We start from the raw sequence: 240,206 nt of genomic DNA on the forward strand, positions 1-240,206 counted from the left end.
ATTCAGCTGGGGACAGTCCATAATACTGCTTGTCTTCTCTTCCCTTTTCCTCACACAGTGCTCAGTGTGGAATAAAACAGGCAGTGGGAGAAGTCCCACGTGGTCAGACCACAGCCTGTTTTAGCAGGATGGTTGAGACCAGAGGCTGCAGTTGTCTGTGAAGGACCACAAACACAGATCAGCCCGGCTGTCATCAGATCCTCCCCAGGATCTCCTTTACTGCTTCTCTGGCCTTGACCATGAAGTAGTTGATCTGAGCTGCTCCCTGCTTCCTCCAGCAGCCTGCTGTGAGTCCACAAGCTGCTGGGCAAACACTCCCTGTTTACTTTTTATTGCCTGTGCTATCTCTGGCCCAGCAGCACAATTATCTGCTGAGTGTATAATACACCAGCTCTCCTGTAAAACTGCCCATGTTTATGGTTTTGTCAAGGAGGACTGCTCCATGACATTTCTGTGCCCTAAGGAGGCATTGGCAGGAGGATCAGGGATGGCAATACTCCATGATGAAAGATTGAGAGGAAGAATTAGACAAGCCACCAATGTAGATGTTGAAACTCCCACACATCAGTCTGCTGGCCTGTATCTTTATGCTGCCACTTTTGGCTGTCCCTGATGATCTGGAGTGAGGCTTTAAGTGTGTGATAACCACCCATCCTGGAGTGAACCACAAAGCAAGGAACCTTATTGTGGCACAATGTATCTCCAAAATGCTTTGCTGAGCTCAAAATCCTCTGAATCCTGATGTCTTTCCAAGTGAGGATGCTTTCAGGAGTGAGAGTTGATCTGCAATATGGCAAGGGACACCCGTGCAGCCGGGCGCCGCTGGTGCAGCAAGGCAGCCACCCACTCGCTGGGGATGAGAGCTGGAGCTGCTCCCATGCTCACCCTCCGTGTGGGAGGATGGGGATGGGGTCTTTTCCTCTGCTGCCCACCCAGTCAGGCTGACAGAATAGGTTCTCTGACCTAGCAAATTAGTAGGTGATATAAAACTCATGATAAGGGAGGACTGTGACCCCATCTGCCATCTGCAGAGTACTTACAAGAAAGGTGTAAAGGGTAATCCAGGTCCATGGCCTTGGCTCTGCCCAAGATGCAAGAAGACCTGCTAAGGTCAAATTGGCTCTTTTACAAGGAAAAAAAATCCATGAAGGGAAAGTATAAGTGTCCTTTTCTCCTAAAAGCAACCTCAGTGCTGGCATTCAGGGAGACCATGGGTTTCCACAGCTCCATCAGCCTGCTCTGCCAGAGCCCAGCTTGCCCACAGGGCTCAGCGTGGCTGTCTCCACCATCACAGTGCTGAGCATGCCTTTTCTCAGCTGGCAGGGAGAGAATGTGCTGGAAAGCAAAGATAAAAGTTTTAAATTCAAAGAGCTCAAGGCAAATGAGAATGCCAGGGGGGAAAACAAGAAGCTTACTAAAGGTGCACCTACTGTACCCTCGAGCAGGCACAGAGGAGGGAGCATTTGTTAGCTCAGAGGTCAAAACAAACCAGAAAGAGAACATGTCTGGGTTAGCAAGACAGGGAGGAGAAAAATATTTAATCTTGAGCAATCAGAAGCATTTCGTTCAACCTGAACATTCCTGTGTTTCCTAACTCTATATTTAACTCCCCTTATACTTAAGGTTGCTTGTAATGGAAAAAAAATGCATTTAAAAATCTTTCATTGGAAATTCAAATAGTTACAGAGGTCCTCAGGTGAAACAAAGGGAAAAACAGAAGATGTTGAATCAAACATGTTTTTCAGCTGTAATTGTTGTCAAAATCTTGAGTCCTTTTTGTTCTCCTCAAATGCCTTTGTGCACTCCTTTTGTAAAGGGGAGATGTGAGAACTACTCATGGGCAGCAGCTCCAAGACTATCCAGGTGAAGGAAAAAAATCATTAAATATTTTAAGAAAAAGGAGGCAGCTCAAGCCTGTACCTGTGCCCGAGTGTGCACACGATGAAACAGGTTCCTGACCGCCCTGAACTGATGGCATATTTATTATGAACATATAATCACCCACCTGCAAATAGCAGTGGGTGCCAGAGTTCATTTACCTTTGCATCTGGCAAGGGCTCATACCCAATAAACCCCTCTGGCTTAGCTTTTGGACTATCCAGTGCTGGAGGCAGCGATGAGAAAGCAAAGCCTCTTTGCCATGGAGCAGGATAGGCTCAGCAGCTCAGAGGCTCTTGGTACCAGGAGCCAAGGATGTGCCAAGCAAGGGAGCCTGGGATTTTTGACTTCTATGTTTTTTGGGGTAGAATGGTGCCAGACACACCTGGAGCCTAATCTCCCTGTGAGTGTTTAGGTGGGACTTGGCCTTTAGCACTTGCAAAGTGAGGGGCAGCTCAGCTTGAGGGTGGTGGTGAGGGGCCAAGGGTTTGACATGTGGCACCTTTCCTTCCCTTCTCCCTGCCAGCACACACCCCTGCAGACTTTGTAGCAGTGTTTTTCAGGCCCCTTGTGTAGGAGCACTTGGAACTCATTGTATAGTACTTTGCCCCCTGTTCTGAAATAAAAATATACCTTTTTCAACAGCTAAAGCATGAAGCAAACAACTGAATTAAGAGGGATCTTTGGTTATTAAGAGTTTTGGAGAGCAGTTTTAGATTCATGAGTTGATTACATAAAGTGGGGATGAGAAGGGTAAGCATGAGTGTGTCCAGGGCTCCAGCACAGCAGATCCTGGTACAAACAGGCTTTTTCTCTTTCCCTTCCCAGAGGCATCACCCCTGATAGCCATGCATCCTAAGGATCATGGTGCCTGGTGGGGAGCACTCAGGAAAGGTGTCCCACCCTGCACTGGCAGCTTTCAGAGATAACACCTACCCCCACAGCAAAGCTTCAGATGTGTTAGAAAAGCAGTATCAGCATTAGGAAAAACGTGTCCCTCAGCTAGTCTCAATTTGGACTTTACCTTGGACAGTATCCATTGCAGGGCAAAGGAAGTCAAACCTTAAAAACAACTTTGTAATGGCTTTTTGTATCAGGGGCATTTTGATCCTGATAAGATTTTAAGTTACTATATGCTAAATGCCAGAAGTTCCTTGAACCATTATCCTTCAGTTTCGACAACACCATTCCATGGGAGGGCAAACTCCTGCACATGGTAGTGAGGTGACAGAGAGGAGAAATCACCTCTGTCTCTCCTCCCTGTCTGACACAGCAATCCTGGGAGCACAACCCACAGGCCAGCTCCCATGCAGTGGGGAGCTCCCACACCCCTGTACTGCTGCTGGACAACTGGCCCTCAAAATCCAATACATGCACAAACCTGTGACACAACCCAAGCACTGCCACCCAGTTTCCCCCAGTGCAGTCTGAGAAGCTTTTGCTGCTGTGTCCCTCCTTCACTCTATAGAAGGCACCCTGTGATGTCCATGGCTTCTCTTGTAACCAAAGCATCTGATCCCCAAACAATATGCATCTGCAGCTAAATAAGGGTGCACCCTGTGCTGTTTAAGGTGGATCTTCCTGGTCATGCAGGTTGAGTTTTGGACTAGAAATACAGGGGAGCATCACCCTTCACAGCACCAGAACCAAAACAGATGAGATCTTTGCAGTCTTTGCTGTGTCACAGTCCTGATGCTGCCAGACAGTAGGTGTAGATACCATGTTCAAGGGAATTGTAGCCTGATGCTATTGTGTTCTTTGGACATGGGCCACAGTACCAAGAACCTGCACAGAGCCTACTCAGAGTATCAGCAGCAGCCAGCATTAGTCCTACAGCCCAGCAGGGACCACCCTGGGCTGGGGGTGAGAGCTGGTGAGTGCTGCCTTCTCCTCTCTAACCCTGCAAAGGTCTCCCACAGCACTACAGAGAAAGCTGGTGGTCCAGCAGCACTGCTTGGCCTAATATTCTGCAGAAAGGCCACACAACTTTTGTGCTGCCAATGCTGAAGGTCTCACAGCAGTCATTATGTTCTCGCCCTCTTTTCTTTTCTTTTCTTTTCTTTTCTTTTCTTTTCTTTTCTTTTCTTTTCTTTTCTTTTCTTTTCTTTTCTTTTCTTTTCTTTTCTTTTCTTTTCTTTTCTCTTCTTTTCTCTTCTTTTCTCTTCTCTTCTTTTCTCTTCTTTTCTCTTCTTTTCTCTTCTTTTCTCTTCTTTTCTTTTCTCTTTTCCTTACTGTTTCCACTTAAATAATAACCTTCCTGTTAGTCAGCATAGCCAGAAAAATCAAACTCATGTACCTGAGAAGCAAAGGCCTGATTCATCCATAGGATTTTGTATGTCAATTGCAGTAAATCAGTGGCATTCTTTGAAAATGAGCTGCAGAACAAGGTCTGAGCAGCAGCCTGTTTCAGCTGCGTCTGTAATTCCTTTGTTATGATTCACCTTACAGAAATATCCAAATAAACAAGTTTGCTGCCAGGAATATTCTGGGGAGAGGCAAATGTTGAAAAAGTCACTGAACTCTTGCTCTGAAGGGAGAAATCTCTTCCTGATAATTTGATCATCGACGGTGCCCTGGCTTGCCAAGACTCTCTGTGCCCGAGGCAGGTACCCATACCACGTGCTTGGCACAGTCACACCAGGAATATGCACAGCTTTTTCTTGGCACATCTCAAGGAAATGCATATTTTTCCACTGTGCTGTCTTTTTGAATCCTTACATAGAAAAGTATCACTAAATTCTGATCCAATATTCTCTTTGGCTTTGCTGATCCTGTATCTGAATGCAGATGATCTTACCAGAACTTTACCACTATAACAAGGGTTTCTTCCTTATCAGAGTCTTTCACAGTCTCTTCTATTTCTTGATGGATTCTATCTTTCCAAAAACATATAGCTGATTTCCCACCTACAGTGTCCAATGTATCAGCAGATCTGTTGATTTCAGTAGATCAATGAATATCTAATGTTGCTCTTGCTTGTGTGGACAAAAGCCTTCAGCGTGTGCCCCAGTGCCAGTGTGGTTTACAGTGTGGCAGCATAATGTGCCCTCTTGTCCCAGAGTGAAGCCACCACAGTGGTGTCTGCAAGAATTTAGTACTGTTGCCTGGGCTAGCAGCTTGCAAAATATTTGAGATGCTGAAATATATCCCGAAGACAAAGAAGACAACTGCTTCGGACAGGCTGACAAATGAGCCTGTTACCCTCTGTCCCTTAGCAGATCTTGTGCCATTTATTAACTCCTGTCAGAAATGGCTCAGGGCTGATCCCCTGGGTTTAATGTTCTAATTTCTAGGGGTTAGGCATATGAGGCATGCAGAAGTCCAGGGCCTGGAGCACACACAGTCTGGCTCTGCAGACTCTGCAGCCATCTACAGCCACTGCACAGGAAAGGGGGTTCATGGAGGATGAAAAAAGGGCAGAGAGTGAACCCTCCCCCAGATTCAGAGCCATAGATTGTCTCCTTTTTCTCCCACTTAAAGAGTTCATTGAGCCTTTCTGAACTTGGGCTGTTTGTATGCTTGCATTAACACAGGGTTAAGTTGTTACTGAGCAGGTATTCCAGAAAAAGAAAAGAAAATACCTACAAGGTATTTTTAAATGTATTTAACTGTCTAAATCTTTTTGCTAGATGTAAGCTCAACACTAAAACTATTCCTTCTCATTTTCTTCAGACAGTGCACGCTTCCAGGATACAGAAATAGCCCAGCATCCCTTTTCAATAGTTTATGAGCTGTCAATTCATGCTCATTGTGTCCTGTGTTTAGAAATCATCTAAAGCAGCAGGATGTATGTTCCAGGCCCAAGAAGTCTGTTTTATTTTGTACACGTCACTATTCAGAGCAGCTGTGCTGGTGAGATTTCCTCACATTACTGCTATTGTGAGAAGAGCAGAAAACACTGAAATAATCTATTTCAGAAGGCTGCTAAATGACAATGTTTGAAGTCTTGATTGCAGAGCAAAGCGTCTCTAATTCAGAATTATGGAACTTTCCCTGGAGCCACGTGGATGTTTCAGGAAGTCATTCAAAGGAGCAGTTTTGAGAAGGGAGGAGGCTCACAGGAGGATCTTTTTTCCCTCTCAAACACATCTTGAGTTTTTCTGAAAAGAGACCAGTGTGTTATAAGAGTTATCTGGTGACTATTTTTGTACTACTTCATAAGATACGTGCCACAAGGACACCAGGGAAGGGGTTTGCAGGAGCCCACACATGGTCCCACCCAGCAGGGAAACCCGGTGACCTTTCCTGCTGACAAATGGCACAAGCAGATAACTCACAGAAATAACGACCATGGAAGAAGCTGGGGAAGGGGCAGGGGCAGATAAACGTGCAGAGACACTGGACACCACCATCTTCAACAGAAGAGAAGTTTTCATTTATATGTCAGCATTGCTGACTGCAAAAGAGAAAAATGTACAATGAAAATATTATAATAGCCATCATATACTAATGCTGAAATAATTATTCATTGGTTATGGGTTTGCTGTTGAGTCAAGAAGCTCCATGCACCCCTGGCTGTGGAGTTCAGCTGTGCTGCTGGCTGTCCTGAAGGACAACTCCAGATCTGGCTACAGCTCCCCAGCCATGACACTCACTTGCTGCTGTGAAGGGCAAAGGAATTTGTCCCTTTCAAAGCTCTTGAAAATAAAAAGTCATCTTCCACAGTGACTTGAAATATTTCAGGAAGGTTATTCTTTCATATGTAATTATTCTTTGATTTTTAAAAAATTTATTTAAATGGTCAGCATTTTTCAAAATCAGAAGTGAAATTGCAAAGGATTTTAAAAATGTCAGTCTATTTTACCTAAATCCTCAGATTTGCTCAAACACAACCATTCTCGTTTTGCCAGACATCAAAATATTTCCATAATCCAGCATTTCTTGTGAATTTTGTCTATTTAAACCACAAAAAAAAAAAAAAATGTTGTCTGCTGGACAAATGAGGGATAAGCTGAGAGTTAGACTGTGCTCCTGTATCCTGCCTGCTCCAGGCAGCAGGCTGTAGATGACCTGCTAAATTGGGAGCAGAGGGATGCAGGTATATATGGAAGGGAATCAGAACAGCCCTGGAATGCTGTTACTATATAAGCTGTGTGTCTCTATGTGAGCCCAAAAGCAGCTCTGACTGCTGCATTCGGGCACCTAAATGCAGGGGGAACAGGGCATTTCCATGCAGGAATCTCCAGCCATCTCCCTAGGCTGTTCCCTCGGTGTGTAGCTGTGATGATGTTATAGCCCAGAGCAGAAAGCAGCTGTCTGGAGGAAGGATGCTCCCTGGGGCATTGCCTTTCACATCCAGCTCTCTGCAGCAGCCAGTGCTGTTGCAAATAATAACCTCCAGGCAGGCAGGAACTTTTCAAGTCAGGCAGAGTTTGCCTGGAAATGCCCACGTGGTGTGATAGGAAGCATTTGACAACAACTCCCAGACCAAAGATGCAGGCTCAGGGTCCAATTGTGGAGCTATGCTTAGGGATGGAGTCATCACAGCCCTCCTGGGACTTGCTGTGGAAAACCTTTCATACCCCAAAAGCAAATAAGTCCCTCATTTTCAAGCCTCTGTGAAGGGATGGCAGGAGGTGAGCTTTTCTTCCTTACCAAATCCATATATTTAGGAGACCAAACCCTGTCCAGTCTGGGGTGGGAGCACAAGCCAAGCTGCTGATGAGGCGCTGCCCTGTGTCGTTCACGACGTGCTATGATTACAAGTTACTAAACTCAGCTCAGCTGACTAACTAAACTAGGCTCGACTGACAGCTCCCCAGATGCCTTTCCTTCCCCATTCCCTGCACACTGCCAGAGGTGTTCGAGGTGGAGAGCAGCAGGCAGGCAGCCCCAGCAGTGCGGGCAGCCCTCACAGGCTGACCCATCCTGCTGGGTGCCATCTCATGTCTTTCCTGCCCACTTCTTTCTCCTCTTGTGTTCTTGCAAAATCTGCAAATCAGTGTTCCCCCAGCAGAGCTGGTTTCCTCTCTGGACCCTTTTTGGGCAGGAGCAGATGGGTGCGTGTGAGAGGCAGCAATACAGGCTGAAGTTATGGAAAGGCAGAGCTCTAACCCAGGAGGGGCAAAGGAAAATTTCTTTTGTTGTTTTTGGATTAGCTCACCCAGAGTTTCGCTTTGTTTTTCTGCCAGGGCTGCTCTTAAATGTCTGACTGTACACTTTTCAATGCTTATTGAAAGATCATTGCTTCCCGCAGCTCAACATTTTTTCCATCCAGCTCACAAGCCCTCCGGTGCCATGCAGCTCCCCCAAAGTGCTGTGCCCCTCTGCAGCCTGGGGGCAGGGCCTGGGGCAGCTCCCGGGGATGGGGGAATGGGGGCATCTCTGCAAAATGCATCCTGTTCAGATTTGATCAGCTACAAAGCTGTGAAAGCTCAGAGGGAAAAAAATCAGGTGCTAATGGCCCTGAACTCAGTGATAACTTTATCAGGACTGGGTGTGAGGGAGCTGCGTCCAGCTGGGAAATTGCCGTGGGGTCAATTGAAGGAAATAGCAGAGCTGAGGTGATGTTTGGAACACCGTGTCCTTGCAGGCAGAGCTGGCAGGCGGCTGTGACAAGGTTTACCGTGTCAGAGCTTATCCTCACCCGTGGGACATCAGCTCCACAGCCCTCGCCACTCAAGGGAGAGCTGCCCTGCTCCTCCGGACACGGCGGGGGAAGCTCTGGATGTCGGGGTGCTGCACTGGGTCTCTGGTTCCTGGGGCAAAGCAACCTCTTCCCAGCAGCCTCACCATCAGGCTTGGCTTTGGGAAGTGGCTCAGGCCAGCAGCTTCTCCTGAAATGTGAGTTTGGGACAAGTTTTCACCCTCTCAGAAGTGTTTCCTTCCTTGGGCTCTCTCAAAGGCAAAGAGAGATAACTTGCAGGCCTGGAGGGAATATGTGGCTCTCCTGGCACAGCTTTCTTCCATAACCTAAATGCTGCATGATCTCTTCTTTGCTGTCACCCTCAGAGGTCCTTTAATTTGAATGGTTCCAGAGAAAGCAGAGGCCAAGCAGGGAGCATGCTGGGCACGTAAATCCTGACTGAGAACAAGTGCACACCATAATAAGGTTTGAAATCTTACTCTGGCAGATCACCTTGACCCCCATCTGCCTGCAAGGAGCACCAGCAGTGCAGAAAGGCAGCTGGGGAAATGGGATGCCACGGGTGGAGGGAGCTGAGCAGCCCAGTCCTCTGGGCTGGGGACCGTGTCCTGTACAGCAAGGTCAGGGGTGACCCCAAATGGGGCTGATGAGAAGCGTGAGCCAGGAGCTGCTCCCCCTGTCCTGGAGGCAGTTGAACTGACAGCCTTGTGTAGCACACAGGGTTGATACCCCTTTCCTTGCCTCTGACTGCAGCTCTGCTGCAAAAGTGGTTCTTTATTTCTGATTCTTACAGAAACAACTTGTACTCAGTCATCAAGTGAACTGGCTTCTTTTGTTGCTCTTAAGTGCTTTCAATCTGTGTGCCTTGCTAGGAAAAACACTGTCTCCCGTAAGAAAGAAATACATACGGTAAATTCAGAAGCATTTTAGGTGTCCCAGCAGTGCACTAAGACGTTTAAGATGCATTTGAGGAAAGCTGCCCTTTGCTGAACTGTTTCATCACGCTCTGTTTAATGCAATTGCTGTCTCCTTGCCTTGAATAATGTATGTAATAGCCAGGGTTAGTTGTGGTCCCTGGTGTGTGAATAACAAACAGCAGCCATGGTCAGAGACTGGCTCTGGTGAGGAGGCACAGTGCTTCCACTCTCATCTCCTCGGAAGAGGAAGTCAGCAAACACTGGCAGCTCTCATAAAATAAGGATTTAATGCACCCTGATGTGCACACAGTGAATATTGGGCAGACAAATTGCATCCTCTGTCAGAGTCAATATTAGCACCCAGCTGAGGTCGCATGTGCTGATGTGCGCCGGGAGCTGCAGCGCCGGGGAGTGGGGCACTGAGAACACAGCAGAGGATTGCTGCCCTGGGGAAGGCTCCTACCATTGCCAGCTATCAGGATGAGAACTGCAGGAGATGAGGTCTTTTCCCAAGCGATATTTTGTTCTAGTGGCCTCAGGAGCAAGGATCATTTAGGAAAAATTATCTCTGTGGTTAGGTGAACCATGGATTGTGTAGGTAACGGTGAACTGTGGTGGTGGGCTACAGAAGGAGACTGGAGCATGAGGGACAGAGTATTAAAGCAAGGCCACAGGGCAGCAGAGCAGCCAAGAGAAGAAAAAGGTATTAATAAACATTTTTTTTTCCACTATGTTGGCAAAGCAAGCACTGAAAACAGTCCATGAAAACTGGAGGAATTTAAAATGTTTTAATAACAACCTCTCATCTTATCAGGGGGATTTCCCCAGTGTGTCTCAAACACTTTACCAATGAGTTTAATACCCCTTATGCTCAAAAAACAGATAAGAAGACTGAGGCTTAGCTGGGCAAAAACACCCGGCTATCAGCCACGGAGAGCTCCTGTTCCACACCAAGTTCTGCCCCCACACACTCCCCAGTGCACAGCTGTGTGTAGCAAAATCTTCCTTCTCAACACACATGACCCAAAGTGTGATGGAAATGGGAACATTCCTCAGTTACATATTCCTAATGCTCCCACAGTCTGGCTGCCCCCACCCTTGGCATCATGAGCCATGACACGCTGTCATGAGGAAGGTGACAGTGCAGCACATTGAATATACAGATTATTCTTTCCAGCTTTTGAGATTGAGATGTACCATGCACCCAGAAATGCCCCTTCTGACTTATCTGAAACATCCCCTGAGTTACGTGGTCATCCTAAATACTACAGCTCAAGTGAAAGGTGAAAAGAGGGAAAAGAAAAGCCTGGAATCTTTTCTGTAAAACTCTTGGCTCTTCACAGGCCAGGCATGCTGTCCTGCAAATGCTCAGCCAGTTTTGCTAATATTTCATTTCCAAATGGAAGCAATATCTTGACCAGCACTGGATCAAAAACCTGCAGCATCCCTGATGGCCAGTTCAGCTATCATGTCACACAGAGCAGTAAGAAACCTGTTGTGATAATTCCATCCTCTTAATCACCAGCTGCTCCTCAATTTCTCTGTGGCAGGTTTGAAATTAGCTACTGTCTGCTGCTTGACAGCTGCAGAGAGGACAGGTCTCACCAGTTGCTACTGGGCACAGCTGTCGTGTTCACTGGTCACCCTGGGCCCCCCTGGCCTCGGGGAGAAATGCTGCTCAGCCCCTCACGTGGCACGAGCCAGCCCCACTGGAGCCTTTGGGCAGCATCTCAATGGAAATGTGCAAACAGAAACGATGTGTTTGTGCACGCTGCAGAACCCCACGGAAGGAACCGTATGACACAGTGCCCTCTCTTTTATTTCTGGAGTTTCCTGCTGGAGTGCAAAGCTCTTAGGCTTTCAAAGGGTCTAAACTTCCTTGAGTACTAATGCAGGGGAGAGAGAGAAGGCAGCAAAGTGCCCTACTTCTTGCTTTCATTTTCATCCTGGCTTGACAACACATTGATGCCGCTAGCACATCTCCTTTCCCGTTCTCTTTTATTAGCAAATGCACTTTGACTGGTTGAATGATTCATGCAAATAATTTACCAGGCCACATAAAGGAAGCTTTTCTCTTCCTGTGTTATCCTCAGATGAACAGGTACATTTTATGGATGTATTTGCTGTCCGTACTGCTTGGTGAAAAGGCTGTGAATACTTGAGATGGAGAGTTGTTTGTGAGCCACTGTGTGGTTGGGCTGACCTGTCTCTGGGTAAGAGAAGGGAGCAGACAGGCATGGAGCAGTCTGACCCCATTTACACTGGAAGCCGTGGAGTAACCATGGTCCCTTCTGTCTCACAAGTGCCCTGGTTTGTCAGAGCAGCAGCCACTGTGAATATTATCGTAGGCAAAGCCCTGCACCCACGAATGTTTGCACAAATGGGCCAAGAAAAGGTGACACATAGTTGAACATTTCATCTCAAGTGAACATTTTGCAGCACAGGTCAATTGCTCATCCACTGTCAATTTATGCTGTAGTAGAGATTTCAGTCAAATGAAAATCCCAGATTCATTGTACAATATTCACAGTCATTCTGTAAAGGCAGAACTAAGACCTTCCACGAGTTTGAACAGTCCTTACCAAATCACCTAGATTTTCTCCAATTGTCACATTTTTCTAGCAGTTTACCCATGTAGAGTGGCATTTTTTATTTTTAAGATGAGTTTCAGTGCTGGTTGGGCAAAATTTAACCACCTCATTGGGTTTGGAGGCTCTTGGTGTAATAGAAGTACAAGCAAGTCTGTATTTGTCTATTGTAAAAGAAAAGAACTTTGCTTGAAGCAGTAAAGCAGCACTAGTTTACACCAGGGAAACATTTCCAGTATACATCACAACATCATCCAGCTTATTTTGTGTTTCTTTTATGAACATGTCATAAGTCTTGATTGCTGGAATATGTTCTACTGTAAAGAGCATTTCCCATCAAGGAGGTTGTTGTGCTCCAGCAGATAAAGAAAATACAGCTTGTGGTGGTTTCTACATCCACCTGTATCACTGGAAACAACCAGAAAACATCAAGGATGCTTCTGTGACCTGTGTCATACGGTTGAATTAAAAAAAAAAAAAAAAGATGCATTATAAGAAGTGCTATGTCCAGTACAAACTTTCTGTCTTGGTTTAGCATACTGTCATGAATGTGTTGCAGTTCTTCCTATTCTTAACAGATTTTCAGAATCACACAGTTTTTTACCTTGCAGAAGTCTTCGTACACTTTTCTCTTCACTTAGAAAAAGTTTAAGGCAAAGAGAGAAGGAGGTACAAGGTTCCATTGCCTTCACTTCAGACTTTGCAACCTTCGTAATTCTGCTCTGCTGCTGTAAATTCAGCCAGACGTTAAGTTGGGGTTTTTTTTCCACAAATCCAGCTTGTATTCAAAAATAAATTCAATTTTTCAAGTGGGGAGGAAAAATCATTGTTGTGCAGCAAGATGAATGTAAGCTTTGAATTTACAGTCACTCGCAGCTCTGCCCGTCACTGCACGCTCACAGTTTCCTACGAAGACTCTCTCTGAAGAAAAATCTCCTCATTTACTTCATGAACAGGTCTGACAAGGGTTGAAATTAGACTGCTGAATTCCTGAAGTTTCATCTCTGTAACCTCAACAGTGCAAAGGAAGAAATGCTATCGTACTGGAACTCAGCCTAAAACCAAAATGAAGTATCCTCAAAAATTGAGATTACTGTGAAAAGGCTATAGGAAAGGTACCATGCTACCATTGCAAGTAATTTTCATGGATCTTTGATTAAAAGTAAAATTATATTAGATTATATTAGATTTTAAAAGTAAAATTATATTAGATTTTAAAGTAATTGAAGATGGTAACTAATCCTGCAGATGCCAGTGCAGTCATCTTCTCACTAATAAGATGGAAAGATTTAAAATATGTTGTCAAGTAGCTGTTATATTTTTTTTAATTGTCTAAGTGGAGCCCCTTTTCCAAAAACTTATCAACCTCTTGTCTAGTTTCACTTTTCCTCAAAAATATGGGCTGTTGGAAACACCCAGAACTGTCTGTAGTTTACCCTCTACATCTGCCTGTCCTAGGCAGCAATGCAAAAAAGCAGTACAAGGAGGCTAACAAACTACTCCATCAGCATTTCTAATTCCTGAAAATTGGGAACGTAATAACAGAGGGCATCGAGTCATCAGCCCATGCAGCTTGGGGCAGTTGCTCCCTGTTCATGGCCATCAGGTGGGCTGAGACTGGAGCAGCTGAGCTCCCCCCATCACTGACCATCCATCACATACATGGCTGAGAACAGATTATTAGTAAAGCAGGAAAGTGACAGAGGAGCTGTCAAATTATGCTCAAGGCAGGTGACTTGTTAGACCTGGGTAATTTTCACTGTTCCAAAATTTTTTCTTGGATAATGAGAAAAAAAAAAAAAAAGAAAGAAAAAACCCAACCAAAACCTAGTCACATTGTTGACTGCTGGTGAGTTGCTCTGGTTTGAGGGCTCTGGTACTTCCCAGCCACCCTTGCAAGATGTGGTGGCCACTGTCTAGACTAATGCAAACTCAAACCTTGTGCTGGCACAGCTTGAAACCTCACTGTCAGCCTCAGGTCCTGCTTTAAAACACTCTTCCCCTTTTTCAGTGGAAACTCCTTAGAAAACAAAATGGTTCCCTGCTAGGCATAAAACTGACAGGCAGCTTTTCTCACACAAATAATTAATGGTAACTTGAACCTGAGAGCCATGCAGGACTGGTACTTCTGCACATGAAGCAGAAGTTGGCTCTACTGGCCAAAGGAGTGGAAGAGGGAAAAACAGTCAAACAAAACTCAGCATGTTGCATTATATGTAAATATATTCCAGGATGCTCAATGCTTCGAAGAAGCTCAACAGAGAGCCACAAAAATTGCTTGCAATCTAGAAACATACCTTCAGCATGAGAGCATGGAGCTGAGCAGTCTGTTCATCGAGGAGGAGAAAGGAGGGTGGCTTCATCACAGTCTGCCTACATGAGGATGCATTTTTAACAACAAGCACTTTTAAAATTGACCTAAAATGGTAACATTGAAATTAAGGTGCAAATAGCTAGTAATGAAGCTAAGAAATCATTAAGATAGAAAGAAGGTACATTTTTCCATCACATTAATAGCAACAGAAAGAGTGGCTGTTCACCTACAAAATATGCTGCAGTACAATCAGCAGTGACAGGCTGAATGCAGGAGATACTCAATGAGAATGTAAAGCCCACATGTCTGTCTTCCAATAGATGTCATACCATATCTTTTATTTTTGCTTGGAATATAGCCACATGTAGAATTCCCAGATGTGAGTGATGCCATCTATTTGGCTTTAAATAGCAGTAAGTCTTGAATAATTTATTACTATTAACATTAATGAGACTTTTGTTCATACGCCTCAAAGAGCAAGGAAGATCTCCTGTGCTTGTCTGAATTCTGCAGCACTGATGACAGATTTTTCTCTAAAGGACTTCTTAGGAGTCAGGTCATCATGGGGAGGTTGGTCGTGATAGTCTACTAGAGAGAGAGTATTTATTCCAGCAACCTTTCCCAGATGATTGTCAGCTGAATTTTTCTTCATATTCAGAGTTTCTTGGGCCCGGTGACCAAAACCTGTGTGACAGTGACACAGCAATTCTAGGATGAAATTATACAAGCAGGAGAAAAAAGTTCATGTCCCCTTGCAAAATAATGCAGCACCTCTGTCAATGTTGCCCTGTGCTTTTGCCATACAGCCCCAAGCTTCTTCTCCACTCCACATTATCTGAAACATCTCTCTATTAAAACATATTAGTTTGTGGTGACATTCTTTGCAGGATCTTCTCAGTCTTGGCAAAGACAGAGTACATATCAGGAATTGGTGACTATCTCAGATTTTGCTAATATGTCTCTTCTTTATTGAATCCAGCTTCTTAAAACTGGGTTTTCTGAAGCAGCACATGGGATGGATGATGGTGCCCCAAAGAATACACGACAGCACTCTGCTGTCTGGTTGGCCTTGGAGCCAGTTCAGGCCTCACAGTGGCATTTGTGAGACCAGGAGAAGTAGCCAGGGTACAGCTCCCACTTTAGCCCAGCACCCAGAGAAGCTCGTGGAGCATCAGGGCTGAGATGTGGCACAGGGAGCTCTTGGTGGCTTATTCCTCATCCCCACATGGGGATATCCACAGCAACGCTGTCAGGTCAGTGCCAGGCAGGCTCAGCCCTGATCCCCTGGGCTCCTCTAGCTGAAGGTGCTCTGGATATGGCTCAAGGTATATTCAGCTGTGTCTCATAGCCATGGCCATCCCTGAGAGCCATCACCCCGAGCTTCAGGCTCAGCAACACCCTCCTGTCACTGCTCTTCCTCCACAGCACAGCTTTTCCTCTCAGACTTTCCATTGCTGATGTGGCAGCTCAGGATCCAAACTCCGAGTGCCAGTCCAAAGGCACTGGCTTCTCTGCCAGCCAGCTTGTTTCCACTGATCCCTGAGATACCTTTCCAGAGCACTGAGTCCTGAAAAAATGCAGAAATGTTTTAACATTTTCAGTCTTGATATGTGCAATGGCCAGGGCACAAAGAGCATATTAGTGTTATGCATTACACAGACTTAAATTTACCAAATTATAGCAGTTAACACAGAACCAGTAGGACACAGTGTCACCACCATGAAAAAAATGGTTCAGATATAAAAATTTTTGGTTAGTTTTAAAATAGAAAAAAAAGTTCTTAGTTTGCAGTTTGTTGCCACATGAAAAGGCTTTTTTCTGCTCTTTTTTAAAAAGGAAAAAAAAAAAAAGACTGTAAGATGCAAATAATGTTTCCTGATATGGAAAGCAGAAAACACTCCTAACACATTTTCCAAGGTCAGCTCAGAAAAGGAAGCTGCTTCCAGACTCTAGCTACAAAAATTAGCAAGCCAAAAGTTAGAATTCTCTTCTATAGTTAGTCTGTTCATAAAAAAAGACTGAGCACCTTGGTCCTCTCCTCACCCCAGAAACATCCTGTCTTACATCATTGGGACATTCTGGGTATTGGGTACTCCCAGAACTTAAGTAAATACCCAAATACAGACTCGGGAGCCTACATTGGAAAAAAATCCCAAAGTCTCTCATTTCAAGCAGCGAGACAACAGAATAGTAATCTATATTTTCCATGTCTTCACTTAAGTCTAAACCTATTCTCTCTCTTTGTTTAGTGTGCAAACTGCTTCCCCACACAACGAAATGATCTCCCCAATCCAAATCTCACTTTATTTAAAGCAGTGGGCAAGGAGTCTGCCCTGGGAGGGAGCCCACAGCATGGCTCACTGAGCTCCCCACAGGCTCCTGAACAAACAGAAACCCAAGTGCTGCTGGTGGCAATGCAGCCATGAAAGGGCTCCGTAGCAAGCTGTGCATGTTCAAATCAGCAGCCAAGCAAAGCACCATCATGAGTTTTCACTTGCATTTGCTGAGGGCTACACACAGTTACTTTCTGTAACTCCACAGATCTGCAGAATCTCAAGAAGCTTCCAGATGTGTCCAAGTATTTTCATCTGGATAAATAAAGGGCATATGCCCATAAACATTTCAGCTCCACTAACAGGAGTTCACCTCGGTCAGGATGGGTCAAACCCACTGGTTATTTCCCCTTGGTGCTTAGAGCAGCTCTAGGGACAGACTCCAAACAAGATCAGCTGCTCTTCCATCATCCTTGTCAGCAGAGATGCACTCAGCAGCTGCTCTGGAGGAAGAAGGGACAGGTATCTGTCTGTGGCTGGGCCTGGCGTGTCATGCACCTGCAGGTCAGAGCAATGTCCATCTGTTTTCTGTGTAACAGTGCCAGGCAAAAGCAACAACCTTTTTCCAGGCAAAAGCTCTGTGAATCTCTGTGGATCTTCCACTCAGAGCAAGGAAGAGACACTAAGAGGCAGCACAGCCTATCAGGCAAGGATGCATTAAAAATAACTAAAAAAATAACTAAAGTGTGACTTCTTTCTGTCTTTTTGTTCTGTGATCATCCTGAAATAGCATGTGTGATTCAGAAGCAAGCCTAAAGCCACAGCCACTGCCACCTCCCTCCAACCTGCTCACAGCAGCCACAAGACCCCACTGCCCAGAGGCTGTTGTTCATCTGCCCTGACTCCAAGTTTAAACAATCCTGGGCTGTACTTGCTGTAATGAGTATGATCAAGACTAAGCACATGGGACATAAATAATCCAAAGCAAGATGTACTCACAGCCTAATCCAGTTACAGCTCTAATTTGCACATTTCCTCTTTGAAAGCAGTTCTTTCATCTTCTATATAGAGCTGAACCTCTCCCAGATGCCATTTGCAAGCCAGGGGAGGTGCTTTGCATCAGAGCCAAGGCAACACAGAGACCTGCAGGACATTTCTGACCCACCCACCATGTGAGGTGCAGGACAGAGTCCTTCAGCCAGCTCTTTTCATCAGCAGTTCCTCAGCCTCCCCAGCTCTGCAGGGAGCTCTGGGTCCAGATGGGAGAACTCCAGAGCTCAACAACAGCCCTTAGCTGAGCTCCCCACTCTGTCCCTCCCTGCAGGCAGCCATGGCACAAAGCAGGAGGAGCTACAAAGAGGGGCTCTTACTGAAGCAGTACCTGTGGCTCTATTATAAAACCTGCTCCTTGTTTGCATGCCCAGACACTTCATTATAAAGCAGAACAGGCTAGTATTGACTTTCTTTTTCTACTTCCTCCCTCAATTCTCTGCTCCTTTTCAGGCTGTTGAAGTTATGTGTTATGCTCCTGTATTTATTCATCCTAGCAGGCACAGGCACCCAGCCCTGCTGCTGGGGCTGGGATAGCCCAGCCAATTGCTCCTCAGATTTTGCCTTTGCTTGCAGATCTTTGGCTGCACTTGTCAAAAACAAAGTATCACAGAGGCTGCTAAGAGACCTTGTAGGTGAGGGGTGTAGTCAATGACAGAGGGAGAGCACAACACACAGCCAGTTTTTATGAAAATTGTTATTGTTTACCATTCCAGCATTTCCTGCAGTTTTGGGATGTTATGGCTCAGAGGTTTCATTAACAACTCTTTGATGAGACTATTCTCTAAGAAATTTCATATATATGAAAACAAAAAATCATGAGGAATACCAGCTGGAGGCCTGGCTTGGCCTTGAAAACATCTAAACCTAGTTCCAGAGCAGAGCTGTGTTTGTAAAATCTTAACCAGTTAAACTGCTCTGGGTGTCCAGCTGCCAGTTGAGCTCTGTCCTTGCAGCTGCTGCCCATGCAGCAGGGTCTACCTGCTCACCACAGGAGCTGTGGCTGCCCCATCCCTGGAAGAGTCCAAGGCTAGGCTGGAGAAAACTTGGAGCAACCTGGTCTAGTGGAAGTTGTCCCCACCCATGGAAGGGGCACTGCAACTAGAGGAGCTTTAAGGTCTCTTCCAACATAAACCATTTTATGATTCTATCTTTCCTGATGGCAGAATTGGAAAATACTGTTACACACAGAAAAGACATTTTTACCAGCTAAGGAAAAGCTTGTATTTTCCTGTGCAGATAAGTGGAAGAATTTCATATTCTCAAGTGGAAAAAAAGCAAAACAAAAACCTAGAAGTGACAGTTTTGTTCAAGAATAGTAAGCCTGGCTTGGCCAGAAAGTTCAGCAACAAAATTTGAATCTCAAACTCCTATACTAAGATGATGTTTAGCAAGACTATTGTTTAGAATAATCTCTTTAGCTTCATTTTTGAAAACAAATGCCAGCCAAGTCTGGGGGAAAAGATTTTGTAAGAAAAGTAACAGAATAATTCAGTCATGGCCTCCCAACAAAACATGGATTTTTGTTTGTTCAATAGAAGCAAATAATGTTCTGGATCAATATTTAGACTTTGTCCAATTATTCACTGTTAAATCCACTAAGAATTACTATTTATTTGGAAATTGGTAGTGTATATTATAAACCAGCTTCAACTGTCCCTGATCCAGCATAACATACAGCCTCTGTGATTTTTTTATTTATTATCCTGAATTCCTTAAATCCATTCAGTTCCTGCAATTTGCTTCCAAGGCCTGACCCAGTGTACCTTTCTCCACCAGGTGAATGTTGCTGCATGGCAGATACAGGTCTTGGAGGGGTCAGTAAGCTTGGAGCATTAATGGTGGTAGGTCTGTTGCTATGAGACACTTTGATTTCCCTGAGGAAGATATTCTGAGCAGCTCAGTTCTGATCATTAAAGTCCCTCAAAATATTATTTCAGATAATTCTCGAGGATGCTGGCATAAATCTCTGATTAGAAGTAATTGCCACAGGAAATTTACCCTTGCCTGTTTGGCTTCTGCAGCACATGGCAGCTAAAATTTATTCTGTAGTTTGCAGCAGCAGAAAAATGGTAAAGGGATCTAAACACATACATTTAATAGAGACACACATGGCACTGCCAAAATCTCCAAGATGCTGACATAGATGGAGCTGCTTCCCTAGAGGAGCTGCTGGTCTAGAGTTTAAGCAGTGATCTTTATTTGGTCTTGCCCAGAAGCCCCTGACTTATCCCAAGTGATTGGATGCCCGGGTTTAATGGAAACCCACCCTTAATAAGCTTGTTTGAGCCATGGGCTTCAGCAAGAACACACTGTCTGGAGCACTACACCGAGCCTGCTTTATTCTGTGTCGATCACAAGGCAGAGCAGAAAGCCCAAATTGCTCTGCCCCCTGCAACCTCAGACACGATGCTCCACGTGTTGGGAAAACAAAGCTCTGCATGGTAGAGTTTGCACAGAGATAACAGCAGAGTTAGAAAGGTTACAGTTTCCCTCCCACATGAATTTGGCTTTTCAGCCTTTCCAGTCTTCCTGCTTAGAGGAAGACTTGCTGACTTTAAGCAAAGTTTCCACACTAATGATGCAGCTAATACGTCTCCACTCATGCAGTTTCCCTACTGTTCATGCCACGTTAGGTTCTTTCCAGGCTCTCTGTGCTCTGGCTGCAGCCCGTGGGCTCTGAGGGTGACTCTGCAGCTCCACCTGAACAACGTCACCTTCCTGTGGCAAGGGACCCAGCCCTGTCTAGCATTTCCCATGCCATAAGCTGTAGCTCCATGGATCCCAAATGCCCTTGGCAAGCCAGGAGAAATGCTTTGTACTCAGCTTGTGCATTATTTTCTGCCCCAGATGCCACAGGGCCAGTGAAACACCTCAGGGCAGACCTGGCTGCTGCCCAGCTGCCTCCCATGGATTAGATGAAACAAATAAACCCAAGCAACTGCTGTAACAAAGTATCTGAAGGCAAACAGGGCTGCCAAGCAATTAGTGTCCAAACAATGCCTAATTAGTCCCTTGGGTGCATCACATTACAGAACAAAGCAGAGGATGTCTGTCTGGGTGTTACATTGGGAGTGTGGGATTCTGATCTGATTTGGGCTGGTGCAAGGCAGCAGGAGCAGGGCTGTTGGATGGTGATTCCCAGGACACACCTGGGGAGAGACCTTTCCTTGCTCTCACAGCACTGGTGACAGTTCTGTCAGGGAGGGCAGGAGAAGAGCTCTCAGTCTGCAAGCAGTGCAATACTGAGAGCTGCAGGTTTTATTCTGAATTAGCTGTAGCAGATCAGATATAGATATAAAGGCAGTTTTGTGTAACCTGTTAGTGATACATTGTAGAACTAAAAACTTTGATACACAGTAAATTATACAGTGTGAGTAATGTAAAACCTCTTGGTTTGGGGGGTAGTCAGGAGAAATTAAGTGTCTTATTGGCAACATAAATTTCTTAGATAAAATCAGGCATTCAAAGCTGACCAAATGTTACCGTGAAATTCTAGATCCAAAAATAGACAGAATTTGAATGGGGACCGAAATCCTGCTCAGTAACTGTTTGTAAATCCCAGCAAACCACACTTCTGTGTCAAAAGGAAAACACAGGCATGCATTGGTTGGCTTTGGCAGAGAAAAAAAAAATTTGCTTTCCCAAATCTGCTGACATGTTTATCAGGATATCATGAATGAATGCATTGCATTGGCCAATATACCACACAGTGGCAGCTGAAGATAGAAAATTATTTGAAAAGAAATTACAAATGATTTGGCTGCACACAAGGGGCTTTATTTGCCCTGCCTGGACAGTGAATTGCACTTCTGAGCAAGATGAGACCAAGCAGCAAAGCTGACTGCTGGCTGTGGCTCTGGGAAAAGAGTGGTAGGGAAAGTCTGGGGAGAAACAGGTCACTCAAGCTCTGCAGCACCCAGTGGACCCCTCCTGCGGTCTCCAATGTCCTGGACCTCTGCAGAAGCTAAGAGGTCTCTGCCCTTAATGGGTATTTCTATTTTAAAAGCCTGAACAAATATTTTCAACCCATTTGCTTTAATTCTTCTGTAGAGTTTTCACTCTGCACTGCCTGGTTGGAACAGAGAACATGCAACAAAATGGACTGGAGCTAATGATGAAAAATACCCTTTGCTTTCAGCTTTTTGTGCTTGCTGGAAAATAATAAATTTTCTTGGCAAATATCAAGAGGATATTTGTGACTGAGCTTGCTCTAATGAACATGAGCTGTGCTGTGCCTCTAAGGCCTGTTGCACTTTCAGATGATTTCACCACTTTACAATTCAGCTCTTATGATAACATTTAACACACACTTTTAAACCATTCAGTGCTAAGGCAGCATAAAGTCCAGCAAAGGGCAGCCCTGGGCACAATCAGTTTCGAGGTGGAGTCCATCTTGCAGAAAAAACTCAAGTGAACAACACAATGGCTGAGGTGTTGTAACTTTTTAGGGCAGGGAGTAGAATTCATTGGCAGTGCTAATGTGATTTAAGCAAACTGAGCAAAATAACACGTGGAACCATCTTTTAGTGCTCTTGTATTGTGTGGGTTTTACTTCGTCAGTTGTTTTTAAAAGCAACCAGCAATTTCTGGGAATGCTGAGTTAAAAAAATGGAGGGGGAGGGGGAAGAGGGCAGAAAAAAACTTATCAGGCATTTCTATGGCTTAGTAAAGATGATTAATCTTACTCAGCAAGACTGAACCAAAGAGCTTTCATTGACCAGTTGATATTCAGAAACATCTTTGTTTAAATATGGTTTAAAATGGAATGAAAATTAGATCTATTCCTGAAACCCTGACACATGCAAATTTCTTGTTGTCTGTACATCTGGGCTTATGGTCAGATCTATTTTAATGTCTTAAAAAAAAAATACAAGTGCTACAAGGCAACCAGAGAGTCATCACAGCTTTTGCAGGGCTTAAAGGAGTGCAGAGCAAAAACCAGTCTGAAATTAAAATCTCTGGCCCAAAATATGTTCTGCAGGTGCCCTTTTACCTGCTCATCTGTGTAATTGCATAGTCCATGGCAGATCTGCTGCTGGCAGGATGAAGGATGGACTCCCCTCAGGTGTCACTTTACCTGCCATGAGAGACAGGAGCTGAATGTGCTCCTCATCCATCAGCATCAGGTACAAGTGACCCTGAGGAGCAGCAGGCACAGGGACAGGTGGCTGTGGTGCTGTAAATGTGATGTGTCACTCACTTTCTACCTTCAGTGGTGCCCCCCAATCCTTCCCCTGCTCCAGGGGAGCCCCTCTCTGCAGTGTGGCAGCGCAGCAGCTTGGCCCAAGTGCAGTCACCACTCAGCAGTGCAGGTTTGGGGCTGGGTTGTGGAAAAGGCAACGCTCACACGGCTGTGGGCAGAAACAGCAGTCATGTTTGGGCTTCTCAAGATGTTCACCCAAGTTTGGGCAGGATGAAATTTATTGCTGCTGCAAAATGATGCAGCACCTCTGAGCAGGGCCTCTCTCAGCCCATCTGACCCTGACAAACAGTTCACATTAACTCCTATAATTTGTTGACTATTCTTTGAAAACCTTTTAAAGATTTTGTTTCCCTGTGTCCAGAGTTACAGTTTACAGTTTCCAGTAGCTGTTGGGAAGGAGAGGACAGATGGATGCAGACAATAGCAGCTCTTGGAAGAGAGACCTGTTATAATGGCACCTGCAGAGACTGATAGGATGTGGAAAGGAACCCATAAATTGTTGAATGATTTTGCGACTTGATTTAATGTATACAAAAGAATCTGAAAAAAGACTAAATATCCTCTATCTTGCCAGAACACTTCTTTGCAATAAATAACCCCTATAGAAATGTTTATTTCCTTTATTCCCAGCAGTGAGAGCTTCTTGACAAAATACATCATTTTCATTAGAACATTTCTGATTCTCCTCAAGAGCAAGGGAAAAGTTCACCTTAACATCTGAAAATGTTTGTGATCAAAATGGAATGAGATTCAGAATTCCCATTCCTGGTTCAAGCTGTCTTCTGTAAGGATTTTATTCCTAGGTGATGGCTGCTATGCAGAGAACCAAATGAGGCCATTGAAGGAAAAGCAGTGTTTTGTTGGCAGTTTATTGTGATCTATCAAGTGGTGTAGCCTGGAATGAAATAACCTCCCACAGCCCTTCCACTGCCTGTCTCTGATGGAAACCTCTTTGGGAATCATGAATAACTGTGAACTGGATTTTAGCAGTTCCAGGCTCTTTCTTGGCTCCACGTCCCTCCAGAATTCCTTGGCTGGAAAGTGCCAGTGTGTGTGGCTGAGCAGAGCAGGACACCCACAGCTGAGATAACAGAGGATCTGCCCCTGGCCCTGAGGTAGCCAAAATCCTCAGTAGCCCAGATGAGCAGGAAATTATCCAGCTATAAATCAGCAACCAGGCAAATATACCAGACAGCTGGTGAGATGGAGCAAGTGCTGACCTGGAGACTTATGCAAGGTTTTTCTGCACAGGGATCCAGGACGGAGTTGGGCTCTGGTGGCTCCAGCACAGTGAACCCCTCTGTGGCAGCAGTCACGCTGGTGGAACGTGGTCCTGACCAGCCCAGGTGGGCAGAAGCCATGGGCCATTGTGCTAGGAGCTGGATTCTGCCTTTGTCAGGACACTGCAAGCACTGCTGCAGCAGGGACTGGCCCTGCCCAGGAATGAGGAGCTGCTGCACAGGAGCTAAAGAGGGGAAGGTCCTCACAGCAGACACAAGGATGCACCAAGAGCAAAGGTGCAGGTGGGGAGCTCACCAAAGGAGGTGAGTTGTGGCCAGCAGCTGTGGTCTGTGTGCACGCCACAGCCTGTGCAGAGCTCATTTCTAACACAGACTGTAGCAGGACAGCTCAGAAAGAGGAAAAACTCTGTCTTGGCTCTTCCTGGGCTTTGTGCAGCTGCCTGGTGAAATCCTGCCCTATCCCACCAATATATCAGTCAGACCTCAATTCATGACATTTTGAGTACTTTTTCCTGGCTGGCCCTAGTAAGGGAGCAGCTCAGCAAAGAATCAGCTTGTAATTTCAAATTAATATAAAAATGCACTTTTCTAAATACCATACCACCTAGCCTATTTTCAAGCAAAGACAACCATACATAGGACTATGTGACTGGGGGCTCTAATTAGAAGATAGAAACTTGCATTAAAGCTAGGTGATGGGTGGATATTGCTATATTTTCATTCTGTTTGTGGCTGCATTCTGTTATCACCCTGTTTTCAACCCTCTGCAATGTGTCTATTCTAATGAAGACTGCTGGGGCTGGTCTAAGTACCAGAACATCTTGTATGCAGTACACAGACATCCCTTTTCCCTTCAGAAGTGCTGTAGTGTTCATCTGCATCACAGATCCACGACCAGGCACACAAACAGGATGGATCAAAGTGCTTCTAAATGCAATATTGGATCCATTGCAAAATCCAGGGCATCTCCAGAAGCAGCCCAGGTGTTGCTGTACCTGGGCCTGTTGGTTTCTGGATTGCTGTAGAAACACAATCCAAAATGCTCCTTTTTTTCCCCCCACTGGGGTTGCTCAGCAGGGCTTGCAGGCACAAGCTGCAGCAAACAGGGTCATTCAAACACCTGGGCAGGGCTGGGGATCCCCTGCCTGAGGAGACCCTGGGAACAAGGGTGTCTTTGGTGCTTGCTACCACTCAGATGCACCCTCCAGCATTTCATGGCCATGGAAGGGTGCCAAGTGCCTCTGTCTCACCAGCTTCCTTTCTGCTGCCAGGGTTTCCTAGCCTGGCAGGAGGTGATCAGGGAGCACAGATACAAAACAGGCAAGCTTTGTGCCTTGAGCAAAAAAAAAAAACCCTCTGCAGCTCCAACAGGGTTTTGTCTCTTTTTCCCTTCCCCTTGCAGTCTTTCCACCTTCCCCAGCCCTTGTCAGCTGTTTGATGCCAATATCCAAGCAGGGCACATTCCCAGTGATCCTTCCCCTTTTCATCACTATCAGCAAAATAAACAAATGTATGTTTTTTCCTGTGGTATGGAGCTGGTGAACTTTTAAAAGCCTGTTTTCTTCTCTAAGAACTGAGATCCCTGAGGAATCTGCCTCCCTTGCGTCTTTCTTGTGTTGAGGTGGAATTAGTCACATTTTTTGCAAATGACAGCAGTTTCTCAGAAAAAAAAAGAGCAAGTTCTGGACAATTTATAGGCTTATGCAAAAAAATAGTAAATCGGTCTCTAGCTGTTTGGACTGTGCTTTCTTTTCATTGCACACAAGCAACTTCCATCACCACTAATATGTAAATAAAGATATTTAGCCTCAATCTTTCCTACAGGGAGAAAATCCTCAGCAATGCCACGTATCCTACAGCCAAGGCTGGTCACATGTCAGACCATATTTTCTTCCCTAGCCTCAGTCCATGCAGCCTAAGAAACCCACAGGATCCCACATATCCATAGACCAGACCTCTAAAGATGTTTCAGCTCAGTCCTGCCTCAGGTGAGGTTTTTCACAAGTTATTTTTCATATCACAGAATTGTTGTAACTACAAAACTGTAGTGATGGAAACTGAGCCTCAGCTGGTGGGAGCTGTTTAGTCTGCTGTTAATATACAGCAGGCAGCTCACAGATACTGAAAATGCAGTTAGATCCCTGTCCTTACCCAGGCATTTTCTGCATACCAAAATTAACTGTGGTCAACAAAGAAACCTTGGATTGGTCGACGCTGAAATCCTTTAAGCAAATGCACAGATGAATCATTGTGCCAGGTCTAGGGAAGGGGGGAAAATCTGTATTTAGGATACATGCTCTCTGCAGGCCCAGAGGACTTGTGAAATCCATGAGCTCTTGCAGATTCTCCCTTGGCAAGGCTGACTTAGGGAGGTGCAGAAGAGGCTGGTATAAAATATTGCTGCCTTGACTGGTGGCACTGTGTGGTTGTGCTCCCAGCAGAGCTGTGCTCTGTGGTGTGATCCTGAAGGAGATAGGGAGTTGCATGAAGGTCTGAAAAATTCAAATTAGGGCTGTCCATCTACAGCAACAGCCTGTCTCATGTCTCATGGGTAAGGCAATTTATTCAGCTACGGTGCATTTGAGAATGGGATGTCAGGATTGGGAATTTTCCATTTGTGGGTTTGAAAAAGGACTTTTAATAGGTCTTGGAGAACTGTCATGAAAGAGGCCACTGCAAATGCTCAGCAAAATGTAGGCTGAGAAAGGGTTTCTGACAGCAGACACTTCTGCAGGACACAGGACAGTGGGGAGGGGAAAGCAGAGGAGAAGGCTGCCTCAGGGACAGGCAGAGAAGGCCACAAACTCCTTTGGGCTGGAAAACTGAAGCTAAAAAGGGTCTTCAGAGCAGTGGATGCTGGATTCCCCAGGTCCTGTGGGTTGCCAAACACCTTGGCTCTGGCAGCCCCTCATTTCTCCAATGACAGTCAATGGGAGGATAAAATGTGTGCAGTTCCTGCACTGTCAGTAACACAGTAGGCTCCACGAGGTTTATGAACACTCCTGGCAAGAACGACAGAAGTTCTGTTCCTGGAGCAGCTGAGGCAGACATTACCAACTGCAAATAACTCACAGACAACATAAAGCAGCCTTACTCTCTCCTTCCCTCCCTCCCTCCTCCACACCTGGCTTTGCTTTGGAATCTATCATGGGCTCCCCTTGAGATTTCCGCCAGTCACCACATTCCATCTTCAATCCTACACCTCTTCAATCCATGGCAATTAGTAAGGGATGATAATCCGTGGTAATCCATGGTAAGGGACATCCTCAGCCTCCAGGGATGGGTAGCTGGAGAGTGACAGTGCCCTTTGATCCTTTGATGGCATAAGGTGGGGAGCCCATACCCTGACACCTTCCTCCTGGAGCCCAGCAAGAGGAGGGTTAATCATTTCTCCTGGCGTCTTCTCCAGTCATGACCTATGGAAAGGGCCAATCTCATGTTGCTCAGACCTATGTGCCTCTGCAGCAAGCTGAGGATATTTCTGCAGTGCAACAAAGTGCTTCAGAAACAGGGGATGTAGGGACAAAAATCTCCAAATGCTGGCAGTGGCACTGAGATTCTTGTCTTTTTGGCATCTGACACCCAAGCTTTTAAATTACTCTTAGGTCATGGTCTTTATGGCATAGCTACAGCATTGCAAATTGACTTTTTAATACGGGAAAGTTGAGATTTTTCACCTCCTGACCTGCCTCCAGGAACTGGGGTTTTAATTGCACCATTAAACATCTTGGGACTTCCAGTGTAATCATAAGAGCTGGCACTAGACCTGACACAACTAGGAAGGAACTGCTTTAGAACATGGCTTAATACTAAATCCTAAACTTCAGATCTTGAGGATTCTCCAGATCTGGTGTTTCTGTTCCTCTTGCCTCCATGTGTTAGCAATTTATGTTATCCTGCCTATAGAAGTGTCTAGAGCTGATCCAGATGAGCAGTGGGAATAATGCATCAGCAAAGAAAACTTGAAATGGGAAAAAAAAGAACTGTCTTGCACATGGAAGATCAAGGGCTGATCTCTGGAAGAGGATCCCTTTCCCAGGCTACAAAGCTTCTGAGTCTAGTGCAGGGCACTGCTTCCTGACAAAGATAATGCACTTTTGGAGTGGGGTTGGCTCTGAAAATGGGGCATCCTGCCCATGGCAACACCTGAGTTGGAGGGACTGGGATTGCCTGGTGCTGTCTGGGGTGTGCTGTTTGTTGGTCTGGTCCTATGGGAAATGGTGGTAAATCCTTTGGGCTTGCAGCCCTTTCCTACACCCCCTTCTCACCCAGCACTGTGCTGAGGTAGGCCTGTGGTTTGTTCAGAAATTGTATGAGATGCCTGGAAATGAGATACTTGATAAAGTACCATTTGACCTGCCACAGCCTGTTTCCCTTCTCCTGGCTGCTTTGCTGTCTGGAGCCCAGTTTAGGCCACCTCTCACATTTCAGTCTGGGGGTTTTCTGGTCTCTTCTCAGCCTCTTGTGGCTCTTTTTTACTGGGTTGCTACCTGGAAAAGGCTCTCCTTGCAGCTCAGCCTATCCCAGCTCCAGAGGGAAGGAACTGCAGTGCCTGAGATGCTGCTTGGGTCTCAGGTTTCTGTTTAATACATGCCTGTGGTTTGTGGCTGTCTGAATGCCTCCAAGGACCCCTGACAACGAACAACTCCTGCTGCTGCCAGCAGGCTGCACTGACACTTCCCCCTGCACCCTCGAGCTGGGCCACGAGTTCCTGCCCTGCCTGACTCTGCTTTGCAGCCAACCTGACAAACATCAGCTCCAGGACCCTCTTCAGTGTGGGACAGAATGCCAGCCCCTGGGAAAGATTCCTTGGCTACTGCTTTGGTTCCAGGACAGAGCTGACTGATGGGTCTGCTCCAAACAATACCTGTTATTCTTGAGGCCCCTCCTGCCACCCTGCTCCTCCAAGGGCACCATTCTGGGACCCTGCCCTGTGCTAGTCTGGCAATATAAGTGCCCCAAAATTCTGGGGAGTAACCTGATGCACTTCTTCTACTGGTTATATGACACTAAAATCATCCAGAATCAACAGAGAAATTTGGAAGGAGCACTGGCATTCTCTCCCATCTGTGAAGCTCATTAAAGGTGGCTTTTAGCATCAAGCCAGACATCTCATGAAAAGGAAAAAAAATACAAAATGTCATCTTAGCTGGGGAAGCAGACCCTTGGGCACATCCTCTTGCAGCCAGCCTTCCTAGGAGTCCTCTCTCCCACCAATACGTGGGCTGCAAGACTGGATTCTGCAGAAAATGTTCCCTGGAAACTTGTTGCATGAAACCAATAGAGCTGTGCCTTTCCATTTCCTACTCCAAGTGGCTATTCTGGGTTAAAAAGCAACTGGAATGTTAGGAATTGTTAGGAGAGGAACAGAAAACATAGCAGAGCCTCCCTATAAATCTGTCTCGAATTTTGTGTCTGCTCCAGCTCTGCTGTCTCAGGGAGAGCTGCAGAGGTGACGAGAGGGCTGGACCGGCTTCCAGGCAGTGGACAAGGAGATACAGAGAGACTCTTCTAGAACAGAGGTGAGCAAAGGACAACACAGCCCGTGTCTATAAATTGCCAGGGGCTTAAAGGAAAGAATATTCACTGATAATACTGCATTTTGGAGGCACAGAGAGTCAGAAAGCAGCCTTGGTCTCCAGCTGGTGGGTGACACAGGGCTCCCGGGGAGGCTGATGGCTGTGTCATCAGCGATTTGTGTTGGCTGAGCCCTGCCTGAGGGCACTGCCGAGCAGAGCCGCTCTAACAGGGACAGGCTGACAGGGGCACCGCTTCTAGTCAGGGCTGCCTTTGCATCAGTCCCTCCCGTCGCCCTGAGGGAAGACCCAGAACAGGGAGCTGAGCTCAGCCTCTTGCTGCAGAGGAGATGCCCTCCCCAGGGTGCAGGAGAGCTGTGCTGCAAAGCTTGGTGACCTCCCAGAGACTGCTCTGGCAAGCAGGCAAGAGACGGGGGCAGGCCCAGGGTGGTGGCTCAAGGGAACGAGACAGGGAAAAAGCAGCTTAAGGGGACAGAAGCAGGAATAAAAAGCAAAGCCATTAAACACAGTGGGACCGTATCTGGCCAGAAAGAAACAGTTCGCCAAATTCAGTGTTTGTCAAGAGAGGAACATTTGCACAACTGCACTTCTGCAGTGAAGGGACATGGTTTGCAAAGAAAATAACAGCTGGCCCCACAGAGCCTGTGAACTTCGTTGCATTTCTGTGCATTTTCCCAAGCAGCACTTCCACTTGTAAGGAGTGAAGCACCACAAGGTCCTCTTTGGGAGCTGCTTCCTGCAGGCATGCCCTGGTGCCCTCTTCAGTATAGGCAGCGGGTAAGGATATGTCAAGCTAAAATTAAACAAACAAACAAACAAACAAACAAACAAAAATTATGGTCCAGTCTTTGCTTTCCAAGTGCTAGAATGTGGGCACTTAGAGTTGTTCCAGGTTGCTGTGGGGTTGGCTTAGGGATGTTTGAGTCATTTGCGTGTCTGTATCAAAAGGCTTCTCCCATTTCACAGTTAATTCACAACAATGTGAGCTCAGATTGACAGGTTCCCTGATTGGAGTGTTTCTGCCTTTATAAAGAATCACATTGGTGGAAGGCTTTTCTCTTCTATATTGTTTCAAATCAAATAATGTGTTTGTCAATCTTACACAGAATATTAGCAAGACATAAATCATTTAGTATTATGAAAAAATAATTTCCTTTTCTGGAATAAATTAATGTGATTCTTGCATCACTATGTATATAAATATTCTTATATTACATTAAGTTAACCTTATAGTCAATTTGCAACACTATAATCATAAATCACATTTTGAAGAATGCTAAAATAGGAGTTTATTTTTGTAGGACATAACTGTTTTAATGAGGGTTTGGAAAAAAAAACAGTAAAATCTGAGACAATTCAGGACTACAGTTTCTGGTTGTAAGAGAAGGGCAGCTGCCACTTTGGTGGAGTGAGCCCTTTAAAGCGCCAGGTATCAGCTCAAGAGGTGGAGGAATAAGGAAGGTACAGCTGTTCCCAAATGTCATATAGAAATCTGCTGGATTTTATGATCTTTGATCACCTCAGAGAACCACCTACATAAGAATTGTACAGACACCATCCTTTATATGCCTGTGCACAGGATTTGTATGCACAGGTGAGTACAGGCACACATACATATGGAATAGCATTTTCCTGGTTGCTTTTATAAGCTTCAGATTTGGCATAATTTTACTGAATCAGCTCCTCTGGGGTTTCTCAAAAAATAGCTTTACAAAATGTGTTCCTAAAAGATTTCAAACTATTTCCTTGAAAACAAATTCCATGTCATCTCACCTTACTATTACCTTTTAGAGGAGGCATGTCAAAACTCACCACTATTTGTCCTTCACCCAGAGCATTTTCCAATGTTCAGCAAAGTCAAAAAAGAGACTGTTGGTGACTTGTCAGGGGGTTGTGGTTCAGAGACACACTTTTCAGGAGCAAGTGGATACCCCATACCAGAGACACTGATTCCCAGCACAGCCATGTGGCAGATTGTTCTTGCTCTTTAATGTAAAATGCCTTTTCTTTTTCATTCATGGCTTTCCCTTTTTCAAGTTCAAACTTTTAGGTCTTGTCTCTGCTCAGTAACACATTTAAAAAAAAAAAAAAAAAGCTTGAAATATTTTCGTTTGAAAATAACTTTTTGAGTTATGTTTAAGACTCGAGAGATGGGAAGGGATGTATGTGTTCACCATTAAAGTAATTCTTAGGGCTTTGTTCCAAGTGTTGCTAATATTAGACTGGCTTGGTATAGAAGGTGGAAATCCAGCGGGCAGATGGGCCTGGTGAGAGGTGGTTTTTATTTTGTGCACTGATGAAAATCTATTCAATTAGCAGGTCATGTGTGCTCTGTAAGCTTTAAAAAACCCCATCAAAGTGGTGAGCATGATGGCACATTTAGTGGCTCTGTCCTGGAGGCGTAAATAAGAGAGCCCTAAACTGATCACGCATGTGCATGGAGTGTGGTCATTCCTGGAAATAAAGACTGGCATGACTCAGGTATTGAGTGTGGCTGGGTATTAAGAGAGTAATGAGCAGTTGCTGGGAGGCATAATTCTACAGTAGCTTCCACTTAATAAACCAAGGGGTTGAACATGGGAGCACAGCTCAGGCAGTGGGTAGGAAGTGATGGTGGCTGTCCCACAGAAACAAACAGGCTGGAGCCTGCAGCACCTTGTGCAAGGAACTGCAGAAGGACAGACACTGCTGAGGGCTCTTCTGATGTGCTTCCTGCTTCAGGGCTTGGGCCAGGCAAGGTACCTGTCCACACAAGAAGGACTCAATGAGCAAAGCTATAATATTGGGCTTTTTTCCTTCCTGGAACTGACACTTTCATGCCCAGGGATGGGGGCACACACACTGATTGCTAACAGCAGTGTAAGCTAAGCCAAGTGCTGGGACTGCAGCCGGATTGCTTGGTGGAAACATCCAGGCTGCAGATAAAAAACTCCATGGAAAGGACCAGGTTTTAATAGATTTAGTGAGGGATCAGTTTCCCAGGAGAGGAGAGGGAGAGGAGAGGGAGAGGAGAGGGAGAGGAGAGGGAGAGGAGAGGAGAGGAGAGGAGAGGAGAGGAGAGGAGAGGAGAGGAGAGGAGAGGAGAGGAGAGGAGAGGAGAGGAGAGAGGAGAGGAGAGGAGAGGAGAGGAGAGGAGAGGAGAGGAGAGGAGAGGAGAGGAGAGGAGAGGGAGAGGAGAGGAGAGGAGAGGAGAGGAGAGGAGAGGAGAGGAGAGGAGAGGAGAGGAGAGGAGAGAGGAGAGGAGAGGAGAGGAGAGGAGAGGAGAGGAGAGGAGAGGAGAGGAGAGGAGAGGAGAGGAGAGGAGAGAGGAGAGGAGAGGAGAGGAGAGGAGAGGAGAGGAGAGGAGAGGAGAGGAGAGGAGAGGAGAGGAGAGGAGAGAGGAGAGGAGAGGAGAGGAGAGGAGAGGAGAGGAGAGGAACCCAAATGGCCCTTGCAGAGTTCTGCTGCAGAACTGCAGAAGTTGTAAAAGCAAAACAGTTGGGAATGAGAACACAGGGAATGCAGAGCACAGCACAGGGTTGAGCCCCCTTTGAAGCAATCACAGGTGGCACTGAAAACGTCTGAGAGCAGAGAGGGAATCACTGCAGGGTCAGCAATCCCCAGGTGGACAAAGCCAAAGGAAATACAAAATAAATGATCTGGCTTTTCAGGATGCAGCAGTCAGCAGAGAGAAGGACAGCTCTGTGCTGTCACTTGCATTTGCTCCTGTTTGTGTCCCAGGACTGTGGCACCAGTGGCAAGTTCTGAGACCTCACTGCTCTCTCAGTGCAAAAGCAGCAGCAAACAGCAGGAGGGACAGTGACAATCATCTCCAGGCCCCAAGAGATTCAGAGCTGCCAGCACCCATGGCCCAAGGAGAAGGTAAAATCTTTGGTAACTCTGGGCTTTTTTGGTTTTCAGCAATTCCCTGGGCAGCTCCTGCGGTTCCCCTTTTGGTGTGTGCATCTGGGAGTGGCTGCAGCCATGAGCTTCTGCAGCATGAGAAAAATAGCCCTGGGTAGATTAGGAAAGCACCTGGAAAGAAAACATCATGCTCATAGCAAATAATTCAGATATTACAGATGTAATTTTATTTTAGAAGGCACAGGAAAATGCAACCTTTGTATTTTTATTGAAGTTTTCCTCTGCCACTTCGGAGAACACTTTTGAAGGGTGAAATAGCATTTATTTTTGTAAACGCAAGAATTACAGACAAGTGATCTGCAGAGGGAGTGTGTCCCAGTGAGGGCCTGCAGGGGCAGGTGCTGCACCTCAGGAGCTGTGACAAAGGCAGGCTGCCAGGGCTGGGCACAGCCTTGGTCCCTATCTCATTTTGGTCTGTGTGTTCTCCCAGCTCAAAAGGAAGCCCCTTGCAATCACCTCTGTTCAGAGCAGGGACAGAATGCCCTCCAGAGGCCCCCTCTGACCCAGTTTTTTTCTAAGACTTTCTTCCATGGATTTCTATTTTTATATTTAATGAGCAGACTTCACAACAAATACAAACTGTTGTTTCATTTGAGCAGAAAAATGAAGAGTTTGTCTGAAACCCTTTGCTGGCAAAACAACCTGCTGGAATGAACCTGGTAACACACAGGGTTTTGCAATTAGATTTGTAGGGCTCCCATCCTACCAAATCACCTTATTTACTTCTGTGCTACTCTGGCTGAGCTGGGGAGTAACCACAGGCTGGGGATTAACCACAGAATTGCCCCTGGGGTGAGCTTCAGTTGTCACCTGCCCAGACACAGCGATGTCTCCAGGTCTGACTGGAGGGTGAAAGAGCACATTGTGTTTGCAGTGTGCCTTTGTTCATCGATTGCCTTCTCATCCTTGGTGGTTTCCCTTCTCTGTGAGCATCCATCTAGCGTGAAATATTAAAAAAAATAAAAATCTTAAAGAATTAGCTCTTGGAAACAATGATTCCTTTTACAGTATTTCATCTGGTGTGTCCCAAGAACTCACTTGGGTTTCCTGCTGGCACAGTGACCTCTACGGGGTCACTTTACTTTGCCCTGCTCATGTTGCTGTATAAGTTGCAATGTTTATTTCTATCACCTGCCCAGATTTTAATTTACTTACTTGCCATTAAAACTGGCCTGTCCTGCGAATACTTTCCTGGCAATATATACACTGTTCAAGTCATTCACCTCTCCCAGCTACTTTTGGAAGCAAAGATACAAGCAGGCAAAGGCTGGTAAAACTGAAGGTTTGTCACCACCAGCAGGTTGCAGAAAAAATATCTCAGTACTGACCCCTCTCTGAAAGATTCTTTGGAGAACCACTGCAGCACCTGCTTCCCAGTGCTCAACCCAACCAGCTGGAAACCACGTCCTGACTGATGGGAAGCAACAGCAGCAATAAATAATCCATTATTTTTAAACAGTTTTCCTCATTTCTTACATCAAGTAAATGAAGACTAGTAACTTACCATCTGGCAGCATATGGAGATTATTTCTTCTTATGCTTAATTCTCTAAATGACTGCAATTTTTCTATTTGTTGGGGAAGAACATGAAGTTCACTGCAACTAATATCCTAATAAATACATAATTAATAAATGAACTGAACATCTTAAATTAAATTAAACAAAGGAAAACTTATAAGAAATACTATAAAGTATAAAATTAAAGAAAGAAGAAATCCTATCTTTATTGGGTGTTTCACATAAAGAAGTTCTACCACAACAAATCTCATTGTTCCTTCAGTGCTTAGTGTATCAAGTTTCAGAAACTCAATTCAAGAAGTTAAATCATGATGAAAGACTGGTTCAGAGATTAAAACTGTAGCCTAGGAATCAGGAGTTCCTGGTTTAGATCCCACATCAGTTAAAAATGTCTTGTGTTACTGCTGGCAAATGAATTGCCAGCAATCAGCTTCTTTTCTAAAAATCATTCTTCCTTAAAAAACGTTCAACCAGTTTTAGCTAAAAATTTATTGAGAGTAACAGCAGGGTCACCAAATTCTTGGATATGAGCACTAGAGGGTGACAAAGCTGCATCAAACACAGACTACAGCAGTTTCTGGCACTAATGTAACATTTATTTATCTAATCCAGACTGATTCAACAATCACATGGATAAAGACCATTCCTAAACTTTTTTTATTCTAATTTGATAAATTTGACTTCAAAGGTTATTGCATCTACTGCAGGTTCTCCTCTGTCCATGTGACTGAAGTTAAGATGGGATTCCCTTCCTGAAAGCATCTTTCTAGCACATGGATTAGATGTCAACTTCCTTTTTTAATGTGTATATATATTACTTATGTTCTAAACAGGCATATCACAGGCACTGGAACGAAACCCTCTCTGGAATGCCCTTAATCTGTGTTATCAGGCATGCATTCTAGGTTTGACAACTCTGAAAAAGAAGCCAAAATAACTACAACTGCAATCCTCAAAAACATTCACTTCCTGTAAACAGTAGCAGTGATCCCACCTTGAAATGCCATGACATGAAGTGAGCATAGAGAATTTCTCACTAAATAGGAAAGACATTAGAAAAGATTCACAGGCATTCAGAATATCTCACAGTACTTGTAAATTAAAAGAGAATGTTGAATTATAGCTCAGAAATTAGGTAATGTGGAAAGAATTTCCAGGGCATACACAGCTACTGTGGAAATGGGATAATGATGCCTTGCACTGACCACAGAAATCATGAATTTTTTAAAAAAAAAAAGAAAAATCTCTGGTCCAAGTGCCAGGTCAGTGAATAATTGTACATAGTGATTTGTGTTTACCCCCCATTTTTGAAACTCTACAATACATTACACCTACACTTGTAATTTCAGCTGAAACACGAAGAAGAAAAAACAGTAACTGAATTCAAATGTTGTGAATGTTGCAGATCTATATTTAACTTTTTTTTTTTTTTTTTTTTTTTACTATACTGAAAATAAACTGTTTATAAGTTGACTTAGTACAACGATTCACAATTTACCACCCGATCTCCCAGCTTTCCAATTTCCTCACTGGTCCCCCCAAGAGCCATCTCAGCAAGGCCTCCCCACTGCTCCCCCTGAGTATTCCCAGCAGTCCCAACACCACCAGAGCATCCCTTTCATGTCACCTCCTGGCAGTTCCCACAGCCCCCACCCTTCACAGCCCTCCCCTGTCTACGCCTGTCCCCAGCAGTCACAGACACACCCCTGCCTTGAAAACCCACCAGTGGTGCAGGTCAGTGCCTGCAGATCCTCAGGAGCTGCAGGGAAAAAAATAAAAAAGAAAAAAAAAATCAGTGAGGAATCTTCCATGGCAAAACAAAGGGAATAGGAGTGAGGTGGTCACCTTGGAATGGGTTAAGGAACACTCACAAAAGCCTCAAAGACACTCCTGCTCTGGACTCAGAATGAGAAAGGGGAGTGGTGAAACATAAATCAGAAGCTGGTTGCAATGTCCATGTCCGGGTCTCAGGTATCTGAATAAAATGAGACACAGTTGTTGGAATATTGGATGGATTGATGCTTGCATCTGTTACCATGTGATCTGTATTTGTTGGGTGCTGCATATTTATCTGTCAAAATTAGTCTGGAGCCTTAATTAAGAAATACTGAGGAAGGGATCATAAACCTGCACTTTAATACTATTGCTGTGGTTTGATAAGTAGAATCTGCTTTTATCTCTTGATCCTCTTGAAGGTCCTTACATGATTTTTTTTTTCCCCATGCTAAATTGGGTATCTAAGGGAAATTCCTTCTATAAGCAATATGGGAGACTGGTCCTCAGTCAGCAATATGTCAGTGAAAGACACCTGAGCCATTATTTGCTCAAAATAGAGGAACAAAAGAGGAGCAGCCCTGTAATATTATATATCTGGTTGATTTCTGGTTGATATTAAGAAGAACCAAATTAGCCAGGATGAGTAAGAAGGTATCGAAGAGTGAAGAGTTTAATTCTTTGGTACAGTATTGTGTGGATTTTGGGACCACTGTGTCCTTGAAAATGGATTCTCCTGCCAGCAAAAGAGGCTCATGTGCAAAATCACCAAATCTCGGAACGGTTTGGGTTGGAAGGAACCTTAAAGATCACCTTGTTGCAATCCCCCTGCCGTGGGCAGGGACACCTTCCACTAGACCAGACTGCTCAAAGCCACATCCAACCTGCCCTTGATGCATCACAGGAATGGAGCTTGCCCCGCTTGTCTGGGGAGCCTGTGTCAGTGCCTCATCGCCCTGTGCGCCGTGTCCCGGAGGGGAGCGGAGCGGCCGGTGCTGCCCCCGGACCGCGCGGGGGCGAGCGAGCAAACGGAGAAACAGAAAAAGGGATGGCAGCAAAAATAATCCACAAACGCCAAAGGTTTATGTCCGAAAAGGAGACAGAGGAGTCCTGCAACTTTATTCGGATAAAGGGAGAGAGCCCACCGGGGCACACGCCCGCTGCGTGTTTTCTCTCGAGGTTTCGGAGGGCGCAGCCTCCTTTTAATCCTGAGCTCCCGGCCGCTCGTTGCCCTCTTCCTTTCCCCACCCGCTGAGGTCAGCAGGAAGGCACAGCCTTCCCGAGCCGCCTACCGCGTATTCCCCCCTTAAACCTGCTCAGAAACTCCAGCTTGTGCAGACCCGTGGCTGTTTCAGGAGCCAGACTGTCTGGGCTCTGCAACAAACCTGCTGCCCAAAATCAGTAGAGAATCCATTTCAAAGCTGTTAACATCCATACCTTCACCCCTGGAATTGTTTGTAAAGACATTAGCACACAGCTTCCCTCTCAGGGACAAAGGGACAAAGGGTCCCGGCGCTGCGGCGGCAGCAGCAGCAGCGACTCTACCGACCCGGTACCTCTTCTGCTCGTCCTCCTCCTCTCCCGTTCCCGGTCTCTCTCGCCCTCCTGTGCCCCACCCCGTCCCCGCTCCTCCCGGAGCCGCTTCCCCCCGGCTCAGGGCGGCCGCCGCGGCCTCGCCCCCGCCCGGCTCTCGCCGTACCGGCAGTGGCTCCGCCCGGCCCGGCCCCGGCCGCTGCCGCCGCCTCCTCTGCGGGTTCCCCGGCCCGAGCTCCGCCGCTCGGTGCCCGCTCCAGATGGGGAGGCCCGGCTCGGGGCGGTCGGGGGCTGGCCCGGACCTCGAGAAGGAGAAGGTACAGGGTGGGGCCGCTGCTGGGGACTTGAGCAAGTCAGCCGAAAGTGGCCGGAATGTCCAGAAGTTACTCCGGACAGGCCTGGGGGTGACACTGTCATCAGCCCTGAGACGAGACGGCACGGCCAGCGTGGGGGAACAGAGCTGGATTCACCCGCGGGGACCTTGGTCGTGTCCTGCGCACCTTCGGGTACCGTGCGCACCTTGGGGCCGTGGGTTTGTTCGGGTTTTGGAAGAATAGTGTGTCTTGGGGACTTGTTTGATTTTCTGGCGTTTTTCTAAGGGGTGGGAGCGTTGATTTGGGTTTTGCTTTTGGTAAACTGACGTTTCGAAAGCTGCGCAGCCCCCGCTAGCCCCGGGCGGGGGAGCCCCGGAGAGCGGCGCTGGCTGGAGCCGACACTGGGTGGCAGGAGGCTCCCGCAAACAGCTTCAGTCCGGGTCGTTCATCCCTTCCCAGCCCATCACCTCCAGCACAGGCTGCTGTGCACCCCCTGGGCTTATCCAGGACCCCTCGTGCCCGCCTGGCCACCCCTGCACGTGCCCTGGCCCCCCCAAGTGCACACTTAGCCCCCCAGTGATGCCCGGGCACCCTGCGGCCCCACCGTCAGCCGCACAGCCAGGGCTGGGTGTGCCGGTGTGCTCACGGGTGTGCAAGACTGCTCGGGGGATGCAGGTGTGCTCCGAGGAGTGCATGCATATTCCAGGGTCACTCGGACCAGTGCTCGAGCCTGGCTTAGCGGGTGAGCAGAGGGAGCACATCCCTCCCGCTGTTTGAATAAACTGGGGGATGTCTGCCCGTGGGGCATTAACAGCTCCAAGAACGTCTCAGAGCACAGGGACCTTCCATGTGAGAATGTCCCTGAACTGCAGCCTCCCACCAAGCTCCTGCTGTTGTGTGAGAATCCTCCTGCTCTTCCTACTTCTCCACTGTGGATGCACAATCCTTGACCCAAACACCGAGGAGCACCCGGAGGGACTGGAAGGGGCTTTGGTAGAGGTGTAAAATGTAGCCCAAGGGTGGGAAAGGAGCAGCTGGGGCTCTAGTGATGTGAACCTACCAGGAGCTGTCTGCACATCCACATCCTGGAATTTAATTTTTTTTTTAAAGCAAATTCAGTGGGTGAGAGCTGCTCATGGCTGTCTTGCCCAATAGTTACTCAGTGTCAGCAGCAAATCTCATGTTCCCTTTTGCAGACAGGGCACTTGCAGTCACCTTTGACCTCTACTCCCTGGGAACAGCCACTCTCTGGTACTTCCACAAAATCTGATTTTTTTGCTTTAACCGACTCTGTGTTTTCTAGGAAGGAGGACCAAGCAGCATGTGACCTGTGACCAGCCACTCTGGGATGCTTGACAATGCGCCACACTCTGCTTTAGGGCTCCCAGTAGCAGAAGACGGGTGCTGTGGTCATGCAGCAGGGTGGCTGCTACACATCTCTAGGGTCAGCAGGTTACCTCTGCACCACTGCCTTCCCATGGCATTGTGGACATCCGGTGCTGGTGCCTGGAGGACCATTTGTCAACACAATACAAACATGCTTTATGCTCTTGCCAGATCAAGAGGAACAAATAAATGTGCAACGGGACAAATAAATAGGAAAGGACTTGGGGCTGCTGTGCCAGAATAGCCTGAAGTAGTAAAGCACATGAGAAGAGTCCCTCAGGGCAGAGGGCAGAGTGGAGTGCCCAGGCCCTGCTTGAAAGCCTCAGATGACCGAGGAAGGGTGACATTCTATTAGTAAACCACTAATGGCCACCTCTTTGACATTTCCTGAAAACTACCATAGGTTGGCTGGTTCCTGGAGGAGCGCTGTGATGTCAGCAGCCAGAAATCCCGTGGAACCGGCCAGACTGGCAAATGCATTAAAGTCATCTAATCTGCTGTTTTATCACTCCTCCACCCCCAGATCCCCATCCACTTCAGGCATCAGAGGGAAGCTAATTGACTTGAGCTTCCTTTTTGTGCTCAAACACCTTGGCTGCCTTGGTTATTTTCTCTCATTTTTGTTTCATACAAACATATCAGCTTCAAAGGCGGTGCTGGCACAGGTGTTATGTGATACATATCTACCAAATAACCCGGGAGAGGCCTTGCTTCACCAGGTGCTCTCTGCTTCTGAGTGATCTGGGCACAGTTTTGCTGCCTCTCCCCACTCACTGGGGTGAGAGTTACTGCTGGGAAAGGACATCAGTTGTTGCTCACTTTCCCTCTTTTCTTTTATACCCCAAAGCAGAGGAAAGTGGAGATTTTTGCCAGCAAGGGCCAATGCAGAGTGGCCTTCCAGGGAATGGGACCTTAGCAGGGACATGGCACCATTCCTCAGAGTGGCTTTTGTAGTGAGAAGGGCAGGTGTTCATGGAAATGGTTTCCTGGATGGGGACTGACCCAGAGGCTGAGGCTCCCATCTTCACCTTACCTGACCCAGTAAGTTTGACTCTGATCCTCACCCTCCTCCACCCTGCAGATTGCTGGATGGGCATGCTGCCAGGCTGTATTTTCCCTTACCACGTTGGAGACACAGTATAAACTTGGAGGCAGGTGGGAGGTGCTGAGCTCTTGCCTTGGCAGCAACTGGGACAACCCACCTCCTCATCCCTGCCATCTTACTGGTGTGAGAACATAGGAGCGGGTTGAATAGAGCTCCTCACAAGGGCCCCACTCTTAAATACCCAGGGAGTTTCGGGATCAGTGCAGGGAAGGAAGCTGTAGCCCTCCCCACTGGCATGTGCCAGGGGCATGCACTGAGCCAAGGACCAGCTGGGTGTCACCTTTGCCCCTGACGGGGAGATGTGAGTCCAGGTCTGCACCAAACAGCCACGGAGGCAGCTTTCAAAAACCAGTCCAGGGCAAAGGGTCACCTACGTAGGACCCCAGAGAAACCACATGGGGTCTTTCTGTGCTGTGGCCTGCTTTTCAGGTCCTTCCTGCAGAAAAATTCCAGGCTGGGGGAGTAACTGGGACAAAACCAAAAGGCTGAGGAAGCTGTGCTGTAGGACACATCAGGGTGTTTATCATGGTAATGTAAAGAAGCGTCTGCAGGCCATGCACACAAATATTTGTATATGTGTGTGAGAGCTTCATTGTTTCATTTTGATGTAGAACTACAGCAATGATATCCAGCTGGAATAAATTGTTCCAAGATTCAGGTACTTGCATGCCACATTCAGGACTACCAGCATGGGCAGGTGGAGAGAGGCAAGTTGCTAGACCTGAGAGCAAAAGCACGTGGGTTAAATGGGATCTATTTACACAGGCACCTCTGGAGCACAGCAAAGCACCTACAGAAACCACCTGCAGAAACCCCTGGGGAAATGCAGGGGAAGCACTGCAGCTGCAGGTGAGGTTCTGCACAGACCCTGCTGCAACGTGACAGCACAGGATGCTCAGGGCTGTGCAGAGCCATGGTGGGAACAGGGAGGTGGGTGGGAAGTAGGATGCACTGCCAGGGCCTTACCTGCTCACCAAAACATGCTGTGCCAGATGGGGAGGCACCAGCAGAGGCTTCAATCTGCCCCAGCTATAATTAGCCAAGAGGTGAATGCAACCATACAAACAAGGCTGCAGGAGCTCCATGTAACCTGGATGTGATGAGGTCCTGCTGACACTGCCTGTGCCAGGAACAGAAGGGTTGGGAGGGATATGGGCACAGGGGCCACTGGGACTTGGCATGAGGGAGCCCAGCACTCCAGCAAGTGCAAACCCTGCAGTTCCTGCAGGACGGTGTCATGGTGGGCATCTCTGCCAGGGGCCATCCACTGCTGCTGGCTGTGTCCCTGCTCCCTCCACAGCCATATATCAGAGTAAAGCAGGTTCCCACTGCCCTTGCCCATCACATCAGGGAGAAGTGCAAGGAAAGCATTGCAGCTCAAACATAGCCACAGTGGTTGTCCATCCCTGTGGCAGTCTGACTTGCCAACAGCAGGAAGTTCAAAATCTGCTCATTGGGTTGAGCCAAGCCAGCCAGCAGCCAGCCATACATCCCTCTGAGCAGCCATAAATCACCCAACTGCATCACTGGAAGACATGCCAGAGAAGGCATGTCAGATAATAAACTGGTCAGGTGGGACCTACCTAATCCATAGGGGCATACGGCCAAGTATCTGGTGGCTGGGCTCAGGGCTTGGTGCTGCCTCTGAGCAGCTCATGGGCTCTGGGAATCAGCTGAAGCACAAACCTCTGCAGACTGGCACCACCTTGGGCCAGTCTGGGTGTGTTACTTGCCCTTCTGACCTTACACTTGCTGATTTGTGACCCATCTTGCCTCAGGAGCTGGCAGAGGAGGAAGAGCACTTTGCAGGGTTTTCTCTCCTTGGTGGCTGGATGTGGGGCAGAGGGGACATTTGAGGATGCTGGCTCACCCTGCCAGGCAGCACCCCCTTGTCAGATGCACAGATGCAGGCAGCATGGGCACACAGCAGTGACAGAGCTGAGACACCACTTGCACCTTGTTCCACTCACAGGACCCTCTGGCCCAGACTAGTAGCTCCTGGCACTACAACATTTTCCCTCTTATTTAGCCTGTTTGTGCAAAATCACTTCACTTGTTTGTTTGCTTTTTCTACACGTGCCTATATGGCCTAGCCAAACAGTTCATCCTTTTGGCTTGTGCAAGCCCTTTCAGGAGGCTGGCTCATTCTCTTATCTGTGGGTTGATGTTTAACCAAGTCAAGCATTATTTTGTTACAATCTTTCTGCATTGGCACTGTTGCCCTTGAGCCTTCCTTCTCTTCCTGGTGTTTCTGAAAAGTCTGTCAGCATCCTCCTTAACTTTCCCTGCCATGAGCACAGGCATTTTATGGTGATGCTATTCTTTGTGTCTATCCTGTTTGGCTTGCACAAACTTGCAGATCACCTCTGGTCTTCTGTCCATGTACCAGTATGAGCTGAAAGTGGAAAATTGAAGAAAACTCCTGTGCATTCTCTACTTTTTACATATGATCCATAAGTTGTCACTGAAGCTGTAGAAACACAAAGTATTGTTTTTCTTTGAGTGCAAAGAGGAGAAGGCAGGTGCACAAGAGAGGAAATGGAAAGAGAAGAGATGCCCTGTTGTGCTGCACAGGAGCAATCAGACCAGCATAGTGCAAAACTACAGCATGTCACATTTACTCTCTCTGAATTGCAAAAAAGAACAGCTCTTTTTGCAAGAATACACAGCTTTGCTGCGGTTTTTTTCCTCCCTAGGGTTACAAAATCTGCTCCCGGGCCTCCAGGCAACAGTCTCTGCTGCAAAGGCAAAGCCTTGCTCTGGTGGGATGCCCTCACGGCAGGAGAGCTTTCAGAGTGTTGTAACCTTCCAAAGGAAGGGTGAGCCCACCTTTTCACAGCTTGGTTATGCATTTTATCCTGCCTCCTACAAATATAACTTTAGTCCATATAATCGGTGTGTGAAATAAGGTTAGTCACAGGACTTCCTGGCAGCAGCTCATAAACAAGCTTTCCTCACTTCCCTCTTATGAAAGGTCATCTCTCCCCTGCTGCACTGACTTCTTTGTTTCCCTCTTCTCCCATTTATCCCCTGACTCCCATTAGTATCTCGGTCAGTCTAGTAAACGTTTTGCCCCGTGGCAGCCTCGTCAAACACAGCAGGAAATCAGGCTCTGGAGCGCACTCTTGACACATTTCCTGGGAATGGATCCTTTTGCACTTTCTGGTAGGTTATTTTGCTATCGTTCCTCATTCACACATTGAGCAAGGGGGAACCAATGGCCCAAGTATTCAGCAGCTCGTTAACAGTGAAAGGTAACAGGGTCTGTGAAGCTTCTTCTTCCCTTCATCCCTTTCTCACTCATATCCTCCCCCTACTTTTACATTTGTAGCTGCAGTTTCCTGGGCTGAGTCTGCTGTTCTACGTCTGGTAGCCGAGGGTGGTATTTAACTAGGTCTCACGATTATTTATGTTTCTATGAAAAACACACCCACTTTCCTGGATGCAAAGGTGGCCAAGCACTAGCACACATGAAGCATTCACCACCTATTGTGTGTTTTATGGATGCAGCCTTTTAGCACACAGGTCACACTGTCACCATCATGGCATTTACAGTTTCACCAATGGCCTTGCTGGCTTTGATCCACATGTTTACATCTGACTTCCTCATCAGCACAAGGGATAAATGTACGTAGCAGTTGGACCAGATAGAGGAGAGCTCCAAAAGCAGCCAGGGGAGATGTGTACTCATGAGTCATCAGCTCTTTGGTTGCTCTTAGCTGGAAGAAAAGTGACTCTTGTGGAAATTTCCCTTCCTTGCTGCAGCCTCTGTCACTGAACACACTGCACTTAGATCCACACATTCACCATGCTGGTGCCTTGATCTCACCCATTCACACAGAGAAACCCTGGCCCTTGCCTGGAGTTTTATTTTACCTACCAGGCTCTGCCTGACTGCAGGTCTGGGACTAAGAACTGTCACCTTATCGTCACCCCATTTTGCCCCCTGGCAAGTCACAGCTGTGATGGCAGCTGGGTTGGTTTGCAGCATTGCTTGAGGGTTCATTTCCTGGAGACAAGAATTGTGAAGCCAGGAAAATTTTCAGATCACCCTATTTACATATTCAAACAGAGATGAAAACCTAGCAGGATTTTCTGCTAGCCCTGTGTTTCCTTTTCCTCTCTGTCATCCTTTTACCCTGTCTTGCTATAAAACTGACAAAGCTCTCAACTCCTCATCTCAGCCTCAGATTGCCCCCCTTCTCCCTACTGTCCTTCCTGAAATCTTGAGCATCTCCTGATTTTCTTCACCCCAAAGCCACCATCTGTGACATCTAGCAGTTCACACAAAGCTGCGTGCTTGCGGTTCGTGAGTGACAGCCCAACTGGGACACAGATGTTGAGTCTCATTTCCCACAATCCAGTGGCTTTTGGACATTTTTCCAAGATATTTGTTTCATTCTCTCCTCGTGTTCAATCTCCCTTTTAACAACCAACTCAACTGAGTATGTTTTTTATGCAAACAGCAATTTCCTTCTGAAGCTCTCAGTGAAGGCCGTGTTTGTCACTTAGTGCTTTTAGGGGAATTTGGGTAAATTGGACCAGAGACAAAAATACTGCTGTTCCCTCTCCCATGAATGTATCAGATTCCTGCATTTCATGTGCATTTCTGCTCTAAGAAGCTCAGTAAAGTGGTATTATCGGACTGTCTCTTCACATTGATTCCTGGCTCAACCACAGACAATTCACTCATTAAAAAAACCTCTTGCCATCATTACTAAGTTCCAAGTGGAGGTTCAGGTGAGTCTCCATGACCCAAGCTGTGGTCTTTCCCCTGCTAAGACACCATCACTAAAAGCAAAGGAAATACATGACAAAGGCAGCACTTGGATGCACTGGCTGTGACTGTCACTGCCTGGTTTAGACTCAGCTCAATGTTGTGTCACATTGCTGTCTCTGCAGGGACATAGGAATGGAAAGTGAAAAGAGAGGATTGCATTTAATGTCCCAGTTTGTCTGGGCAGAACTTGTGGGTAGAGGCAAAGGCAATGGGTCTCTGCCTATTCTGACCACTCCTCAGGGAACTGAATGTAAACTGAGAACCATCAAAAACATGTCTCCCTGAATGGTTTCCAGGGAAAAATTATTTTCCACAGCCATATCCCACTGCTTTCTTCCTCTGCCTGCACTGGGGCAACTGGGAAGAAACTGTGGGCTGGGGTGACACGTCTCAGCCACATGGAAGGGACCATGGTGCCATCACTTCTTCCTAGCTGCCAGCATCACTGCAGGGGCAGTGGATTTCTGAGCTGTATTCCTCCAAGGGGACCATGAAGTTATTTCTAGCTTTGACCAAAGTTTTCTCTTCTGAGTGTCCCGTCTGTGCTCCCCACTGTGCTGTGACCGCTCCATCAGCCTGTTTTCAGCAGGTACTGATAGCTGTGATGTGCCAGGAGCCCTTGGAGGGCTGCCCGTGCATTTTGTGAGCCCTGTTGCCACGATACTGAACGCAGAGCAGATGTTTATTTCAATAGAGATGGCTTTGATTCCTTTTCAAGTTTTCACTCGAGCTGCCATCGTGTGTGAATACTTCTTCCCAGGAGCCAAGCGTGCTGTCAGGGCCCAACAGGCAGGCCTTGTGGCTGCAGCCAGTGAGGAGGGAACAAGGTTGAGAGGCAAGTGGCAGAGCAGCACAAAGCAAGCTGATGGCCCTGGCCTCTCAGAAAGGATGGCTGAAGCTCTGGGGACAGGGACTGAAGATGTGTGTGTGTCTTCATTCACGTGTTTGTGCACATTTGTGTGTGTTTGTGTGGCTCTGTTTTGGTGCTGGCAGCCTGACAAGGCTGGGAAAAAGTAGTCTCCTTCTCACAGCTAGTGCTCCCTAGCACTTCATTCTCCTTTTTTCCCCCTTCCAGTTGCTCTCATCAGATTATCGCTGCCTTGCTGCATACGTGGACCAGCATAGCTGGAGGTTGAGGTGAAGATAACATCTTCTTGAGAACAACAGAAACCAGGCACCAAAAATATTGAAGATATGGTAGGAAAGGTAAGGAGATCCCTTCCTTTAGTACAGTAATTCCATGTGAGAATTATCAAGAGGAGATAATTACTTCTTTCTGATTTTTTTTCCTTCTCCTTTACCCTTTCCTTTCCTTCCTTTTTTTTTTTTTTTTTTGGTTGGTATATTTTAAAAAATACCACTTTTTTTCCTCTTTTCTTTCTCTTCTTTAACCCGTCTTGTTTGTCTTTCTCTCCACCCTTTTCTTGGTGCTGGCAGAGCAACATGCCCTCACAAATACCCTGCCCAGAGTTCTGCCCAGGGCTATCAGCCTCTTTGGAGGGGGTGCTTTGCTAGTGTAGGAATTCCACCAGAACCAGCTTCTTGCTGTTCCCTTATATAGAAATGTTTTTAATTCTATAAATACTGTATGCATTTTACTAAAAAAAAAAAATTAGGGGGAAAAAAGGTTGGACTGGCTATGTAAAGACACTGTGCTGTTGGGGCTGGCGTTTTGTTTGCCCACTGGCAGGGCCTCTCACTTCCTTCACCCTTTCCACTGTTGTGAACAAACTATTTTTGGTATTCCAAGAGCGCAAGCTTTGCTGAAATTCTGGTTTCCTGCTTTGTGTGTGGGGGGAAATTAGAGCAGGGAAAAGTTATTTAAAATTACAAAATATACTTGCAAACGGGGGAGAATAAATGAGAACAATAATTTGAGAACAGTGTTCTGTGATATCAAACTACTGAATTGGATACAATTACCTGTAAATACATATATCTGTGTCTCTGTGTGTGTATTTAGAGGTGTGTGGTTTATTTTAGAGATGGAAGTGTAAATAGAGTATATTTGTAATAAAGAGGTCAGAAACAAAACAGTAGCTCCATCTCACTTATCTTGCAATCTTGGAAGCACAGAAATATCCTACAGAAGATCATCTTCTTTAAGCCAAATATTGTATTGAAATAAAAAGTTAACTGGCAGAAGGATCTTTTGTGTTGAAGGTGGAAATGTTGCCCTTGAACTTGTGAACAGTCCATTCAATATCACAATCCTTAGGAACATAGTGACTCACCATTTACCAGACTGGTACAACACACATGCACTATCAGCTTACTACCCTCATAAAGACAACTCACTGGCTTTTTTTTTCCCTGTTATGGGAAATTACAGATTATGTCAGCACAAAATTCCTGTGCTACAGACTCATCTAGTACCATGAGCACTGTGTTTACTGGTCCTGTTAACAAGTGGCTCTGCCTACCATTGCAGGGCAGTTCCTCCCATCTCAGCTGAGTCCTTTGGCAAAATTTTAACCCCCAGGCTGAAACTTCTGCATGGAACAGGCCAATCATGCAAGGACAAAGCCCATCCACCACAGTAGCTCATCTCTGACTGGAGCCAGTGGAAGGGGCTGGGGAAGTGGATGAGAACGGAGTGAGCAGGGGCAGTGCTTGCACTCACCTCAGGGGATTTGCAGCTCACCTAATTCCTCAACCAGAGGTGCCAGTTTTATAAACTGTATTTCCCAGTGTTAGGGTTTTTTTTTTCCTTCCATGAAACTGTCCAGTCACTTTTGGCCTGCAGCAAATAGTTCACCAGCTTAACTATACCCTGTGTGAAGAAGTGCCTTCTTTTGTTTATTTTGAACTTGGCATCTGCTTGTTTGATTTAATGATCTTTAGTCTTTACATTGAAGGAGATGGTGAACCAGCATCCTTCACCCACCTCTTCCATCCTAGGCATTTACCTCAGCCTGATTATTTTCCTTAAAAGTACAGGAAGTGTCAATTAAAAAATAGTTCAGGCATTTCTAAGAGGAAGATTGCAAGAAGATGTATCATTTTGCCCTGCTAAGAAATATCATTTTGTTCCCTTGGCTTCTGAGGGAGGATGTGGAGCATCATCCTTGTGTCAAGCACGTACCATTGTTGTCTCCCAGAGAAAATGCATGGTTTTGCTATATTACATGAAAATCTCAATTTTTTAGCACTTAGTTGGCACTGGCAGTCTTTGGCAGCTGAATTATCTAAATAATCCATTTGTGCTGGAGGAGCTCCATGCACGTGGTGTCCTACAGAACAATTGAGCTGCCTCCTCTGGGGGAACTGAGAGCTGCAGAGGCTACAGGGAAGGTGGGATACTGAGAATATTAGAGAATGAGGGAAGACAAGATGTATTCTGGGCATGGGAATGAAGGTGGTGAGCAGAAATGAATGTACTATGGTCCAGGTTCTAGTCCCGCTGCAAGGCTCTATAATTTTAAATTATTTATTGCATACAGAGATGTCGAAGTTTTAATAAGGGATTGACAAGGACTACATTTGTCTCCTATGAGTTAGTGAGTATCAGCAGCTTCTAGTGCTGGAAATTCTGAAACTCCTAAATAAGTTGCCTTGAAGACAAAGTGATTTCCCTAATGCCCATGAATCAGAGACTGATTTATGTCAAAGAATTGAGAAATTATGTTCTTAAAAAAAAAATGATCCTTTGACGTCCCTGATGTTCTCATTAATAAAATAAATATGTGGTTCTTTTTTCCCCCAATTCCAGTCAAATTTTAGCTTGCACAACATCTTTGGCAAGGTGTTTCAGACTTAAAAACATGAAAGGCATTTGAAGTTACTGGTTTGGGATGCTGTATTCCACTTCTATGGGACAACCCTTCAGCTGTGCTGCTTGTTTTGAGAGAAAGGTGCCAAGCAGGAGAACTGTGGGTGCCTCTAAATGCATCGCATGGGATTGTCACCACAAGCCCAGGTCAGTGCAACACCAGCCAGCTGAACTTTGCAAAGGCACTGAAGGGTTTGCAACACCCAGATCCATCCTGATACATAGAAACCGGGCATCATATTTTTAGACAGATGTGTGAGTTTGCATCAGCTCTGCTAGAACCAGATCAGACACCTGTTCCCTCCCTCCCCCACAGCACACCACTGTAAGGAGTCTTTGGAGTCTGTAAAATACAGTATTTTTCTGTTTAGCACTCTAATTAATTTAATTTTATTCATTTATGTTTGAAAGTTTAAGAGACATTTCTACCACTTTTTGTGGTAGGTCTAAAGCAACTAACATGGTGCAGGCACTCTCCAAAAGGTCCGTGGTTTTGATAGCTCCCTACAGTTTTCTGATGTAAAAATAATTATATTTTCACACCAGCAGCACAAAAATAGTAGTTAAAAAACATGAAACAGTTGAAGGTCTGTCTTGGGTCACATCGCTACTGTGAGGCCCTGGGAGCTGCCCTAAGTGAATTATAGACACATTTTAAGTCTTGGAAAACAGCAGCACCAGGTATTTAAAGGGCAGGCTGGGAGGGAGCAGGGAAGGTCTTTCATAGAGCAATATCAGCAACTGACCACCTGTCTTTCTTAATGCACAAACTAGAATTTGCTAATTACAGAGGGGAATACAATATTACAGCCCTTTTCTTAGATGTTATGGTGCCAGTCTACCTCACTTCACAGCCTGGCTCAATGATTCAGTCTTTGCATGACCAGCTGATTACTTAAGATTCCCTGACAGGTTTTCCTCCCTGGCTTTGCTCACCATGTCATTCCTGGGCTTTCTGACCTGCCTTTTTGCAGGATGTTTTTCTTTGTGTTTTTGTCACTGCAGTTCCTTTAGTCAACCTGCCATGCACAGGAGACAGCTACAGATATAATTGCTGGGGAGAATACCTTATCACATGCTTCACAGTTGTCCTGCAAGACCAGAACTAGAACTCTCTTAAATCTGCTACAGTCCCTTTCATGTTATATTAATCTGCATGCAAGTCAGAAATGCATAAAAGGCCAAAAGTCACAGTATGTGGCCCCAAAATAGGAAGAATGGATTGGCAATTAGTACTCTCTGGTACAAAGTAAACAGGGAGAAAATATGTATAACATCAAGACAAGGCTGAGATAAGCAATTAGCAGGAATCTGGAGAGAAAAATCAAGGTAATATATGGATAGAAAGAGAAAAGCAAAGCCTCAGAAGCAGAAGAATAGCAGCAGGTCTGCAATGCAGCAGCAGCATGAAATAAAAATCATCCTATTTCATTTGTCAGGATTTTTTCAGGGCTTATGTTCTAAAGATTATTAAAAGGTAGCAGGAGAAGTGATTTAAGTCTGTTTGAGCAGAATGAATCAGGCAGGATTCAGAAGTACCATGAATGAATATTCATTCATTTATTTGCTGAACCACTGTACATAATTAAGAAAGATTTTTGTGAGTAGAAATCCCCATTTCTTTCCAGAGGTTTATTAATGAAAGACATTTTTGAATTTAAGTATATGGTATCAACTTTCAGAAAATACTTACCTTAAACATTCCATGCATTAAAATTAACTCCAGGTAGGCTCATAAGTAACTTAGATGTATAACTATCACACAGAAGCCTTTTTAAGTCATGCTATTTTTTTTAAATGGTGCAGAGGAAAGTAAATATTTTAGTAACAGTAAAGGCTTAACAAACTGGCAAGTTGGGAAAAAAATATTCCACCGTGATCCACAAGCCCCTTTAACAAACATTACTGTTTGTTTTTTGGTTCAAACCACAGTGAGTTAAGGATGGAAAGAGTGCCTAACTTTGAAATTCTTGTCTTCAGACTGTTTTAACACAACCTAACCTTAAACAGAGGTGTTTTGTGTTCCTTGCCCAGTGCAACATTCCTCTGAGTCCTAGGGGAGGGAGACCGCCTGCTGTCACATCCTTTCTGAAGGGACCCACCCTCTCAGCAGGATAGCTCTGGTATGGCCAGCAATCCAACACCTCCAGCTTACCTTACTTTTTCCTGGCCCTTAGATCTAGAAACCTGTGAATTTGAGGGAAGCCTTCACATACCCATGAGGATATTTATGGTGGATCCATGTGATTTCTGTACTCTCGGTCAGTGGGTTGCCGGGGAAGACCAGTGCCATAAAAGATGTCAGTTTGAGCTTTGCTTTAGTAACTGGTAAAATGTACATGTATAGGAACATGAATCACACACACTAATGCGTGACTCATCTGTGGATGGGAAAAAAGTCACTTCAAAAACACTGTTATTTTCCCCTCTCCAGGCCCTGGTAGAATGTTGGGCAGCCCAACTCACCAGGAAAGCAGGTGGTGGTGAGGGACAGGAAAGCAGGTGGTGGTGAAGGACAGAGGTCTGTGTTGGGACAGCCCTGCGGGAGTCGGTGCGGAGTGGGAAGAGCTGGCCAAGGAGGGGGGAACCCCCCCCCCCCAGGTGAGCCAAGAAAGAGGCAACCATCCTGAACTGGGAGCTGAACCTCCAAAGACCAACTGGACCTGCCCTCACCACCTCTGCCACAGCTGGCTGTCAGGAGCACCCCTGAGACAAGAAGACATCGCCACTTTTGTCACAAAAGCAAGTAAACCCCATTAAATATTCCCTCAGTTACTTGTACCCTGTTGCTACCCTGTGTCTCCGGGGTGCAGGAGCCAGCGGTACGGGGGTGTTGGGGACAGTGGGGCCAAGGAGCAGCGCTGTGACTGTGCAGGAGGGACCCCATGACAGCACCCGAGGGGTCAGCATTGCCGCTGGTGAGGCTGCACCTTGTGTGCTGTGTCCAGTTCTGGGCTCGGGAAGGGCACTGAGGTGCTGGACCGGGTCCAGAGAAGGGCAACAGAACTGGGTGAAGCACCTGGAGCACAAGGGTGATGAGAGCTCTCGAGGGAGCTGGGGGTGTTTGGCCTGGAGAAAAGGACGCTTAGGGAGGACCTTACTGCTCTGTACAGCTCCCCCACAGGAGGCTGAAGCCAGCTGGGGGTCGGGCTCTTCTCCCGGGGAACCAGCGACAGGATAAGGGGATAAGATCTTAACTGTGCCAGGGGAAGTTTATGTTGGACATTAGAAAGAATTTCTTCACGGAAAGGGTGATTAGGCATTGGAACGGGCTGCCCAGGGACGTGGTGGAGTCACCGTTCCTGGAGGTGTTTAAGGAAAGACTGAACGTGGCACTCGGTGCCCTTATCTGGTTGGCAAAGTGGTGTTGGGCCATCGGTTGGACTCGATGACCTCAGAGATCTTTCCCGACCTATATGTTGGTCACTGCGACAGCGCGGGCGGCCGCAGTCCCCAGCCCGGGGCGGGCTGACGCCGAGGGGTCCCCGCGGCCCCTCCCTCCGCCGTGCCCCGGTCCCGGCCCGCCCGGGGAGGCGGGCACCGGGGCCGTGACGCCAGGGCCGTGCGGCGGCTCCGCCCCGCGAGGCCGGAGCCGAGACGGAAGCAGCCGCCGCACAGCAGCCGCCGCCTGCAGCCGGAGCCCGACATGGCGCTCTGAGCCAGCCCCGGCCGCGCCGAGAGCCGCCACCCCGGGGGGCCCCGAGCAGCCGCCCCCGCGCCGGGACCGGGGAGCGGGGCATGGGCAGGGCCGCTGCGGGGAGCCCGGCGGGCAGGGGACAGCGGCGCTAGCGACCCCCGCCCGCCCTTCGCGCAGCGCAGCCCCGCGGCCGCGAGGTGAGGAGCCGGCGGCGGGCGGGGGCCGGCGGGCAGGGCGGGGAGGGAAGGAGGGAGCGCGGCCCGCGCTGAAGCCGCCGCCTCCCCGCCGCTTTGTCCTTCCAGGCCCCGCCGCCGCCGCCCAGGAGAAAGAGGCCGAGATCGGGGAGCAGCGGGCGGCGCCCGCCCGGCCGCCGCAGCCCGCCATGGCCCACTCGCCCGTGGCGGTGCAAGTGCCCGGCATGCAGGTGAGCTCCGCACCGGGCCCAAAATGGAGGCGACGGGCCCGGCCCCGGCCCCGGCTCCGGCTCCGGAAGCGGCGCTTGCGGCCCGCACCGGGCGGAGCCGCCGCCGGGGCGCGGGGGGCCGCCGGGAGGCCTCGTTTGGGCTGGGGGGAGGCCGGGCCGGCCGCCTCGCCGGGGGAGCGAGGGAGGCAGGGAGGGAAACGGGCTGCTCCGAGGTAACGGGAGGCTTCGGGGGCCGCGTACCTGCACCCCGGCGGAGGAGAAGGGATTCCCCTCCCTCCATGCCTCCCTTTGTTCAGGGGTGGCCGCGCCGCATCCAGGAGCACGTAAGAGCCTCTAAAACTGATTAAAGGCGAAGTGAAGTTAATCGCAGGGTGTGTGGGTGCGCTGTAAATGACATACCAGGCGCGCTGGCAGGCGGACCTGCAGCAGGACTTCCCCACCACCCTGGCGCTGGGCCTGTAGTGCAGCTTCCCGGAGGACCTTGGGATTCATGGCGAGGTGGTATCCGCCAGGTCTGGTGGGGACAGAGCACCGGGGAACATGGTCTGTCAGAAACCTGCACCTCTCCTCGCCTGGGAATGAGGCCTAGTGTCGTTTTTGTATGTTTGTGTTACCTGCTTAGAAAACAAAACAAGTTGGTGTGTTACTGACTTTCATAGGAAAGGTGGAATACCTCTGACTCTTCATTCTTACTCCACTGGACAATCTGATACAAATTTAGCCAGAGATCTTTATCAATGTAAAGATCAGCTCATTTCAGTGCTGATTTTTGCTTGTCAGATACTGGCAGCCCAGTCAGTGTTTTGAGCATTCTCTTAACTTCTGGGATAGTCATACCTATATAACATCGGAGGTATTTTCACTTCAAATAATACAGAAACATTTATGATACATACCTGTGTATGTGAGAGATACAGTAAAGAGTTCAGGAGGCTTCAGAACAGAAATATATCTTTTGGTCAGGTAACTTTATGACTTCTAGAAAGTGTAGCATTGATGTATAAACAGTACTTATACATTTATGCCAGTTACAGTGCTATGGTTTAGTTTACCTTTCTCTTTTCTAATAATTTCTAGGCTTTCTGAAATCTGTTAAATTATGGTCATTCTGTTTCTATAAGAGGACACAAGCCACATCTTCTCAGCCTAGTTGTTCCATTGTGTCAGAATAACTGTTGCATTAGAACATCCTAAAGAAATTTTGTTATAAAAGATTTAAAGGCTTTAGTCTGAGCTTCTTTAATTACAGCCTCTGGGCTTTCTAGTGTGTTTGTATTTGGGAAACTTCTGTTTCAACATTCTAGTTTGTCAATTTCCTATTTTTATATCTGCTTAATGTATTGCTGTCCTATTTTCTGTAACTGCCAACAGAAAAGGACCTTGAAATTATTTTTGGTTCTGTTTTTTCATTGTTACACCAATAAACTTTATCCTAGTAGCATCCTTATCCCTACTAGTATTGTTATTAGTGTAACCCACAGCCCTTAACATATATAAGTATGTTAAAAATATTTTTAAACTATTAGATAAATCCAGATGCACAGAATTAAACCACAATTTTTTTCCTTGGTGACTTTTTTTTTTTATGAAGATGATTACACAAGTCCTGAAACCCTCAGAATACAAAGAAATAGAATTTGGTGTGATGTTAATCCACTCATCCTTCTTCTAGAAGAGTCATAATACAGAGTGTTTTCATTTAAAAAAACCCTAAAACCAACAAAACAAATTCATGACAGTCTGAGGTAGAGGAGTTGTTTCCTTTGGGGTTTTTTAACCTATCTGGACTATTCAGGCAGGATCATCTAAGTGATGGTAAAAGCGTGCCTGCTTCTGCTCAGTGTTAATGTGTGGTGATTGATTAAAGAAGGAATAAACAGGTTCCTCTGTGATGCAAGATGTAATAGTTATGTTAAAACTATCACTGTGGGAAAGTGTAATGTCAAACCTCTTGTTTTGTAATCTGTTGAGGAAAGATTTTATTGAATATAACAGTTGGAAACTGAATTTGTCAGAGAATGTCACAAGTTTGAAGTTTTCAGCTTTATTGTCAACTTATGCTTTCCCTTACATTTGATTATACAAAAAATATCAAGAAAAATCCAGAAACAAACATGTTATGTAATTCACATACTCCAAAAACAGGCCCTTAAGACAGTTTATCACCAAAGTATATCAGAAGTTTTTTTGACTCTTTTAAGATTTTAAGATTTTTCATCTTATGAAGAGTAAGGTCCCCTTTAAAAAAACCTCAAACATGGAAAATTACAGAAAATCACACAGAGTTATTTTGGTGGACTTAGAGTCTGACTTTAGTCCCCTGGCAGCAATGGCAGACCCAGAGGTGGTATTATCTGTTGCCCTTATGAGTAGTTACAGAGCCACTTGTTTATGTAGTGGTTACATTCTGTTTAACCTGTTTTGTGTCCCTAACAAAACCAAATTTTATACCTAACAATTCTTGCTTCTGCCAACAACTTCCTAAACACATTCATTTTCCTTGCTCCTTTGGAAAGGCTCCACTTGATGCAATTGTACAGGGTTACAGCTGCCTAATTTCTAAGCCCATTCAGTAAAATCCAGGTACTCAAGTGTATGTATAACATGAGTGGTCTGAAGCTGAACATGATACCCCAAATGATGGCATTTTACACAGAATCCAAGATGAGATGGAAAATGGAAAGGATGGTGAGCACAGTTAAGGTGTCCTGGTTACAGGGAGCACAGTTTGCAGTGAGCTTGATTGTCAGGTTTGAGGTTTTAATGTCACAGTAACTTTGTTCCTCGGGATAAAAATACTCAAACTAGTTCTTAGTCTGGAATGCTTACAGATCTCACAGTGAGAAACCTGTTCACCAGCAGAGTCTTCAAGGAATCCAGTTGAACTCCTACAGAGCATTTCTGGATACAGCTTGCAGGAGACATGTTGCCTGTGTCTTTGGCAGCCCAGGTGCTGAAAACAGCTGGAGTGAAGAAGGTGTTGGACCCCTTATTATTAATCCTAAGTACTCTTCTTTTGCCTGGCAGACAGAGTACATAGTTCAAAGGGTTGTTTGTTTCAAGTGATCAGAACATTTCAAGGGTGTCATTTGAGATTAATGTGTTTCTGATGAACTTACGTTCTTGGCAGCATCTCACAGAATGCTCCAAAACTCTTTACAAATAAAAGAGGTTGGAAGCTGTTCATTTGCAAGTGAGTAACAATTAACCTTTCTAAGGTGAATGGGGAGGCTACTTTTCAATATGTCAGCATTTAAATTTTCTAAACTAGTCTGTAAATTTGCTGGAGTATCACTCAAGTAATAAATGCCTTTTTTAGCTGGTGGGGTTTTAATGTATAAACTTACCCTTTTCCTATTCTAATTTGTCATGCAAAACCCTAAGTCTGTGAAATATTAATATATTAACTGGTGGAAATATTGATTATTCTCATTTATATTTTTTGTTAGTATGTGTGTCTTTGGAACCTGGTTTGGGGTTTTATGTCCCATTATCACTGCTATCCTACTTATCTAAACACTTTCTGTTTCCTTTCTCATGGCTTTGTTGATATCTCCTGATGCTGTATGACAGTAGTTTTGAGCACAGCCAGAAAGGTTGTTTAGAGCTGCTCTCCATCTGTTTTTGTTGGCATTCAGGCTATCTTGCAATAAAGAACCTAACTTCCTCTAAAAGTGTAGCAGCCAGGAGCATGTGACCTGTCAGGCAGCGTACTCTGATTCGCAATTGAAGGATTGCTTGATTAAGTGAAAACTTGGATGTCAAGGTGAGCTTTGCTCCCTGTGCTGCCAGTTCACAGAGTGACTGTAGGGTGCTGCTCACTCCCGAGCCTGGCAGCTGGGGAGTCCCTCCCTGCAGGCTGCTCAGGGGCAGATCAGTTAATGCCTAGTTGGGTGAGTAGAGAAAGAAGAGAGGTAGTGTTTAATTTTGTAAGCGCTCTTTTTCGTAGCTCTAGAAAAAAAAACACATTTTCTCTTAACTTAGTGCACATCTAGAAATGTGTGATACCTAAAGGTAGCCTGGAAGTGTGTCACAGTTCTAGTAAACCTTATGCACCGAAGTTAAAAAAATTTGGCTTCTGTTAAGAGCAACCAGTCTGTTACTGTAAAATACTTAAATGTTTAGAAAGTGCATGTTAGAGAAACTTAAACCTTTGAAGAAAGATGCATTCAAGGTTCTTTTAATTATTCCTCTCCTAGGAACTGAGCTGTATCCAGACGCTTCTACAGCAAATTTGAAAAGGCTTTAAACTTTTACTATTTAGAAACATATCTTACTTAAGGGAAACTGGAAAGTCTAGCACTTGTTGGACACCAGGAGACTTCCACAGTGCCTAGAAAACTGATGTCTTATGATTAAGTTGATGTGGACTGTGGTGTTTTTCCAGTTTTAGTTCCTGGGTTGGTACTTTGAGCCATGGCACAGGTAGACTGCAGGAAGGCAGTATTTTAAGCCTTATGGAGAGCAAGCCTCTTTACTGCTTGAAGCAGCTCTGCTTTAAAATATTGGTGGAATTCAATACTGCAGCTGTTGCTTTCCTAGGAACAGGAAAGGTGTTGCAGGACCTACAAGCTCTGTTGTTTCTAATAGTAGATTCCTAAATCAGCTCAGGCTGTATTAGCTGAACTTGGTTCTTCCTTCTTATGCCTTGTTGTTACTCTGGTGGCAAGAAAAGTATGGCTCAGTCATCCTTGTAATGTCTTACTAGTGTCAAAGGAGGAGAGTAGACAGAGTTCTGAAAAGTATTCATGGGAGCTGTGCAGGTGTAATCTCCTGGAATTCAGCAGATGCTTTTTTCAGGGTTAAAAGAAAAAGCCCAGTCCTGTAGTAGTATTTTCTGTTTTACAGTTTTATAGACACATTGAGTGCTTTGACTTGGAATTCAGAGGCAAATCGCTGAAGCTGGAGAGAGTGCATAAACCAACTCACCTTAATCTCTGTGCTGTTCTGTACCATCATACACTGTCAGTTTTGAACAAAGAATAATATACTCCCCCAAAGGTAAAAACATTACATCTGAAAATAGAGTACTAACTTTTAAAAGGATAGAATTGTGATTTTATTTTGATTTTAACATTGAATGTATTTGCACTGGCTGTTTTTGATCTCCAGTGTCTCAGCTTTACAAGTTCTGATGAAAGTTTTGTCTTGTTTTCTCCTTTTTCTCCAAAAGGAGAATGTACAGCAAGCAATAGTTCAGTAATATATTGCAATTTTTTATTTAGGTATGTATTTTAAGGGGAAGAATGTTTCTTTATATCTAGAAATTCGGTGGTACACCAGGAGGCGTATATATGACTGAGTGTGCCTCTGCAGCAGCATTTGTCCTGTGATACCTGTGAAATGTATTGGTGACGATAGACAAGAGTAGTAGCCTCAGCTTTCAGCCATCCCTGACAGTGAAAGGCTGAATTTAAAACCAGTAGTAAAAGTATCACTTCTTTTCTCTTTAGTGACTGTCTTCAGATTTAGAAGTTGTGAAATTCGAAAAATTATAAGAGACTTTTGTTTTCCTTTCATTTATTCTTAGGGACTGAATTTAATAATTGACAAAAGCATTCAGAAATGGGTTTGGGGAAGATGAGGTTGGAGATGAAGGGTGAAAAGTTGGCTTTGAAATATTTCTGTGACAAGTATTTTTTGTCATGCTGTAGTGCCTGCCTGTATGGTGTCTTCAAAGAAATAATTGGTGAGGTATCCATTATGTCAGGAATCGCTGTTCCAAATCCTGTTATTTCTTTCTTATAATAATTGGAAAGAAAATTCCTTCGTAATACTGCCTCACCAGTATTTATTTAAAGAACTGTCATTTGTTCTTTAAATTTAAACTTCTTGCAGTTCTTCTGGAACATGTCTGTTCTGCTGATTAGATGAGGATCACTGAGCACACTCCTTAGTTCTAAAGGAGAAGCTTAAATCTCCTGGGAAGGGTGCCCACCTGGTGAAATTCACTGAAATCTTCTCTGCCACAGGATTGCTAGCTGGCAAAAAGAACTGAACCAGAGAAACTATTAATACAGGTACTGACAAGGTAGCAGTCATTCTTTGTCATATTTTGTGCATGTGTTTTTGCAGAGTTGGGCTATATTGATCAGGTCCATAGCTCAGGAAAGAGCATGGCTCCAACTTAGTTCCTTCTTCATAAGGAAAACTTTGAAGAATTGCACAAAACTGCAGTTTTTGGAAATATGTAGCCAAGTTTGTGTTGCTGAAATCTGGATTTGAATGGTCTTGATTGAGGCAGCATATGTAAAATGCTTTCTGACAAGGTCTGTCATGGTTCTGCATGAATTCTCTGTGCATCAGTGAAGGAAAAAAAGGAATGGGAAATGTGCAGAAATCTGCAGGTTTCACACTTGAGCCTTGGAAGGGAGAGTCTGAGAACCCAGTGTGGCTTCACTGTTTACATGAACCAGAATTCAAGAACCATATGTTCAGTCCTGAGAATGTTTTTTTTTTTCTTGTTTTCCTCCTGCTCCCAGTCTTTTGCAGTCTTTCCTCTGAACTGGGTACTGTTATATTTTCTGAATATCTGAATAATGTTGACTGGGGGAGGATCAGAGGGTGTCTGTGCTTTGCTAGATGTCGAGTTGTGTTTTAGTGGAGGCTTCTGTGTTGGGAACTGAATGCAGAATAATAAAAACAGTGTACGGCTTGAAGAGACCATGAGTGTAGCATGCCTAAATGTAAAACACTGAGTAAAAAGATTGAATTTCTACTGATGTAGATCAGTTAAGAACAGAGAATTATGAGGGGAGCAAAATGTTCTTGCTGTTGCTCTCTCACCTAGGAAGGTGTCATCTGGCAGCTGGTCACAGCAAGAACATTTTTACATTCCTGCACAGCTTTATTCTAGCCTAGTTGGCAAGAAGAATCTGATTCTTTTTTTTTCCTCCAGGGTGTTTCTTTTCCTCCCCTCCCCCTTCCCCTTGCCTTTTATGTAATGAGATGCTTTGCCATGCTATGAATGAGCTGCAAAGTAATTGAAAAAGGAGTTTCCTGAAACGGGCAGGTTGGTTCTGGCAGCAGAAGTTTCTTTGCAGCTCGTTTTGGAGTTGTATTTCTGGTTTTTCCTTGTGTGCTTTTTGTAGCTTCAGGTCCAGTATCATCGATATGATCAAGGGCCAGTGTTCAAGAAGAAAGTACAGCTTTCAAGCTTGTGGTCCTCTAGCCTTGGGGGAAGAGGACAGAAATGTAGGATTCTAGTAGACTGCTGTTTGCCTTTCTTTCTCCAAATGGTCCCTCCCCAAATTAAAGGAATGCTGATACCCTCTAAGTATGGGGTCCCACTTAGGGTTCATTGCAGGCAGTCACTATGCCTGGAGCCTTATCTGTGGTAACTAAACTTGTGGCCTGCTCTTTAACCCACCCACACTGTGGTTTGGAGCCATCCTTTTTCAGCTAGCGTGTTTGTGCCTCACTTTAATTTTGTTTGGCCTGAAAATAAGTAATGACTTCTTCAGTGGAGAGATTTAGCAAAAGTACTAATGTGTGTCATATTTGAGGTCTTTTTGCTGCTTTTTAGTTTATGGATTGGCAAGTTAAAAACCTGGATTTAGTTGTTACTTGTGTTCTAGCTGGCTTGTATTATAATTCTAATCTTATTTACAGGAGGAAGGTCTGTGTATCAAGTCCTAACTTGCACAGGAAATGCTAAAATGGCTTCTAGAGTGAAAAGGCCTGTCAAATTTATGTAACAGTTGCCACTTAGCTGTATTTAAATAATAGGAAAATGGTTGAAATGCTGTAATGATATAGGGTATTGCTGGCAGAGTTCTGACACAGTTATTCCTTTAAATGGGTGTGGCAAAAATTTAAAAAAAAAATTGTTTGTGTGCTGATAAGCAGGCTGGTGCTGAAAGGAAGGGCACACTGCTGAAAGTAGGCTGCAGCCCATAAATGGCTATTTTTCCATATTCCTATTAGATGTGGCCTTTGAAATCTCTCTGCAGAGTACATTTTTCAAAGCAGTTCTTAAAGTGTAGAGGTTACAAGTGTTCTTAAGCAAGGAGAAATTGCAGTAGTCCTTTATGTTCTGACTTCTGATTCAGGTTAGTTCATTGAGGTGGGTAAGTTACTCATTCAGCAGTCGCTTGTCCAGCACTGTTCAACAGAGAAGATGAAACTTGTTATGAAAGATCAGTTTGTTGAACTCTTAATAAACACACAACTTGGTACACTTGGACACCAGAACCTGTTGATGTCTTGAACTGATTTCTGTCTCCATTTCAGGATGTCCATGCTTCTAGCTAGAAAACATTCAGCCACTCACATATTTTCAAATCATAGTAGAGACTCAATCATGTAATTTGTGTGTCCCCCCACCTTAATTTCTCTGATTTTTTTTTAATAGGCTGTGCTCCTCAGAGATGTGAACAGACTGGAGATTATGCAGCTGTATGCAGTGGTTTGAGGGCATTTAAAAATATACTAGGTAGTTAAAAGGTATTGATACATAGAATAGAAGCCAAGTGGGGCTCCATTTGAACTGTAGGATGTGTAGGATATCAGTTACAGAGAAAACTCACTGTCATGGGAAATTGCTCTTTGTTTCCTTTCCTCAGTGCAGAGTACTCTTTATAAATAATTGGTGTAAATGTTTTAAATTGCCTTGTGTCAAGAGCTAATCTTTGCAACATATGGTATTAGTCTTTTTTTGTGCTTATTTATGCTTTTTCCTAAGCTGCTTTATGTTGTGTGAAAGAAAAGCTAAGAATAGAGGAAGTGACTTCAGTGGTTTCCATTTTCAGCGTAACGTCCAATTGACAGCTCGCATCTGCCACAGGTCAGAGGTGGTTTGAATATGAAGGTAATTCTTTCCTTAAAAAATCTGACAATAGGTGGATTTGAAAGCTGATTTTAGAGTTTTGATAGTCATAGAAATTTTCAAGCAGCTCGCCTCACGGCTAATTTGATGAAAACAGCCACATAAGTTTTTGCTTGCTGTTTTTGCTTTTATATGACGTTCCCTAGGTTCTCACTAAAAATGGCAATGAGTCTTGCCCTTGTCAGATAAGAGAGATGTTTCATGAAGGGTGTAACAGAGGTCAGGTCCCATATAAGGACAGCAAAACCCAGATCTAGTTTTTATTAGCCACTGAGTAGAAAAACTTGTAGATAATGTAAAAATTTTATTAAATCAAATTGTTCTGTTGTTAAAGTAATATTCTCTGCATATGTATCATACAGTTCCAGTAAATATAATCAAATCCTGATATCTTAGTCTTGAACAGAACTGCAGGGCAACATCAGAGTTTATTTACATGCCAAAACAGCTGAAAAAAAGTGTGTATATGTTCAAGATGAAGAAAATAGGTGTGTACAGGTTCCACCCTTGTCTTGAATGTCAGCAGGTTCATTTTTTCTTATTCTTTTTAAGTAATAATGGATCTGCACCTGTGCCTTCATTAACTCCAAACTATTTAAATTTTTGTGTATACACACACACATGCCTATGGCACTATTTCTGAGAGTAACTTTCCTTATGCAAGTAAAATATGAAAAAAATATATAATTTATATGAATATATATTGTTACATCTTTTAATGTGCATGGTGTATAATTAGTTATATATATATATAAAATATCTGAAACTACATGCAGATAGTGTATGGCAAGAGATAAAGAAGAATGTATCTGTTGATTAAGACGTTACTGTTAAAGAAGTACTGTAGCATATCAGGTTTGTCAATCTTACTCCCTCTTAATTTTATTTTTGGGGGGTCTGAACAGAAGAAAAATTTAAGAGGTACTTTATTATCTGAGAGTAGGTAAATGCCTGCAAATGGATTTGCTTGAAATGACAGTCTTTTAAACACAGGTAATTCTGATGGCTTCCAAAGATACCAGGACCTGTTAGGCTGCCACAGTAGTGGGTGCTTGAAAAACATGAGTAAACACTCTGTGGGCTTCTTTTACTAACCTTTTATAAAGTCCTTTAAGCTAATTATTATATCTTTATTTAATACATATTTGGGTAATGTAGGTGAGCTGCTCTCTAGCAGTGCTACAATTTTGAGGGAACTTCTGTTCCAGATTAAGCCTGGGAGATGCTTGAAAGTCCTCATAGTGTAACAGCATTTCTCAGTCAGGTTTTAGGAATACTGGTAAGACAAGAGGATATATGTTCTCACACTGACAGACTACTTAGAAGAAATCTCACCAGACTGTTAAAATAGTTGCTTTAGGAATCCTATAAGATGTTGGGTGCTTGATTTTGTTAGAATCAAAGAATTATTAGTTCAATCTCTGTCCAAGATTCTTTGAAGTTTTGGTTTTTTTCATTCAGTTGTGTTCAGTACCTTTGAATGAAATTCAATAATGAGCGTTTTCAGAAGACCTGTTTCTGTAAAAGAGCTGTCCTGTACCAACAGATCTGGACACAGCCAGTTTCTTCTAATTTGGTCTGTGTTATTAGATTTCTGTATAATCTTGGAAGTTACATATTCAGTATGCTTTAAGTTTGTTTTAAAGAATTCAGAATCTGAAGAACCAGGTACATGACAGGGTCCGATGTGAAAAGGTGAGTCAGCAAGTCCATCTTGTAGCAGAACAGAGCCAGGACATTGCTTCAGAAACATGTGTTTATTGGAATCAAAGGAAAGAGGTTATATAAACCAGATTGGCAGAATGCTTGACACAACAAATGACAAAAATTACGTAAAAAAAAAAAAAAATGTATGCTGGCAAAAACGATGCTATAGTGGGTTATATTTGGGGCTTCTGTGCAAGTGATCAGGGTGGATGACCTCCTGAGGTCCTTTTGGAGCCAGATTGTGTGACTTTGTGTGCACATACAGATGTGTATAAACACATACAGTGATGGCTTAAGGTTGAATAAGAGAGGAGGAGAGATTTCCTGAAGGCCCCAGGCTGTGTGGCTGTGCTGGGCTGGTGAAATGGTGCACTTGGAAACGGTGCAGAGAGGGCCTGTGTTGTCATGCTCCTGCTGGTGCTCTTAGTCACACTGGCGGGACTGGGGCTGGCATGTGAATGTGCCTGTGCTTGTCGTACTTGTTGCTGCTTTTGTCCTTTTGTCTGGAACTGGGCTTAGGGAGGGAAAGAGCAAGATATTCTCTGCCTGATTTGTCCACTTATAGGTATTATCTTTGGAGAGGTGATGATAGAGTTCATGTACTGTCTATTGTGTTGTTACCATCTGCTGCCCAACAGACATGGCTTCCCATGGAAACCAGTATTTATTTAAAAAAAAAGAATACCGGTTATTTGCACAGGCATCTTTCAAAGTTTTTTTCCATTTCAGTGAAAAATCTGTGAAACAACAAGGAATAAAAATGGGTGGTTTTGCTCAGGAGTGTTAATAGTGTTAAAAATCTTAATTTCTACCGTATTAGAAGTTTAGCTTGGCAGCTGCGTTGCAGAAATTTACTGGTATCTTTTGAAGATGTGTATAAACACATATATACTTCTATTTGTATAAAGTATATCTCCATCCTTTTCTATACATTTGTTTACAGAGCAGTCTTTTAAAGTTTTGTTTTCATTAGTTACAGAAAAACATTCCTGTAGAACAGTAGGCTTAAAGACAAGGAAATTGAGAAAGGTAAAAGCAAATCTGTTCCAAAATGCAGTCTTTGTTCTCAGGCCATGTTTTAAGTTATGTAGTGTTACAAGTTTGAAGTCTTTCCAAAGGACATTATTTCAATATTAGCTGTAGTTGGTCAGAAATATCTGTCCTTATCCTGAAGTGTCCTACAGTCCCTTGTCAGCCTCAGTGAGTAACAGAAGCTATAAAGCTGACTTTGCTTGCTGTGAGAGGATTTTCTGAGAATAGAAAGATGTGACTGTTTCCTCAAGTAGTCCTGCACAGTTTGTTCTCCTCTGATACCACTCTGTTCCACCTCCACCTCCCAGGGATGTGTACATGGAGTTCTGCAGCACTGGGAAGTCCAGCCATGACTGATCTCCCTGTACTCCAGCACTCACACATAATGGCATCAGGAGTTGTTGGAAGATAAAATAGCCTTTAAAGCTCTGATTCACCTGAAGTAGCTTGGGGGAGAGAATTTGTAGGCCTGGTTTGTTCTGTTGATGGTGGTTAAGTAGGTGTATAGGATGGAGTGATGTTCTTTTCTACTGAGGAGCCCAGAGGAGTTTTCTGCTTAAGATTTCTCCCCCAGCAAAATCCAAGTGTTGCCCTTTGAGGTGATCAGACATTTATGAAGGGCTGGATTAGCTGGGCATGTCTGTTATTAAATTGCTTTTCTTTTATCTGACTGGAAGTGCTTAACAGGTTTAATCTCAAATCAACAAGACCTGTTAATATGAATGACTCCTGAAATCCCAGATTCCAAGTAGGTCTTAAATTGAAGCTAGGTTTTGTGAAGATGAGTATTTAAGCATCAATAAAAAGTTTTGCCAGTCATCTCTCTTAATTTGTTTCTTGGAAATGTGTTTCCGTGTTTATTGTAAATTGAGAACTATCAGTTTATTATTCCATATTGTAACTAATGCAGTTGAGAAATGATTCCTGGCTAGAGGACAGTTTGGCATCTTACCTGGCAGCAGGGAAAGGCTGGGTCACAGTCACTGCTGCTTTTGCCACACCTGTCCCTACAATAATTTTTTGGATCACGCCTGAAAATAGATTTAAAATTCAGATTTTTTTTTTTAAATAATTTTTACTCTTAGCAATGAAATGATGCAGGAGCTGGTGCAGTAGTGTACAGCAATGTGTCTGTCTTCAGACAATCTGAAGATTTACTGCTGTTCTGTGACCATTTTAACTAAAAGGTTTATGAGCACCTGAAGGCTTCAGTCATTTGCTTTCCCAGTATAATAAAATTTAGTTCTTCCGGGTTTCAAACCAAATAGTTTCTTTTTTTTTTTTTTTTTTTTTTTTCGTTTGCTTTGATTGTGTATTTGTTCATCTTTTAGGTCTTTCACTGTCTCTATCAACAGAAGAAAATACTATTTTTTTGTTTATTTCTAGGAATTGTTTTTAGTGGAGCAGAGTAGCAGTAAGCTCATTATAGACAAAAGGGAAATTCCTCATTCCACAGTTGTAATGTGCTGCTCAGGAGCAGCAGTGTGTCTTGTCTGTTTGAAAAATCTAGAAATCTTACCTCCACAGATCAGTATGAATCTGCTGTACTAATTCATGTTCCCTCCTCTTGTGATAGCAGAAATAACAGCTTGGTATATATAAGCAGTGAACTGATTCAGCTGAAAATAAACCTGGAAAATCATATGGTTAACTCTTAGCTAAATCTGTTTCCTGATTCATTTCACCATATTTTGGAATAAATTCTGGTTCTGGTCAAAGGGGAGAAGCAACACTAAGGGCCCAGATGTAAGGAAATGGGACTGTACATTTTGGACTAGCTTTTTTTTTCCAGTAAAGATTTTCTCAGGAATTTGCAAAAACACCAATGTAAAGTTATTTTCTGGAGTTTCATGTTGAGTATTTAGTTGTGTAGGGTAATCTGTGCTTTAGGTTAAATGTCTGCTTTTGCCAAACCTGCCGCTTCCTTTGCTAATTCTGACTTTTGGAATGTGAGAGAGATGCAGAGCAAAGCATTTCTTCCATATTTTCAAAATTTTTTACTGAATTAGAGGGCTTTTTTCAGGCAGAGATGTTTCTTTATTCAACACTGATTTGTGCAATCAGTTGCCCAGTTCTGATAGCAGTAAGGTGTTTAATTCTGTTGCTCTGCAAAGTATGGGCTGTTCTGTTCTTTTGGTGTGTCTGACCTCTTCAAAACGTTTCTCTGTAAACTTTTGTACTCTGATCTCAGGTTCTGTGTTGGTGAATTGTGGAGTGTGTCATCCACGTCCTTCAAAAGCCAGTGCTCTGATATTTGGACATACAAGGTTCTCTAAGCAGCTACATGGCTTGCTTTATCTTGAAGGGAAAATGAGAATTTGCTTCCTTTTTGTTGCCCTCTTGATTACTTGTCTACTAGAAATTTACTTACTTGTCCACTAAGAAATCTACTTGACTAGTAAGAAATTTAAAATATTTTTATAATAACCAGTCTGGTGATTTTAAGAGTAGCTATTCATCAGAGATTCCCAACCAGCAGTGTCCTCAGCAGTGCTCTGCTCCCCTCTGTAAGGCATGTGTGGTGATACCAGGCAGTTCTGAGCAGTGCCGTGGGTCCAGCACTCCATGGCAGCTTCTCATTCCTTTGTTGAACACCTCTCAGTCCCTTTGGCTCATCTTTCTGTCAATCCTTTTAACTGCCCCAAAGACACCTGGCCTGATCTCAGGCTCTGCCATCCTCTCCCAAGCACCCCTCACTGTGTTACATGACAGGGAGCTGTGCCTGCCCCAGGCTCTTGGCCAGGTGGGAAGCCCAGCCTTTTCTGCCTGTGCCAGTAATTGCATTCCCCAGTCTTCAGAATTCCTGCACAGGCAGGATTGATGTTAAGAACAGCTCTATTCTTTAAAAGGTTGTTATGTGAGGAAGTGAAATGAGGTTTGTACCTGACTCCTCCCTGGTAAGGCTCACTTACCTTTGACAGAATTGCATAATGTATGTTCTGTAACTAATAGCTGAATTAGAAGTTAGTGTGTAGGAAATTAATTTACCTGATGCAACCCTTCTGGTGATGATAAATCTGGATGGTGTGCTTCTTGGGGAGTAATGAGGGCTAGTAACTTGGAAGTAAATTAGGCAACTCATGTGTCTTTTTTCCTTTTTTTTTCCTTTTTCTAGAACCACAGAGCAGACCCAGAAGAACTCTTCACAAAATTGGAACGCATTGGGAAAGGCTCCTTTGGTGAAGTCTTCAAAGGAATTGATAATCGGACACAGCAAGTGGTTGCCATAAAAATCATAGACCTTGAGGAAGCAGAAGATGAAATAGAAGATATACAGCAGGAGATAACTGTTTTAAGTCAGTGTGATAGTCCTTATGTAACAAAATACTATGGATCATATTTAAAGGTAATATATAATATTGCACAAAGATTTCTAGAATGCTGCTATAAAAATCATCTAAAATTAAGGAAAATTTATCATGCCAACTTGACATTTTTAGTAGGTTTTTATTTTTCTTTGAACAGAGTTTTTCACTTCATTTTTCTCTTTTTGTTGCTTGCTCTTTGGGACTGGGATTTGCACAAAATGGCTAAAGAATTAACAGAGTTGATAAAGGATTCTTTTTGCCATTGTTTTTGAACCTTGGTTTTCTCTCTTCCCTCCACAATCCGTAGCGCAGTTCTGTGGCCTTTTTTGAGCAAAAGAAATACACCTTCATAGTTACAGAAACAAAAGCTGTTCCTGGTGTGGAAAGAAACCCTGTGCCATGTAAGATGTGCTGGCAGTTATGCAGCTTAGTAGGCCTGAGACAAAGTAACACTGACATCAGCAGAGTTACGTAACCACTGTGTGAAATGTTATCTAAGGCATAATTTAACAAACAAAAATTAAAACCTACAGAAAACCAAAATGTTGAGTAAAAGTTCTCACCTTAAGTACTGCTTAAAGGTTTTGCGCTGTTGATGTATTTTGGGTGACTTTTAAAAAATCCCTGAAAACATTTAATGTAAACTAAAGTTTTAGTGATAGTACAAAGTATATTAAGTATCTGGGTGGGGTTATTTGCTTATGTTTGGGATTTTTGTTGGGTTTGGTTTGTTTGCTTCAGTTTGGGAGGTTTTTCTGGTTGGTTCTGTTTTTTGGTGCTTGGTCTCCCTCTCAGCATTTCTGCTTTCTTAAGGTCTAGTGGGGTTTTGTACATTTTAGAGACAGATTTCTGATAAGTTTCTCTGTCTCACCCTTGTGCTGTATCTTTCAGTGATACATAAAAGTATTTGCAGAATTTATTTAGTAATATTCTTTGTAATATTATTTTGCTTTTTTCTGTTTAAGTTGCAAAAGTATTCAATCTTTCATATTTTAATACTAAGTGGAGAAGTTATTTTTCCAATATTTCCAGTATATTTAGTATACTCCAAATACTAACTTCTGATTTCAGCTAATGTAAGACAGCTGTAGTGGCTTTGCTGTTTACTGTGAGTTCTTCACACCTGAGTAAACATACAAATTGCCATTGATAACCCATTTTTCCTTCTCTTTATTGGGTTCAATCAGTGGGATTTTCGGTTTGTTTGTGAATAAGTAATAAATGTCTTAGAAGTAGGATTTACTTTCTGCATCACAGCATATTAGAACAAGCAGGTTCATCTCAAGATAACTTTGAGTTCAACCTGTAAGGTTCCCCTGGAGCAGTGCACAAATAGTACTGCAGATTCAGACATGATTGGTCTTTTTTACAGTCCTTTATTTTCTGTGATGAGCTAAGTCCTAAATTCTGTTCTCCTGGATATCCATCATTTCAGCTTTGTGCTGTAAAAGCCCAGTTGTTTGCCCTGAAGTACAAACAGGTCAAAGTAAGTCTTGGAAAGTGTTTTTACTTGGAAGCGTTTTTGCTTGGAAAAGTGTTTTGTGAAATCACAGAACTAAACAGTGATTTCAGCAGCTGTGAATGGAAGAATTAAACTTTGATTGGGTGGGGATTTGTTTTGTTTGTTCTTTGTTTTCTCAGAGGTGGGGGGTGGAAAAAGCTTTATAAGTTATGGATTGAACAGGGAAAGAAAATAGTCTTATCATTATTTACGGCAATATAGGTGTGGAAAGTAAAGTCTAGTTATTCTATCAGTGCTACACAGCTATTAAATTCTCCTTAGGTTTTTTTAATTTAAAAAAAATTCTTGGCAAATGTAGGATCATGTTAATGCTGCAGTGCTCTTTTCACCATTATATGAGTTCTTTCCATTTCTGCTCTAAATGGATACATTCTGAAAGATTAATGCTGATGTCTTGTTTACTTTTCACACTTGGAAAGTTTTTGGGGAAGGAAAATTTCTGTGCGTGGAAGGTGTTTTGGGGAGGTGTTTGTGGAATTTTGGTTACTTTCTTATTACTTTAAGAAATTCCTCTTTAAAAAAAAAAAAAAAAGTAAAAAATTGTTCACAGGAATGTTTTCCATCCCAGAGCAGCATGCTAGGTAATTCTGCTGCTTGTTATTCCCCAAGTAAATTAATAAAAATGTCCACAAATAAATGTGTAGCTTTAATTCTGTAATTAAAAATAAATAAAGCAACTTTTTAAGTAGTATATGCTATCTAAATTTTCTTAGACTAGATTAATCCCTGGTTGCTAGTTCAAGGCCTTTTAGCCTGAGACTCCTCAGGGGAAAGAAGGTATTGGCTTTGTTCATTGTGCAAAGAATCTTTTATTCTGCCTTTTCATTTTAGTAATAGCAAGTATTTTGAGAGTTATGTCTGTTTGTTTGTTTGTTTACTTAATTGATCTAGCTGTGAACTTTTTAGTAGTTATTTCTTGGAGAGTGGTTGTCAGCCTAATTGTTAAGCTGTATAGTACTTCATTCAGGATTTAATTTTTCGATACATTATAAGTATATCTTTGAAACAATGAAATGAGTACAGTTGTGTACCAAATGACTGTATAATTAAAGGTTAAAGAATATTGAGGTTAAATTCTGAAAAATAAGACGTCTTATTTCTCACAAATCCAAGTCCTAGACTGCAGAGATCAGATGCAGTTTTGCCATGGATATAATTAGTGTGAAGTTCACATTCTTAATGGCCCCATATGTTTATTCCTGGATACTTCAATTTATATATAAAGGTCACTGAAAAATTCCTAGAAATACTTTTTTAAGATAATGGTTAAAAAGTGCCTAAGGTAAATAAAAAAATAAAAGGTATTTCAAATTTGAAGATACTTTTTTTCCCTTTGCATCTTTATTTACAGGCAAACAAAACCGTTGAGCCAGTGTGCTGTGTTTCAGATCAGGCTTTATGAACTAGAAATAGTTTGCTAAAGTGTATTAATCATACATGTGGCTCTTTCTGAAGCTGTAGAAATGCCATTAGAAATATTTGTAGTTTTGCACTGTTCAAAGAGACTTAGTGTTTTCCTGACTAAATACCAAAGCAAACCCTCAGTGCAAAAGCATTCAGGTTGCCCACAGCACTTACTGATATTCTCTAGTTCAGTAATCTAGATCTATCTTAAATCTTTACATTTTATAGTTTCTATTTTGAAGAAATTGCCACTGAGACCATGTGTTGGCTTCAAGTTTATCATGTGAGCCTCTGTTCATCCAATTGAACTGTAATGGAACATCTTCTGTTGTAATTTCCTCTTTTTAAATCAATTTTAACTAAGCTTAGCGTGAGCAGATTGTTCTTGTCATCATTTTGTAGTTCTTGAGTTTTCCCTCTGGCAAGATAGTTGATAACTAAAAAGTTCTTAGGACTACAACATGGAAGAAGAGATGTAATTGTGAGGGGGTTCTAATTGCATACATTTCAGATCAGAGATTTTCTTTTTTGTACCAGTGATCTGGTCTGTTCTATATATTCTGTATCTTGACAGTTTCTTTGCACTTCAGGGTGCAGAGGCAGCCTTGTGGCTGATGGAGATGCCCAGTCCCAGGGAGCCTGGGGCTTGCCAGCTGCATGCAGGCTCTCCCAGATGCCCCTGCTGCTGAGAGGCAGAAAGGAAGAGTGTCTTTATTTCAATTGCTTGACTTACTAACTTGTGACATTCTGCAGCCTAGCTGTTCATTAGCTACAGCTTGTATATCCAACCTGTAAATGTGATTTTAAAAGTATGGACAGTCCTTTAATAGTTTTCCTAGCAGTGCAGTGTTACTTGTCTGTTATCAGGTGGTTTAGTCTTGAAAAACGTTATCATTGGTACAAGATGGCAAGGTCTGTTTCCTTGAGGTTCTTGTGATGAAGTTGATGCCAATTATTGTGACACAAAAAGGTACAAAAGCCCCATATCATGGTAATGTGGGATATCTTGAGGTTCAAATGGGAGTTTCCCATTGAATTAACCTCAAAGCTTAGGTATTAGTAATTTTTTCCTAAATTTTCCTTGGGTGTCTGGCAAGATCAATAGTGTTTTCTAAACATACTGGTAGGTGATGTGCAAGCATATGTACAGTCAAAGAATGCACTTAATAAACACATTTGTGTCCAATAATAAAATGTTTTAACTTTATATCATGGCTTTCACTAATGTGGGTAGAATCATATGAGCTTCAGCTATATTGCAACTTTTGTTATTGTAAGATAATTTAAGTCCTGATGGAGATATTTGTAGCTATTTCATATTTGTAGAAGGTCAGGATCTAAATTTGTCTCCTCATCCCCTATTGCACTTGGATTGCAATTAACATCTCAATAAATAAACCATGGGGTGTGGAGGGTCCCCTTGATAAGTTAGGTTAGATAGCTGAAATGAGTGTTTTCCTCCAGCCTAATGGGTTGTCAAAATGCATTACTCTCCTACCAGTTCAGGCAAGAAAAAGATTAAAAGTATTTAAAGTTACCATCGTTCTGGCATGTTCTGGTTACACAAATTTAGGAAGTGCACATGATGAAGTGCTTCAGCTGGACTTTCCAACAGTACCATAGAGATAAATCTCTTGATGACTGGAATTCCATGACTGTTTTCCTTATTTGTGCCCTTTAGACCAAGGTTTTCAGTATCTGGCCTTGTAACTATTACAGCCACCTGAGCTTTCTCTTTTCTTTTGCAATTAAAACAAACCTGAAGTTATTCTCAGCTTTTCAGATTTGAATATGGAGAAATCCAGAGACTTCCATCAGAATTGTGCAGCACTTTGTGCAGCAAAGCTTTGAGACAATCTAAAGATACTGGTTGTTCTGCCCTGTGTATTTATACTTGGCTGACAGAAAATAGCTAGGAAAAAGGTTGTTCATGCCTGGCTAGAAAATATCCACACCCGATTACAGTGGATAGTAGCAATTTCTTTGAGACATTGTTTGAGAAACAGTACTTACTCATTTTCACCCTGTACTGTTTTCAAGTAATAGTCAAATTCTCCAAACATGTCTGGTAACCACAATGTTTGCCTTGAACAGGAGTTCCTTGCAGGTCTTCTGAGCTGACAAAGTTGGGCTTTATATAAAAACTGCTAAAATTAGCCAGCCCTTCCCTGCTGAGATCATAATATTGGAATAGACTCTCATAAATGGTGTGGTTTTTAAATTCAGTATAAATCTAATAGAGCACACTTTGTTAGGATGATTGGATGTGGTGCTTTCAGAAACTGCACCTTTATTTGCTTGCTGAGTTTTCTTTAGATTTCCATCCCTGGGCAGGCCATAGGGTGGGAAAGTATACAATGGAGAATGCAAGAGGCTTTAAAGAGTACTCCTGCCCTAAGCTTGTGCTCTGTAATGAGAAACTAGCACTGGTAAATATTTGCTGGAAACTTATACAGTGTGTGTGGTACTTCACCACTGTGTGTGGTTCAGTTGAGTATTTTTAATAACTGGGTTTTATTTTAAATAAATATATTTATTCACAAAATTTTCTCGACTAGTACCACAGATTCATATTTGAGTTTTGTCTTTTGAGGGGACTCTGGCAAGTAAGTAGTCTGTAGATTTGCTACTAAGTGTTCCCGGTTTTTTTTCTATGAATCAGCCACCTTTTGTAGTGACAAGCCAAGGACAAAGTCAGTACTAGAAATCAGTGTTAGAATAATTTGTCACTTGTAGAGGTTGAGTGATCTTCACAGAGGACATGCAGAAACTCACATATTCAAAAGATCCATGTTAAATAATTATTTGTATTTAATTAAAACTTAAACCACTGCCTAATCACTTTTTCCCCTCTAAGTTCTGTTCCTTTAAGTGAAATCATTTTAGACACTATTTAGCAGAAATTGGTTAGTAGTGATGGTGTTTTTTCATTGCTTTTTTAAATACAGAAGTCAAACTTATTAATTAATATTTTAGAGATCATAGGATCATTCTACAAGAAGTAATTGCATACAAGTAGGTGACTAACAAGACTCTCTATTTGCCTGTTCCTAAGAGTGTGCTGGTAGTCTATTGAATTATATATAAATTTTTTTATGGCAGCCTTGGACTTTTGACAACTCTTGTCTTCCTTTACAGGGCACAAAACTATGGATAATAATGGAATACTTGGGTGGAGGGTCAGCTTTGGATCTTGTAAGTATATGATTTTTTTTGCATTATAAGTATCAGTGAACTTTATTTCATGGCGTTTTTTTATAAAAATAAGTACCTGGAGGCAGCTGATATTACATCACTGCTGTGTGGCAGTGGTCTAAAAAGTATGAATTTGAATTGTAGTCCTGTCACATTGAATTCATGTTAATTTTTCTATTTTACTTTTTGTCTGTAAGCATTAGGAAGCATCCATTTGTTCTCAGTCAAATGAAGCAATGGGTTTTTAGTTTGAGAAGTCCTTTTCTTGCTGTATGTTTGGTGGGGGTTTGGGTTTGGGGTCCTCTGTCCCCACCTCCTCCAAGTAGAATTCATTACAGTTCAGTAAAAAATGTTTCCTTTAGCTTTGGGTCTCAGGAATGAATAAGGACTGTGTCCACAGACAGTTAATTTTAACTGGTTAAAAGATGTTGGGTTTTCCATGTTCAGGTATTTTCAGTTAAGCATGAAAGTGCCTTTTACTTGAGATAGTGTGGCATTCATGGAGGGTATAGCCTGGGGAGTGCACAAGCACAGTCCACTGAGTGTGAGTGTGGTTTCCCCATGGTTTCAGTGCAGCTCTGCCTCAGCTGCCACACTACAGACCCACCCTTTCCTGTAAGATAATATAGCTCAGTCTTTGTGTGATTCTGAAGGGAAAATATGATGTCTTCACTATTACAGAGTGATAATAATTATGTTTTCACTAACAGGAGTCCTGTCTGTGAGAGTTGAAGTATGTGCTTGACTTCACAAATCTATTTAAAGTTCTTTATGAAATTACATCACATCAGCTCATCAAAAGCATAGTGATTAGGTGTAGCATTTGATAGTTTGTAGCTCTAGAACTTGGCCCTTTCGAGGAAGGGGCTGTGAGGTACTCTTAACACTTTTGAGTAATTGGTTGTATTTTGTGGAGTGTCAGAAACAGGGAAATAGCTATTATTAGTGGAAATTTAAATCACTGAACCTGTAGACTAATAAAATTTTAGAAGAACAAAATTTCAGATTTGCCTCGATTTGCCCTACCATAATTTCAGGGTGTTCACTGTTTTGGTGCTGAGTTGTTGGTATTTTTTTGATTGTTTACTTTAATTTCTTTTGTTTTATTTGCATAGTTTTCTAATGTGCAAAGTATACACCTAATCCATTAGCAACTTTATAGTAGCATGTTATGGTCTTGATACAAAAGCAAGCACGGAATCAAAAATACTGGGAAAGTAAAAACTGCATCATTAAATTAAAAACCTGCAGTCAACAGATTAATCTATTTTGAAATAATCTGGTTTTCTTAATTTACTTAATCTAAATTGCAAAGTTCAGTCTGCTGTGTTTGCTGCTTGTAGGGAAATACAACAAGTTGTTGCTTTTCTTGTGCTTTGCATGCTGAGGGGAGCACAGACAGTGTATGTTTGAGGAGTAAGAGCATTTTCAGTGTATTGGCAGTAGAGGACATGTAAAGGTGATCATTCCACTGGCACCTGTTTCAGTTAGAATACTGACTTATTGCAGTGAATATTGCAATAATTTTGTTAGTTCTCTAATTTTGAAAAATACTTCAGGTTTAAGATTTAATTTAATCAAAGCAAGGCAAAAATTAGATACAAGACTAAAATTATTTCAATGTGTCTTTTTTCCAAAGCTGCGTGCTGGCCCGTTCGATGAGTTCCAGATTGCTACTATGCTAAAGGAAATCTTGAAAGGTCTTGACTACTTACACTCAGAGAAGAAAATTCACAGGGATATAAAAGGTGTGCCAACATTTCAAATGTTACTTTGTTAAAGCCTTTAAAAACCATAAAACAGTATTCTAATGAGTTGTTATGTTATTTCCCCTTGGCAGCTGCCAATGTCTTGTTATCAGAACAAGGTGACGTTAAACTTGCTGATTTTGGAGTTGCTGGGCAGCTAACAGACACACAAATTAAGAGAAATACCTTTGTGGGAACCCCATTTTGGATGGCCCCTGAAGTTATTCAGCAGTCAGCATATGATTCAAAAGTAAGTAGAAATTTCTTCTTTTCCTTTTTTTTTTTTTTTTTTTTTTTGGGTATCTGATTATCCAACAGCATTTGTTTTGATTTTTTGCTTCTCTATCAGTATGGGGAGAAAAAAAAAGTAGACTTGAAATTACAGGGTTTCAAATAATAAAATCAAAAGTAGGATTTAATTGGTTTTATACAGTAGTTACCTGTCATTGTACTTAGGTACAAAGTCACCAAGTAAAATGGTGATGTCATGTCTCTTTCAGAGCAACTCCCTGAATGTGGGGTGGTTGGTTGATTTGGTTTCAATTCAATGTTCTGCATTTAATTCAAACAGTAATAAAATACTCACAAAGTAAAATGCCACCAGAACATGGCAATTCATTTAAAGCCAAGACTGGCCAAAATGTTAATTTCTTCTTACAGTTCTATACATACAGCTCTGGGTATAATTTCTCAAATGGTATTTCTGAGGATCCTTGTAATGCTGAAAATTTTAGCACGGGTCTTGAGAAGATAAAAAGTAACTTTGTGGCTATGGCTTAGTAGCATTGTGGTACCTTGTGCCTTTCTTTGTCATGAGAGCTCTTGATGGATGACTAATTGCAAAGGAGAGTTTCCCTATGTGAACTAGCAGTAGAAAAGCAGAATTCTTCTATGTTTTTCTGAGAGCTGAGAACTGGTGCTAGAAATGACAATAAGGAGGGAACAGTCCCCTCTTCTGTGTGTAAAACCACAAGATGTCCTAGAGCATGTGGCTGGTGAAACAGCAGTGTGTTTCAGTCTGGCATTGGACTTTCCACACTCTGTAAACAAAACCTTAAAATAGCATCAAGGGAATAAAAACCTTAGTATGTGTAAAGTAATACTTTCTTACTGCTTTTTCTCAAATAGTAGACATGAAACTGTACTTACATGATGTGCATATAAAGAAAAATCTGGTGGATATCTGAAGTGTCCTGAAAGCATCCACACTCCAGGAGACTTCCCCAGAATCAGTCAGACTTGAAGGAATTTGTGTACTTGTCACAAGGGTTCTTGCTGACAAAAAAGTTGGAATCTGCTGTTTAGGGTTTCAGTGGTCCCACTGTGATGTATTCCCTAGAAAAGCTCTCTACCCTGCTTTAGGAATGTGTGTTGGCCAGTCTGATTGGGAATAATTCTTCTGCTTGCCCTGTGTAGAGATCAGCTTTACCACACCTTCATTTACATTTCCCCAGCAACCTAATCTTTTGCCTTCCATATCTCCTCAGTGTGTTGCAAGAGCAATGTCTTCCCCTTTTTTTCCATGCCAGTAGGCTGGTGGGAGAGCAGAGAAGATAAAAGCCTTTGGTAGGAGAGATGAAGGATTTGGATAGGATACACTTTAGTTTCTAGACTACTATCGATGACTGTTTTGGTATCTGGACTGAATTTTAATATGTCTTCTTCTCTCCCTACTCCAAAAGGCTGGAAAATAAACTAGAAATTTATACATTTTAGTAGTGCCAGAGATTTGTAAGCCCCATCTCTTCTTTAAAATAATTTTGTTCCAATACACAGTTGTTGGTTATGGTATTTCAGTAATAAACAGTGAGTTAGTTTAGTTCTTTGCTATAAAGTACATCTATTTTGGGTCTTGTGAACAAGAAGGAGTATTGGAGGGATGCAAATTGTAATCCTTGTTTACTCTATGGACAGTTTTGGTTTATGATTCTGTGCCAAGTGTAGTCAACTACGGCCAAACACTTTTTTAATGAGAAACACCTTTAGTGATCTAAGTAGCTATTGTGGCTCATCTGAAAAGATGCAAATAATAATATATTTCACCTGGGAAAAGAAATCAAAATCAGGAAAAAATTTTAGAATACTAGTATTTTATGCATGATATCAAAATATCATACTATGTTTTGGTACAAAGGGAGAATTTGTTTATAACGATGCTTTTAGCTAAAATAAATAGTACTTCATTATTCTGCTGTGACTTACACTGTGAACTTGATGCTTCAAGTGGTGTTTCAAGTCTAACTAGTTGTCAATAATTCTCCAGCTAAATTCATCAAGCAGTCTGTTAGGAAAGAAATTAAGTGATCCCCTGCTGGATTTCATTCAGCTTTCTGCCTTGTTCATTTAGAGTGAGCTGTCAAACAAGGTTGGATACCTAAACAAACTCTGAATTAGACATAGGAAATTCGTGGCAATTTGTCATTAACATATGGAAAAGATCAAAGGAAGATCAATATTTCTGAAGCTTTTCCAAAAGCGTGTAAATTTAGGTGTCTGTTTAACTTGCTGGCAGTGTTAGAACACCAACTGCAACAAAAATGATGATCTAGATGTTTGTCATTAAATACTGATTAAGTCAGCCAGGTCTTTGTGAGTGAGTCAGGTGTTCCTGAAGTGTTAGAAGGGAATGTTTATGTTATCTGCTTAGGGCAACATTAATTTTATTTTATAGCTGCATTATATGTGAAGATGTCAGTTATTGAATACTTCATTATGACAGCCCATAATTTTGTAGTAACAGTCCCTTTTCCTTCTCTCAGGCTGACATTTGGTCACTGGGCATCACTGCAATTGAACTGGCCAAGGGGGAGCCTCCCAACTCGGATATGCATCCAATGAGAGTTCTGTTCCTCATTCCGAAAAACAATCCTCCCACTTTATTAGGAGACTTCAGTAAACCTTTTAAAGAATTCATTGATGCATGTCTGAATAAGGACCCAACATTTGTGAGTAGATAAATGCGTGTATGTGTGTGTAGATGTTTCAGTTTTGTTTTCTGCTCTCCTATGCTTGTGAAGTATTTTGCTGGCATTGTGCATCTTCAGTGACTGAAATAATTTCAGGGACTATACTTTGCACTGTGAATTTTAGTGGTATTTTTTAATATCTCTGTCTCTATCCCAGTTTATTTTGTTTAAAATACTCAAAAGGAGGAGAGAGAATGCTGAAAGAAATTACAGTGGCAGAGGCAGATTCCTAAAATGCAATCTAAACTAGGATAATGTCAGAAGAGAAGCTTTAACAGAGGAGAGAATCATCTGAAATCCTTTTCTTCAGTACAACTTTTGCTGTCTGAATTCAGCTTACAAGGAAATGTTGCACTGGAGAGTTTTCATTAGTCATTTCCATAGTTCCATTTCCTGGGTGTGACCTTCTAACATAGAAGGATAAGCTGTATAGTCTATGGGTGACTTGATCATATTTTTAGCATGCTCATAAATGTGGATTACTGGCTTTTCTGACTTCCTGTTTCGCTAATTTCCTGATGTTATACAAGTTAGCTCTAGAAGTCTGTTGTGTACTAAGTCTCCCCTATTAGCATTTAAAATCATGAAATGTTAGCATAACATTAAATATTTAATGTGTTTCTTACAGCGCCCCACTGCAAAAGAACTTCTGAAGCACAAATTCATTATGAAAAATGCCAAGAAGACTTCCTATCTGACAGAACTGATTGATAGGTTTAAGAGATGGAAAGCAGAGGGACATAGTAGTGATGAAAGTGATTCCGATGGTTCAGATTCGTAAGTTTATTTTATCGTCTTTTCTGGGTGTGTTCTTTTTGTTTTGATGTTCTTAAAGTGGGTTTGCTGCAGGTTTTCTGTGTAATAACACCGTTTCTGTACACCTCTCTCTGGTCCTTTTTTTTTGTCAAGAAAATCCCCTGTATGGCCCTAAAGATTAACACATAAGTCAATCCGTGTGCTTGTTGCCTCTTTAAATTTTCTTTCTTTAAACTCAATTTCAGTTCTGTTTAAGTGCTATCTATTTCCTAGTCTGAGGCTAGTGGTTGTACCAAAACCACTGAATCACAATTAGAGATATTGCAGAGCACAGTTGAGGTGCATGAAGAAGTTTGCATAGTGCCTGTGGAACAACATGTTTTCTGTAAGTGTCTTGTTTTTCTGGCTATCAGATAACTCTTAAATGGGATGCCATGGGAGAAAGTAAGCCTTATAGGTAGATAACATCTTCTGTTTGCTTTTGATCACATTTCAATTTATTCAGCCTCTTTTAAAGTTCAGTTAATGTTTCAATATATGTTTTTCTTCTTATTTTAAGGAATACAGAACTAATCCTGATAGACTTGTTATGTGTTTGGGCTAGCTGTGCTTGCTTGGTGTTCTGTTGTGGCTAGTATTAGGTACATTGTGTCCTTTTTGTTTCAGGGAGTCCAGCAACAAAGAGAATAATTCTCACCCTGAGTGGAGCTTCACTACAGTTCGGAAGAAGCCGGACGCAAAGAAGCTCCAGAACGGGACGGTACGTACAGACACAGGAGTTCTTCTTTCTAACTGCTGCTTCTGAAGCCAGTTTAAGGAAGATAGTGATAAAGCTTTGTAACTTCACTTTTCATAAGAACTGACTGGTTTTTTTTTGCAGTTCAAGAGATGTTAGTGATATTTCCTATGCCACGTCAGCCTCAAATGCAAAATGTACTGCAGATGTACTGTAGATCACTATCCATTCGTAGAGATGGGAATTTTAAACTCTCTTACTAAGGAGGAAAAACTGAACTGTTTTTCTGATGCTGAATGACATTGTTTGAGATGTGTCATCAGGCATCTGTTTCAATATCCCATAACATTCGTTGATGTACTGTGTCTTTGTGGGTTTTGTAATGCATTTTAAACACTTTGTTAAATTTAACTCAACTTCCAAAATCACATGGGCTGTGCTAAGAGGCAGTGTGTATGTTGTATATATGCTGATGTATGTTGTAATATGCTGATGTAATCCATATTTGTTAACTTCTAGGATCAGGATCTTGTTAAAACCCTGAGTTGTTTAACTATGATAATCACCCCTGTGTTTGCTGAGGTAAGTGTTGGCTTAAAAATCTTTGAAAGTATTAGCCAAGTGTCTAATAACTTTTCTGAATTTTAACTTCTTTGATTTGCTCCTCAGCTCAAGCAGCAGGACACAAATAATGCTAACAGAAAGAAAGCAATTGAGGAACTTGAGAAAAGCATCAATGTGGCAGAAGCAACATGTCCAGGGATCACAGATAAGATGGTGAAGAAACTTATGGAGAAATTTCAGAAGTAAGTAGTTTAGTGATAAGAGAGAGATCTGCTATGTGCAGTGCTTTAGCTTTGTAGTTACAGGTAACACTTCTGTCTGAGACCAAAACTAATACTAACAATTACTGTATCTGGTCTTGAAGTGCTGCAGCTTTACTGTAGTTGCTGTATCTTGATTCTTTAATTTAGCCTGCAGGTTTGTCTTAAGTATATTTGCAGGCAATAGAGAGGAGACAGAGACTCTTTTTCTTACTTCTTTTAGGAATGTTTTCTTCAGAATATCACTTCTGGTGGGTTTTGTACTGTGAACCATTGAGATGAAGGCATGTACTAGTTTAGTGATGCAGAAATATTTATGTGCTGTTTGCCTATCTGAAGCAATATAATTAAGAAAAATTTTAACTTGCATTTTTTGTCTTCAGATTTTCTGTTAATGACTCATCCTAAGAAACTTCACACAATTGACTGCTGTTTCGTATGGACCCAGTGAAACCCACCAAAACTACTTCAAGCTTGGCAGTGCTTAGCTCATGAGCTCCTTGTGCCTTTTGGATCTTTGCAACATATTGATGGTGATTGAGGATTTGAAAGAACCTACTCAACTATTTTGTGGCAGTGCACATGGTTTTATATTTTCAGGAAATTATTTTGTAAAGGACAACTTTTAATATTGTAGTTTCACCTGTTTAATCTGATAAATGTTGAGGTGCAGTTTTGCTTTTAGAAATAACCATTACTTTAGTTAATAGAATGTGCAAGTACAGTATGTTTTGATGCTATTTTGTTCCTGTACATGGAGTTGTACAGGTCTTTTATATTCATGAGTTAAACTTTTGTAAATCACTAATGAGCTTCAAAGAAAAATAGCTTTTTCACAAGCATATTCAAGACATGTAATGTAGTGGCAAGGGTATTGCTGTAGCACCTGCTTCAACCAGCATATAGTTATCGTGCCCTGAAAAACAAACCTGCAACAGTATCTATTTTAATTCTAAATTGGTACAGTATTTTAGGCAGCTCTATGATTAAATATATTTGAGAGCAATATGGCAATAGTTTGCAGGTGATATGTAGCAACAGGTCTATCCTGATGTACAGTCTGTGTATTACCTTTTAGAACAGGTTTTGAAGTAGTAACTCAATCTTATATCATCATGGTAGGAAAATTTAGAGCAATACAGTTGAGGGGGTGGGGCTTTCGGCAATAATGGACAAAACCTGAAGTCCAGTTTAACTTAATTTAATTTTTTTTCCTCTGAGTATACATGCCTGGGTGGAAGGGAGCCAGAGAAGCCGAGCGTCGCATGTTACATACCTCACACGCAGGTATCGGTGTAACACCAGCGTTCTGTGTGGTGGTGTTGTTTCTCCTGTAAGATATTTATACACATTTTTGTTCTGAAATACATTAAATACAGTACATCAGCATAATTTGTTTATAATTTTCTGAAAGTGTATTTTAAATATGTATTTACCAGTTAATATGCAAATAACTGAGTTATAGATATTCTTTCACAAAAAGGTAGTACTGTGCAGTACGGAGTGATTTTTTTTCATAAAAAGTAGGTAAGACTATAAAGTTGCTTTCAGTTATATATTTATGGTACTGCTAGATGGGTAATCTCTTCTGTTGTTTTGTTTTGATTTGGTTTTTTCCCTTTTTCAACCCAGTATGTATATTATGCTGAAGTTTTGAACTGGGATTGTTTTTCAGTACTTAGCTGTGGAACTGTTGGTGTAAATTTATTTTTGATAAAGGCTGGGTGTGTTTATTTTATGGTTCAGACCTGCACATTTTGTTTTTGCACAAAAGTCATTTTAAAGAATCTGAAATATATCTGCCAAATATTGAAAAAGTAATGGTGTGCAAGTAAATACTGCATTTTTCGTCAAATGTTGCCATTACATCGTTTTTATATAAAGGACACTTGTGAGAGATGGTGGTTAGATATGCCAAGGACAATTATTTTCAATGGTGCCTACACTGTAAAAAAAAAATTACTTTTAACTCCTTGTTTTAATTTTAAAAAAAATGTTTCTGTTTAAAACTTTCATCTGCTATATAACTGAAATTCAATTAGAATTTATATCTGAGAAAAAGTCTGGAAATAGTTTTTGAAAACAATAATGTTATGGATTAAATAAATATTTTTATAAATGTAAAAGCAGAAAAAGTTGTAAATACAGTTGATCTGAAGCTTTACAAAATAACTGCATCACAGAAACAAATTGTAGTGCTCCTCTAGCTTCTGTAGTTGTTAGTCTTGTAAATCTGTTTATAGATGAAGCTTATTTCAATGTTTTGGGGGGTTTAAAATGGTTTAAAAATAAATATTTAAGTTCTGTAAACTTTCATGAGCTTGTTCTGTTGTGCATCACTTTATCCTGGATAAAATGCTGTGCAGAGGTGTGGACATGTCTGGCACAGACTCACGTTGTGAGAAAGGTGTTCCCTGCATGGGTGCTTTGCAAAGCTCTGGGTGCCCCACAGTGTCCTTGGCCAGAGGACACCTCCCAGCTGCTGTGCCCCAGGGAATGGATGGAGCAGTCCCGGGGTTCAGTTTGGTTCCTTTCCTAGAGAGGAGACTCTGGGATGTGTGAGCTCAGACATGGCTGGCAGTGCAGTCTGTCACAGCCCTGTCACAGCCCTGTCACAGCTCTGCCTGCCTTTGGCCTCAGCATGGGGCAGTGAAGGGTCACAAAGGCCCGTGCCACAGCTCCCTCGATTTTCACCTCAGCAGCCTCAGCACAAATCTCATTTTAAGGAGCTCCATTTACATTTTTCAGAATTAAAACCATGTTTTTACTTGCATGTCACTTCCCTTAAGGTGTTCTTTTTCTGTGGGAGTCTGAGGGAAGTGGTGATGGGAATTCCTCCTGAGTTTTGTGACTGGTGGCTCTACCCTGTTGACGCAGGATCTTTAATCTGTGCAACTCTATGAACAATTCTGGGTAGGTGGGGTTAGCAAATGACGTGGGAAATTGGAACCTGACATATTTGAGATACAGCTGTAGTAAGTTGCTGGACTATGGTGCCTCTTCTTTTCCTGTGGAATGGGTGGGATGTATACCTACCTCATGGGACAGCATGGGAAAAACTCCCCCACATATGTACAAATCAGACTCATTCTCTTGTATTACAGTTCATTCAAGAAGGTTTTTTTATTGTGCTGCATATGTCTGAAGTCTCTGTGCATAGTAAGACTATAATCAGCTCCTAAGAAGGGACATCTGTATTGCTGATTCCAGAGATGAGCTGTCTTTTTTCCCACATTTTAGTTATTGATGAACTGTGTAACTTAATCAGCAGTATTCTGTTGCTGGTAGATAGCTAGTGGAAAGCTAGATCAAAATATTCATGTAGGAACTATCTTCCTGGTCTTTTGGTTTGCCAGGCTTCCTGCTGTAGGTTGAGAAGAATAGTTGCTGAAGAAATCCTACCAAAGTAGTCTGAATTGCAGAATAGAGAAATGTATTTGTTCTTGGGTAGATGAGTCCTTTACCAGTGTAACCATTCCTTAAGCCCTTGGTCTCTGACCCCTCTATTCATGTCTGTGCAGTCAGTGTAGTGGCATCACACCTGCTCTTGCCTTGCAATTTCGACAGCTGAATAGGAGAGAGTGTGTAGGTTTGAATGTGTTTGCACAAAGTTTAGTGATCGTTAAAAGTCTGATTTTTATCACACTGTTTTATGACTTAACACTGGAATAAAATTATTTTCCTCTTGGCAAAGTTTTAGTGATGTCTATGTTGGCTTATTTCACAGCTTTATCTATTTTGTCTAAACCTTTATCTGTTTTATATAAACCAGTTACTTCTATCTGAATGCACTGAGTAGCCTAATGTTTTCCCACTGTGATGCTGCAGTGCCTTCCCCCTTTCAGTAATCCTTTGTGTAAGGACTATAACAGTTTACATTTTCCAGGTTCTGCTGTTTGTCTTTCACCACCAGCAAACCAAATCTTTCCACGTCCTCTCTCCATCCTTGTTTTCTTCCCTAGGGAAACAAAATCACTTAAATAGATGTCCTTATCTCAGGGGTGATTAGGGCTGAGCAGGGAGTGAGGGGAAGGACTTAGGCAAGGGTTGTCTCAGTTGTTCCTTGGCAAGTGAGCCACTGCTTACTGGGGTTGTTCTTTAATTTTAGTCAGTCCCACGAAAGTGGTTTACGCAATGAATTTAGCTCAGAGATGTCCATTGGTGTCACTTACTGACGGGCTGCTTTGTTCCTCTGCTATTGTTGGTCACGTGTAGGATGTGCTGAGGCACAGTGCCCACACTGTGCCCCAGTGCTCCCTAGTCCACGGAAAAATCCAAAAATAGTTCCCGAGTCCTTGTTTCTCCCTCTCAATGCTGTTTTCCCAGCATAGTCTTGAAGACCAGACCTGGCAGTTCCTGAAGGTTTGGGCAGGGTGTTTGTACAATCTCTCGTGGTGGGACTGTGTCTGCTCTGGGACATGCTCAAGGTTGTGTGTCCACGTGCTTGAGGAGCTGACAGTGATTGTGGAAGTATCCCAGGGCTGTGTGTGCAGCCTGTGTTTGAAACGCTGCTGCTCTTTTTAACCCTCTACCAAACTGTGCCCACAGACTGCCATTCTTAAATGTTGGACTGAGTGGCGATTCCTCCTCTTTCCAAGGTGCAGAGCTTTGGGAATGGGGAAGAAAGAACCCTCTAGCCAAAAAGATTATCCCTTTTTTCAGTAGAACGTGCCGGAGCAGCGTGAGGGATCACTGCAGCTCACAGCTTCAGCCCAGGGTGACTAGGAGCAGAAGCAAACCTTACAATGTACTCACTTGTTGGGATAATGCATTTCTTTAGGCAACCAACCAAGAATGTGGCTGTTTTCAGCAGGGTTCAGGGATCTCCACAAGTCTCCTCAGTTGCTGGGACAGCAAAGGCATAGAGAGGAGGCCAGACAGCAGAGCAGGAGAGGGAAACAAGCTCCTGGGAGCACTGAGGGAAGCTCCTGAGCTGGGAAGCACAGGGCAAACTGTGCTGTGGCAGGGGGTCGTGCCTGCAGGACTGGGGGTGCAGATTTCACAGGGCAGAAGGAGGAACTCAAAACTCCAGTGTGAACAACTGTTTTTTATTGTCCACCTTCTAAAACAAAGGACAGCAACATGCAGAGTGAGCAGGACCCATAAGCCCAGGTCTTTTCTACAATTTAATATATTTTTTTTGTCCCAGTTTTTGTGTTTCTGAAATCCTTCTAGCCTGCTGCAGTGGTTTCTCCACCATGGATTTTCTGGGCTGTCTCCCTGCTTGCAGTCATGTCCTACAAAGACTTACAGGGTTGTTCTTAAAGAAAATTATCAAGATCCCCCCCTAAAATCTTATGGCGGTGTCATCATTCTCAAGATTTCCAAGTAGATTTCATGTAGGTTTAGGGTAATAGTAAGCTTTTAAATAAAAATACTTCCAAAAAGCTGCTTGTTCCTTTCTTACCTGCTCCTGGTATCTTTTTTCCCATGCTGCTTAACTGAGGACAGATCTGGGGAAGCAAAGCACCCCAAAGAACCCCCTTACACATCTCGCTCCCTCAGATTTAAGCAGAGCACTGAGGTACTGGGGCTGTCACGGTGCTGCCAGGAGCTGATGGCTGATGTGCCTAAGCAAAGCACAGTTAGTGTGAACCCACTTCCCAGTGCTCACCATGGGGGGCTTCTAAAAGCTTGACAAGCACTACTGAGATATTTCTGGAGAAGGATAATCCTCTAAACTGGCCAGGAAGAAGACAGCCACGCACAGAGCCTTGTCTTTGAGGGCCAGGTGCTCCCTGCAGCACTGGAGGGAGGTGAGGCAGGTGGAGGAGATGGGCTCTGTGCTGGGGTTTTGTCCTCTGCTCGAGGAGCAGCCTCCCATGAAGATCTTGCTCCTTTCCAAAAGGGCCTGAAACACCCTTTCCTCCAGTGTGCCACCCTGCAGCTGGGAAAAGCAGCAGCTGAAACTATTCTGTGAGAAGTCTCATTTTCTCCCTCCCCCTCAATGAAGACTCCAGCAGCTGAGCTCCAAGCATCAGCTTGGGCAGGTCACAGGGGCTTAGCAGGGCTTTAGGAGATCCCTGGCCCCTGGCTGAAGCAAGCGGGGAGGCAAACCAGCTTCCAAGTGTGGTACAGGGGTTGAATACTTCTGAACACACCCTGATGCCCATTAACACATCCTCTATAGCTAAGACCACTCACACAACACGATCCCATCAATGTTTCATAAGCTGTAAGCAGACCTGCAAATGAACAGTGTCACCATTCTTTGACCCTGGGTCAGCACCGGCCACCTCTGCTCCCTCTGGCTGGTGTCAGGCACCTAGGTGAAATACTTGGAGGCCCCTCTGGAAATCCTCTCTTCAGCAGAGCTGGTGGCAAAGGACACCTCCTCATCCTCCTCATCCAGCTGGAGGCTGCCCGAGGAGAGCCGCACGCGGGCCATGGGTGAGCGCAGCACGCGGCCGTACAGGGAGCAGTAGTCAGCGGCCAGCAGGTCCGAGTCGGAGTCGCTGGACTCGGTGCTGCTGCCCAGGTAGCGCTCGGTGGAGCGCCGCGGCCCCGGAGCCAGCCCGTGCTGGGCTGGGACGTGCCAAAAAACGCCCCCTTTGCGGCTGCTCAGGGCAGGGCACGGCCCCAGGGGCCTGAACTCAGAGCCGTAGGGGAAGCGGATGGTTTTCATGTCCGACTGGCTCCAGGACCGCTTGGGAGGCTGCTCCTGAAAGCCGTAATCGAAGGCGCGAGCCAGTGACCTGTTCTCCCCCACCGTGCTCGTGCCCATGGCCGTGCCTGCAGCCTCCCCGTGGAACTGCCCAGCCTGGGTCCCGCTCGGGCTCTGCCGGGGGGGTTTTGCTGCCACAGGGCCGCTTGCACCAGCTGGCCCTGCTGTGTCCTCGCCAGGGGCCAGTGCAGGGCATGGGGACTGCAGCGCCCTGTCCAGATAGAAGAGCACAGGGGGGGCCGGGGCCACCACGGGCAGGGGACAGGGCACATCCGTGTACACCAGCTGCCGGGCGCTCACTTCCCGCATGTTGCCCACAGAGGTGCTTTTACTGTTCCCAGCGAACTGGTGGGGCCGAAAGGATGTCAAGGGATTCCTGGCTCCGAAGAGGTCGATGGGCTCCCACGCTCTCTCCATCTCCAGCTCGGCGTAGAGCAGGGGGAAGGCCGACGAGCTTTTGGAGTGGGGCAGGAAGGTGGGGGATACTTCGGGCTTGGAGCGCTCCAGCTCAGCGGCAAACGTCACCTCCATGGTGGAGCTGCGGCGCCGGCTGTCCAGGGTGGGCTCGGAGCCGTGCACTCCGTTGGCGTGGTAGGAGCCCCGGCTGCCGTAGGCCAGGCGCAGCTCCTCCACCTGGGCAGGGCACAGAGGGGGTGGGTGCCAGGTGGGTGCCCAGGGCAGGGTGGGAAGGGAGCACCCAGAGCTGAGGGTCAGGCTTGGCCTCCAGCCGAGCTCCTGCAGCTGGGGCAGCAATGCCAAGACCCTGGCACAGAACTGTTGCTGATGCCATGGGGACTTACCTGCTTTGATACATCCGTCAGGAGGTCCGGGGAGGAGCGGCACTGCCTCTCATCGTAGCGGGATGTGTAGTGTTTCCTTCAGGACAAGAGCATGTATGTATGGGTGTCGGGCCAGGAGGGTCCAGTCCCCTCAGGCACCACCCCCCCTACATGCCCCCGGTACCTCTCGAAGGGCAGGCTCTTCATCTTAGCCTTCCTCCCGTGCTCCAGCAGCTGCCGCTGCGTCCTCCCACTGCAGCATGGAGAGAGAAATGTGAGCAGCACCATCAGCCCCAGCCCTGGACAGGCCTTGTGCCCCATGGGAGGGGATGCAGCAGGACTGAGCAGGGGTCTCTCCAGGAGAAGTCGCTGTTATCACCCCCTCGGATTCAGACAGGGCTGACATAAAAGGGAGGCTCGGAGCCATCCCCAGACCCTTCCCAGCCCCAGCAGTTTGGGTTTCCCCATGGAATTTACCTGTAGCGGAAGCTGGAACCTTTGCTGCACAGAAGGGCTTTGGGCTTTGACTTGGGCTCTTCAGAGAGCCTGAAGAAGGCGTGGTACTCCACACACGTCTTCCAAAAGGCCTTGCAGGTGTCCCGGCTCACCATAGTGAACTCCAGCGTGTCCTTGCACAGTGCCTGTGTGCCAGAGACAGGACAGCCGGGGTCAGGAGCACGGGACAAGCTCTGCCATTTGCCCTCCTGAACCCCAAGGGTCATATGGGCTGTCAGTGGCTCCAGGCAGTGCTCTGTCACCTCGCTGGGGACACAGGAGTAGCACATGTTGCCCTCAAGAAGGAGCACCATCATGAGCAGCAGGAATGGATTTCCTCAAAACTGGGGAGTTTGTGTGGCTGACCTTCCATCCACAGCTGTCTGCTCCCGAGCCCAGCAGCTGCCTGTGGTGTGGTACTTACAGAGATGTTTGCATGGAGCTTGATGAGAAAATGCTTCCTCTTGAAACTCAGTTTGCGAATTTTGGACCAGTTGAAGGTGTTGATCTTTGTATTACCCTGCAAGGACAAACACAGCAATAACAGCTGGATGGGGCAACCTGTAAAAACAGAAATGCAGTGGGCCAAGGCCTGAGTTCACAGGACGCTGCATCAGACTCCAATGCAGCTTTTGGAACTGCTGAGGCCTGGGGAAAGGGTGCTGGGGTTTGGTGTTTTGATCTGCATCAGCTGGTTCTACAAGTAGAAATTGAAGTTCAGGGCTTAACTCTGCCTGCTGAAGCTCTTTGCAAAAGTCCAGGATTCCCAGACAAGATCCTCAGAGAGGTTAAGGCAGGGAGTCCTATCTGTGCCAGCTCAAATATCATGTGAGTAAAGGCAGAATCAGTGCCCCAAAGAAATAATATTCTCCCCTCCTTTGCTGGGAAGTGTAGCACTGCTCAGCTCACCCCCCACACCTTTAGACCTGGTTTAAGCAGGCTGGAAGCACACATTATTCTGTTATCATTTTGCACGAGGTTAGATGCAGCCACACGGCAGAACCAGGAAAAATCGTGTTACTCCACTCTGTGGCACCAGGACCCTCTCAGCTTCCTGGGAGAGCCCAGATTTTAATGGGCTCACAGATGCTCTAATCATGCGTGAGGAGTGTTTATGGCTCTGAATAAATAACCAGGTCTGGCAGCACTAATTACCAACAGCAGACCCACAGCTAGGTTTTATGTTTGGGTTTGTTGGGTTTTTTTTTTTGCTGTGACAAGATGTTCCCAGGTTGAAATCAGCTGGTGTGGGAGCGGAGCGCTGCCTCATGCCGGCTGAGAGGAAGTCTGTATTTACTGCGCAGCTCGGCCGTGATTACAGCGTTATGTAATTGCACAGACGTGGGGGGCTATTTTCGCTGGAAGATTACACGGTGAACACATGTGACAGAGCCGTGGAACCTGTGCTGCTCACAGGGCCACCACGCTCGTGGGACAAAGGCCAGCAGAGCTGGGGCACGCTCAGTGGCACACAGGGGCGGTGGGGCTGAATCCCACAGCATCCCCTTCACGCCCACGGCCTGTGGAACACATGCCCTCGTGTAGGGTTTGGGGCGCTCGAAGGGGAGAAGGGTCACCTCCAGCTGGAGAGGCCATCCCCGAGCCCCGGGCTCACCCGCAGCACCAGCACCCCCATGTGTGTCACGGCCAGGTTGATCTGTGTCCCCTCGCCGTCGCTGGCGGGGTGCGGGCGGATCCCGTACATCTCCAGCTTCCTGGCCACGTCCAGCAGCTGAACGTCCGACTCGGCCGGCGTCTTCCCTCTGGAGAGACAAGCGCACGGGAAGCGACAGGAGTGAGAGGGGAGGTGCTGAAATGGGCTGGAAAAAAGCCATTTTGTAGGTGCACAGGCTGGCATCACACCCACCCCACTGCCAGCCCTGCCTGCTGACGGGAACATCGTGACAGCAGAGGTCCATCGGGGGGGTTGTGGGTGGCCGTGGCGTGGAGCAGCCCCTACCTGTGTCTCCGGTGGTAGTGCATGATCTTGTTGTCCAGGTACTCCTGGTTGGGCAGGTACCTGTGCGTGGCCAGGTGCTGCTGGTCTGTCTCCTCGTGGAAGTCGCCCAGCTCGGCTTTGGGGACACGGGAGAGCACGGATTAGGCTGAGAGGGGTCGGTGCAGAGGGCAGCCCTGGCTGCTCAGCCACAGCCCGTCCCGCAGTGCCCTGCGGGCTCTCGCTTGCCCTTACACTGCAGCAGGTGGGAGACGAGCAGCGCCGCGCTCTTGTCGCTGCAGGGCAGCCGCCCCTGTGCCAGGTCCTTCTTGATCTGGAGGGTGAAGAGGTACCTGTGGAGGGGGACAGGAGCATGCCCTGGGGGGAACTGGGTGCTGGGCTGAGCCGTCAGGGCCGTGCCTGTTCCCATATCTCAGCCCATGGGATGCACATCTGCAGGGTCACAGGATGAGCATGCAGCCCCTGCAGAAGGCTGCAGCTGGGCACTGTATGACCTGTACATCCCTGTCATTGAAATGCTCATTAGTAGATTTCAAAATTAACATTCCTTTCTGGTTTGGAGGGCATTTGCCTCCCTTGGGGCTCTGCAGAAGCACTGTCTTGGTATTATTCTTAGTTTGCAATGCTTTCTCTAAAATTGTAAAAGCTAACAATGTCATTTTTAAAAATAAAACTAAAGTTGTTCTCTTAGAACGCTGCTTGAGGCAGGAGCTAGACTGAGCAGTCAGACTCTGTGCCCAACTGCTAAAGTGTTTGGCAGTAAACAAATTGCAGCCTCATAAGACAGCTGATCCTTCAAGTGCATTGTGTTTAAAAACAGAGGATCAAGAAAAGATATTATCTCGTTTTGTTCTGTAAAGCATAATACTTAGGATAACCACTGCACACAGACAGGCTGGGGTGGATGAAGATAAAGAATTAACACGCTGCAAAAACACAGCACTGTGTGGTTAAGAAAGTAATAAAACAAGCACTGTACCTGGTCAGTTCTTCTCTCAGGTGGCCGGGGTCCACTGGGAAAAATTTCACCATAAATTTGAAAAGAACCTCCTTAGGATCTTAAAACACAACATCTTCATAAGTTTTCTTTTACATGTCTATTGAGAACATTTACAACTCTCTTCACACATGCTGCCTCCTCACAGAGTAAATTATCTGGACCCTTACAAATCAGGGACTACAACCTGCCCCCCCAAAACCAGCCTACCCAGGCTCCCAGTATTACCAAGGGATGCAAATAGAGATTTGGGTATCTAAAGAATACTAAAGAGAAAAATGTCCCAGCAATTCTTTAAATTGCAAAAATCCCTGTTGCAGGGGGTTTCCATGAAATGGTGCCAGGGAGCGTGGCCAGAGCCTTGGTGTAATTGCCATCACTGGGGCTGTGTGTTAAACTCAGCCCTCCAAGCACTTGGGATGCAACAGCTCCATAGGAGGCTGCTTGGGCAAAGGTTTTTTTTTTGTGGGATGAGTGAGAACAAGCAGCCAAGCCCAAGGCAAAATGTGTGGAGGGAGGGAAGCAATTAGGTAAGCACCGACTGTCACAGAACACCCTGGGATGGCTCAGAGGGACAGGCCAGAAGGCACTTGGTAAAGGAAATAGGTGCCTGCAACAATTCCATTTGTGGTGCATCCAGAAAGGGAAGGCTCCTTATCAGGCTTTCCCCTTTCAGGGAAATTCATGCAAACACTGTTCTGCAGCCTCCCCATGGCAAAGACTGGGGTCATGGCCCCAGGCTCTCAGTCACCTCCCAGCCATCGTGTACTGGGGGAAAATATTATGGGGATGGAAAGAGGCCTGTGCTGCAAGCAGCACTGTGTTAACACCGGTCATGGCCATGGCAGAGGAGGCTGGGCCTGAATTCAGGTCAGGCTCTGCAGCATCTCCATGGGGCTGGGGAGGAGTTGCAGGGCCTGCAGGGCAGAGGGGGGACCCTGCCTCACGCAGGTGCCCGGGCCACTCTGAGCTGCAAAGGGAAAAGGAGGGCACGCAGGAGCAGTGCCTGTCACACTGCCAGCACGGCCACACAGGCACTCAGCCACCCCTGCTCCTCTGCCAAGCTGTCAGATTATCAACAGCTCCGGCCTAAAATGGTGCAGCTACCAGATTGCAAAGGCAGTGGTATTTCCGTGGGATTTTGTGTGGACTGAGGTGTCCTTGCAAACAATCCTGCCCAGCCTCACCCTCTAAAATGAGCCTGGTTAAGTGCTGGAAGCCAGAGATCCTGTCCCCCAGAACAGCAGAATGTGTCTATGCTAGACTGTCACTGGTAATGATTTATAAGAATTCTATTCTTGAAATACTTACTTTTGACTTGCTTTATTATGGGTTTTAGTGGTTCCAACCAGACCTGAAATAAGGCAAAGAAGCAAAGAAGAGCTGGGTAAATAAACAGCATGAGAGATGGGGAATAAAAGCAGCAACAGCATGGTAGAATGCAGCATGAAAATGTTGGCCAGCTTGGCTGCTGTGACAAGTGTCCTGCTGGGCAGTGCCACACGGATGGCTGTGGATAGACCACCAGCTGTAGATATCACTGGGGCTTGTGGCTCCCCTCCTAACTCCCATTTTCATGGTTTTTCTGCCATCATAGCAAAACTTCCCATTTAATTTTCTGTTTGGAGTTTCAAGGAGGTGCTAACAATCCCCAGCCATGCAGGTGATGGCAGCTCCAGGGGCCTGCACTGCCGGCTGCACTCACCTGGTTCCCAGCCTGGCTGTGAAACTCCAGCCCAAAATACTCCTTCTCCACAAGGTTGAGGTGACTGCAGGTGAGGTTGAAGAGCCCTTTCCCACAGGATTTTTGCTGGCAAACAAACACAGCGCAGAGGCAGCAGGTTAGGCAATGCTGACAGCAGCCGTGATGAGATTTCAGAGAGATGGGGAGAAGTTTCAGCTCCCTCCTTCACCCCTTTCCTGACCATGTGTGGCAGCAGCTCTCTGGCCACAGAGAGCAGCACAAAACTTTCCCAGGCACTGTCCTGGGGAAGGCTGTGAGAAGATCAGAGAAAAGAATGATAAACAATTCTTATCTTCACTTGCTGCACCTGTTGTTGTGAACATGTGGAATGTGCTGTGAGATTTGTTTACCAAAGGGTGGTTTCTCAGTTGGCCAATGGTGATGGTGTTGGGATTCAAGGACCAGTTGGCTCTACCTGTATCATGACTGTCTGTAAGGGCGATGAGTTTCTTAATAAGTATAGAATATTAAAGAGATTGATCAGCCTTCTGAGAGTCATGGAGTCAATGCTAATTATTACCCGGCTGAGGGCCTGCAGCAACAACCATGCAGCAGCAGAATCTTACTCAATAAATGCTGTTGGCTTCAGCATGTACAAGAGGACAACTGCATGCTGTGCTCCCTGCTGTTGGAAATCAGATTCCTTCCCATCATTTCTCTCCTTTATTAAGGAACATAAACCAGAAAGGAGAGCAAGAGGAAAATAAACCATGTTTTGATTCACTGTTTGCAACTATCACTGTCTGGGCAGTTCTGTCCCTGGCAAACCAGCGAGTGATCCCCAGGACGAGCACCTGCCTGAACCAGGGACAGCCATGGCAAATGTGTTAATTAAGAGCCAACGGGAGCAGACCTCAAACCTGTGCAGTGAGTTCCTGTGTCCCAACAGTCGGGGATGAGCTGCTATTATGGTTAATGGTAATTAACAGCAACAGGACCAGAGATCCTGTGCCGTGGGCTCTGAGTCATCCGTGGGCTTTAGCAATATGAATTAAGTGGTGCTACATGCTGATAAGGGAGGCCAGGCTGTAGTTATTCCCAGTAAACAGAAACACTTGGAGGGTGTTTTCTTGACTTGTTGCCATGCTGTATGACCTGGCTGGAGAACAAACCAGGGGGCCCCTGACTCTGGAAAATGCTCCAGAAAGCACCAGAAATTAAAATGGCAGTGACCCACCCCAACAAAACCCTGATACACCTTCATCAGCTTGTGAAAAGCAGACGAAAAAGAAGTAATGGTTATTGCAAAAGCAGGCTGGAGCAGAGAGGCCAGGTTAGACAGCTGCTAAATTATCACATGTTGGGTGATGGAGGGAAAGACAGGCTGCAGCTCCCTGTGGCAGTGGCTGTCCCCAGCAGGGATGGGAGGGACCTGGCTGCTGGTGGTGATGCACTCTAATAACCACCTTTCAGGGCTTCTCCTGGGATGAAATTGCTGGCTCTGTGCTGAAAGGCTGCAGAAAAGTGATAGCATAATAACAGCATTTGATCTGCAGCACTCCCAGTTCTCCTCAAAATTACTGGATCACAAGGGTAATTAAAAAAATTATAAATGTTTTTTCCCAAGCTAGAATTTTCTAGCATGAAAGGCCTTGGCCTTTGTCAGGCAGCCAGGAAAGACAAGCATTTCTTACTGGGTTATTACCTACCATATGTCTGCTGGGAGCGACCCACTCTGCTCCAGCACTGCCCAGGGCAGGCACCACGGGACAGGAGCAGCCCCAAACCCAGGAAAACCTGCTCACTGGGAGACACAGCCCTGCTGCTGCAGGGGATGCTTTAGAAGCAGAGCCCTTCTCTTGTAGAGTGTTGCTTGCAGGTGTCCTGGCCTGGATTTTGGGGTGCTGAAGCCAGTGCTTCCTCAGGCACGGGTACAGTTTTGCTCAGCAGCATCAGCCCTGCACTGCACCAAGTGAGAGAAGTGGGCTCTGTGCTGGAGGAGCACAGTGCAAGGCAGAAGCAAGACATGCGGGGCTGTTTGTCCCATGTCCCAGCCTACAGGTGCCTCTGGGAATGATGCAGGGCCAGGTGAGCACCCACAGGCAGAAACCCCAGAGTAGAAGGTGAAAAGGAGAGGCTGGACTTGCCCTTCACTCCTCGGTGAAAGCCTCTGGGACTGTGAGCAGAATCAGAAAGCCAGAGGCACTTCCAGAGGCACTTCCAGAGTCAGACAGCAACACGTGCAACACACGGGACACACACATGCCCATGTCCCCAGAGGAACTCTGGCAGCACCTGCAGCCCAATGGCAAAGCCCATTTCTGCAGCATTCCCACGGGACAGGCTGCTACACCCAGGTCCATGCTTTAGGGGTGAGCAACAGCTCATGGGATTTGGTGTGATCTTTTCCCACCACCTTGGGAGATGCCTGCCCTATCAGGTGTGCTGCAGCCAGCACAGGCTGTCATGCACCCAAAGCCACCAGCCTCCCTGTGCCCTCACTCCTCTGCCACCAGGCCCACACACCTCCTGGCAAGGAATTCCCGGCCTTACAAGGGACACATGACCACAGGAGACTCTGTCCTTCACTCAGCCTCTGCAGCGAGTTTTTCTGGGCTTTTTGGTTTGCCCAACAGCATCCCAGGCCCAGCCATGGGGTGTTCAGCAGGGAGGGCACAGTGGGGACATTCAGAGATGTGCCAAGCCTCTCCCTCCCCTGCCCTGAGGGCTCAGACCTGTTATCCCAGGAACCACCTCCAGTGCTCAGCTGAAGGAAATCCTGGGAACTCAGCGGTCCCAGCTGTCAGCAAGGATGCAGATGGAGGCAGGAGCCTTCCTGGGTCAGCATCCAGCACCAGGAGAGGAACTGGTTCTCATGCAAAGCAGCCAGGAAAGGAGACCTTGCTGCACATGCCAGCAGCTGTGACACCCACGTGAGGCAGGTAGATGTTTACACTGAGAGGGAGGTGCAGGGGGAGTCAGGCCCTCTGTGTTTTCTTTCTTGTGTCCTTTTCCCTCCCGTTATACTGAAGTACTCCTCATTCAAAAGAGCTTTCCAAAGTCAGGAGGGGCTTAGGAAGAGTTGCTTAAAATATCTGCTCAAAACTTAGCCCAAAGCACTCCTTTTATACTGGAGAAGTCACTAATTCAGCTACTCATTTATTGTACCCACACAGCAGCAGCAAATGCACGAAATGCCTAAAAGGGGTTTCCAATACCATTCCATGCTAAAAAAGGGAATGACCAGGAGTTCCTCTAATGGAAGCTATTTGCTACAGTAACGTGTCGTGCAGAGCTATAGTGCTGCGTTTTGAGCAAATAAGAAAACAGAGACAGAAAAAAATGCAGCAACATTGTAGCAGAAGCATCTTCTGAATTGTGTTTCACTATAACCTGATCTAATCAATGGGGGGAGGAGGGGAAGGCATTTTAAAATGACTAGTCTCATTTTTAAGCTGACTCCTGGACTAGGATAGATTAATTAAACTAAATCAATTTCCATACTGTGTCAAGGGATGGAATTGCCTCTTTTGTGCAAATACTGTCACAAGGAAATGGAGCTGTGCATCTGAGAGAGCAGTTCTCAAGCTGTGCTGTAAACCACAGAAGAGGACAGTAAAAGAAAAGCAACAGAACTTGAAAAAATAACCACTTTATATTAAACACTCTGCTCCCACAGCAGATGCAGGTAAGTACTAGAACAAATCTACTTGAATTAGCTAATTCAATTAGCTAGTGTGATTATCAAACCCTAAACAACAGTAAATGTGCAATCACACTTGTAAAAAGATGCTTCTAACACCCAGTCAAGCCAAACCTACTTTCAGTTATCTATACACATATGCATAAACCTAACACCATAGATATTAATACTTAACATTTTAAACCTAGTTCAGAGCTAGCATTTGTTAAATGTGAATTATTAATCACAATGTATTGTGGGACACTGCCGTGCAGAAAATAAGATAGAGTCAGTTTTTTTCCTCAGCTATTCACAAAACCACACAGTTCTTTTTCAACTGAATGCCTGGGAGAAGATGTGTGCAGATGTTTCTCAACAGGAATAACTTGGACAAATATGCTATTTTTATTCTGTTCCCAGACTTTACTTCCTTGCTGAATGTTTACACTGGCAGCCAGACAAAGGAGAGAACTCAACACTTGTCAAGACCATCACTTAATTTAACTGATTTACTAAAGATCACATCAGGTAAGTAAAATCCATTCCTCCTTCTTCATAAATAATACCAATAACAGGAGAGCACAGGAGTGTGTTGATACCAAAAAACACTTGCCAATTAGTACTAGAAAGCCAATTAGTACTAGAAAGCTTCATTTTGAATTTGAGATTGGTTTTCTTTTTTAAAGCTGAAAACAAGAAGCTATCAGAGACCATGCAATCCTTCAGAGCAGCAATGATTTAATAATTAACACCAAAAAATCAATAAGAATATGATACCCACTTACATCAACTACAAAGATCTTCTGGGAATCATCCAGGAACTGGACTTTCAGGTGCAGCATCCTCGGGCACGCAGCTGGGTGTGCGGCAGGCACGGCAGTCCTAGCAGTGTGAGCCAGGAGCTGGGAAGGGAGCCCTGACTCCTCTTGCACACATAATTCCCTCTCAGCTGGATGGAGAAGGCTGCACTCTCAGATGTGGAGCAGAGGCTGGAGCAAACGAGCTGACTGTCTAAAAACTAATTAAAAAAAAAAAAAAAACCAACAAACCAATACCTCCCTTGGTTTAAATGTCACCACTGCAATAAAAGATGTTTTCTGCCTGTGAATTATGGATGTATTAATAGGGGGAAGATTGGCAGTAATGGGGCTGAGATAAATAGTCAGCTCTTACAGCTGGTGGTGAGCAATGCGAGGGCAAAGCGAGCCCACGCTTGGTACCACGGGGTCAGGGGAGAAGAGCTGAGCATCTCTCCTGCCAAAGTCACCCTGCAGTGAGTGTCACCCTTGCTCTGCTCTGGTTAAGGGAGAGCAGCTGGCTGGCAGCTGTGCTGGCTCCATGGGCAGATCATGTCCTGTCCACTGAGTGATGTGTGGATGGGCTGATGTACTTCACCAGAGATGGGAAAATGTTTCCAACTGGACTCAAAACCAGTTGTGAGTCCTTCCTGGAGAAGAAGGAGAACCTGCCCCTCATTCCTGCCTCACACCGTGGTTGAGTAGCTTAATGAAGTCTCACAAGCCTTTGAGACAACCTGGTTCCCAGCTCAACTCTGAGAACCCGTGTCCCCACTCATCAGCTCATCCTGGCAGTGCCAGAGCCAGCCCCCCACCCTCAGAGCCCCGGGCTCAGCCCAGGCTGCTGTGTGCAGCCTTGCTCAGTGTGCTGGGTGCCTGGGGATGCTTGTGCTGCTCCTCTGCCCCAGGTGCTGAGAGCCATGAGGAGCTCTCTGACCCCTCTGGTTCCTCTCACCCATCAGAGACCACCTCACTGAGCTTTTGGTGAAAGCAGCCTTTGGGCAGGAGCCCCCACTTTCAGAAATAAAGGCACTGAGCAGTGCCAGAGGCAGGCTCTGGACTGGCATAGGGGATCCTTATTGCTGCTGCTGGACAAAGTCACAACCACGCATGATCCTGGGGGACCCAGAGTGATAGAAACAAACAAAAAAAGCAGCAACAAAAAACCACAGCAAACAAAAAAAACCACATTTAGTACTGCAGAGATTTTGCTTGGTGCTCCCTTGCCTATTTTTATTGTAACTTCCACTGTAAGTCACTTCAGACCACTTGCCATGGCCTCTCTTACACTTCCCAAACATTCCTGAGCATGTCAAGACAGAGGCCATCAGGGCTACATAATACCTTGTCATCTCTGGTGCAGAGAGAAAGACCACAGAGATTTTTATCCACAGAAAAATGTATGTCTTCTGCTAACCAAGACAAAAAGGAGCCTGAAAATCAAAACCAACCTGCTTTTCCCCATGAAGCTGTTCCACAAAACATCTGAGTCCATTGTGCTCCGCTGCCAGGAGGGGATGGCTGTGCCTCCTGTGCCAGCACCACGTCAAGGACCAAATTTGCAGATCTGCATGTGGCCCTGGGGTCTGAGCTCTTTGTGTCACAGGACAAGGGCAGCATCACGTACCAACCATCCGGGGGGGCTGAGTGCACTTTCCCTCTGCAGCTTAGAATGTTTGTGCTGTCAAATACTGACAGGCACCAAGGAGAGGAGCAGCTCTCCTGTGAGTGGCTCTCCTGTCACGGGCACAGCTCTGCACTGGGAGCACGGCGGGGACACTGGGCTGGCAGGGGGGATGTATGGGGGTGCAATAGAGGAGCCCCCAAAGCCCAGAAGAAGCCAAGTGTCTCTGCTACAGGCTTTCCTGGCATGCCAGGGCACTGACCCTGCACTCCACAGATGCTGTTGGAAGCTGGGCACCAGCCAGTCGGGTTGTGGGCAGAAGAACATGGTTTATTTCACTATCTTGCTAAGAAGGAATAAGGCTGTTTTGGGTCAGACAGGACCTCTGGCCATCCTATAAAGCCATCCATGGACACAGCATGGAGCCAGCAGCAGCAAACAGGATCAAACTACATTAACAAGAGCTTTTTGGGATAGGATACTGAAGGACAGCAAGAAGAGATGTGGGACAAGCAAGGTTTGCTTGGGACATTTGCATTGGGGCTTGGAGATTGTTGCTGTGTGAGCAGATGAGGAACCTGATTTATCCCCACCTATCTCCTTCTTCTGGAGGTGACTTGGGGGCCAGCTGGAGCAGCACACAAGGGGAGCACCAGGAGTAATTCTGGCTCCTGGCCTGAGCCAGTGCCAAAGTCCAGCCTGGTATGTATGTCCTCCTTATCTGCAGGGGCAGGGAAAAACGTGAAAATGGCACAGGAAAGCACAGAACCCGTGAGGGGCAAGCACAGCCCTACTGGCAGGTGGGGAGGGGACCCCAGGCAGCAGCACCAGAGCACAGTGGGGCCTGAGCAGCAGCATGGTGAAGTGAGCCCTGTCAGCCAGCTCAGCCCTTGATTTTAAATACTCTGGACCTCACTACCACCATCCTGCATTGCACCAGTTCTCCCGGGAAGGACTTTCTTCCACCAAGTGCATCTGACAATGCATATTAGACTGGATGCATTGTCTCAGGGTCTTCTTCAGCCTCTCAAACACCCTGCAGCTTGCTGGGATGGACTGAGCAGAGCAAGAAACAAGAATTTTCCTTCCTCCCAAACCCTGTTGCCGCTTTTTCCAAGGAGAATGCTCACATTGACATTTGGGCGTTTCTCCTTTGTTCCCCGTTGGAGCGAGGGCAGAAACAGGGCAGAGAGCTGAGCACTGCAGCTACACCCTGCAGAGCCTCCTGGAAGGGTGAGCCACTGTCACCAGGCAGTGAGCCAGCCAGTTCAGAGCTGCTGTCCTGGTTTGGGGCTGGGGATGGGCAAGGAAATGCCCCAAACCTCCCCACTGCCTCCTGAGAGAGCAGCAGGCTGTGAGAGAACAAACTCTGGCAGAGAAGGGACATAACATGCTACCCCTGCAGCACTGTGCATTGCTGTCCCTTAGATTTTTGCCATGTTTATCTTCAAATTTGGTTTAGAGGAAAGGAAATGAAGATGTATAGATAAAATCATTGAATAGAGATCTGCCAGGGGATTTTAAACACCACAGTCCAAGAGGCAAGAACCCACACCCAGCTCGTTGCTGAGCAGACAGAAATGCACACTTGAAATGCCAGACGGACTCACCCAGGTGGACTTTGGTCAGCTGTGACCTTTCATACACTCACATTTCACCTCCCCTTCCTCAGCTGGAGCTGCAAGGACAACATCCACGTTCCCTCCTCACCCAGCCATAACTCCCCCAGCTGCAGGGCCAGGGAGAACCCAGCTCTTGGCTGCATTACTGAGAGCAGGCTCTGGCACAGCCAAAATCCTTCTGAACAGCTCCAGGCCCACAACAGGCTATCCCAGCTGGTTAAGGAATCCAAGGCATGGCACCAGCACTGTAAACAGGGACATTTCTTTCCAGAATAGGGTACCTACCACATTCCTGCTGCCCTACCAGGAGGAATGGCTTCACTCTCAGCTGGGGTCCCAGCTTATACACAGTTGCTTTAAAATTTTTATAAAATATACCCCCAAAAAGGATTTTCAAAAAAAAAAAAAAAAAAAAAAAAAAAATCCTGAAAATCCTGATTGATGCAGAGCAACTCCAGAATAGATCAGCTGTGTTCCCGAGCTAAAGAGAAAATGTAGAGTTTGCTAGAAACTGCAGAGAAGATCTGAGTTAGGTCCTAGGAAAGACCCTTAAATTGTGAGGCAGAAAGAACACTGGAGCAGGCTGGAAAAACCAGAGTTGATTTAGACACACCTGTAGGGGACAGTCCAGCGATCACTGGTTTACATTTTCTCCACATTATATCTTGAACATATCTCAACAGTTAGATCTGGCTTGCCATGTCCTGCCCTTCTAAAAACTTCTGCCTCAAAACTGTTCTATTTATTGAATATAATAAACAATGATACATTGACATTTTCAAATTTTGCTTACCATCAGCTAAATAATCTGACATCAGTGTGCTGAAACTCATTACTCATAAGTAACTGCTTGGAAAATGGAAATAATTGCATTTTTTATTTTGTGTTTAGGTGGGGTTCACCCATTACCTTCCAACTGCAGGATAAGAGTTCTCTGAACAGCATTTTGATATCAGAAGGTGACATTATGCAGCAGCATTTTTCCCCAGTCCCACACAAGGCAAAATAATCTCAAGGAATCACAGAATTAAAGCAAACCTTATTCTTGTGATTATATTTTTATTTCAGCTTCAGCAGCTAAGATAAGTGGCTCTTTTTACCTACCTGCAATAACAGAGTAGGAAATCCCAAATAACCTCCATTATGCACTAAAGACTCCAAGCACAACTGCAATTCCAGACACCTGAGACAAATTAACCTTAGGTGCAGAACATTCTTTGGAGTCCCGAAGCCCTGAAACATAAATTTATTTCCATTTCTGCGCTGTTTTCAACCTGTGCTGCACCGTGTTTGGCTCCCAGGGCGGGAGCACCGCCCCGCTCTGAGCCGGACCATCCCAGGAGAAGCCACTCGCTGCTTCCACGCTCCCTCTCGTGGTGCTGGTGGTGCCCCACAGCAAACACAGAGAGGACTCGGTGTGCAGGGATGAGCAGCAATCACACTTTCCAGCGTGTACCCATGGGCACTGCTGACTTTTCCTCCTTTTTCAGGTTTTACATGTTATGTAAAAACTATTACCAGGACTGCAGAAGGCAGCTTGCTGTAAGCAAATACAAATAACAGCACAAGCTGTACAATAAACTAAATACTACCCTGACTCTGGTGATATCCAGACCACTTTATCTCATTTTTGATATGCCAGTTGCACTGTGTTGTTGGCACAGCTATATAAAAAGCACTCTGTGATGTTTAATTCAAACAGGTCACTTCAATGACATGAGAAAGCAATTTATGCAGCAAGAGAAAGCCTCTTAAATGTATTGAATCAAAGGAGCACTGATGCTTCCAAGACTTGGGCATTGCACAGCATTCAGTGATTTGCAGCTGGGGAGAGGCACCTCACCACACCTGTGCAGCAGTGCACAGCACTGGGCTGGTACCTCTGTTTTCTGCTGTCCTTTATTTTTTCACACATGCTGTTGCTGGGCTGCTTGCTGAGCATCAGGAAGGATCCTACAGCCAATGGCTTCATCTGAGGAAGCTGCCAAATGGAGTCTGCAATGCCAGGTGAATCCTAGTGGGAAGGATAGAGTTCTAAGGAACTATACTGCTTATTTTCATGAGGGATGTGGTTTCCCTCTTGGCTCAAGACAAACGACTCTGGTTGAGTAAGCCTTGATTACAGCGAGACAAAGAAAGCACATGTTCTCCAGGTACCTCCAGGCCAATGGATCAGACCCATTCCGCCATATGGATCTTCATCCTGAGTTTTATTAACACTTCCCTCCCAGGTAGCCCCTCTACCCCCACTCTTTTTTCCTTTTATTCTTTCTCAAAAGACCCTTATCACACTTTAGTCCTACCAGGGCACACCAGATTCCAGGAATACAGCTCACAGCAGAGGGAAAGCCATGTCAAAGCCACTCTTCACAGCAGGCAGTGGAGGAGAACAGAGCAGTGGCCACCTGAAGCTGGGAGCTTGGTACTTTTGTAGTGATCAAAGGTGGTCCCAAATTCATGGCTTCTCTTCCAGGGCCTTCTGGCAGGTGGTGGCAGCTACAAGACAGACATATTTCCAAAACCAGGAAACATTCCTACATTGTGACTGTCCCAAGGTTTCAGGGGTACATTCACAAAACCTTTCCAGATTATTAAAGCGGGCCCCAAGAAGGAGCCATTCGGATGATCCTGTGCCAACAACTACTTCACAGACAGCTGAGAGGAAAGGAATGCAGCTGGACACCCAAGCACTTCTAACCATAGCCTGATAATGGGCAGGCCCAACAGCTAAAATATTTCTTCTAACCTATTAAAACATCTGCATTACTGAGATTAGACCCAGAGCATTTGGCAAGGCTGTGCTAATTCCTGGAACAACGAATGGAAAATAATGACAAGATCAGTAATGTGACTGTGGTCCCTGCAAGGGACTTCAGAGATCCCACGTGACAGCCCAACACACAGAGGCAGGAGCTACATTAACCTCACACACTCCTTCTTCCAGCAGTGGTTATCCAATATCACCTTAGAAAATCCCTCACCACCCCACACAGCTGCAACTTGCTGCAGCACTTACGTGTGCTCTGTGAGCAGCTTTCTCTCTTTTCCAACATAGATCAGCTTTCTGAAAATTCAGTTAAATTCTTCTTGTTTCCCCACAGAAGCCAGGCTGTTGGTGATTACATAATCATTATTAATTTGAAGAAAAAGGGTCTGAGATCTGTCCCAGCAGTAGGATGAATCCCAAGCTTACAACTGATCATCCTATCTTACCAGTTCCCAAAAAGACAAGTAGCCCTTCAGAAATGTCACAGACAGCAAGTGTATTTTCTCTTTTCTGGGCTGACCAAATAATTTAAACAGAACGTCAAGGCAGATCTTCTAAGGACATAAAGCTGTATGAACTAGTCAGCCTAGTGGCAGGAGAAAAGAAACAATTTCTGGAAAAGCCAGAAATTTCCCAGAAAGCTGATTGCTTCCTTTACTGAGTTGCAGTTAAAAATAAATTAAACCTTTCAGTAGAAGCATGAGTCTTAAGACTGAAAAGTTACATTGTAGTTTCACAAATGTATGAAATACTAATCCTTTTCATAAGTCTGAGAATTTTTCAACTTTGTTCTTTAAGTTCTAGTCCACTTATTTATTTACATGCAAGAAGTCCAATTTCAAAATTATTCTACAACGCTGGTGCATCTGATTCCAAGCAAGTCCAAGCACCTCCACATCTCTAACACACCCTTCCCCACATCCCCCCAGCAGGGAAGTGCTACAGTTACAATTTTTCTTCCCAGGCAAGAACAACTGAGGTCACCCAGTACCTGGCAGTGTCGCTGGGTCTCAAATCCCACGCAAGCCTAATCACTGGAAATATGCTTAGGAGGAAGGAAGGCACTGCTAAGAGAGCTGTCACAGCACACCCAGACTGAACCGGCAGAACACCAAGGAGCACAGACATGCCACAAACCGAACAAGCAGCAAAGCCTCCCCTATGGGTGAATATTTTACAGGTTCCTGCAACATGAGAGACTCTTTCCCATCAATTATTGCAGTTATTGCTCCAGAGCCTTTGGAGGGACTTGAAGAAAACGGCTTTGAAGGAGAGCACCAGCGGCAAGCAAGCTGATTCCACACTAAATACATCGTTTCCACAGAGAACAAGTGTCATCCCCTACAATCCTGCCGTCAGCACAGCTCAGCTCAGTGCTGCCCTCAGCAGCACCCGCACACCACCAGCGGTTCAGCACCTCTGAACGGAGCTGAGGTGCAGCCAGAGTCCTCCTCCTCCGCTCCTCGCAGCTGTATTGACCAGGCAGAGATAAAAGCGGCTATGTAAAACACTCCAAACCCACATTATTTCACTTTCAGAGCGCAGAACATCGGGCCACGTCATCTCCTGACAGAGCGCGCCCGCAGCTCCGGGAGCTGTTCGCGCTTCCTCCAGCGAGCCGTGACTCACCCAGCCCCAGCAGCTGCCCGGGCTGCCTTTCCAGCACAGATAACTCACACAGGTCAACACGCACTGCTCCGGAACCCCTATCTCATTTTAATTAAGACTAGACACTTCCACCTAGTTTCACGCTGTAATTACAGCCCAGCCTCCCGGGGCAGATGCCAGCGTGCAGCTCCACACGAGGTGTGGCCGGCGGTTCACCCTCCACCCTGGCAGGGTCTCTCAGTCCCGGCTGTGGGGTTTGTGTGGCTGGGGGTTGTACCCCTGCACGCCCAGCCGGGCTGCAGGGCCCAGCTCTGCCCCGGGCAGTGACACAGTTACGTGTCACCCGTGCTGGCTGGGGGAGCAGGGTGGGGACAGGCCTCTTGCCTGTGCTGCAGCTGACTCCTGCTCTCTGATGGCTCTGCAGGGACATCCCTGTCCTCTGGCTGCACAGGGGAAGCAGGACACTCCAGCCACCTGTAGAGTAAGACCCGGTAGACCAAAGAAAAAGCTGCCATGAAACAACCCCAAAACCAGACAGAGCAACATGACATTGCCACACCTATTTAACAAAGGATGCTGCACAAGTCTGTGCAGCAGCAACTGAGTTCACTCTCAGCACCAAAGACTTTTGAAAGATAACTGCCTTAAATAACAATCTTATGTCCTTCTTTAAAATCCCCAACCCAGCCTGGATTACACTGTCACCTGGAAACAAACCAATGGTGCAAGTCACAGGGGCTTAACAGCTGTACTCACATCACTTCCCAAGCCTACAAGTGGAAAGAGGAAGCAGCTTCCTTAGTCACACTGAATGCCATAAGGAATTGGGAGTATTGCTGCATTCTGACTTCTTTTAAACCACAGGAGAAGTCAGACTCACACAGCAATGAACCCAACAGTAACACCACAAAGCAGACAGATCCTAAAGTGTCAGCTCCCACCCTCAGTGACACTAATGAGAACAGGGCATGCTTCACCCTCGCATCTCAGCTATGTTAGGGACGCAGACATTTCACCCAAAATCACTTAGAAGCACATCCTGCTCTTCTCTATCATTTTCCTCCCGAGATGGAAACTACTTCTCTATTGCAGCAAAGGAAGTATGAGCAGGAAGAAGAAACAACACCAGAAACTTACCTACAAGATAAGACTAAGGCTGTTTCAGCTGGAGGAGGGGTGGTGAGCAGGCTACGTGGTTTGCCTGCTGACACACTGCTGAGGACTGAAGGTACCAAGGTATCAACTTTTTCTCAACTTGAAATCACATTTTCCATTAAAGCACAGCTTTAGTTACAAAGGCAGTACTAAAGGTCAGTGCCAAGACTGTATGTCCTGAGGAAGATGCACTTTTTGTTACAGGGCCCAGATGACAATCTGGACTTGGCAAATTCAGGGCTTTTACTGAGCATTTGAGATAATTGCTATCAAATAGCTTTGGGCACTTTGGTTTTCTGGAAAAATCTTGAGCCTCTCCTGTGGCAGAGCTCCAGGAGCACTCACTCTGCCAGGGTGGTAGAAAGATGTCAGCTCTGGCTGGAGAGCTGGGCAAGGTGATGCCAGGACTTGTGGCCACCTTCACTCGCATAAAGCCTGCATGAAAACAAGAATGTTAAAGACTCACACAAGACAAACACAGATTTCTTTTGAACAAAGCTCCATCACACTGGCCTGTGAGGGGGCTGCTCTGAACTGGCCCCCAGCTCAGGAAGTGCCTGCCCTGCACAGGAAGACCGTGCACTGCCCTTGCTCCCCCTTCTCCCTCCTCTGAGCACCCGAGACTGAGAGATTTACACCCAGCTGGGGCACAGCTGTACACCCTGTTCCCCCACACCAGGACTCAGACAAGACAATTCAGATGTGGTTACTGCATTTAGAATAAAACCAGGACCTCAAAAACAACCCACAAAACAAAAAGCAGCAGCAGCTTGTCAGTTCAGCCCACTCCAGAAGAAATTGAACACAGACTACTCACCCTGGTTTGGTAATACAGGTATCTATTTTATTAAAAAAGTTACAAACAGGTGGACTGTAGGGTTGTCTTACAAAATGACAAGAATGAATTCTACTGGAAAAAACTTTTTACAAAGCATTATAGGTAATTGTTCCATTTTTGCACTTGTTATTCCAGATTTCACCTATCACTGATAAAGATACAGTACATTAGATACAAGATGTTAGGTTACATTTTTATTTGTAGAGCCCTACTGCAGTGATTTGAACAACTCCTAAACAGATGCCATAGTAAAGACAATACATATTGCATTTATTATTAGCCTCTTACTCTAATAAGCAACTTCACATGCAAACTATTGAGGAAGCCTAAATAAACTTTTGGTCCCTTTTTCCCCCCAAAGTGTGCTGAAGAAACCATCTCTCATTTTCCCAGTCCTGTCACTCTAAGCTAGTTCAAGTTTAAGGTTTTTTTTCATTTGTTTGTTTTTTTGTGTTTTTTTTTTCTTTTTTCTTTTTTTTTTTGCTGAGGTCAATGAAAATGAACACTGCTTTGAAAACTACCCATAGGAATGAACCACTGATCAATATCAACCAACTTTTTCCTTCTTAGACAAAGGAAAACTAGGATCTTCATGAATTACTTCCATATCCTATTACTTCCTTACAACCTACAAAAAAGATCAACAACCATCACTTAAAAAAAAAGTCTAGTTTGAATACAAGGTTTGGTTTAATTCTGATATTAAAGTGCAAACCTAAGTATTAGCCTCAGCCTGTTTATAAAGTTTGTACAAACAGGAAAAAAAAATTTCAAGTAACCCCACAGAAAAAGAATCAGGTGTTTTAATAACCAGGCAGAAATCCTGGAGTCCTCTTCTTTTCAGGATTCAAATTCAACACTGAATGTAGACACAGAATCTTTGTATCTGCTAATATTGTAAAGTCAGCCTGCATTATTACCAATAAAACACATTGAGATACTGTACCGGTGATCTTTTATTGTTTTAAATGCCATCATCCACAATACAATTTGTGAGTTCTTAACTGCTTAACCTCATATATCCATCACTGCTTTTACTGGAGCTTTTCTCATAGATATTTAGCTATTACAGGGAAAGAATGTACATTTCTAGAAGCATGTTCAAATGACTAAAGCTGGGCTCCTAAAAACCTAGAACTTTGGTGCAGTAGGTGAGCTGCAGTTATTAAATTTCTGCAAAAAAAAATTACACATTTTAAACCACTGCTAGAAAAAGCTCTCATGTATGCAACACGTTAATAGAGGTGAACAAAAAGATTTTGTCTGTTCTTTGTACATTTTCATTCTGCTCTTTATACCTGTGTTATTGTTAAAATTTTCAAGTATTCAGAGAAAATGTTGATCAGGTAAACAATAAGGAAGGCAATGGCTGTTTAAAGCACGCTTGCAGTTAGTATCACTGAAACCTGGTGCTTTTCCCCTTGTTACACCAACTTGTCTCTAATATTAAACTTGTTTATTGGGGAAAAAAAAACCAAACTAAAAAGCAATTTGTGACAGTGCAAGAAAAAAATTAACAAATATTGCTTTAAAATATTATTCAGAAAGACAAATATTAGGAACTATAAAATGTAAAGTGAACTTATTTGCATTAGATTTACATATGCAGAGGTCTACTAGATGTCTCTTACTGTGCCAGGCAAAGCTGAGCTGACAGAGTAGGCATAGAGCCCATTTTGAAGGATACATTATCCCTTTTCAAAGGCATAGAGAAGCATTTTGTAAACAAACAAGTTTAGAAACTCAGTAGAAGGAAAAGTGTGCTGCTGTTTTTCAATGCTACAATTGTCACGTTCAAATAAGAAACCCGAGACTGCGAGAAACATCAGCTGGAGACTTTCTATGCCATTCCAAGTAATCCCTACTGTCAAATCAGACTAGTTACAAACACATTGTCACAGCTGCCTTTGCCAAGAAAAGGGATACTACATCCATACTACAGAGTGCCTTCAGTATCTTTCCATGACACTGTCACACGTAAACAAAAAGTCTCAAAGAATGACCAACTACATTGTAGGAGAAAACCTTGCAAATAGAAATAAGCACTGATGCGAGGTAATATACAGAAGTAACCATTTGTTTAAGGCTCAACTTATTCTCCATTAAAACTCTCTTCTTTTAAAAGGCATTGAGTAGGTAATACTGAGTTTAAGTATTTAATAAATACAAATTCAGAATTGATTAAAGAAATCAATTAAAATATTAAAAATGAACTCTTGCATATTAGCCATTATATGAACTTAGAAAGCTATAAAAGGACTGATAGATAAAGAACAGATTTTAAAACTTATGGTAAACATGCTAAGCATTCTGATTAAGGTGTGTGGATCCTGGAGGCCACCAACCTTATGCACTTAGATGTATGGCAATGTGCTGTAATAGAGACAGGTTTACCAAGGCTCAGCTCTGCAACCTGGGCTGAAAGTTCTCCAAAGCAGCATCTGTGCAAGTTTCCTCTGAGTTTTATCTGCAATTTAAACAAACAAACAAACAAACAAAAAAAAACTAATGAAAAAAAAACCTAATGAACATATTCAATATACATCCAAAGTGAACATGGCTCCTCCCCTGCCTGGAACAGCCAGTTTTCCATCCTGAGCTCCACTGTTTTCCACAGCAGCATTCCCAAATGCTCCACTAACTCTGGTAATACAAGAGGCAAGCAGGTAACAACCTACTGCTATTAATTTTTCAACAGCTGCTGCTGTGGGATCTGAAATTGCATCTAAAGATCTGAAAAAGCCAGGAAATTTAAGTTCTCTTGTACAGATGCACCAATGCAGGACCTAGTGTATGTGTAATAGCCAGTAACATACAGCAATGGCCTTCAGCACAAGTTCTGGGAACAGGCAGATGAGCCAACTAACTCAGTTTTGATACCTGTGTTCTCAGCAATCAGACCCTCTAAATGACTCCAAAAAAGCCCTTTAGCATTCAGACAGCCTCAGCAGGGCCAGAGCTGTACACCACCATCCTCAGTCAAGCACACCAACACGTTACCAGTGTGACCAAACCATCTTTGCATTTCAGATAGCTCCCAGGATTTATCTTCAGAGATATCCTGAAAGTCTTAGGTGAAGCTCAAAGTCTGTAGAAACCTGTCATATGTATGTGCATGTATTTCACTCTAGCTTGATCCATGACTTTTCAGGGATTTTGAGAAGCCTTCTCAGTTCCAAATGAGTCAGGAGCTTATGTTTCCTACTGCACCATTTCTTTTCAGCTGTTGAATTGCTCTCAGCTAAGTCTGTTACCACAGAGTGCTCTGACATGGCCAGGGTTCCCCTTCTTGCCTAACAACTGGTCAACACTCAGGAGCAGCACCCCTGCCCTGACAGGAGCCAACACCTAGGTTTTTCTTGCTTGTTTGTGTGCTTTCCAACTACCAGCAATTCTTTCCCAGTCTGGTGAGATCACTCCCACTCCACACACTGTTGCTGGTCCACAAGTTTTAGACAGAGTCCCTGTCTGTCAAAAGCAGTGAACCAACATTTAGCTTCTAATGGTGATGGATTAGACTTGCTTAATAGATGTTTTATCTTTGCTTAGAGCACAGAAGAGGTAAACCATTTACAGTGTAGCTCCTCATCCTACCAGAGTTAAATCCACCCCAAAAACTTTATCTAAACCCAGCATCCAATAATGTGACCAGCAAAGAATTGCTGGGAACACTAAGAACAGAAAAATGAAGGAGTGGTATGTTCCTTCACATGCCCTTCAGCATCCTTGCATTTGCAGGTTAGGGACCTCCCAGTTCAGATTTGTCATCTTCCATTTGTGTTTAGTTACTAAAATTAACACTACAGGATACCTTATCTGGCTTCATTTCCCTGTGATCTTTTACACCACTCTCTGGTCTCTTCTGTGAGCAGGGAGGAGAGAAGGGAAAGTTAGAAAATATAGTAAAATAAATGTGTCTATGTTGCACAGCCACACAGACCAGAAGAGAGTACACTTGCAGTTTTTATTCCTAGAGAGGAATACTCTTCCTTCAACTTTGCTAATACCAGTTACTCATGAACACGGGACAGAAACCACTAATCAGAATCAGTCTTTCATCCTAACCTTTAAGGTGCTACCAATCCTATTAGTATCAGAAAGAATTTAGTGCACAAGCACTGTACCAGATACCATACTTTAAAGAAGATTCAAAATACAAAAGAGTGTCATACTGAAAATTCAAGAGAAATACTGGAGCAAGGAACACGGAGCAGGTCCTGGAAATCTCCTATCTCTGAATGCAAGAGCAAAACTACACAAGAGCACTGCAGAAACACAGAAGAGGAGGTGGGGAACACGATGTGAGAACACCACACATTTTTTTAAAGGAACTAAGGGTTATCCTTCCTATGCAGTTATGTTCCATCCTCCATCTCAGCCAAGGCAGCTGACTGGAACAACAGTTTAGCAAATGCTTCTCAAAAACGTCATGAAAGAACCTACACATCATAGCTGACAGACAGGCTGAGGTATCAGCACCAAAAAGAGGTTAAGTGGTACCTGAGAGTTAAAACTGACACTGGAACTGCCTCAGGCAAAGCTAGGCCCAGAAAAAAAATCCACCCCCACCCCTCCTGGGTTTCTGCACCAGAACTGCAGGAACACAAACTGTTGTATGTACTGCTCTGTGAACTGACACACCCAAGACTCCTCCTGGACACAGCCAGGTTACAGAACTCAGAGATTATGATGATCCCAGGACACAGCTGTAGCTCAAGCCCACAGATTTTCAGACAGCTGGTTCTACTTCCTCAGTTTCAGTTTACCTAGGAGGGGTCACTCCTAAAGCAGAGGTCTGACAAGCAGCAATTGTTTCCTGGATCACAGATAAGCAGGATTACAAAGCTGATTAGAGCTATCACAAGACACTATCAGCACCTCTCCTACCAGAGCACATCAGACAAATTATCAAGCAGCAAAGGCTTATGATAAAGTTAATGAGATCCTACATCTACTCCATCAAAGAACAAGGATAGAGTGGGAACCAGGAAGAGCAAAGTACCCCAAAAGTGTTAGCCTGAAATGAAATATACAGAGCATGAAGACTGTGAAAAGCCAGAATGAGTAATAAAAGTTCCAGACATTGTGAAAACTGGACTGAATAGGAAATGGATCAGGAAGGAAAGACTTGTTTGGCACAGGTGATGAGACTGTACTAGGCAGAGACAGCATTCCCCAGAAGCAAGGAAGCAGTTTGCTGCTGAAGGCTTGGGGTGATTGTCTAAGCCAGGCAGAAGGAAGAAGAGGAAATCTCTATCACAAAAAAAAGCTTAGATCCTCTTGTCTCAAGAGCTCACAAAGGCATAAGAATACAGATGTTTCTTCTGAAGCAAGAACATGTTTAGGAAGCCACCAAACCTAGGTAAGAGTTATCTTTCAAAGGAATAACATGTGGCCCTGCCCCTTCTTCAATTTCACCTTTAAGATCAAATGTGTTACTTAGTGCTAAATCCAGAAGCAGACAGGTTACAAAGCCTCTCTTAGAAGCAATCAGTTCCAGAACTATTACTTTCAAGGATGAAAGGCCTGATTTTGTCAGAGTTTAAGACAGTAACCTGCACAAGACAAATCATTAGTAACCCAGGGCATTGCCATATCCTTTGGCATGATACTTCCAGTCCACATAATCTTGCCTGTGAAGCTGCCTTAGAAATAGCTGCAACATTGCATTACTATACACAATTCAGGATATTATCCCTGCAGCACTCCATTTTTTTTTTAAGCAGTAATTTCTTAGATTCATTTATTAGAACTCCATAGAATCTGCAGGTGTGATTAATGTGAGACTTTATTTGTATTTTCCTCTGCTCCAAAACAACAAGCTCTCTCACCTTTCAACAAGTAAGTCTCAAACTTAGACACACCTCTTACACACTGACAGCAGCCCTTCCTAATTTCACAGAACTGGAGATAAAAACATCATGTATTATCTGTAGCATGACAGTGCTAGGGCCATGAGCACCTAAAACTTGATATTTACAAAGCACTTGATAACGATCTCAAAGAGAAGCTTTGAGACTTCACTCTGACCTTGCACTCAAGATTAAAGAGGATACATAGTCCAAAGCTTCCAGTAATAACCTATTTTCCCTCTTGTCACTCGGACACAAAAAGCTCCGTTGAGTTAAGCAAGTTACTAACATGGCAGTGGGAGTCTGAGCCTCAAGCAGTGCAGCTGTCAGGAGGGGCAGTTCCTTCCCCTGAGTTTCCACATCCTCCCTCATTCCTGCACTTGCTCTCGGAGATCACGAGTTGTTTGCAAAGGTCCAACAGACAACTGGAGGTCTGAGGGACCAGCTGGCTGCACACAGAGCACACCAACGGTGCTTTGCAGTCACATGGATTTGAGCCAGAGGTGAAACAAGACCTGCAACAGCTACAGGGGAAACAGGAGTGGGGGTGGTTCAGAACCACCTCATGGGAATGCGCATCAGGGAGGGACAGAGAGACAGGTGGAAAAAGGTGATGAAAAAGACCACACGTGTGAAAGGCCAAAGGCAGCTGTCCTGGAGGGAAAAAAATAAAAATCAAAGCAACACCTGACATAGGGGAAGCTTTACAGAGGGCCCTCTGAACGCTGGACTCTCATCTCACCTCTTGTGAGTGAGTCACTGTGAAAGGAGAGCTGTGCATTGGGAAGCCATTTTACAGTGTGTTCTCTGCTCTGGAGATTTGAGATGAAAAGCACTTTGTGCATGCCCTTGACTATTGCATGTGGGCTTTGAGCCACTTCTCACCACTCAGGGTGGTTCTCTTGCAAGAGAAACTTATTCCACTGATAAGGCAGAAGGGTACTGTCAGTTTCTGTACCTACAGGACTTTATTTCTTTTAAACAAGCTCAAAGTCTTCTCAGTAAAACTACTGGGAAACTTGGTGACAATAATCCCACTAAACTCCAAGGTAATTCCCATTACTGGAAAATAATTCAGATACCAGCTACAAGAATAAACCCACTGCAACATCACAAAGCACTTATGCAGAATAACACAGCATCAAATACAGCACTGACAGTCAAAATAGGTGCAGATGAGATCATTCACTTTGTGTCATTGTAAAATTACTGCAAGCAAATGCAGCATTCCCTGACTAACCCTACTGAGGTAACACGAGAAGTCCATTTGACTCAATCATGTGCACGCGCTCCCATCTTTTGGAGGAAGGCTGTCTCATTTCAGACTCCCTGTCCCTTTATCTCTTACTGAAACACCATGTTTAGGCACCTCAGTTAGTTATGACTGTTCCACCAACCTGCTCTGTATGGCCATGGTTGAGGTTTTTCTTAATATCTCTCACTGGACGATGCAAGTTGTACAACACTGATCTTGTTTTTCAGGCAGGGAGGCATAGTTCATTTGCCTGACGATCTCAGCAAACAGTTCATCCACCATTGTTTTGCTCTTGGCTGACGTCTCCATGAAGGGACAGCCCCACTCCTGAGCCAGGGCTCTGCCTTCTGCAGATAAGACTTCCCTCTCCGACTCCAGATCCACTTTATTCCCCACCAGGATCAGAGGAACTTTCTCGTATCTCTTCACCCGGACAATCTGGTCCCTCATCGGCTTGATGTCCTGGTCAAACAATCCAGCTGGTTAGTACATGCAAGGAGTCACATGGAATTGCTACAGAACCACATTTTAGTAACCCTCATGTGCAACTGAACATTAAAAATACACCAGAAAACTTTTTAAACTCATAGTCACGCAGATCTAGAATTCAGAGAAAATTTACTACCCATCACTAAGTTACTTCTTCTTTTATATAAAAGCACACACACTTTAAAGAATTTATGTGCATAAACGAACAGAAAGTGACTGCTGTGCTCTCAGACAGTCGGTTCAGCCAGAGGAGGACACGGTATTGCTGCTCTGAAGGCTGGTTTCAGCTTTCTGAAGAAGTTGTCTCAAGTCTAAGGACCTGTAACCCTAGCAGGGGCATGCCATTACACAACCATTTAGGAAGTTTGTGCTTAGTTTACAGCTTGAGAAAGCCATCAATTTAAATAAAGCCTTCTCAGTCCTGGAATGCTTAGAATAATTCATTGTGAACACATTTAATCACATGTAAGTAACCAAATTAGATGCTGTAAAGAGATTTTATTACCTAGAGATGCATTTATTCAAGTCTGAGACGACACGGGGCGTTTGCACTTGAAAGTCTGAGTCAGCCTCCTCTGCCCCCTGAGTGTTTTAAGTTGCTATCGGTACTACAAATTCTTGCATAGTTCTGAGACAAAGCAACCCCAGCGTTTGAAGTTACCACTGTGTAAAGAACTGCAGAGAGGTTTACACCTACAGCCTTCAGAGCAAACACTACAGACAGACGGGAATAATTAAATATTAACAAGGAAGATTACTGTACATGCATTTCTCAAATAATGAGGGCTCACTGGAACCCAAAAATCAGTGAAAATGAGAGCAGAAGCATCCCAATGTCACTGCTGTTGTTTTCCAGAGATAAGCATGTCTTCAGCTTGCACAGGGCTGTTTCGAGGCCTCTGCTAAGATAAGGTTTAGCCTTCAGCAGAAGCAAACAGTGGGGGTGCGCAAGGTCTTGCCAAGCAGCTGGAACACACCCAGCTCAGCAGCCCAAGCCAAGGCAGGAGTTGCAAATAAATCCCTGCGCTGCACGGAGCGCTGCTAAACTCGCTTATTGCCCAAAAACAAAGCCCCGTTTCTTACAAGCAGCTTAGACCCAATACTAGCGGAGACAGTTCCTTTCTTTGGAGAGTTTTAATAGTAGAAATCAAATCCAGATCCACAAATTATCGTGTATAGCTAGTTCTCCTCTCCAGTACTCCACCTACGCTGTGAGAGCATCGAGCTCGTGCTGGACAGGAATTATATTTTGGGGGCAGGGAGCGGAAAATAGCAGCTCACTTAACAAGTCACAACTGCAGAACAATGAGACTCTCTTCAAGAGCAACTGCAGAAACATGCCTTTTAGGAAGGAGAGGGGGTTGGAAGGGGAAGTCTCGGTTTTAATATCGAGTGATTTCTTCACAAAAGGGGATTGCCAAGAGATTTCTGTTGGGGAAGTGGGAGCTAGGCATTGTTCTCCAGCACTGCGTGGGATTTAACAATGGTGGCACCCTGATAAGTACCTGCAAAGCAAGCAGTTTTCCATCAGGAAGCAGGGCTGGTAAACGCGCTTTCAAGCTGGCCATTTACACTTTTGGCCCTTCGGAGATAAAGCGCTTCTACGCACACGTGGCTACCCCTAAAACTTCCTCCTCGGCCCAGCGCCTTCCCCGGGGCAGGGCCGGCTCCATCCGAGGACGGGACACCGGGCGAGGTTACCTGGAAGGACTGCTGGTTGACCAGGCTGTAGACGAGGATGAATCCCTGCCCGTTCTTGATGTAGAGGTCGCGCATGGAGGCGAACTGCTCGGTGCCCGCCGTGTCCAGGATCTCCAGCACCGAGGGGGACGAGTCCACCTCGATCTCCTTGCGGTAGAAGTCCTCAATGGTGGGGTCGTACTTCTCGATGAAGGTCCCGGTGACGAACTGCACCGTCAGGGCGGACTTCCCCACCCCCCCGCTGCCCAGCACCACCACCTTGTACTCCCGCATCGGGCCCCGCTCGCCGCTCCCCGCCGGGCCCGGGCCTAGGGCAGGCGGCACCGCGGCCCTCGCATAGCCCCGGCCCGCCTCAGGTGAAGGGCGAGGCCCCACTGCTCCCGCGCCGTCCCGGGGGGAGCGAGACCCCCGTCAGTGCCCGGCGCGGCCCCGGCCCCGCTGCGCTCCTTCACCGCCGCGCTCCCGCCATCGCCGCCTCGGCCGCGGGACCCGCCCGCCAGGGCCACCCCCACCCGGAAGGGTTTTGCTGAGGCACCGGAGGCGGCCCCGCCCCGTCGCTGGCCGCTCACTTCCGGCGTGCTGCGTCACGGCCCGCCCGAACTGCGCCCGGGGGGGCAGGTTTGAGTGTGGCACCGAGGCAGCCGCGCTGTGCCGGGGGACAGGTTTGAGTGTGGCACCGAGGCAGCCGCGCTGTGCCGGGGGACAGGTTTGAGTGTGGCACCGAGGCAGCCGCGCTGTGCCGGGGGACAGGTTTGAGTGTGGCACCGAGGCAGCCGCGCTGTGCCGGGGGACAGGTTTGAGTGTGGCACCGAGGCACCGTCCCTGCCCGGCCCCCCAACATGGCGGCGCTAAGATGGCGGCCGCGGCCCCCGCCCCGCACGGGCGGCTCTGTGAGCGGCGCGTTGTCCCTCCACGAGCTCCTGCTCGGCACTCGATAACTTGAACAAACTCCTTAACAAACTGCTTTCAGCTTCCTGCGGGAAGAGACCCGCGGGGGAGGGGACCCGGGCTGTGACACCGGTGGGTGTCGAGGGTGGGACACCGGCACCGCGGTTCTTCATCGCTGAAGCCCGCTGGGCTGGTGACAAAGAGAGTCACCAAGTTATCAGAGGGATGGAGCACCTCTAATATGAGGAAAGGCTGGGACTGGGATTGTTCAGCCTGGAGATGAGAAAGCCCCGGGGTGACCTAATTGCCCCTCCCAGTGCCTGCAGGGAATTTACAGGAAAGGCAGAGAGGGACTGTTTACAAATACACGTAGCGACAGGAAAGGGGGAGTGGGTTCAGACTGAAAGAGTGCAGGTTTCGATTAGCTATTAAGAAGAAAATCTCCACTGTCAGGGTGGTGCGGCCTGAGGCTGCACAGAGAAGCTGCCCCGATCGCTGCAGTGTCCGAGGCCATCCCTGGCAGGGCGTCAAACGAGATCACCTTCGAGGTCCTTCCCAACCCAAACCAGCCCGCGACTCTCTGAAAGTTGTTACCTCTAGGTAACAGCTAGAGGTAAGCGAGGTAAGGCAAGATTCGTCCCGTGTCCGTACACTCAAGCCTCGGTGCCCCGCGCTTTCCCCGTTCCGTGAGCCCCGGGCGCGGGCGGAGTTCCCCGGCGGCGCTCGGGGCCGGGCGGCAGCGCTGACAGCAGGTGTCAGCACGGCACCAGGGCCAGCCCCGCCGCTGAGACTCCCCTTTTGATAAAAAGAATCGACGTCTGTTTTCTCTCTAAAATAAAACCCCCCCGGTCACTTCAGACCCGAGTCGATGATTCCCACCCGTAGGAGAAGCTGCCCTCCAGTATAAACACGTTTGTTTCTGCTGCTCCCTGCAGCAGAATTTCAGCAGGCACGTGTGGGGTGCTGGATTTGTCCCTTTCCCCTTTGATTGCAAGTCCAGGGCAGACACAGCTGCCTCGTTGTGTCGGTCCTGGGCTTCCAGCAGCCAGAGAGAGGTGCCTGGTCAAGGCTAAAACTGTCCAAAGGTACCGAGGAGGTGACTCTGCTTGTGGCTGTTTTCACAAACAGCTTTATTTTATTCACTTTCTTTCCATAGAGAGAACATGTCCATTATGGGAAAAGGTCAATGAGGACTTTTATCCTCCAGAACAAATCTTACTTATGTTACACCAAATTTGATTCACTCTTCTTTATCAAATGTAAGTAAAAAGCCCTCTCCTTCCTTCACCGTTGCCTCCAGAATTGTGTTGTCAAGTGAATTGCTGGCAGGAGGCAGACGTGCCTGGCTGGAAGATTTTCATGTGGCTGGTGAATCAGCTCGAAAATGTAAAAAGGTGAGCATTAAAACAGGCTGCCTCCTACTTTAACCCCATTAGAAATCACGAGTTGTTGCAAAGTACCTTAATACACTCAGGGTGCTCGGGATAAAGGAAAGCCGCAGTTGCTCCCAGAGGAGCTTCCCATCTAATTTTAACCATGACACAATCGGCGACAGTGACAAATGGGGGGAGGGAGAAAAGGGGCAAGGGAGGGTGAGGGCGACAATAATAAGATTACACGGTCACTTAGGTTCATTATGTGCGCGTCTTTGTGGCACTGCTGGTCCATTATGTTTGTGATGGGTGGAGGAATGACTGCGGGAGAGGAAGGGGCAAAGAGCACAGTGGGAGAAAAGCCAAATATATTTTTGTGCAATTGACTTTAACCAGCAACGCCTCGCTCTTGGGTTGAAGGGAAGTGCAATCAGGTGGACATAGGATAGGGAAAATGGATTTTTTCCCCTCCTCCAGTATTGATTTGGATTGCCAAGATTTATTTCCCATCTCACAGCACTTTATACCTGGGCATAGATGCCTACAGCTGAAAAAATGGGCCGATCTCAAAGTGCACCAGGCTGTTTGTTATCCTTAAGACGAGTCATTCCCTTCATTAAACAGTTTGCACAGCTCTTTCACCGCCTTGTGCCCTACCATATATCCCGAGCCACAGAAATAGCCGGTGATGTAAAAGGTTTTGAAAGTCTGGTTGGGAAGAGCTGCTTCTGCCATAAATGGCCAAGCTCTGAGCCAGCCATGCAGGGCACCTCTGCCACTCCCTCGCTATCACCATCCCCTCCCCTGAGGTGTGGCACATCCCGGGTCAAAGGCCTGATTTAATCTCTGCTGCCACTTTCTCCACGGCTCCTGCCAAGAAGAAAGGAGCAAGGCTCAGCCCTCCGTGCTGCCCCAGGAGGGTTTGCCCTCTCTCAGCAAAACAACCTTCCCAAATGAACATCCGGGCAGGATTCGATTGCTGCCAGAGCAGCTCTGTGCTGTTGATGGACTCAGCTGCTCTGTGCTGTGCCTGCAGCCAGCAGCAATAAAGCAGGCTCTTATTAAATTAACCTGCTAAGACACAGATCCTGCAGGGATGTTCAGGGAACAGACAGATGGCACAAGCAAGGGCCAGGAATAATTGCAATCCCCATCTCACCAATGTGAGAGATGAATCCTGCCCGGTGCTGTGGCCAACAGGGAGGTGGGACTGGGAGCAGTCACCCCAAGAGGTGACAAAGGAGCCTCTGTAAGCCATGGATGGAGTGAGGAGTCTGGAACATGTCCTGTGGATGCCAGGGTGGGACTGCACCACCCCCCAGCAGCCAAAGCCTCCCCACTGCAGCCACGGCGTGGGTGCTGCGCGGCCGCCACCACCTCTTGTGGGCTGTCCCCGCTGCCATCAGCGATCTGCTCTGACTCCCTGTGCCTGCCCGAGTACAAACCAGGCTCTCCTCTGCCAGGAAGCCTGCAGCAGGCTGCTGAGCCAGGGCAGCAGGGCTAGCCCAGATTTCACCTCAGTTACCGTCTAGCTGGGGACATCATTTGCGTAAACACGTGCAAAACCAGCTTAAGACCCAGTGTCCTTTCTTCTTTGCCTCTTCCAGAGGTTTTGCTAATCCACTTATTGTGCCTTATGGTGTTCAGCATGGAAGCTGCAGGGTAGGGACCAGCTCCTCAGGGCTGGAATGGCTACTGGAGCACCGGGGGCTGCTCTCACGTGCAGCTCATTCAAGAGGTCTTGTTACACCAGTCACATAACTGCAATGACAGCTTTTGATCTCAGCCCTGTCAGATTCCAGTGAAATGTGTCTTAGGGGTTGGATGTGTCCACTGGCCCAGACTCCTAATTCTGGGGCTGTTTCAGAACCTGCAGAGATGCTTTTCTTTTTTGCCAGCTTTTCCTGCCAATATAGAGATGACTCAGAGGCAAATCCTGAGGACCTTTCTCAGAAATTTCTGATTTTCTGCCATCCCTCAGCTTTTAGCCATTACTTTAGTCGCAACAAAAGGCATTATGGTTCTTCAAAAGAGGTAAAAGACATTTTCCAAAGCAATTACTAATTCTGAAGCAGAAGTGGGACTGCACTGAAATATAATTGATACACCAAGGAGACTATTGGGATTTCTGGGAGAAGCATCTCTCTTTGGCTCACAGACATGGTACCAGATCACCAGCCATTTAGAAGAGCTTGGCACAGGGGCTGAACAGCACCACAGGGGAAGATGCTGTTGCTACACCCAGCCACACTCACTGCCTGCAGCCCCTCACCTCCCCAGCAGCCCTCTCTCCTGGTTATCCCCTCTGATGCTGCCTCTCCTGCCGGCAGGATCGGCATCCGAGCGGCTCTCTCATCTCCGGGTGGTGATGAGTCACTGCTCCGTGTGAGCAAGCCAGTGGTGGTGAAGCCAGAAATGTGGTTTCACGGGTCATTCCTCTTCCTATTTTCTCCAGACATGGAACTCTCTCCTCGCTGCCCTTCACAGTCCAAGCTGCTGTAATCCTTTCTGCAGTGCCTGGGAAGCGCCTCCAGCTCTCCGGGTCTGTTGGGCTCACACCGAGCTGCAGCTCCGTGGCTCTCAGAGGCCTGTCCTGCACACCCCCGACGTGATGCCAGCACAGTGCCCTCTCCTTGGGTACCACCTTCCACAAATACCTGCAAAGCTGAGGGGACGGGGCTGTCCTAAGCCTTGCCTTTGTTAAATCACCAACACATGGACAGCCTCTTCATAGAAATACATATATATACATATTTTAAAGTTTCTAGCCAACAGTAGAGTAAAACTGAAAATACAGCTCCTTAAGGTTAAAAAAGGCAACAGTGAACACGTAAACCAAACCCGTTGCTTTAAACTCCAAATGAAAAGAAAGGAGGGAGAAAGTAAATATTCTGTCAAGATATATTTTTAAGATTTGCAAATATAAAGCAATTTTAAACTAATGTCTTACAGAAAGATTCCCATTTGCTTTTAGAATTCCACGTGTTTTTCTTTTTTTATCATATTCCTGCAGCATTTGCAATTCAAATGCTTCAGAAATGTGTAACCTTGCTCATGAAATTTGCTGGCCAAATGAAGCAGACAACAATTAATTAGTGAAACCCCCTGCTTTACTCCCATTGGTGAGAACAAGAGAGAAAAAACATAAAATTCAACCCAAATGGGGCATTGAGAAAATACTTTAATATGATGTTGATCTTAATAAGCAAAACCATTTCTTTCCTCCCTCTTTTTTAGTAAATTGCTTTTCACTTGACAATTTCCTCACCGAGAAGTGACAAGTATTATTCCGAGTCGTTAATTCCTCCACGCAGGCTCTGGCTGAGCTCATTAAAGCGTGCTGAGTCCCTGGGCGGGCACTGCCAGGTTGTGCGGTGACCTGGGACCAGAACACCCACTGCCTTGTGCTGTCCCCAGCCCTGCGACAGGCAGTGTCACCGAGACAGCCAAGCACCTCATCTTCGTGGCTCTCCAGTGCCTTGGGTGGGTGACACAGGGACATTTCTGTTGGAATACTGGTGGCCCTTTCCTGGAGCATCACTCCTGGCCAGCATGGGATGCACAATATCTGAGTCCTGGCAGCACTCATGGAGTGTGGGAGATTCTTCCCAGGTGGGCAATGCCACTGTCACCAAATGCTGCAGGGTAGCACATCAGACTTGATTTTAGAATCATGGAATATCAAATCAGAATGTCACAGACCATCTTCCTAGCATGGCCCTGTTCCCCATGCTGAGGACACTCACTTTCCCACCCATCTCTTTTCCCCAGCCACACAAACACATCAGCAGAGAGTCCCTGTGCCTGGCACATGTCCCCAAATGGCCTCCCTGCACGTCTTGGATGAGATGCCTCCAGAGATCAGCCTGAGGCCAGAGGGAAAGGCTTTCCATGGCAGTGCAGTGGCAGAGCCATGGGCAGTGGGAGCCAGGCAGAGCTTCTCCCCAGGCTCCTTTGCCAGCAGCCAACAAACCGTCCGCAGAGCAGGAACACGGCGAGCTCATTATGAGACACTTGATCAGCTGCCCTGTCAAGGGAGGCCAATGGGACAAAGCTGTGTGTCCTCCACACCAGAGCCTGTCAGCTCTCCTGGAAAGAACACCTGGCTGCTTGGAGACAATCCAGACACCAGCAAGGATCTTCATAACAACCTGGAGAGCTGCAGCCTGGATGACATGTGGCATCCATCATCATCATCCAAGGGAGCCAAACCAGCAGACCTCAGAGGCTGACTGCTCCAGGAGCCTGGGAACCAAGGGGTTAAAGTGCTTGGCCAGGGAAGGTCCTGGGAGGAGAAAAGCACCGAAACTGCTTAATTAGAGTATTCAAATTAGAGGGGGTTGCAAAGCAGTTAATTTCTCAACTTGAAAAAAAACCAAAATTAATATTGGCCAGCCAGGATCAGAAGCAATGGGAGCCATTGACAGCTTTGCTGGGGCTCCTCGTGCTGGGGAGGACTCCAGAGGTCCCTGCTATAATTATCTGAAGGCTTTAGTATTTTGTTTTGAACTTGCTTGAGCATTTTGTGGATAAAAGGCGGTGATCCAAACCCCAGCTGTATTTCCGCATAAAGAAGCAAAGGGCTCCTGCCTGGCATTGCAGTGTGACACTTTGGTGTTTCCTCAAGGAGTTTCCTAATTTGCACAGTCTGGAGAGGATCAGACCAGTGGGTGGTGGAAGCAAACTGTGGCTCTGCCAGGCTGGTGCTCCCTCCCAGCCTCCAGGAACAGGCAAGCACCTCCCATGCCTGCACAGATGGAGCAACAAACAGCCCTGCATGGACTGAGCCACCACTCACACCGGGGGCTCACTGCCTCATTGATCCACAGCCATGGACACCTCACTGTCAGCAGCCCCTGAGCAAGTCCAGCCATGCCAGTGCCAGGGAGAGGAGGCTCTTCCCTCTGCCTTGTGCCACAGCTCCAGTGTGGGAATGTGGATGTGGATGCTGTGTGGACAGTGCCAGGGCTCATCCCTTGGTTAGTCCTTGTCCTGTGGGCTGACAGCTTTCCTTGCTCTGGTCCATCTGCCTCACCCCTCAGGCTTTTCTCATCTGCCTTTTTGCTGGTCTAATCTTTTCTCTAATATTTAATCCCATGCCAAATTCTTTCCCATCCTCTTAAAATTCTGAAATTCTCTAATTTTTTTTCCTTGTCTGCATAATTGAGAACCATCTTGAATCCCTTTGTGTTCAGACTTCATACCTTGTGCTGCCACTATGTTACAATCACTTAAACGTGAGATCTTTGCATATTATTCCTGTGGAGACAAATTTTTGCATGTTCCCTAGAAAGGAAGTCATCCTCCATTAGCAAGTGCTTTGTGGTGAATGAGAGAGAACACGGCAGGAGCAGAGGCAGCAGTGGAGAGTCCCACCCTGCACTGTGCCTCAGAGTGATACTGATGTCTGAGACAAGCTGGGATTTCTTTCCCAGCAATATCTTTGCTCTTCAATGGCTGTGAGTGAAAGGCTTTGACACTCTCCATCAGCACAGCACCAGGTGAGGGCTGGCACACGTTCCCTGCCACCCTCCCTCTGGCAATGCAGCTGCCACTGCCCCTGGTGCCACCCACCAAGTCTCAGCACAATGGGAAGGGAAGGAAAAAAAATACTTCCCCCTGCACAGACACATTACACCAAGAGCAGAGAAAATTGATCTCTGGCTGCTGAGCCTCTTTAGCACTTTGTGTTGCTGAAAGGAATAATCAAGCCTGGCCCTGGAGAAGGCAAAGACAGAAAGAAAATAAAAGCTTTCCCCGTCTGATGATTTATCTCTGGGGTTGGGGCCCTCCCTGAGGGACCCAGTGGTGGTTTTGGGAGAGGCTTTTGCTCTCGGGCCTGGTTCAACAGCAGATCCACAACAATCCCACAAAATTTTGCTTTTCCTGCTCACTCAGCAGGTCTGAGGGGAAAGGGAAGAGGCTGCCAGGGCTCCCAGCTGAGCTCCCAACAAGGGGGGCTGCAACATGCACTTACACTGGGCTTGCTCAGGGATGTCACTTGACATCCCCTAGCACAACTTCTCTCCTGTCCCTCGTGTAGCAGCCATGGTGTGATGCAGAAGCCTGGCTTTCTCCAGGTTGTGGCCCTCACAACAACTGCAGGCGTTGGAGTTTGGGGACAAGGATCAAAGTGCTGAAGTGCCACTCACGAGGCTGAGGAGGGAGAGAAGGCTCCTCACTTGCCCTCAAGCCAAGGGTTGAGCTTTGCCCTCCACAAGAGTGTGGGCCATTTGCCACAGCCCATCACCAGAGGCTCAAAATCTGTATCTAATACTCTGTTGGATCAACAATTACCAGACTAAAAGAAAAATCCACACTGAAAGGGGAGTCCTGAGGCTCCTCCTGGCTCCCGGCAGCACACCCTGAGCTGGCCCAGCCCCAGCTTCAGCTACTTACAGTCCAGGGGACGCACATTTCCACAGGCAGCCCCCTCAGCCCCCACCCTTGCCAAGCTGTCCAAGAGCTGGGGGTAGAGCTGTGGCAGTGTCAGACACCTGTGAGCACGGGTGTGGGGGGAACATCACATCCCCAGACAGGTCCAGGGAAGCTGACTGTCACCTCAGCCCCAGGTAAGTGCTGCCTGAGAGATACCCCATCATTTGGTGCCCTGTGGAAGATGCAGGTTGGTGAGGCTGCAGGTGGGAGAGGCACAGGAGGAGGAGGTAGCAGCTCTCTCCCAGCTCCTGCTCTGCAGCCCTGTGCCAGGACCGGCCAGGCTGGCTGGCTGGCGGTGGGCGTTCGTGACTCATGATCCCTGATCACCATCCGATGACACATTTACTGCCAGCAGGATGGGCCTCCCGCCAGCACAGCAGCCCTGCAGCCTCTCGGGAGGGTGGCTGGGCTTTGCCAGCAGCTGTGCTGATGCAGATGGGTGGGGAGGTCACCAGCTGCAGCCCTGGGATGCACAACCTGAGGTAGCCCCTGGCTGGGTGGTAATGGGGGCAGACCAGGACCCTCTGTCCCAGTGTTCAGTGTGGGAGCACAGGGGCAGAGATGGGACCTGGCCAAGGCCAAGCACAGCAGGCCTTGGAGCCAGCCCTGCTCCCTCACCTCCCACAGCACCCTCCCTGCCTGCCCAGAGAGCTGGCTCCCGGCAGCGGGCACGGTGACAAATGCCTTTAGAACATTCTTTATTAAGTGAGAAATCTCACTGCGCTCCCTATGCCAAGCCCTAATACAGTGCAGACCTAAATACAGCACTAATGCAAAAGCTTAAAGGATTTCCCATAATTGAGCAAAGCTGGCAGAGGGGCAAGAACCTGGTGGGGGGAACTGCAGCCCACCTCCCTCCTCAGCGTGGGCTACCCTCAGTCTATCCCCGCTGGTCCAAGTGTGGCCACAGCCCCCACCCTCGGACTGTTCAGTGTAGAAAATTAAAATCTTCCAAGGCCTCATCTTCCCCAGCTCAGAGCCCCAAGTTGCCATCGTTACCCTCACACAAATCCCCTTGATTTATGCAATAGCACAAGTAGCATGGTGATGTGTGACCTGTGTGTCACCCGTCCTCCTGCTGCCAGCATTGCTGGGGCCCTGCCTGTCCCAAACCTCACTGAGCGTCACAACAGGGCCAGGGCAGCAGGACTGGGCACATCCAGCCTCCAAAGCACAAGGGATGCTCCAGACAGGGGAGCTGCTGAGCCAGCACCTGCTGCTCCTGCACACCCCAATATCTTGGGAGGTGGGTGGCCACCAGCACCCTGCACCCCAGAGAATACCTGGTCTTACCTTTGTACTTCCTCTGCCTTGGCACAGCCACACATGGCTCTGAGAACAGTGATGGGAATATCCTGTGTCTCCTTACTAGCACGGCAGAGTGTGATCCTCAGGCAGGCTCACCCCACAGGGCAAGTGGCTGATGGCATTAATTCAGGCTTCTGTGGGGGAAAGCAAAACAGTTTTCTTCAATAAGTTTTCCAGAAGCTTTACAAAGCACAAGCACCTTTGCTTTGGTGCAGCCATATGCAGCCCAAAACACCCCCAGCACCCCTTGATGTGACCACCAGGAGCTGTTCATCAGTGGGAGCCCTGCCAGACATTCAGGTGCCACTGTGCTGCAGGCGTGGGGACAAAACTGAGGGCTGGCAGGGCTGTGGGGCAGGTGGGGCCACAGCCACAGAGGAGCACAGCCGTGGGGAGCACAGGACATGCAGGAACTGCAGCAGAAGCACTGCCATGGAGATGGGCTGAGGGTTGGTGCTGTGAAGCATTAAAGCAGAACGGTGTTGATTACAGACACAGGCTCCGAGCACACAGTGGAGGGTGGGAGGCAGCAGCTCCCTTGGGAAGGCTCTGATAACATTTACCAGCAAATCATTTACACGAACCATGGAGCAAAGCAGAAATACCTCTGTGGAGCCCAGCTGTGGCTGTGAAGAGAGAAATGGTGCAGCAGCACCGTAGCAAGGCCTCCTGCCTGGCAGCAGGGATCTTCTCAGGCAGGTGGTGAGGTGTCACAGTGCCATCCCCTCGGGGCTGGATTTACATATTCGATCCAGGGGAAGTGCAGTGGGAACAGTGGGGCAGATGCCAGGGCACATGCTGCTAAACAAACTGGCAGAGCCACACTGAAAAAGGCAAAAGGAGGAGGGAAGGGCAAAGCAAACATCTTCTGACTGAGCCAGGCCTTGGTGGGACTCATCAGAGCTGGGTGGCTCTCCTCCAAGCCTGTTCCCATGGCCTTCAAGCTGTGGCTTTTTCTGTCTCCCTGTCCACAGACAGCTCAGAGGCCTCCCAGCCCACTCCCAGGGATCCTTTGTTGGCACGTGCTGCCATCTCAAAGATGTACTCAAGGCATGTCTCACCTGGCCTGGAGGAGGCACCTGAGTCCATCGTCTGCAGTAACAGCTCTGAGCACAAGTGAGAGGGTGCAAGCTGCTCCTCAGACTGCCCTGCACTCTGACACGACCCCTGCTAGGGGGAGTTAAGGGCTGCTTGTGTTGGAGAGCATATTTTAGATCCACAACTCATTGGGGATTAGCCAAACTTTTCCCCATTCTCTTATTTCACATAACAAATAGATAAAATTGAACTATTATAAAAACTGGCTTTGGACCATCTGAATATGGAGCAAGTCTTGAAAAATTGCATTTTTCCCATGTTCCCCACTGAAGCTTCAACAGCCAAAGAGCCAAAACAGGTTTTTGTATTAAACATGACTTTCCTGCACAAACAAGCCCCAGTGAAAAAGTAGATGGGCCAGGTGCTGAAAGACTTCAAAATGACACATGCTGTAAATACAGCATCATGAATAATTTTGGTCAGATCCTTTAATCCAACTCCACCTATAAAGCAGTTTGCAGCAGCTCCTCCTGTAACTTCTGCAAATGTGCCCCAGGTAAAATCCCACATCCCTGGCCCAAGGATGCTGTTTGGCCTTGAAACACAATTTAAAGTCTCTTGTTGGTGGACTACCCTCAATTTTCAGTGCTAGTGTGGGACTCCAACTCCCAACCTCCTCCACGGGGGAGGCTTCTGAGCAGAGCTGGTGTCTCCAGGCAGCCAAGGCCCAGCCATCCCACATCTACATAAAATTCATCACTTGAAAGCTCCTGTATCCATCCTGCACAGAAAGAAAGCCATACCAAAGCTAGCAATAAAAATTATAGGTAATCATTCAGGAAGGATCCCCTGCTTCCACATCAACTGCCTAGAAAAGTTTCAGTTCCACTTTTTTTTTGATCTTAGAAACAATTCAGACATTTAACTGTGCCATCAGATGAGGCAGGAGTCATTTATGGAAGAAAGTTCTAAGTGGCCTTGACACACAAATAGAGTCAATTAACCTGCAAAGAGAAGTCAGGGGAACAGGCTGATGAAAAAGCAGCAGTTACATAATTTGTCCTGGGCTCAGTCTGTCTGTTCTCAAAGTCAGCAGCTTGTCCTACTGAGGATGAGGAGCAGTGTCTGCCCAGCCTCCCCTGGCAGTGCCTCCTCGCCACCACTCCTGCCCGAGCAGCTGTACTGCACCCACATCCCCTAAAACATATTCTCAAACTCCTAATCCCTCCCCCAAACCCCAAGAGTCAGATTCTTAAACTCCTTTGGGAAAACAGCCAAGGATCCCACCCTGCTGTGAGGGGACTCTCTCGTGCTGGCACCAGACCCCTCTGGCTGCACAATCCAGGCTCACCCGTCACAGCCGTGTCCCGTCACGGCCGCCTGGGTGCCGAGGCTGCACCGACACTCGCACATCACAAGGGCAGTTACTCACATCCTCGGGGCTCCCGACGTTGTCCTCTGCCGCCGTGAGCTGAGTGACGCTGTGGCCTGGCACAGCCACGTGTCCTGGCTCGGCGCCTCCAGCCTAAAGCCTTGATGGAGCAAGTGGAGACCGCAAGGAGTTTAAGGGTAAGAGCCCCTCTGACACAGAGCTATTGGCAAGAAGGTGGTGACCAAGGTGGCCTCACTGTTGAGCAGTTTTCTTACATCTAAATCTATGCAGCGTTACAGAAAGGACAAACAAGCTCATCAAGAAGCAATTTTCTCTTGCAGCAGCCTGGACCCAGCTCAGCCAGGTGGCTCCAGACCTTGGTGAGAGACAGCCCCAGTTGGTGCTGGCTGGAGGTGCGAGCCTGGCTGGGCAGTCTGGGATGAGCTGGGCACTTGAAAGAGAGCTGGGGAACCCAGGCTGCTGCCAAAGGGGAGCTCACTGTTGTATTATTGCACTAAGACATTCAAAACGGTATCTGACACAAATGCTGAAAGAGAAAAAGTAACACACACCGCTGTTGAACAAAAACTGCAAGCCTTTGAATGGGAGTTGATTCATTCTTCATGGTTATCTTCAAATGCACAGCTCTGATCTCCTCTCTAATCACATCACAGGGTCAGAAAGGAAGCATGGAAAAACACAAGCCAAGCAGACCACATCACATGTGTCTCTGAAGGTCTAAGGCAAGAGAGAAACCAAAAGGCAGCATCTGGAAAGTTTTACTTTTTATTTTTCTAAAATACAAATGTCTGTCTTGTGTTAGTAACTTTAATATGATAGGCCAAATGCATCCAGTAAAAAGGAGGCACTGGCTACAGAATTCAAAATACTGAAGGTATTTTCTGGAAAGAAATTTATTCTGTTGATCTACACTTCAGATATAACATTGATTCAAATTCATTAGTTATTATTTTTACATCAGAATCTTTGAAGTTTGGGACTAATAAACTGGAACTTGAAAAGTTTTTAAAGTAAACTCCTATTAATGTGTAGATATGGATCCATAAAAAACATAACCAAGAATTTTATATACTTTATTAAAAGATCAAAAAATAAACAATAACAATATAGAAGTAACATACTAAAATGAGTAGCATTATGCACATTTCTAAAGCACGTACAAGCACTACAGCAATATAATGTGGCAAAAAGAAACATAAATTCAAAGCGTACACCCTGTTGGTAGCAGTTGAGGGAATGAACTATCCTGTTATGGAACTGAAATACTGCATTAACCTACGCCTGTCTGGATCCAATGATATTTTAATTTCTTACAATTCCACAGGGCTAAGTGTAATCATTTGTATATATTTTCTAAACTATTCCATTAAAATGATATCTAATGTTTCCCTTACTTTGTTTTACCAGAAACGCCTATGAAAAGAAGAATGTGCTTCAAAGATCTACTTTACACAGTACAGTATAAATGTTTTTATATATTTAAATTAAAATTTGACAATTTAGGAGAACATTCTTTCTTTGATTTTAGTGATTGCCTAAAATACAATTCTCTATTTATAAAAAAAAATAGTGATCTTTTGTCAGGTGATGTAATAAAGGGTGAGGAGTCAGTTCATTTTCATGATCTTAAAAAAAAAATGAAAACAAAGCTAATTGGAAAGAAAAAAAAAATCCCATAATCCAATCTAAGAATGGTCTTATCATCCCCTCATCTGCTAGGATACAAAAGCCATGGCAACAAAATCATTTGGCTTCCACCACTATCAAATAGCATCTGTGTACAGTAATAAAGAACTGGAACCTTGTAATTCGGTGTCAGGTAATTCTCTCTGTTGTGTGTTTGGAAAAATAACTTCATTTTATTTAACAGTTGTGTTATTTTGCATGTTTAAATATCTCCTTTGAGAGGCATATAGAGTTATTTTTGATGATAGAGGATGTCAGTAAAGATCACTAGCAAAGATTTTAGCAGTGTTGTCACGATCATGCTTGTACCCCGACAAAGTTTGACCAGCTATGATTCATTTCACATAGTGCAAAATATTTTTCTCTCATAATCCTAGAAATGAGAAAGAACTTGATTATAGAAACTGATGATGGCAAAGGGAAGCCATAATCGTGTGGTGCCTTGAACTAGCTGATTATTTAGTATTAAAATCTAGGTTATTATATAACACCATGGAGAGAAGCAACATCTGATTTTTCCTCATTTTAAAGACCCTGGGGCTGCTCCAATTCAGCAAACCACCACTTGCACAGCCCCGTGGTGCAGGGTGGGCTGGCTGGGCACACCCTGGCATCACCAGGGGTCAGGAATGCTGGCCAAGGAACAGCTCTTGGGCTTGGCAGCAACAGCTCAGCCCCCAACCCTGGGGCATCCAGCAAAAGGGTGACAGTCACATCGGATGCCACCTCCCACCAGTTCTGCTCTGAGGGACTTGCCTCACTGCTCAAGTCAGGACCAGACCAGACTCATGGCAAAACCAGTTACTTTTCTTAAGCACAACTGGGGCTTGGGTAAAAAAAAAAAAACAAAAAAAACCCAAAAAAAAACCCCAAAAACCCTTAAAAAAATCTAACAAGAAGCGAAACTTGTTCCAATCAAAAATAAATGGGTCAACACAGGCACTTCAGCTGCTCCAAAATCCCCCAGCACTGCAGAGTCCCAGCAGTACCAACACAAACAGGAACAAGAAGCTGCTCACTGAGGGGCCACAGCTTTGCTCTCCTTTGGTGGCAACTCAAAGGGGCTTGTTAGTCCCAGTCTGGAGCACCCAGCCAGCCACAGTGCCACCAGCCTCCACCTCCCTGTCCCAGCAGCACTACCAAGTGCCTCTCAAATAACACCACGGCTGTCACACAGCAGAAAGAACTGGTCCCAGATAATTCCAACCCATCCCTGTCCATTTATGGCTCACCAGCTCCTTCCATTTTGTTACCTTACTCTAAAAGGTTAAAAAAAAAAAATAAAATCAAGCAGTTGTGACATTTCAAATTCACTCTGGGATTTAAAACACTCGCCACAATGACAGTCACCTCCCACAGAGAAACACTTCAGACAGAAATAGGATTAGGTGCTAGGAAAAATGTGTGTGTGCTGCCATGGACCTACCAGTCCTAACAGGATTCACCGAGAACACAACCTATCAGAAACATGACCTGGGGTGTATTTGAAAATGTAGGCTGATTAAAAAAAGTAATTTGAATCTTTGCTAGTGACCTTACTAATTAATTCCACACCGTTTCCCATTCTCTGCGCTGCAGGTTGGAGCTGACCTGTTATCAGTCTGCTGTATAATAAGCTATGGCAAACTACAAAGCTTTTACAACAGCAAAGCAACATCATGCTTTCAGATAAGTTTTATAGCAAAAAACTCCTCCTTTTCAAAGCCTTAGTAATACCTATCTCTTTTACAAACTTTTCCTGTATTATTACAGACTTTTTATATTCAAAATAAGTTCCAAGGATTTCTTTCGTGGACTATGTACATAAGTGCAAAAAAGGTGTGTCTCACACATTCGTACACTAACTGAATCAGTTTAACTGCAGCATATTTGTATCTTCAACACTGTTACGGGGTCATTCCACAATATTTTTTTTTCTTATGTACAGTTTTTGCTAATATAAATTAGTATTAAAATAGTTATATGCTTAATTATTTAGCCCTGATCATAACGTAATTGTGTGAGTGTCCAATTTCTGGAGAAAAGAAAATTGCAGGCAAAACTACAGTACTGAAACTGATTACTTCTGAATTCCCACCTTGTGAATGGATGTGAAATGAAAGCAAGACCGGTCACTATGTTGTAAATACAGGCTGCTGTGTTTCCGAAGTGAAAATACTGTGGAATAACCCTTGCCACACAACAATTTCTACAAGCTATAAAACCTGACTCTAAATCCATGTGTTGTAAACTTCTTGACTGAAAAAGTGACCTTAAAGACACAAATTCAGCGTTCACATGGGACTTTGGGATTTTAAAAATATTCAATCATATCTTTATCTGACAGTATCGAACTGTACCTTTAACAAGCTCATACTGTTACACATCACTTTTAATTTACATGTGAAAATTTCACAAATAATGTATACAAAGGTAGCCATGTTGTAGTTTTGTTGCCATAGCAACAACAACTTAATATAATTAGTTAACAATGAATCTATCATTGTAGGAGTTACATACAAAGTTAATTTTGTTCTTAAACTGTAAACTATACAAACTAGTTATGGACTGTATTCTATACCTTACCATGCTTCAGTGTTGGTTTAGAATATAACTAAATGGGCTGAATACATGTATTAAAAATTTTAAACTTTCTCTAACTCTCCTTCAAAATTAAATTCATTAGTTACTAAAGATATCAAAAAAAGCAATAATGAAAACCTTAAAAACTAATGGTAGAGAAATGAAAATATATGACATGAATTAATGCGTTGTAGCCTAGTAACAATGAGTTGTAGCTCTATTTACATTTGGATTAGGCTATCAACTATTTTTTTTTTTAAAGTTATTACAGTCTTTAACATACAGTATATACTCTAAGGCCTTCAACAGGCACATGGTAAAATCAGGTCAATATCAAACTAAATCCATTCAACAGGAATGGGAAATTAGATTTTCCTCATAAATTTCACCTTTTTCAATTTGCATGTCTGTGAAATGTACAAGGGATAAACAAAACGAGGACTCCAGTTTCTCAATCGTTGTGTACCCGGCGTGTCCTAGAGCTACTCCTACCGCGCCAGCGCCAGCCCGAGCCGGGCCGGGCGACCTCGCCGGCACACGCGCGTCCCGCTCCGGCCACCTGTGCCACCAAGGCGCGCCCGGCCCCGGTGCCAGCTCCGCGGGGTCCCCGCTCCAGGGGACAGCGGGAGGAGCAGCGGGACCCCGGCCCGGCCGTGCCGCCCTTGGGGAGCGCCCGAGCGCGGAGCGGGGCGGCGGCTGGAGGAGAAGCGCGTCGGGAACCCGCGCGGGCTGCCCGGGGAGGGAACGGCTTCTAGAACGTTGCGATGCAAAAATACACAGTCAAAAATCATCAGCTAAAAATTCCCAACTAAAAAACACGGCTGATTGTGAAATCATGTTCCAAATTACTAAAAACACTGTATTTAACAAAAATAATCTTAATAGTTTTATGAATCCATTTTATTTTAAATCCCTCTTTTATTGTCTGCTTATGTTACAGTTTAGTAGTAGTACTTTTTATTGAAACTACTAACAACCTTTTTTCGTGAAAATGATCAATCTCAGCTTTCATTTTCCCTCTGCATGACCCGTTTTATCCAAGTTTCAGCATTTCTTGCATATTGTTTGCATAAGGCTGAGAGAAATGGACAAAGAGAAATAACTTTGGATAAATAAAAAATATAGGTTCATGGAAAGTGGGAAGCTTATAAAAATGTCACTAAAATTATATTGATTTAAACAAACTTACATACATCTCTTGTCAAATAAAGGATGATATTCATGCTTTTATGACATTTGTTTAGAGTCACTAACTAGCTCGGTGACTTTGTAATAGTCTATTTAGGAAATTTATAGTCTGGCGACTGGTTTCTTTTTCTTTTCTTTCTTGAACAAAGAAAATTAGAGCAAGTCATTGCACAACTAGTTTAAATAGTGCTACCTCAAAATGGCATTTTTGCCGAGATTGTTTTGAATTTGGTGAAGTTTAGTGCTTCAAGCTTTTCTTTCCTTAAACTCATTTACAAATTAACTCTAAATTTGCCAGCAATATAAAAACTGTTGTGGCACCTAATATAACTACCCTGAACATCCCTCATTGGACCTCTTTAATAAAAAATAATCCTTAAACGCCTTTTTTTTTTCAGTGCTTTAAATGTGACATGAAAACAGCTGTATTCTAGGTTTACATTCTATGCACATCTATGCCAGATGTTTAAGTCGATAAATAAAATAGGAGGTTACATCAAAGTTTCAAGATATACAAAAATCCATTTAGCACTGAAAAAATTTCAACCTCCTTGAACTCATAAAGCCATACAAGCTTGAATGCATCCTTTCTGGCTTAAGAAGATCAGCTCTGTTCTTTGTTGAGGCACTGGCACAGGTTGTGCAAAACCCATTTTTGATACACAAATAATTTCAAACAGGAAGTACTCAAATCCACTTTTTCCACTAACAATGTTATGGTTTCGGGAAACAGAAACACAGTGGTGAAAAGAACAGGTATGTGGTCGCCAATACAAATCAGAGTCACTGATTTCAGGCCACCGCACTGCTTGTGAGCACAGATGGCTGGGGAACATCCATGGACACAAGCGACTGTCAAAACTCAGGGTCCATAAAGGAGGTCTTGGGGGGGATGTTGTTTTCCCCTTTCTATCAGGGGGTTCAAAGTCTGACTTTGGGGGTTCAGCAGACTTTGGTTCAAAGTCTGCTGAATTGAACAAAAAGATTCCTCAAGGCCTTCTTGAGCTGGGCTCCTCAAAGGTTCATGCTATGAGTGAGTCTCCACGGGCAGATGGTCAGAGCCTGCCCCGGAGTGCACAGGCTGCGCCCTGGGTGTGCCACCATCATTCATGGCCCATGGAGATACACATCTAGCAAACTGCCTGTGCTCATACTGCAGGAGAGGGGGCAAAGAATATCTAACCAAGGCCAAGGAACTGGGAAAAGAGAAGAAAATCTGGTTGTCTGAATTTGGCACTCTACAGGACCACTCTGAGCTCGGGGTGGTCGCCCCTCCAGACACTGTGAGCTGGCCTCTTGCTTGATTCTCTTTCTCCTTGTATGGAGTTTGTGGATTTACAGCAGCAAATCCACCTCTTCCATAATGCCAATGATACTGTAGAGCTGTGGTAGGGACGAATTAGGCAGTATCCTCAACCAAAATGCATTTCTGCAGCCAGATTGTTCAGCAATGCAGCATAACGACAGGCGGGGCTGTCCAGGGTGCACGGGCTGAAATGGTTTTATTCGTGCGTATGAGAAGGAGGTATTGAGAACTAGCCCTTGTTGTGCAACAAACATTGCTCTTGATCAAGTAGAAGGTGCCAAAATAAATCCACTGACCGACAGGAACTCCATTAAGACAAATGTTTATCTTCAGCAGCAAGCTTATGCTGAACTTTTTGCTGCTTTGTTACTGCTGTGTTTGCTTTAAAGGGCCACAGATCACAGGGCGGAGGTGGGGGGGAAATAATCACCCACTTATGGAAAACAGTGATTAAATAAATGGGGCATGCTGACAAAATTTCAACAAGAGACACATAATATAAAATTTTAGGCCAAAATGTTTCAGCATGCTTGGTGGAGACAAGCCCCAAGGCTCAGTGCTACCCAGCCTGGGCTGAGCCATGGCCCCGGGGCCCTCCCCAGCCAACGGCTGGCACCTGCTCCTCTCCAATGCAATGAGCTTTTTGCCCAACTGAAGCTGTCTCACTCCACCACCATTTTTTTTGTTGTTTGTTTCAACTGCACCATGAGAACAGCGAGAGAGATTGTGCGCCGTTTGCAGCTGAGAATGCACTTCAATGGACAACAGAGCTGCAGAAATCCCTTGATGCTTACTCCTCTCTGAGCAAATTGTTCCTGTCCCCTTACTGAGCCTGGGCTTTTGTGGTTTTTTTTCCAAAAGTTTCCAGAATCAGCTCATTGTATTGAAAGAAGAACCCTGAACTGGACTAAAATGACAGCTGTCCTTTCACATCACATGTACTAAAAATTTGGAGACTATCTGAAGGCAAGTTTTAAATGATAAAAGGAGCATTTAACATAAGCAACTTAAGCTGACATTAACAGCAAAATCCAGCAAAGGGCAGAACATTCTGTGTCGTGTTTTTCAAGCACATAATTCCTGTTTCCCACAATAACATTTTTAGTAAAAAACAAACAAAACCCCATAAAACCTACAGTATATGAAAACTTAAGACATAACAATAATGAAAAAATGGTATTGAGTATACTTGATAATGATGTACACTTTAAAACAAATCAATAGACTATGATGTAAACAAAACAGTAAGATAACACTTTAAAAACAAGACAAACATTTATCCATCGATAGTATACAGTAAACCAACAGTCCGCTGTGCATATGCACTTATCATGATGGTAGTCATAAAATGATTAAGTGTGTTAAAGTAATGTGTTATAAAAGTCTATTATAATTTCCTACTTGTATATCTCATATAACAGAGCGCTGTTTGTTAATTGTTTCTATAGTGCTTTTTTTTTTTCTTTTTTTTTTTTTTTGACATTCCCATTGATCAGTTTTTGGTTAACATGTAGGCTGCAACAGGCTTACTGTAGAGGTGGTAGAGAATGATAGAGGGAAGAGAGGAATATATACAGAAAGGCCATGCGCAGCTTCCCACCAAGAAGTCCTGGTGCTCCATAATTTTACTGTTCAGAATTTCAACATGGTCTGCTGCAGGGGAAAGAAAAAAAAACAACAACAAAGAAATAGTGAGAAGTTAATACATCTATATTTTAAAAGTCATTCTAATACATTTACATCCTCAATGTGTTGCCCAAGAAGTTGTCATTACTGCGTTGCAGACAGACATTTTATTCCGTTAATTTTCTGATGTAGGGAGAAATTGCCAATAACACACTTGTCATCCTCTTAAATCTGCACTTACGACTCTCTCTTTCACACAATGACAGGACAAATAGTGAAAGAGGGATGTGAACAAATAACAGTCTTGATTTTTGGATGGGATGCCAAGTAGAGGGTGGCTAAGGAGAGGGCCAAAGGAATCCCTGATCTGTGTTAGCTCTTGTTTCCTTTAGACAGTCACATTAAATCTGATCCTAAGGATTTAGGCAACTAAGCCCAGAGATAAAACAGTGACACAGAAACCCTGTGCTCAGGGGACCCTCTTCTGGGAGCAAATTGCCTCTTTGAGATGTACTCATGAAAATCCTCCACTGAAGGACCCAACAAGTTATCCCCTGCAGAGCCAGACCAACCAGCCTGGCTACCAGGACTATTTCAGCCATGGAGGAAAAGAAAAACATCTGTCAGAGCAGCAAGTGTTTCAGTTACCAAAGTCCCACTAAGGGAAAGTCTCCTGAAAAAATGCTGAAAACAATCTTAAAGACTTCAAGATGAAGCTCTTCCAATCAAATGATCTCCTTATTGGGTGGAACAGGCTGGTTTACACATGTTATGGAAATAGGTTAACATGTCATGTCTGTCATTTGGAACAGCAGTACAGTCTAAGCTGAACACTTTCACTAATGTGATTAGCTTGGTGTCAGCCCTCATGAACAGGGTCCACAGCCACAGTTAGCAGGTCATGTATACATATGGTATTTAATTAAGGTCAGCAGAGATAAGGGCCACCACTGAGAAATTAGTTTCTGTTGATTGCTAATAGATATCATTACAGAATTGCTTGCCAAATTAATTTCCAGTATTTAAGGACTTGCCTGTAATATGTGACCTAGGGAAGAAATGGGCTTGCATATCTGCATTACTAAATGGCTGCTTTGAGAAAGACCTCTTGTTGAATCAGCTGAACTGCTCTTTACTCTCTTGAGGTAAAAAAAACACAGTCAAGAACTGAAACTACCCAGAGATTTTAGCTCATGAACATCAGTTAAAACTCAGGAAAAAAAAAAAAAAAAAAAAAAGCAATGGAAAAATTACACCACTGCTACGGCTGTGAAATAGTACTCTGTAACTCCAAGGACAAATTCCTCCATCACTCCCCTTAGAGAAAACTATCATCTTAGAGAAGCCCAGGATTGGCAGGTGGGGTGAAGACTATGTTGCTTATGACATTCATTCTGGTCTCCAACCCACCATGAGCTAGGCCCTCTCTGCACCTGACCAGAAGAGTTCTGCCCAGACCAAGCCAGCCTTGCAGATGCAGTGCTGACCCAATCCTGCTTACCCCAGGAAAGAAAATATGTCAGTAACAGCAAAAGAGAAGTTACACCTTTCCAGCTGACTCATTACCAGAGTAGTCTTTGCCATCAACACCGCAAATCCCTGAGGCATCTGCAGGCAGCTGAGAGCTGTGCAGAGCAAGAGCAACCTGGAAACAGAGCCATGGGACTGGGGGATGCACAGGGAGGCTGCAACCACCACAACACAGGTACTTGAGACACAGGAAACTCGTTATAAACCACGGGGCTGGTCCGTGTCTGTGCTGCAGCAGCTGAATTCCTGTTGAGTCGGCAGAGCATGAAGCCAATGGGGTCCCATGGGCTCAGTCTCTCTGCCTGAGCCAGCCCTGTGTTTAGGGGACGCAGTGCCCATGTACAAATCAATACACCATAAAGAGAAATGCCAAAAAGGAACTTACTGTTCTATTGGGAACTTCTACATCTGTGAAACAAACATGCTGCTACTCAGGTCATCTACTGATAACTGGGATATCTACAGAAAAAAAAAAAAAAAAAAAAAAAAAAAGAACACAACACATTAAAACATTGCCTCGAGATCAGACTGATCATTCTGTCTTCAGTATAAGGTTAATATGTACATCAAAGTCTTATAAAACAGGATCCACTCCCAAGTCTTTATTTTGCTACACTTAAAGTACAATGTAGCTGCACCACTACTGATGCCTTGTGGAGTACCTGGTGATTGTACTGGGATTTTGATTCCATAGACTACAAGTAAAACAGAAATGCCCTGAAACTATCTAGCTCAAACAGGACTCACACAACCACAGAGCAACGCTGCACAGGAATTTCTGCTTTCCTCTCATGACCAATACAAGTCTGAGTAAGACCTACTCTACCTGAAAATAACAACAAAGCACAGAAAAAGACTGGCAATTCTGACTGCAAGCAGTAAAACACTGCCTAAGACTTATGCAGGCAAAACTCCTACTGAAATCCTCATGACCTCACACCAGCAAAAGCCTAGAGGATGCCCCCAGAGACATTACTGGCATTCAGTATGGATAACAGCCTCCTACAGAGCAAAGTGACACCCCGATTTCTTTGCAATAGTTCTAAACCTGAGAGCATGACAAAAACACTAAAATTAGTCCTGGGGAAAAATTTTTTAAAAGAGTGTTTGAAATGTCTCTGGTCTAACTGGGAGAAGTTGTGTCACACCAAATTATCAGGACGCATCACTAGGACAGGTTGTGCATTTACAGTTCAGGACTGGTGCAGAAGCAGCCATCACACTCAGTATCCTCAGAGGAAAGTTTTGGAGAGAATTATGGCTCGGCAGACATGCATGGAATCCTGTACACTTATGGCAGTGCTACAATGGCACATACTGCACATCCAGAGTCCTCTCTGTAGGGATGGGTGACATGCTATTGGCATTAAAAAAACTTCACACTTCACAGTCTCCCCCCGATTTTTGGTTGTTTGGGGATTTTTTTTGGTAGTTTTTAGAGTCCAATTTTGTGGCGGGGGGAGGCCACTTTGTATTTCCACTTCCACTTTCCAGTCCAGAGAGGAAAAGCCAAAATACCACAGGGAAGGATGCTCAGGGTGGTATTTCTGCTTGAGACTGAAAGCAGAAGTGCTGCAGGTCTTGCGTGACTCTACGCTCGGGAGATTCCCCGCCCATTTTTGGAGGACCCGGGGGGGGGGAGGTGTGTTTTTGGAGGAGAGCCTGCGCCCCTGACAATCGCCCATCCCTACGCTCCGGCCGGGCTTGCGCCCATCCCACAGGCGGCAGGAGCGGCCCCTCTCGGATCCCCGGCCTCACGCACACACGCACACGCTGCCTCTGCGCTCCCCGGCCTGCGCCGAGCCGGGCGGGACGGCGCTCGACCCCGCGCGGGATCCAGCCCTCGCCCGGTCCTCAAGATCTGAACACGTGAAAGAAAGCCATTGAAAGGGCCAAACCTGATTGGCGGTAGCTGTTGCAGCGAAGGGGACGCTGGTGGCAGGAGTTGTTGCTGCAGACACAGTGGTGGGCGTAGCACCGTGCATCATGGGCACTTTCGGAAGGGAACCATGGAAGCGACATACAGGAGGGTGGAGCGTATATATATTTTGTTTGTTTGGTTGGTTTTATGTAACCATGGCAACATGTGGTGGATTTGGGGGCGTGGCAGGAATCACAGCAACAAGCCATGTGACATCGTCATGAAGGACACATCGGGGCGCAGCATGCAATCACAGTGCAAAGCAAGACAGCGTTGGGAAAAAAAATAAACAAGAGAGAAGGGGAAAAGCCAATTACAATTATAATTAAGGAAAAAACCAAAACATTCTCAACACTTAGTACATTTATAAGCAGAACAATGATGTATTAGACTCCGAGGGCCAAATTTCCAAAGGGGGGAGAGGATGGGTGTGCTAGCAAAAGCCCACGTCAGCTCGCACCCGTGGGGAGTTAGACACAGCCAGTGCACGTTCCTTTGGGTGGGGACATTTTGGCAAGCGCACCCTCCCGCCCACCTGGGAAAGCTTGTCCCCTTCCCTCCCCACCCCGTCCCCGCCAGCAACCAGAGGTACATGATGCACTTTGCAGCGGCTGCCGCAGCCCTTTCACCAGCTTTTCTCGCCTCTCTCTAGCAGGGACAATGTTTCGGCACGGGACAGAGCTGGAGGCACGGCAAACGAGCGGCTGGCAGACTGAGCTCTCTCCGTACAAATTCAGCATGCTTCCTTTCCACTCTAATTCTACAGGATTTGGCAAAACTCCTCTTGCAGGGTGGGGGGATGGAGAGGGGAAGGGACAGAGAGGGGAAAAATACACAAATGCATCTGAACAGCTACAATTTGCAGGAAGAGCATCCAAAAGTACAACACGGCAGCAGGGAGCTTGGCAGCCTCCTGAAGCTGCACGTCCCGCAGAGCACGGTGCTGGAAGGGATGCTCTGGTGCACACACGGGCATCCCCCAAACCCGAGGGGGGTTTGTGGGGCCGAGGAGCCCACAGGAAGGCCCAGCCATCCCCACAAACATGCGGTAGGGAAGCAGACTTGCCTTCCCCTCCACCCCAGCAGCCACGGCCAGCCCCAGCAGGGAAGGGGCGTGCCTGTGGCTGGGAACGCTCCGGCCACGGGATGTTGGAACGTGTGGGTTGGGGTTTCCTACAGGCAGAGGTGTATTTGAGGGACTCAGCCCCTCACCATGCAAGCAATGTGTCCTCCCTTTACTATAGGGATAGGCAGGTTCAAGAGCAGAGTGTTTAAGCCATTCATGCCAGAGCTTCCAGACCTGCTCTTGGAAAGCTTTGCACCCCCCCACCAGGGCTCCTGCCTCTCTCCCTCTGGCTAAAGCAGGCACACACCTGGATGCTGGTAGTCTTGCGCAACCTCGGCTAGAGGATGAAAGCTCAGCTTTCACCTGCCCTGCTGTGCCCAGCAGCTGTAGACAAGAGGGGAAGGTCCTCAAAGGCCTGCAGAGGTTTAATCAACACCCAGATGCTGAGCCTGAACAGAGTGGATCCCTGCAGCACTAATGAGCACGTACTCATTGCCTCCCTGCATCCCACGTGCACCTGCAGCGGTACCTCCCTATGACCTCCTGTACCTGCACACCTAACACTGTCCTACAGAGATGACTCTCCAGCCAGTCCATGGTCCAAACCCTGTTTCTCTCACCCTGCTCTGGCAGAGGGGCTGACCCCAGATGTATTCCTCCTTAGCACCTTGTTAAACCAGTCTCCTAAAATATCCTCAGAAGGACAACTGAAAATCCAAACTTAAACCCGCCTGTTGCTTGATACAAAATAAAACAAAAATAAACCAACAGGATCCTCCCACTTCTACTTCCTTGTGTCAGATGACTTAAATGGGTTGTAAAGACATTTAAGTGAAAGATTCTTGTCTCTGAAGCGGAACTAAATAGGGGTGGGAACACATCACCTTGGATTGTCTTATTGTAAGTCACATGAAACACTGCACTGCACAGAAATTAAAAGGGATACAACCATTTAAGCCTCAAAGAAGACAGCAGATAGACAGTCACACCACTCAGCCACCCAAGTTCTCACTGATGCATACTAACTTGCAGTCTCTTTCAGATTAGGAAAAGTTGAGAAGTTTGTGTAGAAAAACCTACCAACGCTTGCAGTGGGTGTCATGCACAGAACTGACCCTGCACACCATGCATTGAAGCGTGGAAAGATGAACAAAAGGGATATTTCATTAGTGAAGCTTCAGTGTTAGATATCACTTTAACTAAAAAGCAGGTATTCTCTTTGCAGCATTCAGTATTTAAGCACATGCAACCAGATTCTGCATATTGGTACAACAATAGTTTAAACTCAGTTTAAAGAGATCATAGCAAACCAAATTAGTTCTTTAATTCTTGAGTAGTAGAGAATAAACTCCTCCCACCTTGGTATTAAATGATACGATTGATCCCAGAAATCAGGGTTGTTTGAGATTTTTTGGGTATTGGGTATGCTGATTTATTTCTGATTGTGTCAACAGAAAACAAATTGCCTTTAGAAGAATGTCATACTCATGTTAAAATTGACTTTCCAAAAGTAATTTACTCCCGCAATCAGGGACTGCGATTCAAAGTCTCTAGTTTAAGCTGAAAGAGGCATTTATTTTTCTGGACTCCAAAAAATTGCAGTGGTGATGCCATTTTCAAGAGACAGCCTGACACCCCTGTGCCATGGCAACCCATGATGCTGATCTCTCAACAACTGAACAGGAGATTCTAAGAAAAGCAACCGCTCCCTTCCCCTCCCCACAGTGAGAGCTGCGACGTGCCACCTCTCTGCTTTGCCCTCCTGAGCACAGCCAAGGCTGAGCCCAGAGCTGGAGTCTGATGTGTAACATAAATTCATCACAGATCTGTCCTCTGACTGGAAATTTGCTGCTCTGCCCAGCATTAATGTCTTCAGACAGAACAGGTGCCAGTAAGCAGCCCTGTTATGCATCAGCCCTGTGTGTAATTTCATTGCCACGAGCCCAGTACCCAGCACAGCGAGGGCTGGGCACAGCTGATTTATGTTGCTCCATCAGAAATGCCTGTCTTTATGTCAACTTGGGCAACTGCAACCTTGAGGACGAGCAGTGTGTAGCCAGCTGGGGACTTGGCATTCCCCAAGGTGTCCATGTTTCCTGAAGAAGTATTTCACTTAGCACCTGCCAGAGCTGTGGTAAGGTCAGCTCAGCTCAGCCCAGCCCCTCCAACGCTTTGCAGAGCACAAGGTAAAATGCTACTACATCTCTCCGCATGAGAATCCACTTCCCTGAAAGAACATCTTGGTAGCTGCTGAGTTCTGAGTGTTTCCAAGGGCTCTCATAACAGAAAGGCTACATGAGCACAGGGTTTAGGTCCCTGCTCCCTGGACCCACACTGTACCTTGCTCTAAGGACCAGATTGTCTCTAAAGTTTTTCCCCCAACCCCAAAGAACAACAGTGCCAAGGTGCAAATCCAAGTGGGTTCACCTCCAGGGGTCAGCCCAGAGAAACACTCTGTATTTTTGTAAGTATCATCTGACAAGTAAATACAGCATTAAACATTAAAAACACAGGGCATTAATTTTCCCATGATACTTTGAATGATAATAATGATACTAAAATATGAGCTATAAACTCTGGAATATTCCTAATTCAGCCACTTATAATACTTTCCACTCCAAGCAGGTTTTGTTTTCCATTTGGCTGCAGTTAATTGGCCAGTCAGCAGACAGTCACATCTGCCACATTAATATTTCCAGTCCTGTAAGAATTATTGAATTGCATCTTTCAATTTAACTCTGAGACCTTAAAGGTACAATAAAAGCTGGGAGTTAAATTGCTTTTAAAAAGCTTAGGGTATTGTACTAGTCAAAAGACAAGGAAGAGGGAAATATATGCCTTTAAAGAGGATTATATAATTTGTATTTACTAAAGACTAACCATTCCCTCTATAAACATCACAGCTGCTGCAGTATGTAGGTCAGTGAGATACAAGCTCATGGAGGTGCCTACAGCCTCAAGAGAGCAGGCACAGAGGTCTACAGACATTTTAACATGAGTCCAAAAGAGCACTATGCAAGAATCAAAGAATTAATTTGGGATTAACCAGTTGAACCATAAGGAGGAAAAACAGAAAGTATGAATTCAAGAAACATGCAGACATTTTCCTTAGTTTTGACTGCTTTAAAAAAACCCCAAACCACACAAAAAAAAGGCTAAGAAGGATCTTTACATGTGAAAAGCTCTAAATTGTAGTAGGTGAAGGGGAAAAAAGTCAAACAACAGATGTTAATTTTTCATCCATTTTTAACATGAAGCTACACACCAGTATTATTTTGCTAAAGACTCTTACAAAACTGCTCATTAGCTGAACACCAAGGTCATAAAATAAACAACCATGATGATGGGAAAGCAAAGAGACACTTACCTGTAGGGATGAATGTAGGCTGTTGCAACTGCATGTTGGCTAGAGCCTGTTGGTAGTGGAAAACGCTTGGGTTAAAGACTGTGGTGGCACCATTGTTTTTTTCAAGTGCTGGCCTCTTTGGTAAAGGTTGAAGTGCACCAGGCGGCAGGGCCTGTGGATAAGGGAGTCATTAAAGACAAGTGGAGTAAATAAAGGGGCCCACATGTAGGTCAAGCATGCAATAAATAATAGGGGGTCTTGGCTGCAAATCACCTGCAACTCTATCAACTTAGCGAGACAGGAAAGAGAAGAGCAGCTAAGTCACAGTACGAGTAGTAGGCGAAACAACAGCTTCACTAGGTAAGCAGTTAGTAAATGCACCAGGAGGAGGCGCAGAGTCCAGAAAGAGGAGGGATGCTAAGGAGCTTTTGAGCAGGACTGACTTGGGTACAGAGGGAGAAAAAAGCACTGGGAAAAGGAAGGGGAAAGATGATCACCTGGACAGGATGCTACAAAGAGCAGTTGCAGGCAACAAGCATTAAAAACCCCAAAACAAACAGGGAAAATACAGTAGATGACTATTTAAAACCTAAGAAGATTAGCATAAGCAACAAATGCCATGGAAAAAAAACGGATGCTTGTCTCTGGTTCAACACCTGCCTACATGTATGTGTGCATGTGTGGAAGTGTGCACACTGTGCAGCCAACCCATGTTGTCCAGATGGTAAAGCTGTGGCTGTTGCCAATTATACACATAACATTACATCCAGAGTAAAATGCATTTCCACTTGTTAGTAGAGAGGCTGAGCAACATGGTCAAGACCAGGCCTGATTCTCCACCGCTCACACCAGAGGCAAAGCCCACCACTGGCAGATTTGGACCAGATCCCACTTTATAGAAGGTGGCCTCCATCAGTCAAATACTGCTCACTCATTATTAACAGTGGAAAAAGCCATTGACAAATCCCTTCTTTTCATTCTATCACACCACCAGGCTTCTTCCAGCCCGTCAAACCTGTTTCATGATCAGACTTGGTAAAAAGCATTAACCCAACTCAGGAACTTTTCTCAGTGAGTTACTCATCATTCATCCAAGCATGTCTCAACAGCAAAGTAGTATGTCAGGTTCTTAAGAGACAGGAATGTTTCTAATGATTTACAGCTTTTCATTGTACCCAAGTAAGAAACCACATTTTTTTTTCTCCACATTGTGATAGAAAAGGGTCTTTTTTAATTATGCCCCGCAGTCCTTTTGCACGTAACACTCCCATTGACGTCAATGAGATTTACGCACGTGGAAGTCATGCAGAATCAGGTCATTTCTGACTAGTTGTTAGTCTGTATCATGTAGCAAAGCAATGGCTGAAAAACAGGGTTATCACTCCTACTTTTATTTTAATAGGTCACAAATGAATGGTAGGTAATAGAAAAGGTTTGGCTAATGAAGGGTTAAAACTACAAACACACAATACTCAGAAGGAAGGACACAAGTAAAGAGATTTTAAAGCGTTATGAAGATCAACACACAACAGAATGTAAGTGAAAGCTTGCAACAGTTTGTCGCCATCTAGAAACAGGCTTCACTTTAATTTGCTATAGGAGACTGCTCATCTGAGAAATGTTAAGCAACATACTTCCAGGCAAAACATTACTCCATCCTATCTCTACTCACATGGTTGCTTTTGGGTGGTTTTAATATTAAAAAAGAAAATTAGAAGAAATTGCACTTGCAAAACTGCCCTCAGACATGCACACATCCTTTGCCTGTGCTAGTGGGCATCTACTCTCAGCATTAGGATTTAATCTTCCTAGATTTCTTCTGTCTGCTACTAAAAAACAGCAGTCAAAGATGGGACAATATTCTCAGACACAGACACCAACATCTTTTACTTAAGATGCATATTTTAGGATGATGTATGACTTTCCATTTCTAGGTAAGCTTTCATTGGTATCTGTGTTAAATCTGCCTGTTATCTACAACTTGTCTATTTAATGATGGCTACATGCACGTTCCTCCAGGCATGGGACACATCTGCAGCTTACACAGTCTGGAGTAGTTTCATGTACATCACAGAGGTTTTACAGCTTTAGAACAACTGAAGAACTTGCTACTTAAATTCATGCTCCTTATGGTACACAATTGCTAAATAACCCTTTTCAGACACTTCCAAAATCTGCCTCAGAAGAAGAATGTACTAATTATAGCAAAGCAACTGTGCCAGGCACATAATAGACTTTTGACTCCCTGCTTCTTGGCCAAAGGCTGTCACCACCCTAAACCCCACAATGGCAGTGCCAAAAGCAGAACAGCTGAAGGCTTTGAGACTGTGCTGTCATGTCCCGGCACACCACAGGACAATTCCAAAGCACAGCACTGCAGTCAGAGGGAGACACCAGCAGGTCCCAGAGATGTCAAGACACATCAGACTATCCCATCACTTCTCCAGCATCACCTTCCCTCCTGACCTGCTACAGCCCCCTGGGAGCAAGGGAAAGAAAGGAACAATGGCAGTCTCACTGGTGCTCACTCAACAGCAGTCAGGTGGAGAAACACAAATAAATGCAGTATTTCCAGAGTGTTCTAAAGAAACAAGCATTCTGCAGCAGTTCCTGTGCCACCTGATGTCCAGCTCTCCCATGTGGGCTCTGTGGCCAGGGGAGCTAGGAACCCATCTTGATCTGCTTCTGGTTTGACCCAGCCCTGTGGGTCACCCCTCCAACCCCAGCAGCTGCAGGAGTGTTCACACATGAGACACAAAGATGTGCTCCTCCTGTTGCCAACCGATCTTATTTTAGATACCGAGGTGTAGGAGGGCCCAAGGAGACAGAACGATCTGGCTTCAGCCCTTCCCCAGCCCATGTGCTGAGGTAAGAGCCTCAGGCCAGGAACACACTCACTGAAAGGTCCATCTATAATGCCTTGAAGAGGCATCTAAAATTGCACATGAGGAAGCTGGGCCAATACAGCTTCTGCACGGGAAGCTGGCAGGGACACGGGACGAAACAAATGTGTCTCATTTGACACGGGCGACAATTTTGTATCACTCGGGACACGCAAGAATCGTAGCAGCTCACAGGGATACAACATTTCTTTCTTATACCACATCCTGGTTCTGAAGGAATCCCACACACAGAATATACAAAAGGCAACAGAGACTCCTCACCACCAAATTCTGTAGCTAGTGTCTCCACACTCCAGCAGATGAATTAGACTAAACCCTCCTAAGAACTTACTTGATGAGTCCACCTCATCCAGCTGCTTGTGCTTTCCCTCTAGACAAGCTCTGACCACCACAAATACAGCAGCAGCTCTTGGGCAGTAACTTTTCCTGACTTTATTTTTTCCCTGTGTGTTTGTGTGCACACATGGGTATGCAATCTTTGCAACAGGATCTGGCCATCTGCACCAGTCAAAGGGTTAATTCAGTTCAGAATCCATGTGATAGTCCTGCACTGATCCAAACGAACAATTTCCACTAATTAAATGCCAGGCAGCCTCCCATTTTTGGGCTGGGAAAGCCACATTCCTGCTCAAATGAACATCTGAACAAAGAGGCTTGTGCCACTTCTCTGCATGGCACGGAAAGCAATTCTTCAGCAAGACTGACTGATAAAAACACACTTCATGCTAAAGTCAGAATTTCCCACGTGCTGGTTAAAAAACCTCTCCTTATTTTTTGCAAGACAAGAACTGGATTAAATCTTTGCAACAAACAATTTAATTGCACCTCCAAGTTCCCCTCAGATCTCTATCTCCTGGGACCAGCTCACACTTTCACCCCTCTGCATTCAGCAAAGAGGGGCTGGGTCTGCTGCCAGGCATGACAAACACAGAATGATGTGAGAGAGGGCAGAGGTAGCACCCGTCCCCTGGCAAGCAGCAGAAGCAAAGTGAGCAGTTTCCCCTGAAGATCATACATGCCCTTATCACTATGAAGGGCTCAGAGGAGGTGACATATTCCAACAAGTGGCTGCAAACCTTTCGATGTGTCAGAGCGGGAAGACTCATACAAGCAGCTTCTCTCGTAGGGTTTGTTCAGTGGGGGAGCAGTTATGGGCTCTGCCACTCTCTGCCAGACCAGGTCTCCTCACAGTGGTGGCTCTTGGAGAGGGCAGCTCTGCAGGTCCTGCCTGCGCTGGCTCTGGGGCCGTGTCTGTGTCAGCCGTGAGCAGAGCAAGTGAGAGGCTGTGATGTCACAGCATCATTCCACCACTGCTGGCAGAAGCTGGGCCCTAGCAAGGCTTCCTACTGCAGCTGCCTAAAACTCTGATAAGGAAGCCTCTTGACTACTTAAACCCAAAAATAAGTCTTTGGAGAGGAAGGGGAACAGATGAGCTTCTCCTCCCTAGCTCTGGGAATGAGAAGCAACATCAGCTTGATGGTTTCACAGCTCCTATGTGTTCACTCTTCCCTCTCCCTGCTATAGCTGGGCAACAGGAGCTCTCTTTTAAAATGTATTGTAGCCTTTATTATTTGGGAAAACAAGACAGGGTTTTCTTCTATGGAGCCAGGACTGACAGCACTGTGAGGATGGCCTCTGCCTCACTATGAGCATCACAAAGCCAAGTAAAATATCTTGTTTGAAAGTCATAAAACAATCAAAGACAGCATATATGAAGACAGCTTGCAGGCAGAACCTCAGGGAGCAGATCCCATGATTGAGACTGAAGCAAAAGGCACCCAGAGTGTGGTCCCTTTGCTGACACTATGCCACTGGGGAATGGGGGATGAACCACAGACAGAGCCAGCTGAAGGGACAGCCATGTCCCCAGCTTACCCAACACATGAGCCAAGTCCCACACTGAACCTGCTTCAGTTTCCAGCACAGATCCCCAAGGATGCTGTTTAGCCCTCTTCCCCCTAAATCTCAGTTGTGCTCATTACACAGAATGCTCTTGTGCAGGGCAGTTACCAGCATGGCACTGCCAGGCAAGGCTGTGATGTTGGGAATGCAAAGTTACTGGATCTGTCGTGCAACCACCCAGTCCTGTGGCATTTAGAGCACACTGCGGACCTAACGAGCTAAATTCTTAAATTCTCCCTCAAACATTGCATCTTGTGACTCCAAAGCTGCCAGTGTTTGGAAAAAACACTTCAAAAGCCAGAGCTGCCTCCCCCTGAGATTATTCACTGTCTCCAAAACACAGCTAGGCTTCAGGAGGCAAAGCTCAGACTGCGTTAATGGATGGTGTGTGGGGCACAGGATTGGCATGTCTGAACGCACACTGAACATTTCTGGCTGGGATGGGCAGTCTCCCCGGGCACTAACACCACAGACCAAGAGCAGAAGGCTTTCATGCAGATTAAGATGGTTACGTGCAAAGCGAGAAGGTGAAAGGTCCAAGTACCAGGTCAAAGGTTGCCTCGAGCGGTCGCTTCAGTGATCTGACAGCTGGCTGAGTCTTAATTAGCAGGCAGCGAGCACATGATGGCAATGGGCCGGGGAGGGGGATCAAGCACAGTAACAAAAACAGCAAGCAGAGGTGTGTCAAGAGAGAGCAACCATTTGGGAAGGCGAAGAGAAAAAAAAATTAAAAAGTGAATGCGTTATACAATATATTAAAAAGACGAGGCATGCACAACATGGGGTGGCTGGGTAATTACCTGGCCTAGTGGCAAGTCAGTTATTTTGCCTCGGTAAGTTTTAAAAGTAAAGAAATGTCATCACAGGACACGTGCTTTGGAGCTTCATCACACCGGCTGGCACAGCAGGGCAGGAGCGCTCAGGGATCAGCACCTGCACAGGGACTGGCACTGGGCTCCAGCCCTTATGCTGCAGCTACACATCATGCAGAGGCCAGCAGAGCACTCGTGGAGGGGAGAAGGACCACTGGAAAAGGAGGGAGCTTCAAGCACATGCTAAGTGCTGTCCTGAACTGGGGGCAGAGCCTTACCCAGTTCATCCAGTGCTGCACTGACTTCAGCCAAGCAGGAGTGAGTAAAGCTGCTACTTGTGCACATCAAGTAACTGCAGGATTGGGTCCCTCAGAAATGCTCAATTTAGATTTGAAGTCATTCTAAATCTGTTTTAGAACATAGACCCATAGCCTGGCATCTGTTTTTTCCTCCAAGAAAATGGAGCATCTTTCTTCCCTTCAATAAAGTCTTATACCTCAACAGGTACAGTAAATGCATCAAACCTTGAAAAGTCAATGAATAATGTAGGCTGTTTTGGTAGCAGGGGTGATGCAACAAGCCATCAATAAATATTTTAAAGGTTCTCGTTAACAGCATACAAATAGGGTTAATTACATTTTTAAGAGAAGCCAGCTGGATGAATAAAACATGCATTGGCTTTGGTTAAGTAGCAGTGTCCTAGATAATTAGTGAAAAAGTAAAGATTCAATTGTGAAGAACACAAGAGTTTCATTTCAGAAGGTTATTTTTCAACAGACCTGGACTCTTATTTCAACAACAATTTCACCAATAAAACAGTAAGAAAACTAATAAATAAACTCTGCAGGACAAATAAATACTGCAGTATAAATTAATTGTTCAAATTACATTCCAGGTAATATTGATGCTACAAGAAGGGCACTTCTTTAATTTCTAGAACTGCCCTGGTACTGCATTAAATTTCATTATGAATTAAAAGCAACCTCCTTTACTACCTTAAAAAAACCAAAAAGGTATTTAGAAACATTTTAGTGGCCTTAATTCTAAATCAAAGAGGAAGCAAGAGCCTTTTTAATATTAATTAGAAAAGTTTTAAGAAATCATAGAAGAGATGGAAGGGACCTCTAGAGATCAGCTAGAACAGCACCCTGCTCAAAGCAGGGTCAACTACAGCAGCTTGCTTGAGACTCCATTCAGGTTCAGATACAGGTTCTCAGAATCTACTAGGATGGAGAAACCTGTTGTAGTGTTAGACCTTTCTTTGGTAAATAAGTTTTTTCTTACGTTTAAATGGAATGTCCTGAATTTCAATTTGTGCCCATTGCTTCTAATCTTTTCATTGGGCACCACAGGGAAGAGTTTCCCTCCACCTTCTTTACCTCCCACATGAGGAATTTGTGCACATGGCTAGGATCCCCTGGGCCTCTTCTTTCCTCCCCAGCTCTCTCATCTCTGGAATTAACAGGTCCCATTAAACCAAACGCAACAGAGTGGCAAACATTTATGTGAGCTAGGGGTCACCTGGTGAGTCTTCCTTGACTCACGTTCAGAACTGTAGATACAAGTAGTCACAATTCAACTTAAAATGCAAGTGGGACCATCTCTACCAGGTACAAAGCATCAAACAGGTCAGGAAGTCATCCTTGTTTTGTGTCTTGTAATTTCACTAAGTCTTGGCAAAGGCATCAGACACAAGCTTGCTAAGCTCAGGCAACTGATATCATCTGCTTTTTGCAGAGAACAGGCCAGGTTCTCCCTGGAAAGGATATATTGTGCATTGAGGAAGCTGAACTGACCCCTACGACTCAGCCAGGGAAGGTGTTGGGTGATGCTGCACTTGCACTCATGTCACATCACAATGTCATGTCAGCAAATCACAGGGCTGGGCACCATGTCCCTACCTGGTGAGATGTACTGTGCCACTGAAGGCTTCATGCCGTGGTGAGCACAGAGACAGGATGAAGAGATGGGATGCATCTTGCACATGCTCTCGGCTCTCCAGTCAGCCATTTACAAAGCTCTCTACTTTTCCACAAATGACACATGGAATCTCTTAGCAATGGAAATGCAGCTTGAGAAGAGCTCTACTTACCATTGCAGCTGCAGCTGTCTGGTTCACCTGGTGTTGAGCTGCCTTGATTTTGGCTTGCAGGTGTGCAGGGGGATGAAAGTACTTGCATTTCTCCCTAGAGCATCGACCTTTGATGTAATCCATGCAAACTGTAACAGTATTTTCATTTGTGTCTATCATTGCAATATCTATAGGGTGAGCATAGCGGCAATCATTCTCACCACGTGTGCAATTTCCACGCTGAAACTCTCGACAAACCTTAAAAGAAAGTCACATTGTTGAGCAGAACATGAAGTTACTTTTCATTCAGTATTTTCAACACAGCATATCAGTTCAGTTGGCCACATTAAACCATGTGTATATTCTAAATCCATCATCTGGGGTAGCACATATATCAACAGACACAGGGGCAACAGGTTCTACTCACAACTGCTTCAGGGGATGAAAAAAACCACAATGTTAATAAAGCCAATTACCAAATGCAAGTGAAGTAAAGAATTTGTGCAGAATGGAAAGTGACCCCAGAAAATCAATGTCATTTTGACAAAACTTTTGCAGTTCAGGATTTCTCCCCTGCCTCTAAAGCTTAAACGTTAATAACTCTGTCATTTGTGTCTCACCTGGATTATGTATTTGTTATGGAGCCCACTCTTGGGCAAGACATTTAATTTTAAATGATGCATGCTACTGCTATTTGCAACAAGTACTTTTTCTTAAACATGAGGTGCCTCTTTCACACAAATAGTCTCCCTGCCCTTCACAATAAAACCCCGACCCTGGCATTATGTGACAGCACATTTGGTCACACAGCAACGTGTTTGAAGGTGTTGCCAAAATTACTAGTTGTACTAGGATCTCGCAGATCCTCCTAAGTTATGACCACTGAAGCATCAGGGGCAGAGGAAAAGGTTTCACAAAAAATCTGCAAGGTTTCTTGTCTGAAGAACTGAGAGAAGTGGTTGAATAATATAGCAAGTGGCGTAGCTCACGTACCAATGTGCAATCAGTCTGAGTGTGGGGAAAGGTGAGACATGAGCAAGGCAAGATAAAGTACAAAACAATGTGTTTTGAAATTACACTCTTCTCTGCTATCTTCCCATGTTATAATTTACACCTGCAGGGGCCTCTGGATTCAGGTCCTCAGCCCTTATCTCCTGCAGAGTCTCTGCTTAGGGTTTGAAAGACATTTACAACTCCTCCACGATTAAGTCCCAGCATGTCCAGCCAACTGGGGAGGGAGACACGTCTTTCCAACACCACACACTCTCCACTCCCATCAGTGTAATGCTTAAAGCTTTCAGTAAAAGCTCAATAAGCCCATGTCTAGAAAAGGGAAACATTTGTTATCTCCAAAACATCGCCCACCCAACAAAGTTTAAGAGCAGACCATCTACTTGGTTTTTTGGGGTTTTTTTAAGCATGGCAGATCACATACAAAAAACCAATCCTAACCCTTCTCTAATACCCACTAATACCAGAGGAGTGAGTTTTCCCAAATTTCCAAGGATTTGGGAAAAGGCCCCGCAGAAGTGTCTAGTCTGGCAGAGAGCAGCAGCCCTGTGCTAGGAAAGCTGCAAGTTCAACTCTGAACTGTGCTGCATCAGGTCATTTTAGCAGAGAGCAACAGCTGGGACCACATGTCCTGTTCATCCCTGTCAGCAGTATTGTATCAGATGTCCAAATACCTCCAGTTTATCCGTACGCATCAGTTTCTGCCCAGCAGAGCCTCCCGGTACTGTAACAGTAGGATTTCCAGAAACCAGGACAGGAGTATTTGGTAAAAGCTCTGCAGGAACTAAGCCCATCCCAGGAGAAACATGACTCAGGTAGGGACTAAAAGCCATTGTGGGGCTTGTTGCAAGCGATGGAGTCACAGGAAACGTTGTCTGTGTACAGAAAGAAGAAAAACAAAATATTAGTTAAAAAGCTCTGTCTTGGATTTCCCATCAAAGCCTTGCATCACACTTCAATCCTTTTAGACAATTTGATTAGCCACATCAAAATGCTGTGCTCTCCAATCTATTCATTTATTGCCATTTATTTGCGATCCATTCGCTTCTCCTGACTCACAGATTTGTGACTCATCCTGAATACAAGGCATCTTTATTTGTCAGATCAAAGCATATTGATGATCTTTATAGTTTAATGACACAATTAAGAATTTCATGCCAGCAATTAGGGCAGGCCCAAATTAAACAGACTTCTCATTCCCAAATATACATCTCTGCTTCTTTATGCCTACACCGCAATGCTGTAGAGAGACTCCAAGGTAAATTGCAGCTTCAGGACCTGGAAGCAGGTAACCCCATTAGCTGCACTGCTGCTTCCACCATCAGCCTGCCCTGAGCTCCACGTTGGCATGGCCGATGGGCCTCAGGTTAGACCAAAGGCACCATTCAGTCAGGTGAGCTAACTCTGCTGCAGTATGCTTTGTTGGTCAGGCATCCTGCACATCTGGGGTTGGTTTCAGAGTGTCAAGAGAGTCCAGGCAAAAGCCGTTTTGCAGAAGGATCTAAGCCTGTGCTCCATGTGAACGGCAGCAAGAGGACACCAAACTCATTCATGTCACAACATGCCAGATCTCATGGCTTTGGCAAGAGCAGGTGAGTCTTGGGCTTGGAATAGCAAGGACAGAGTGAACCAGATGAGATGGCTCAAGTGGACTAGTGCAAGGTCCAAGACCCCACCTGTGCTACGAGGAGCCATATTCTCTTTGAGACAGAACAACAGGCCCTAAAGATCTCAACCGCTTCAGGTCTCTACATTGTGTTAGGCAGGTCCTCTGAGAGCAACAGAGCTTCAGTGCTGGGGGCCGGAAACACTTCCCTGACCTGAGCTGATCCAGCAGCGCTCATCTGGAAAAGGATCTGCTCTGCTGGCAGGCAGGTGAGCACAAGGCTCCTAAGCAGATGCTCAGTTTAAAGTCTGGGACTAGCCCCTGTAGCCAGGGAGTTTGTGAGGTTTTAAAGCACCAGATTCAAAGTATTCTTGGGAATGAAACTAATTCCAGCTGATGAAAATCTCCACCTGCCACCACTGAAGATGACAGCATGTATGGCAGCACTCCTGCTCTTATAGCAGGGGCTCAAACACCCCCCAGGGAATGCAGCCTCAAACTTGCAACCATTTTTATTTTCCCTCCTGTCTCCTGCTCCACTGTGAACTCTGGGTTCCAGTTAAAGCTGCTCATACTGGCAGGTGTCTATGACACCATCCTTGGAAGCTACTGCCTCTATTTGGCAATAAATGCAAGTGTGCTTACACAATTGCCTGGGGCAGTTTTTTGGCCACACACATCATTCCCTCCTTTCTTTTGTTTTGGTACTTCTAGTCCTGTGAACTTCTAAAAGAAACCACATATGGACACAGTGTGTTCCTCAACAGCACCTTCATCCTGGTGCTTTCATGCTTGGCTTGTTGTGATGTGGAAGGAGTTAACCCACAGTAACACCAGCCAACCGTCCTAACCCAGCTTTAGCTCAACAATGCCCCTTCCTAAGGTCAGTGACAGCAAGCAGCTCCCCAGCCAACAGGAAAGGGAATCATTGACAGAATATATCCCATTTTCTCCTCCTCAGTGAGGAGACACAGCTTCCTGCATCAGTGCTGCTGGATGCTTTAAGTGTAGCAGAACCAAATAATTCTTTTTCTGGGAGGGATTTCCAATTTTCCTTCTTGTGAGCCTTAGTCAAGCTCTGTTTCAGTTGTTGGGAGACTTCAGCCACTAAAGCCAGAGATCCCCTAATCCATAGCCCTTTATTTAATAATTTTCTTCTCTCTTTCAATTCTCTGTGGGTCTCAGGCATTTTATACCTTTTGCTGCTAAAAAACCTCTTTAATTTTCGAAGCTGTGACTCCTTGAACACTTTAGGGAGAAAGCAGTATCCATTAGACTGTTTTCTTTTATGCAAGTACCAGTAATTACAGTGGTATCTGCTGAACTTCCATCACCATTTGCACCACAGATGCTATTTTAAAGAGCTTCTCTAGCCTGGTCAGTCTGCACACGTTATAGTGGGGCCTGACATGTTGTCAGCATTTGTTTTATGTATCCATAGTAGCCCAAACCTTGCAGTACACATGGCTTGCACAAATGTGCAGGCAAACCTACCCTATGTTTTTCAGCACCTAATACAGCAGAAATATCCTGACTGAGCAGGTGTGGCACAAACACTGCTCTCCAAAATGCCAGGAGATCCTTTAAAGCAAGCTTCTCCTGCTTGGCTGGGTTCAAACACAGCTAGCAGTCAGGCCAAGGTCCTCTCTGGTTTCTGAGACAAAGGGAAGATGTTCCTTCCATTGCTGAAGGAAGGATTTGTGCAGACTGGGAATGCTGAGGCCTTGCAACACCTCACACTGAGTGAATTCACCTGAAACATTCATTAAGAGATGATACACCAACCTCTTCACCACAGCTACTACAAAGGTGGAAGCAGGACCTGCACCCTGAAACACAATCCCTATCTCCCTTCAAAAGCAGTCCCTCTTCTCTCTGGGAGCAATCAGCAAAGGCTAATGGATCCAAACCCAAGCTGAAGCGAGTGCAGGAAAGATGTGCATGAGGAACACCTGAGTAGTATGATCCACCTGCCATCCTGGAGACCTGCAGAGTGATGCTCATAGGAGCAGGAGGAGTTTTTATTGCTGCTGCTGTTTGTTCACCCCTTTTCATGCCCTGACATCTGCTGCTGCCTTCCCAAGGTTTCACAAGGCTCCTTCTGCCTGCCTGCACCATGTGCCTGCTTCCCTGATGGGAAGTGCCAGTTGTGCTCCACACCCTGCCCGCAGGCTGGGGCTGCTCGCAGCCAAGCGGGTGCACAGCCAGGGAACAAGCAGACCTCACTCAACATATTAAACCTACAAGAGCTGGGGTTTTAAGTCTGGAGTGTGCAAAGCACTCTGAGAACTGCGCCTTTGTGAGCTGGCACCAGGGAGCTCTGTATTTATTGTGGCTGATGAGGGGAAAAGATGGGCTGTGCTCACTGCCAGACCCGGCTGCCTGTCTTGGATTGGGAAATCCAGTCTGGCTCACGCATCAGTACCAGTAATAGGGATGCTGCCAGCCAATTTCTTTCCTCTACGTCTGTGCAGGTCCCCCATGTCCTCAGGGAATATGAGAAAATTTCCTCCTTCAGCCAGAACCCAAATGTAATTTTTACTCCAAACAGCACTGCCCTCCTCAATGTGCCTCCTGTCCACCTCTTGTGACAGCTTTTGGCTGGGATACAGTTAATTTTCTCCATAGCAGCTGGTACAGGGCTGTGGTTTTGATTTGTATTGGAAACAGTGTAGACAATTCAGGGATGCTTTTGTTGTTTCTGAGCAGTGCTTACAGAGGGGTCAAGGGCTTTTCTGCCTCTCACCCCACCCAACCAGCAAGTTGACTATGGGGGGCAGCACAAGGAGTCGGGAGGGGACCGAGGACAGCTGACCCCAACTGACCCAAGGGATATCCCAGAACAAATGGCACCATGTTCCTGATATAAAGCTGTGGGAGGAAGAGGAAGGGAGGGACAGGAGATCTGACAGAGCAATGTTATGGCTGCACACTAAAAAAACCATACTCTCAATAATTGCTGGTGTGCTCTAGGGCAAAGCAGAGGGATTGAAAATATCAGCACTTACTCCTGCTCCCCCCCTCAATGCTCTTCCTAATTCAGGAAACACGGAGACAGGTTTCCTTGCAAATTAACTTTTATAAATCATAGCATAGAGACACTACCAGGAACTCCTTTGCAGAGGGAAACAGGTTACAGTGCAGCAGCAAAGGGTTCAGGCTGGTAGTAGCTCACAAGACTGGTTTACTGAGTATTAAAATGCTTGTAAAAATTGTAATAATTTAAAAAAGCTGAAATGGCTGTTGTGAGAACACATCTCAGGGGGAGGGTTGCCAAGAACTTGGATAGCTCTGAGCTCCTCACAGACCTCAAGCATGGAAGCTGTTGGGTTGAAGGTGTGGGCAGAGAGAAGGAACCATCCCAGGGAGGGACATTTGTCACCACTGGTGACAACAGAACCTGGAACAGCTGATTTTGTTAACAATCTAGAAGTTGCATTCAATTTGGCTAGCAGAAATTGTGCTAAAGCTAGAGAAGAAACACAGAGTGGGTGTGAAGAGGAAGGCAGAGGAGCGGTTGGTGTTTTGTCAAACACAAGCACTGTCTCAGCCAGGAAGTGTTGATTCTGAGCTACCTCAGACCCTAAAAAAGGGAAAGTCTGAAAATGAGAGGCCCACTGTAAATACAGAGGTGTTGATAGCCTGAAGGAGGGGAGAGAGGTCACTGCTAAGAAGCTATATATGGAAAGCACACAAAAAACAATGGCAGCTTACAGTCTGGTGATGGAAGCTGAAGATAAAGATCTCGTACTGACAAGATTGGAAACCTTGATATTAAAAACATACTTGACGCTGTCAGAAAACCCAAAAATCTGCTTTTCCCCCAGCGTAACTGTATGGGGCTGGCTGGCTGCAAATACACTCTCCAACATGAAGGCTGAGCATGCTGGAGTGAATCCAATGGGCAAAAGCATCCAGCTACCTACCACCACAGATGCTCATTTCCCCAACCAGTCTGCAAAGACACACTCCTAGCTCAAAGGATCTCTCATCTGTGGGCTGCTGTAGTGTAAAAGACAGGTGTTAACACCCCACAGCACTGTCTCTTGGCAGACACCAGCTCCTGGGTGGGCCAGGATACCTGCATTTATTCATTCCTAGCGTGCCTTTGACTAGAGGCTGATATAAATCAGGGTTTTGCTGCATGGAAAAAATGCCTGTGTAAAGCACCTGTTGAAATTGGCTCCAGCACTTGCTCCAAGCATCACTGGCCAAGCAAGTTGCTCACCCTCTGCTTTAACCCCTCCATCAGCACCAAGGAGTGGCAGCAGGATCCTGCTGCCCCAGAAGGGGGCAAAGGGCTGGGTTAAAGTCTGGGCTGTCTTCAGGGACATGGGTGACTCAGAACTATCAAGATAGTCCTGTCTGCAAAGACCTTGACATGAAGAAAAGATGAAGAGCTTGAAAACAAAGAGAGGAAACAGCTCCCCTAGGCAGTAGCAGAGGCAGCTGCAGAGCAGGAGAGGTGGCAGGTGTGTCACCACTGCCGTGCTCTGTCAATGGCTTGTTCAGGCACTAACAGGAAGCACTAGGCAAACCAGTGCCCTGCTCCACCACATCACTTGGACCATGGGCTGAAGCACCTCCATGGCCAGCTCCAAAAGTCTGCCCCACACTGCTGCAAAGGGACAAAGCAGGATGGAGAGGGTGTGGACTAGGCCCAAGGTGCAGCACTCTTTGGGTGGTCTTGCACTGGCACACACAGGACACAAGATGACCATATCTGAGAAACCAGACATAACATTGACCAAAGCAGCTCTTCCTATCAATGCCAGAGCCCAGCTCATAGACAGACACCATTTCAGGAAGCCTGGTGAAAAGCTGCTCTGTCAAGTACTGGTTTGGTTTGGATTTGGTGGGGTTTTTTTGGTGGTGGTTTGTTTTTTTTAACTCAGTAGCTTTTCTGGTGAAACTGCACTTTAAAATATCGAAGCATTCAGCTACTGTTTGGAGCTATTAAGTATGCTGTTTCAAATCTCATCTCTGGCAAGCATCCCAATTAAGCAGGCATCCTGTTGATCAGCTTTCTGATCACATGGGATTTGTTCTGCTGCTGCATCAGATACAATACTTTCTGCTTTGACGAATTTCATGTGTACCCAGAAGGAGGCCCCACCCTTCTCATTTAGAGAGGAATAAAAAATCTCAAAGCCAGCTTCCACTGACAGCATCTTCAGGAAATCAAAGGCAGTTGAAAGAGCAATCTCTTGTTTGTCCTGAAATTGGTGTGGAGCAAGTCAGGCAGCAGGAATCAGACCAAGAGCTTGTTTAGTCTGAGTAAAGTGTGGGAAAGCACGAAGGGAGCAGTCACTGCAGAACAAATTTTTATTTTTCTTCTTTGCCCATGTCTCCCTCATGGCACAATTTAGAAACCAGGGGCTTTTCTCATCAGATAAGGTTATTCTGAAATGAGAGCACTAACTAGACAAACCAACATATTCAGTCTCAGAGGCAATTTAAAAGGCAGGAGTAAAATTTAGGAGCATACTGGACCTGCAAGATTGCAAAGTGGGAAGATGGGAACTTTCCAAAAAGGAAATCCCAAAGATGCTTTGAATAGCCAGCCAAAGAACATCCACCGTGAATTCCCCACAGAGGAAAACTCCAAATAGGAAGGGTTTGCTTTTGGTACAGGGCTTGGAAACCAATGTCACTACTTTGTGAGAATTCAGGATTCCTTCTGATGTGGACATACTTTCAAGCTCCACAAAAAAGAGGTGTAAGATTACAACAGATACGAGCCTAAGGTACAGCAAAACTAAAGACCTTTCTGTGGCCAATTTTCTGTCTCAACTTTCCATCTTCAAAATGGGAAGAATAAACAGCATTTTCCTTAGCTTATAGGGCAGGATAAAGCTACTAGCAGACACACAAGATGATCAGTGTGATGGCAAATACAGAAAGCCCCCCAAAACACAGGAGGAATATGCCAGACTGAGGAAATAGCTGAGTCTGGTGGCAGACCACCATCATGAAGGGACACTGACCAGCTTCCTCTGCTGAAACAGGGAAACCTCCATCACAAGCTCTTACACCAAACATCACAATAGCCTCCAATGAGGAGGAACCCTTCACTGTTCTCTGGTGAGAATAAACCAGAAACACCTGAGCTTTTCAGCTGAGGTGACACAGCTGTGTCCCACATGGGCAGAGAGGCCAGGCACTGTAGGTGGGACACCAGGAGGCCAAGATCAGGCTGGTTCACAGACTTGCCACCTTCAGGCTAGAAGAGCTTGTCCGAAGGATCTGGCCAGTCCTCCCGTTTGGCACAGCACAAGGAGCCTCACCCAACTGCAGCACACTAAGAGCACATTGCCCCAGGAAAGATGCTCACTCCCAACTTTAAACTGAGAACTCCTAATTAACTCTCAGTGCAGCTTATTCACATCAGCATTGAAGAGCTGCTTCAAGACCTCTGACAGTTCTTAAAATATACATTGTGACAGACTAAAACTCAGCTGACAAGTGTCATCCCCTCCCAGATACACCAACCAGCAGACACAAGCCATCCTCTCCCTGGCATAACAGGGTTCTCCAGCCTGAAACCTGTTGTAACTGACAAGTAAAAGCAGGACAGGCAGTGAAGGCTTCTCTGAACTACCTGCTCTGCAAACATCTCTCTCACACAGGCTTCCCTTCCTCCCTGAAAAGAAGCAAATCCTTCCTGCTCTTACTCTAAATCAGCATTACTGTGAGAAACAAGTGACAGGGCTGTGACATTAGTACAACTCTCTGCTGGGACAACTGCAGTGAAACGGTCTCACTCCCAGACATTAAAAAGGATTAAAGTCTAGGTAGGATTCATTTTCCCCAGTTTTAGTCCAACACTGTCACACAGCTAGTCCAAGGGAGTCAGCATCATCTCAGTGCAAAGTAACTATCCAAAATAGGATCCACTGGAATTGAGCCACTCAGAACTTCTGGTATGTACATCAATCAACTAATCAAAATAAGCACCTGGTGGTAAGACCCTTCCACTTGAAGCCCTGAATCTCACAGCTCCTCACTTATCAGAGGAAAAGAGACTCAGCTTGCAAGGAGACGCAAAGGTAGCATCAGACGCCCCTCTGGAAGATTCTGCCCAGTTCTGTGCAGCACAGACAATGGCCTGAGCTCGGGCACAGGGCTGGGGCCTCCGTGGGCAAACAGGGGAGGGACAGGGAGCAGCGTGAGCCCGATGGGCCCAGGGCTGTAACTCACAATTGGCTGTAGCTGCGCGCCCGGTAGCATGAACTGCATCTGCTGAGCAAACATGGCTGCGGCCGTCTTCTGCTGGATCAGGTTGTTGCGTCCATTTATTTCAAGTTGTGTTTTTAAATGTGGGGGAGGGTGGAGATATTTGCAGTTCTCTCGGGTACACCGGCCCTAAAAAACATAATGGAACAGAATTTCAGTGAATGTAACACCCAGGGCAGCCAGAGAAATTTAATTAAGGATTGTTTGGGTTACTGGAACAACACAATCATCCAGGCGGAGGCGGCTTAGTAGCTACTGTGTCTCTTTTGTGATTTTCCTATAGTAGGTGAAGAGAAGAGCAACAGGACTTCTCCTGCAGTAACACTAACTGAATACTATCAGCTAAACCAAAAAGTCAGGCTTCCTGATGTTAAAATGATTGTTGTAAGAAAAAATCCCAAACAATCTAACACAAACACCAATACTTTCAGAAACCAGTGGCAACAGTTCCAGAAACAACAACAAAAATTCCCTGTTTCCTTGTGTGGGTTGCTTTTCCCCTCCTTCCCAACACCAGACCACTTAATTGGCCCTGACAACCAGACAGAAGAAACAAAACTGTCTCCACCACTTCCCCAGCTGCACTGGATAAAACTTGAAGAAGACAGCTCTGTAAGGCAGCACCTCTGATCTGCAACATGCAGGTACCCCAAGATGCTGAGAACTGCCAGTCACAGGAAGAAGAACTGAAATTATTTTCCCCCTTCATGCTTTCATTTGTCAAAAGCGATGTGTGTTGCATCAATGACTCCTTTCCCCCTGCAATAAACATAAGCACTGGCCATGCCAGTGCCTCCTAAAAAGCACTCCTAAAGAGATCACTGATGTTATCCCTGCAAGTCAAGTGAGATCATCACTTAAAAAACATGTATAAACTGTGCCTTACTTTAATAGTGTTTGCAAGTAGACATAAGAAGATAAATATCACTAAATAAGAAAGCTAGTAACAAATGTTGTCATTAAGATGAAATAGTTCTTGAAAAATAAGTTTTTTTCTCTCCCCTTTTCTTTTTGAATTTCTTCCTCAAGAAACAGAAGGCATACAAAAAACATTGAATACTTAACATAACTTTATGCAGAAATTGTGACTTTTTTGAGGAGCAAATTCTTCTGAGCTATTCAAAGCCTATTTAAATGAGGCCAGACCTGGAGGCCACAGAGCTGTTCCATGACAGATAATTAATAATGGTTCCAGGACCATCCATTACCCAGCCTATCCCAGGCACAGTCATCAAGGGCTGGACACAGAGTTCTCAGTCTCAGTGTAATTAAATTTGCTTTCCAACAGGGGCACATCAGATAACCCCATGTACCTGCCCCTGTTAGCAGGAACACGTGCAGCAGAGCTGTAACCCCATAACCAGCTCCACAAGGATACAGCAGTTACATACCACTCACCCAAGGAACCTCCTGGGATCAGCCCATGATGCATCCAGGATACTCCTCTGGGGATTCTTTAAGGCTTTTGCAAACATACAGGTGGAATCACTGGACAGACCAAGTACCACTGCAAAAAGCCAACACTGTGAGCCACTGCAGGGGCTGGTTTTGAATCCCTGGGCAGCCAGGCTCCCCAGCATGCCAGGTTGCTGTAGAGCAGCCTGAGATTTTCCAAGCTTTACTCTGCCTCCCTTCCTGGTGGGGATAAAAGCCTCAATGGGGAGAGGGCTGCAGAGCTTGACTGCAGCTTAAAAGGGGCTGTTTGACATGTGTCATGGGAACAGGCTCCTCTCTTATCTGCTCCGAGGAGATCAGAGTTAAACAAAAGGCAAATAATTAAATGCAAGAAGTGATGGGCTAAAGCCAGTGGGACAGGAAAAAAAACTACTTCCAAACTTTAGCAGCCTGGCTTGGTGGAATGAAACTCTCTGCCCAACTCCTAAAAGTGCCCAGTGGCTCCCAACAACCCAACTCAAAACAAAAGAGGCTTTTAAATGCTGTTCTTTTGGCTTCTCAGCAATCCAACAGCCCCAGATCCCCAGCAGTGAATTAATTGCTCACAGGTCCTGAGGACACAAATCTTCATCACCAGACACTTTCTCATATGTGTGTGAAGTGAGGGTAAAATGGCACCACGCAGCTGGCTGGTGCTCAGCCAGCCAGTGCCACTACAAAGGAAATAACTGCAATAATCTGCAAGGAGAACACTGGGCAGGTTTGGGTCATCCTTCTCATGCTGCACAGCACCAGGCCTCTCTACAGCCTTTCCCATCACCTGGGACCCAGCAGGAGTCCAGGGCTCAGCCTCAGAGCATATCTGCAGTGTCTCACCTGCACAGCTGCTGACCAGGAGCAGACCACGGAACCACAGGCTGCCCATGGCCAGGCAGCTGCTCGGTCCCAAGCTCCAGCCTCCACGGGCTTACACATCAGCCTCAGAAATTCCTCCTGACTGTAACTTGGCACAAGTGCTTTGGGTTGGGGAAACACTTATTTCTACCAAATTTGGAATAGATCTGTGTAGATGTTTCTACACTGCAGGAATGGAGAAGATGAAAAAAGAACTACTATTTTTTGTAAACAATACTTACACAGTTGACTTCAACTTGAGAAGGATGTTGCTATTTCAACTGAAATTGTGAATATCATTGATACCAGCAACCCCAGCCTGGTGTGAAGCTTTGTTCTATTTTTTTTTTTCCTCAAAGCAGTTTGCTTAATTCCAACAGGGGGTTCTACAAACAGAATATTTTTACTACCAATTAAAAAAACACCATACAGCACAAGGCGTTGGTCTTGCAGACAGAGTCTGTAAGCTGAAACCAGTGCCCACACAGTGCTACTGGTTTCAAGGACACGTATTTGTAAGAAACAGAGCTGTGCAGATGCTGCTGCAGAGCAAAGGCTGTGTGAAATGCTGTCAGTCAGGCCTTTGAGGGCTCAGAAAGACTAAATGAATCACTGCTACACTCAGACTCAAACCCATGCCTTTGGTCTAACTCCTCCTTGCCAACATTTTCATCCTGAGCACCACCAACCACAGTGTTTCACTGGGGCATATGGGAAGCCACAGCTGAGTTGAGCTCCCCCCTACAGCACCACAGTAAGTTCTTCATCTCTCAGACAATGAATTTTAGGAAGTGGTGATGTGACAGAGTGACACAAAATGTTCCTAGTTTAGGCATCTTGCTATGTAACAACTTTCAAGATGCTCGCTCTGTAGTGATAGGCACCACTAGTACCCCCTGAACTCCAACAGTGGTATGGTGAGCCCTTCTTCTACCCTTCCATCACAACACCCACAGTTCCTGGTACTTTCCAGAAACACACACAATCTTGGAGACCAATTTCAGCTCTACAAAAGCTGCCAGAAGGACAGAGGAGCTGCCATTTTTAACTCTTCAGTACCAGCTGCAACACAGCAGGGAAAGCAACAGGGAACTGGTAGCAAATCTGCTGTGTGGATATTGGGTTGGGGATAAATAAGGACAACTCCATTTTATACCTGAGTGGCCTAGGAATACAACATGAGAAAATACAACAGGAATTCGGCCCCCAGTTTTAGATGAGTATATTTATGCTACAAGGCACAGCTTTCCTGCAGGGAGTAGCTGTGGCTCCAGCATATTGAAAGCTCAGCACAGGGCACAGGACCGTTCCAGAGCTGTGCACAGAAGACCAACTGAGGCATTCTCCAATCTGAGTGTTGCACCAAAAAGCACCATTACAGCTCGTGGAGTGGCCATTGCACATGTTGGTAGGGGCCTGGTGCTCAAAAACTGATCTGTGCTGGTAAGCAGCACATTGAGCCTGCTGGCACCAGTGCAGCCATCCTCCTGCAACTGGAAATTTGAAATTTGCTGCTGTCAATTTAGTCTGAGTACTGACTCCAGGACAGGCACATTCCCACCCTGTCCTGGGTGGTATACAAGCCTGCAGCCAGGGAATCACCACCCAGTAACAGACTGCTGCTGGCCTTGGCAACATGCTAAATATAGCTGTATTTTCTGGCTCCTCACAAAATGGAAGGAGTCTGAAGGACCATGTTTCATCTGCTTCTTTGCCAATTACAACCAGGAGGGAAAAGCATATGGACTGCACTTTCCAAAGACTTGAAAATGGATATTAAAAATAAATCATTAAAGGATTTTATAAGAGTATCTTCTCCCCATTTCTTCCCACACACTCCCCCACCCTTACAGTAGGCTGCTGGCATGTGATTGACTCTGTGTTGCCAACTTAAGTCATGCTGTGATGGCGTATACTGTAAATGGCTGGCATCTGACACCAGCTAACGTGACAGCAGCTTGCACTGCAACAAAGCCAGCTGTTTGGAGTGCAGCACTGAAGGCAGCACACTGAATTCCAGTAGAAAAACCTACATTATACCTGGTTGTGTGGAGTTTGCACCTTGTCATCTGCGTCCTAGCTCAGCGGGATGCAAATAAGAGCATTCTGGGTACTGCACCAGGCTGGAAGAATCTTCCCTAAGCATGTTGCACAAATTCTCTCCTCCCTGGCTACTGAAGTGAGTTGAACTGTGCTGCAGAAACAAGGCTCCCAGCACAAACCCCAGTGCTTGCTCACATGTGCACCAGTAATGCAGTTTGTTACGGTCTCTTTAATCCCAGACACCAGTGAGGGGTTCCAGACACACATTTCTGGTTTTAATGACTGCACACTATGTCCCATCAATCATGAGCAGTTCTCATGTGAAAATCTTCAAGCTGATGCGGCTTTTCACACACTGGAGGCTGCACTAGGTTGGTGCCCTGACTGTGCAGTCTTTTCCACAGATACTGATGACATGTGCAATGACTGACAGAAAAAAGAATGAAAAGAGACCAGGCAGGAAAGGATTTCCATGTTTTGCACAAAACCAGGCACCAAAACACAGCTTGTCTACATAACTCTTCTCTGCATGAAGCAGCAGATTTCCCCCTCCCCAAGAGGAACTCAGTGGGGAGGCACATTCAGAGATGTGCTGGCCCTGCTTACTCAGTGCCTGTCGCTCCAGTGCTGAGGCATGAAACGCTCTCTGCTTTCCATCCCACTCACCACATGCACACTAAGGCTCTCTCCTGCCATGGATCCTTGCTCCTGACACAGCCTTGCATGGCTTTGTCATACACAATACAACCTCAAGCACCATGGTGTCTGCCCCACATTTGCAGGGCAGGCTGCAGATTCATGCCATAGAGCATGAATTGTCCTGCAACAGTGGAAGGCAAAAGGTGGGAAGCTCAGGGTTGCATCCCTGTGTCCATGCAGCACAACTATGAACAGGTACTGAGCAGCACATGCTGCTTTAGACCTACCCCTACTGCCACCTGCTCTGTAAGGAAAGAGAGGTCCTGGGAGGCAGAGTTGGTACCTGGTGCCCAAGCTCTAAGTCCTTTGCCCATCCTATAAGGACTTGCAACTTTGAAGTTACCCTTCCAGGGCAGCAAACCACCAGTGCAACACCTCAAGTGCTCTGTGCTCACTGCAGTTTGTCCCTAAGCAAGTGGAATGCTGGCTGGATTGAGTGGCCACCTCCAATGCACTGCATGGCTCGTCCAGCCACCCCCAATGCTGCACCATGCTCCTCTTACCACACAGGTAGACAGCTGCATTGGAGGAAGGGAGATAGCTGTCCATCTCACTGCTGGATCAAACGCCTTCCACTGGCAAACATCAAATAGCATGGAAATAGCATGTTTTCAACTGGAAAACAAAGGAGGCTGGAGCTGACAAGTCAGTCTGATCATTAGCGAGTGTTATGTCTCAGATAGGTGTTCATGCAGCCCAGCTGTCACTCGCTGCAGTTCAAAGCCAGCTCTGAGCACACCTTTATCTGCAAGTCCTTTCTAAGGCTAATGAAATTTCAGAAATTATACTGCCAACTGAGTCAGTGATAACTGCAACCTCACAGCTTCCCCTGAACATTGACCCTGACCCAATACATGAGGTAACTTCTGTTTTAGAGCAATGCTTTCCTCCTAGCAGTGTTGGAGCAGCTCACTTTCACAGAGTAGTTTTAAAGTGAAATTATGTAGAAAACACTCCCTGAATATGTTCTCATAGAAGGCTTTTAGATTCCCCCTACAAGCACCCTAAAAAGCATGTCTAGGATAGAGTGAAGTGATACATCTCCCCATTGCCCACACAGATCACCTATTTTATTTGTTCCCATTACTTGTGTATTTTCCAGACATGGGACTCCAACACATCAGTCTCCTCACAGCTGATTTTCAACAGTTTTGCTCCACTTGCAACAGAAACCTAAAACTTCTGGTTTAGGCTAGAATAGGAATTATTCCCTTCCTCCTTGAGGAAGGGCCCATACTTAAAGGTGTTGTCACATCTACCTCCCTTCCTTATTCTCAGCTCTAGACTATGCAAACCATCCTCTACCAACTCTCCCTGCACAGTCTCCAAGCTTTTCCTCAGGCTACTCCCCCAGTCCCTGCTGCTGTGGGTACCTGCACGGGGCACTGTGCTCCACCTAACCACTGCCAGTGCTATGCAGGTACACAGATTTTTTTCACATGTCCTGCAGATGACACTGCTGCTTTTACATCCCTACATGGCATTTTCTCTCCTACTAACAATGTAACATTCTTTGATTCACTCTCAACAAGCCTTTTCCAGAACTACTCCAGACCCAGCTATGCTGCTCCCTGTATGAGGCAGCTGATTCACTCCAACACTGTATTTCATATTGCTTTTATTGAACTCACTCACCTTTTTATGGATTACTTTTCCAATCTGTCAAGACTATCTGCAACTCCACATCTAGTTCTCTAAAGAGTGTCTGTAGTTCCTCCCAGCTCAAAGCACCCTACCAATTTAACAAGCATACTCTCTCTATTCCATCATTCAAGCCATCAGAACAAAACAAAACTGAAAGGTCCTGCCAAGCACATCCTTCCAGACAGCCACTGAACTCAGTTTTCCAAGCTGTTGTGGATAGTCACATAAAAATGTATCCTATGCTTTGTTCCCTGTCTTGTTTGGAAGTGGATTTGTGCTGCATTAAAGACTCCCAAATCTAACGCCAGCACTTCATTCTCCCTCTCTGAAATAACTCATTACAAAGGCTTCCCAGTTCTACTGCTTTTTCTGCTCCTTTTGGGACAGATGTTGGGATTCTGGAAAGTCTGTGCTCTGCAGCCCTCCTACACCAGCAGCCCTGCTCTGCTTATACAGTATTGGGTACAAAGAAGCTGGTGGTCTAAAGTTATTGTAACAGCAATAAAAAAATACAGCACAGCTGGCTGCTGACATTTTTCAAATGCAGGTGTAACACCCATTTACAGAGAGCCCAGAGACTGCTGTTATGGTGAGGATCCTGCTGTGAACAGATCATAGCTGGAAAGAAAAAGCAAAATGTATCTTCTAGTTAGCATTACCAGATGGCAATCAGCCTCGAAGGCAAGGGAAGCAACACAGACTTCCTACCATACAGAAGTTTCAATTCCAATGTGTGTGAATAAAAATGCTAGAGTTAAGGTTAATCTGGTAGTTTCCAGCTATAGATGATACAGACCCTGTGAAATGCATGTTCTAGCCAGGAAAGAGTACAGTTCATGAATACAGAATTTTCTGGAAATAGAATTCAAACAGCCCATAAAAAGCACAAACCACATTTTTACAACATCTCTAGGGTGAGTTTTGCCTAACTTTGGAATTCCCACCTCTGAGTATAAAGAGCCACCTCCCTGAGCCTGCGCAGACAGACGAGAAGAAAAATGCTAAAAACAACTCAGGTGTTATTTTGGCCCGACTCAGCTCCCCTGCAGTCACTCGAGAACCGTTTGCAGATTTTGTGCTGTTCTGAACAATGCTCTGAGCTGCAGCAGCAGCATGTCAGCTCTGACCCAGGGCTGCTGAGGTGAACAGGGACATGTCTTTTGTCAGGGTAGAGAGGACAAGAGTCAGACCTGCCTTTCCACACAGCTTCAATGGAAAACCAGAATAGCTATCACAAGCTCCCAGAGCTACTAATGTTCCCAGCACTCTCAAGTCAACCCCAGCCTGCCACTAAAACTGCAACTGAATTTCATGGCTTCAATGAATGTTAGGTCAAGCCCTTTCTGAGCCTAGACTTGATCTTGACTGAAATGAATGAACCTTGATGTTTTGCATGATTCCAAATGAAAGCAGGTGACATTTGGCAGCTATGACAAGAGTTTTGGGTCCTTCTGAACTGAAAGCTCAAAGCAAAGCTCAGTGGCACATGCAAGTGCAAGACAGCTTGAAAACCCTTGGAGCACACCAAGCAGACGCTCTGTTCATCCCACTGAAGGGAGGCTGGTACACTTTGCACAGTCCCAGTCTGCCCAGTTTTCCTCTCCCTACAGCTGTAGAGCAGAGCCTTGGGAAGCCAATCAATGCTTTAAAAAGCTTAAAAAACCCAAAATGTTATATCCCTCTGCAACTTTAAAAGAACAGGTCAGTGAAATACAATCACTTCAGTTCAGGTAAGGTCTAACTCTAGGTCCAGGGAGTTAGAAAATGTACAAGGAATGGAAAGCAAACACAACAATCCCTGGGTCCAAGACACTGATGCTGCTCTTCAGCCTCCCCCTGTGACTGTTCTGCTGGGACATTTTTGCTTTGCAGGGAAGATGGAAAGAAGGACACACAAGGTAAAAAAAAAAAACAGCATCATTTTTGCAAAAGGTATTCAAGTCTAGAAATAAAGCTGCCAACAGCCAGCTGAGGACACTGCCCATCTCTCTGCCATTCCAGCCTTTGTCTGTGAAAGCCAACCTCTACCACAGACACAAACCAAGGTGTAGGGGCTGTGTTGTGTGCCACTGGCTCAGAGGGATGTGCTGTGCTTGAAGGCTCTCTCCCATCACAGGACTGGAAAACTGCCCCTTGTCACCAACACACGATGACCAACCCCAGTGGCACGTGGCCAAGCTGACAGGGCTTCAGTCATCTACTTATTGCAGAGTTGGACAGGTCACCACCAAAAGGCATGTAAGGGACAGCAGCACTTTGCCTAAGCAGGAGACAGACTTCCCACCACATGGCACAAACAGTTTAGCAGCTGAACAATTTCACCAGTATATTAAAAATGTACACTGAGCACTGCTTCCCTCGCACCAGGGTAGGACAGTGATCAGGTGCAAATGCTGGGAACAAACAGATGCACAGCATGGCCAAGCCCGACTGCACTTGTCAGTCCTTTCAAATAGTCTGTATAAAAGTGCAAAGCACTTGGACAGGGGTGTTTGCAAGATCAGATGTGCTCTACTGGAACTCAAACATTCTTATCTAGGACTCGCTTAAAATCTGCAGCCTCAAAATGCTTGTCAAGCTTGTTTTTGTTACATAGCTCAAACCAGAGCAGGAGACAAAAACAAAGCAGAAAGCAGCGTTTCTATGTCCTCATCTCCCTTTTTGGTAGCACCTTAACTGGTGACAGCCACTCACAGTCATTGCCAATCACTTCAAACCACTGACCTCGGCAAGTAAATCCAGCTCCAGAAAGAAACGATGGCTTGTTACCACAGAACTCAAGTACTATCACCCTGACATTTAAAAATATATTTTAATTAGGAACAGGGGGGACATGCAACAACTGCATTCCAGTAGATTCTAAGCAGCCACAGGCACTAGCCTAAATTCCCAAATCCTTATTCACCTGGCAATTAGGGAAGCTGAGAGCTGCTGTGAGTGAAGTTTTGCACATTGCTGAATACAGCAATGTTCCACTGAGTTTCCCCAGGACAGCACAAAGAGGTCATGGCTGTCCTCCTGCTCTCACGCAGGATTTTCATTCCAAGCTGTTTGTTATACTTGAAGGTTCTTAAAAACTCAGAGCAGTTATTTTGTTGGGGAAAAGCCCTGTAGCTCCTTCATTATATTTTTACATCTTGACAACTCTTTCCAGCTCTGTTCCCCTGCCAAGCTCTCTTCTTTGAGGCCAATGGCACGCTCTGTTATGCTCAATGAAAAAAGTGTATTGATTTTAATGTTTTTGGTTTGTGGAACATTTAGCTTGCTCCAAGCAATGGACAGTGTTTACCAAGCCCAAGAAATATATATTAAAACAGCATGGCACTGTCAAAGTATGTTTTTTGAGCTGTAGAGCCACAGAGCAGAAAAACATGTTTATCTGAGAGATTACTATTTCCAATAATAGCAATCTCATGCCACAAAAGACAGGAATAAAGACTTCATCAAGCTCTTTTCTTTTGTATCTACCAATACATTTTGATTATGCTACGTTTGTGAACCATACCAGTCTGTTACCACCACATATTTGAAATTAGGTTTAAACAGAGTAGGATTATCATCATTTAGAGTTCTGAACTGAGCCTTTTTAATGTCTTCTAAGTATTATTCTACTACTCTCCTAGGTTCAGGAATGTTAAAAGCACAATAAAATAGGCTTCTTTAATACAGGATCAAGAACAGGCTCTCTCCAAGACAAGTAAGACTTTACAGAACAGCCTGGCCACAGACCTGCTGAAGGAAATGATCAATAACAATTACAAAAGAAGGCATTTAGTGTCCAGTAAAGAGAGCACATTTAGGAATATGTTTAGCCCTGGGATCACTGCATGCACAGAGCAGGATGCAGAGGAGGTGACATCCACCAAAGTTAATATTCCTGTGGGTTTCAATGTGGGACTATTTCTAAGTAAAAAAAAAAAATCAATTCTACCTGGAAGATAGAAACACTGGCAAGTCATTGATTTTTCTTCTATAATAAATTACAAAAAAAGCCCACACCAGCTCTCTGGAACAATACTGCACAAGTACTGTATTAAAAAAAACACCACAAAACCCCAAAGAAAAACAAACAAAATTAAACTTCACATATGTCTTCTACCTTCCATCCTCAATTGTTTCCCTCCTGATTGCTATTATACCAGGCCAGCATTTGAAAACAGCAAGTACAGTTTCTCTTGTCCCTTAAACCATCTTTTCATTGTAAATCCCATAATCCAATTCTATAACTTTCACCAGCTGAATCTGTCAAGGTCATATGGAAAGTTGATGCTTCTGACCTTCCTCTACCTACAGTGTCTGTTGAATATTACAGTTGCAGCAGGCAAACCACACGTAGCCAGAACCAAGCAAAGTACATCAAAGCCCAGGAGAATAAATGTTAAAATACTGTGTTCATGAATACAAATATCGGACATGCGACCAGCTCCAGCAGCCTCAGAGCTCAAGTTTACCCGAGGGAAAAGGCAAATAGGGAAGAGCAGAGATTGATAACTAAGTGTCTGACCCAAACCCTCCCTCCTGTCCTGCAAAGGGCAAAGTCATGCTCAGAAAACCTCATTCTCACTGTGTTTCAGAAAGCACAATGAAATTGCAAATAAAAAGATAAGGATGTGGCTAGGTTTGGTTGGGTTTTTCTAAGAAGTTGGCAGAATACAACCATTCCCTGAGCAGGGAAGGATGTGGCTGGGCTCCGCCACTCTGGCTTTCCACACTTCAGGTGGAAACACCAAGATACGTCAGAACATGATATGACAGTCCCTCTGTGCAATAGCTTGAGCCAACAAAGGAGGTGATGGCAGGGCAACAGGAGATGCACCAGTACAAGAGGGTGATGGCCTCAGTTGCCACCACAGCATTTCCTCCCTGACATCTGTCAGAGCCAGGGGTCTGATGTTCCAAGGCACAGGACACCTTTCTGCTCTTGGCTAGGATTTGCCCCACCGTAGAGAGCAAAGCCAGCTTGCCCTGCTCCTCACCCTGATGGCCCACTGATGTCCCCAGCTGCTTTCTCAGGCTATGGTTGAGTTCACCAAGGACCAAGCTTTGTCCTCAAGCTCCTGTTTCAGCTATACATGCCAGGCATATTTGTGCACAGCAGCACGTTTCCCCTCTGCTCTGGCTTTGCAGAGAAGCTACCAAGCTACAGAAAAGGGCTGTGTGCCACCAACTCCACACATCTCCAAGCAAAGACCCCAAAGCTTTCTGGTCCATGCCAGGCCTCAGATTTCATGCCCACTGTATAATGAACTTGCTGTTGGTCAAAGGATTAAAGGTGCAGATACAAAAAGTACCTTTAAGAGAGCTCCTGCAGCCCGCTAGGCACAGCAGGCAAGGACCACACATCTCACATGGGCCTTGGCTTCCAAAGAGGACATTCAGGCCAAGTGACATTGAATCACAACCCTCCACCTAGGAGGCAGCAAGGCTTGAAGAGAAAGAAAGAAAAAAAGAAAGAAAGAGAAAAAAGAAAAAAACCAAGCAAAAATAAAAAGAAAGCCTGCCTTGCCCTAGGCAAATATTCCACCTCGGTCAGCTTTTGCAGACTGATCTATTTAGTGAGTTGTTTATTACAGCCAGTAACATATGCACATTTAAGTCACAGAGGGGATTTTTCTCTTAAAAAACACCTTCAGAAGTGCTCTTTAAAAAGCACCTGGCACTAGAAAGCAGATATGTGACCAGTATTTGCTACCATCTCTAGTGAAAGGGAGGTTAAGGCATTGTAAATGTTTGTTAGGAGCTGAGCCCATGGAGAAGCATGGCAAGCTGTGGTGGCAACAGGACAGACCTTTTTCCACAGAGGCAAACATGATGGGCTCACAATGCCAAAGATAATACACCAACATCTCTGTGGGCAAGAGATGGAGAGTTTGGCAATGACAATTCTGGGATAAAACTGCAATTAGTGAGACATATTAGGTGCAGTTCCCATGCACTAGTCACAAGTGCCACACCGACAGCCAGCTTTAATGAACACGATGCCCAGTTCTGTGCCAACATCTGAAAACCTGTTAATATACAATGGATTTACTACAACAACCTTGGCCAGAGCAAAACTTCTACCTGTTCTAATTACAACACTGCTCACAGATCCCTGTTCCCACAGTCTGCTATGCAGTCTCGTGAGGTCTGTGCAGATTCACACTCCCAACCTCACTCAGCCAAAGCAGATCCATGTTACAAACAAAGCCTACCCAGGAACAGTAAGCCAACAGAAGCTGCAAACCAGACTGCTCAAGGGGGCTTTCTGCTCAGCCTGCATTCCATGCTGACCTAGATAGCCAAAATTCGGGATCTGTAGGTCTCTACACTGACATACAGTCCAAAGACCCCAAAATCTAGCAGGAGTGGTCTGCTTTCTCCATGTGATGCCAGGATAATGTATTTTGCAGAAACCATCATTTAAGCTGCTGAGAGGTTAATTCCATGTAGTCACCAGGATCTGTTCCCTTCTGTGTAACAAGAGCTGTAGGACAGGACACTGAAAACATTGTATGCCTAGTTAGGTGGATGTATCCACTTAGTCTTGAGGGATGCAACTTCTGGTCTGACCTAAATTCTCATCTGCGCAGCACTGGTGTAAGTGCCAGAACAGCTAAGAAAGGAATGTGTCCTGCGTGTGCATACATGTGTGTCTGTCCATCCATCTGTCCCAGCTGACCAACAAGAATGGAACTGATCAGGGCTTTCCTTTCATTTGCTTGCTGCTTTGGAGTTCATGTTTTTAATAACTGCCAGATTCACTTAGGTTTGAGAGCACAAGAGAAAAGCTGGGGGAGGCAGAAGCAACTAAAGCATATCCATGTGGATGTGCTTGCTTATTCAGACTTGAGGCACAAAAGCAAACTGATCAAATTACCATGGGGTTTTTCTGTCCTTCCTGTATTGCTGCTCTGCTTTCCAAACTCCTGCAGCTCTCATCCTTGTCCCATTCACCAAGTGCAGTACAGACTGCCTGAGATGCTCAACCTTTTGTAGTTGAGGAGGCATGCAAGGCTTACCTTTTGAATGCTGTTCTATTAGAAAGCAATCTTAAACAACATGACTTCCTTAGGCAGCAGACACCTGATCTCATGTATTTTGCTTTTGCTACTGACAAGAGATATCTTCAGATGCAGCACAATCCCTTCCTAAAAGGGCAGCAAGAAAAAGACCTTTCACCGCCCTCACCGGGCACAGTTAGGATGAGTCAGCTGCAATGCAAATGTTCATTTGTTTTTAGGTGGGATGGGCCCATATAGATGGGGGTGGGAGGGACTCTCAGGGATTTTTTCTGCAAGGAAGAGTGACCTTTCTTGAGGACATCTGCAGTCTCTCTGCCACGTGAGAGGAGTAGCTGCAAAGAAGCTCCAGGGTCATTAGCAAGTCTGGAATGCAGCAGGACCAGTGCCTACGTAAGCGAACACTCCAACACGGCTGAAAAAATGCTCAAACTGGTTTAAACTAAGATAGATGGACTTCTCATAGGGCCCCGGCAGAAATCCCTGTACAAACCTCTCTTCAAGTGCCTCTGACACAGGCAAGAAGGACAAAGTAAGAAAAATGCTAACACTTTTCCCCTGATTGGGCTAAGCACTGAAAGGATGCTTAAAATCCTTTTCCAAGAATTAGCACAATCAAAACAGGAAAACAAAACCAGTTTTGAGTAGTGTTTTTGTCCTACCTAATGTGAGCTCTATTCCAAGTAAACATTTCTAAAGATTTTATATTACTGTGGACTCTTCAAAAACCCATGCAGAGAAACACAAAACGACAATGAAAATCCTCTTAATTCAATCTGTGCTTTATCGCACAAGGCCGCAGCAGGGGATTTCTGGCTGTGGGAATACAAATACTCATCAATGCTACAGCTCAGGGTCCAGCTCCAATTACTACCCAAACACAAAATGAGACAGTCTCAGCCTGAAGAGTTTTCAGTCTAAATACATCAGACTTGGTGGAAAAACCCCAGGCAGCCAGGGGAAGCCTCGGTAACACCAGACTGTATTTCAGCTGCTCTGTCCTGGGCTGCTGCAGCTGTGATGCCTCCCAAGCTCCTTCCTGCCGGCAGCCTGCCTGTGTCCCACCCCTGCATCACTAGCTAAAAGTGATCCTGCCCATTTGTCTCCCAGTCCCCAAGGGATTTACCCCTCCCCCCTCCCAACTCTCCCAAGGATGGTGCAGAGCCTTTTGAGTGGGCTGTGCTGGGAAATCCGCGCCCTGCCGTGACATGCCAGCCAGCAGATGCTGACAGAGCTGGCAGCGATGGGTGGCCAGGGTCCCTGCCACATCCCTGAGCTCCCCAGTCCTATGGGAAAGTGGCTTGGGGAGCTGCACTGCTCCTCCCCAGAGTCACCCCCACCTCCTTCCCTTGAGGCCCTCCTTCGCAGGTAGGAGGTTTCAGACATCCCTGTCTTGCTTTTATCAGCCCTGATGGCTTTCCAGCTTCGAGCACCAAAGTCACTCAGCCTGCCTGCCTTGCTCCAGCTCCCACCCTGCAGCACATCACTGAGGTTTTACAGGCAACAGGATTGACACAGCAGGGAGTCAAAAGTCTGCAGGGAGGTAACCATGATTACATCTTCATCTGCAAGGGCACCAGATGCACTGAGAAATAAAAATGACTGCTGAAGCAACAGGAGAGGAGAGCAAGAGCTTTCTCAGGCTGCCTTATTCAGTCCCTGCAGACACTACAACATGGACAAAGAGGACAGGGGAGCTGCACTAGGGCTTAGGGACAAATAGGCTCAGAGGGGAGGAGGAAACAGAGCAGAAAGAAGAAGCAGGGCACTAGAATAAGGCTGCAAGTCTTGCACCATCGGAGCAAGATTTGGGAGGGTTTCTGCAGGAGCATCTTTTAACACCTCCTACAATGTTTGGGAAGGAGCAACATTCCCTCCAAAGACAACTGTCTTGAAAGTCCACTGGTTTATAAAACAAAATTCCCTCACATGGAGGAAAGAGCTTTCCCTCGTACAGCTGACCTAAAACACCATTACCTCTGCCATGCCTGGATGATCTTCCAAGCCCTCCTTAAAGGCTCATCTGTATGTCTGGCTTTCAACTCCCAACGACCCTGAGCACTAAAGTGCTACAGCATAGGCTGAAATGTCCAACCCCATGAGGCTCTAGCTTTCTCCTGGCAAACTCATCCTGGGTTTGCTATCTGCAGCATCACGTGGAAGGGACTCTGGGAGCAGAGCCCAAGCACTGCACGCAGCACAACACTGCACAAACCAACCATTTGGGATCAACAGCACATAATGGCTGCAAGCCTTACCCATGCTCTGATCCTTTAGGAATGGACAGCAAGAGGAAGAAACATAGACCAGTGGTATCAGCCAATACCGTTGGGATTACACACTGAGGTTTTGTATTCAAACTCTCCTCAGTTGAGGCAGGGCTCTTTAAGGACCTAATCTCCGTGTGACTGTTCCCAGCACCAGCCGTGCCCCTGTGGATAACAGGGACTTAGGGAAGCAGCGTCATGACGACCATGGTCTCAGGCACACGGGCTGCAACTCCACTGTATTGGTGCTGCCCTGGCCACCTCTGAACCCCCAGATATTCCACACCTTCCCAAATGCCCCTCTGCTTAAGAGGTGTCTCCTCTCACTATGCACCCAGAACTGATCACAGCACCCAGAGTTCATAAGGCAAAGAAGTGATGAGACAGAGTTAAAGCACCATGTTTCAGTCTATTAGCTTAAATCCCCATCAGAACCTGGTGTGAGTACTGCTGGGCAGAGACGTGGGCATCACTCATGCAACTCAACTGGATTCCAACACTCTTATGTGTAGTGGTTGTTTTGGGTCTTTTTCTGACACCAGTGTAGGAGAACAGCTGAAAGTTTGTGCTGTGTTAACGCAGAGTATGGTCAGAGGCAAGATAAAACTCAGAGACCATTCACCAGTCACCTGGGCAATGCATTGTGATACTACAGCCATTCTGCATTAGCTAAACTACTCCTGGTTCCCATTCCCAGAATTAAGCAGAATTTGCCTCACTTTTTAATGATGCTCTGTGCACCTACCTCAGCAAGGGGCGGGGGCCAGCAGTACCCCTGCAGCTGTTATGTTGGACTGGGTTGTGGGTCTTTCTCTCCACTGTGCAGCCATACTAATACACAAAGTAACTTGTTTTAAACACTCACATTCCACTGCTGCAAGAGGAAAACTTCTTCCCAGAGCACAGGCTGCCACCTTCCAAACAAGGTCAGACACTGACCTCCTCCCCCACCGCCAATGACCTTATTAGCACTGATCATGGTTCTAATAATATCCCGCATTGTAAGCGGGCCATCTGCCGTAATATTTCACTACAAACTTGGGGAATTGCTTGATTTGAGTATGCTCGTGTCCCAGCAAGCCAATTGTGCCCTCTCAGGAATATGCTTCTTCCTCACAGCTTTAAGCTAAATGTTGCAGAAAGGCACCTCCAGGTCTCAGCTTTCCAGCTTGGAGCTGAAGCACGCAGAGAACAGCCCCGAGCCATTCCCACGTGCTGGCTTCAGGCAGAGGAGGTAAAAACACAGAGTTAGTGCTTAATAATCCCTGACTCCAGCATCCAGTTCCTCTGACAGTGGAGACATCAAGTAACCATGTCACTGCAATCCTAAACCAAGGCCAAACACTAACCAGACATTCAGAGAGACAGATGCAAAACCCAGGGCTCCCAAGAGATCAGCATTACTTTTGTGCCATGTACTTTCTACTGTGTGGACAGCAGAAAGATTTTACTATCCTAACACATTACCTATGGTGAATATTTTCACTGCCATTACAGAACAAGGGCTCTCTTAACAGGCTGATAAGCTTACAGAATTAAGCATGTTTGATAGCTATTCCTTTGGAAGGAGCCAGGGTTTGAAATGCTTACTCAGTTAGGACACCTGTCTAAATCACCCAGAGTCTTGCTATTACAGCAGCTCAGCTACACTCAGCCTTCAAAGACATTTTTTCTGTACTGCTCCTGTGAGGTCAAAAAGTCCAATTATGCACAGAGACCAACATTACAACACTTCGAAGCAGTTTGCATCATCACAAGGCTCTGAAAAGTGGTTTTCCAAATCCTTGGTCTTTCCTCTAATCAAAAGACTGTCATCAGACATGGCACGAGGACTCTAAGGGGTGAGGAAGGGGGTCAGTGCCTGGCTCCCTGCTGTTTTATGAACAGCAATAAAACAGTATTAATAAGCCAGAAGTAAAACTGTGCCTGTATGGGGCAACATTTGCCCAAGGTCTTCAAAGCATTTATTTTAATACCAGCAAAACAATATTTATAGAGGCAGAATTTCAAAGAGCTCAGTTCCTCACTTGGAAATCTAACCACTTATTGAAATGCTCTGTGGGAGATGTCAGGCAATGGGCTCTCCAAAAAGCCTGGCACATCTTGTTTATATTTGTTTTAAAGCTTCTAAACAGCTCAATTACATAAAAGCATGTTACTGTACCCTCCTTCAGAAGGGTGAACCAAGTGGCAGAATGCGATTGTCAGCTAAGAGATTACATCCAACTGATGCTATGCCACTGAAAAAATCCGCCAACTCCACATACTCGTTCACTCCCCTTGAAGACATCTTTCACCACCTTTTCCCCCAGCTCATTTTGCTGGCCTAATGCAATCAGGAGCATGAGAAGTCCCTAGGTAGCTTCACCAACACTGCAGCATCACAGCCAAGCATCCTCTTTACCCCAGACTCTGTCCAGGCATAGAGGCTTGTAGGTTTGGTGCTTCTATTTCAATCCCAGTGTTAGGTACTGCTACACACCAGAGCTGGAAGATGTAATGCTTGAACTTCTTCCCTAGAAGAATTTGGCAGCACCACATTTTGCAACATGGCACTATCTGAGGTGCCAGAGCTCACTGTACATACACCCCCCCCCTTTTGTGCTCCCTTGGCCAACTTCTGACTCAGAGCAGGCAGAGCCAGCCACTTGCTATCTGGGCCCATCTCATCTCCTTCCTCCCTGTCCAGAGAAAGACCCTGGGGCTCACAGAGTGTCCCCCTGCAGCTGTGCTGGGTCACAGGCATGGAGATCCCTGCAAGCTTGTCAAGACTGCAAACTCAAGGTGTGCATGCAAAGAAACTCCCAAAAGCCAAAGGTGGCAGAGCAAATGAACACAGGCAGCTCTTCCTCTTTGGAGACTGCATGAGAAGACCACTTCCCATGCTCAAAACTTGATGCAACAGCTCACTCCAGCACAAGGAGCTCTTTGCTGCCCACAGGAACTCTACAGCACTTAAAATCAGGCTTAAGTATTTTGCAGAACTGGAACCTTGGTCTGGCGGGCTTTGCCCTTCAAATGGGAAAGCAAGCCTCAGGAGCAGGAGGTGGCATGCCAGGGCCAGTGGAACATTGCAATATGCCCATAAAAGGTTTCAAAATGTATCTGCTTAAGCACACACAGAAGCTCAGAAGAGTTTAGAGTCAACATCCCAAAAGAATTCCTCTCCTGCTTTTTTAGGCAAGTGTGAGCAGCAGTCAGCACTTTACCATCATCTTCCCAACCAGAAACCCAAGGTTACTCTTGGCTAATATTAATAATGTAAATGCTGCCTTAGCCTTTGAGGATGGTGGTTTGCTCACGCCACAGGGAGAACAAGGCAACATGAGCTGCAGGCAGGAGCAGAGGCCCTGCATTGCCAGGGCTGGCTGGTGAGGAAAGGAGAGGCGAGGCTGGCAGCAAAACCCCACTGCTGAATTTGCTTGGCCCATCTCCCTGAAGAGGCTGGCCTCCAAAGTGTGGTCTCAGGACCAGTTTGTGGGCACAGCTCTGCTTTCCAACACGTACAAGAGGAAAAGCACACCAGTCTGAGGCCCAAGGAAAAGCTGTAATCATTCAGCTGCAAGAAGATGGACAAGGGCGGTGTTCCTGTCCTTGCCCCTTGCACTGGGAGAGCTTCTCAACTTACCAGCCTGTGCCTACACTTCTGCCAGCCTCTTGAACCTGTTCCAGAGACACCACACATGAGACTGGCACTCGCACACATGCAACAGCAAAGGCATCTGCTCCCCTGTGGGCAAGCCCTCAGGAGAAATGTGGGGTCAGGAGGTCTGGGGCACAGATGGTGCTCTCCATCTACTGCACAGCAAATGCCCAATCACCAAATATCCACCCTCTGCAGGAATATGAGCAATGAGCTGAGAAGAGAGCATCCCTCCAGGGTAGCACCAGAACCAGACTATGCACCAGGAAATCTACAGATATCTCACCATTCTTGCCATGTTACCACAGACAACACCAAGTTCCATAAAGCACATGTTCTCATAAATGTAAAGGCTAAGGTAGTGTTCCCTGCTGAGGCTGCTCAGCTACAGAAAGACCCAGTAAAGATAAGGACAAGGCCAACCCCTTCACTCTCCCTAACACACCTCAAAGATCACCTCCTTGCTTTAGAGCACAGTCAAGAATTCCTGTCAAGGACTCTGCCTTAAACCTTTGCAAAATGGCTGACAATGAGTAAGACCTTCCTGCATCTCCCTGCCTATTGCTGTCCTTGCAGCACAGTCACCAGGTAACACCAGCCTGTTCCAGTTACACAAGTTCATCACCCAGCAGCTCTGCAGAGAGCAGGACCAAGGGAATTCCAGCTGCTGGACTTTGTATTCAGTGCCTAAGGCACTCTGTCCTCCTGCTAACCCTGCCACAGTGGCAGCAAGCTGCAAGAGAAGCAAGGGGACAGCTGAGACCAGCAACCTTATAAACCATGACTGCAAAACCCACCAGTGCTCATCTGCCACAGTTCAACTGTCAAAAAGTCACAGATAAATGAAATGAGACTACTGGGTCATCAGAGAAACCATTGGATAACACTAAACAAATCAAACATGCTGTGCACAGACCTCCATCCCACAGAAAGATCAGCTAGGCAGATTAAAGAAAGAAGGTGTATCCTTTCCCTGGAAAGCTGAACGTGCCTAGGGAGGTCACACATCATTTTTAAGCAACCAGCCTTAACCCCACAGAGAGAATCTGCAGTCCAGACAATGGGGCAGGCCTGGGAGATGCTCAGCCACAGGCAGTGCCAGGTGAGCTTTTCCATCAGATCTCTCCATCCCACAGATGTGCCAAAGACACTACAGAGAGTACAGACAGCAAGTATGCCAATTAATAAATTAAGATGTGAAAACATGGAGCTTGTAACCTGTAGATAAGAAGGGATCAGGCCTAAATTATTTTTCCCCCACAAGCTCTCCTACTCTCCTTGAAATACCAATTTACCTCAGAGAGAAATACAAAGAGAAATATAGAAATTAACATAAAAAGACAGAGAAATACAGTATTAACAGGTTTTAAAAATAAGTTTGAGTCTAAATACATTTTTCCCCATTTTAAGTTGTTTGATCTGGTAGTTTTAAAAAGCACCTAAGACATGCCATAGAACACACTAGCATCCAGAGTGGACAGAAAGCTGCTGGAAATCTACTGTTGCCACACAGTTAAGTGGCTTAATGACCAAGGAAAAATGGATATTTGTCACACAGGCAACTTGGCTCAACACTGTTCTTGTGGAATATTTACATCTCCATTACACTGAGCTGAGACATGGAGTCAGAATGTCTCCAAAAATATCCCTATGGCTTTGTTTGCTTTCTTCTTCCTCTCTAAAAGTGTAACCATATGCTAAGTTTAGTGGGTGTTTTTAGTTGTTTCTTAATTTGGCGTTTATTTAAATTTTTAAGAAAAATAGATTTGATTGCCAACCAGTAAGTCAGAAATAATTCTAGTCAAGTCAGCATAAACCAGGTACAAATTAGCATGAAAACTGTGAGGAACAACCTCAGGTACATCAGTTTCAAGATCATATAGTACATCTATTGCCCAAGCAGTGTGAACTTTTTAGATTGCCATGGGATTTTGAATATTATTACCAGAGAATAACACTTCTTTTAGAAAATAGACAATTTATACAAAACTACTTTTAACTTCTTTTTATGCCTGTTCACAGAAAACTTTTCACCTTCTTTTTGTAGAGTATTGCTTTGAACATGCAATAGTTTAACAATGTTTTTCACATTGTTAAACCTCCCAATTGTCAAAATTCATATTACTGAAATTTTTCATCCCACTATTTTCCATCTCAAAATGCTCTTTGAAGCTTCAATTCATATTAATGTTCATAAAGAAAATTTTAAAACCCCTAAACAGCAGAAAGCCCCAGCCCACACCTCACAAACCTGCGTTTGTAAATTTTTTTAAACCACAAGTCCTCAGTGCAGATGCCCAAACTGTGAGCAGTATAAATCAAAGCCTCTGTGAACACCTGATGTGCATTACCTACACATTTTTATATAACATGTCACCATCTCCTAATGCCCCATCTCTCAGCTCTCTGCTCCATTAGTGACCAAAGATGATGCTTTTTTTCCCTTCCTGACAACATCAGAAACTGAAAACACAACCAATGACTTGCTGGCCAAGAACTGAGAGTCAGACAAGCTCATATCCTGCCCTCCTGATCCAGTCTGAATAGGAAAGTTAATGACTTGATGAGCAGCTCACCAAAGTGCCAAAACAAACCTTTGTAGGAATTGCCATGAGCCAGCAAACCATGTCCCAGTCCTTACAAAAAGCACTGGCTCTGCATGGGACAGTGCACACAGCCTGGGAGAGAAGCAATGAACGAACCCAGAGGCCACCCCAATTTACAGGGATGACATGGCATTCCTCTCCTTTGCTCAGAACATCTCTGAGGTGCCACAGGACCCAGCTAGGAGGTACCAGAGAGCACTGGCCACTGACCAGCAGCCCTCATGGTCGCTCTGGAAGCAGGGTGGCCCAGCATAGCCAGCTCTTGGGCCTCTGGATTGCCCTGCAATCAAACAATGCAGACTCTCCTGCCATTCACACAAATTAATTCAGAGAACACTGCTTCCAGAATAACAAGGAGGGCTGCACGAGTAGAGTGAGAGCTCTCTTGGCATCTGATTCAAATAGCAACTTCTTGCAAGGAACTATTTTTAAGTTTTGTATCAATCTGCTTGAGAAAGGTTCCTTCTGCTGCCTACAAACGTGCAAACTCCTCCTTTGAAAAAACACAGCTCAGGACAGCAAGATCCAGCCTTGCACTTTCAACCTAATCAAGAACAGATATTTCATGACCAAAGCATTGCACAACACACAACGTTCCTGCAGAGTATGTTCTGGTGAGGGCCCCCATTACCTTCAATGAGTCCCGTGTGTTCTTCACAAGATTACAGGTAGCACACAGTTAGTTACCCGTGAAACAACCCACACTGAGACATTCTGACTGCTTCTGGAAGCATCACTGCTTTTTCCACTGCAACAGGCATGAACTGCTATAGGAGCAGTTCCAACCTAAGGAAAAAGGGCAATTCAGTAAGGTATGGATGCTGCGCATGACCTGACCAGTGAGGTGAAACCATTGTTTGCTGGGTTATCAGAAGTTCCTGTATGAAGGCATTGTTCAAGCTTAAGAGGTCTGTGAGAGAAAAAAAACAAGCAACAGCAGCACACAATGGATGCAGATAAGCAAAGTCTGAACAAAGCCCTGGGTGGCTGCGAGACAACAGGAGAACTTATTAGCCACAAGCATCCTATATCCTGCCTCCAATAAAGCAACACAGATGTTCTGCTAATGCGGGGCAGACAAGAGAGCACTAAGCAGCTATTGAGCCCTCCACGGGAGAGAGGGTCGCTGTTCCACAGCTGTTGGGCACAAAGACATCCACAGGATGGGCAAGAAAAGCCTCTTAAAGGGTCTGAGAATGTAACCTCTCTGGTGACCGGTAAGGGTGGCTACCCTTATAGCCATGAGCCCCTCGAAACCACGGCAAAAAGTGCTTTGCAAGCCCAGCTCTGGCCCAGGAACAGAATGACCATTGTTTGAGGGTTTAGTCCCCAGGGGAGTTATTTCCACTGGGAAATGCATGGCGTTAGACACGCACACGCTCAGCCTGCAGCAGTGGGGACCACAGCCCTCCATGGCACAGGGAAACAGGATTCTGTCCACTGAGAGCTGCTGGATCCATGGGACTGAAGGAAGTGCTCCAAGACCCACTGTCTTGTCTTCAAAGAGAGGTGCAGAAACAGCCCCATCACCTTTGGCCAAAGTGCTCCGCACAGTCGGACTTCTCCTCAAGTACTTCCCCAAGGCAGAGCTGTCAGCCCTCCATGAGGCTTTCCTAAGTCCAAAAAACCTGTTCTCTGGAAAATTCAGGCTGCTTAACCAGCACATACTAGGCATCTGCTACTGTGCCATGAGGAAACTGCAACTAGAACATTATTTAACAGCCAGTTACACAGGAAACACTCTAGCTGTAGAAGATCACACCCTGCTCTTTCCCCTGTTCGGGTTTTTTTTATTTGTTTGTTTGTTTGTTTTCTTAACATGGTGTTCCCCATCCCATCCCCACTGCTGAAGTGGGAGAAGTGTTTGCTCATACCAGTGGGTGGGATTTGAACCCCAGCTGCCCATGGACTTGGTCCTGCACATCGTCCCAGCCCCAGCTGTGCAGAGAGGGGCTGGCACAGCTGGGTGTGCTGCAGGAACTGCATTGCCAACAGCACACGTGGGGAAGTGTCACACACGGGGTGACAGCACAGCTCAGAGCCCAGCCAAGCTGGGTGGCTGCACTGGGACACCCCCCAAGATGCTGCAAACACTAGCAAGGGGCACAAAACTATCCTCCACAGCATGACAGCCCTCCTTTCCATTCACAAATATACACTGAAAAACATTAACATATTAATCTCTTCATTAAAAATATCTGCACTGCCATTGGCTACAATTCAAAGGTTTCAATGACATAAAGAACAAGATTTTTTTCCCCTTCAATAAAAAAAAGTTTGTCTCTCACTGTCAGCAAACCAGCAATGTAAATGAACATTTGAAAGTCACTGTAAAACTAAGAGTCATTTCATATAATCAGATTAAAACGAGAAAACCGAATGCAAACAGAAAACTTGAGCTTCTTGGAAAATGAGAGCAGAAATGAAAACATGAAGAAGCCACTAACAGGAACAAAATGGGTAAACCAGTTAGTCCAGATCCAGTCCTGGTCTGAACCACTGCATGTATAACTCTACCAGTTCTGTTACTCATTATGCTCATAAAAATAAACACAAATCCTTTCAAGCAACAGTTGAAGTTTAAGAGAAAACTTTTAAGATTATAAAATTTTCCAGACTCTTTCTAGCAATTTTAACAGGTTGATTACTTTGGTCAAAACATTAAACACAATGTCAAGAATTCTCATCTGCTATCAGTTATCCATATGGTCTCAGAGTAAAAAATACTTTTGAGGAGTCATACATTTGGGAAAAAGGAAAAAAAAAGTGGATCTTCCTTCCCCAAGAACCATGGTGAAGTGAGGCCAGAAAGAGATGCCCACATCCCCCTCCTGTGAGCCCCTCCACTCCTCACCCTGACTCACAGTCCAGGTCTTTGGTATTTTTGAAAGTCATCCCGGGAATTCCAGCAGGGACAAGCAACCAAGAGCAATTTACTGCCTCCAAATTCAATTCTGCAAGGACTAGCACCAACCTCATGGCTCAGGCCTAGCAGAGCCATTGAGTTCGTGTGTCCCAAGCAGAAAGCACTTCCCCAATGACCATTTCTGGAAATATTGTTCTCCAAATATTTTGGCTGGTCCTCATCTACAGGACGACCTTAAAGTGCATTAGCAACTCTGTCTCCAGGAAATACATATAAAGTTGATTCATTATCTTAAAATGCTGCTTTCATTTTTGCTCATTAAAAACACATTTCAGATCCCTGCACCAAATGCACAGCTGATGTGATCTGGACACTCAAAACTGGATTACAGTTCTCTCTACTCTTCTTATTTCATTTGCTGCCCACAACCTGCGTTGTCTGTTTCAGGGACAGCTATATCAGACCTGAGCTACCACTGAAAAATGCTGTGGATAAAATCCTTCTCCCTGCAATGCCTGGCACTCCAGGCAATGGCACCCTAATTCAGACTCAGCCTAGATTACAGGAGCAGCATCCTCCCTGCAGACACAGAGCAATAAACAGCTGTTCTGCACATCCCACACCCCTGCCTGAGCCACTCGGAAGGCAAAGAAAAACAAGGCAGCTTAGGCAATGCACGCGTTACAGTCCTCACCTTTAGGGAGTCAAAGCAGGCAATAACTCGACCATTTTCCACATGGCAACTCCGTGACGGATGGGCGAACTTGCACTCTGCATCAGACCGAGAACAAGTCCCTCTCTGAAACTCTCGACACACTTCTAACGTCAGCCATTTTGTATCACGAACCAGGGAAACGTTTACAGCCATATTAAAAAACAAAAATTAAAATGCAAGCAATCGCACCCTTCCTCAGGGTAGTATTTACTGCTGATCTTCTTTTTCTTCTTTTTTTTTTTAAAAAAAGGGTAAAAAAGTGAATTCAAGTTAAATGTGAAGAAATAACTAACTTGTTGCTTTGGTAGAACTCCTATTCATCAGCACTTAGGTTTTCATTTAAGTCAAATCGTGTTTCTTTAAACAAGAATTAAACATAAAGCCAATCATAAAATAGAAATCTTATCAGAACAACTGAAAATCAAATTAGAGGCCAGCTCCTAAAAGTGCAATTGTAGAAGTTAAAATACAAGTGTTATATTTTGTGCCACTGCCAAAGTTACTTGCAAATAACTGGCAGACTTTCAAAAGAATTCTGTGCTCTCCAGTTAATGGTTTCAATTATTCTTGCAAAAAGCATATGCTGCTGGCAGCACTTCAGTTTGTGGAATGGTCTCGGTCCTTGGGGAGAAAACTTCGGTTTTTTTTTTTTTTCCTTCTATTTCTTGCTTCTAAAAATTATGGTTCATGAGCATCAAAACAGGCAAAAGGATGTCTGATTTTTCTCTTTCTTTTCTTTTAAATATTTGCTACATAGTCGGGGGAAGGGAAAAAATAAAATGGCTGAGCAAACTGCGTGTAAATGGGGAGCAAAAAAAAAAAAAAAAAAAAAAAAAGGGCAAGGCTGGAGGAGCCGCCGTCAGGGCACGGACTGCAAGCAACGCCGAATTAAACAGAGAGGGGGGCGAGGGGCAGAGAGAGGCAGCCCTAGACAGAAATCCAAGCAGCGGTGGCTTCAGGAAAGGCACTTTTCAGCAACCTGCAGGAAAAAGAGAAATAGAATCAGCCAGGAGCCTGCGGCCCCGCTCGGGCGGGCGGGCGCGGGGCGGCGCCGGCGGCCATTGCGGGCACGGGGGCACTGCCCGCGCCGCGCTGCGCATGGGAGGCGGCGCCGGCCAATGGCGCTTGCCGTTACAACAGCACCCGCGGGCAGCCGACCAATCGCAGAGCCCGTTCCATAGCGGCGCGGTGGGCGCCCGCTGCAGCCCCGGGACCCTCCGGGACAGCCCCAGCCCCGGGCAGCGGCTGCGCCCCACAGGCCCTCCCGGACCACGGGCAATGGTCTGCTCTTCGGTCTTCTTGTTTTTGGTTTTTTTTTAATTAACATTAACTAACCCACCCCCTGGTCTGTAGGAAACGTTCAGGCAGGAAGAGCAGCCGGTGGCTTTCTTACATCCCAGGCTCCTGCTCAGCCCTGCACCGCTCCGCACTTCCAAGGTGTTCCACCAAAGCCATCCCCAGCGCAGGGCTGCGCCTGCGGTGGCACATGGAGACAAACGACTGGTTCGCAGCCGCCCCTCTGTGGATACGGAGCCTACAAAACTAAAAGCAAACCCGACAGGGAAACCTAAGCCACACACAAACGGAAAAAATTAACTCATTGCTCACAGCTGTAGTTTTCCACCAGACCAAAGGCAACTCGAATTACTCTGACTCCAGCAACTCGTGTTATACAACAAAACAACTTTCAATGCATTCCAGTTGAAGGCTTCCTTGGCATCCACTAAAATGTTAAGCTGTCTCTAGAGTCTCCCATTCTAATATTAGCTGTACCATTGCCGCCTGATAGGATTGAGTTGTTTCCAAGTTCCCAAAATCCAGCCCTTTATCTTCCTAAAGTACGACCGTCCACTTTTGCAAACATTTGACAGGCGCGGGATGTTGCCTGTGTGACTGCTATTAAGATTTCAAGCTTTCGTAGGAGAAGAGCCTTCAACTACAAAAAAAGGAAGCTTAAATTCCTCTTTCATTATTGGTGTGTTATTGCAATTACACTGATCAGTAACTGAAACCTACTGGAGCTGGAAACAATGGAAACAATGCTACCAAGGAAGAAGTGTGGGAAGAGGCTGTCATCAGCAGCAGGGGGTGGGGCACAGAGGCTGTTTGATTCACAGATCGAATTATTTCAATTTAGAAAAAAACAACACTCATTAAACCTACACTGCAAGTACTTTCTCGGCTTAATTAGACTCAAGTTGATAACAAAACCTGCCCAGATCCCTGCAATCCAGCTTGAGGCATCAGCACAAAGCTTGGTCTGACCCATGCTTCTGGCAGGACCTTTGCATTTTTGCCCATCAGGTAGGGAACAGAGACTGCAAACGTCATATTTGCTAAGCGTGTTTTAAACTTCAAAGAGAAGGAAAAAAGGCACACCTAAACCATGCTCGTGTCTTTTGGGCTTTGTAAAGAGGAGCTGCTCTAAATCAATTCCAATTTTGCAAACAAATTTATACAGGAATCCCATTCACTGATATGTGGACTCCCTATTCAAATGAGCTCAGAAAGCAAAAGAAAGGAAAAGATGGGCAGAAATCTTCTGCAGGGAGCTAAGTACTAGCTGGGTGCAGCTCTTAAAAACGAGCTAGAACAGGTCAGATATGGGTGGGGATTAGAAAGAATGCACTCTCAGAAGTTCTTCCGAGCAGACTGAAATACAACCATCTTGTGGATTAAGTGTCTATTCCATAGCTTCAGACTCCCAAGGGAAGTGAGGGTCTGTTAATGCTGGGAATAGAATATGATGCGTCTGACTTAACACACAGTTACACCAAACACCAGAATGTCTAAACAGCATAGCAACATCTACCCTTCCCAGCCCCTGAACCTCAAGAAATCCCAATGTAACAAACCAAATGTTGACCTTGCTCTCAAGCCATGCAGCTCAGGATCACACACTGCCCGCAGGAACATGGCTGCACTAAACTGCTCAGTCCTCAAAATGAAGGGCATCATGTTAATGAAAGCTACATCAAATGAATTCTACAAAACATTAAACGACAAATATCAAAACGTTCAGACACATGTAACACAGTGGATATTTTTCTTTGCAACTCGTGGAGGAGGGAACAAACCCACTGATGGAAATTGCCCCTGCCCCACACCCTGCAGAAGGGCATGCTCATCTGTGCAACATTCAAGAGACAAGAAATTTTCTGTGCCGTACAAAGAACCCCACCTCCCTGCAGAAGGATTGACTCATCTCAGACCCTGGCACTAGAGCTCCTGTACTGGAGGGAGCCAAATTAATGAATATATTTTTCATACCGCAATTCTGCAGCCTGCAAGGCACCTGGCAGAGCACTGCAGCAGCACACACTGCCCCATCACTTGTTTGCTGGGCACTCAGGAGAGCAGTTAAGCACATGCTTAACTCTCAGCATGCCAACAGTCTTTCTGAAAAGAAAATCTGAAGCATGTACTTAAGTGCTTTGCTGAATCAGGGCCTAAATAAATGAATCTGCCTTCACAGGTTGATCAGGACTGGGAGGCCAGCAAGCTCAGGCAGCAGTCATCGTGTTTCGGCTTACATGATCACAGCCCAGAGGAGCACGAGTTAGGCTTTTCTGCAAGTCAACAAATACAGCTCTGTCAGTGTTTGGATTGCTGCAAATCCTCTCCATGTGGTCACGGGGAAGGCTGGAAACGCATGCATGCAGGGCTGACATCACAGCAAGCGCTGCACACTGCTGCAGCGAGGCTCCCACGCGCAGCCCAAGGACAGCGCACCACAGACAGGAACCCGCCACTGACAAAAATACAGAGCTTCAGCTCTCCAGGTTTCAACTCCTGGCAGCAAACAACTGTTCTCACCAGAATGCACCCTTTCAATTCCCTTATATTACCCTTTTTTTGGGGGGGAGGGTGTGGGGGGGGGCTGGCATTTTATTCCCTTTGTTCTCCCGTATATTTCAAATGGGAGGAAAAAAAAAAAAAAAGCATGCCAAAACCAACATACAACCTACAAGGATTAAAAAGTAGCTCCAGAAATCAGGGGCTTCGTTAGAGTGCAGGAAATACAACAAAGGGTAGGTGCTGCCTTTTGAACCCTTCCCAGCAAGCCAGATCCGTCTGGCAGGGCTCAGCTCCTCCACTACCAGATGAGCCAATCTCATTTCAACGGCATCCGCATCAAAGCTGGAGAAAGCAGCAGAGCAGAGAGAAAAGCCCGTGGCCTTTATCCCTGTAAAGAAACTACAATATCCCTGAAGCCTCTGCTCCAGGGCCACTTGCTGGGCCAGGCTCCAATTGCCTGAGCTGCAGGAGGCTGGGGCTTGCTCCAGACGTCAGCCCCAGCCTTACAGCTACCGAAGTGCAGGGGAACAAGGGCAGTCTGAGGAGCAAGGGTCACAGCAGGGCTCGCCTCTGGCGGGACTAAGATGCCCTGACCGCTTGAGGTAACATGAGGACGAGCGTATTTCACTTGACGCTTGAATTCCTCCTGCTTGCCACGAAACTGATCCCCTTCCACTGACAGCCCCCATGGATGTCAACTTGTGAGGACACTTCCTGACAGCCGAGTTCAGAAATGGTAATTTATGTGACAGGACAGATTTGAGCAGCTCCCAAGTGTAAATGATGCTATTTAAAAGAGATTTTTTTTCTTCTTTTTTTTAAGAAAAAATTACTCAGTAGAAATGACAAGGTGGGTTCCTCATTTACTGTTTTTCAAGGACTTCTGGGTCACAACTGCTCAGCTGAGAGACAGGAGTGCTGTTGCCCTAACTCACAGTCCAGTGAGTAAGAACAGCAACTATTCCCTTTGCCTGAAGAGGAATTGGGATACTGCAGATACACTGGAGTTTTCCCAAGGTTAAGTTCCAGCCATGCCCATTTTTTATCATATGTGATGCTGTCCATGCTCCTCTTCCACTCAAAACACCAGCAGGTGACCATGGAACTGAGGACTGGCTCTCCTAGTCCAAGCTCAGCCTTACACTGCCAGGCTGCAGTGTGCTTTACCTAGTTTTGCAAGTTATGGTGACTGAAAGCTCAGACCCATCATGGGTGGATGGATGGATGGATGGATGCCTCCAAGGCAGAGCAATAGAGAAATTGTGCTTGCAAAATCAAGACCTTCAATTTTATACCAATTCCACTAAAACTAAATATTACTATTAATGTTCACTGAGTGTCTAGATCCTGTCAGAGTCAAAAAAAGACTTATGTCTGTGGGCTTTCCTCAAAGCACTAAATTCAGCTGGCAGTACAAATGCCACACTCACTCATCAGTCCTTGCACCTTTGAGATGGTTCTGTAACTTGGGCTTTTTATTGCACCTTAATGAGTATGGAAGAGCTTGGTGTGCCTACCACCACATCCTTGATAAGCCAGAATAGGGAACTCCTCACCCAAACAGCAGTGAGATGTTTCTATTATCAAACAATCTTCCAAATAAACACAGTGTTCCTGGAAACACTGCAAGGGAAAGAGAAATGGGAACAATGAAAATAGCACACTGAACTGTTTTGTTCTGAAAGAGAAAGAAAATTCTGTGGAGAATACCACCACCCATCCAATAGTCTTCTTTTCTCTTCCACTTTCACAGCAAGTAGTAAAAAACACATGAAACTACATCCTTGCTTATCAAAGGAACGAAAAAGTTATAGTCAAAGGCAAGATTTTACTGAAAAGCATTCTACTGTTACATTTATTGACAGTGATGCATGAGTTAAGATAATGCACATTTGTGGGTAGCTTTGCAAGTCAGTGAGGAGGGGAAACAAAAAAGATTTAAAAATCTTCACCTAGGATCTACCAAACCAGTAACACAGTGGCATTAGTTGAGTTGGCTGACATTAGAGAAATTAATTTTGGGCCTCAGAAAAGCCCATGACAAGTTAGGTGCTGTCACCATTGGATCACAAGGCTTTACTTGGGACTGATGCAGAAGTGCTGCTTCACGACAGCAAAAGAAACCACAAAAATAACCCCCAAAAAGTCCGGTCATGGATCCTCCATTGCTGAAGCACCAATGACAATGCTCTTACCCTACCTCACATAAAGCACAGCAGTGTTCAGATTCCCACAGACACTGTTCCTTTGCTGGTGGAAGAGTGACAGTTTGCACACAGCGGGGCTGCCTCGGACTCGGGCTGGTTCCTGCCCCCCGCGCTGTGCACTGGGACCGGAGCCATCCCGGCAATGGCAGCTCCTCCAGGGCTCCTCAGCGCTTGTGCACTTAATGGGCCGCAGCGTCAAGACCAAAGAAGGTCAATTTATTTTCTGTCACCTGCAAGAGGTATTTTTGCTTTCAAATTAGAAAATAATCTTCTATTTTTTGCTCTGGCTCTCATACTTTAAAACAAACATTTCAGGGACACAGCAGACACTTTGAATATTTCTTTTATGAACATTCTGTACCTGGACACTTTCTCCCTCAGGGAACAGTTTACTTAATTTAAGGTAGACCTTTACAGCTAAAAGAAAATAAACCTCCTTTTGTTCTTCTACCAGTTACTCAGAAAAAGAGCAAGTTTCCTGTACCATGGGCATGCATGAAAAGTTTCTGTTCAAGGTCTAATCACAGATGTTGGGGGCTGTGAATCACCAGGGGTCACACTGCGTGCCAGAAAGTCAACTCAGCTCTGAGTGCCGTCTGTTCAGAACAGGATGGCAGAACCCAGACAGAAATAATAAACCCACACAAGCAAAACCCCCCCCCCCCCCCAATGCGGCTGCAATGGAAAAGCCTCATTTTCAGGACATAAACCCACTACAGAAGTGACAGGGTGAATGTTTGGGCATGCAGGTACCACACAAATCTGTGCTGAAGGAACCACTAACACTTGTCCTTCTTTCCCCACACTCTCTCATTCTGCTGGCTTAGGGCATCTTTGGAGAGTGGCCATCACTGGTCGTGCTCTCTCTGGACAGAGCAGCACAAGGAAGACCCTCCTGCCCCTCCGTGGGGAAGGCTGTACATACTGCACCCCATCTCTTCAGAGGCTCGCCAGCCTTGCTGAACTCCTGGATTTATGGCACCCTGGGAGATGGCTGTGGGGCTCTGCAGGGCCAGCAGTGCCACTGTCCTTGAGAAAATGGATCATGCATCACTGGCCTCTGGGTGCTTCCCACTGCTCTTAGCTGCCCTGACACAACCTCAGCACCTCTCTTACATGCAGAGGTGGGCAACTGAAAAAAAAACAAAGGGAAAGGAAAATATGCAAAATAAAGTAGCATGAGGGAAGGAAGCCCTTCACTGCAGAGAAAAAGAATGTACAAATGCAGGGAACTTTATCCTCCCTTGTGTACATGCAATTCTCCACACTTACACCCTGAAGCAAACAATCACAGGAAAAATTAATGCTGAGTTTAAGGAAGTATGGAAAAAATCCCTTTGTTTTTGAAATCTACCATTCTTCAATGTGCACTATGGTGCTCCTATTCCCTCAGCCATCTGAAATCCTCAGTCTGTTTTCCTTCTTCCTGAACCTTCAGCTGTTCTTGTCCACCAAAGTTCAGGGAACTCCTCTCCCTTTCACTCTTACAGGATTAATTGCAAAATGCTTCCACAGGCAAATGGCTGGGAGTTATTTCTCACTATCTGCTGGGGATTTCTAAGCCAAAAATGCACTACAAAAACACTGCAGTTTAAGGAGCTTTTTTTGTTTATTTGTTTGTCTTTGAACAAAGTCACAGAAGCTGCTGTGCTGGACCCACACACGTGCCTTGGCAGAACAAATACCTTTCCATGGGGTGTTCCAGGGCAGCATGCATTGCAGTGCTTCAAAGGGAACTTCCCCCTCTTTCACTAAATAGATTTGTTGTTAGAATAACCACACGTGCACATATCTGTTCTTTTAGGCTTTTGATTTTCTGCCATCAGCTTATTTGGAACCAGTTAGAGGTCAAGACCCCTTTCCTACTCCAGCTCTCTACTAGGAGTGATAGCGACCCACTGCAATCCTACTCCTCTGGGATATGGGGGATGCTCTGCTGATCAGGCAGCCAAGAGGGAGTTTTGCTTGACTAAAGCCATCACCAGTAAGAGACACATGGAGAAGGATGCTCCCTTCTATTAGGACCTGCCTGGCAAATCCCTTCTGGCCTCCTACATGAGGCAACTTCCCAGTGCTGAGGGCCAGGGACCCGCCTTACAGCGGGGAGGCTGACCCGAAAGGAGCCTTTCCTCTGCAGTGCAGAAGCAGCTACTGCACTTGCTGTGAAACAGTGCTAAAATCCTCTCCAGTGCCAGCACCACTTGGGAGGGGTTAGGACCACAATTACACCAGCTGCAAACACAAAAGAAATGGGAAAAAAAGATTGTTGGCAGGGATCTCTGGAGGTCAGCTAATCCAAACCCCGTCTCAAAGCACAGCCAGCTTCAGAGGTGGATGCTTCCATATCCAAGCACAAAGAGAGCTGTCTCACACAAAGAGAGCTCAATTGAGTCAAACAAATTTACAGAGGAGACAGGAAAGGCCAAGGCTCATTAAGGCTTGTTCCCCACCACGTAATCGTAAGAAATAGGATCAAGCAGACGTATCCCACAATCTATCTGATTATCCTACTCAGTGTTCAAGCAACCCACAAGGTCCCTGCCAATCAGGAAAGTGTCTGCATGTGTTTGGGACAGCTGAAGGGAGGGAATGCTTTTACTCAACTGCCCTTCCCGGGATTCTGCTGACAGGATGACCCACAGGTATCTCCTAAGCTCCAAGCATGACCCTAGCCCTCAAGACAAGCAATATACTCTGTCAGGAAGGAGAAAAACAGAAACAGGAGCCCAGCTCAGCCATTCACTGCGCTGCAGAGGCGCAGGAAGAGAGCCTTTCAGGAACTTTCAGGAGGTATCAGATGTGTTCTATACACAGAGGAGACCAGGTCTGGTGCTTCACAGGTACCTCTGCCCAGGCACACATACTTGTGCCTGGAAAATTCCCACTCCAGACTTCTCAATCACAGAGCCTTCTGCTCAAAGAGACAGGTTTTTCTCCAACAAAAAGGCACTTTCCCTGCAGGTCCCATATTATATCTTCTATAAGCACATCCATGCTTCTACACAAACACTACAGCTGAAGGCACTTCAGTGTTAACTGCCCTACCTGGTCACCACAGGCCTGCAGAAAGAGGAGACAGCATTTGGACTGTGGTTTGAATTCTTTCTCAGCTGGAAGAATTCAGAGAAAACAAAAAAAGTTTTTCTTTTAACATTCTTTGTACTGAGCACTTGGATAAGCCATAAGTAACTTGGCAGCAAACCAGTTTGGTACAAACACAGCACACCAGAACACAATGCTGTCATCACAAAGCCACCGCTCTGGGCCAGACAGTAATTTTCCCCTTCGCACAGGGCAGGCCTCCAAAGTCTTTGTGCTCCTACATTCGAGTCCATCTGAGTTACATGATGTGTTAAAAATGAGGACTCATGCACAATAGGGAAAACACCTATCATTTATGGGCTACATGGAAGGGAATTCGTGATCACAAAGGTACTCAAAATACATTTGTCAAACCATTCAGGACTTGAGAAAAGTAAAGCCTTGACTTATTTCTCAACTCAAACCTCTAACAGCATCCTCAGGTTGCAAATCAAATACACAATGACAGAAGGAGACTGAAAGGCTGGTAACAAAAGCATCCAATGTATTTACAATATTTTCTTTCAGAATTAAAATAAATAAGTTAGAACATATAGGAAAGCAGGAAAGCCAAGCATAGGGACAACTGAGAGCATATCTTCCACTTCCATATACCAGTGAAAATCCAGGCCAGCCTAGTCCCAAACCCCAAAGGCATTATTGTTGCACAGGTAGTCATCATTTTGACAGGAAAGATGTTCTAGTCCTGTCAGACTGGGACCCTCGAAACAGGGGCTCAAACACTGCTGCAGCCACTGGTGCCACAAGTGACAAGTCACTTCATCCCTCTGCAAACAGGGGTTTTTACTTCCCCACCTGTCAGATATCTGGCAGATAAAACACAGGAACTGCAATCAGGCATTAAGAAACTGCTGTGGTAAAGGCTGCCACGAGCACCAGATGAACAGATCTGTTTCAGACCCCACAGCCATTACAGAATGAAGCAGGATAGAGGAGAGAGAGCAGAAAGCATGCACATGCACAGAGATCTGCCCCATTAATCCAGCAGGCTGCAACAGGATGAGAGGCACGTCCAACAATTCCAATCCTGCTTGCGCAGCAGTAAACACCCTCCCAGTGTGCAAGGGAGGCAAAGCTTCCAGGGGAGCAGCCAAACCAAAAGGCAGCTAAAAGTGTAAGGGCTAGTTCTGGCAGCGTATCTTAGCACCAAGCACCACCCACTCTACTCTCTGTCCAGTTCTCCTGTGGGAAACAGGGTTTAGGGGTGCATGCAGAGAGAAGCCAGCGCAGCTAAGCCCTAAAAAAAGCAGAGGAAGTCATAATCGCCCTTGAGGCACTTCCCAAGCATTCAGAGTTAGTGTGTTGGCCTCTCCTGCCTTCCATGCACCCCAAAATCTGTTATTCATTACTCTTTATCTCACTGCCAGGTGGATGAATCAACTTTTCAGGGACTGAATATCCTATGTTTTCCCTGACATGCCTGAGTCATTGACACCAACTGAAATCCTCAGATCTTCAATTATCTCATTACCCTCCTGCATCTGTAACACCACAACCTGTAACTCCTCTCCCCCTGGAAGTCTTAGTGACCTGAATTATTTTCAATTTCCCCCTTAATGCCTGTGGGCATGCTTTTCTTCAGAAAGCATCTGAATCAGCATGAAACCTCTGAATCAAAACCAGGAGCCCAAGAAGGTGGGCAGATGTACAGATGAGCAGGGTCTTCCATGTGCCCCACTCTTCCTGCCACCAACCTGCAGCCCCCAGCCACATGCAAACACACAGCACCCACCCCTGCCTGGCTGGGTGTCTGTCCAAACTGAATTTTTAAGAAGTTGGCAAAAAAATCCCACGTAGGGATATATTCCATTAAACCTTGAGCACACACACTGAACCACTATCCATTAATGCATTTCTGTCCCCCCACCCAAGAGAAGGAGCTTGGGTGATGGCAGAGGGAAGAGGGGATAGATGGCAAGTGAAGTCTTTGTTTTAATTGGCTGCTGTTAAGAACATGAGAAGGATGTTTGAAGGAGAATGATTACGGGCAGAGTGCAGAGGAGGTAATCAGAGGTGTCCAACAAACTGAATTTATGATGTGGCTTAGCAATCCATCACCTGGCTATCATTCCTATGTACATGCACATACATAAGCCTCAAAATATATTTAGCTCAGGGGGTCTGGGAAAAAGAGGCTTTTCTTGCAACCCCAGCTAACAGTACTTTGCTCCTTATAATATTACAGAAGCAATCTTTTTCCAACAAGGGAGGAGAATCAGATATAAAGGATAAATTGTTTTAAATTCTTCTTAGTGTGAAGACAACTTTGTTTACTAAACGCATACGAGGGAACATATGTGTACAGCACAAACTCAGCAGTGGAAATTTGGCTCCCTACAATTCCCTGTTATATAGATGCATTTTTTCCAGAGGAAGTCCAATGGTCTTGTTTGTTTTCACCACTAATAGAGGAGTTCAATGAAATTTTCTATTGGGAAAGTCTAATGAGGTCAGAATAAGAGAACAGAGTAACTAGGAAAGAATGTCATTGCGTTTTATTTTTAGAAGAAGGATAAAGGTGGGGCCTCACAAGAGGCAGGGGATGGGCCTGTTTTGGCACAGAGGGCCAGGCTGGAAAGCTTGGTCCTGTAAGCCTGTGGGGGTGTAGAGCTTTTTTTTTTTTTTTGCAACAACGAATCCCTTGCCAAAATCAGTGAATGAGTGGAGGGGTGCAGCTGGGAGAAGAGCAGAGTGATGCCTGGGGGTGCACAGACAGTGGGGTGGCAGCAGCCCTGGGGAATGCCTGAGGGGCAGTTCTCAGCCACAATCCCCTACCCTGATTCCCTTTCTTTCCTGAGAAGATAAGCCCCTTCAGCAGTTCCACTGACCTGTGGATCTCCCTACTGCAATTTAAAGGGAATCCAAGTTACAACAGGGTAAACATGGAGGGAATCAAGCGCAAGAAAAGCTCAATGTAGAAGTACAGAGGGGCACATGGCTCTGCAAAGAGAGCGGTCATGACTATGACAGGAAACAGGACCGACTGTTGTTAAGGCTGGATGTCAAAACCCAGAGAGGCAGCCTCAGGGAGACAAGATGGGCCAGAGTAAGGCTGTGAAAATGAAAAGGAAGGAACAAAGCTAAATTAAAGAACTGAGGCAGAACGGAAAGGGGCTTGACTGGGATAAACAGGTAAGGAGGAAAAAGGGTGCATTCAAGAGCAAGCAGGCCGTGGTCTGTTTCCTGGCATCAGTTAATCTGATTGGCACAGAGATACAAGAAACAGAGGCTTAAATAGCTCATAGGAGCAGACCTTCAGCTGGAGAGAGCCATCATCATTCAGCAATTAACTCCCTCGAAGGCTCTGTCCTCAAACCCGAAGCACAGGGCTGACCCTGCTGAGCACTGCCAATGCAGAATGAAGGAGCATAAGAGGAAGTGGCTTTCCAAGGGTTAACAGACAGCAGAGAACAAGCTGTTCCATGCATTCAGGTCACAAAAAACAGAACTGGGACTCGCCACACGCACCATGCAGACGCTGCTCTGCCAGGATCAACCAGAGCTCAAGTGCAGGAGCAGCCAACTCTGCCTGCTAGGAATGACACTGCAAGGAGTTTCACCTTAAAAACGTGCAAGGACAGCATTAACCCAGGGGAGTATTATTTAGGGGACATTGAGGCATCCAAGAAGACCAGAGACTAGAATCTCTGTTCTGCTTCCTGATATTCTGTGTAGGAAAGGAGTAAGGGAAAACTCTTTAAGGGGAAAGTCTGCAGGACCAGGCATAAAGCACTCTTTCACCCTTTCCTGTGCTATCAAGTACTGCAGGCTTCCTACTTGTGCTGAATATGTAAGTGGAAACAACCCAGAAGACTGGAACCAGAACCCCAGGAATGGTTCAGGGAGGGCAAGAAAATGCTCCTTGACAGGGAGTCATGAGAGGCTGGACTTCCCCTCCAGCATGTAAGCCTTCCAACATCATGTTTCAGAGTGGTGTGCTGTTTGTGGGTCCTCCCTCTGCTCCTGTCCACAGGCAGGTGTGGGCAAAGAAGGCAGGAGCAGCCTGAGTGTGGAGGAATGACCCTCCTTCCAGCTGGGCTACAGCTGGGGAAAATGATCCAGCAGCCCCCACAGATGCCCAGGAGTAACAGCACAGCAGACATGCACAATCTCCCACCCTGGTGCTCCAGCCTCCCACTCCTTCTGAAGACTCCCTAAGCATGCCACTGTTTGCCTGCTCACTATTCCCCATCCAACTCCTTGCTTAGTGCTTGCCCAGTCTCTGCAGCACTTTTGAAAAGCTTCATGTGCCCACAAGACCTTTTGGCAAGGACCTCCAGAGCTCCACTATGACTCATGTGAAGGGAAAGACCTCCTGTAAGTCCCTAGCTACAGGCATGCCCTTGTGACGTCCCTGCTCTTCCCCTGGCTGGCTTTATGATATGCCACAGACTGAGCATCAGTCTCTTCCAAGAGACACATGCTTTTTGGGGCTTCTAATATCAGCAATGAACTTAAAATCTATGTACAGTGCTTTACAAAGCTTATTTTCCTGTAAGATAAAGGGAAGGGGCAGAGTGAAACAGAGTAATTGCAGGATGAAATGTCACAGTTTCCAACCCTTTCTGGGAGCTTGACACAACAAGTCTCATTTCCAACCCCAGACTTGGGAGAAAGCTTGCAATTAAAAAAATTAACAGTGACCTTGAATACAATGGCTACAGTTTAACTAACCCGCATTCAGTCTTTGTTAATCAAGAAGCCCTTCTGTAAACTACAGCACAAAGGCACTTTTCCAAAGATCAGGTTACCTCAGCCCAGCCACACCACGGTGGAAATTTTAGAGACCTTTATTTAAAACTTCAAAAGAGTTCTCCACTGCTGAAACCGCCCTATTCACTCTTCACCCTCTGCTCTGCAAGGAGCAAGGTGAGCAGGAGCCTGGTTCCACCCATGGCTAAGGCAGGGCTTGCAGTTAAGCAATAACAACCACAAAGCATTTCCAAGACACTGATGACCAGCTGGGTGGGGTTACATCACATCCATGGACAGCATCTCAACATCTGGAACTGCACTGCAGAGGCTGCACCAGGATTACAAAACAAAATGAGAAGATACTCTTAAAACCTGCATCTTTCAAGGCTCTGGAGAGCCTTACAGCTACATCTTCACAAATAATCACATCACAGGTACAGGACAAGGTTAGCAAGTAAGTGCCCAGAGCTAATGAGCCAGTTTATCCATTTTATCTAGCAGAGAAGTGGTTTTTACCCTCCATTCCATAGTAATGTTACCTTGACAGGTGCAGTGCCCACAGTAAATACTGTGTCTGTCCCATATCCTAAATTATCCCTTTAGGGTTGAAAGCAAAGATACATATTCAGGGAATGGATGTTTCCTGCAGCCTCCTGCACAGCTCACAGCATCAGAAAATTAAGATGACTGGAAGAGCAAAGCCTGATGCTGCTCCTAAAGCAGAACTTATTTGGTATCATTAGTCATAGGCCAGTTAAACTAGAGAGCTGGCTACTCTGGACTCTTTTCTGCTTACTTTATGGATTATAGAGCAAAATATAAATTTCAAATAAATGTTCTGGAAATGCCATGTGCCCTAGGACACTGAGCCTAACTTTGCCCCTCTCCATAAATTGTTACCCTTAACAAAATATCAACTGCATGTCTTTGCTCTTGTTTTCTAGCTGGAATACCACTGAAATGTGGTGGCAGTTGGTAATTAGTATTTTTAACTCTTGGGAAGTGTTTTTTATGGCAGTACTTCCTGCTGGGGTTGGTTTTAACACATTGTCCTCACTCCTCTGGAAGGCTCACCAAGACCACATCAGATGTAGACATCTGTGCATATGGATGGACCAAGGTCTTAGAAGTGTTATCAGACTACAAGACAGCTATGAGGTCCAAGTGGTCTTGTTTCCATCCAGGCACATGTTCAGCATTCTAGATTTCTGCAGTTTTCCCATCATTCTCCTCTCTTGGCAGTTTTAATTGCTAGATCAGCACATCCTCCAAGTTCCACACTATTTCTGCCCAGCCTGAGCTCTGCCTGCAGACAGGAGGGCTCTTTTTGTCTGGATCTTTGTTCTTTCAACATAATCTAAATATCACTCCCTTAACACCTGATTTAGTATTTCAACCCCTCTAATTACACACAGTGAGATTTTATCGGAAATCTGATTATTGTTTGAAAGTCTGAGCATTTCATCCCAGCCTCAGAATTGATCTATTGACTGCCTTTAAATCTCACATTTTAATTTAGCATTTAACACTTTATACCCGCATTAATTACATTTCCCATGATCGATATCAACAAACACCATCTCTGGCCCTCTCCTAATAGAGAGACCTTAGAGACCCTGCTCTGCCAACCACTCAAGACAGCTTTGCTCTTAAATATGGACATTTACAGGGCTGATCTATCCAGTGGAAGAGGAAGAAAAAGAAAAAAGTCATGAGAAACAGCAATAGTCAGTAAGTAGCAAGGTTTAGTAAGCAACACCACCAGAAGAGGTATGGTGCAGACCTGGCCATGGTGGTGGCACGGGGACTTGCCTGGCCCCAGGACGTGGGGAGCAGAGACTCCAGCCAGCTCAACATTCCCCTGTCCCACTCCCACCTTGGCTGGAGGGTTCTGAAGCAGGGACTCACCAAGTATAGGCTCCATTGTAATTCCTGCTCACGCCAAACAGTGGAGCTTGGGCTTGGCCTGTCCAAGAGCTGCATGCAAGCCCTGGGCCACAGGAAATGCCTGACTGGCTCGGTATCTCCTGCCATTTAACCAGCCTGCAGGTCTAGCCCCACTTTTTGCCTCCAAACGGCACAACAGCAGGAGCAAAGTGCCCCTCTGATCTCCGAGTCTAGCAGATCTCTTATTAGCAGACACAAACTGCACAGACTAATTAAGGAAGACACCCATCATGCTGCCTTTCTATCCAGCCACTGCCAGCCTCAAAGGTGGCTGCTCTAAGGCACTGGATCCAGCTTTGCCAGGAGGACAGTACTAAATCTCTTTCTCTAGGCCATGGGAAGCAGAACTGCCTGTGCTTGAGGAGGGTCAGGTCCTCCTTGTACCCTGTCTGCAATGTATTTGTGTTTGTGTTGCGACTGGAGATGGAAGATGACATTGTCCCCAGTACTGCAGAAAACAGGAATATTTGTCCCTGAATAATTTCTCTAGCATATTAAGCACAAGTCATTCTTATGCAAAGACTGCCCTGTACAGCTGCCAAGGTCAGCAAGACCTTGCTTTATTTGCTGCATAAGGGCTGGCTGCGCAAGTTTTACCTTGTACATATTTTTCCATGCGTTGTCTTAGATTTCCCTGCTGCTAGTGTCTATGCATCTTGCTGTCTGTTCAGTAGGTCATGCTACCTTCTCTGGCTGTTAATAATAACTACCCAATATCCAGTGCTCCAGAACAGTCAAAATTCCAGCAAACCAACTCTTACAGTATGTTTAATTCAAAAGACAGCAAGAACATTGAATAACAATTTTCAAGGAAAACATGTTCCACAGCTTTTGCTAACAACATCAATATGTTTCTATTTTCAGGGGGTCGTGACCTGCTATCCACTCACATAGACATCACTGTTCACATTCTAGTATCTACATACAGACGATTTTTTTGTGCAAGGATTGCATTCAACCACATGGCACTGCCTGCACACACAGGCTCTGGATTACAATATCAGTGAGTGCAGTCTTCAGGAAGCAGCCAAATACTGAAGAGCCTGCATTTAAATAGATTACAGGATCTGAAAATAATTTCCTATGTTTTTTTAAATTGCAGACACATTTTTACAGACTACAGCCAATAGTTATACCTAAACTAAGGATTGTCCCTATCCCCAGTTTACTAAATCCTGTAACCCTGCATGTGCCACAGTCAAATTTAGATATTCACACAAGGAAGAAAAACAGTATTTTGAAACTGCATGATATCATGATACTGCAAAACTCAAAGTTCTTGACATTTAACCCAAGCAACTCCTTTGCAGAAGAACAGAATTAAGTAATCTACCTGAGGTTAGTGGCCAGTTAGGAAAACTTGTCAACAGCCTGCCGTGCTCAGGAAGCGCCCTGCCTCACCCCAGCCTCTGAACCCAAATCAGTGGGGAGATGACAAAAACGTCTAACACATCCCCTGGTCTGCCAGGAGCAGTGCAGCACAGTCCCCCAGCAGCCTTGCTGGTTTATTTCTCCACACCTGATCCCCCACAGCAGCATTTGGTGCTGAGCTCCAGCTTATCAGTGTGAGGAGATCTGGTCTGGGTGAGAATAGCAAGCCAGGACCTCAGACAATGGATCATACATCCTTCTTCCAGCTCAGAAATCAAGCTGTTTTAACTGTCTCAGTTTGCCCACAACATTGCTTGAACCCCATTCACCATTTACACTAATGTCACATCACCCTGAGGGCTACAAGCTCCTCGGGGTGGAAACCCTCTTCCCCTTTACGCTGCAGCAGCCTCTGACCTTGGTAAAACTCCACAGCCACCACCAGTAACACAAACCATCATTCAAACTTAAACACATCCTGGTGCCAGCAGTCTCTCAACTGGAGACAGGCAGCACTACAATGGGGCTGCACAGAGGGGTTAAGAAGCACTGCTGAAAAGGGATGCAAACAAGGACTCCAGGCTCTGAGCAAGCACACTCCGCCATACAAAAGGTGAGCATCACTTGTGAGCAAGAGCTGTCTGGCCGAGTATACTGCCTTTGTTAACAGAGAAGGCTACATGATGGAGTGGGCTAATTAACTGCATTTTACTTGGGGAAACCCAGGCTTAAATCCTGGCTCTTGTCACAGTTGAAAATGAATTTAGGGGCCAGAATAAAGGCCAAGATAATTTATTTTCTACAAAATCATCAAATAGTTGCCCATCCTCTGACAGAGAAGCCCAGAATTCTATGCAAGGCCACTACTGCTTATGTAGTTATTTCTCCAAATATAAAAGTTATTAACTGACTGACGTGAGTGGTGATCACAGCTATCCATGCTGCTTAGCTGGACTGAGCACCCCAACGTGATGAATCTCACCATTCACGTGGCCTGTGCTTTGTGATGCAGTGCCACACGGGTTGCAGGTCCTACAGGGAGGGACATCATGCCAGGCAGGATTTAAAATTCGATTTTCATATGGAGTCATTTATCCCTTAACTTTGAAGAACTAAAGCACAGCTCTGGTGTAACTCTTGTTACTTCACTGGAAAACCACTAGGACTGGTTGTGGTCCAAGGGAGTTGAGGGTAATTTCCCCACTTCCTCCCGGCTGAAGGCTGCCCAGCAGAGCCAGGAGGGAAGCAAGTACTTTCCCCATAAAGTAATTCTCTATTTTTATCATGCTAAGAAAGTTTTTCATTTGGAAACTAAAACTCCTACTTCAGAAAGAAGCTAAGCACCCTTTCCTTTCTGATTTATACCACAGAAATGTTCATCTAATCAAATCTGCCATTTTTTCTGAAAGGCTGAAAGGAGTCATTGTGGAAAAAAATCAGAACAGCAGACCAGCTCCTGAAGGTCGCCAGGCAAGAAGTACAGATAAATCACATTCCTGACCCTGGAGGTGGCATGTTCCTTCATAATACTGTTTGCAGTGTCACCTCACCCATCCCATAGGGCAGAGATCCCTGGTGTCAGAGCACTTCTGAAAGCAACATACTTAATGTGTAAGCAGCAGCTAATGATCATGAAACACAATTTTAGGCACAATATGCTGTTCTACCAAAGTATGGGGTTAGTGCTTCTGAAGTGCCATCATCCTCCTCTTTCCTTCTCTCTCAAAAAAGAGACAGCCTCCAACATCCTCAGCTACCAGCACAACTGAACTTGGGCAGGAAGACACAATGGAGGTCAAAAGGAGCACAGAAACATTTTCTGAAGCAGCTTCCAGCACATAATGCTCCAGCACACAGCACAGCTCAGCAATACAGCACCTTTCATCTGCACCAAGCAGGAGACCCAGACACTTAACCCTCCAACACAACAAAGTGAGGGGTGGGTGTTGTCATCACAGTAGGGTTTTACACCAAGCCAAAGGCTTGTATGGGAAGCTTCCCTTGAACAGCAGAAGAGGAAAGCTTAAGTCAAACTTCTATCCAAAAAGTCAGACTCGGGAGAAGGGATCAGTCAGAAGACTCCCATGAACTGCAGCAGCAGCCACAGTGTCCTGGGGCCCACAGAGAACTCAGGGACCAGGAGGTCCCTGCTCCCAGGCACAGCGAGATTCCCACGGCCAACTCAAATTCTGCAAGTAAGGGCCACACATCTCCCCCCACTGTTATCTTTAAATCCTCTTTACTCTGCAGAGCTATTCTCCACCCTCCTTCCCTTTTAATCAGCCCTGACCTACAGATGTCAGCCTCATTTTGGCTAAGTCAACACAACTGCCACATCTAGGATGCTGTTACAGGAAAAAAACCTTACACTCCTGGCTGGATTCCAGAGTCTACTTCTTGGTCTAGACCTGACCTCGTTCCTTTTCTGCAAGCTTAATCCTACACCTTAAGGGCACAGCAAACACACAGCAACTCCAATGTGGGCCTGTCTGTGCTGTCTCCCCTTCAGCCTGCAGAGACTCTTTTGATCACCCTACACAAATACCAACAATTATTGACAGGAGGCTTCCTCAGAACTGATTGATCTTAAAAACCACACACATTCAAAAGCCAAAAAGCAAACAAAACACACAATACTTTCTGAAAGTTGAATACTTACCCTAGAGCTCACCCAACAGGACAGGAACCTTAAATCAACGGTCCCCAAAGTTTCCTCAGAAGCAGCTCTGGCCTCACACCTAAACCATAGCCAAGTTTGGTATATCCAGCTTCCTCTAAAGGTTAGAACGGGGATGAAACCAGCCTTAAAAATCATTTCTTTCCAATGCCTCTGTCATGGGCAGGAATACCTTCCACTAAAACAGGTTGCTCAAAGCCCTATCCAACCTGGCCTTGAGCATTTATTCATCTTTTGTCAGAAACACACGTCAGGACACCAACTGAACGCAAAGGACTTCAACCAGATACCAGAGCACCTTACCAGGCACAGCTCAGTGACCTGCTGCCATGGTACAGTCAAAGAGCAAGCTGGCTCCTCTATTTTGCCAGGCATGGCCTGGTCCCTGCTGTCCCCACCCCATGTGGCCAATATGCAGGAGGCACAGGCTAGAGATGGATGGATAACAGCTTATCCTGTCTCGCCCAAACATAAAACACATCACACAAACAGGGAATCCACGCTGAGGATCCAGCTCCTGCAATCCACCTTGTGACCCAAAAACCTCATGTATCAGTAGCAGCAGTGGGAATATCAAACCACAAATAAGGTATTAGTAGCTAATTTGTTATCTGCTTATTCCAAGAAGGCAGCTAGCTGTGGATTCAACCTTCAGGCAACAATGCAGGTTTTTGTTAGCTCTCAAAAACATTTGCACAGTGCTTTGTTAAGTGTGGGCGATGTTCGAAACCCCAATTATCTGTATCTGACACAATGCTGAACCAATACTCTCCTAATTCACAGGAGCTGTAAAAGCAAAACTCCACCAAGGCTAGGAAGAGCCTTTGGATCAAATTGTCTTAACTCTGAAACAATCCTTGACTATGTGCTGCAAGAAGTCTGCCATACAAACACACCTTTCATATTGTGGGAGGAGGAGGGGAGGGAGAGAAGAGATTAAAACCAAAAGCCAGATCCTGAGGTAACAGAAAAATCAGAGGTTCTCCCTCAGTTTACAGTACCACAGATTTGAGCCAAAGGTGCTTTTAAAGTCCTTTCATGAAATATTTAATTTTTTCTACCTGCTATGTGTGCGAGCTAGGCAGTGCTTCTCAGACAAATTATTTATTCAGCTTTACAGTGACTAACCTGAATTTCCAGACTGCTTCAAAAGAAAAACTGAAGCATTTCTTTACAAAAGGCAAAGAGCATTAGACTTCCTCCCTCCTTGTTCTTCCTTTTCTTTTTTCCTCCATCCCTCAGCTGAAGGATCTCTACCTCTCATCTAATAAATAAACAAATTACATATCTTTCCATTAAAATTTGCTCTTCCCTTCACCTCCATGCCAAAAATGTGCTGACAATTTTTTCTTTTTTCTTTTATTTTTCTTTGGTGATGCTACTCAAAATGAAATAAATTCCTTTCCTATTTTTTTAATTGTTTTTTCAGTTTAGCTACACACATGAAAAAAAAAACCAGCAAGTCTTACATCACTGGCTGCAGTGTTACAACCTGGAATAAACTGAACACCATGCTGAAAAGCATGGGATTACCACAGGCCTGGAATTAGCGGGATACTCTAGGAGAAACAGCCACAGCCAAAAGGAAATTACAGGGTCAGTGAAAGTGGCCACCCTGTTGCATGAACTGCCTCAATGTTACTTCCTAGTAAGTAAGTAGCATCACAACACTAATAACAATCAAGGCTTTAATCCAAGCCATCAAATGAAGGACCAGTTCCATAAGGCATGGGCTCACCAGGATACACTTCCTGGCACCCAGGGTAGGTGTCCTGAGGACAGGGAGCTCAGGCAGCACACACCTCTCTTCACCATGCCTTCAACATGTGCCTGCCACAGGGGAAGCAATGTCACAAAGAGCAGGTCTGGTTTAAGGCAAGGTTTGAGGTTCTTACAGCTGTATTCGTCAGGAGTAAGCTCTAATTCTGCGATGTGGAGGGCAGATGTACATTTTCTTGGGTGGAGATGCCCTCTACTCAACCCAGCCTAAGACCTTCACTTACACGGGGCTATGATTAGGGGATTCAGGTCATAAGCAAGCAGATCTCATGCTTTAATTCTCTCTCTCTCTCTCTCTCTTGTTTTGGTTGCCTGGATCTCCAGGATGAGCAACATCACATTCCTACAGAAAGCTGAGCTCGCGTGCAGCAGCTCTCTCCCTCAGAAGAGGGAAATGCATGAGGCTGATCATGATAACCTCCCACCCGAAGCTGTCGGATGTGCCACAGCACTCCTTCCCCACATTGAAAGCTCCAAACAACAATCCTGAAGCCAGTCTTGCCTCCTCACCTCCACAATCCAGCTAACAATACTGCATCAAATTCATCGATACTATTGCATTTGTATCTCCCCTCTGGTAAACCATCCAGAAAGTTGTGCATCCAAAACTACAGCAGCCTGCACCCTCTCACTCTCAGTTTCCTCCTAAGATCACCCTGCTGAGAATCTCTTTGGCAACACACAGATTCAAGACCATCCTAAAACCACCCACAAATGGATATCACATTGCAGCCCTTGTTTCACTCTCCTCTAAGAACCTTGCAGGATTAACCCCTTGCTAAATTATCCGGGACTATGGTAACATGCTCCCAGATTTGCTATTTATTTGTGGCAGCTTTCACTACCTGCAGATACTGTCCAAAAATACAGAAGAAAAATGTGTGCCCTTGGGAGCTCAAAGTATAAAGGCAGAGGTCAGGAGAAACACTCTGTTCTTATTAATGCAGTTCTACAGAGAGCTGAGGAAAAAAAGAAGCCACGTCTGTATGCTTCTCAGAAGCAGATTATGGTTAATAATACAAAGATTACTGACATTAAATGAATTTAAATTCATTTTTCTATCATTCAGAATATTAAGGTTTTTTACCTTCCTCCCAGAATCACTCACATTTGTAGTCAGACTCACTTTCTGCCTATCACAAAGTTATTATATTTGGACAATAATCACCACAAGTAGACTTGTCTCCCTTGACAGTTTTGTTGTATTAGGAGTCTTATAAAAAAAAGTATTTGTAGCATTACTTTAACCTAAAAAAAAAAAAATAGGAAGACAGGATGCTTCAAATTGCTGCATAAATCTCTCAAGACGTTTCTGCAATCCTAATGGGTTCTTTGCCTATCAACAGGCAAGGGGGAAGTCTCACTTGTGCTGTAGTAGTGTCACTCCTGCAGACAGAACAAGTGGTGTTCAGCCCTGGGCTCTGCCAGTGTGGAACATGCCACAACACCAGCATGTGTCACAGGTACATGGGACCAACAAAAAAGTGTCTGTTGCTGGTGACCAAAACTTGATTTTAAATTCGAGTTGCTCCTCACTGTTGTTCAGACTCAAACTGAAGACACTGCTCTGCACCACCCCACTAGGAATTTAATGGTTTTACAGCCAGCACCAGCAAACTGAAGATGAAGCACAGTAAGAACCATAAAGCCAAACACAGATTTATTTTCATGAGAAAAAAATCCTTTTGAAATTTAGGTTCCAATTCAACTGTAAAATCCCTCTCCCCAGTCATCATGACACTCACAGAGAAGTATCTGAGGATGCTCAAGAGAAAGCCATCAGACAAGCAAGTCACCAGTCACGTGTTTGCTGCTGAACATCACGAATGACTGCGCTGAAAAAGCGTCACACAAGTGTTTGAATCTACATTTTACTGAGAGAAAGGAAATTTCATGTCAAAAAACCTGCAAATCACTGCCAGTCAGTCCCAAATATGGCATGCTTGGCTGGACTGTGGCATTCCCCACTTGCTCTCCTGGTCCCTACATTGGGAAGTCAAGCCAACACATCCCCACACCTACCAAACCAGAATCAGTGGGCAGTTGTCTGAAATGTAGTGTGTGGTGAAGTGCCGCTGCATGGGATTGGTCCAATGCAACTGTCCAGTCCTTCTGTTTCAAAAAGAGAATTACTGCTGTTGAAAGGCACCTGCCTTAGCTCATGGCCTTATGCAATGAATGCTCTAAGCATTTTTTAATTAAATCAGTACATAATTATTAGAGTGTTCTACTGAAGCAAAAAACCCCAGCACCCTGCAAAAGGCTGCTAGAGACTGACTCAGCCTCACCCATGCAGATGCTCTCCAGCAGCCCTGGGCATCCTCCAGCTCAGCTTTCACCACCTTTTCCAGCTGACCTAAGCACAGGCTGGACTGGCCCAGGTATCATTCCTGCCCTCTCCCTCAGCCACGACAAGCATTCAGGACAAAGCAGAGGAAAGATGACAGCAGCAGTGAGGAAAGAGAACACACCTTTCAGTGCCAATAAACATATGAAGTGCATGAAGGAGAAGGCTTAGCTCGTCCTGGCACCCATGAAGCCAAAAGCACTGGGCTCTGCCTTGGCAATGCCCCATTGTCAAGAGGTTTCTACCTCTTGTCCCAAATCCACACATTCCCCACAAGATGTTCCAAGACCTAGGGGAACACTTTATCATGTAAGCTGGCATGCAAAATGGTGTCACCACCCAACTAGGGGTATCTACGACAGTCTCTGCACCTGGGCTGAATTTAGAAATCCAGGTATCTCCAGAAAAACAAGTGGGTGGCACTGTACAGAAAATAAATAAATCTGTTACTAAACACATGAGAAGCTTCCCTGTATCTTATTAATAAATCTCAAGGTCTTGTCAGAAGGATAACCTTCCACCTAACACAGGGCACAGAATGAATTTGGTGTTTGGCAGCAGCATCCTCATTCCAGCCTTGGTACCTGAGCATCAGCTACTGAATGAGTCATATTACAACACAGTCACCAGAACTGGAAAGTCCCCAACCCAGCAGGTCTCTCCCTTCAGCAAGGTTCATAAAACCTCATGCAGAATCTGTCCTACATGCCATATTCATCTCTACAGTCTCAGAAGAAATGTGGATCACAGCTACTCAACCCACTGCTCTGCAGACCCTGAAAATCATGCTGAAGGTGGTCAATCCTGTCAGAGAGCCACCCAAGAGAGGTGCCCTGGGCAGACTGGTCAAAGGGAGTGTGCAGTGCAGGCACGGGGAGGAGAGGGGATAAACTGCCAGCACTTGTGAGCAAGGGGGAGAAGCTGGTTGCACCCAGAGGCAGCAGGGGAGGTGTCACCTCACTGCGGAGATGTAGGAGGGAAGGGGCTCGCTGTTCATCCTGCAGGAGAGCAGCCCACTCTGGTTTCCTTATTTACATGACCTGAAGTGCAGCTTCCTCAAGCACCTTGTGAAAGGTGCTGCTTCATTAGCCAGACCACGCCTGGGCACTTGGGACACCGCCAACATTAGCTCGTTAGGGAGGCTCTGCTTAACGAAGGGCATGGAGGTTGTCACAAGGTTGTCACACCGAGTGTGACAAGTCACACCAAGTCTGTGTGCTTCACTGAGTAATTAGTCAAGCCAAATTCATCAGTGATGGACTTGGTCAGAGGAATACGCAGAGTACATGGAATGGAGGCATTTGTTTGTGGATCCAGGAGTAAAGAGCAAACACAAGGTGGAGAAGGCAGTGCCAAAACCTGGGCAGTCTGTCTAAGGGCATGGAGGCTACACAAAACACCTCTGCACTCTGATTTCCTCAGTCAGCTACAACTCCAGCATCTGGAGGCTTAAGAGAAAGGAGGATAAACCACCTGTAACCCTGAGGATAACTCTGTGCTACTGTTTCTTTTTTGTACTTCAAAAATAACTTCACTGAAATGTATCTGAATGCAATACAAGCCCCCTGGGCCAGCACTGCTTATTACTGTTTATATAAAAATGTTCAAACTATATTTGAAAGGAGCCCACTGATACCTGGTATGGCCATAAAAAGATTTATCCATCCCAACTTGCTGGCTGCAGAGTAGGAGATCCTACAACTGAGCAACTTAAAGAAGAGTGACCAGCATTGATTAAGAGTTTTGACCAGATTTTGGTGAGAGAAATCCAAACACCTCTGCTGCCCAGCCAGGGAAGTACACAAAGAGCCAGCCTGATTCTTTCTTCTCCATTAGTTTTGCACCCTATGGCCTGTGGTAACATTTTGCATGCTGTGGACTAACCTGGTGCTCCGGAGAACAACTCCCAGCAGCAGCCCGGCAGGCAGCTATGGCTCAGAGCTTGTCCTTTAACCGGGCAGGATTTCCCATCACTGACATGGGGATGTTTTACAGCTCACCATTCCAGCCTTTAGGACCACTTTAACAACTGGTCCATCAACCCACACAGGCTCCTCCCAGCATCGCAGTCCTGCATTGCACAACCACACCTCACCACCACGCAGCCCCAGAACCTTCCACCAAAACATTACCAAACACTTCACGAGCACTAATGAATTAAGTCCCATCATCCCAATTAACGCCAGGAGCAGAGAAGCAGGCTGAGGTGTCCCCATCTCCGTGAGCCTGCTGAGGAGCCAGGCATGGCAGACAGACCTGCCAGCTCCCTCCCTCTGCTCAGCTACAGACCTGTGAGATATTTCAAAGGCTCTTTCCAAAACAGAAGGAAAGGAGAAAAAAAGAAAAAGCTTTCTGTTTTCCTTGAAAAGCAGGTCGTGCAACAAAGAAAGCACTAATAAAGGTTTCACCATCCAAATTAAAAGTCAAAGGCAGCAGTGAAGTGTCTCTGAAATATAAGAAACACGTTGTGCACGGTGTAAAATTTATTGCTGCCTAGCAGAATGAAGCCAAACTTCTTAATATGGAAAAACAACGCTACTTTTGACCCAAACAGATTGGGAACAGGAAGTAAAAACAAATCACCCAGCTGCAGCCTCCCCACACTAAGAGGAGCAGCAGCCAGTGTTTCCTGCCCACCCTCGCCCTGTCTATGGCTGCCAAGGTCTGCACACTGTTTGCTCAGGGGCCAATCCCACCTAAAATGGACAGTTTGTTACTAAAGCTGTTGTAGGCAAGATCAGGCCTTTATTGAAGGGGATTCAGCTCGGAAGAGCCAGGAAAATGGAACTGCAGGAATCGCCCCAAATGCTGCATCCATTTGCAAACTGCACAGGGAAAGGGTCTCCTACAAGGAGATTCCCCTTTTTCAGTGGCTCTCTACATTTTCACCAGCCAAATTCCTGACTCAGGACAGGCATATTTCAAGAGTTAATTTTGGTTTTACTACATCATCACCAACAAACCCTGAGAAATTAAGTCAAGCCTCAATTGGCTCAAAACATAATTGCATTTCTCTTAAATAATAGCTTTGCATTATTTCTTTTTTTTTTTTTTTGAGCTCGTGCATATTATGTTCTAATTATATTTTAAAGCTTTCATTTGCAGCTACAAGAATAACCCAGAAAGACATACAGATGAGCTAATTTTCAAATAATCACTTGACGAAGGACATGAAGCTTTAAAAAAAGTGACAGATAGACCAAAGGACTGCAAATAAAAAAGAAACATGCAAAACTGAAAGTCCATTATCTCTTTTGTTAAAGCCAGTAACTCAGTGCCAAAGAGAACGGCTTTAAGACCTCAGCAGAGCAAATGCTGAATATCACATACGTAATGCAGCTACACACTGAACAACAGCCCAGAACCTGGTATTCTGACTAAAATTCTGCTTCCAGTAAATCTCATAATTTTTATCAGCTCAAGCAGATTTTTCCTACAAGATTTTAAACAATTACATGCCAGGTGTAGAATACTTCATAAAGCAGAATTCTATTTTTGCCTTGTGTGATTTTTTTTTTAATATTTTTAAATATATAATAGCAACCAGCAAATTACAGCCATTAGTACAACACTGCCTTCACAGCAGATTTACGACAGCATTACCAAAAGCAGAATTTCATCCAACAACACTTCTGGATAACACAGACATCTGCAGAACCAAGGGGAGAAAAAAGCACATAAGCATGCACAGCCACACATTTTGTGCATTACCATCCAAGACTTTTACAAGGATGGGTGTTTTGTGCCACTGTTCTGCAAGACAGTACCTTGAGCACACACATGGGGATGGTACACACTCCTGCACACAGCGACCTCCAGTCCTACCTCATATTCTTTCAAATCCCTCACCTTCATGCTCATAAATACAGCTTTGGCAAAGGAGCTGCACTGCAAGGAAGGAAACTCACCCCACACTCCTGTTACAGTGCTACATTAAATCCTCCCTCTGCCCCAGCAAGCTCCCAGCAAAAATATCCAAGTTTATCATGCCGAGGAAAGAACAATAAGTGGGAGTTCGAAACGGCAGTCAGAAGTACCGCCAAAAAACCAGAGCTCTTTCTCAAAAAAAGGCCCTCCCTTAGGAAGCCTGCCAATCAAACCTGATCACGAGGCTGTTTTCCGAGGGTGAATAGAGTTCTTATTGACACAGCTTATGTCTGCAGCATGCAGCCCTCCACAAGGCTTTCAAGAGCAGATCGGATTACACACACACATTCTCTCTGATTTTATGCATTCAGAAGCCCTCAGACATAAAATACCCGGCTCAGAAGGCCACTGCTTTTTCAGCTTACTATCGGCCTATGTGCTTTTACAAAAAAAAAGCCCAGGCAAACAGATCCTGGCACCTTTACTCGGGCTCCTAAGGCACTCGCCCTCATTCAGCAGGGCCTTGTAATTTGCAGGCCAAGCCACAGATTTACTCCATGTGAATAATACAAGACGACTCATTCCCATGGTGAGTACTTAGCATCAAAATGAGAGAAGGGAAAAAACAAATATCTGCTGACACCATTTAAAATGGGAGACGATAACATCACTCTAGGTAGACAATCCTTCCTGGAAGATGGCATGGAAAAAGGGGAGGATACACACCTTTTAAAAGAATAACATGCACTGCACAGCTCAGAAGGGGTGACCAACTGCAGAAGCATCGCAAGCACAAATTCAGGTAAATCATCTATCCAGGGGCAGCAATTTGCATACATGGAAATCTGGAGAAAAACTAAAAGGATCCATTTATACAATTTCTATACTTAGGGGGCACAATAAGGAATTCTATTTCAGCAGCAGACACAGCCCAGGAAACCCGTGGTGTTGCATTAGCGGTGAACAGAGAATTACAAAATGTTTTATTATAAATGCTCCAGCTTAAAGACTGAACTTCAGCAAAAGAGACAAGTCTGTGTTTAAATCATATGACAAACTATTACCTGAGCATTGCTCTAGAGATGGATGCATGCACTGCCCAGAGGTCTGGACTACACCTGCTAAAAAGAAGCTCACAGTCCCCCCCTCCAAAAACCAGTCTAAAAAGCAAACCAGTACATTACACATGGGTAAGTGGATCCCTATCACCTAAAAAGGAACTCCTGCATCAACTCAACCACACTGAATTGAAACTTCTCACTGAAATATTACATATGGCAAACACAGCAAATCAAGCAAGCTTGAGCTTCAGAGCTTTTAAGGGATTTTAAGAGCAAACACACACTGTTCAATAAAGACATCCTCTCTTCCCTGCTTCCAGGCTGCAGTCGCTCCCCAACAAAGATTTTCTAGCATTTTGCAGAAGATTTTTCTCACATTTTCCTGATGGCTGCTAGGAGGCTGGAGCTGGGCAATGGAAATGCAAGATGCCATGTCTGTCTGATGTGGCAGTTCTTTGGTTGGATGTCTGCACCCTTCTCAAAGCCCACCAAGAGAGCCATCACTCCTATGACTACCTCTGGATATCGAGATCTAAGCAAACCTTTTCAGTGCTCAGCCTCCCTCTCAGTGAGCAGCCTCATGCTTCTAGTACTCAGTTTCCACATGTGACTTCTAGTATGTTCATGGTCCAAAAAGCCTGCTCCTATGAATGCTCCATACTCTTTCCCAACACATCTGAGTCATGCAATGGTTCACTCCACTGACAAAGCCAAGTTGTAACCACCAGCACGGAAGGGGTGTCCTACTGTGGGCATCAGTCACCAAATCCCAACTGCAGATTCATCATCTTCACGTGTCCCTACATTAGCCACAAAGAGAAATTTCATTTGCTTTCAGGCTCCTGACTGAGCTGCAGGCACTGGTGACTAGGCCAGCCATGGTTTGACTTGTGCCTTTAGGAAGATCCACTTGCCAGACATTAGCAATGCAGTTATGCCATGACGCAGCCTCCTCCTGTCCTGCCTGGGCCCCCCAAGTCCTTGTGCCAACACAACCACTTCTGTGGCCACATGGAGAAGCTGAGTGATAGCTAAAATGAGCTTTTTTTTTTTTTTGTTATTCTGCAAGATTATTCTTAAATTACAAGGATGAAAAAGACTGGAAAATAAGGCCAGAAGCAGAACCACTTCCACAACAGCACCAGCTTCAAAACTGATTTGCAAGCTATGTTGCAAAAAGCAAGAAAGCCAGCCTCTCTCTCTCTGCAGTCACAAGTTTTTGAGTTGCACTTTGAGATTCCCTTAAATGTGCAGAACAGCCCCTCAAAACTTCACATGTGACGGCATCCTAAGTGCAAAATTCTAAGCTCCACATATTCCTCTTGCCAAGATGGGACAAGCCCAGGAGAAAATTTCTAGGTCTGTAAAATTCTAAGAATAACACTTAAGTCTTATGCCAGCCGTTTCCCAACAGAGAGTAAGAGGCAGAACAGGGCCCCATTGCTTGTGATGTGGAACTGAGCACAAAAACCACTAGAAAATCCTCTGTGTGGATTCAACATCTCAGAGGGACAACTGCCCAGCACCCCTACTGTCAGTAACCTTCCTGCAGCACGTGGTCCAGCACTGGGAGGGAGGAATGACAGGACCAGATCCACTCCCTCTTTCTCCATGTGGGTCCCTCACTCCCTCACAGCAGAGGAAAGGATGTGGCACGCTGAATTCTGCTGACCTGGCCAGATGCTGCAGGAGGCTGAGCAGGACAGTTTACAGCGCCGTGGAGCTAATTTCCTTGCTGACCACCAGGTCTGCTTTGGGCCCCTGCCAATATATCCCAAAAGGCCCATAAGGCAGCATCAGATCTGCAGCAGCCACACAGCTGTAAACAGGCTGAACCAGGTGTACACATAAAATTCAGCTGCTCCTAGGAAGGCCAACTGAGCCCAAAGTAGACTGCTCCTTCTCCTGCTATCAGCATATCCCATAATACCTAGAAGCTTCAGCACAGTCCATTGTCTTTGAAAAAGAAACACTCAAAACACTGAAATAGTTCTCAAAACTTTTCTGGGCCATCTCTACTTTAAAATGACTTCATTTAAATCTGTACCATGTCTATATATACACACACACACACCAAGGGAAATTAGCACCCGTGAGCAGAGCTGGTGCCCACACGCTGTACCTCTGCACAGCCTCCCAGGTCTGCCTGTGCAGCTGCACACCAGAACAACCCTAGAGCAAACCAGAGCCGCTCGAAGCTGCCCCAGGAAGCTCCTGCCCCACTGGCAGGAGCACTGAAAAGACCACAGCCTGCAGGCTCTCCAACAGACCAGGCTCTAAACCAGACTTGCTAACACTCATCGTTCTTGGGGTATGGAGAGTAATGGGGGCAGGGAAGTTTTAAGACCAAATTACAGAGTTCTTTAAGTCCTTCACTTCTTCATGAAGTTGAACCCCCCAAGTCCTCCCTTCAGGATTTTCTTACCTCCCAGGACCAAGATGCACGATTTGAATGTTCTTTAGTAAATGAAGCTCCAAGGAGCAGGACTGTGCCATGTAAGGCCTGTCTCCAACCTAGAGAGCAGCACCATTGCAGCCTCCACATACTACCTTAACAGCAAAACACCCACAAGGAGGACCCATAGTGGGGAAAGCATCTCTGCAAACCCATGGAAGCTGCTCTGTGGAAACTTTAACTGCATTACTTCTGCTTCTGTATAATCCCAGAATAACTAGCTTAATTCAGACTGATCCAACACAGACACCCGATAGTTTCAACATGGTATAGACTATAACCTCACTCTAATTACAGGATCATATTACATGTCCAACAACTGCTGCAATTTAGTCTTGCCTGATACACCCCAGCTGAAAATTGCTCATCCCACCCCTTACTCTCTTACTTTTTGGCAACCTTTGAATGGAGGCAGGGATACCTCACAACACCTCAGCATCTGACACACTCGCATCCCAAGCCCCATAAAGATTAAGTCATTATTTCCTTGCAGTAACAAAGGCAATGACTTCCATCAGTGCAGAATCAACTAGTTTTAGGCAAATAGCACAGACACGACACTACTGTTCATACACTTCTCTATGCAAACGCAATATAGGATTATAGCTAAGAGCCACAACACCACGAATCCGCACATCACTCCCCGAGCCCGGTGCTGATCGCACACGGAGCCTATCTGAGCAAGAGGGGAGTTTTCAGAGGCAAAACCTGCAGGACCAGGCAGTCGGACTTTCACTACCTCAAAGGCAGGGGATATTCCTTACAGCAGCGCACGTCTCGCCTTTGAGCTCAAAAACTGCATCCACGGCTCCCGCTGCCACGAAATGGGAAGGTTTTCCCCCCGCAGCCGCTCGCCCGCGCCTGAGCCGAATGTTAACAGGTCCCTGCCTCGCGTCAGCTCCGCCACCGCCTCATGCTCGGCCGGGGAACGCTCCGCTGCCCGGGCGGACGAGCTGTCCGGCCATGGCTCGGCGATGATTCAGCAAGGGGGTGGCTCCCGGTGAGAAGGCACACCTCCTGCGAGCTGTCACACCGCGGGGCCGGGGCAAAATGGGAGAGAGAGAACTTGCTCTGTCTATCATGGCTGCACTTTTCAAAATGCGTAACCTGGCCTGGTAGGGGCGAGGGGGGCGAAGGGGAGAGGCGCGGGGCTGTATGCTTTCATCAGCAGGCACATGGGAATAACTGAAGGAAATATCTCGAAGCTTTTACCGATGGCACAAGTAAATGAAGGAAAAGAAGAAAGGAAAAAAAAAAAAAAAAAAACCCAGACACTTTGGGAGCCAGCATCAACTTCGCCAGGCTGTGTTCTTTGTTTCTAGGCAGACTCCAGTGCGGTGGCAAGAATGAACAAATGCGCATGTCTTCATAAGAGTCAAAAAAAAAAAAAAAAAAAAAAAAAAAAAAAAAAAAAAAAAAAGGAAAGAAAAAATCCCCCCTCCCCTCCGGCCCCTCTCTCGCCGCTGCGGCGGCCGGAGCCCTCCGGAGAGTTTGGGCTGCTGTTCCAGAACTAAAACTCTCTGCTTCCCGCTACTCCGAGCACGGGCTTGCCACACTGCCAGGAGTCCGCGGCTACGGCAGCGCCTGCAACACTTTCGGCTGCAAAAATTAGTTCTGGTGTGGGTTTTGCGATTTTTTTTTTTTTCCTATTAAAGAACGGAACGCCGCCCCCGCCACGCTCCTACCGCGCCAGCCGCCCTCCGCAGCCGCCCGCCAGAGCGGAGCGGAGTCCGGGCCCGCCGCCGCCAGACAAAGGAGCGATGCGGAGCCGCGCCAGCACCCGCGGCCAGCCCGCCTGCGCTCCCGGGACAGCCGCCCGCGGGACCGGGACTGGGACCAGCCGCCGCCGCGCCCCCTCCCCGGAGCGCGCCCCCCTTCCCCGGGCGCCCGCGGCTCGGGGGGAGCACAGAGCGCCCCGCGGCCGCCCCGGCCTTACCTCGCAGCGGCGGCGGCGCTCGCAGGCAGCGGCGGCCGCTCCGTGCCACGCGCGGCGGCGCGGGGCGAGCCACGGGGGCCGGTTTAGCGCGGGGGCCGCCTGCGCGCCGCCATTTTAACGCCTCCCGCCCGCCCTCCGCCCCCCTCACCCCCCTCTCCCCCCTCTCCCCGCGGCCACGCGCGGCGTGGAAATGCCACTCAGCGTCCCCCCTCGTCCTCCCCGTCCCCTCCGCCGCCGTCCCCGCCGTTACATTGACGCAGCGGCTCCTGGTCGCCGGGTCCGCCGTGGCGGAGCTATAGCAGCAGGGCAGCAGCAGCAGCCGCCGCCGTCGTGGCCCCTCCGCCGCCGCCTCCCGCCGCCGGGCGCACATGGTACGCTCCGGGGCCGCGCCGCGCCGCGCCCCGCCGGCCGCGCGCGCCGCCCGGCTGCTGCCATGGCAACCGCCCCGCGACCCCCGCCCCGCCGCGACCCGCGGGACGCGCCCCGGGGCCGCTGCTCCCAACGGCGGCCGGGATGCCCGGGCACCCCCCGGCACCCGCACCGCTGCCCGGCCGCTGTACACAGAGACGCCGCGCTCCCGCACCGAGCCCACCTGGCCCCAAAGCCACCGCCACCTGCTGAGCGGCTGCGTCGCCACGGTCCCCAAGCCACCGCCATACCTCCGTGCCGTGTCCCCTCCACCCCCAACTGTCATCACGCCTCCCTGGCGTGTCCACTCCATCCCCAAGGCCACCATCGTACCCCCCTGACATGTCCCCTCTATCCCTGAAGCCACCATCGCACCTCCTTGCTGGGGCCCCGCTGTCCCCGAGACCACCGTGACATCCCCCCACTGAGGGGCTGCATCCCTACTGATCCCACATCACCATCATGTATTCCTGCTGCGTCTCCTCTATCCCCAAAGCCACCATCATACATTCCCACTGTTTCCACACAGTTCCCAAAGTCACTATCACATGTCCCCACTGTGTCTCTACTGTTTCCAAAACTGCCGTCACACCTTCTTGTTGTGTCCCCACTGTCCCCAAAAACAGCATCACATCCGCCTTCTAAGGGGCTGTAGTCCTGCTGTCCACAAAGCCACCATGATACCTTCCCACTCTGTGCCCTCAGTCCCCAAAGCCACTATCACAGCCCCCTGATGAGGAGGTGAATCCCTTCTGTCCCCAAACCACTGTCACATAACCCTGCTGTGTCCTCTCTGCCCCCAAAGCCACCATCACATCTTCTTGTGTGTCCCCACTGTCCCCAAAGACACCGTCACATCCACCTGCTGAGGGGCTGCATCCCCACTGTTCACAAAGCCACCATCTCATCCCCGGCATTGTGTCCCTGCTGTCCCAAAGTCACCATCACATACCCCCCCACTGTGTCCTCTCTATTGCCAAAGCCACCATTACACCTTCCCGCTCTGCCTTTCCTGTCCCCAAAGCCACCATCATATGCCACCATCATATGCCCCCACTGTACCCAAAGTCACATCATACCTTCCCTCTCTGCACCCTGTGTCCCTAAAGCCACTCTTACATGTCCCCACTGTATCCCTGCTGTTCCCAAGGCTACTATTACACCTTCCTGCTCTGTTTCTGCTGTCCCCAAAGCCACCAGCACCTCCCCCACTGCACCCATCCTTATGTCCAAAGCCATCATTGCACCCCCTCACTGACGGGCCACATCCCTGCTGTCCCCAAGCAATCATCACATCCCCCAGACACATCTCATTTGTCCTCAAAGCCACCACCACAGCCTCCCGTCACCAAAGCTGTTGTCACTGCACCCCCCCCCCCTCCCCCGGAGGGGCCGCGTCCCTGCCAGGCTTGGCCACCCTTACCTGGGCAGTGGCACAGCTCTTCCACGCTGCAGTGCTCATTTTCACTCCTGTTTTGCAACAGAAGATTGCGTACGCCAGGACAGTCGCGAGGGAGAGTAGGCGCAATGTGAAGCAGATGAGCGAGTAAATCATGAAGCCGCCGTACATGTTCTGCATACTGCAAACGAGGAGCTAATTTCCTGGCAGCCGCCTTCAGGATGCTTCAAGCCCGTCTCTGCCGATGTGGCCCTTAAAAACCTCTCAAGCTGTGGCTGCAAGCAGCCCTGTTCCTTTCTGACTTTGGCATCTAATTCCTGCAAATATAGATAATTGAATTATGCATTTCGTTAGGGCGAGCAGAAAACAACCACTGGATCACTGAGGAAAACAAAGTCAGTCACTTTTTTTTTCTTAATTCAGCATTTTTTGGGGTTTGGTGACATATTGTCAAGCATGAACTCAAGCAGAGGTAGAAAGAAGCAGCTGAGTGTTGTTTATTGCACACAGAGTAGCCCTCCCTGACAGCAGCACTAATGGAAATAACACTTATAAAACTGTCGTGTTCGTGGTCTGAGCAGCAAAATGTGAGCCCTGGTTTCTGTGCCCTGTTCTGACAACCACTTCCCCAGTGAGCATCAGCAGACCACTTCACCTCCCTTCCTGGTTACCACCACTGATTCATAGTTGAGATCAATTAGTTAATGTTTGCAAAGTCAGTTGAAAATGACAAAGCGTTACATGCTGCTAATAAAACCATAATGACCCCACTGTTAAACATTAAACACACAATGAGGTGTAAAAAAATACCACATTTATGGAAAACTCCTGCAAGGACAAAGGATTAGCTCCTAAAAAAAAGAAGGATGAGCACAAATTTGCTCCACAGGATTGTGTTTCAAGGGTTTGGCTTCTGCTTGAGTGTTTGCTATTGATTATTTGTGTGTCCATGGGCACACCACTCGAGCCAGCAGTCGCTGACCTACCTGAACGTGGCAACTTAATCCAGAGCTAGCCAAAAACCACCAGAAGGTTTTGGAAAAGGATGGTCCTTTCCATTTTGTGCCTCTGCTTCCCAATCTGCTAAACGGGATGAGGATTGCAGCTGTGTAGCCTGATTTTTGCAGGCAACATAATGCAGCAGTTAGCAAACCCTCACAACATGGTCATTAGAAGCCTGGGGAGCTGTGCTGCCTGCGAGGCACGTCACACCAGAGTGTGTGGAATAAAAAAAAGTGGGCGTGTGGGACTTTCTAGGAGATTTTTCTTGGCAATGAGTCTTGCTTTAAACGTAGGACTGGTAGCTGTGCCACTGGTAGGGCCCCAGGTCGCCGCATGTAGAGCAGCGCATGTCTGATGCTCTGACCTACAGGCAAGAAGGAGGAGAGGAACCAGGAAAACCACGTTTGTCTGTAGCTTTGGGCCTGCGCGGGGCCGCATTCATGGTGATGAGGCACTGGTGTTTCTGGCAGGGCAGAAGCCATGGGTGGGGATTTGCACAGCAGGAACTCCAGGTAGTGTAGGATTTGGCACAGCAATTTCAGACAGGAGAACTCCTCTCCAGAAAGAGCAGCCCTTTGACAAGGCATCCCTCATTTCCTCCATCAAACTGCCCTTTGCAAGGAGCACGCCTGAGCTGCAACAGCCTATTGCATCTTCCTCCTGAAATCTGATGCTGCCCTGCTTTGATGGCGATCAGTTGATGACTGCAGAAAAGCTGAATCATGAAAGAGAGGTTATAAACAAGGTTATTTTTAACGAAGGAAATGAATCCCACATCATTCAGAAGTCAGGGCAAGGGACTGTCAGCTAGGGCTTGCAGGTCCCACTTCTGCCCCGACGTTCTTTATGTCCTGGAGCAAATTAAAATCTCTCTAGCCTTTAATTTACCTCCTTGTAGCATGGACAATGCAGCAGACTCCAGTTGTGCTTTCTTTGTACAGCAAAGCTCCTGGTGTGACAATAAAGTGACGCTGGGAGCTGCGTGATGCCAAGGGCTGGCTTGCACTGCCACCCGGCACCTTGCAGAGCTATTTTCAGCCATGCAAAACGATCACACGCAGTATTTCAACAATGTTCATAGACATTTCAAATGCAGAGAGAGACTAACCAGTCTGATTCCTCTCTCCCATATTTCACAGTCTTACATTTCAATTCCCACATGAAGCCCAGTAACTTCTGCTTCATTTTGCTCACTGCAAACTCAAAATAGACAAGTTTTGCAACCCAGAGACTCATGCTGTGTCCTTCAGGCACTGGGGTGCTGCTGGTGTGCTGTAGGTAACCAGCCCAGGGGGAAGGAAGATGGGTCTGGTTTACCTACAGCTAACTGGGAAATTTCCTGAGCATACCACTTTCTCACATTTAAATTCTTCCAAGAAAAGCATATTTCATTTTTTCTACAAAAGATGACTCCACTCAGAGAAGCAGGAGAGTGAGGCTGGGGCTGGCCAGGCTTCCATGCACTTCCCAAGAAATACGAACAACTCCACATACAGATCCTTGCAAACCTGTCTTCTCTGCTTCATGCCCGAGTTAACAAGTGTTTTGGGTGTGTCTTCCCAACATTACAGAGACAACTACCAAGGTTAAAGAACTCTAGATTTTTTTGAAAATGTTTTGTAAATATTTGTATTTAAATTTATACACACGTGTATTTACAAAAAATCTTAGGAGATTGTAAACTTCCCTGCTATACTTACTCAAAATGCTGTTAAAGAGGACTTTTGCTCCTGGAGGAGCTTACCTTGCTCACTCAAGTTTTCTTTAAGTAGGGACTTCCACACAGAAAATATCAGCTAGAACCCAAAGCAGAAATGGGTTGGATCCCAAGTGTGTTCTGCTCCCCCTGGCCCATCTTCACCTACCTGCTGTGGAAGCAGACACCAAACCTGCACTGGCTTGGGGCACAGAGCAGAGCCTTGGCACAAGTGCCCAGGAACCTCCAGCCTGGCTGGGAGAAGTGGAACAAGACCAACCTTGCAAGCCAGTTCCCTCTTGCTGGTGCCTGCAAGGACATGTGGCTGTGTGCCAGCAGATGGAATAACCATTGCCCCGTGCTAGTTATGGGGCAGGGATGTGCAGGGCTGTGCTAATTAGTGCTTGAGACGCCTCTGTGATCTGTAGATGAAAGGTGATTTACAGCCGCTAATTATTGCTCTCCTTCATGTGAAGTCTATTATTTCCTGGTGTCCCTCATTTTGACTCATGCCACATTTGGCACAGGGCAGGTTCCTCTCTGTAGAGGTGGTGCTTTGCATCTCCAGCTGCTTGCACACTGTACAAGCCTGAGATCTGCTCTCAGCGTCCATTCGAGGCAGCCTGGCTGTGCCCATGCTTGGGAAACTTGGCCTGGAATTTGCACAAACTTGCAACATTTGAGCAGGTGCTTAGCCAGTGTATTGAGAGAGGCTGCATTCAGTGCTGGGTACTCAGCTGGGTTGTGCACTCAACTCTGTGAGCAGTCAGAGGACCAGCTGGGTGAACCAGAGAGGAGAAACAGGAATATCCCGAGCTTCTCTGCTTGGGACTGCCCCAGGGAAGGGGGAAGAAGCCAGAGAGGACCAGACTGGGGCCTCTTAGTCTATGGCTTCTCATCTGTGTCCCAAACCTCCTGGGCAGGAGTTACAAAGCAGGAGAGGTTCGTGTCTCTGGCAAGTGTCTGGAGGGAAGGGATATTAACGTGGTTTTGTGAACAGCCCATGGATAGCAGAAGGAACAAGTATTTTCAATGTCCTTCCCACGTTATGTCCCATGGCACATACAGGTTGCAAAAGCGACATTTTGCTCTTATTGCAAAATAAAACAGCAGAAAGTGACACATAGCGTAAGGTAGTTGTAACAACAGAGGAAGAAATATCCCTGATACTCTACACCAAAACAATTCTAGCACAGAGTGGGATTTCCTTCCCCCTCACTCACTGTGCAGCTCTCCAGCTGGGAAGTAAATGGCCACTCACACAAGCTGGCACAAAGCAGTCGGGGATTTTTACAACTGAAAGAGGTCTACCTCCTGCCTAGCCCACAGCAGTTTCCACCTTCTTCCCTGAAGTCCACAACATTTTAAACCTGCAAATTATGAGACTCCCAGGCAGCCTCACGTACCAGAGAACAAGGAGGACTGGATGGGGCTTCCAGTCCCAGAGCAGCCCTCTCTCCATCACCCTGTTCTTTTGGCTCCACCAAGGCCTCCTGGCAGCTGTTTGCCTACACAGTGAATTGGTCTGGGGCTGCTGTTACTCTCCCCATGGACACAACAGTCACACTCTAATTCCAGCTTTGGCTTGCTCTCAACAAACCCATTTAGGTCCTGTGCCACCTCCCTGGGAGCCAACGATGGTAAGAGCCCTGCCTGTCCTCTGCAAAAGCCCCACTAATGTACACACAGGCTGCCCACGGATGTGTAACAGGAAGGAACTGAGTGCTGAGCAGAAACCAGACAGCAGAGCTGCACCCCAGTGGCAATGCACGTGCGTACAGAAAGAGGCTCTATTTCAGAAGTGCTTGTGCCAAGTGGGCTGACGAAGGCTGCAGTGGTTCTCTGGGCCAGTGTCACCCTCACACCCACCTGCAGATCCCTTTGTGGGGGCCATGAGACCCATGGTCCCTGCAGCCCACGCTGGAGGAACTTGGTGCTTCAGGCTGATGTTGTGACGCCTTCCCCTGCTCCACATTCCTGCAGTGTTGTGAATCCTCCGAGGTACTAAGAAAGCCACAAGCTAATTCCTTTTCTTGCTACAAGATGATCAACGGAGTGAGCCAAACACTGCTACGGGGAGCGTGGTTACTCATTAGAGGTCCCACCTATGCTGCAAAGGGAAAACACAGAAAGATCCCCACCATAAAATCCGCCTTCTGCTGTGTTGTATTTTTTTGCTGCAACATTTTCTTCAGAAGGCTTTGTCCTGAATTCCTCAATGTGTCAGGGCAGAGGGGCATTGGGTCCCAAGTTGCTTTGCACATCACTCACCCTCATGGCAGTGAAACCCAGAATTTGCTGGGACAGGATCCTGCATTGTATTCCTGCACTTCTGTATGGATTCTACTAACTATGGGAAATGCTGAAAATAAATCTTCAAAACCTAACCCTGCTCAAGTAGAAGTTGATTTTAATGGCCGCTATTGAGCATTAACCTTAAATGGGTTACCAAGGAGTGAACAGGCCATGAGCACGGCTTAGAAATTGACATTTTACATAAGAGGTTGATAAACCAGGATCATTTTGACACCTTCAATAGGATAAATCATGGTAGAGTATAAGAATTCTTTTATTTTTAGCAGCTGAATAGTTGCAAATAACAGTTTTTAATAACCACAAATGATGACATCAAACTGCCACACCCCTAACTGAAATCATTACTCACTTCTTCTGGCAGATAGGGAGGGATTTCTTGGCTTTCCTCCTCCTTTTAAACAACCTCTGCAGCAAAGAAACATTAAAAGGTAGAAAAAACACACAATCTTGCGTGGTGGTGACATTGACAGATGTGATGGTGCAGGCTGTACATGACGTTGTGATTTTTTATTAATAACTCTGCACTGCAGAGCTCAGTTAGGAAAAGAAGGAGTGCCTGAGTGCGTGGGGAGGACAGCTTTGTTCTTTGGACTTGCAAAAGAAAGAACCTAACGTCAAAGGTAGAAATACAGGAAGGGAACAAGGCTCACAAAGGAGGCAATGGGCTGTGGGTGGCTGTGAGCATCAGGTACATGCAGCAAAAGAGACCCCAGCCATCAGGTATCCAGCTTTCACATCAATTGACTTGGATCACCAAGAAAAGGGCAAGAAAAGATGCTCTCAATTTGTGGAGCAGATAAGAAAGGTCCAGTTGTTTTAAACAAAAGGGTTTGGGAGTTTTTCTTTGCTGACTGTTATGGTGGATTACCCACAGAAAAATGCTCGGTCCCTTCCTCCGGCAAGGGAGTGTCCTTGTTCCCCCTGGCCCACACAAATCACCCGTGCAGAGGTGTGCAGAGCCAGGCAAGACGGGGAAGGAGGGATTCCTTCTCCAAAGCCAGCAAATGGCTGCAGCCGCCCCATTTGCCCCTCTCCCAAGCAGCCACGGAGGAGCTGCCCTGCAGGGAGGACATGGGCGGCTGTAGGAGCAGCCGGGCTCAGCCCCGCAGAGGGCCCGAGTGCCAGCGTGTGATGAACACACTGTCCCCAGTCACGTTGCTGCACGCCGAGGGGAAGGAAACCAAGCTTCAAAGGGAGGGAGGCAGGAGGGGCCCGAATTTCCGGGGGCGGCTGCTCCCCAGTGTTTGTCATCATCCGAAAGAAGAGTGAAAGTTTTTGCTCTTGGGATAATTATTAAAGACATCTGGGTCTTGCTTTCACATGCCCTCTTCTTCTTTGTTTTTTTAATTAAATGTAAACCCCATCCTGACTGCTAAACAGGGATCTGTGGAACTGAAGCTTGTATAAATGTGGTGATTTATGTTCCTTTGGAAGTGAACTGGCATTTCTGAGGAACCCCACCCAAGCCTAGCAAATACCATGGGAGTGCACTGACTCACTGGTGCTGGCATTCGCTCCTCTCCCTCGATGGCTGGAGCCGGCAGCCAGTTTGGGCACATGTGAGACAGTCCTGGTAAGTGAACCCGGGTCCCCAGAGACACCTTACACTGAGGAAGTGCCTGCCAAAACCTCCGGCTCCCAGGAGAGGCTCGGAAGGGAAGAACAGCAGCGCTGCAAGGCTGAGTCAAGCTGTAATCACCGGAGCGATGCGATGCGCTGGAGGAAGCAGCGTGCTGGCACAGCCTCTGCCTCCAGCCAGGGTAAGAACCTGCTGCCAATTAGCAAGCGTTCAAGTCACCCGAAGGCAGAGGAGAGCCCTGCGGAGTGGCCTGCCTGGCAAGCCTTGGCAGAAGCCCCTTTGCTTTGCTACACCGTGAGAGCAGCCGGGAGGGTAGATGAGCTTGAGGAAGCTCTAAAAAAAAAATCCAGTGCTGCCTGCAGAAAGATCAGCCGAGGCAGCAATACCCGCTGAGCACCTGACACAGAGGAGCCTGACTTACAGAAATCAGTTCAGCCATTTGTAGGTGTGATCTTGGTTAAATAAATAAAGGAAAAGACATCACCACATTGTTAAAATGGCCCCTGCCTACTCAGTGCTCTGCTCCCTCACATTAATGCAATTGTGTTTGATGAATTGAGGGAGAAAAGTCCCTTTTGACTGCAGTGCTCCCAACAGGCTGCAGAGCCACCCTTACAGGCTGCCTCTTGCCTGGCTCATGGGGCATGTCCCAGCTTTTGCATACGTCCCATATACAACAAAGTCCCCTGGGACCACCTGTTCACTGCCCCACCCACCCTAAGGAGACCCTTTTCCCATGCACCCAGAGAGAGCAACACTGATCATGGGTGTTCCTGGGTGGTGTTTGCCTGGAAGAGCATGTGCTGGGCTCCTACAGTTCCCAAATGCCATAAAGTGAACCAGCTGGACCGGTCTTCCCCTCTTGTTTTTGTTTGTTTGTTTGTGGTTTTTTTGCTAGCTATCCATCCAATATCAGCTGTAATAAAAAAGGCAAATCAGAAAACAATGCCGTCTGTTTGTGTGCTGTAAACTGGGAGAACAGCTGCTACTCCTGGGCTAAATGGAAAGCCTTTCCTTGAGAGCCATAAAAAGCAGGGCTTCTCCTTTCAGTTGCTGCATCATGTTAAAAAGAATGGTTTCTGCCAGCCTTGATGCTTTTTGTCTAAATAAAACCAGATACAATGGTGGGGAACAACACACAGGACACAGCTCTGCCCCTCAGTGCTCAGCTGTGCCTTTGGAGAGCCTGAGATGCATCTGAGAACCAGAAAAATTGTTTCCTGACAATGTCCAGCATGCAGGGGAACCTGGACACACACTGTCCCTGGTGTGTCCCTCTGAATTGTGGCATCATCTCCAAACACAACCAGCACCATTCCCCTGGAGACTTTCCCTGCAGATCACAGCACTGAGAGACACTGTGTCTGCTGTGCACTGCAGATCACTTTGGAATTATATCTCCATCTTAGGTTGAAACAAACCTCCCTGGGTCATTGGTGGACTCAGGATATGATGATCTATGGAGGTATCACCCTTTTCCAAATGGGTTCTCATTTCTTCCCCCAGGGTCACTGCTCCAGGCAGAAGAGTGTGACAGGCTTCATCAGAAGCTAAAAGCTGCTCTAAATCTACTCTTGGGCTGCCTGGGCAGCCCAGCCTGCACACTCCCCACTGTCCCCAAACACACAGAGGCTTTGTTTAAGCATTACTCATCTAATATTTCCTTTTTCATGACTTACAAAAGGTGTACTAATCACTGTGGGAGAGCAGGAGAGGCCAGGGAGGATTGCCACTCCTTTCACCACCACAGCTCCAAGCCCTGACCCTCAAATGTGACAGTGTGTGTATCCCACCCACCGAGCTGTGCATCCACCTCTGTGCCAGGGTTCGGCTGCAACCCTGGACAGCCTTCCCAGCTGGTTAGCTAGTGGCTGTTACTCTCTCCCAGCCTGTTGCTGGATTTATTTACCTCAGTGACAGGTCTTTTGGTGACTTGCAGTGTCAGGCCTGAAGCCCCTTTGAAACTTTCTACAGATGGGAGTACGAAAAGAGCACAGGAGCAAGAGGATATAAATAAATGGGAGATGTCTGCTCTTGGCTGAGAATAACCCTGTTTGATGGGGGAAAACTTTTGTCCTATTTTCTGTTTTATCAGTGGAACAGCACTTGACAAGACCACTGCTCGGCTTTTCTTTTCTTGTCATTCAGAGGGAAACATTTCTGCCTTAACAGAGATGATGTTTCCTTGCAGACAGAGAAGCAGCCTGCACCCAAGCTGCAGCAGAGACAGCTCATCAAAGCTCCAACAAAGCTGCTGCTGTGTTGTAAGGCAGCAAAGCAAACAGCCTGCTCCTGCTATCATCTGGGCTTCACATATGCAATGCTGTGACCACCATTAACAACAGCATGGGCTAAATTCTCATATCCCTGCTCTGATTCCAGCCCTGTTCCACTAACAGCCCCACTCTTTCCCATAAAGCTGCCAGGGCAAATAGTCACTGTGAAAATGAAGGACTTGGAGTGGCTGCATGGCTCGTCCTGGCCTCGCACAGTGCATTAACCTCCTCAAGGATCCATCAGCACACAGGGATTGCATCACCAGCTCCCAAAGGAGGCAAAAATGAGTATCTGCTATCCTAAATCATGCCTTATAAACAAGCATCATTTAGCTGAGGAAAATGGGGGCTCAGGAGGCCATCAGAATCTGTGAGTTTGCTGGTGAGCTGGGAGCTCTCTTTCCCTGTTTCCCAACACAAAGAGGGCTCTGGCAGAAGGAAAAGAGAGGAGCTCCCTGTCCCCCAGCCCCAAGGACTCTCCTCTCTGGGAAGTAGTATTGGGAGCACAGCGGACTTTAAGAAGAGATTAGGCAAATTTGTGGGTGGTGGGTGCACAAAAATCTGGGAAGCAGGAGAAAAAGATGGAATTTCAGATGGAACAGAGATGCAAAAATAATTTCCTGTCTCCTGAAACATTTTAATTGACTCCTGGATACCTTCAACAATGGCTGTCCTCCTGAGAGTGGGATACTGTGTAAAAGCATCTACTGGGTGTATACACAGTGTTTCAGTGGGGAAGAGGAATACAGGGCAATGTCCAAAAGGGCCAACATCACCTAACCTGGGACATTCTCAAAAGGCAACATTTAGATGTATTGAAATAAATGCCTTTTTCCATCTAAAATTTTGACCAATGCCACCAACACTAGCATCTTCAAGCAATTCACTTTAATTTCAACAAACTGCTCCTACAGTTTTGCCTTTTTTTTTTCTTTTCTTTCTTTCTTTCTTTTTTTTTTTTTTTTTTTTTTTTTTTTTTTTTTTTTTTTTTTAAGGATTTGCTCCTCAAAGACACCCATTTTCCCAGGAGAGAGGTCAGAAGCAGGCAGGGCCCGGGGCTTTTGGGAGAATGGCAGGAGCCTGGCAGCAGGATGGGGATTGGTTTTTCCATGGCTCCCTCTAGTGTGTACAATCCAAAATGGGATTGAACACAGACAATGAATTTCATGTACTCTAATCTAAAATAGATTTAACACAACAGGCACTTAAAATGTATTTCCAGAGAAGATGTTTGCTCTGGTAGAAATCCTGCCCCTTTTGCACAGAAAAACATCTACTGGGGCTGCAGGAGCATCTGGCTGAATTTTGTGTGCTCACAGTCTGATTTCCTGTGTTTCTGAACCAAAAATTAAAAGGTCAGAAAGACTCTTCTATAATAGCAGCTCTGGCCTATTTTTCACCTATTGCTTTTTAATTTATTCATATCTTCCTCAGGGACTGATCTACCTATTAGAATAACAGGGTTATTTTCTGAGACTAATCTAAGAAAATAAATTAAAAAGTCTAAACCTTTCATTAGGTCTCAAAGAGACAGAATTTCTCGGTCAAGGAGAGCTGAGACACTCAGGAATAAATGTCCAGCAAATAACATTTATTAATTATGCATATTCATACTCACAGCCATGGACAAAGGCAGCCTCCACCATCAGACTGCAGGAGGCTGCCTGCAAACTAATGTGTTAAATAAACAGCTCCTTTATTGGTCTAAGTAGTCACGTAGTAAAGGAGCTCACATTTCCAAGTAGCTGTGGAGCAAAATAATAGAAAAGCTATTAAAGTCCAGAGAAAGATTGCATTATATTGCCTAAATTAAAGCCTAAATCAGTACAGATGTAAATATTATGGCTCCCACTTTCTTCCACTTCTGAATACCAAACAGAACTTGGCCAGCAAATAGAGATCCTTTCAATAAATGCCTCTTTTTCCCCTGGACCTCAGATGGGGCCGGGGAGGGGGGGTTTGGGGTGGGGAGAACTTTGCCCTGAGGGCAGAAATCCTGGCACTGGATGAGGGCCAAGATCAGGCTGGGTTGTGATGTCCAGGCATCTCTGCTGCTGGGCAGGTGGGAACATCAAACACTGCTCCCCGTGATCAGCAACAAAGTTTTCCTCACACAACAGCCTAAGGCAAGGAACATCCTTGGCTTGGGGGCCCTGAGAAATGGGGCTCTTCTCTGAGGTCTCACAAGAAAGTCAACCTTGAGATGTGCTTGGCAAGTCCTCTCCTATCCTGACTGCATCTTCTTTGCTCCCCTGTGTGCTGAGCCCTCCCTTGAGGAGCCAGGCTGACCATCAGACAAAGCAAAAGAAATGAGCCACACCCCGATGCTTAGGTCAAGCAAATCCAAGGTGCATCATGCTTAATTATTATCTGTCCTGAGCATGAATCAGAATAATCTCCCAGCTATGGTGCTGCAATTGCAGGGATGCACCCAACCCCCTACACAAGGTCTGTGAGGAAGATGAGCAGTGCCAGGGTCAGATGAGGACCATTGGCCTCTATCATGACCAACATATAAATGACCAATATATAAAATGGTCAACAGGCTGCAAAGCAGGACAGTTCTGTTATGCAGCTGACTGATGGAAGGCAGCTTTGCCACGCTGCCACCCTCCCACCCCCAATGCAAAGTGCTGCACCTCTCCATGCCCGGGTTTCCCTTCCAGGGAAGGCTGTAGGGCTGCACAGAATGGCCCCTGCACAGCATCCTGCAGGGGACTGAAGCCTGCATCTCTTGCACCATCCCCACAGGCACAGGGGACAGCACCAGTGCCCCAGAGGCTGGTGCCAGCTGGGATTTTTCTTTAAGGGGACAGAATGAACTGACCCATGAATATTCAGAACCCACACAGCAGCAGGACCTTTTCTAAGAGCCCATCACAAGTGTTAATGGTGGCTGAGATCATTGGCTTGTCTCCACTTGGCCTCTGCACTTGGTGGGCTCCCTCCACAATTCAGCTGGTTGCACTTGCACAGACTGCAACTTTGTCTGGCGAAAGTGCCACTCACAGAGCAGCAGCCAGGCTTCATCTGGAGACAGCAGGAACTGGAGGATCCCCTGCTCCCCTCAGTGGCTCCTTCCAGCAGTTAATCACCCTCGCTCAGAAATTTGTGCATGAACCAGAAACAAAAAAAATTAATGATTTCTTTCATCTCCTGCCTTGGCAGCCTGCTTGGGCTGCTTGTTCTACTGACAACAATGATTCAGTAATCTGAAAAACATCGTACTTCATTTACAGTATTAACAGCTGAGCATACAGATACAGAGATTGTATTCACCCTCATGGAAAGGTTGTTCTGCAGAATGCAGAAGAATGACTCACATTTACATCTAATTTCTAAAACTGCCTCTGCAACCTTTGGTTTGGCCTTCACTTTTGTGCAGAAGTGACAGAAAAGCAGCCAGGTCAAAGGGGTGAGGATTTAGGGCATAGGTTGCCAGATTCAGCAAACAAGAAAGAAGCAGGAGTATGTGGACCCCACTCTCTCTTTATCACAACTCATGGTCCATGCCTTACAAACCTCCAGCCCAAGCACTGTTGTCTTATCCACCACCCAGGTATCTTGGGAGGAAAATCTCTGCTGGCAGAGTGTGTTCTGTGAGTTCCATCCTGCTCAGGAGCTGAGCACCACCGGGAAAAAGTGGAGAGTCTGATATTTCAGTTCTGATCTTCTTCTCCCCATCCGAAATCTGACCTGCCACTCCCAAAAAATCAATGCAGCCAAACCGGATAATGCCACCCCTCTGCCCTTCCATGGGAAAGAGAGAGATCAGCTATGACAAATGCAGAAGGCCACAAAAAGTGCACTGCCTTAAAGAGCCATCAGAGTAATTTTAAAATCAATGTGATGTTTGATAAAGAGCCAGCATGACTCCTTCCAGACTGGCAGTGACATCCTGAAAGGCCCTGGAAGGGACTTAGAATTCTGCAGGCAGCACTTTGCACACGCTGACGCCGATGCAGCATTTTCTCATCAAGGCCATAAAAAGCGAATTTAAAAAAAAAAAAAAAAAAAAAAAAAAAAGAGAAAAAGGCAGCATTGCAATGTTGTGACCAGCTGGTGAGGGGAAGTGGCACCGTGTGTGAGTCAGCAGCACCACAGCGACCCTGCAGAGCCACCCACACACCACGGGCACGGACGGCCAGGCAGCCACGGTGAGGAATGTGCTCTGAAGGGCACCGGAGGAAGGCAGGACATCCTTAATTATAATTTGTGTTCTCTCCACGATGGAACTTGAGGACACGATGGAAGGGACTGTTTGGGAAAGCTGCTGCTGCCAACCGTTCCCCCTCTGCCTGCTGTGGTGCTGGCAGTGCCTCCCTGGCACATCCTACCAGCCCCAGCTGGCAGCATTATTTTGGCAGAGCCTGGTGCACGTGGGCTCCCTGGGCAGGATCTGGCTGGACTGGGGGATCCATGAGCAATCCCAGAATGGATGTAGCTGAAACACAGCAGTGGTGCCCACGGTATGGCAGGGCACAGGGGCACAGGGCTGTGACAAGGACTCACCACGGACACTGTCCTTCTCACCTGCCCTGAGCAGTCCCAGATGTGAGGTCCCAAATGTGGCTTTTTGAGGAGGGGATTAGCCCACTCACAAATCTTCAGTGATTTCCAGAATGATGGTTACATTCCAGGCTCCTTGGCTAGGGTAAGAGCTCTCCACCATTCCTCCTGGCCATTGCTGCCCATGAGTCACCTCTTGGCTTAGCTGCCTGCCAACAATGGTGGTACCTGGCACCACCTGGGCCACCTCCAGGTGTGAGTCCTCCAAGTGCAAACTCAGACACTGGAGCACAGGAGTTGAGGGAATCCCTCCTCATTATTCCCATATGTTTGCACTGTAAGAATATATTCTTCTGTATTTTAAAAATTCCACATATCACTACTTTTTATTCTCAATTCATTACTCCCAGGAAGCACCCATAACTTTTATCTGTATAAATAAGCAATACACCCAGACCAGCTCATTGCATTCATCTGTCCACCCCAGCAATTACCCCCTCTGATATGAGGGGCTAACCATGTGATTTTCTATTGAATTAAAAGAAACATGTGATTTTGTATTGAATCAAAATAAACACACGTCCATAAGAAAACCTCAATGTATTACAACAAATGGGGCAAAGGCAGCAGCAGTAAATGCACTTTCCAGCAACAGCAGAGGTTATCCCACATCATCACCAGCCCTGTGAGCTGAGGAAAGGGGATTTCCTGGCCTTCAGTCCAGCAATAGGAGTTACTCCAGGTGTGGCAGTTCTTCAGAGAGCACCAAAATCCCAGTAATGACTGTAAATCTGTGGCTGGTGTCTGCAAACAACCATGGGGCACACTGGGCACCAGACAGTGGCACCTGGGGTCGATCTGGCTGCGGTGGCTTCTACCCACCAGAGCGGACACACAGCCTGTGTGCCCAGCTGTGCCAGTGTGTTCCCAGGATCACCGGGGCCCAGCTGGGATGTGCACCACAGCACCTTCCCTACAGGGAGAATTTTGGCTCTCTGTGCATTTACAGCCTCATAAAACTGTGAAGCTGCTCCCGAGAGCAGAAGTTCCTGCCTGGCCCAGGCTGTGAGTTGTGAGCGAGCACCAGCCTGGGCCAGCCTGGGCTTTGGACAGGAGGGGTTTTGCCGAGCTGATGTTTGGGATGTGAGTTGGTGCTGAGGGTTTCTCACCCAGCCATAAAATCGCTTTCTCTGTCCCCAGAGCCCTGCCGTGGGGCCGGGCTCAGCTCTCAGCCACATGCAGAGCACACCTGCACAACCAGGGATGCTCCAGGAGGGCTGGGCCCCCTGTCCCGTGTGCCCCGTCCCCAGCAGCAGCTCCCCAGGGCATCCCCGGCGGCTGCCGCGCCCGGCTGGGCTCTCACCGACCTCCGGACAGTCACAGCCTGCGGGGACAGGGACAAGGACTGGGCCTGGCCCCTGCCATTAGCAGGGGATTGACTTCAGAGACTGATGCTGCTGAGGGTGCTGTAGCCATTCAGACAGCTTTATTCATTAGTAATTAGGCAGGCGTTGTCTGGCATCTAGATTAATCTCACTTTTAATTATTTTGAAACTGTGTGAGATTTCCCAGGCATTAAAGATTATGTACGCGCTTGCTGATTCCACAGCAATTATTCTAATGTAATGATGTCTATTAATACGCTTCCCAGCTTGCCATGCCCAGAGGGGAAATTCCCAATCTCCCCCTGTGGAGCACACATCTCCCACGAGGCAGAACCCCCCTATTCACCTGCTTACGTGGCACAAAAGAACACTTTCCATGTGCTTCACCTAATATTAATAACATTACAGAGCTGTTGCTGTATCAAGTACCAAGCAATGATAGCACAGGGGAGAGAAATCCCTTTCAGCCACAGCCCACCCAAAAACCAGCATCTTACATTTGTAGGATGCTTTGAAAGGAAAAGGTCACAATATTTCTATCCCAAGACAGGCTACACCATTTCATCTGAAACCAAAGGTTTAATTCAGCTCGTGCGTAATTTGAGCTCATTACAGATTGCCTTTACAACCTAAAGACAGCATTTAAAAGAAGAATGTAGTTTCAAAGAGGGACAATGAAATGTGA

General features: G+C 45.8%; 4 protein-coding genes and 4 long non-coding RNA genes across 21 annotated transcripts; 5 read left to right on the forward strand and 3 right to left on the reverse strand.

The window, feature by feature from the left end:
- The first annotated feature begins 38,546 nt into the window (after nt 1-38,546).
- Nucleotides 38,547-40,533, forward strand: LOC128795039 (uncharacterized). Its single transcript, XR_008433370.1, has 2 exons — nt 38,547-38,823; nt 39,935-40,533. It is a non-coding gene; the product is annotated as an uncharacterized LOC128795039 (long non-coding RNA).
- A 13,411-nt stretch (nt 40,534-53,944) lies between these two features.
- STK26 (serine/threonine kinase 26) lies at nt 53,945-84,076 on the forward strand. Of its 3 annotated transcripts, none has more exons than XM_053955440.1 (11): nt 53,945-54,058; nt 68,417-68,647; nt 74,674-74,730; nt 76,370-76,478; nt 76,571-76,728; nt 79,238-79,423; nt 80,073-80,221; nt 80,867-80,960; nt 81,456-81,518; nt 81,606-81,742; nt 82,144-84,076. In XM_053955440.1, exons 1-11 carry the CDS (start codon nt 54,014-54,016, stop codon nt 82,166-82,168), a joined length of 1,254 nt encoding a protein of 417 aa, XP_053811415.1. In that variant the 5' UTR covers nt 53,945-54,013; the 3' UTR covers nt 82,169-84,076. The 3 variants fall into 3 exon arrangements, with proteins under 3 accessions (XP_053811415.1, XP_053811416.1, XP_053811417.1); XM_053955441.1 differs by lacking the exon at nt 53,945-54,058 and adding an exon at nt 54,284-54,334; XM_053955442.1 differs by lacking the exon at nt 53,945-54,058 and adding an exon at nt 62,519-62,544.
- A 2,752-nt stretch (nt 84,077-86,828) lies between these two features.
- FRMD7 (FERM domain containing 7) lies at nt 86,829-99,000 on the reverse strand. Its single transcript, XM_053955451.1, has 12 exons — nt 98,804-99,000; nt 94,358-94,462; nt 93,964-94,006; nt 92,635-92,713; nt 91,890-91,987; nt 91,659-91,773; nt 91,314-91,461; nt 90,123-90,218; nt 89,681-89,844; nt 89,388-89,456; nt 89,225-89,300; nt 86,829-89,057 (listed from the first exon to the last, which is right to left on the reverse strand). Exons 1-12 carry the CDS (start codon nt 98,858-98,860, stop codon nt 88,026-88,028), a joined length of 2,082 nt encoding a protein of 693 aa, XP_053811426.1. The 5' UTR covers nt 98,861-99,000; the 3' UTR covers nt 86,829-88,025.
- Nucleotides 99,001-108,413: 9,413 nt separating this feature from the next.
- Nucleotides 108,414-118,207, reverse strand: RAP2C (RAP2C, member of RAS oncogene family). Its single transcript, XM_053955450.1, has 3 exons — nt 117,727-118,207; nt 115,679-115,998; nt 108,414-110,896 (listed from the first exon to the last, which is right to left on the reverse strand). Exons 1-2 carry the CDS (start codon nt 117,997-117,999, stop codon nt 115,720-115,722), a joined length of 552 nt encoding a protein of 183 aa, XP_053811425.1. The 5' UTR covers nt 118,000-118,207; the 3' UTR covers nt 108,414-110,896; nt 115,679-115,719.
- A 323-nt stretch (nt 118,208-118,530) lies between these two features.
- On the forward strand, nt 118,531-127,707 carry LOC128795037 (uncharacterized). Of its 2 annotated transcripts, none has more exons than XR_008433368.1 (3): nt 118,531-119,236; nt 119,771-120,008; nt 123,759-127,707. It is a non-coding gene; the product is annotated as an uncharacterized LOC128795037 (long non-coding RNA). The 2 variants fall into 2 exon arrangements; XR_008433367.1 differs by lacking the exon at nt 123,759-127,707 and adding an exon at nt 122,443-123,479.
- A 3,208-nt stretch (nt 127,708-130,915) lies between these two features.
- Nucleotides 130,916-190,542, reverse strand: MBNL3 (muscleblind like splicing regulator 3). 11 transcript variants are annotated; one of them, XR_008433364.1, is made up of 10 exons: nt 189,689-190,514; nt 163,901-164,065; nt 155,769-155,969; nt 154,105-154,341; nt 146,417-146,567; nt 144,130-144,165; nt 141,961-142,055; nt 140,448-140,521; nt 138,507-138,559; nt 130,916-135,487 (listed from the first exon to the last, which is right to left on the reverse strand). XR_008433364.1 is itself a non-coding variant. In XM_053955447.1 (10 exons), exons 1-9 carry the CDS (start codon nt 189,860-189,862, stop codon nt 140,465-140,467), a joined length of 1,023 nt encoding a protein of 340 aa, XP_053811422.1. In that variant the 5' UTR covers nt 189,863-190,514; the 3' UTR covers nt 130,916-138,559; nt 140,448-140,464. The 11 variants fall into 11 exon arrangements, 6 of the variants coding, with proteins under 6 accessions (XP_053811422.1, XP_053811421.1, XP_053811419.1 ...); XR_008433363.1 differs by having other exon boundaries at nt 138,482-138,559; XR_008433362.1 differs by having other exon boundaries at nt 138,437-138,559; nt 189,689-190,513.
- Nucleotides 190,543-203,869: 13,327 nt separating this feature from the next.
- Nucleotides 203,870-206,473, forward strand: LOC128795040 (uncharacterized). The gene is made up of 3 exons (XR_008433371.1): nt 203,870-203,965; nt 205,181-205,242; nt 206,323-206,473. It is a non-coding gene; the product is annotated as an uncharacterized LOC128795040 (long non-coding RNA).
- A 16,626-nt stretch (nt 206,474-223,099) lies between these two features.
- On the forward strand, nt 223,100-225,101 carry LOC128795038 (uncharacterized). Its single transcript, XR_008433369.1, has 2 exons — nt 223,100-223,322; nt 224,844-225,101. It is a non-coding gene; the product is annotated as an uncharacterized LOC128795038 (long non-coding RNA).
- The last annotated feature ends 15,105 nt before the right edge of the window (nt 225,102-240,206 follow it).

The sequence above is a fragment of the Vidua chalybeata genome, chromosome 14, assembly GCF_026979565.1.
Source record: "Vidua chalybeata isolate OUT-0048 chromosome 14, bVidCha1 merged haplotype, whole genome shotgun sequence".
NCBI lineage: Eukaryota > Metazoa > Chordata > Aves > Passeriformes > Viduidae > Vidua > Vidua chalybeata.

What these genes read in the sequence shown, in the direction of transcription:
- STK26 (XM_053955440.1), top strand. Translation starts at nt 54,014, where the DNA reads ATGCCTCCCTTTGTTCAGGGGTGGCCGCGCCGCATCCAGGAGCAC. An exon ending in CGCGCCGCATCCAGGAGCAC is followed by an intron (nt 54,059 to 68,416) that starts GTAAGAGCCTCT and finishes TCCTTTTTCTAG; the next exon opens with AACCACAGAGCAGACCCAGA. An exon ending in AGAAGCTCCAGAACGGGACG is followed by an intron (nt 80,961 to 81,455) that starts GTACGTACAGAC and finishes GTTAACTTCTAG; the next exon opens with GATCAGGATCTTGTTAAAAC.
- FRMD7 (XM_053955451.1), bottom strand. Translation starts at nt 98,860, where the DNA reads ATGCTGCACCTGAAAGTCCAGTTCCTGGATGATTCCCAGAAGATCTTT. An exon ending in CTGAGAGAAGAACTGACCAG is followed by an intron (nt 91,988 to 92,634) that starts GTACAGTGCTTG and finishes CCCCCTCCACAG; the next exon opens with GTACCTCTTCACCCTCCAGA. An exon ending in TGGGGGTGCTGGTGCTGCGG is followed by an intron (nt 90,219 to 91,313) that starts GTGAGCCCGGGG and finishes TTGTCCTTGCAG; the next exon opens with GGTAATACAAAGATCAACAC.
- RAP2C (XM_053955450.1), bottom strand. Translation starts at nt 117,999, where the DNA reads ATGCGGGAGTACAAGGTGGTGGTGCTGGGCAGCGGGGGGGTGGGGAAG. An exon ending in TCAACCAGCAGTCCTTCCAG is followed by an intron (nt 115,999 to 117,726) that starts GTAACCTCGCCC and finishes TTGTTTGACCAG; the next exon opens with GACATCAAGCCGATGAGGGA.
- MBNL3 (XM_053955444.1), bottom strand. Translation starts at nt 189,862, where the DNA reads ATGGCTGTAAACGTTTCCCTGGTTCGTGATACAAAATGGCTGACGTTA. An exon ending in CCTGCTTTGACTCCCTAAAG is followed by an intron (nt 164,066 to 189,688) that starts GTGAGGACTGTA and finishes TATGTTTTTTAG; the next exon opens with GGCCGGTGTACCCGAGAGAA. An exon ending in GACACCCACTGCAAGCGTTG is followed by an intron (nt 142,056 to 144,129) that starts GTAGGTTTTTCT and finishes CCCTTCCGAAAG; the next exon opens with TGCCCATGATGCACGGTGCT.